At 40.8% G+C, this 288,358-nt stretch overlaps 1 protein-coding gene and 1 pseudogene across 1 annotated transcript; both read left to right on the top strand.

The window, feature by feature from the left end:
- The first annotated feature begins 49,701 nt into the window (after positions 1 to 49,701).
- On the top strand, positions 49,702 to 49,818 carry LOC124616820 (annotated as a pseudogene).
- A 61,588-nt stretch (positions 49,819 to 111,406) lies between these two features.
- On the top strand, positions 111,407 to 240,151 carry LOC124615834. Its single transcript, XM_047143984.1, has 18 exons — positions 111,407 to 111,584; positions 124,018 to 124,308; positions 124,703 to 125,060; positions 125,147 to 125,250; positions 137,371 to 137,532; positions 146,436 to 146,563; positions 152,898 to 153,013; positions 155,818 to 155,937; positions 157,218 to 157,345; positions 164,911 to 165,071; positions 176,029 to 176,129; positions 183,484 to 183,881; positions 190,787 to 190,875; positions 208,113 to 208,249; positions 212,979 to 213,032; positions 223,442 to 223,690; positions 234,918 to 235,103; positions 238,896 to 240,151. The coding sequence occupies exons 1-18, from the start codon at positions 111,582 to 111,584 to the stop codon at positions 239,090 to 239,092; spliced, it is 2,982 nt and encodes a 993-aa protein (XP_046999940.1). The 5' UTR covers positions 111,407 to 111,581; the 3' UTR covers positions 239,093 to 240,151.
- Positions 240,152 to 288,358: the final 48,207 nt, after the last annotated feature.

Raw genomic sequence — 288,358 nt, 5'->3', positions numbered from 1 at the left:
TACCCAATGGAAAATAAAAAGTAGAACGCCCCCGCCCCCACCCCTGCCCCTCGTGTGGGGACTAGGAGTGACCAGTTTTAGCATGGGCAGATGTCCTCTTAGAACATATTTACTTTTCATCTCGAACAATTTTTTTCGTACGGTGCGTATTTTACGATATATTTTGTTGTTTCAAGTTAAACAGACACCTTGTACATTGCATTAGGGTGTTTACGGTATTCAGTCTCCCTACAACGACTTGGACTGATAAGGTAATAAATAAGGAGGTTCCCCACAGAATCGTTGAGGAAAGGAATATATGGAAAACACTGACAAGAAGGAGGGACAGGACGGTAGGAAATGCGGTAAGACATCGGGAATTAACTTCTGTTGTGCTAGAGGGAGCTGCAGAAGGTGAAATCTGTAGAGAAAGCCAGAGATTGGAATACATCCAAGAAATAATTGATGGCGTAGGTTGCAGTTGCTTGAAAAGAAGAAACAACAACCTTGTGGCCACTAATCCTTGTATGATAATGCTTCCTATTTTCTCGGGATTATTTGTTGTTAATCTGTGTAAATGATGTAGTGGATAGTATCAGAATCTCTGCGAGGCAGTTCAGAGACGATGCTGTTGTTTATAAGAAAATAGCAACGCCAGGAGGCTCTCACGAACTGCAGCAACATCACGCCCAGTATAGGGAGTGGCTGCCAAGCCTGGATGTAAACAAATGTGACATGTGTAAGGTTCGTGTCTGATCAACAACTGTGGGGGGCTCTGAGCACTATGGGGCTGAACATCTATGGTCATCAGTCCCCTAGAACTTAGAACTACTTAAACCTAACTAACCTAAGGACAGCACACAACACCCAGCCATCACGAGGCAGAGAAAATCCCTGACCCCGCCGGGAATCGAACCCGGGAACCCGGGCGTGGGAAGCGAGAACGCTACCGCACGACCACGAGATGCGGGCGATGATCAACAACTGTGTAAACTGTAAATAACTTTGGTTTAATGCTGCTAACTTATCACAGAAATACACGCATTTACACAGTTTGCAATGTCTGAATGTTAAGACAGTTGTCAAAAGAACCCATCGCGTCCTCAGAAAGTGAAATAATCCTAAACACAACAATGGTAATTTTAACTAGAAGTTTCTTTACAAAATTATTCTTATGGCTACGTCATGATGTTGGCCACTACTACGATAAGTCATCTGATTCTGGTTCAAAGTTTGGTACTATTTAGGATGACAATCAAGTGTATGGAGGATGGTTAGTTTTGTGACAAATTGAGCAAAAGATTACCCAAGGTCGCTCGAGTTTACAGTGACCGCAAGGTGATGAACCAACAAGTTTACACGTCTGTGCGAGATATTTACCTTAGCTGCGATGAGCTGTCGTCTGCATGGCTGCTCTCGTCCACTGAAATTCCTATAAAATCTGATTAATCCTTTGCTGACTTTTTCAGCAGAAATTCTTCCTATATTTCTTGTGATGCGTGAAAACATGCACTCATCCCTAGTGTTGGCATATGGTGACATGCACGCGCATAGCTGGAGCAGCGTGCATATTAAAATGCCCTCTCAGTTCTCGCAAGGACAATTAAGTAACTGGCTGGTTCGTTTCTCCACAGTGGGAGCTCAGTGATGCTACAGCTAATATCTAGCTGAATGTTAGCTGCTGTGAACGCAGTGTTCACTCAAATTTCTCCTCTGCGCCGCACATAGTGTTACGCGCTCCGTTCTACACTTGACACCAGTTCAGAGCTGAGTCCACCAAAATTTCACTCTCGTCTTTCTCCTAGCCGAACTCTCTCCCCACCTGGGTTCTTTCGTTCTCCACGGCTTTTTTCGACCAATAGGAGCGTTCCTCTTATTTTGTGGTAACTCTCTTTACCAGTCGCAAGGGCCCTACCATTGAACTGTGTCAAAATCTCAGCACTTTACTATTTCCTAGTTCGTTTCCGCCAGTCGGATATTTGCTGCCCACTCACATGTGTAGCATTCGCTTTTCACGTGATGAATTGCGTCACTGATTTTGTGCGTATCCATTTGGAATTCCGAAACACAGTTTTCTAAAGCTTCTTTCTGTCCTACTTGTGGTGGCCCGTTACTTGCTCTGCAGCATGTGTCACCTGTCCGGTCGATGACTCCCACCGCAGGACGCCACTCCCTTAAGAGCTTTCCGAAGTGCCTCCTGGGGTGTAGCCTCTGCATTTGCCCGCACATGATTCCACACATAACGTGCCCTCGCGCTACTTGTTTCACCTTCTGCTCATTGACATGCAGAAGTGTCTTATACCGTCAATTGAGTGTCATCCCTTTTCCATTACATACTTACAGGCAAATCTGGTCATTACCACCAAAGTAAATTAGATGTCATATTCACCTCCCTGTTACTATGTATAAAACTCTTATGTAAGGTGCGAAATTGACCTTGATTTATTCTGCCACCTTACACATATCGTACACAAATATGTGAAGGCATCCACTACAGCTTGATTACGCTACTGACGATAAATCACTGCAACAATAATAGCTACGAAATACCTAGAAATATTTGTTTGGAGCTATTAAAAGTAAAATGATTATATGAAGTGCGCAGCTTGTGGTCTAGTCGTTACCGTCGCTCATGGACGGCTGGATACAGATCTGATGATCGAGCAGGCCAAGGCAACATGTCGAGATGATACTTCGTAGGCGAGAAGAGGCGGCTAGATCTGAGGGTATGGAATATTTTTAATATTCTGGAAGATGAATGGCGACTTGTAAGTAGCCATAAAAATGTTCCAGTTCCGACCCTGTAATACAAAGTTTTGCAATACGATGCAACAATAAGTCGTAGGATGCTGATTGTTGCTGTGTTGAGAATACTTCATACTTGCATTTTTTCCATTGTGCAGAGTCTGCCGGCGCAGTCATTCATCAGCAGGGTTAGTACGAAGTGCTTGCTATGGCATACTGGTCACGAAGTGATATTCGTGCAGTTTTGTGGTACAAATTCGCGCGTGGTTTAAACATGGACCAGTGCTTTGAAGCAATGACTCTTGCACTCGGTGATGTGTGTCCACATCGTACAACTATTTCAGGTAGTACAGAGAATTCCAAAAAGTAAATTACACTCTGGAGGATGCCGAGAGGACGGCATGGCCACGATGATCAACTGCGGAGGAAAACATTGACGCTGTGAGGAAAATGCTAGACGAAGACAGGCGAGTGATGTATAAGCAGATAGTGGATACCTTAGGGCTAAATACACCAGCAATTCGTTCTGCATGTTCATTTTCAAGTAAAAAAACTATGTTTCCTCTGGGTACAGCATAGACTGACGGAGGAGTAGATTACGTGACGTATGACTTGGTGCCGGGGGATGTTAAAGAAGTTTTCTAGGGAACAATCTGAGTATGCGAATAACGTCGTGACAGGTGACGACACTTGGCTGTACTATTATCACTTGCCAACTAAGACTCAAAACAAAGTTTGGGTCTTTGAGGTCATCCACATGACTGCTAAAAGAAACTCGTTAAACTTCTGTTACACGATAAATCAGTCTAATCTAAATGCCGTAAATTCAGCTAAATAGCCAGGTATAACAATTACAAATAACTTAAACTGAAAGGAACACATGGAAAATGTGGGGAAGGCTAACCAAAGACTGCGTTTTATTGGCAGGACACTTAGAAAATGCAACAGACCTACTAAGGAGACTGCCCCCACTACGCTTGTCCGTCCTCTTTTAGAATGCTGCTGCGTGGTGTGGGATCCTTATCAGATAGGACTGACGGAGTACATCGAAAAAGTTCAAAGAAAGGCAGCACGTTTTGTATTATCACGAAATATGGGAGAGAGTGTCACAGAAATCATTAAAAGAAAGGCGTTTTTCGTTGCGACGGAATCTTTTCACGAAATTCCAATCACCAACTTTCTCCTCCGAATGCGAAAATATTTTGTTGACACCGACCTACATAAGGAGGAACGATCATCACGGCAAAATAAGAGAAATCAGAGCTCGTACGGAAAGATACAGGTGTTATTTCTTTCCGCGCGCTGTACGAGATTGGAATAATAGAGAACCCTCTGCCACGCTTACTTGAATGTGATTTGTAGAGTATCAATGTAGATGTATATGTAGATATAGAAGATGACGATGCACTCGTAGCTGTCAGAAAATCCCGATCAGAGTGGAATTGTGCAGCGTGTTGTTTTGGACACACATAAGACAGTCACAGCTAAGTGATACACTCGGCAGTGCCTGTCCAAAGTCATTCAATCTTTGAAGAACCTGTGACCAAAGTCAAGAATGGCTCCTCCATCGTCACAACGCTCCAGCTTTGCGCGCCAAAGCATGCACCAAATATTTGCGAGGTACAAGACTGAAACTTGTTGAGCATTCTTCTTACAGTTCAGACCTTGCTCCTTGTGACTTTGCACTGTACTCGCTTGTAAAAATGAGCCTGAAGGGAGTGCAGTTTTCAAGTGATGAGGACCGGCTAAGAACTTGGGATGACGAGTGTGCCTTAGTCCCTACAGTAACTTGGGAGGACTGGTTTAGGGATTGGTTTCGGAGGATGGAGAGGTGTATTCAATCTGGCGGAAATTACTTCGAAAAAATTAAATAAATAATGCTGTATTGTAGCAAGAATATAAAGGAAAAGCATTTCATACACGAATGGGGTGCCCTGCCAATCTCTTGTTCTAGCAGTTCTTGGATATTACTCATCAGTCTGAGAGCTGTGAAATTATAAGCCTAGAATGTCTACATAAATGTTTGTTTCTCATTTTTATTATTTTGGTTCGTTCGTTATATTTAGTTAAAAGTGTCAGTACATTCAAACATTGCAAATACTTCTATCTGAACATAAATGTTTTAATGCGTCTTTGCTGTAGGACAGTATGTTCCGACTATCGAAACAGCAGTCGAGGGGCAGTATCGATGACGACAGAAACGGCGATTGTTGACGTGACGGCATGACTGGTGGGTTGGCTTTAGTGCTAGGGAACGGGAATGGTATGTTTAAATTAGCAAGTGAGCCGTATCGATGCGAATTTCAGAAGAACAGTTATTACTATTGAGTAAACTGTGTACCGTGCTTTTATTCCTGTAGGAACGAAGACAATTATCACGTGTGTAATTAACGCATATAACTGGGTCGCTGCTAAAGCAACGCGTGTAGCCAATATTACATTCTAACTTAACGATCATTGTGCACTGATTTGAATAAACGCGGAACTATATCGAATCACTCAACGAACAGTGGGTGCCACCTAGCAGGGCAGCCCATCTATCTACACTCCTGGAAATTGAAATAAGAACACCGTTAATTCATTGTCCCAGGAAGGGGAAACTTTATTGACACATTCCTGGGGTCAGATACATCACATGATCACACTGACAGAACCACAGGCACATAGACACAGGCAACAGAGCATGCACAATGTCGGCACTAGTACAGTGTATATCCACCTTTCGCAGCAATGCAGGCTGCTATTCTCCCATGGAGACGATCGTAGAGATGCTGGATGTAGTCCTGTGGAACGGCTTGCCATGCCATTTCCACCTGGCGCCTCAGTTGGACCAGCGTTCGTGCTGGACGTGCAGACCGCGTGAGACGACGCTTCATCCAGTCCCAAACATGCTCAATGGAGGACAGATCCGGAGATCTTGCTGGCCAGGTTAGATGACTTACACCTTCTAGAGCACGTTGGGTGGCACGGGATACATGCGGACGTGCATTGTCCTGTTGGAACTGCAAGTTCCCTTGCCGGTCTAGGAATGGTAGAACGATGGGTTCGATGATGGTTTGGATGTACCGTGCACTATTCAGTGTCCCCTCGACGATCACCAGTGGTGTACGGCCAGTGTAGGAGATCGCTCCCCACACCATGATGCCGGGTGTTGGCCCTGTGTGCCTCGGTCGTATGCAGTCCTGATTGTGGCGCTCACCTCCACGGCGCCAAACACGCATACGACCATCATTGGCACCAAGGCAGAAGCGACTCTCATCGCTGAAGACGACACGTCTCCATTCGTCCCTCCATTCACGCCTGTCACGACACCACTGGAGGCGGGCTGCACGATGTTGGGGCGTGAGCGGAAGACGGCCTAACGGTGTGCGGGACCGTAGCCCAGCTTCATGGAGACGGTTGCGAATGGTCCTCGCCGATACCCCAGGAGCAACAGTGTCCCTAATTTGCTGGGAAGTGGCGGTACGGTCCCCTACGGCACTGCGTAGGATCCTACGGTCTTGGCGTGCATCCGTGCGTCGCTGCGGTCCGGTCCCAGGTCGACGGGCACGTGCACCTTCCGCCGACCACTGGCGACAACATCGATATACTGTGGAGACCTCACGCCCCACGTGTTGAGCAATTCGGCGGTACGTCCACCCGGCCTTCCGCATGCCCACTATACGCCCTCGCTCAAAGTCCGTCAACTGCACATACGGTTCACGTCCACGCTGTCGCGGCATGCTACCAGTGTTAAAGACTGCGATGGAGCTCCGTATGCCACGGCAAACTGGCTGACACTGACGGCGGCGGTGCACAAATGCTGCGCAGCTAGCGCCATTCGACGGCCAACACCGCGGTTCCTGGTGTGTCCGCTGTGCCGTGCGTGTGATCATTGCTTGTACAGCCCTCTCGCAGTGTCCGGAGCAAGTATGGTGGGTCTGACACACCGGTGTCAATGTGTTCTTTTTTCCATTTCCAGGAGTGTATCTATCGCTTGCACCTTTGTCCCGCGGGGTTGGCGTGGTTAAATCGGAATCGACATGTTAATGTGAAGGGGTGGCCGGATTCCCTTCCTGCCGCCACCCCGTACCCCCCCGGGACGGAATCAGAGTACCCCATCTGTATGCGTCCAGTGTAAATCATGGAAAAGTGCGGATGTGTTTCAAAGGTCTGGGAGTCGTGTAACTGAGGCGGGACGTGAAGACTAGCCCAGTATTCACCTAGATGGATGTGGAAAACCGCCTAAAAACCACATACAGGCTGGCCCTCGTCGTTAATCTGGCGGGCTGATTCGATCCGGGGCCGGCACGCCTTCCCAAGTCCAGGAAGAAGCGCATTAGCGCTCTCGGCTAACCTGGCGGGTGGAGCAGCACAGCCTACAGATTAGGTAAATACAATTAGGTAAGTGCCACATGTTTCAGTCTGCAAACCTCCCTTACACAGAGTGCGCACTAACCTATCCTAAATGTGCTTTATTCCGAGAACCGTAGTAGGGCGCTGCAAATCCGACAGCTGGTGTACATGTGTTCGGGACTGCTATGTTTACCATTTATATTAATCTAATTATAAGATTTGCACGCACTCATGATTTCGAGTGAATAAGTGCATTTCTGGGCACTTGCATACCTACTGTTCAACAACATTGCTTCTTTTGGCAATTACATTTAATGCCAGACAATAATGGTCATCAGGTCTCAGTTGGAAGCGGGACTCATTACTAAAGACAATTCTACTCCAGTCAGTGAGATACCATGCCGAGACACTCCGGACGTAGCAAGCTGACTATCGCCCAACAACCAGGAGCTATGGTCTGGGGTGACATTTCATTTCATAGCCGCACCCCTTTGGTTGTCATCCGTGGCATCTCACAGCATAGCAATACGTCGCCGATATTCAGTGTCCGGTTTTGTTGACCTTAATGGCAAGACATCCTGGACTTAAGTTTCAGCAAGATAATGCACGGCCCGAAACGGCGAGAGTTTCTGCTGCTTGTCTTCGTGTGTGCCAGACCCCACCTTGGCCAACAATGTCGCCGGATCTCTCCCCAATAGCGAATGTTTGGAGCATTATGGGCAGCTGCCTCCAAGTTGGTTCAAATGGCTCTAAGGACTATGGTACTTAACATCTGAGGTCATGAGTCCCCTAGAACTACTTAAATCTAACTAACCTAAGGACATCACACACATCCATGCCCAAGGCAGGATTCGAACCTACGACCGTAGCAGCAGCGCGGTTCGGGACTGAAGTGCCTAGAACCGCTCGTCTGCAAGTAACTCGGGATTTTGACGATCTAATGGGCCATTTGGGCGGAATTTGACACGATATCCCTTATGACGACTTCCAAGAACTCAATTAATCAATGCCAACAATCCGAATAGCTGTTTGCACAAGAGCCAGAGGTGGACCAACGCGTTATTCACTTGCTCAATTTGTGAAACTCTTTCTTTTGAATAAATCACCCTTTTTTTTAAGCGTACTTCACATCTTCGGATTTCCGTCCCATTCGCGCAATTCATTTTTTTTTATTATTATTATTATTTTTTTTTTTTTTTAAGTGTGTGTTGTCTGACTCTTACCGGAATTTCGACAGTAAACTTCTCCATGATGCAAAACGCCTTGGAATTTGTTGAGCATCTCCCTAACGCTCTCTGTGCTAGTAAACGTTGCCGTGACGAAACGAGCCGGTCTCCGTTGGATCTTTATCTTAAATTGTTAAGACTCCAAGAGCTATAATCAATATTCAACAATCATTTGTAAGCCGCCTCTTTCGTAAATGAGTCACATTTCCTTAAGATTCTTCCAAGTAATCTCAGCCTGGGATCTACTTTTCCATAATTTCTTTTATGTGGTCATTCCACTTTAAGTCGCTTCAGATGGTTATTCCTAGGTATTTTACGGAAGTTACTGTTTCTAGCGATTTGTCGTCAATAGTGTAGTGATCTGTTTATGTGGAATACGTTACATATGTTTACGTTCAGCGTCACAGACAGTTTGTACTCTTTATGAAGTTCGCTGCTGTCTTCTGGTGCTGCTACCTTTTTGTAGACGAGCGCATCACCTGCGAACAGCCCTAATGGAAGTTTTGATGTTATCCGCTAGATCATCTGTATGTACTGGACACACATTTCCTTGAGGTACTCCTGAAACTACCTTTACATTCGACGATTGTATTTCATTATGAACGAAGTCTTGAGTTCTCTCTGCAAAGAAGTCCTGAACCTAGTCACAAACTTGGTCCGATACTCGATAAGATCGCTATTTTGTTGACGAAATGTGTAACTGCATCGAATGCCTTCCTGAAGTCTAAGAACATGGCTCGTCCTAAGCCATATGTCTACTCCGTTCTTGAACTCATGGATGAAAACAGCGAGCTCGGTGTCCGAAAAATCTCTTTCTTCGTAATCATGTTGAAAACCGTCAGTCCCACCGCCGAGAGCTGCTAATAAACAATCCTTTATGACAACTGGTTTCATTTCTCAGATCGTCAAGTTGTCTTCACTCATTTACAACAGTTTACGTGACAACGTTATGAATATAGCATCATGTATCATAAATAGTCATTGTCGTCACGTAGTAATATACATCAAATTGTTGCTAATAGAATGTATCAAACACTATTAACCTACGTTGTATATATACGTTTCCTGTTGAGACACTGTAGATAGTGTTGGCAGGATTCGGACCTGCGACCGTTGCGGTCACGCGGTTCCAGACTGAAGCGCCTAGAACCGCTCGTCCACAGCGGCCGGCTCGGTCATCTTCTCATGTGTGACAAGATTCTGTAATCAGTGTCAGGCGACGCCGGAACTGGCAGAAAGAACGGCGCCACTGGATATTGGATGACTGGAAACCAGTGAGTTGGAGTAATGAATTGCATTATAACCTGCGACAATCCGGTGGAATGGTTTGGGTTTGGGGAATGCCCATCACCGTGTATAGTGGCAACAGTGGAGGACGGCAGAAGTAGTATGATGGTGTTCTTCGTGGCTTGGGTGTAGTCCCCTAATTGCACTTAAAAAAACGCTAAACGTGGTAGGAGATGAACACATTTTTACAGGGCTGTGTACGGCGTACAGTACAGGGACAGTTTAGAGACCATGGCTTTCTGTATCAACAGGACCTTCCCTGCTCAGAATTCTGACATGAACCAATTGGATCACCTCTGCGATGCATTATGATGTGGACTTCACTCCAGACTCCAGCGTCCAACACCACTACCGGAGTAGTTTCGGCTGTCGAGGAAGAATTGCTGCCATTCTTCCATGTACGAGGATCACTCCAAAAGAAATGCACACTATTTTTTTTTAGAATCTATCTTTTATTCTACATGTTTGGAAGATACATCCTTTAGGAACAATATTTTCATTTCTCCACATAATTTCCATCCCTCTAAACTGCCTTACGCCATCTTGGAACCAGCGCCTGTATACCCGCACAGTAAAATTCTGGACCAACCTGTTGGAGCCACTGTTTGGCAGCGTGCACAAGGGAGTCATCATCTTCAAACCTTGTTCCACGAAGAGAGTCTTTCAGTTTCCCAAAGAGATGATAGTCACATGGAGCCATGTCAGGACTGTAAGGCGGGTGTTTCAGTGTTGTCCATCCGAGTTTTGTGATCGCTTCCATGGTTTTTTGACTGACATGTGGCCGTGCATTCTCGTGGAACAGCAAAACATCTTGCTTTTGCCGATGTGGTCGGACGCGATTCAGCCGAGCTTGAAGTTTCTTCAGTGTCGTCACATATCGATCAGAATTTATGGTGGTTCCACTTGGCATGATGTCCACAAGCAAGAGTCCTTCGGAATCGAAAAACACCGTAGCCATAACTTTTCCAGCAGAAGGTGTGGTTTTGAATTTTTTTTCTTGGGTGAATTTGCATGATGCCACTCCATTGACTGCCTCTTCGTCTCTGGTGAAAAACGATGGAGCGATGTTTCATCACCTGTGACAATTCTTCCAAGAAATTCATCTCCACCATTCTCGTACTGTTCCAAAAGTTCGATGCGTACCGTTTTTCTTGTTTCTTTGTGAGACAATGTCAACATCCTGGGAACCCACCTGGCACAAACATTTTTTAACGCCAACACTTACAGTATTCTGCAAACACTTCCTTCCCCTACCCCAACGTAGTGTGACAATTTGTTCACTGTGATGCGTCTGTCAGCAGTCACCAATTCGTTAACTCTCTGGACATTGTCTGGAGTGTGTGCAGTACGAGGCCTGCCGCTGCGAGGACAATCCTCAATATTGCCGTGCCCACTTACATCACGTAACCTGCTTGCCCACCGACTAACTGTACTGCTATCGACAGCAGCATCTCCATACACCTTTTTCAACCTCTTGTGGATGTTTCCCATTGTCTCGTTTTCACAGCACAGGAATTCTATGACAGCACATTGCTTCTTACGAACGTAAAGTGTAGCAGCCATTTTGAAGATATGCTGTGACGGCGCCACTCACTGGAACAGGTTGAACTAAGTTTGAAAACAAGCGGGAAGGATGTATCTACACACTGTAAAACTTTCACACGTGCAGAATGAAAACTGTATTTTTAATAAATAGTGTGCATTTCTTTTGGAGTGACCCTCGTATGAGGGACGTTCAATAAGCAATCCAACTTTTTTTTTTAAAGGAGGTTGGTTTTATTCGGTATTACAGTACACCATATTATTCCCAGGTCTTTTGGCTACAAAAATATTATAAGTATTATTTTTCAGCACAATCTCCATTCAATCCGACGGCCTGATGACACCTTACTGGGAGAGCCTGTATGCCCACATGGTGTCACTTTACTGCTCGACGTCGGACTCAACATCTTGCTGCATCAATTACGACCCTTTCACCCACGTACTGCTTCCTGCAGAGGGCACCCTTCATTGGACCAAACAGATGGAAGTCGGAAGGTGGGAGATCTGGACTGCAGGGTGGATGAGGGAGAACAGTCCAATGAAGTTTTCTGAGCTCCTCTCGTGTGCACAGACTTGTGTGAGGACTTATGTTGTCTTGGAGAAGAAGTTCGTTCGCATTTCAGTGGCGAAGAACACGCTGAAGTTTCTTCAATCTTCTGAGAGTAGCACACAGATATACGATCGTTGGAAGGGCATCAAGCAGAACAATCCCTTCAGCATTCCAGAACACCGTCGCCATAATTTTACCGACTTTACAGATTTGAACATTTTCTTTGGAGGAGAGGGGTGTGGCATCACGCTATGGATTGCCGTTTTGTTTCCGATTTGATGTGATGACCCCATGTTTCATCACCTGTAAGGATGTTCGACGAAAAATTGTCAGTCACCTCGAATGAGAGTGTCCGCACTTTCCAGCTTTGCAGAACTCACAGCTGTGTGTGGGCCAGCCGGCACACAACAGATGGGACAGGTTTCCACAACCTTGTTGCGATAACGACAGACGCCTCACACGACGACTCGCCAGGCTTTTGTTCACTGTCAGGCCTTCATAGACATACGGCAAGCGCCTATGAATATCTGAGATGCTCTCCTCTCGCCAAGAGGAGGACAGTGACAGTTCTGTGCTTGGAATGCATGCCCGTTACAGACATTTTCAAGCCTCTATACAGCTCCAGCACATATCGGAAATTCACGAAACTGTAGGGGCTGAAAAGGGAATATTCCACGTTGTCCCACAACAAATTTCGCGGTTTTCCGACTAAAATTGGCCGAGAAAAAAAATGTGTAGCATTACCTATTCAATGTCCCTTGTACAGTCAAATACACTACTGGCCATTAAAATTGCTACACTAAGAAGAAATGCAGATGATAAATGGGTATTCATTGGATAAATATATTATACCAGAACTGACATGTGATTACATTTTCACGCAATTTTGGTGCATAGATACTGAGAGTACGCAGAACAACCACCTCTGGCCGTAATAACGGCCTTGATACGACCGGGCATTGAGTCAAACAAGCTTGGATGGCTTTTACAGGTACAGCTTCCCATGCAGCTTCAACACGATACCACAGTTCATCAAGAGTAGTGACTGGAGTATTGAGACGAGACAGTTGCTCGGCCACCATTGACCAGACGTTTTCAATTGGTGAGAGATCTGGAGAATGTGCTGGCCAGGGCAGCAGTCGAACATTTTCTATATCCAGAAAGGCCCGTACAGGACCTGCAACATGCGGTCGTGCATTATCCTGCTGAAATGTAGGGTTTCGCAGGGATTGAATGAAGGGTAGAGCCACGGGTCGTAACACATCTGAAATGTAACGTCCACTGTTCAAAGTGCCGTAAATGCGAACAAGAGGTGACCGAAACGTGTAACCAATGGCACCCCATACCATCACCCCGGGTGATACGCCAGTATGGCGATGACGAGTACACGCTTCCAATATGCGTTCACCGCGATGTCGCCAAACACGGATGCGACCATCATGATGCTGTAAACAGAACCTGGATTCATCCGAAAAAATGACGTTTTACCATTCGTGCACCCAGGTTAGTCGTTGAGTACACCATCGCAGGCGCTCCTGTCTGATGCAGCGTCAAGGGTAACCGCAGCCATTGTCTCCGAGCTGACAGTCCATGCTGCTGCAAACGTCGTCAAACTGTTCGTGCAGATGGCTGTCTTGCAAACGTCCCTGTTTGTTGACTCAGGCACAATCCGTTACAGCCATGCGGATAAGGTGCCTGTCATCTCGACTGCTAGTGATACAAGGCCGTTGGGATCCAGCACGGCATTCCGTATTACCGTCCTGAACCCACCGATTCGATATTCTGCTAACAGTCATCGGATCTCGACCAACGCGAGCAGCAATGTCGCGATACGATAAACCGCAATCGCGATAGGCTACAATCCGACCTTTATCAAAGTCGGAAACGCGATGGTACGCATTTGTCCTCCTTACACGAGGCATCACGACAACGTTTCACCAGGCCACGCCGATCAACTGCTGTTCGTGTATGAGAAATCGGTTGGAAACTTTCCTCATGTCAGTACGTTGTAGGTGTCGCCACCGGCGCCAACCTTGTGTGAATGCTTTGAAAAGCTAATCATTTGCATATCACAGCATCTTCTTCCTGTCGGTTAAATTTCGCGTCTGTAGCAAGTCATCTTCGTGGTATAGCAATTTTAATGGCCAGTAGTGTACCTCATTGAAAGTGCCCCGAGTAGAATTCATGGCGTAGTAAAAGCGAAAAGTAGACTCACACCATATTAATGTCCACTAATAGGTGTCCAGATACTAGTGATCAGATGGTGTCTGTGTATGTTTTCTGTATGTGTTGCAGCTTTTATGCAGTCGTCTTCTGAGACCGCGAAAGTACCCATGAATACCCCTGTATTTTGTCCTGTGGATCTGTTCGGACTGACGGCGAGGGTGCACCTGTCCTGTCCTGCAGGTACGTGCCCGCGGGCGCGCCGGTGGAGCCGTGGCGGCGAGTCTCTCTGGCGCTGGACTCTGGCTGCTGGCTGTTGCTGGTGGTGAGCTGGGCGGCGGCCGCGCTGGTCACCTGGAGGCTGCCGGGAGGGAGGGGGCCCGGCGAAGCGGCGCTGCGGGTCTGGGCACCGCTGCTCGGCATGCCCAGCCCACGGGAGCCACCTGCCGGCCGCGCCAAGTACTTCGCCATGCTCTGGACCCTGTACGGACTGCAGGTCATCTCTCTCTCTCTCTCTCTCTCTCTCTCCGTGTGTGTGTGTGTGTGTGTGTGTGTGTGTGTGTGTGTGTAGAGAGCAAGCGCGGCTCGTAATTAAAGGCTCTGAGGCAGAGCCTCTCAAAAATATACAGGATGTTACAAAAAGGTACGGCCAAACTTTCAGGAAACATTCCTCACACACAAAGAAAGAAAATGTTATGTGGACATGTGTCCGGAAACGCTTACTTTCCATGTTAGAGCTCATTTTACTACTTCTCTTCAAATCACATTAATCATGGAATGGAAACACTCAGCAACAGAATGTACCAGCGTGACTTCAAGCACTTTGTTACAGGAAATGTTCAAATTGTCCTCCGTTAGCGAGGATACATCCAACCACCCTCCGTCGCATGGAATCCCTGATGCGCTGGTGCGGCCCTGGAGAATGGAGTATTGTATCACAGCCGTCCACAATACGAGCACGAAGAGTCCCTACATTTGGCACCGGGGTTGCGTAGACAAGAGCTTTCAAATGCCCCCATAAATGAAAGTCAAGAGGGTTGAGGTCAGGAGAGCGTGGAGGCCATGGAATTGGTCAGCCTCTACCAATCCATCGGTCACCGAATCTGTTGTTGAGAAGCGTACGAACACTTAGACTGAAATGTGCAGGAGCTCCATCGTGCATGAACCACATGTTGTGTCGTACTTGTAAAGGCACATGTTCTAGCAGCACAGGTAGAGTATCCCGTATGAAATCGTGATAACGTGCTCCATTGAGGGTAGGTGGAAGAACATGGGGCCCAATCAAGACATCACCAACAATGCCTGCTCAAACGTTCACAGAAAATCTGTGTTGATGACGTGATTGCACAATTGGGCGCGGATTCTCGTCAGCCCACACATGTTGATTGTGAAAATTTACAATTTGATCATGTTGGAATGAAGCCTCATCCGTAAAGAGAACATTTGCACTGAAATGAGGATTGACACATTGTTGGATGAACCATTCGCAGAAGTGTGCCCGTGGAGGCCAATTAGCTGCTGATAGTACCTGCACACGCTGTACATGGTACGGAAACAACTGGTTCTCCCGTAGCACTCTCCATACAGTGACGTGGTCAACGTTACCTTGTACAGCAGCAACTTCTCTGACGCTGACATTAGGGTTATCGTCAACTGCACGAAGAATTGCCTCGTCCATTGCAGGTGTGCTCGTCGTTCTAGGTCTTCCCCAGTCGCGAGTCATAGCCTGGAATGTTCCGTGCTCCCTAAGACGCCGATCAATTGCTTCGAACGTCTTCCTGTCGGGACGCCTTCGTTCTGGAAATCTGTCTCGATACAAACGTACCGCGCCACGGCTATTGCCCCGTGCTAATCCATACATCAAATGGGCATCTGCCAACTCCGCATTTGTAAACATTGCACTGACTGCAAAACCACGTTCGTGATGAACACTAACCTGTTGATGCTACGTACTGATGTGCTTGATGCTAGTACTGTAGAGCGATGAGTCGCATGTCAACACAAGCACCGAAGTCAACATTTTTTTTTTTTTGGTCATCAGTCTACTGACTGGTTTGATGCGGCCCGCCACGAATTCCTTTCCTGTGCTAACCTCTTCATCTCAGAGTAGCACTTGCAACCTACGTCCTCAATTATTTGCTTGACGTATACAAATCTCTGTCTTCCTCTACAGTTTTTGCCCTCTACAGCTCCCTCTAGTACCATAGAAGTCATTCCCTCATGTCTTAGCAGGTGTCCTATCATCCTGTCCCTTCTCCTTATCAGTGTTTTCCACATATTCCTTTCCTCTCCGATTCTGCGTAGAACCTCCTCATTCCTTACCTTATCAGTCCACCAAATTTTCAGCATTCGTCTATAGCACCACATCTCAAATGCTTCGATTCTCTTCTGTTCCGGTTTTCCCACAGTCCATGTCTCACTACCATACAATGCTGCACTCCAGACGTACATCCTCAGAAATTTCTTCCTCAAATTAAGGCCGGTATTTGATATTAGTAGACTTCTCTTGGCCAGAAATGCCTTTTTTGCCATAGCGAGTCTGCTTTTGATGTCCTCCTTGCTCCGTTATTTTACTGCCTAGGTAGCAGAATTCCTTAACTTCATTGACTTCGTGACCATAAATCCTGATGTTAAGTTTCTCGCTGTTCTCATTTCTACTACTTCTCATTACCTTCGTCTTTCTCCGATTTACTCTCAAACCATACTGTGTACTCATTAGACTGTTCATTCCGTTCAGCAGATCATTTAATTCTTCTTCACTTTCACTCAGGATAGCAATGTCATCAACGAATCGTATCATTGATATCCTTTCACCTTGTATTTTAATTCCACTCCCGAACCTTTCTGCCGGCCGCGGTGGCCGTGCGGTTCTAGCGCTGCAGTCCGGAATCGCGGGGCTGCTACGGTCGCAGGTTCGAATCCTGCCTCGGGCATGGATGTGGGTGATGTCCTTAGGTTAGTTAGGTTTAAGTAGTTCTAAGTTCTCGGGGACTGATGACCACAGATGTTAAGTCCCATAGTGCTCAGAGCCATCGAGCCGAACCTTTCTTTTATTTCCATCATTGCTTCCTCGATGTACAGATTGAAGAGTAGGGGCGAAAGGCTACAGCCTTGTCTTACACCCTTCTTAATACGAGCACTTCGTTCTTGATCGTCCACTCTTATTATTCCCTCTTGGTTGTTGTACATATTGCATATGACCTGTCTCTCCCTATAGCTTACCCCTACTTTTTTCAGAATCTCGAACAGCTTGCACCATTTTATATTGTCGAACGCTTTTTCCAGGTCGACAAATCCTATAAAGTGTGTGATTTTTCTTTAGCCTTGCTTCCATTATTAGCCGTAACGTCAGAATTGCCTCTCTCGTCCCTTTACTTTTCCTAAAGCCAAACTGATCGTCACCTAGCGCATTCTCAATTTTCTTTTCCATTCTTCTGTATATTATTCTTGTAAGCAGCTTCGATGCATGAGCTGTTAAGCTGATTGTGCGATAATTCTCGCACTTGTCAGCTCTTGCCGTCTTCGGAATTGTGTGAATGATGCTTTTCCGAAAGTCAGATAGTATGTCGCCAGACTCATATATTCTACACACAACGTGAATAGTCGTTTTGTTGCCACTTCCCCCAATGATTTTAGAAATTCTGATGGAATGTTATCTATCCCTTCTGCCTTATTTGACCGTAAGTCCTCCAAAGCTCTTTTAAATTCCGATTCTAATACTGGATCCCCTATCTCTTCTAAATCGACTCCTGTTTCTTCTTCTATCACATCAGACAAATCTTCACCTTCATAGAGGCTTTCAGTGTATTCTTTCCACCTATCTGCTCTCTCCTCTGCATTTAACAGTGGAATTCCCGTTGCACTCTTAATGTTACCACCGTTGCTTTTAATGTCACCAAAGGTTGTTTTGACTTTCCTGTATGCTAAGTTTGTCCTTCCGACAATCGTATCTTTTTCGATGTCTTCACATTTTCCCTGCAGCCATTACGTCTTAGCTTCCCTGCACTTCCTATTTATTTCATTCCTCAGCGACTTGTATTTCAGTATTCCTGATTTTCCCGGAACATGTTTGTACTTCCTCCTTTCATCAATCAACTGAAGTATTTCTTCTGTTAACCATGGTTTCTTCGCAGCTACCTTCTTTGTACCTATGTTTTCCTTCCCAACTTCTGTGATGGCCCTTTTTAGAGATGTCCATTCCTCTTCAACTGTACTGCATACTGCGCTATTCCTTATTGCTGTATCTATAGCGTTAGAGAACTTCAAACGTATCTCATCATTCCTTAGTACTTTCGTATCCCACTTCTTTGCGTATTGATTCTTCCTGACTAATGTCTTGAACTTCAGCCTACTCTTCATCACTACTATATTGTGATCTGAGTCTATATCTGCTCCTGGGTACGCCTTACAATCCAGTATCTGATTTCGGAATCGCTGTCTGACCATGATGTAATCTAATTGAAATCTTCCAGTATCTCCCGGCCTTTTCCAAGTATACCTCCTCCTCTTGTGATTCTTGAATAGGGTATTCGCTATTACTAGCTGAAACTTGTTACAGAACTCAATTAGTCTTTCTCTTCTTTCATTCCTTGTCCCAAGCCCATATTCTCCTATAATCTTTTCTTCTACTCCTTCTCCTATAACTGCATCCCAGTCGCCCATGACTATTAGATTTTCGTCCCCCTTTACATACTGCATTACCCTTTCAATATCCTCATACACTTTCTCTATCTGTTCATCTTCAGCTTGCGACGTCGGCATATATACCTGAAGTATCGTTGTCGGTGTTGGTCTGCTGTCGATTCTGATTAGAACAACCCGGTCACTGAACTGTTCACAGTAACACACCCTCTTCCCTACCTTCCTATTCTTAACGAATCCTACACCTGTTATACCATTTTCTGCTGCTGTTGATATTACCTGATACTCATCTGACCAGAAATCCTTGTCTTCCTTCCACTTCACTTCACTGACCTCTACTATATCTAGATTGAGCCTTTGCATTTCCCTTTTCAGATTTTCTAGTTTCCCTACCACGTTCAAGCTTCTGACATTCCACGCCCCGACTCGTAGAACGTTATCCTTTCGCTGATTATTCAATCTTTTTCTCATGGTAACCTCCCCCTTGGCAGTCCTCTCCCGGAAATCCGAATGGGGGACTATTCCGGAATCTTTTGCCAATGGAGAGATCATCATGAGACTTCTTCAATTACAGGCCACATGTGCTGTGGATACTCGTTACGTGTCTTTAATGCAGTGGTTTCCATTGCCTTCTGCATCCTCATGTCGTTGATCATTGTTGATTCTTCCGCCTTTATGGGCAATTTCCCACCCCTAGGACAAGAGAGTGTGCCCTGAACCTCTATCCGCTCCTCCGCCCTCTTTGACAAGGCCGTTGGCAGAATGAGGCTGACTTCTTATGCCGGAAGTCTTCGGCCGCCAATGCTGATTATTTATCAAAATTTAGTCAGTGGCGGGGATCGAACCCGGGACCGAAGACGTTTTGATTATGAATCAAAGACACTACCCCTAGACCACGGGTACAACCTTACCTTCCTTCAATTGGGCCAACTGGCGGTGAATCGAGGAAGTACAGTACATACTGACGAAACTAAAATGAGCTCTAACATGGAAATTGTTTTCTTTATTTATGTGTGAGGAATGTTTCCTGAAAGTTTGGCCGTACCTTTTTGTAACACCCTGTATATTAATACAAAGTTCTCAGTAAAGTATTATAGAACTGAAATTATCAGAACGCAGAACGAAATTTTCACTTTGCAGCGGAGTGTGCGCTGATATGAAACTTCCTGGCAGGTTAAAACTGTGTGCTGGACCGAGACTCGAACTCAGGACCTTTGGCTTTCGCAGGCAAGTGCTCTACCATTTTAGCTACCCAAGCACCCCGCACAACCCCTCCTCACAGCTTCAGTTCCGCCAGTACCTCGTTTCCTACCTTTCTAATTTCACAGAAACTCTCGTGCGAAACCTTCAGAACTAGCACTCCTGGAAGAAATACCCCTATAGTTATAGGTAATAGGTCAACAAGTATGTAGCAACTAACTCTAATACTTTATTATGTAAAACTGGTACTTCATTGTTCAAATCTGGAACGTTTGGCTCTTGACACTTGTCACATGTCCTTACATACTCAAATGTTCAAATGTGTGTGAAATCTTATGGGACTTAACTGCTAAGGTCATCAGTCCCTAAGCTTACACACTACTTAACCTAAACTATCCTAAGGACAAACACACACACCCATGCCCGAGGGAGGACTCGAACCTCCGCTGGGACTAGCCGCACAATCCTTGACTGCAGCGCCTGAGACCGCTCGGTTAATCCCAAGCGGTCCTTACGTACTCCTACACCTTCTTAGCCATATTATTAAAAAGGACCACCTACATTAATTTCCCAAACACCTTTTAGCTCCACCATATGTTAGGTGTATACGGTCAATTAAGTACCTACATATGCTATTCCAGCCAGCACACTTTCCACTTGTTCAATTCTTCCTTTCTTTGCGTAAACAGTATTGCGTTGGGGCGGGGGCAGTCGTCAATGTTGTTGTTAATGCTATCGTTCAAGTCACCTACTTCAATAGGATTCTCGCCGATGTCCTTTCACTTTGCGGTAGCAGATATGTGCCAGGCAGTCTAAAGCAGCGTTGATGAAACAGCTACCTTACACCTACCACACAGAGGCCGCGTAACGCAAAGGTCAGTTCCTGAAAGTCCATCGGGCGCTGAGGATATTCAGTCTACTTGCAGAAAAGCATTTAAAATTAGATTAACTCTGTTTTTATTTATATTGAAACACATGAAATCGCTATCAAGTCCGTAATTAATATGATGAAAAGTTATCATTGAAAGTTCACTGTCTGTATGTCCACCCCCGGTAGCCCCAGTAGCCCCAGTAGCTGAGTGGTCAGCGTGACAGAATGTCAGTCGTAAGGGCCCGCGTTCAATTCCTGGCTGGGTCGGAGATTTTCTCCCTTCATGGACTGGGTCGGAGATTTTCTCCCTTCATGGACTGGGTGTTGTGTTATCCTAATCATCATCATTTCATCCCCATCGACGCGCAAGTCGCCGAAGTAGCGTCAAATCGAAAGACTTGCACCCGGCGAACGGTCTACCCGACGGGAGGTCCTGGTCACACGACATTTACTGTCTGTATAACAAATACTCACTCTAAAAGCAGCCAGAACTTTATCAAGTCCGACCTGACTACTTTTCACGTTCTACCAGTCACAGACCCACAACTATTCGCGAATTAAACATTCGGTCGTTTCAGTGGTCTTACTCGTAAGAACCGCTCGCCAATATATTCCGTACAGAGCATGAAACAAGCCAAGGGAGCTTTTACTACGACCAGAAACTTCACACACTCATATCTCTCAAGCTATTTAACTTAGAAACACCGATCTTTCATCCATATGTTCGTCCCTCCAGTCGCTTCAGTCACGATATGTACGAACCAAAATTAGCTTGCTATTTCCTCATCTTGCAGAGTGTTTTTAAGGAGCGATCTAACATCGTGTTATCCGTAGGCCGGCTAGCAAGCAACTCTCTTGAGGTACTCTCTCCTCTTTGCACACTCCTCTATTCGCGCGGGAACTGCTTCATTCTGATTGGCTGTTGACCTAAACGACCAATCAGAACGTTCCTTCCTGATAATTCTCGCGGAAAATCTGACCTTATCCAGTCACTAATTTGATAGTAATTAATGTCATCAAAACTTTAATTTCTTGTATTATGTTTAACCAAAATAAGTAAAGTGCGAATTATTTTTCAAATTAATACTTATATCGCCTCTAACTTCCATTCTGGCTGCTTTTTATAAATGCATCCTCACACAGACATACGTCACCTGAATCGTTGTTGCAACGTAACTTTCCCACGAATCATTTGTACGTGCTTTTACGTAAAATGAAATATTAAATTTTAATGTATGTCCCACAAACACCCTCTCAATCATTCTTACGCACTCACCCAACAAAATATAATGAAATAATAATTTTGACCGGTTTTTGTAGTATGTAATGCAAAGTGACTAAAGTTTTAAAAAGAAAATTCTAATTAATTGATTCTTATGCACTGACGACTTAGTAATGGCTTCAAATGATAATGAAAGTCAATATGTTATTGTTCCTAACTTGCTTTTAAAAACAAGCGTACGTTTTATGACTTTTAGATAATTCTCTTTATCTCCGGAACTATAACAAATAAAAATCTGAAATTTTGTCAGCATCATTCCATTAATAACAAAAGGCTGTGTACGAAACTTGAACAAAAATCGGATAATAACTAATATGGATTATTAAGATTCGTAGAGGGTATGAATCTTCGTATCGACTGAATGTTCCACTATGCAGTTCTCACAGCAGGCAGCGTCAGCTGTGCTGCGAGCAGAGCGAAAAAAAACATAGCCATCCTGCAGCCACCATACTAGATGATTGTGTGCCTTACTGCAACGAATGTTATCTCGTAATAACTTGCTGCGTTACACACCCCCTACGAACCTAAAATTACTTTTAAGGTACATTTAAGATTCATACAACGACAATGTTACTACTGAATTCTTTAACTGAACCGACAACTTTAACTATGGGATTTTTAAAGAAAATTGTTCCTACTTACAATTTTTTCAAATGAACGAAATATCAAATACACATGTCAGTTTTGTACAATGTTACATTAGATTTCAAAGGCTTGGACTTGATAGCGAATAATATAACTGATTAGCAAATATTCAAGTTTTCCTTGAAATTAAATTTTACTTCAAACAATTACTTTACAAATTTCTATATCGGTTTGACATGAAATAAACCACTTAATGCTCTTTACAGTCGCTATGTTAGCGTTCATGAAACCTAATATATTATTATAGTAAGGATTCGACTTAATTAGCGTTATTCCATAAAATTTTCTAGCAGGATAACATTAGCTTTAATCTTCGCTGTGGATAAAATGTTTCTTTCGTTATATTATTACAATGAAATTTTACTCACTTATTCTTAGCCTTCTCGCTTTCTGGAGCGTCTTTTTTACATACTTTAGCAAGAAAACACTTTCAGTAGCAGCACTGGGGTAGAACATTTTTCTTTCTCACACTTACACTTCGGTTGCTTTAAAGGCACTTCACTGTGACACAGCGTCCACTCATCTGGTTTCTTATAGCCTCTTATCAGGTTTTTTTAAAGTTTTGTACCTGCAAAATACAGTACGTCTAAGCCACCATTCTCAATTTTTGCACCCTAACTTTACACATATACACATATCATTATTCGTATTTTTGTTCTCAAATCTAAAGGGGAAACTTTGCGAGAAACCTTCCAGAATTTTAGTGTACTCAAAATTTACGGCTTATTTTCACAAATCTCTTTTCCTAGAAAACTCAATATTCATTGAAATTCAACATCTTTCATCAAATAGTCTTATACACTACTAATTATTTTCAGTAAAGAGTGAGTATAACAACAGTACCCACATTGGCACTATTACTTTACTCTGTTTCAAAAAATCTTTATATGCTTTTTAGAGCGGGAGGATTCCTAAGCAAGTTCCTACTGAAAGCAATACTTATTACTATGAAAGCAATCCAAAAAAAAACTTTTCTTTCAGAAATTTACAAACTTTTCTTTCACTTTTCTTTTCAAAAAAAATATTTACCTTACAGCTACTAGTAAATATCGCATGACTTTACATAAAACAAGGTATTGTACTCAGAGAAAGCAAACTCACTGGTAATGTTGAAAATATTTATGCCAATTTATGTGGCTCTCAAATAAACATCAGATACATAAGCTCTTTACTTACTTCTACTAGGCACTTTCCTTATGCTTCTTACCACAAACATCTTCCAAGATATTCCTACATGTTCTGAAAAAGGCTTAGAAATCACATATTGAGGAGTCACATTACATTATTTTTTTCAGTACACCTTTTTACATCACTTTCACTCCAGATTCATTCGTGTTGGTCTTTAGTAATCATTTACCTCCAAAAATTTCTTTTTTTACCAGTTCTCTTATTTTCTGATGGTATTTACTCTCTATGTACATTTTATATACACTATTTACTACGATAGGTAAGAAGGAAAGAAAATAGCAAAACAGTTCCGAATGATGAAAAGTTTTGTTGACAATACGAAACGAAAAGGAAATTATATTGGCAACAACTCGGGATTCCTGGTGTTCGTCATACACCTGACGACGCTCAGAATGTGTGTCCTCTGAGGTCTATTAACTAATACTGTTCCCATCATCTTTCTGTACATACCTCTTCAAATCAATGATATTTTGCAATCCCAGAAGTTTGTGCAACTTGACATATTCTAATTTATATGCATTAGCATGAGGCTTGGCCACAATTTTTAAGGGTTCCACATACTCATCTGTACACTTTTTGGTTTCTGCCATAAGCTTATTAGATTTTTCCTTGGTTTTCACCAGTACTAAATCGCCTTTTTGAAGATTTGTAGGACACGCTCTCACATCGTGTCTTCTTTTTCTTTCCGGAGTCTTTTTTCTAATATTTGCCCATGCTACCCTCTTATTCTGCTCCATGGTCATTTCAGTAAGTTTGGGAAATTCAACAAAGTCAAATATTAAGTTATTTGGTCTGATTCCACACATTAACTCTACAGGTGCATAACCAGTTGCTTCATGTTTCAGGTGATTAATCAACTCTTCAAAATAATCTAAGTAGTTGGCCCAAGCTGAATGCTTCTTGTGACAATACGCCCTACAGAGACGATTTAGTTCCTTCATTGTTCTTTTGCACATATTTACCTACGGAAAATAGGCTGAAATCTTTATATGTTCAATATTCCTTTTGTATAAACATTCCTAAAACCTCTTGGACACACACTGTGGTCCATTATCTGATAACATGGCTTTCGGTACCCCAGTGTTTACAAAATAATCTTTCTCTAGTTTACTAACAATTACTTTGGAGTTTGCCTTCTTTATAGGATAAAATCTAACATACATGGGAGAGCCATCTACCAGTACAAAGACATATTCACAGCCCCCCTTGCAACAGGTAAAGGGCCAAAAGGTCCACAGCTACGAGATCTAGCCTATTTTCAGGTTCTTCATAATACATTTGTCTCTGTACGATCCTATTATTTGCTCGCACCTTCTGACATCTGTCACAAGATTCCAGCCTTTTCTGAACCCTACGCCATATGTTATCGAAAATTATTACTTCATTCGATTTCGCAGTATATTTTGTGGCTCCATAATGCCCACACTTCCTATGCACATAACCTACCAGCAAGTCCACATGTTGTTCTGGGAAACAGATGCGCCATGTTTCGTCATCGTACTTTCTTCGCCTAAATAATATCTCCTGAAATAATTTGTAATATTCTGCTATTTTCGGAATATCTGGATGACCTAGCCAGCTTTTTACCAGTTTAATATTTTCATCTTGATTTTCTCCTGAGGTTCTTACAAATGCGTTTTAGCGGTCCTTCTTCCTGTAATTGTATTGTTGCCAGCAAAACATCACTCCATTCCCATTTTCCTAAAGGATCTACTTCCTGCCCGTTTTCTTTCACATTTCTAGACTATACATCGACTACAATGTTCCCCAAGCTCTTTATGTACTTTATATCACAATTGCTGGAGATACATTGACCACCTCCTCAGTCTGCTGTGTTATAGGTGGCATGTCTGCAAATATGTTAAGGCCGGTGGTCACTGTAGCTATTACTTTGTATCCTAATAGGTAACGTTCAAACTTCTGTAGCCCAAGTGTAATTGCTAGGGCTTCCAACTCCGAAATGCCATAGTGCTTTTCCTCCTGTTGCAACGATCAACTAACAAACGCGATCTTTTTGTGAACTTGGTTTCCTCCTTCTGTTTCAGTTCCACCCCCAGACCAGAACCTCATGCATCTGATCCAAGAAAGAAAGGCTTGGCAAAGTCAGGATGATTTAAGATCTGACTACTTAGCAGCGTCTCTTTAACTTCTTCAAAGCCCCTCTGACCCATGTTTTTCCATCTAAACGGTACATTTTTCTTTAATAGTTCCCTCAGACAAGGTGCATTGAATAATTGTCCAGGCACAAATTTTCGTTAGAATCCAAAAAGGCCAAACATGCCTTTTATTCCTTTCGAGTAGTGGGTGGTAAATAAGCCTTAATGGCTTTAATTTTTTCAGGATCGCGCATAATTCCTTTTCCACTAACAATAAGTCCCAGGGATTTTATTTCTTTCCTCACAAACTCCGTTTTGACTAATTTAAGTTTCATTCCATCCCTTTCTATTGCTGCTAAAACCTTATCCAACAACATACAGTGTTCTTCCCAAGTGGGAGTTGAAATCAATACATCGTACACGTAAATTGTAATTCTTCTTAATAACTAGTCACCTAGCACTAGGGACATTGCCCTAACAAATACACAAACGCTGATGTTTACCCCAAATGCACAACCTTGTACTGATAGCACCTTCCCTCGAGCAGGAAAGCTGTGTATTTCCTAGATTCTTTCGCTAAGGGTAGGTTCAAATAACCACAAGTTACATCCATCCATTTAAAAAATTTGCGCCTTTAAATTTTTGCAATAATTCTTCTGTATCTTCAGGCCTCTCACTCTCTTGCAATATTATTTTGTTCAAAGCTCTAGCGTCCAAAACGAGCCTAATCGAACCATCTTATTTTGCAATAATTCTTCTATATCTTCAGGCCTCTCACTCTCTTGCAATATTATTTTGTTCAAAGCTCTATCGTCCAAAACGAGCCTAATCGAACCATCTTTTTTAGGCACCACAACCAATGGGCTGTGAAACACACTAATTTTCCTTTCTATAATGCCCCATTTAAGCATTTTCTGAATCATATCTTTCACAGTTTCTTTATGTACTTTCGCAACAGCGAATGGCTTTCGGAAGATATGTACATCCTCGTTTACAGTTAGATAACATTCGTAATCTCGAACTAGTCCTGGTTGGTCAGGAAACACTTCCTGATGCCTGCTCAAAATTTGTTGTAGCTCATCCTTTTGTGTTTCTGTCAAATCCGATAATCCCTGTACTTTTTCGTTAATCCTTATTCGGATGTTTTCTTCATCAGAAGGATCTACTTCCTTCCTTTCGCCATACTCATTATACCCCACAATATCCTCTTTCCTTCTGCAGTAACGTATAGGCATGTCACTATGCTCGTCGGATTCATATTGCCTTTTACCAATAAAAGGAATAGCTACTGTTCTTCCCGGCACCACAATGACCGCTTCGTTGCGTCCAAAATCCACTTTTCCTTTTTACTTTTGTAGGAAATCTGCTCCCACCAGCATTTCCACGCTTAAGCCATTTATTATCAGAAAATTCTGGTCCAACTGAACATCACCGATCCTGACAGGTAGCATAACTTCATGTTTAACTACTTTCTTACTTTTCCCTGTGGCTACAATAATATTTATGCCATTCACTGGCATTGTAATCACATCCTTACTAGCAGGGAGAGCATTCACAAAACTCTGTGACACTGCACAAAAATCGGAACCACTATCAAGTAAACAAGGAACCTCCTCATTAAAAATAGTAACTTCTATTATAGGCTGTCCTGCAGTTTTCTCTCTGACTCCAGAATCACGTTCGTCTAACAAATCTTGCACTACATCACGTCTATTGAATCCTACACCTTCTGTGTACATTACGCACATATTCACGGAGTCTTCTTCCTCTTTAATTGTGGCATCTGTAATTAGTCTGTCCTCTACTGACAAATCAAAACACATCTCCAAACGTTCTCTTTCTTTAATAGTAATATCGGATTCTGCAACCCTTCCTATCGTGTTGACAGAATTATGAAAATAACCATCTGCTTCCTCTACTTCTGTTCCTTCTTCGTCACTATCAAACACTACTCCTTCTAATTTACGTAAAACTTCCTCTGCCCTTCTATATTCTTCCTCTGGTACCTCTAATACCGTTTACCCTATTATATTGCTACTTCCACAGTACATCGTAAGCTCATCATCTGCACTGCAGTGCTCACTCACACTAACATCCTGTTCTGAATCGTTATTTTCTAATAGCTGTTCCTCATTAACGTGGTTCCTGGAATCGCTGTTATGCCATTTTCAATCGCAAAAATCTATTACACTTCTCTGAAAAACACACATTTTAAGTGTCCCTCTCCTCTGCAACATCTATTTCTACTATACCAACCTCAAGATGTTCAGCTGGTGGTTACCTTACAAAAGATTTTGCTAGCGGATTTAACCTATGCTGCCGCAGCCTGCAAACGCTAGCGACATTACAGACAGCCATTAGTTTTCCCACTCTCCTATGCGGTTAATGCCACTGACATTTGTTTCGGCTGGCTGTCTACGCCACTCCGTCCAGTCAGCGGACTGCTGCTGTCTTATTCAATGTTTCGGTCTCTGTCATTATATCTACTTCCAACGGGACCCCCTCACCCTCTGTACCTGCCTCTGTAATTACTGGATCTTCGCAGTCCTATTCTATTAACAGGTGCCTCGGCTCTGTTTTCATTTTGCTTAATGGGAGGCCTATAATCCCTCCTAGCATTCTCCTCCCCCATTAGAAGATTTTCTACCTTCTCAAGATAATGAATAAATTTATCAGTATCATCCCTAGGTGCCGAGATTATTTTATTATGCCAGTATAAAGGCAGCTTATCCTCTATCCCCATAATGATCTGTTCTATCTCAACTTTAGAGCTCAAATATGACAAAGTTGTGAACCATTTTTACACAAACCTCTTATAGTATCTTTCATCAGATCATATTTTTCACCTGACCAGAATTTGTTCAAAACTTTCATTTGCTTTAGTTTGCCCCAATATTCCTCAAAAAATGCCTGTTTAAAAACCTCTATTTGTCATATTTATATACTGCCCAATTTCCCCACACTCTAGCTTCACCCATAAAATTTGACGCTATGAATCCAATTTTTTGCTTATCATTCCTTGATCTGGGCTGAACGTCCTCAAAATCACCCCAAAATTCTTTGGGATGTACATTTTAACTTGGATCAAATCGCAGAAACTGTCGATGTGGTACATATACATTTTATTAGGATTCTACAACACCATTAGATATTACGCAGCCACTACTGTTAGTAACACTTTGTTCTACTCTTTTTAGTCTACCATCATGGTTAAGCAGTTGTTCATCTACAGCGATAGAATTTGAATTATGTTAGTTTCCAGGTTAGTAAATTTAGCAGCCTCTTGCACGACAAATTTCTCACACACATTCTTTCTTTTCTTGATTTGATTTCCCATTATAGTGTGACTATCCTCACATTGTTTTCCCACATTATTTACTTGTTCCTGCATTTTATTTAAATCTGCATTTACTTGTTCCCCTAACTGTTTGCTGTCATCAGCAGCTTGCTTTATCTGAGATGGCAATTCATTTTTTGCTGTTACAACAGCATTATTACATTCTTGTTTTACTTAACTAACTGCACTTTTTACACTGTCACTAAACAAAGTCATATCGTTTTTCCATGAGTCTCTTAATTTAGAATTTTTGTTTTCCATTCTGGATTCCATTTCTACTGACATGTTAGTAAACCCATCAACTTCAGTATGCAACCCATTTATTTCAGTGTGCAATCCATTTATCTCAGATGTTAAAGAATTCGTTATATCAGAACCCATTTCCTTCATTTTACTGTTAATATCAGAGCTTAATCAAATTGTAGTTTCGGAACCCCATCTGTCCATTTTGATATTCATATCCTCCATATGTTTCAAAATATTTGCTAACATTTCTGAAACACTATCTTTCTGCTCACAAGCAATTTACAATGGTTCCTGTTTTATCTCTGTAACAGTAACAGGTGTAAACTTTTAACGTTAACCTCAGATTCTGCTTCACTTTTTTCATCCCGAATAGGAATAGGTGTGAAGTTTTCAACCTTTGATTCCCTTTTTGGCCTTTGAATACGAAACAGTGTAAACTTGACATCGGATTCCACCATGTTCTGTTCATTGTCTGTCCCATAATCAGTATGCATTGAATCTGGCAAGCAACTATCATTTGCTTGTGATGCATCAAAACTAAATTTACCAGCCACTGCATCATCTGCATGTATTACTTTCTCCAAATCTACCCCGACATTCTCGTCTACTATAGCAGGGTTATGATTTTCCGCCATGTTCCCAAGTTACTTTCCACACACACACACACACACACACACACACACACACACACCAGACTAAGTAGAGTATAACTCAGTTTTTCTCGATCGTCGTCAGCACGGTGAGATATTACAGCGGGTCCGTTCGCCAAGCTCTGCCCCCGCAGATGTAGTTTCTGGGTCCACACTCCGTCCATTGCTACCAACTGCCTTAGACTCCCAGCTGCTATTGCTCATTTTGCGCGATGCTCAGCTGTTGCCGACGTCGTCGGCCGCCTTCTGAACCGGTTGTTGTAGTCGCTAAATCTTCCACTTCGCTATTGCTGTCCTTTCTGAATCATCTTTCCCTTGGTTCTTCTGTCTTTCTATCAAAGTTTATTTACGCACGTGTGAGTCTTTCTCTTATCAGGTTAGCTACACAGCTGCTTTTAAAGTTCGCACTCACTTGAACTTCACGTTTCCCAGACGCTAAATGTTCCAATTGCGGCGGGGCGTATCGTTCAGTCCACCTACCTCGATAGGATTCTTGCCAATGTCCGTTCTAGGCAAGTAAAGCAGCGTTGATGAAACCTGTAACTAATACCTACCGCACAGAGGCCGCGTAATTCTAGTTGAAAGTCAGTTCCTGAAGTATCATCATTAAAAACTCGGGCGTTCGGGATATTCAATCTACTTGCAGAAAAGCGTTTAAAACTAGATTAACTCTGTCTTTTATTTATATTGAAACACATGAAATGGTTATCAAGTCCTTCTTTAATATAGTGAAACGTTATCATTGATAGTTCATTGTCTGCATAACAAATACTCACTCGAAAAGCAGCCAGAATTTTAGGAAGTCCGACCCAACTAATATTCACGTTCTACCAGTCACAGACCCACAACTATTAGCGAGTTAAGCATTCGGTCGTTTCTATGGTCTTCTTCGTAAGAAATTATCGGCGTACAGAGCACGAAACACGCCACCGGAGTTGTTACTACGACCAGAAAGTTCACAGGCTCATATCTCTCAAACTGTTTAACTTAGAAACACCAAACTTTCACTAAAATGTTCGTATCTGCAGTCGCTTCAATCGCGATATGTTCGAACCGAAATTAGCTCACTATTTCCTCATCTTTCAGAGTATTTTTTGGAGCGATCTGACATCGTGTTATCCGTAGGCCGGCTAGCAAGCGACTCTCTCGAGGTACTCTCCTCTCTGCACAAATGCTCACACAGACATACGTCAACCGAATCGTGGTTGCAACATAACTTTCCCGTGGTTCGTTTGTACAAGTTTTTACGTAAAATGAAATATTAAATTTTAACGTATGTCCCACATACACTCTCTCAATCATTCTCACGTACTTACCCAACAAATTATAAGCAAATAATAATTTTGGCCGATTTTTGTATCACATAATGCAAAGTGACTAAAGTTTTAAAAAGAAAATTCTAAGTAATTGATGTTTATACAATGACAACTTTGCAATGGCTTCAAATGATAATGAAAATCAATCTGTTATTGTCCCTGACTTGGTTTTAAAAAGCAAGCGTAGGTTCTAGGATTTTTAGGTAGTTCTCTTTATCTCCATAACTATAATAAATAAAAATCTGAAATTTTGGCAGCATCATTCCATTAATAACAAAAGGCTGTGTACCAAATTTGAACAAAATTCGGATACTAACTAATATGGATTATTTAGATTCGTATGAATCTTTGTATCGACTGAGTGTTACGCTATGCATCTCTCACGGCAGGCAGCGTCACCTGTGCTGTGCGCAAAGTGAAAAAAACATAGCCACCCTGCAGCCACCATACTAGACGGCTGTGTTACTTACTACAACTAATGTTATCCTTGCTGCATTACAGTATCACTTCAAGTAATGTGTAGTCCAAAAGGGACATCACACTATTGGTAGCTTTTTCTTGCAAACAAGAATGCTGTGTACTTGCATGACAAGGTGGGTAATGGTATTTGCCAGTATATGACGGTTAAGGCAAGACTTCTCATAAATTTAACACCATTAAACTCTTTTATTACATCTTCTGTACTCCTTGGTTTATCACATTACCTCCATATTACGGCATTCAGTTTTCTAGTATCTGTTAATACCTGTACCCTTGAATCATTCTTATCCACTATCATTAAGGAGTTACTATATTCTCTGTTGCTCCTTTCAATAATACCCCACTTTTCTATATGAGCCAACACTTCTGCCACAGTCATCTTCCCAGGCAAAGATATTTGGTAAAGTTTTGCAAAAAAAGGAGTATGTGTTTTTATATTCAGCTAACATTCAGAATCCTTTACTTTCGCCAGATCATCAGAAAACGCTTTTTCGTTGTCAGTTAATGTATTATATAAACCAACTTATCGATCTTCACTTATACCTTGAATTTTATCTACTATTCTTTTCGACAATCCCATTTGATTCAATATAGTTTTTACTATCTTCGAATATATTATGATCATAACATGTACCCAGTGACATCATAAACATCCTCATACACCCTAGATGATCATTCTCATCCATCACTTGTTCATTAAAATCTACCGATATGTCAGCACCATTACACACAAAATTAGTCGCTTCCTTTTCACAATAAATTTTCACAGTAAATACTTTCATAAACCCTCTTCACGAAATTACTTTCAACACAAATCACGTATCAATAAAAATTCATACTCTACTTCATATCCCTCAAGCTCATATGTCAGATAAACTTCTCTTTTTTATTTCCTCACTCAGCCTTCCTGTCTCATGGAGCACTCTAAGTCCAGATACATGCACCTCTTGAATTTTATTATTTTTCCTTATTTGTTCCCATAATGCCTCTGACAAAGCTGTGATCTCACTACCAGTGTCCAGTAAAACCCATTAAACTCTAAATAATAAACGTTATCATTGTACTGTTATTTCCTTTTACACACCTAATCTTCATTTTCTTCCTTAAGGAATACTGTCCAACAGTCTCTGCAGTTCAATCAGATTTTATTAAACTATTTGTTCCCATAATATTATTTACATTTGCTGTAAACTGACTTCAGCTTTCCATTTGCTTGATTCATCTCTCCTTCACTCCTTCTCCAAAGATTCTGTACACTGGTAATCCTTTCGGCCCAACTGACCCGTTTTCTTCTTAATGCAGAATATATTGATCTCATCCTCTTGTTCATCTTTTGTAACCTGACCTACTTTTATACCTACCTGAATTCTGTTCTTCATTATTTTCACTGGCATCAACATAATCTCCTACTTGAGTGTCCCTCAACATCATCTTCTGATGTTTCCTTATCACCATTTAATCCATTATCTTCCTTATTATATAGTACTTTAGCCTCTTCGCTGCCTCCCCTATTGTCCACTACACACCTTTCAAACATCTCTTTTGCTGCTTGTCCTTTTCTTCAGAATATTCCATAAGATCATTAGTTAACCTATTCATCTCTTCCAAACCCCTGTTATACAAATCTCGTAACAGGAAATATCTACACCAGAATTATAAACAGTTACATGACAGTCACTATGTAACTCATCCAAGTTAAAAGTCATTACACCTTTATCATCACTTTCCCTAGAGCTATGGACCATTCCATTCTCCCTATCTTCCTACAGATTAAATCTCTCATGAACTTGGCGGCCTCTGTCCATAATACAGGACCTGCCTTTTTTTCGTTTTCACCTTCCTTTATTGGAGACTGAACCCCATGTGCAGATCTCCCTGCTGTCTTTTTTTTCTCTCTCTCTCAGAGAATTATGAACTGACCGTCCGGTCATTGACGAGTCTGTTCGCTGAATTCAGAGTTGTGTCTTTGTCGTGGTGTAGCATCCCTTTGCAATAGCGAGGTATAAGAAAGGGACATCCAGACATACGTACCTCGTATTTGTTCTACACAAGCACCACATGTTATGACTCTTGCCTTTCGTTTTGGAAGTTTTGATTCTTGAATTCCTTTGTTGTAATAAAATTCACATCCGTTTATTTGTTGTTTTCATATCTATGAGAGGTCTATGCAGCATCCCTCTTGCTCTCACTATTTATTTACTTGCGACAGTAATATAGTCTTACCACATGACTCATATTCTATAACCAAGGTATGGTATGACAATTGCCAAGACTACAAAAGGAAAACAGAAACGTCAATGAACGGACGGAAAGCTCATGATTTTGTGAAATAAAATTTATATGGGATGCGAGGGAGACTAGAACATGGATCCCCCGCTTTGCAGTCCAACACCGTGAACACAGAGTCACGACACCATTGTTCTTACAATGTGCTCGATGTTGCACATCTTGAGCTTCAGTCGTTATTTGTTTCTAGTTTTCTTCGTTTTTCACTGTTCAGTACACCTTCTTCCTGTTTTTATTCTTGATCCCTGTTCAGTTTTTTGACAGACTATCCACTGGATCATTTCACCACTATATCTAAATGGAGTGCGATGGGGACTTCCCCTTGTCAGGAACAAGCAGCTGCCGACGTAGTCGAGAGCCATTAGCCATGCAGAAAGCATCCAAACAGCTCTGGCATAATGAAAGTAATGCCCAACCTAAAAATATTTTACTTGTAATAGTTATAATTAATAGTCTGCAAATGTTGCAAATACTGATGTATAGTTGTTCAGTACACTGTCCTCAGTTACCAGCAGAAATATCTCCACTTATACCTGTTACAATCTCTATAAAGTGTGATCTACACACAGCTGTATACAAATAATGGGCAAGGATGACAACTGCTAAGAGCGTCTAAGGATCGTACCCTAAGCCTATTTTGTAGTCCAGTACTTACCCACTTGCGAATCAAACCTGTAGCTAGTTAACGCTCTGGAATTCAAAGTACGACGGGGGCGAAGAGAAGCCTGTTGTAGCTGTAGCTAATTGCTGCCTGCAGGTGACCGCCGTCTTCGGCTCGTCTCTGACCAGTCTGCTGACGCACCCTCCAATTCAGCAGCCAGTCGAAGACGAAGAGCAGCTCGCCCAGTCGAACCTGCAGCTGTTCATGCTGCCCTCCATCTTTGACATCCTCAACAACTCTGGATCAGCACTGGATCAGAAGATTGTATCTCGTTCGCAGGTACTTATATTCTCAAAAAAAACACTGTTCAAGTAAGTTGCAACACACATAAAATTTCCTGAGCTCTCTAACATTGTTTCTGTCTACAGGCATTAGACAAAGCAGTAAATACACTGAAGAGCCAAAGAAACTGATACACCTGCCCAATATAGTGTAGGGCCACTGCGAGCAAACAGAAGTGCCGCAACACGACGTGGCAAGGACTCAACTAAAGTCTGAAGCAGTGCTGGAGGGAACTGAAACCATGAATCCTGCATGGATGTACATAAATCCGTAAGAGTATGAGTAGTTGAAATATATCCCAGATATGCTCAATATTGTTCATGTCTTCATGTCTGATGAGTTTGGCGACAAGCGGAAGTTTTTAAACTCAGAAGACTGTTCCTGGAGCCCCTTCTGGACGTGTGGGGTGTCGCATACTCCTGCTGGAACATCCCAAGGCCGTCGTAATGCACAATGGACATGAATGGATCCAGGTGACCAGACAGGATGCTTACGTACGTGTCACGTGTCACCTGTCAGAGTCCTATCTAGACGTATCAGCGGCCCTATATCACTCCACGTGCACACGCCCCACACCATTACAGAGCCTCCACCAGCTTGAACAGTCCCTTCTGACATGTAAGGTCCATGGATTCATGAGGATTCTCCATACCCGTACATGTCCATCCGCTCGATACAATTTGAAACGAGACTCGTCCGACCAGGCAACATGTTTCCAGTCAACAACAGTCCAATGTCGGTGTTGACGGCCCCATGCCTTCGGCTCCGAAAGCCAATATCAATTACGGGTCGTTGAATGATTCGCACGCTGATACTTGTTGATGGCCCAGAATTGAAATCTGCAGCAATTTGAGAAACGGTTGCTCTTCTGTCACGTTGAACGATTCTCTTCAGTCGTCGTTTGTCCCGATCTTGCAGGATGTATTTCCGGCCGCAGCGATGTCGGAGATTGATGATGTTTTGCCGGATTCCTGATATCCACGGTAGACTCGTGAAATGATCGTACGGAAGAATCGCCACTTCATCGCTACCTCGGTGATGTTGTGTCCCATCGCTCGTGCGCCGACTATAACACCACATTCACACTCACTTAAGTCTTGATGACCTGCTATTGTAGCAGCAGTAACCGATCCAACTGCACCGTACACTTGTTGTCTTGCCCGCATCTCGTGGTCGTGTGGTAGCGTTCTCGCTTCCCACGCCCGGGTTCCCGGGTTCGATTCCCGGCGGGGTCAGGGATTTTCTCTGCCTCGTGATGGCTGGGTGTTGTGTGCCGTCCTTAGGTTAGTTAGGTTTAAGTAGTTCTAAGTTCTAGGGGACTGATGACCTCAGAAGTTAAGTCCCATAGTGCTCAGAGCCATTTGAACCTTGTTGTCTTATATAGGCGTTGCCGACCGCAGCGCTATACTCTGCCTGTTTACATATCTCTGTATTTGAATACCCATGCATATAATAGTTTCTTTGACGCGTCAGTGTAATTTTTTTTGGGGGGGGGGGGGTGAGGGGGGGCAGTTGCGATCCAAGAATCCAGGAAAGATATCGCTTCCAGGAAATTCAAGGCTTTCGAGAATGTTTTAAGCTTGACATCGGATAGTAAAGCACAAAAGAAATCTTTTTTCGTGTATTATAATCACAAATTAATAATTTTCTGAATTTCTTGGTTTACTCATTCTGTGAAACGTTACTTGTCGCCAAATTTCATGACACTACATCAACTAGAAGTATCCTATATATTTCAATGAGTGAGTTTGGGAGTGTTAAAATATGACATAAATGACCGTAACTTTTGATTGCCTTGATTTAGAAGCTTAACATTTTTATAGCATGGTAGAATTATAGCTCTCAGTAGGTGAATCAAATTTCAGCTTGATACATCTACTCGTTCCTAATAAAAAGATAGCTTAACGGATGGATTGACAGACAGTCAGACAAAAAATTATAATATTTTTTCATGTGGTATAGTTATAAAGTAACAGTTTTCGGATTCTTTCCTTTATTTGTACAGTGAAATGTTGCTTCTACTCAAGTTCCAGGATTCTAGACGAATGGGAAGTACCATATAGGTTTTGATGAGTGAGGTTTCGAGTACCAAAATATGTGAGATAAGTGGCCGTATCTGTTAGTTGCATTAACGTAGAAGCTTACGTTTATTACACCGCCGAGGGACTATAGACATACGAATGTGACATAAATTTCAACTTAAAACGCTTACTCGTTCCTGAGAAAAATGTGACTTAACAGACGGGCGGACAGACAGACAAGCTGTACCAATTTGAAAATATATTTTTTCATTCGATATAACTACAAATTAACAGTTTTCGGATTTTTTCCTTTTGTTGTACAGAGAAAAGTTACTTCTTGCCAAAATTCCATGACTCTAGACCAACGGGAAATAGTCTATAGGTCTTGATGAGTGAGTTTTCGATCACCAAAATATGTGACATAAAGGGCCGTATCATTTGATTGCTTTGACTAAGAAGCTTCCATTTTTTACCCAGCAGAGAGAGTGCAGACATTAGTATGTGATATAAATTTCACCTTGATCATCTACCCGATCCTGAGAAGAAGAGTTTTTTTAACAATCGGACAGACAGACAACAAAGGGTTCCGTTTTCACCCATTGAGGGTCGGAACATTAAAAAAGAGACAATTTTTTCATTAATGTGGTGTTGGCCCTCCATCTTGTCTAAGTTACAGCTTGTATCAGAAGTGGGATGGATAAACAGAGGTCACGCACGTCATTCTCATGCAAGAAAGGTGGTAATTAGGTAATTCCGAAAAATGCCTTATGTTGAAGAAATCGACCGCGAATCTTCTCCTCTAATAAAACAACAGAAATTTTCAATTTTGTTCAGATGTAGGCACTGATGGGCCTACAAGAAGTGTTGTACGTCATCATAGTGTCCATTAAGCCAATCTTGAACAATTCCAGTGGAACGAATACAGGCATATTCTACTGGTAGACGGTTGCAATTAGAAGTATTGGGTGAAGATGGTCGCACAGAAAACACAATCCTGCACACGCAGGACAACAAGTGGACCAAAACAACGGTGCGACATCAGGCCCAACGACATCACTAAACATCCGCCATGTTTGACAGTAGGACGGCAAGAGTCAACAGTGGCAAATCTATCGTCATTGGCAAGAGTCAACAGTGACAAAACTATCGTCACACTTGATTCGGTCACCGTTTTTCAAAGCATGCTCAGGTGTTCCAGATTTCTGGGGGAAGCGTACGCGATACCACCTCTCATGCTTCTTCCTGCGTCGTCCCAAATTACGCACAGTTTGCCCGACATACCTTCTTCGCCCTCAGAGAATGTTTATTAAATCCCAAGCATTCACAGACCTGATATATATTTCACTGGTTCAGTATCTGGCGAATTACAGACAGCACTCTTAACAGAAATGTCAGCCTAGGGTGACCGCGCGGTTGAAGTGGCCGCAGCGAAGATATGACCACATAGCAAGATATCGTTGACACAATTAATGTCACAGCCAATAACTTGGGGGTATTTCACAGTGCATACTACAGGTTTCTACGTACTTAGCAGATAGAGTTTTGATAAGGAATCCTACACTGAAGCGCCAAACAAACTGGTATAGGCATGCGTATTCAAATACGGAGATATGTACACAGGTAGAATAGCGCGCTGCGGTCGGCAACGCCCATACAAGACAACAAGTGTCTGGCGCAGTTAGATCGGTTATTGCCGCTACAGTAGCAGGTTATGAAGACTTAAGTGCATTTGAATGTGGTGTTATAGTCGGCGCACGAGCGATGGGACACAGCATCACCGAGGTAGCAATGAAGTGGGGATTTTCCCGTACGATCATTTCACGAGTATACCGTGAGTATCAGGAATCTGGTAAAACGTCAAATCTCCGACATCGCTGCGGCCGGAAATACATCCTGCAAGAACGGGACAAACGACGACTGAAGAGAATCGTTCAACGTGACAGAAGAGCAAGCGTTTCTCAAATTGCTGCAGATTTCAATTCTGGGCCTTCAACAAGTGTCAGCGTGCGAATCATTCAACGAAACATCATCGATATGGGCTTTCGGAGCCGAAGGCCCTCTCGTACACCCTTGATGAGTGCACGACACAAAGCTTTACGCCTCGCCTGGGCCTGTCAACACCGACATTGGACTGTTGATGACTGGAATCATGTTCCCTGGTCGGACGAGCCTCGTTTCAAATTGTATCGGGCAGATGGACATGTACGGGTATGTAGGCAACCTCATGAATGTATGGAACCTGGATGTCGGCACGGACTGTTCAAGCTGGTGGAGGCTCTGTAATGGTGTGGGGCGTGTGCAGTTGGAGTGATATGGGACCGCTGATACGTCTAGATAGGAGACTGGCAGGTGACACGTGACACGTACGTAAGCATCCTGTCTGATCACCTGAAACTATTCATGTCCATTGTGCATTCCGACGGCCTTGGGTAATGCCAGCAGGACAATGCGACACCACATACGTCCAGAATTGCTACAGAGTTGCTCCAGGAACACTCGTCTGACTTTAAACACTTCCACTGGCCACCAAACTCCCGAGACATGAACATTATTGAGCGTATCTGGGATGCCTTGCAACGTGCTGTTCAGAAGAGATCTAAACCCCCTCGCACTCTTACGGATTTATGGAGAGCCCTGCAGGATTCATGGTGGCCATTTCCTACAGCACTACTTCAGACATTAGTCGAGTCCATGCCACGTCATGTTGCGGCACTTCTGCGTGCTCGCGGTGGCCCTACACGATATTGAGCAGGTGTACCAGTTTCTTTGGCTGTTCAGTGTAGTTTGGAAATGTACCTTTTGGACGTAAAAGAAGTTTGAAGGTCGGATCTTTTACAAATCTCCCACTTCACACAGTGGAGACAATGAACTCTTTCCTGCGTACTCTACAGGCGCCAATGGGATGGCCAATGTTCCGTGCACCCGTTGCAGGGGTTCTCTTCTACGTGAGGAAGAACGTCCCACCCAATGTCGAGAGTGCGGGTCGTCCGTGTAGCGCAACAGTGAATGCTCCCAGCTGCGAACGTACCAGTTTCTCGCAGTCATCGTGGTATGTGATGTCGTAATTACAACAGGGACTGACCACAGAGTCTTCGTAGTTTGTGTGCGTACCGTGAAGTGGGGGATTTGAGAGTGCCCAAAGTTTTCAGCTTACTTTATATCAAAATGGTTCAAATGGCTCTGAGTACTATGGGACTCAACTGCTGAGGTCATTAGTCCCCTAGAACTTAGAACTAGTTAAACCTAACTAACCTAAGGACATCACAAACATCCATGCCCGAGGCAGGATTCGAACCTGCGACCGTAGCGGTCTTGCGGTACTTTATATCGAAATGGGCATTGTTGTAACTGCAGGAACAAGCCAAGTCTAATTACAGTCGTTTTCAGGCAGTACGCCGAGAATAGTACGTAGGAAAGAGTTAAAATTGTAGCCCTGGACGCCGGGCGTGGCCGAGGGGTCAGCCGAGGAGGAAGTTCAAACTGTCGGGCAGCGGCGCTTGATAAGAAAGCAAACAGCCAACAGATACAAACGAAGCTCTGTGCAGGGACTCATGATAAGCAATCAATTACGGGTATCACCAGAAAGCATTCCTGGCTAGAGAGAGAGGTCTGGGAGTGGAGAGAAAAAGAAAGAGGGCCCTTGGTGGGAAGAGCAATACGTCATGAGGAGCCAGTGAAGGGCTCAGGACACAGTGCGTGACCATATAGGGAGAGGCGCCTTTATCCCTCCACCCAAGCTCTGAAGAACAATAACAACAATAATACTTTAACGATACCAAATAAGGACAAATTGCCTTCGACGCTAGGTCATGCCAAGCGCTGGTGGGGTCGAAGGGGTAACGCTAACAAAACTCGGGAGCACGCCGCTCTGCGGGGTCGTTCTTCGTCTCTCGATGTTAGGCTCTAGGTAGCGACAGTAGTCAGCGTGATAGCAGCAGCCGACTTGGGCTGAGGGACGCGCTGTAGGCTGCAGCCGGAGATGGTCGCTGGAGAGCGTTAGGGCGTAGCCGCAGGACTCTGACGTAGGGCGCTAGGAAATATTACAGAGCTTCTAGTAGATGGAACGGTGGAATCAGTCACCGTCTCTGTATTAGACTTGGCCTTCCTGTGAATGCAGTCACCACGCATTTAGGGTGAGCTGTAACTATTCGGAATAAACTGCAACTTGTTTAAGTTAGCAAGACTTCAATTCAACCCGCTTCCTAGCCTTGTACCTTCACACCGGGGATTTCCACATCTTAGCCAGATCAAAAAGTCTCCCTCTCACTAAGGTCAACCGGCTAAATCCCTTTTACGAACCGTGTCGCTCAATCCCTTGCAATACCCACACTTGGGCCGCGACAACATTTCCAAGCGTGGTTTCCTCATCAAAACTGTATCTCCTACGTCCTACTCTACAATAGGGATACGAAAAATCGACGGTTAGAACGAATACCGGTATTTTAGCTCTCAATATCCGGTATTTCTCGGTATTTATTTGGTCTGGTTTACAAAAGGGGATTTTTATTTTTTTACCAGTAACCAGGTAAAAAATCTAAATATCAATTAGCAATAGCAGTAGTGCTAGATTTTTTGGTTTTATTATAAATCATTTTTATAAAACGAGTAATTTTTATTCTTAAAATTGCCATTCATTTTAAATACTGTGTTATTATAGAAAATGTGAAAAGCTATAAGTGCTATTTTAAAAACAATGGTCGCACACATAACGTAAGAATTGGTATAATATTGCTGAGACAATGCTGTCCTTTTACCATGCGGCGTAGCGTTATCAGATGGCATGGGCGTACATGCAGTGTGTAAGACTTCCCCCATCTGGTACGTATAGTAATTTCTCGCTGTTGGATTACAGAACGGTAAATTTCTAATCAGGAAGTACAGTATTCCATTTGCTTTTAAAGATTAAAAAGGGAAGGAGTCACAGCAAACTTGCGACATCATATAACGAGAAAACTTAAAACGTATAAATTCTTTCATAGTTTACAATAAAAATAGAAAGCAGCTAGTTTGCTGTCTGTGTCTGCATAATATGCCTTTCTCTTCTTGTAGCCCCTGAAAACACACTAATCAATACTAAAAATACGGTTCTTCAAACTCAGCTTTCACCCATTACCACTGACTAATCGCAATACCCAAATAGTGGCATGAGCCTCAATTACAACATGATTTTTGAGCAGAAATTAGAATCAAAAGGAGAACGTTAGTAGTTTTTGTTGTTTTGGAGAGAAGAACAGCGTAAGGACTAAGTTTTCTTTTATTTGCCTATTTAATTTAATATTTTGATTCTGTGTATCTTGAAACTGGGGAGTCGCAATTTTTCATTCTTTGTTCGATTTCTACCTTTATCGTAGGAAATTACAGGAATATAAAACCGAAAACCGGTTATTTCAGGAATCGGTTATTTTTAGCGGTTTTAACAGTCAAGTTAAGCTCGTAAGCTCGCGTTGAAAAAAAAACAGTGCAACCGAAAACCGGTTGTTTCAGTGATAACCACCATCCCTACTCTACAACCCCAAAAGTCTGTCAAAGGACTTGTAAAACATCCTGTATGAGGGCATACTAGCAGCTTAACAGCTGACATTCGCATTTGAGAATGGCTGATGACTGCTTAGTTGAAAACTCGTGGCTTTTCAACCACTTTATTGACTACTTTATTGTATGTAAATTGAAGATGGAGGGGGGAGAGGAGAAGGGAAGTAAAGGGAAGGGATTACTAATGCCTGCTGCATCGGGACATTACGCGCAATCAGCGGCGATAAGCGAAAGTGGCTATAGGACTGGGATTCGAACCCGACATCTGCTTACTAGACAGGTGCGTCAATCACTGCGTCATCCGGAACACATTGTTGTGACAACTGCGGGCCTATCTCTGCGCGCCTCACGGTCGACCTTGACTCTCACCGAGCGCCACCTATTTGCAGTCCCTGTCCATTTCCTCCATGCTTGCCACTCTGAGATTCCGGCAGGAGATCAGACGTACTTGTGCATCTGCAAAGAAGAAGGTGGATCCATTGCCCATGTATGCGAATCACTTATATGAAAGTGTGGTGTCTTGTTTCGCACAAGTCCAAAAGAACCTGACACCACGCGGAATTCGCAGCTGTGATATACCCTATGTGATCAAAAGTATCCGGACACCTGGCTGAATATGACTTACAAGTTCGTGGCGCCCTCCATAGGCAATGCTAAAATTCAATATGGTGCTGTCCTACCCTTAGCCTTGATGACAACTTCCACTCTCGCAAGCATACGTTCAATCAGATGCTGGAAGGTTTCTTGGGGAATGGCAGGCCATTCTTAACGGAGTGCTGCACTGAGGAGAGGTATCGATGTCCGTCGGTAAGGCCTGGCACGAAGTCGGCGCTCCAAAACATCCCAAAAGGTGTTCTACAGGCTTCAGGTCAGGACTCGGTGCAGGCCAGTCCATTACGGGGATATTATTATCGTGTAACCTGCCACAGGCCGTGCATTATGAACAGGTGCTCGACCGGTTGAAAGATGCAATCGCCATCCCCGAATTGCTGTTCAACAGTGGGAAGCAAGAAGGTGCTTAAAACGTCAATGTAGGCGTGTGCTGTGATAGTGCTACCCAAAAAAACAAGGGGTGCAAGCCCCCTCCATGAAAAACACGGCCACACCATAACACCACCGCCTCCGAATTTTACTGTTGGCACTGCACGCACTGGAAAATGTTCACCGGGCATTCGCCATACCCACATCCTGCCATCGGATCGCCACATTGTGTACCGTGATTCGGTATTCCACACAACGTTTTTCCACTGTTCAATCGTCCAATGTTTACGCTCCTTACACCAAGCGAGGCGTCGTTTGGCATTTACCGGTTTGATGATGTGTCGCTTATAAGTACCCGCTCGACCATGAAATCCAAGTTTTCTCACCTTTCGCCTAACTGTTAGTACTTGCAATGGACTCTGATGCAGATTGGAATTCCTGTATGATGGTCTGGATAGATGTCTGCCTATTACACATTACGACCCTCTTCAACTGTCGACGGTCTCTGTCAGTCAACAGAGGAGGTCGGCCTGTACGCTTTTGTGGTGTAAGTGTCCCTTCACATTTCCATTTCACTATCACATCGGAAACAGTGGACAAAGGGATATTTAGGAGTGTGGAAGTCTCGCGTACAGACGTATGACACAAGTGACACCCAGGCAACTGACAACGTTCGAAGTCCGTGAGTTCCACGGAGCGTCCAATTCTGCTCTCTCACGATGTCTGATCACTTCTGAGGTCGCTGATATGTATGGAGTACCTGGCACTAGGTAGCAGTAAAATGATGCTAATACACTCCTGGAAATTGAAATAAGAACACCGTGAATTCATTGTCCCAGGAAGGGGAAACTTTATTGACGCATTCCTGGGGTCAGATACATCACATGATCACACTGACAGAACCACAGGCACATAGACACAGGCAACAGAGCATGCACAATGTCGGCACTAGTACAGTGTATATCCACCTTTCGCAGCAATGCAGGCTGCTATTCTCCCATGGAGACGATCGTAGAGATGCTGGATGTAGTCCTGTGGAACGGCTTGCCATGCCATTTCCACCTGGCGCCTCAGTTGGACCAGCGTTCGTGCTGGACGTGCAGACCGCGTGAGACGACGCTTCATCCAGTCCCAAACATGCTCAATGGGGGATAGATCCGGAGATCTTGCTGGCCAGGGTAGTTGACTTACACCTTCTATAGCACGTTGTTGGCACGGGATACATGCGGACGTGCATTGTCCTGTTGGAACAGCACGTTCCCTTGCCGGTCTAGGAATGGTAGAACGATGGGTTCGATGACGGTTTGGATGTACCGTGCACTATTCAGTGTCCCCTCGACGATCACCAGTGGTGTACGGCCAGTGTAGGAGATTGCTCCCCTCACCATGATGCCGGGTGTTGGCCCTGTGTGCCTCGGTCGTATGCAGTCCTGATTGTGGCGCTCACCTGCACGGCGCCAAACACGCATACGACCATCACTGGCACCAAGGCAGAAGCGACTCTCATCGCTGAAGACGACACGTCTCCATTCGTCCCTCCATTCACGCCTGTCGCGACACCATTGGAGGCGGGCTGCACGATGTTGGGGCGTGAGCGGAAGACGGCCTAACGGTGTGCGGGACCGTAGCCCAGCTTCATGGAGACGGTTGCGAATGGTCCTCGCCGATACCCCAGGAGCAACAGTGTCCCTAATTTGCTGGGAAGTGGCGGTGCGGTCCCCTACGGCACTGCGTAGGATCCTACGGTCTTGGCGTGCATCCGTGCGTCGCTGCGGTCCGGTCCCAGGTCTACGGGCACGTGCACCTTCCGCCGACCACTGGCGACAACATCGATGTACTGTGGAGACCTCACGCCCCACGTGTTGAGCAATTCGGCGGTACGTCCACCCGGCCTCCAGCATGCCCACTATACGCCCGCGCTCAAAGTCCGTCAGCTGCACATACGGTTCACGTCCACGCTGTCGCGGCATGCTACCAGTGTTAAAGACTGCGATGGAGCTCCGTATGCCACGGCAAACTGGCTGACACTGACGGCGGCGGTGCACAAATGCTGCGCAGCTAGCGCCATTCGACGGCCAACACCGCGGTTCCTGGTGTGTCCGCTGTGCCGTGCGTGTGATCATTGCTTGTACAGCCCTCTCGCAGTGTCCGGAGCAAGTATGGTGGGTCTGACACACCGGTGTCGATGTGTTCTTTTTTCCATTTCCAGGAGTGTATGAAAAACTTATGTTTTTGGAGGTGACCGGACACTTTTGATCGCATAGTGTATTATACGTAAATTGAAGACGAGGTTAAGAAAGGAAAGGGAAGGGATTACTTCAGACATTCCTGTAGGAGGTCTAACGTACTTGTGCATCAGCGCTGAAGAAGGTATGTCCATTGATCATCTAGGAGAATCAATTATACGAAGATGTGGTGTCTGTTCTTTCGGACTTTTCAAACTATCTACTAATTTAATCGAACTACGAACAAACTAGACTGACTAAAGGAGACAGTTTTAGCGATGCTGCTTCTGGATCATGGGGTTCTGGGCAGACATCAAGCATAAAGGGTCCAGGTGAATGTCCCCCACAGCATAATACTGCACACAGTGCCCTTCATTTGTAGTACAAGGCATATTTCGAGCACTCATTCTGCTGGATGACTGCGTATTCGCATACAACTATCAACCTGGTGTAACAAGAAATGCGATTCACATTTCCATTGATCCACAATCCAATCTCGATTATCCCGTGGCCACTGCAGCCATATTTGGTGACAACGTTGGATCAAACAGAGAACACATATGGGCTGTGTACTGAGCGGCACCCTGTCGTCAGAATTGCTACAAATCTCGATCTGTCCTGCTTTTCAGAGCTGGCAAGCCTCCGACCTCCACGTTCATGGACGAGGCGTGGACGCCCAACACCTTCTCGCCTACTCGTGGTTTCACAATACTTGAACCACTCTCCATTGGTGTTAACGACAGCAGGACGTAAACAGCAGGCCAGCATCAATATTTCTACCGTTTGTCAATGTCGAGTAAGATGTGTATATGCAGGCTGAAGCGACGAATGAAAATTTGTACCAAGGCCAGGGTTCAACGCAGCTTTCCTGCTCACTAAACAACTCGCCACCCTGGAGAGTGGTTTCGTGGAACTGCAGGGACTATCCTAGCACACCTTAGTCCAAACACCCATTCGCACCTAATCCCATTTGGTATTCCCCCTAAACTCGAATAAGCATTGCAGAGCCTCTTCAACTGTGTTGGAATAGCACCTCAGTATCGAACGAGAGGTGGGATCTTTCTGAAACCCACGCATAGGTGCTTTAATCAAATGATACTATATGGTTCCACAGATCTTTTCAAGTCTCAAACATCTATGATATATGTATGCAGACTGAAGCGACGAATGGAAATTTGTACCGAGGCTGGGAATCAAACCTGTGAGCTGAGGTAGGAATGGGAAGGAAATTTGTATTGCCCGTGCAGTTGTGCACAGCCACTGTGTCAGGGTGCCATAGTGGTTAGCACACCTGCCTAGCGAGCAGCAGACCCAGTTTCGAAAGTCGATCTTGGTACAATTTTTCATTCATCGCTTCAGTCTGGGTATATCTCTCATAGATGTTTGAGACTTGAAAAAAGTCTTTGGAAGCATATAGTTTCATTTGATTAGCGTCCGCCTTAGCCTACTCTGCACTGACTGACAAGTGCGACCGCGAAACTACTTCCCTAACATTGCTTCTTCCAGGAATGATCACGTTCACGTCGAATTTTAACAATGAAAAATAATTATGTTGTATGTTAAAGTCGAACACTGCTAAAATTGTTTAAATGGAGGGAAAACCGGACGCATGAATACCAGAACGAGCGTGAAATCTCTTGTATGTAATTTGGGTCCAAATAAAACTTAGAATAAAAAATTTGAAAAATAAACTGCTTCTGCAGATCGTGGAATATCACACCCACTTGGACTGAACCTGCACCAGAAAAGGTGCAGTCCGGAACCGCGCTGCTGCTACGGTCGCAGGTTCGAATCCTGCCTGGGGCATGGATGTGTGTGATGTCATTAGGTTTGTTAGGTCTAAGTAGTTCTAAATCTAGGGGACTGGTGACCTCAGATATTAAGTCCCATAGTGCTTAGACCCATTTGAACTATTTGTCGAACGTAAAGTTTTCTCGTGGTCTTAACCTTCGCCGGTGAATATGCACCTACTGCTTCCTGACTGGTAAAAGCCAGCTGGTTTAATGACGCATCCTATTTTACTGACACACTACACACACAGACACTATCTCAGACATCGACACGAAACTTACCACACAAGTAAAGCAGTAACATTCACAAACATTGCGAACATTCATTTATTTTGAGAAAAAGGCAAAGAAAACATTGAATGGAAAATTTCGTATAATTGCAGTAAATGCAAGAATGTGTAATACATTCGGATGCCACAGTAATGAAAGCAATGTCAAAAAGAAAGTCTTCGAACAAAGATTTTGTAGTGGCTGGACAAAAATACGGAAAGATCGCGAGAAATCCGTGCTTGACCATAAATGCAGATGCTAGTCAAGCTCACAGGTTGTATTTGACAAAGAACAGCACCTATGCAATGTTGTCAGTACGCTGCACGTGTCAGTAGTGAACAGAACAGTGTCCTGTACAGTTGTGAGTGCATTATGCTGCAGCTGCAGAGGACAGGCAAAATAATGTGAACACCTGTACTTACTTGGGAATGGTTTATTAATAAGGCGCTGCACCCCCATACGCTGTAATACAGCTGCGATTCTTCTTGGAATATTGGCATTTAATGATTGGAGAGTCTCCAGTGGAATGTTATGCCGCTCTTCGATCAGATCCTCTTCTAGCACCTATAGCGACGAGGCAGGCGGAAATCTGCTCCGGAGCCTGCACTCCAGTACCGCCCACAAGGATTTGATAATGTTCAAGTTCGGAGACTGTGCTGGCCAGGGAAGACGCTGCAGTTCAGTTGCATGCTCCTCATATCACAATTGTACTGTCCTCGCTGTGTGAATGGGTCCATTATCGTCATGAAATATGTCGTCCTTGTTTGGGGACAACATTTGAATCATGGAGCGCACCTCATCACCTAAAATGTTCACAAAATCGTTGGATGTAACATGGCTTTTGAGAGAAATGACGGGACCAGCAGAATACCATGATATGGCTGCCCACACCATCACGCTTCCATTTCCATACTTAACCGCTAGAATCAAGCAATCAGGATTGTAGGCTTCTTTTGGCATTCTCTAGACGTAAAACCCGGTCCGATGTTGAGATAACAAAAACATTGCTTTGTGACCGAGCGGTTCTAGGTGCTTCAGTCCGGAACCGCGCTGCTGCTGCGGTCGCAGGTTCGAATCCTGCCTCGGGCATGGATGTGTGTGATGTCCTTAGGTTAGTTAGGTTTAGGTAGTTCTAGGTCTAGGGGACTGATGACCTCAGATCTTAAGCCTCATAGTGCTCAGAGCCATTTGAACCATCTGAACCATTTGGAAAAATTGGCTCGTCGTACGTTATGACGTGTATCAACTGGTCAGCCGTCCATGATTTATTGTCCTGACACCATGTTTTACGCTTCTTTGTGCTGGTTGTCGTCACTAATGGTTTCGGTCTAGCAGCTCGTCCACGAATATTCGCTTTATGGAATTCTCGGTGGACGGTGTCGATAGATATGGGGTCTCGAAGATGGCTATTGAGCTCTGCAGTCACTTTAGCCACCACAGTTTTGTGTTGTATTGACACGATTCGTGTTAGCGGAAGACGATCTCTGTCATATAGTTTTGATTTGCGCCCACTATTACGCTTACACGATGATGTCTTTCCATGTTTTGTGCAGGCTGTCATGACTGTTCGAACAGTTGCCCTTGACACTTTCAATAAGTATGCTGTCTGGTTACTGATGCTCCACCTAATCGGGCCACCACAATCTGCCCTCTTTGAAACTCTGTTAGGTCTTTCATTGCACGTCGATCTCGGCCACTGAATGCAAATACGAAGTGTGCACTACTCGTAAACAACCTGCCCTGATGCCTAGTTCGTACTGAACATTCACTGTTCAGCGCAACACGCGCCTTACCTGCGTTGTTGACCGTCAAACACAACCATCCCATTACTACCACTGTTCACATTATTTTGTCTATCCCTGTAAGTGAAATCAGGCAACGGCCTTGCCACAGTGGATACACCGGTTCCCGTGAGATCACCGAAGTTAAGCGCTGTCGGGCGTGGCCGGCACTTGGATGGGTGACCATCCAGCCGACATGCGCTGTTGCCATTTTTTGGGGTGCACTCAGCCTCGTGATGTCAATTGAGGAGCTACTCGACCGAATAGTAGCGGCTCCGGTCAAAGAAAACCATCAGAACGACCGGGAGAGCGGTGTGCTGACCACACGCCCCTCCTATCCGCATCCTCAACTGAGGATGATACGGCGGTCGGATGGTCCCGATGGGCCACTTGTGGCCCGAAGACGGAGTGCTTGTAAGTGAAATCCGCCGGCCGGAGTGGCCGAGCGGTCCTAGGCGCTACAGTCTGGAACCGAGCGACCGCTACGGTCGCAGGTTCGAATCCTGCCTGGGGTATGGATGTGTGTGATGTCCTTAGGTTAGTTAGGTTTAAGTAGTTCTAAGTTCTAGGGGACTGATGACCTCAGAAGTTAAGTTCCATAGTGCTCAGAACCATTTTTTTAATCCAACGTGGAAAAATACACTCATGCTCATAAATTACATGGTGAAACAACGCTCTGGTGGGCGGTTTGCGGGTTTAAATCACCTTGGGGTATGACCATGTGGTGTATTTGACCTGCGGTCGTCGCACGGTGGCGCAGGCAGCAGTCCACATACATAGAGATGTGTTGGTGCATGTCAGAGTACGATGCAGCGAGTAAGTGTACAGACGTTTTCAGACGTGCTATTGGTGACTGTGTGTTGAAAATGGCTCAAAGAACACATATTGATGACGTTATGAGGGGTAGAATACTAGGGCGACTGGAGGCTGGTCAGACACAGCAGGTCGTAGCACGGGCCCTCCCAGTGCCACGATTATGGTAACGATTCCATCAGACAGGAAACGTGTCCAGGCGCTACAGTACGGGTCGTCCACAGTGTAAAATACCACAAGAAGACCGATATCTCACCATCAGTGCCCGCAGACGGCCACGGAGTACTGCAGGTATCCTTGCTCGGGACCTTACCGCAGCCACTGGAACAGTTGTCTCCAGACACACAGTCTACAGACGACTGAACAGACATGGTTTATTCGCCCAGCGACCTGCAAGGTGCATTCCACTGACCCCTGGTCACAGGAGAGCCCGTAAAGCCTGGTGTCAAGAAGACAGTACATGGTGATTGGAACAGTAGTCGCAGGTTATGTTCACGGACGAGTCCAGGTATAGTCTGAACAGTGATTCTCGCCGGGTTTTCATCTGGAGTGAACCAGGAACCAGATACCAACCCCTTAATGTCCTTGAAAGGGACCTGTATGGAGGTCGTGGTTTGATGGTGTGGGGTGAGATTATGATTGGTGCACGTACACCCCTGCATGTCTTTGACAGAGGAACTGTAACAGGTCAGGTGTATCGGGACGTCATTTTGCACCAGTATGTCCGCCTTTTCAGGAGTGCAATGGGTCCCACCTTCCTCCTGATGGATGATAACGCACGGCCCCACCGAGCTGCCATCGTGGAGGAATACCTTGAAACAGAAGATATCGGGCGAATGGAGTGTCCTGCCTGTTCTCCACGCCTAAATCCCATCGAGCACGTCTGGGATGCTCTCGGTCGACGTATCGCTGCACGTCTTCATACCCCTAGGACACTCCAGGAGCTCCGATAGGCACTGGTGCAAGAATGGGAGGCTATACCCCAGCAGCTGTTCGACCACCTGATCCAGAATATGCCAACCCGTTGTGCGGCCTGTGTACGTGTGCATGGTGATCATATCCCATTTTGATGTCGGGGTACATGCGCAGGAAACAGTGGCGTTTTGTAGCACATGTTTCGGGACTGTTTTCTCAACTTATCACCAATACCATGGACTTACAGATCTGTGTCGTGTGTATTCCCTATGTGCCTATGCTATTAGCGCCAGTTTTGGGTAAAGCCACGTAGTGTGGCACCACATTCTGCAATTATCCTTAATTCATGAGCATGAGTGTAGTTAGTACTCGTATCGCGAGTTCTTCCGTAACCAAAATAGCCGAGGTGTTTGGTGTTTCAACAGGTACCATATCGATGATTCATACTTCCTATAGGGAAATCATCTTATGCTATGTCACAATGCGGACGAAAGTGTGTATTGAGTGACAGAAACAGGCGGCCATTGAAGAGTATTGCGACGAAAAACAAGAGGACGACGGCTGCAAAAGTCACTGCAGAACTGACTATGTCGAACTCGCGAACACTGTCAGCAGCAAAACTACACGAATGGAGCTCCAGGAGCAGTGAATTGCAGGACGAGCGGGAACTGCAAAATGACTCATCAGTGATGCAAAAGCCTGCAGCAGTAAAATGCGGTGCCTGAGACATAAAACCTGGACTACGGTACTGTGGAAGAAAGTCATTTTGTCGGATGAATCTTGAAGCACAGTGTTTACAGGTTGTGGCCGGGTTTACGTCGCAGGAGTGAAACATGGCGGGTGTTCGATGATGATTTGGGTAGCCATATTGTGGCATTCGAATGGCCCCTATGGTTATTCTGCAAGGTCGTATTACTGCCAAGGATTACGTGGCCATTTTGGCTGAGCAGGTCCATCCTATGGTACAATGTTTGCTCCCCAGAAGTGATGTTGCATTCCAAGACGGCAGAGTCCCTATTCACACAGCTTGCATCGTCGAGGACTGGTTTTGTGAACACGACTAGCAGCATCTCCGCTGGCCACCACATGGCAATATTATTGGGCCTCTGTGGTCTACTCTGAAGAGGAAAACCTGTGATCGCTAACCGCCTCCATCATCGTTAACTGAATTTGCCACTATTTTGCAGGAAGAATGGTATAATATTCCTTTGATAATCATGGACGACCGGTATTTATCCAACCCGAGACGACTGGAAATTGTTTTGAACGCCAATTTTTTCCCTACACTTTATCAGGCGAGGTAATGTGCTACAACTTTGGGTCTTTCCATACTTTTGTTCACCACTGTACTTTACTGTGACCTAACATTTCGTGCTAAATCATATCCAGCATTCGTAAATCTTTAAAATTACCAGTGGTGATTTAAAAGATCTAAGAACAAGGTAACAACGATAAGAACCTGTATGTGTAAATTCAGCGAAAGATTTAATATACAGAGGGGTCCAAAAAAATGTATCCACTGTTTAAAAGGCCATAACTGGCAAACTAATTGACGGAGTTGTCTCATCTTTGTTAGTGTAATAGTTTGTAGTTCCGGCAATCGCCACACAAGCGTTGTATTCCGTTGATTTGTTTTGTCAGATGACAGTCGCCAGATAGTCAGTGTTTTGTTCTTAGATGCACCTAGTTATTCGAGTAAAAATGGTTGGCGCAAGGCTTACATTCGATGAAAGGAAGTCAGTTTTGAAGTGGTATTTTAAGTACGAAAACATTGAGGTTCAACGGCAATGGCGAAATGAGTATCAAACAGAGCCACCGACACGTTTAACGATTCGTCGCATTCGAGACAAATTTGAAGCCAAAGGCTGTGTTAAAGATGTACACAAACAAGGATCTGAACGACCTGTAACACTAACAAGTCCAGCTAACTCTCGTCCTGTGTTACAACAATTCGCTCGCTCACCACGAAAGTCTGTGAGACAGAGTGCCCGTGAAACTGGAGTGAGTCGCTCAAGTGTTCGGCGAATTTTGAAGACAGCAAAGTGGAAGTGCTACATCCCCATAGGGTTATTCAAATTTAAGAAAAATCAACGTTGCGCAATGGAAACGTCTTATTGAAGAAAAACTTCCAGGGATGGCTCACTCAAGCATGAAAGTACGAGTAAGACACCACATATGGATATAGTAATGAAGTGGTTCATCTGGAATACAAAAGAGAGTAATGGTCTCTGTTACAATTTGGTTTATTACCATAAAACATTGAACACATGAATTCCCCACTGAAATAAGTCTCTAAACTAAACATTTAATAAGTGCACAAAGGGCTGTAACTATGAAATCTACTCTTAGCACAGGTGGGTGGAGACATGAAAGCAATATTGTGAAACTTTATCATAGATCAGCCTGTTGTTTGTTGTGGTCTTCAGTCCACAGACTGGTTTGATGCAGCTCTCCATGCTACTCTATCCTGTGCATCCTTCTTCATCTCCCTGTACCTACTGCAACCTACATCCTTCTGAATCTGTTTAGTGGATTCATCTCTTGGTCTCCCTCTGCGATTTTTACCCTCCACGCTGCCCTCCAATACTAAAGTGGTGATCACTTGATGTCTCAGAATATGTCCTACCAACCGATCCCTTCTTCTCCCAAATTTTATTCAATACCTCCTCATTAGTTATGTGATCTACCCATCTAATCTTCAGCATTATTCTGTAGCACCTCATTTCGAAAGGTTCTATTCTCTTCTTGTCTAACTACTTATTGTCCACGTTTCACTTCCATACACGGCTACACCCCATACATCATGAGATCAACTCCATATATCAACAGATCAGCCCACGAATACAGAAATAATAATTGGCATAAAGAAAATGTTGGGGTCAACTGAAAAATGGGGTACAACCCATCGGCTTTGATCAATGACGTCATAGTTTACTCATAGGTATTAATGTCTTTATTTTCAAACCAAAGATACTAAATGGGTTATCTCCTGTGGCGAGGCGTCATCAGTGTAAATTGAAATAAATGAATGTGTTTTAAAAGACTGTGCATGGGGGCTTAATTATAAAAATGCAACAAAAATAATTTTAGTAGCTGTGTGTCCGGTTACGAAGTCTCGTAACCGGTTGGCCCTGAGTAGTATTAGTACGCAATCTGACTGCATAAAATAACAATAAGAATAAAAGGAAATTTCCGTTAACACAATTGATTATTAAGTCCCCGGCAACTATAAAAGCTACGAAACAACAAAGCACAAGTGTAATTGTTCTGTGTGTGGTAGTGTGGTTCAACGTACATGTATCTGGCACGGTTCTTCCTCAATACGACAAGAAATTTTAAACACCATTTACAATGAAGTAATTAAAAAAGCCAGAAATACTATAATTGCACATAGAAACCAGAATTACAGCCTAATACATGAACACGAGCCAGATGCTTTGTTGACTGAACCTGTGACCAAGAGGCATTGTTACTTAGGAAATTTGAAATAAAAAAATTTTATGTTACCTCCATACATATTGACGAAAAATACACTGTGATCACTGCAACATCTTCCATCTGTACATTACACCAACCGAACACCATCTACTCTCTCGCCCAACAGAACAATAACTGCACACGACATGCTCTCAACTAGTACTGCTCTTGACATCCTCTCAACAAGCACTGCCCACTGCAACCTCTGAACTACAACTGCCCTCGACATTCTCTGAACAACTACTGCCGCCAGTGGAGGCGGCGGAATAATACTCTTTGGCGCAATCTCTGGCGCTGTGACTCAGTGTAGCCACCTTTGAAGTGGACAAGACATTAGTACGGTTTTTGTCGCTTGTATAAGTTTGTTCATTCAAATTCACGTGGTACTCATTTTCATTCTTAGTCAGTTTGTAATATTTTAGAAGAAATGTTTTCATTCTGGACAATTTTTGCTTTTTGATTTTCGTTTGTAGGTATGAATTTATCTATTCCTATGAATTTGGAAGACTTGAAGCTGAGTTCGTCAACTACAGTACCGAATACAAATTTTGCAGTTATCGCTTTTTCGCTTTCGTTAGCGCAAGCTATATAGGCCAACTGAATTACAGGATACAAATCTTATGTAAATCGCTATTTTTCATCTTCGCTAGCACTGGTATCCTACTCTTCAGTTGACCTATACAGGTCGGCTCAAAAAGTACGAGATACAAATTTTACTGTCGTAGGTTTTTTCGCCGTCACCAGTACTACTATGATGATTTTCAGTCGATACTATTAGTATCGAAGTATCGCTTTTGTTCGCCTTTGTTCAACTGAGGTACAGGATGCCAATGCCAATGCTAGCACTAGTATCCTATTCCTCTGTTGCCCTATATAAATTGGCTGAAGTAAGGGATACAAATTTTACATATGTCGTTCATTTCGCCTTCGCTAGTACTGGTATCAACTGAAGGGTAGGATGCTAGTGCTAGCGAAGGCGAGAAAATCGACATACGTTAGATTTGTACCTTGTACTGCAGTTAACGTATACAGATCAGCTGAAGTTCGGAGTGCAACTAATATGTGTCAACACAGATATTCCACACGAACGTTACTTCTGTCCTTTTTTTCACTTATATCCCATTCTTCAAGTGAACTGTATAGGTCAGCTGAAGGATAGGATATTACTACTCAAAGAAGCGACATACTTAGCATTTGCGCGAAATATGAATGTACGTGATTTACAGGGTGTTACACTAAATGTGTTAGCCGCTTAAGTTACGGAGTAATAGGCAACGGAAATATTTATTGCGGTAGGTTACCATAAGAAACGTTACACTGTCTGCGGAGCTATGAACATAGTTTATTGTGTTATTATCCAAAGAGTTACAGCAAAAAGATACAGTTTTTTAAATGGAACAATAATTGTTTCTATCATGCACTGGAATCAGTAAGACTAGCTGTGTATACATCAATTTAAATCACATTCCTATCACTTTTGCCGGCCGGGGAGGCCTAGCGGTTCTAGGCGCTACAGTCTGGAACCATGCGACCGCTACGGTCGCAGGTTCGAACCCTGCCTCGGTCATGGATGTGTGTGATGTCCTTAGGTTAGTTAGGTTTAAGTAGTTCTAAGTTCTAGGGGACTGATGACCTTAGAAGTTAAGTCCCATAGTGCTCAGAGCCATTTGAACCATTTTGAACCTATCACTTTTAGTATGGGAACTACAACCCTACAAATTTTCAGGGGCAGACAGTACACGCTGTACATAATACATGGCTGTGCGGTGGATGATGAATATTCTGGCGGTGGGAAGTTGATTTAAATGAGATGTTCAAATGTGTGTCCATGTTCGTGAATGCACAGTGCACACTCCTTCTAAAGGATCTGTGGACGTGATGTAACACCGCCGGTGTCACGGAGCAACATGTGTCCTCGATACACCGTTTTAGATCATCTGGGGATGTAGGCTCAGTGACATAAACACGATCCTTTGGATAACCCCGGAAAAAGAAATCTAATGGTGTTAAATCGAACGACCTTGCGGACCATGAATGAGGACCATGGCGCACCAACCACTTTCCTGCAAACCTGTTGTTTAGTTCTTCCACAACAGCACGCGCAGAATGGGCTGAGTGACCATCGTACTGCATCTACATGTGGACTCTCGTGTGTAGACACACATGTTCAAGGAGACTACCCAAACTGTTGACTATAAACGCGCGGCATAACTCACCTGTCAGTGTACCTGGCAAGTAGTGTGGAGCGATGATTTCATCACCAAGGATTGCACACCATACATGAATAGACCACCTACGTTGACGGTCGACAGGTCGTACCCACCGAGGATTGTCTGCGGCCCGGTAGTGCACGTTATGGCGATTCACTGCACAATAATGTGTGAACGTGGACTCATCAGAGAACATAACACCTTGTAAAGACTCCAGCGTGAAATTACGCATGGCCCATTCACAGAATGTAACTCTCGCACTGAAATCATTCCCATGCAGCTTCTGTGTCAGTGACAGGTTAAACCTGTGGCCGTGTCCTATACGCCACACAGACGTGAGACTGACACCAGCGACTGCAACAACGGCTCGTAAGCTGACATGAGGATCGTGGTGTACTGCAGCTAAAACAAACACCTCCGTCTCCTCACTTCCTGCAGTTCTTCGTCTGTTACTGCGGCGCATTACCAAACTGCCTGTTTTCCGAAGCCGTCGTTCGGCACGTAAGAACTTTATGGCTGCTCGAGCCCTTCACCTAGGATATCTCACGGCGTACGCCATGGCTGCTTCAGTGGCATCGTGTCGGCACTCGCCGAGCATTAGCAACATGTCAACCTACTCGTTGCTCGTGTATGCCATCTTCATCTGATGTCAGTAACTGTGGTATATTGAGCCCAGTTTGTTTGTGTGGCTCGAACTGTCGGGTATACGGCCGTGTGCGGCGACAGTCGGCAGTCTAACAGCGCATCGAGGAAGCTTCTCGCTCCGTGACACCGATGACGTTACAACTCGTCCGCCCCACATTTAGAAGGCGCATTGCGTTGTGCCCAGCGTGTGTGGCATCTGCCCCTAAAACTTTGAAGGGTTGTAGCTCCCAAACTAAAAGTGATAGGAATGTAATTTAAACCGATGTATACACAGCTGGTGTTACTGATTCCAGTGCATGATAGAAACAACTATTATTCCATTTAAAAATTGTATCTTTTTGCTGTAACTCTTTGGATAATAACACAATAAACTATGTTCATAGCTCCGCATACAGTGAAACGTTTCTTATGTGACCTACCGCAATAAATATTTCCGTCGGCTATTACTTCGTAATTTACAGAGGCAAACACATTTAGTGTAACATCCTGTATGTCTACTATCTGTTTTCTCTGTCTTGCATAGCTTTGTTTTTTCAACATTCACCTTTGCTGTTGAATCTGTGCAATACATCATCTGTGACAACTACTGACGTCATCGGTCAAAGCCGACGGGTCGTAGCCCAGTCTTCAGTAATCCCAAATGTTGTGTACGACTTTGTACGCTACGGTAGAGACAAGTGGGCTACAGAGTGTTGCGGCAACTGTCGTCGTAACAAAACTGAACGGGAACGGAAATGGTTAGCGAGGAAGTTAACACAACAAACAGAAGATTTACTGAACTTGTATTTCTTGAAATGTAAAAAAACTCATTACAAATAGTTCATCAAGATACGGAGTAGAACTATCACAATGTCAACTAGGATGAGGCTCGCTGCACTAGGCTGTGCATAGCTTCAAGTGCGAACAGGCTGAGTCGCTGCTGCTGGCTATCCCATATCATGGCAGCAGAGGGCGCTCGTGGTACAGAGCCAGTGGAGGAGTGGCTCAGCAGATGGGCTCCATTGGGTCCACCGGATCCCATATGACCACTATCGACATTGGACGGAAACTTGCAATTCCGTTGCCAACTGACATGCGCCAGTAGGGTGGTATCGACACGTGATACCACAGAAAGATCCCAGAAAAATAAATACGGACAACATTAGAATCCCGCAAAGTGGATGATGTAAACAACTAGCTGGTTGTGAACGTTAAAACAGTGCAGTTAGACCCTGATGTTAACCAGCATTGTGTCGCCCTTGATTCGGTGATTGTAACGCCAGCTCATGATCACCACTCCTATATGGTGTGCATGTCGAAGAAAGACTGGAAATTCTGAGTCCAACTTGTCCTCTGCACTCAGCTCTAATCTGGAGACGTCCTTCCACGCGATGCCTCAGCAGCAAGCGTGTCTCCCAGCACCAAGTCTACTCTCTCTCCGTCACCAGGCAACAAGTGTCATCTGACCTAACTTGCCAAAACTTGGCTGCCTGGGTAGGAATCTTGTTAGCCAACGGCAGCAAACTTTGCGAGGTGTACAAATAATAACTTTATAAATAAAACTTCCTGGCAGATTAAAACTGTGTACCGGACCGAGATTCAAACTCGGTGCCTTTGCCTATGGCGGGCAAGTGCTCTATCAACTGAGATACCAAAGCACAACTAACGACCCCTCTTCACAGCTTTACTTCCGACAGTATCTCGTCTCCCACCTTCCAAACTTCACAGAAGCTCTCCTAGACAAAGGTCCCGAGTTCGAGTCTCGGTCCTGCACACAGTTTTAACCTGCCAGGAAGTTTAATATCAGCGCACACTCCGCTGCAGAGTGAAAAATACTTTCTGGAATTTCGTAAATAAGTTAGACAAACTCCTACACTCCTGGATTTTGACACGATTAACAAACAATAGTCTGGCGTAGGGAAGAGGACACAAAATCTCTCCCACTCTATGACAGATTTAAAACCCCGGACAACTGAAGAGCCTGTGCATAGACAGGTACAAGAAAGCAAACCTACAGAAATAATTATTGTGAGCCAATCACAGTGCCTGTTACTATGATTTTAAATGAACGTTCTTTCGCGGCATAACTGCAGAGAAATGGCTCGTCTCTGGAAGACAGATTTTAGCTCCAAGCACGTTTATGACCCGTTCCGGTCTTCTTAAGTGAACTTCTGTGTTGTACGAGCTAGCTAGAATGCTTTCAAGGTTACAGAAAAAAATGATAGGTCCCCTCTCGCCATAATAAACGGCAGGGAAGAGGAGAAAAATTAGCTGAGCAATTGAATATTGTCTTGAGCTATGATACAGGATCGAATAGATTAATCGTGGGGATGTGCATATTACATTATAAAATATGTTGCACGACAGTTTTGGGCCACCTAGCAATAGACCTGACTTTTTTGACCATCTCCACATTCAAACTGCTATTGGTGACCATGTGGCAGTCGTGGTAAAATGATTACAAAAGTAGAAAGGGTAACTAAAACAAGGTGACAGATTTATATGTTGACTAGCTACTGTCATATCTCAGTAAAGAACTTGGAAACACAAAAGGACTATGGATAAGGTTTACAAGAATAATTGGCCATGCACTAGAAAGATGTGCACCCAGTAGAACAGTTCATGATGGAAGGGATCCTACGTGGCATATGACCACTGAAAAGAAACATCAACTGAAAAGAAACATATAAAGAGACTGAGACTGTGCGCATAATAGACGTAAAACTGCGTGGAGCACTGGACAGCGCAATTCTAAATGGAACTGGTTTGGCTGTAAAAGAGGGCAATGACTACTGTAACAGAATATTATCGAAAGCTCTCTTAAAAACACCAAAAAATTCTGGTAATATGGATATACTGTTAAAGGCACAAAAGGTAGCGTCTAGACACTCGTGAATAAGACGGGATCTGAAACGCAAGACCGTAAAGCGAAAGCAGAAGTGCTTAACTCCATTTTCAAATCATTTACAAAAGATATCAAGGAGTATTGATCCAACTTAATCCTCACATCACTAGGTATTAGTGTCAGTACCGTTGAGGAACAGCTGAAATTTTTAAAACTGAACAAAGCTCCAGGGCCTGATGAAATCCCTACCAGATTCTACTAGAAAGAATCTGAGGCTGAATTAGCCCCTATTTTAACGATAATGTACACAGATCCATCGAACAAAACGCTGTGCATAGTAGTTAAATAAAAGCACATATCACACCCGACTTCTGTAGGGAGGGTAGCAAAAGTGATACAAAAAAATAGTATCCTTCACATCCATCTGTTGTATCATCTTAGAATACATTGTGTTCGAACGTAATGAGATATATCGAACAGAATGACCTCCTCCATGCTGTTTGTCCCAAGCTCCATAAGTAAGTAGAAAGGAAAGAAGCCCTAATAACAGATACTATGGGAAATATCCTCTGCCATGCACTTCACGCTAGCTTGCAGAGTATGGACGTACCTGTGTAATTTGCCATTCGAACGTCTCTGCGCATTGTTCGTCAGTATGGAGGAATATGCGGTTTGCACACTGATCTCCCTGCAACTGATATCAGATGTTCCAAATCATTGTTCCCTGTTGAGAACTCGTCAGGTATTAAATGCTGAGAAGTACTGCACCATACTAGCTTTGCAACGAAAGATAAATGAACATCTAAATAATAACGTAGTGAAACTTCGCTCATTATTCAAAAAATAAAAAAAAACCTTTATCGTTTCAGATTGACAACTGCTTGTATTATAAGACTTATCACAGTACGGTAAGATCTTGTTCATGTAGTAAAGGACCTACTACTGTTTCTGTTGGACTTTAATAATGCAGAGGCAGTGAGCCCACAATCTTCTCATTATGAAATCAAAATGGGAAAACCTAGAGATACTGGATAAAGAGCTACCAAAGATCCTAAAGAAAAAGATAACTATTCATGCTTACGATTAAAAATCTTTTCTAACTATAAAGATAATCGTTCAGACACTACTCACCACAACCACCTCTCATGTTCATAACATTATATTGCATGATTAAAATTATGTGCTCTTATCATGTAACTTTCGAAACACTCTAGCAGAAGTTCATGAGGGTGTACTCAGGCTATAGAATTTTTTCAAATACTGTACGAAAATGATAAAATATCTTAGATCACTTCGCATCAGACACGGAAAACTGGAGCAGATTATTTTGATAACTATCATGTTGGTGCCTTAAAAACGTTGAAAACTGTGGAGCGGGAATCATAAACAAAAATCTCTTTATTTAAAAACTAAATTTATGTCTGATATTCTGTTAAGAGCTTCAGTAAACTACCTATAATTAATGCATTTCATATATGATAAATCAGAAAATTCATCCAATTAATGTTTGATTAAAGAATAATTTTCTTTTCAGGCATGTCCCTCAATGGAAGAATGCCTCTCAAAAGTGGCATTCGACAGGACAGCAGCTGTTGCAACTGCCGTACAGTATGTGAACTTCATTGCAGTTCACAAGTTCTCTTCAAGTGGTACTATGTTGCTGAAGCCCCTTGATAACACAATTACCGCGTTCTTTACTGTCATTCAAATTCGCAGAGGGAGTCCATTTGTTACATACTTCAGTACAATCATATTAAGAGTTCTTGAACACGGCATAATGCATAAATGGAAGAATGAGCTGATACATGTTTCTAGAAGCATGTACCACAGTAAATCCGAGTTCACTGAACACGTGAAGTCAGTTCCAGTAAGTTTGGATTTTGAGCATATTCAGCCAGCTCTTGGCATACTGTTCGTTGGTCTCATGGTCGCACTGCTGTTTTTTATAGCAGAGTTACTAATAAGTAAAAATCAGAAAGCAATTTTTCTATTTCAACGTGCGAATTAGAATCTTCTTGCTGAAAATTCAAAGATGTTTCGCAGCAAAGAGTGCATGCAATCTAAAGCAATGCACATCTTTAAAATTTGATTGAAATAACCAAACTCAAATGTGCACATATTATTACATCATTCCTCTTATAAAAAAATTATGAATTTACAGCGTATACTCACATATATTAAATACACGTTTATAGGTTTATAAGCGAATTATTTCATATAAGCCTTATGAACTTCGAAATACGTTAAAAGATCACAATGACTCCCTGTAATATATATATATATATATATATATATATATATATATATATATATATATATATATATATATATATATTTAAAAACAAAGATGATGTGACTTACCACACGAAAGCGCTGGCAGGTCGATAGAAACACAAACAGACACATACATACACACAAAATTCAAGCTTTGGCAACAAACTGTTGCCTCATATATATACACTCCTGGAAATTGAAATAAGAACACCGTGAATTCATTGTCCCAGGAAGGGGAAACTTTATTGACACATTCCTGGGGTCAGATACATCACATGATCACACTGACAGAACCACAGGCACATAGACACAGGCAACAGAGCATGCACAATGTCGGCACTAGTACAGTGTATATCCACCTTTCGCAGCAATGCAGGCTGCTATTCTCCCATGGAGACGATCGTAGAGATGCTGGATGTAGTCCTGTGGAACGGCTTGCCATGCCATTTCCACCTGGCGCCTCAGTTGGACCAGCGTTCGTGCTGGACGTGCAGACCGCGTGAGACGACGCTTCATCCAGTCCCAAACATGCTCAATGGGGGACAGATCCGGAGATCTTGCTGGCCAGGGTAGTTGACTTACACCTTCTAGAGCACGTTGGGTGGCACGGGATACATGCGGACGTGCATTGTCCTGTTGGAACAGCAAGTTCCCTTGCCGGTCTAGGAATGGTAGAACGATGGGTTCGATGACGGTTTGGATGTACCGTGCACTATTCAGTGTCCCCTCGAAGATCACCAGTGGTGTACAGCCAGTGTAGGAGATCGCTCCCCACACCATGATGCCGGGTGTTGGCCCTGTGTGCCTCGGTCGTATGCAGTCCTGATTGTGGCGCTCACCTGCACGGCGCCAAACACGCATACGACCATCATTGGCACCAAGGCAGAAGCGACTCTCATCGCTGAAGACGACACGTCTCCATTCGTCCCTCCATTCACGCCTGTCGCGACATCACTGGAGGCGGGCTGCACGATGTTGGGGCGTGAGCGGAAGACGGCCTAACGGTGTGCGGGACCGTAGCCCAGCTTCATGGAGACGGTTGCGAATGGTCCTCGCCGATACCCCAGGAGCAACAGTGTCCCTAATTTGCTGGGAAGTGGCGGTGCGGTCCCCTTCGCAACTGCGTAGGATCCTACGGTCTTGGCGTGCATCCGTGCGTCGCTGCGGTCCGGTCCCAGGTCGACGGGCACGTGCACCTTCCGCCGACCACTGGCGACAACATCGATGTACTGTGGAGACCTCACGCCCCACGTGTTGAGCAATTCGGCGGTACATCCACCCGGCCTCCCGCATGCCCACTATACGCCCTCGCTCAAAGTCCGTCAACTGCACATACGGTTCACGTCCACGCTGTCGCGGCATGCTACCGGTGTTAAAGACTGCGATGGAGCTCCGTATGCCACGGCAAACTGGCTGACACTGACGGCGGCGGTGCACAAATGCTGCGCAGCTAGCGCCATTCGACGGCCAACACCGCGGTTCCTGGTGTGTCCGCTGTGCCGTGCGTGTGATCATTGCTTGTACAGCCCTCTCGCAGTGTCCGGAGCAAGTATGGTGGGTCTGACACACCGGTGTCAATGTGTTCTTTTTTCCATTTCCAGGAGTGTATGTATATATATGTATATATATACTTCACGTGTGTGTGTGTGTGTGTGTGTGTGTGTGTGTGTGTGTGTGTGTGTGTGTAGGGGAGAACGTGGTGGAACAAACAAAATGTAACGAAAATTTGACTAATAGATGGCACTCGTTTATAGTATGACAGTATACCGTATTTTTTTCAAGGAGATTTGTCCTGCGTGTCGTGTTAGCTGTACCATCACTGGTAAACGCCATGAGACTCTTTCGCACACCCACGTCATTCCAACTCTTCAAATGGATAGATGTGTGGGCAGGATCATTTTTATGCAAGATGCTGCTTCTCCGCACTTTACACAGCCAGTGAAGCGACTGCTGCAGAGGCATTTCGCAAATGATAGAATTATCAGCCGTCATATCCGCACAGTCTGGATGTCCAGATCACCTGCTCTTAATCCGTGTGACTGCTGCTGAAAGATGTGTTCAGCGCTTCAGTTACGAATTTAGCTGAACTGAAGGCACACATAGCGCAACTCTTTCTGAATGTGACCCCCGAGACACTCCGATCTGTTGTGGAATACACAGTTTCTCGATTTCACCTTGTGGCAGAATACAGCGGACAGCATACTTAACGTGTTTTGCGGCAGTCTCACGTCAGTTAAAAACCGGTGTCACTTTTTATGTTGCTTTTGGCCCCATTAAAATAAAAAAATGTCATTTCGCTTTTTACTAGCCTTTTGGCCTCAGGACAATTAAAAACGAAGTCATTGTCCTTATAAATGGGTTCTTGGGCTCAGGACAATTAAAAACAGATTTTTCCCTTCAGATGAGGTACGACATTGCCGTGGTGGATGTCTCAACTGTTGGTTGCCGAACTTCTGCAGTCATGCTAATGCTCATCGAACAGCACAGATGGTATAACATGCAGCTCAAACCATAGCCGTCGTCTTGCGATTCATCAGTCATTCGTAGCCGACCCCATTTACGTTAAGACGCTTACACCGCTATCTACTGATAAAATTCTCGTTAGTTTTTTCCCCTTGTCCCATGACGTTTCCCCCTGCATCGATAAGATGCTGTTCAAATTTGACGCCATTTTGAGCAGTGGCTCTCTTTCCACAGCGATTTGAAACTGGTACTGGAACTGTGTGTATTTATGAACATTTAAGGATAAAACTAGGATACAGACACAACTGACATTTTATAAAGTCGTGGCAATTGCTACTTTATTATGTTGTTGTTGTTGTTGTTGTTGTTGTTGTTGTCTTCAGTCCAGACACTAGTTTGATGCAGCTCTCCATGCCACTCTACCCTGTGCAAGCTTCTTCATCTCCCAGTATCTACTGCAACCTACATCCTTCTGAATCTGCTTAGTTTATTTATATCTTGGTCTCCCTCTACGATTTTTACCCTCCACGCTGCCCTCCAGTACTAAATTTCTGATCCCTTGATACCTCAGAACATGTCCTACCAACCGAGCTCTTCTTCTAGTCAAGTTGTGCCACAAATTTCTCTTCTCCCCAATTCTGTTTAGTACCTCCATATTAGTTATGTGATCTACCCATCTAATCTTCGGTACTCTTCTGTAGCATCGCATTTCAAAAGCTTGTATTCTCTTCTTGTCTAAACTATTTATCGTCCACGTTTTACTTCCACAAATGGCAACACTCCATACAAATACTTTCAGAAACGACTTCCCGACACTTAAATCTATACTCGATGTTAACAAATTTCGCTTCTTCAGAAACGCTTTCCTTGCTATTTTATATCCTCTCTATTTCGACCGTCATCAGTTATTTTGCTCCCCAAATAGCAAAACTCCTTTACTACTTTAAGTGTCTCATTTCCTAATCTAATTCCCTCAGCGTCACCCGACTTAATTCGACTACATTCCATTATCCTCGTTTTGCTTTTGTTGATGTTCATCTTATATCCTCCGTTCGATACACTGTTCATTCCGTTCAACTGCTCTTCCAGGTTCTTTGCTGTCTCTGGCAGTATTACAATGTCATCAGCAAACCTCAAAGTTTTTATTTCTTCTCCATGGATTTTAATTCCTATTCCGAATTTTTCTTTTGTTTCTATTACTGCTTGCTCAATATACAGATTGAATAACATCGGGGAGAGGCTACAACCCTGTCTTACTCCCTTCCCAACCACTGCTTCCCTTTCATGTCCCTCGACTCTTATAACTGCCATCTGGTTTCTGTAAAAATTGTAAATAGCCTTTCGCTCCCTGTAGTTCACCCTTGCCACCTTCAGAATTTGGAAGAGAGTATTCCAGTTAACATTGTCAAAAGCTTTCTATAAGTCTACAGATGCTAGAAACGTAGGTTTGCATTTCCTTAATCTATCTTCTAAGACAAGTCGTAGGGTCAGTATTGCCTCACGTGTCCTTCTTCTTGAAGTCTGAGTATATTTCGCCTGTCTCATACATCTTGTCCACCAGATGGTAGAGTTTTGTCAGGGCTGGCTCTCCCAAGGCTATGGAATGATGTCTACTCCAAAGGCCTTGTTTTGACTTAGGTCTTTCAGTGCTCTGCTCTTCCAGGTCCTTTACTGTCTCTGGCAGAATTACAATGTCACCGGCAAACCTCAAAATTTTTTATTTTATTATATGGGGGAGAAAGTCGTACGATGAGCAACGAAGATTTGGGGCAACTAGAAGCATAAGAAATGAAATGTGTAAGACCTGTGAAAGGCTACACTAGAAAAGACAAAATTAGAAACGAAGTAATAAAGGAAGAATTAGGAATCCAACCAATAATCCAAAAATCAATCCAGTACAAAGAAAAATGGAGACTGGTGTTAAACAGGGAGATGGATTGTCACCATTGTTGTTCAATATAGCACTGGACGAAGTGATCAGGCAGTGGAGAGCAATAAACGAGGAAATGGGAATACCAAAGACACATGTGGGGGACAAAAAGGACAACAGGGCTCAAGTGGACTGCCTAGCCTTTGCAGACGACATAGCAATAGTAAGTGAGACGTAAGAAGACGCAAAGACACAACTCGACAACTTAAGTAAGGTAGCCAGAAAGGTGAGACTGAGGATAGCCTGTAACGAGACAAAGACATTAAATACCACTGCAGACTGGGAAACACCGGAAGGCACTGTGGAAATGGTGGAGAAATTTAAATACCTGGGAGAATCTATAACAGGAAGGATCAGGAGCAAGGAGGGCATAACAGAGAGGATAAAGAAGATGAGGTCAGCCTTCTGCATGACGAGAGAGATATACAATAAAAAGAATATATCCACAGAGGCAAAGATAAGCCACTACAAGGCAACGGTGAGGAATGCAGTATTATATATTGCTGAGACGATGACACTAGGAAGAAATGGGGCAGAACAACTAGAGAAAGAAGAGAGAAAAACACTGAGAAAAATACTGGGTCCCAAAAGAGGTGGAGAGAGGTGGACGCGAAGACCTAGGGAAGAAATGTACCGGAACATGAGATCAATATCCGGTGAAATCGGACTCAAAAGGGCAAGGATAACTGGACATGTAATTAGGATGAGTATAGACAGAATGACGAAGAGAGTGTGGGAAACCACAGGGAGGACAAGGGGAAAGACAGGAACCAAGTGGGTTGTTGAACTTCGGAAGGACTGGTTGGAATTGGGGATCAAGGTCGAAGGAAAGGAAAACTGCAGGAACAAATATACACCGCCCAATAAGCCGGAAATCAATGACAAAGAAGAATACAGAAAAAGATTAGAGTGTCACCATTGGAGCCGACAGGAGAAACGGACACTGAAGATCTCGGAAGAAGAGCGGGAGAGAAGAAGAGAAAGAATGAAGAGGTTCTGGGAGAAGAAGAGGAGAATGCAGTCCACGAAGGGGCTACCCGTGGTCCAACAGAGGCCGTAACGCAAGAAGAAGAAGAAGAAGAAGAAGAAAAATGGAGAGAATATGTACTTCATATGCCATCATAAAGACTTCATAAACTAGCAATGGATTATAAACCATGGGGCAAGAGAAGTGTGGGAAGACCGAGGATGAGATGGTGAGAATGGAACAGGCTCTAAGTTTAATCCTGGAGTGGCAGAAGAATATAGGGGGTGGACGAAAATATGTAAACACGACAAATACAACACACTACCATGTCTAATACGGTGTAGGAAAACCATTAGCATTCAAAGAGCTTCCAGTCCTCTCGAATGGATAAGAGCAAATTCTGTGTGGTTCTCAAGGCACTCTTATACCATTATTTATGCAAAATCGTGGCAAATTCTGGTAACTGATGGAGCTGGATAGTGATCACACACCCTTCGCTCCAAAATGTATTGAGATCTACTGACTGCAGTGGATTGGGAGATGCGAAAATTTTATCCTTGTGCTCACAAAACCAATACTTGACGAGTTGTGTGGACAGGGCCCCTGTCGTCTTGGTATACAGTATCACTATTTGGGAACAAACATTGTACCACTGGATGAACCTGGAGAGACAAATGCTCACATAATACTTGTCAGTGATGCGACCTTGCAGATGCGGCCCACGAAATACCACGATGTGGCAGCCCATATCATCACTGAACCTCCGCCATGTTTCACTCTTGGGACGTAATCGCGGACAGAAGTGGTAAACTGTGCGCTTCAAGGCTCATCCGACCAAAAAATTTTCTTCCATTTCTCCAGAATAGAGGTTTTATGACTTCGGTACCACGTTTCCTCTTACAGACACTACTCTTCAATGACTGTCACGATCACTCAACACACGCTTTTCGTTCACGTTATGGCTAGACGGCTGATGTTTTTCCGCTTTCCCTACATGCAATACAATACTTCGATACGGTGCCACTTGCTAACGCAAGCGCCCATCATGCGAGCGACAGCAGTTTTCCCACACTGTAATTCACTTAGCTCTGACATAACGCAGTCACAACTACACAAGAGACTGTTCTCACGACGGCTGACGCAACGTGTGGAGGACGTCGCACAGGTGCCGTTCGTCCTCAAACACAAAAGCACAACCTGCAGGCTTGACTGGCATCTGCATTTAGGTTCAAGCATGCGTTTGCCGCGGTGTTTCCACATTTTTGGCCGACTCCTGCACTGTAAATGATTCTTTATCAAATATTTTGCCACAAAATAGAAATGGTATTGATTTACAAAAGAGCTCTACAAAAAAATGTGGCTCAAAATTTACAAAAATGAGACTCTGTAACACAGTCATCGTAGCAGTATCTTTAGGAGCCTGAAGAAGGAACTTACATATAAGATCGAGAAACTGAAAAGTACACTGCTGGCCATTAAAATTGCTACACCACGAAGATGGCGTGCAACACACGCGAAATTTAACAGACAGGAAGAAGATGCTGTGATATGCAAATGATTAGCTTTTCAGTCATTCACACAAGGTTGGCGACGGTGGCGACACCTACAACGTGCTGACATGAGGAAAGTTTCCAACCGATTTCTCATACACAAACAACAGTTGACCGGCGTTGCCTGGTGATACGTTGTTGTGATGCCTCGTGTAAGGAAGAGAAATGCGTGCCATCACGTTTCCGACTATGATAAAGGTCTGATTGTAGCCCATCGCGATTGCGGTGTATCGTATCGCGACATTGGTGTTCGCGTTGGTCGAGATCCAATGACTGTTAGCAGAATACGGAATCGGTGGGTTCAGGAGGGTAATACAGAAAGCCGTGCTGGATCCCAACGGCCTCGTATCACTGGCAGTCGAGATGAGAGGCATCTTATCCGCATGGCTGTAACGGATCGTGCAGCCACGTCTCGATCCCTGAGGCAGCAGATGGGGACGTTTGCAAGACAACAACCATCTGCACGAACAGTTCGACGACGTTTGCTGCATCATGGATTATCACCTCGGAGACCATGGCTGCGGTTACCCTTGACGCTGCATCACAGACAGGAACGCCTGCGATAGTGTACTCGACGACGAACCTGGGTGCACGAATGCAAAACGTCATTTTTTCGGATGAATCCAGGTTGTGTTTACAGCATCACGATGGTCGCATCCGTGTCTGGCGACATCGCGGTAAACACACATTCGAAGCGTGTATTCGCCATCGCCATACTGGCGTATCACCCGGCGTGATGGTAAGGGGTGCCATTGGTTACACGTCTCGGACATCTCTTGTTCGCATTGACGGCACTTTGAACAGTGGACGTTACATTTCAGATCTGTTACGACCCGTCGCTGTACCCTTCATTCGATCCCTGCGAAACCCTACATTTCAGCAGGATAATGCACGACCGCATGTTGCAGGTCCTGTACGGGCGTTTCTGGATACAGAAAATGTTCGACTGCTGCCCAGGCCAGCACATTCTCCAGATCTCTCACCAACTGAAAACGTCTGGTCAATGGTGGCCGAGCAACTGACTCGTCACAATACGCCAGTCACTACTCTTGATGAACTGTGGTATCGTGTTGAAGCTGCATGGGCAGCTGCACCTGTACTCGCCATCCAAGCTGTGTTGGACTCAAGGCCCAGGCGTATCAAGACCGTTATTACGGCCTGAGGCGGTTGTTCTGGGTACTGATTTCTCAGGATCTATGCACCCAAATTGCGTGAAAATGTAATCACATGTCAGTTCTAGTATACTATATTTGTCCAATGAATACCCGTTTATCATCTGCATTTCTTCTTGGTGTATCAATTTTAATGGCCAGTAATGTATATCACTTATGCGGATATGAAGAACGCAGGCTAAAATTCTATGGGCATATCAAAAGACTAGAACTAACGAAGTTCTGGGGATCACCGATTGTGGCAGTAAAGCTAAAATTGAAATAATAAAATGAATCAGTGCAATAAAAGAAGACCTGAAGGTAGCAGTATTAACGCAACTTGATATCTCAGAGAGAGCAAAATGTAGGCAGAAAATTCACAATTGAACAGTTATCCTGCCCGAAGAGCCCAAGAACAATGGAAAAAAATTCCCTTGACGACAGGTGGATGGTCGACTCTGATAGAGTGAAGGTACTTGTATCACGCAATCGTTTAAAAACTACACACATAAACAAAAGTTTTCCATCGCCCCTATATGCCGTATAGCTGTGTTAATGTGGCTGTTCCTGTAGCGATCGAAAGCACTGCAGATTTCACTTGAAAGTAAAACACTGCTAGGAACGCATCAGAGACGTCTGTGGAAAATTAGAGCGAACAACCATCATGCCACTAAGTGCAGTCGGGACCAATGATTGGGTCCGTGTCATCACGTTAAGTGGAGAAGGATTGTCATCCAAGGAAGCTGCACCGGAGTTAATGTCGTGTGGGCAAGGAAGCGGTTCCAATTGAAGGCAGTATGAAATCTGACAACGCACAGGTCGTTCACGTTCAACAGGTGCAGAGGATTATACATTTCTGCAACTGTGGGCTAAGCGCTCCAGACCTGAATTCGGCCTTCTATGACGCTACAGGCCCTAATGCATCGCATCAAACTGTTAGGAGTCGATTGCATGATGCGAAGCTCCATTCCCGAAGACCACTATGAGCACCATGACGTGCACCACAACACCATGTACTCCATTACAGACGGGCAAGAAGTCACGCAGAATGGACGCTCCAGGACTGGCGACGGATGTTTTGTGTAGACAAAATTCGAATATGTGTGTAACTTGACGATTGCTGCAGACAACGTGTTTGGGGACAACCAGTTAATATCGAACGCTTCCAACATGCCTCGAACTCATGTCCCAAATTGGCAACAGCGTGGTGGTTGAGTGGTGTTCTGGGGGAAGGGGTGGGGGGGGGGGGGGGTGGAGAGGTTCAAGCTTTTCGTGATTTTCGAGGGCAGTCTCAGTGCCTTACGGTACAGGCACTAGATACTGCAGCCAACAGTGGGACCGTATCGCCAACAGTTTGGTAACAATTTCATCTTGATGGACGATAACTACTGGGCTCATCCCGCTGTTCTAGTGAACAAGTTCCTTCAGCAAGCTAAAATCACCTGAATGGTGTGGCCTGCCTGTTCCCCAGACATAAACCCAATCAAACATGAGCGGAGTGAACCGAATCAGACATGACCGTTTTTGGATGTAGGCAACGATCACGTACTCTGTCCGACTTTCGCAGAAATGCTATTGGAAAGTAGGACATCGAATGCTCTGAAGAACCCTCCATGGGAACAGAAGATTTTTGCGAACTTCCAGCATGCTGGAGTAGCTTGGGTCACCAACTCTTGTTAATCAGTAGAACGAAAAACCACTTCAAGTTGCAAAGTTTTACTTGTTATTCATTCGATGATTAGTTTCGGGGCGAGACTCATTTCCAAATCATAATAAGAAAGTCGAAAATGGCATTTCCAAAGATGTCGGAAATGTGCACTGAACATTTATAGTGCATATAGATAACTGCAGTAAACATTTACAGTGCATACAGTTAACTGTATGCACTGTAAATGCTCATTGCACATTTTGACGTCTTAGGAAATGCTATTTTGAAATTTGTTATGATGAGCTGAAAATGGATCTCTGCCCGAAACTAGTCATCGAACGAATAAAAAGTAGAAATTTTGGTCTGGTTTTTCGTTCTACAGGAGATTTTGTCGTTAAGCAAATGTTTGTTCTTTTTTTTTTAATTTGGCGAGCTGGACACATTTCAAATGAATATATACAAATGAAAATAGCGATTTTTTTCTGTGACATGAATTTCGAAATAAAGAGGCGGCGCAAACTTTTGTGAATGTATCTATTATGGTAACGAAATTTAAAAGCTTCGAAATTCATATAGTAAAAATTTGAGGTGTGCACTCATTATCCTCAGTATTTCACATAACACTAGGATTGCGAACACAGGTCAAAACATTATGGTTACATAAGCTTCTAAATAGGTAAAATGCAGTATCTTTTAGCGATTTAGGCCTACGTTTAGTAGAGTAAGCCTCTCTGTAATTTTTTCCTTTCCCACTCTGTCTCATATTACTGAGATGCTTCTGGCTTGCCAGTTTCGCCTGTGGATTCAAGGGGAGTGTCATAATTGCTTCTTGGGAGCAATTAATGTCAGCATTTTTCGAGATTTTTAGTTTTCATTTTACTATTTTCTCCAAAAGTTAGCTCATAATTTGACAATTGATATATGTAAAAATATAAATTGGCATCAAAAAATTTGTTTCTAAATAAAAATTAAGATAGTGTGCTATTTTTATAACCTGAAAATTACTAACACTATTTTTGTAAAAAAAAATTCAAATGTATACAAGGACTAAACTATTCCCCAAGTAGAGCAACAAGATGGGCACTAAAATTGAGTGAGTTTCAATATGAAGTAATTCACAAGCCTTGTGACAAGTATATGGATGTGGATACACTCAGTAGGAAAATTACAATGTTGCCAAAATCGGAACTGAATCTAGTAGGTTTGAAAATGACACAAGCAGTGGATACAAAAAGCCAAGTATTCAGTAAACAACCACAATTTCATACGCAAAAAGGCATACTCCGTAAATTCTAAATGCACCACTCATTGGCGTTCCTTCAGCAGTAAAAACCGAAGTGCTATGACAAGCACATGACCATGTACTATCAGGACATGGAGGTAGGAGAGCTACTGACAGACACGTCGCAGTGAGGCTTTGATGGAGAATATGACATAGTAATGCGGAGCATTATGTAACAAATTTGCATTCCTTGTGGACAATGAACAAATTTGAGCCAGCAAAAGATACAACTCCAGAGATTGCCATAATTGGACATACCTTCTCAGACGATAGGAATTGATGTGTTAGAGCCATTTAAAAGAAGTTTTATGGGTAATAAGGACTTACTGATGATTATCGACCATTTCTCAATATACCGTGTAATGACAGCAGTACCAGATCAGAAAACAACCACTGTCACTCAAGCCATGGTTAACAATTGGTTACCTAAGTTTTGTTTACCAGAAACCATAGATACAGATCAAGAAACAAATTTTATGTCTGATCTGGTGGAGAAGTTATGTCTTCTATTGAGAGTAAAGATATAGTGGATTAATCCATTCCACCCATATGCTAATGGTCATACAGAATGAATACACAATGACATAATGAAAATGTTAAGTTGCTGCATGAACAGTCAACATTTAGACTGGTATTTCTGTTTAGACTATGTGGTGTTTATATATGACTCCAAAAATCGGCACAGGGACAGATCTTTCACCATATGTTGTGATGTATGGGTGAAACATGCCATCACCTTTGATTTAGTGCAGCCAAAGGTAGGAACACAGGGTGAGATGGGAAACAGTCCACAATAACATTAAAAGAAGTTTGTCAGTGAGTGAAACAAGCAAACACAAAGACTTTTGGGCATCAAGAGTAGAAAGGGCGGGGTATGAGTAGTACAGGGTAGGATAATGGTTTCTAATAGCAAATACGTATACCCCAAAGCACAAAACCAAGGAACTCCTTACAAAGTTCCAAGGACTGTAGCAAACAGTGGAGATGACTACACTGATTGTCAAGTTGCAACTACAGACAAAAACACCAGCTGCACATGTTAGACGAGTTAAATTTTTTAAAGGTACAGTTGATGTGACACCACAAATACTTGCAACATTACCACAGAAAAAGGAATTACCGTGTGGAATGAGAGTAGCACAAAGTGTACCTTATGGCCTTAGGTCTAGGGATAAATTATAAGGTAGCAGTGTATTGTGTTTAATTTTATGTTGGTTTACATAGATTAATATTATTTTTCTTAGTTTGCTACAATAGTTTTCTGAGAGATATGCATTTTGTCTAAGGAGGAAGTGGATTCATTGTAATTCCTTTGTCCTAAGTGGTGTTGTAGATGGTGTCACAATATATTGCCATGGGTATAATTTTCTTACACAAATGTGAAGCAAAGGTGACCGAAATATGGCAGTTTCCATTGGGATTACAGCAAGCAGAAAAGGAATTTCCAAAGGGGAATCGGCACATTGTACCACTAGTGAAAATTAGTACATCATTTTTCTTTCATGTTACTACAGTTAAGGTTCAGTCAGATCAAGCTAGAGCGTATATTGATTACAATTTCCAGTCGCAAATTTAATTTTCTATTACCAATGTTTGACGAGCCATACATATCTGGTGAGATGGAAAATTATCTATAAGTGACTACAGATGCAAACTAATTAAGTGTTACTTGTGTCAGAACAAAGAGGTACACATTTTCTCATGAGACAAGGGAATTATGTGAGGGAGTTAGTCGGCATTTTTCTAGCACAGAAATAGGAATTGACAAGCAGTCTTATGGAATTCAGTTGCCTAAGAAATATGGAACCATCAGAGGGTAAAAAAGTAGTATCAATGCTGCTGCCACATTTTCAGAGGATCGGTAGTCATATATTTTATGTTTTCGCCAGAGATAGTAATAGCAAATTGCTACAGTAATAACACATGTGTGACATAGTTAGAGAGAAAACAAAGTGGATTGGTTGTAAAAGGAAACAAGGGTGATACAGATGGAACAAAGATTCCCATTCCTGCCATGATTATAGGTACCACAGTAGGTACAGGGACTCGACCAATAAGCACAGGAACTCGACCAAGGGAGACGTCTTAGTCTGTTACTCATGTAAAAGCTAACCTTCGTAAATAATACTTTCAATACAACTTTACAATGAATAATAGAAGAAATACTCATTGCAGAAAAAGACAAATTTCGAGAGACCAAATGTTACATGTTCAGAGATTTCAAGGGAAGCAGAAACACAATATCATGACATTCAATGTATTCACCAATAGTGCCACAGTGATATTAGCTTTTATCTGTGCTGTCTACTTTTGCCTCAGGAAGAGAATAAATCTTGTGAAGAGAACAAAGGATCATCCAATTCCTTTGCAATGGATTCATAGTCCGCAGCTCGTGGTCGTGCGGTAGCGTTCTCGCTTCCCACGCCCGGGTTCCCGGGTTCAATTCCCGGCGGGGTCGGGGATTTTCTCTGCCTCGTGTTGACTGGGTGTTGTGTGCTGTCCTTAGGTTAGTTAGGTTTAAGTAGTTCTAAGTTCTAGGGGACTGACGACCATAGATGTTAAGTCCCACAGTGCTCAGAGCCAGCCAATGGATTCATACGAGCAACAGATTTTGGAGTAAAATGTAAAAGAAGCAAGCTAGAAAAATAATGGTAAGCTGGGATAATAGTTTTTGTGATCACTGGAACGAAAGGTTCAAAGGAAAAGTAAGTATGTAAGATAGTTAAGCAAACAAATAGAAAAGGGTAAAATTCGCGACGAATTTTATTAAAGTGGAGGGGAATGTTATGTTACAGAATTTAGCAAGGGAACACAAAAGCAAAAATTTTGTAAATTTCAAAACAGCCAGCATAACTTAATAACATTGTTGCATTAGAACAATGGAGACAGAACAACCTTCATCTGCGTCTAGCCATCTTGGTTTAGGTCTTCTGTGATTTCCCTAAATCGCTTCAGATGAATGCCAGGATGATTTCTTTGAAATGGCATGGCTGACTTCCTTCCCCATCCTTACCCAATCAGATGGGACCAATGACCTCGCTGTTTGGTCCCCCCACCTCCCCCCCAACTAACCAAACAACCATCTCCATTACTTCCACAACATTACACAAGAGACACTAAGTAGGACACAAAAACTACTAGCGAGGGTATGAGTAAGCAGTAAAAGCCCTTTAGCGAACCTGTTAAGCAAATGTAGCAGAACAGTCTCGCCCCAGCGACATAAAAACTCCATCCCAACTAGCTATGGGCACTTTATCAGTAGGATCGATCGCATTCATGTTGTTTGCACTCGATTCTCTGATTGTAGTATAGCTACACCTTGTGTGTGAGATCGTTCTAGTGTTGGTCTTGAACTTCGTGTCCTATGAGATGATCAGCGAATCGAAGACTAATGGAGTCTAGCATCCAGTACTGATGTCAGCATAACAGCGAGTGCTAATAGGTAGACTGGAGATATACTTACATCACTCTGGTCCAGAGTGGAAGTAGCCCTGAACTCCAGTATAGCACAGGTCTGTTGATCTATCCTACCAGAGGGCCATGGTTAGCTTTCAGCACGACTACATGGCATGAGACATCATGATCCACCTGCTTGCTGACATTTCGCAGTTCTTTGTCACTAAATTTTTGTCGCCATTATTTACTGCTTGGTTCAGAAATAGACCCTTATACTGACAGGTTACTCTAATTGCTTTATCGTTGCGGCCGCGGAAAATTGATAACAGCGTTTATTTTGTTCTTCTCTGCCAAGATTTCTTGACATCCTAATCACTGTCATGACCCGATAATTGTAACTCATTTCTCCAAAACTTCTGTCTCTGCAGATTGAGAGTAAATTCTTAATTGCTTTTCTGAATCCTTACCTTTCCTAACGGTTCTATTTCTACATCCCATGTGAGCATGGCTGCTAATGAGTTCCATCAGATCAGGACTTCTTATCTTGTCTTATGTTGAGATGAATAAATCAGAAAAATTTAGACCAAATGATACTACTGTGAACAAGTAATTTCTCCCAGTGTCAATATAGGTGGAGTGCAGGGAGTCTCTAGTAAATGGACTCTGCTAATTAGGTGAGTGCACATCGATGCTCCGTAAATATCGAACGCCATAAAAACGCATTAACTGCTCTTGTAGTGGTTTTTTCTGGGCTCATTTTGACTGCCCACAAAACTTTGTGGTAGAGTGTGTAGCCAACACTAGATGCAAACCTATTATTGAGAGTGCCGACAACAACCAGACTGTTGCAGTAGTCCAGGGATTTGGCGATCGTACGAAAAAGTTTTGGAGAAGCTCTTAAATTTCCTCATTATGTTTTTAAGACAGTGATTACACGAAGTCCAAAGTCACCATAAGTGAAGAACTAACATCTCACAGAATAAAAGTATTGAATAGTGCAATCTCTCAGCTCAGGTTGCAAAATGTGTGAACCACAGGGATGGCAGGATAATTGTAATGACTGATGCCGAAAAGCACTGAGTGAGCAACTACATAGAACTTCGAAGCCTAAACTGTGTAAGCCCAAATAGATCTTTTGTAAAGAAACATTTTGTTTTGTAGTACTTTCCTTGAAAACAGTTTCCTGTTATTTTAATTTATCTGTTTTGGTTTACTTTTAGTAATAGTTATAAATATTCTGTTTTCATATTTACAATATCAGAATAGACGTTATTTTACTATTATTACAGGGTTTTTATTCAGACACTTTATTTACTGCCAAGGTTTCATTTTATTCATTAGCAACATCATTCTAGATATCGATGGTGGGTAATTAAAAAGTAACTCCATTTTGTTCAGTTTTATGTTGTTGTTGTTGTTGTTGCTGTTGTCATCAGTCCTGAGACTGGTTTGATGCAGCTCTCCATCCTGTGCAAGCTTCTTCATCTCTCAGTACTTACTGCAACCTACATCCTTCTGAATCTGCTTAGTGTATTCATCTCTTGGTCTCCCTCTACGATTTTTTCCAACCACGCTGGCCTCCAGTGGTAAATTTGTGATACCTTGATGCCTCAGAACGCGTCCTACCAACTGGTCCCTTCTCCTATTCTCCCCAATTCTATTCAGTACCTCCTCATTAGTTACGTGATCTACCCATCTAATCTTCAGCATTCTTCTGTAGCACCACATTTCAAAAGCTTCTACTCTCTTCTTATCTAAACTATTTATCGTCCATGTTTCACTTCCATAGATGACTACACACCATACAAATACTTTCAGAAACGACTTCCTCACACTTAAATCTGTACTCGATGTTAACAAATTTCTCTTCTTCAGAAACTCTTTCCTTGCCATTGCCAGTCTACATTTTATATCCTCTCTACTTCGACCATCATCAGTTATTTTGATCCCCAAATAGCAAAACTCCTTTACTACTTTAAGTGTCTCATTTCCTAATCTAATTCCCTCAGCATCACCCGACTTAATTCCACTACATTCCATTATCCTCGTTTTGCTTTTGTTGATGTTCATCTTATATCCTCCTTTCAAGACACTGTCCAATCCGTTCAACTGCTCTTCCAAGTCCTTTGCAGTCTCTGACAGAATTACAATGTCATAGGCGAACATCGACATTTTTATTTCTTCTCCGTGGATTTTAATACCTACTCCAAATTTTTCTTTTGTTTCCTTTACTGCTTGCTCAATATACAGATTGAATAACATTGGGGAGAGGCAACAACCCTGTCTCACTCCCTTCCCAACCGCTGCTTCCCTTTCATGCCCCTCGACTCTTATAACTGCCATCTGGTTTCTGTACAAATTGTAAATAGCCTTTCGCTCCCTGTATTTTACCCCTGCCACCTTCAGAATTTGAAAGAGAGTATTCCAGTCAACATTGTCAAAAGCTTTCTCTAAGTCTACAAATGCTAGAAACGTAGGTTTGTCTTTCCTTAATCTATTTTCTAAGATAAGTCGTAGGGTCGGTATTGCCTCACGTGTTCTAACATTTCTGCGGAATCCAAACTGATCTTCCCCGAGGTCGGCTTCTACCAGTTTTTCCATTCGTCTGTAAAGAATTCGCGTTAGTATCTAGCAGCTGTGACTTAGTAAACCGATTGTTCGGTAATTTTCACATCTGTCAACGCCTGCTTTCTTTGGGATTCGAATTATTATATTCTTCTTGAAGTCTGAGGGTATTTCGCCTGTCACATACATCTTGCTCACCAAATGGTAGAGTTTTGTCAGGACTGGCTCTCCCAAGGCCGTCAGTAGTTCTAACGGAATGTTGTCTACTCCCGTGGCCTTGTTTCGACTCAGGTCTTTCAGTGCTCTGTCAAACTCTTCACGCAGTATCGTATCTCCCATTTCATCTTCATCTACATCCTCTTCCATTTCCATAATATTGTCCTCAAGTACATCGCCCTTGTATAGACCCTCTATACACTCCCTCCACCTTTCTGCTTTCCCTTCTTTGCTTAGAACTGGGTTTCCATCTGAGCTCTTGATAGTCATACAAGTGGCTCTCTTTTCTCCAAAGGTCTCTTTAATTTTCCTGTAGGCAGTATCTATCTCACCCATAGTGAGATAAGCCTCTACATCCTTACATTTGTCCTCTAGCCAACCCTGCTTAGCCATTTTGCACTTCCTGTCAATCTCATTTTTGAGACGTTTGTATTCCTTTTTGCCTGCTTCATTTACTGCATTTTTATATTTTCTCCTTTCATCAATTAAATTCAATAATTCTTCTGTTACCCAAGGATTTCTACTATCCCTTGTCTTTTTACCTACTTGATCCTCTGCCGCCTTCACTACTTCGTCCCTCAGAGCTACCCATTCTTCTTCTACTGTATTTCTTTCCCCCATTCCTGTCAATTGTTCCCTTATGCTCACCCTGAAACTCTGTACAACCTCTGGTTTAGTCAGTTTATCCAGGTCCCATCTCCTTAAATTCCCACCTTTTTGGAGTTTCTTCAGTTTTAATCTACGGTTCATAACCAATAGATTGTGGTCAGAGTCCACAAAAAATGGTTCAAATGGCTCTGAGCACTATGGGACTTAACTTCTGAGGTCATCAGTCCCCTAGAACTTAGAACTACTTAAACCAAACCAACCTAAGTACACCACACACATCTATGCCCGAGGCAGGATTCGAACCCGCGACCATAGCGGTCGCGCGATTCCAGACCGTAGCGCCTAGAACCGCTCGGCCACACCGGCCGGGCAGAGTCCACATCTGCCCCTGGAAATGTCAATTTAAAACCTGGTTCCTAAATCTCTGCCTTACCATTATATAATCTATCTGATACCTGCTAGTATCTCCATGATTCTTCCATGTATACATCCTTCTGTTATGATTCTTGAACCAAGTGTTAGCTATGATTATGCTCCGTGCAAAATTCTACCAGACGGCTTCCTCTTTCATTTCGCTCCCCCAATCTATATTCACCCACTATGTTTCCTTCTCTCCCTTTTCCTACTCTCGAATTCCAGTCACCCATGACTACTAAATTTTCGTCTCCCTTCACTACCTGAATAATTTCTTTTATCTCATCATACATTTCATCAATTTCTTCATCATCTGCAGAGGCAGTTTGCATATAAACTTGTCCTCCTGCATTACCCCTATTTGATTTTGTATTTATAACCCTGTAATCACCTGACCAAAAGTCTTGTTCCTCCTGCCACCGAACTTCACTAATTCCCACTATATCTAACTTTAACCTATCCATTTCCCTTTTTAAATTTTCTAACCTACCTGCGCGATTAAGGGATCTGACATTCCATGCTCCGATCCGTAGTACGCCAGTTTTCTTTCTCCTGATAACGACGTCCTCTTGAGTAGTCCCTGCCCGGAGATCCGAATGGGGGACTATTTTACCTCCGGAATATTTTACCCAAGAGGACGCCATCATCATTTAACCATATAGTAAAGCTGCATGCCCTAGGGAAAAATTACTGAGTGGCCGAGCGGTTCTAGGCGCTACAGTCTGGAATCGCGCGACCACTACGGTCGCAGGTTCGAATCCTGCCTTGAGCATGGATGTGTGTGATGTCCTTAGGTTAGTTAGGTTTAAGTGGTTCTAAGTTCTAGGGGACTGATGACCACAGCAGTTAAGTCCCATAGTGCTCAGAGCCATTTTTTGAAAAATTACGGCTGTAGTTTCCCCTTGCTTTCAGCCGTTCACAGTACCAGCACAGCAAGGCCGTTTTGGTTAGTGTTACAAGGTCAGATCAGTCAATCATCCAGACTCTTGCCCCTGCAACTACTGAAAAGACTGCTGCCTATCTTCAGGACCCACACGTTTGTCTGGCCTCTCAACAGATACCCCTCCATTGTGGTTGCACCTACGGTACGGCCATCTGTATCCCTGAGGCACGCAAGCCTCCCCACCAACGGCAACGTCCATGGTTCATGGGGGTAGGGTTCAGTTTTATAGGTGAAGCAATAACTATATCTTACAAACTTTCTTAAAAAATCATATAAAGTGATACAGAAAGCTGCTACATGTACAACTGTATAGCAGAAGTCTAGTTATTGACAGCTTAGAAAAATTCATGCACTTTCAAATCTCTCTTTGGTGATGGAGTTACTAGTTACTGGTATTACGAATTTTCACTGACAGATGGAATTACGAAGTTTTCGTTGCGTACCATTGATATACTGTTTCTGTGCTGCTTTTACATTACTATTTTATTCCTGTTTCCGTATAATCTGTTGCTCTTGCTGTTTCCTTTTATATTGTTATTTTCAATTTAATCACTCTTTTATTACCATTTCCCATACTTCCATACACTGCTTACTTTGTCGCCATGCTTCATCGATCTCTGGAAAGCCCATACACCTTCGACCTTCACGCTCCTTATCAGGCAAGTGTACCCGACCATGAACCTCCCACCTTTGTCCGGCACCCTACCTGGCTGTTTGCAGCTCTGTGCACCCTTCCTCAGCCCTCACCCCTGCATTTCACAAGGCGTTGGGTCACGCCTGTCTCTGAGAGAGTTGTCCCTTCTGCTGTGTCCGACGTCTTGGACACTGACGTGGCTAGCAATAATACAGTTAATTAGAACACTCTGAATAAGTAATACTTTATTAATTTCACAAGAAATGCTATGCTATTCCACTCCATTCCATACAATTGAACTCGTACCAAACTCTCCTCTTACTGAGCGTTCTGGACCACTGTGGGGCAAAATTCTATGTGCAACAACCCCACGTGAAAGCTGAGGTACTGTAGAGCAGTTGGAACTAAGGTTCAAAGACTATGTGAGGAAACAGACAAAAAAAGAAGCCACCGAATGCAGTGTGCATGTTTGCTGTTGACTTTAAGGTTTTACACCAAAGGCACCATTCAAATAGTGGTTGGTGATCTGTTTAAAGGAGACGTATCAACAGCTTGCAGAACTGTCCATAAAGTATCCGCCTGCATTGTCTCATTGAAAAATGAATTTATCGAAAATGGCATTGGGAACACCCAGAGTGATTTTTTTTTTCAAACAGCCCATTTTCCTGGCGTTTTAGAGGCTATTGACTGCTTTCATATCCCCATCAAATCGCCTGGTGGCGAAAATGCTGCGATATTTAGAAATCATCACGGGTGGTTCTCTTTAAATGTACAACCGATCCCAGACCCTAAGCTATGGTGTTTAAATATCCTGACAAGATGGCCAGGATCTGCCCATGACAGCAGTATTTTCAGAGGTTCACGCTTACATGCTCAGTTGGACACAGGAGAAATACCGAAAGACATACTTCCGGGAGACAGTGGCTAACAGTGTTGCAGATATTTGTTGATGCCGGTACTTCGTGAAGAAACGGCGGATGAGCGAGTCTATAATCATGCCCACAAGAAAGCCAAAACAGCAATTGAAAGACTGGAGCAGTAAAAAGACGATTTCCCTGTTTGAGTTTAGGACTCAGAGTAAAAGGCAGGTGTTATAATAATTGGAGCATTCGTCTTACACAATATGGCTATCAGTGCATCAAAGGAGGAGCTTGAAACTGACGACAATGTGTTTGCTGGGAGAATAGTGTACGTAGAATTTGCGGTACTTGCAGAATGTGACGCCAACAGGCATCATAGTGCAGTGAGAGGGGTATTTAAAAATAATGTGTTTAGGTAAGAAGATAAAAAATTGGAATAAATGTACAAAGTACAAGTTTGAGAGCCAGATTTTCTTTTCCTTCCTTTTAGTTCTAGTTTCTTCTCTGTCACTGGTTACTGAATTCTGCATCAGAACAAGAATGCCATGAATATTATAAACTACCTTTTACGCAACAAATTCGTCTCAAAACATTAATCACAGCGTATTAAAATACATATAAAACGACGTATTTAACTTTGGGATGAAAATCTGTTCACGAAGAAATTCCAGTAGGCTGCATACCAACAGAAAACGAAGACAGCAGCAGTCACAATGCCATGAGGGCGAAATTTAGTTGGTTGGTTGGTTGGTTGTTTGGGGAAGGAGACCAGACAGCGTGGTCATCGGTCTCATCGGATTAGGGCCGTGCCCTTTCAGAGGAACCATCCCGGCATTTGCCTGGAATGATTTAGGGAAATCACGGAAAACCTAAATCAGGATGGCCGGACGCGGGATTGAACCGTCGTCCTCCCGAAATTTAGTAATAAGACATTTCTACAAAGAGTTACTAGATTGGAAGAAATTTACAATGTGTCAGATTAAAAGTCTGATTGTCTTTTAACTATCTTTAAGTTCCAGTCTTTAGTTTCTTTATCTATTTTGAGAGTTTCCATTATTATTTCATGTTCTTGCAGAACGTTCATGCTCGAGGCATTCTAATTTTCTCTTGTAAAATTGGTACGGTATTTGTTATCGAGAACATTTTCTGTTCTTTTGGTTTTGGGACGAGATTCCGACGCTATAAGAGAATCCTGTCTTGCATGTTTCGTGTCTGCCGGTAATTAGAGGTTATTCTCAGTGCAAAATACGCGATTTTGTGCTGTTGCAGTAAAGCTATTACATTATTTTAGTGCATTGCCTTTCTTGCCATCTGAACGTAAACATTCTCTCCTTCGTGTCGATTTTCATTGTCATCAACAAGAGCAGTATTCTCATTTGAAGTTACAGCTGTGTCCTCGTTTACTCATGTTAATGAACAGTACTCTTTGTTACCGGAACCTGTATCACCTTTTACACAGCAAATTTTCTTCAAAAATTTATGCGATCGCATCAAAAGGTTAACAAACCACTGCACATAACTTCAGGACGAAAATCTGTATCGTCATCGTAGGGGTTGGAAACAGAAAAAAATTGTGGCTTCAGGGGTGCAATTAGCTTTTGTCTATTTTCTGTAATAGTAGGCCTTACGAAATTACAGCCTCCAGTTTTATGCATTTCAACCTTGAAAAATTTTGATACACAAAAAATGAAATGTAATAATTATGAAGTACGTCTTCAAACTACACCTTGTTATGTACAAATACTTTCTTGTTCCTTTTCTTAACATTTTCGTAACACATTTTCAAACTCTTCCAGTCACGATCTGTCCCGATGTTACGAGAATTAAAGTCAACATCAACTTTTCTCCATGTCTTTATTTTGTTGCTCACAGCGACTTTATCTGGTTTTTTGTCACTCAGTTGTACCTTTATACTGGCCCGGTCGGGGCACACATATTCATCTGTCCCCGCTGACGTATGTCAACGCCTGTAAGCAGCTAAGGGTGTTCATTTCATTGAAATTTCATTCTAATTAGCTGCATGGTCACCGATAGTATCTGTTCTTTCGGACATGTCCGAAAGAACAGATACCATCTGAGTATATAAATCGTAGGCACTTGTTGACACAGTTCTGAAAACGTTGGCGCGCAGGCGTAGTTCACAGGAGACGGAAGTCTCTTCACTCCCCGACGGTTGACAAGGGCTGTCACGGCAGTAGGTGGCACTACGACATTACTCCAACAGGAACTTCCCGGAAATGGGCAGGATCCGATCTTGTACAGAACTGGCCTCCTGATTGGCGATACTATTTCAGGACACACGCGAGGCGGTGGTGTCTAAGAACTACGGAAGACACGGCTTCTTCCTGGCATCTCACTGACGCCACGTGATATCGATTTGCTGTGCAGTATCTCTGCGCTGATTGATACTTCCTACGCCGCTCTCGATACACGACGAACACCGCACCTCCTATCGCGAGACAAATATTGGAAACAACTTACGACAGCTCTACACTACAGATCGCCCACGCAAACGTGCGCTCCTTTACAGCCCATCTGAGTTCTCCTGCATATATAAGGATCTCAGTTTTCATGTCGTTCCGCTGCTGAATTCGAGTATCCCTTCCAGTTCTGTAAGTCCTGGCAGTTACGTTTTTCTGAGACATGGCGTATGTAATAGACGAGGGGAAACGTATACACAATAAAATTTGTTCCCCGTATTCGTATTCACGTCTACAAACGAAGATAAAATGATCAAATACATGTTGATTGTTAACAGAAAATTTCTCATCCGTTTAATATGTGTACAATGTACCTAAAGTTGTAAAACTCGCTAGCTTTGAACATGCGTTCTATGGTCTTGATTATTCGTATGAAGACATAATTCTGGCCAGACATTCCAACATAAATCGTCTAAACAACAGTGCATACTTTCCTGCTCGAATCTTACACTGGTTACACTTAGGCTTGCTCATCATACAGCAGACACTCATGTGTTTATCCATATATTCGCAACAAAAATAACCAGAGTAGTCTGCACCGATTAGATTTCAGAACCTGGGTTGTCTGCTCAAATGGCGACTTCTAGAGATTTTTAGGACATGAATATGCCTGAGGTTACAGCTGACGTTTATGATATTTCTTGGCAGACATCAGTAGGAAACAACTTCGACAAAAGAAACGAAGTACCTAATTTCACTAAAAGGCTCAATAATTTACACCATAAACATGCTTCTCTACAAACAGGAAGCATAAGGAGAAAACCTGTGCAGTGGCTTACGAACCACCTTGAACACCTTATACAGGGTGTTTCAAAAAGGACTTCACAAATTTTTAAATTCATACAAATTTATTGAAAGAAGATATAGAGTTGAGTTTAATGTTATATTGTAGGGAAACACGTCAAGTATTTTACCTTAAACTGAAGATGTTGTATGTGTCTTCCGTTGGTTATCCTGCACATATCCCATCAGAAGTCAATTTCTTCCCAAACACGCTGCATCATTGCAGGTGTAACTTGCTCAGTGGCGGCGTAAGTTCTTGCTCTAAGTTCAGGTAGAGAAGCCGGCACAAGAGGTACAAACACGTTATCCTTGATGAATCCCCATTTTTAAAAAAATCGAGTGGTGTTAGGTCTGGAGATCGTGGGGTCCATGCAATTCGCGCATCATGGCCAGTCCATTAACCTGGAGAGATAATCCCAGACGTCAGCCATGTACTGGTGTGGTGCATCATCTCGCCTGAGGTAAACATTTCGTTCTTTATCATTCTCATCGATCTGTGGTATCAAAAATCACTCAATGACGTCGTCAGATGTGCTTCGACAACCTGACGATTTCCCATATCTTACTGTGTAGGGGATGATGCGGGAGACCTGCACCGCTGACTAGGCAAGGTGCTAGTGGAGGTGGTTTGCCTGCCATTGCCTTCTTCCAACCATAATGGGGATGAATGATGATGATGAAGATGACACAACCCCCAGTCATCTCGAGGCAGGGAAAAATCCCTGACCCTACCGGGAATCGAACCCAAGACCCTGTGCGCAGGAAGCAAGAACGTTACCGCAAGACCACGAGCTGCGGACTCATACCCCTGTAGGTACTATGAATTAATTTATATAAATTTTCGAAGTTGTAACATCATTTTTGAAACACCCTGTAAGTGTTAGACATGCAGCACACAGGCCATATAAATGGCACCTGACACCTGATAATCACCTCACCTACAAGCAGCTGTATAACTGAGTTACTCAATCTGTGAGAAATGCGGAAATCAGGTACACCCACTCTCTCACAGAGGGCTACTATAGACCTACAGTCCTGCGGAAAAATCTGCAAGGTTTAGGAATACACAAACCAAAATCTGCAACTGAATCTCTTGTTCCTATTGAAACTCTAAATGAGTCTTTCGCCATGCACCAATGCACAAGGGTGCAAATCATCATTTTCATTGAAATATCAGTGGTTGGTACAAACGAAAATTTTTTTCTGCAGCCCGTACGCCCTAACATAGCTAGCACGTCGACTGTACAAATTCGTTCGGCAGCTGCAGGACACGATGGTATTACAGTGCAAATGATTAATTTTCTCGTCGATCGAGTGCTGTTCAAGATAGCGGATGCTTTTACACATTCTCTGACCTACAATATCTTCCCAACAGCCTGGAAGCAGGGACTCTTAAAACCATTACCCAAGAAGGAATCTGCTAAGGAACATTTCGATTATTGGTCCATTTGCATTCTGTCAGCATTATCCAAGGCTTTAGACATATTATTTAACATAAATCAACATTTTAGATGAATCCAGTCTGGCATCTCACAAAATCGCAGCACAGTGATTGCCCTTATAAAAGTAACTGGCGAACTGAAACAAGCTGTGGACAAATAACAGGCAACTGTTTGCTTTTAGGATTTCAGCAGATCCTTCGACACTGTCAGTTTTGACATTCTAGTTGATAGTTCACAACTCAATTTTTTTCCTGTAAGTGCTGTATAACAGTTCCATTCATACCTTATATCCCACCGACAGTGTGTAATGATTAGAGCAAAACGGTCACAATGCAATGATGTAGTATCAGAAGTTCTACAAGGGTCAGTTCTGGGCCCATTACTTTTTTCATTGCATGTTAATGATGTGTCAACTATTATCTCCTACTGCAAATATCACCTATATGCTGAAGGCCTTCATTTACATCTAAGTGCAAGTCCAACAAATCTGATCACTACCATCCACCATGTAAATCTCGATTTACTTACTTTATTGGAGTGGGCACAGAACACAGATTTGAAACTTAACCCACCTAAAATGCAAGCAATCTTAGTTGGTCACAAAAGACTCATTACCATCAGTACAGAGAAAATCTTCCATCATTAGTCCTAAACATCACAGAAATAACCTTTTCTTCTTCTGCAACGAACTTTGGGATAATTCTGGGTCATTACTTTGACTGTACTGTACACATAACTGCAATCTGTAAGAAGGTGTCAGAGTTGCTCTATTTACTACATAAATATAAAAAATTATTTCCTTTCTAGCTTAAAACAACCTCATAGCCTCAAAGAGACACTACCACTCTCTATACTTGACTATAATGATGTTATTCCCTGAGGATTCCCATACAAAAGCTCGTGCAGGCTCCAACTAGTGATGACATTGTGTGAGATACATTTGTGACATACACTTATTCGACCATCTCACTCCTGCCTACAAACATTTCATGGCTACAAGCCGATAAGTGTAGGGACTACCACACTCTATGTTTGTTCTATCGTCTTCTCAGTCATTGCACTCCATCTTATTTGTCTTCAACTCCTACACTACTATCTGAACAGCACAGGAGAAATACTAGTTCTCAACAAAGTAAAATTCCACCTGTACCACCACATAACACTTCAATATTCTCTGAATAATTTTCTGTATCAGGAACAATCTCTCAAAATATCGTAGAAATTAAATCCCTTCCAAACTTAAAAACACAGCTAATAGTCCACTCTCTATCACAGTAACCATCTCCTCCATATACTAGTCTGCAGCTCCTCCTCATCAACCCCTCCTCCCTTACAATTTATCCCTCGCCCTTGTTGCCAGAGTTCTTTGTTTATATTCTGGCCTTTCCTAACAGCTATTGTCACTGTTCTTCCAATCTTCTCCACTTTCGTTATTCTTTCTGCTCCTGATAATGCTGAATGTGCTTTCACATATGCTAAGCTAATCTATATCATATTAATCCCCTTTATTATAATTATTATTATTTCAGTGTCAAATATTGTTACTGTTATTGTCAGTATTATTAATTTGATATTATTATAGTTACTATTATTATTGTGAATTATACCTTTGGTATATGTTGTTGGTGGTCAGGTGTAAGAAAGAGTCTTACCACCCTAATATCTTGTTAGGCAAAATAAGCAATAAATAAATAAATAGATATTTAAACTTTGTCAGTTCGAGTTTGTACCTGCAAAACAAACCTTTTTAAGATCTGTTTTCCAGTTTTTGGCTCACAACTTTCGAGATAATGCATTTTCTTATGTAACGAAGATATATATTAAATAAAGAAGATTTAATTTCCTACACTTTTTATCCCAATGACGTTTTTGTGTCCACTGCATCCGATTACAGCAAATGCTTCTGGCTGTAGATGTTATCAGTGATCCGTTGCTTGAATTGACAGAAGAGTTCATAAGTTTCCTAGGGAAAAGCCAGGCTGGTCCAAAGGAAAAAAACTAAGGCAAGGAAAAAGGCACCAAAGAAAAGATGGGAGTAAATGGTATGAAGCCAGAGTGGGTCACTAAAGACTAATCTTTTTTGGGAAGAAAAATATTTACTAAATAAGTTCTACTTTTTTCCCTTGTTCAGTTCTGTATGCAACAACAAATACTTCTTATTTTTTTACTATCCTCTTTTACTGGTTTATTGACCTCCCTGCACAATATTAAAAATTATTGAAAATGGTTGGAAGGGAATGCGATTTGGAAAAAGTTGTAGAGATAAAATATAGAGCAACATAAATGCCATTGCAATAATTTTCATGTAATCTAGAAAAGATGAATAACATTATGGTAGCAATATATTTAAACCAGTTTATGTCTGTTTATCGTAGACATTTCGAACAGCTAAGGGACTTCTTCCTTATCACTAGTATGCTCACCAGTAAATTGTGTCAACAGTTCATTTCTGTGACCATTGTGTTCATAGTTGCTTTGCAGTTATTGATATTATTTTAAATTTGTCTCTATAACTGCAAGAATATTTATATTTTTTTAACACACACATTTAGTTAGTGATATAAATCATCATCAGTGCTCTTTAATGAAACATATTTACGATTTCACTCGTTGTCTAGTTCTAGAAACCAGTTTGTCACAAAATACAGGGTGATTCAAAAAGAATACCACAACTTTAGGAATTTAAAACTCTGCAACGACAAAAGGCAGAGCTAAGCACTATCTGTTGGCAAATTAAGGGAGCTATAAAGTTTCATTTAGTTCTACATTTGTTCGCCATTTCAGCCAATAAAGTTTTTGGTCCCTTTTTCTTCGAAGGTGCTACTGTAACTGGACTACAGTATCTGGTGATGTTAGAGAATTGGCTGTTCCCTCAGCTCGAACAAGAAGCACAAGAATTCATATTTCAGCAGGATGGAGAGCCACCACATTGGCACTTATCTGTCCGTAACTACCTGAACGTCAACTACCCGAGGCGATGGATCGGCCGCCAGGCAGCCCGTGACAGAGCACGTCATCACTGGCCTCCAAGAAGCCCTGATCTTACCCCCTGCGATTTTTTCTTATGTGGGTATGTTAAGGATATGGTGTTTCGGCCACCTCTCCCAGCCACCATTGATGATTTGAAACGAGAAATAACAGCAGCTATCCAAACTGTTACGCCTGATATGCTACAGAGAGTGTGGAACGAGTTGGAGTATCGGGTTGATATTGCTCGTGTGTCTGGAGGGGGCCATATTGAACATCTCTGAACTTGTTTTTGAGTGAAAAAAAACCTTTTTCAATATTCTTTGTAATGATGTATAACAGAAGGTTATATTATGTTTCTTTCATTAAATACACATTTTTAAAGTTGTGGTATTCTTTTTGAATCACCCTGTATGTTGAGGTGTGACTTGGAGGGGTTGACAGAAGAATGCGCAAACCCTCAATTTAGTAAGGATTAGTCTCATCGCCTTTATCTGGTGCATATTCGAATGGTGCATATTCGAATGTACCACATGTTGGTAACTAGTAATTTTACATGTACCAATAAACAAGAAATGTGTTGTCTATAAAATAGTAAAAATAAAAAGGAGTATTGATCTTATTGGTAAAAATAAAAAATGTAGTGGGCATCGCAGGATATGGAAACAGGATGAGTCTGCAGCATTGACGAACGTCTCGAAACACCTGTCTGGAGGTGATGAACTCTGTCTTTAATCCCATGTTCCACAGGACAAGTAGCAAATATCCAGTGTTCGGTCAAGGCTCTCTCCATCTCAAAAAAATGGCGTCGGTGAATCATGATGTGGTAATCAACAGCATACCAGTGGATGGATGGGATGGAAAAGACACCACTGAGGTGGGATGATGTACTGCAATATTCACCCCAGTTGAAAGGACAATTAATTTTAGCAATTTTACCAGTTTTTCGGTAATTTCAACGCCAGCGAATGAGATAGCAGAGTGTTTCCCAATTTTCATAGCATCGTTAAACCACCCCTCCATTAGATACCAGGTCCCAATACTGGGTTCCAGTTGCAGATAGATGACTGTGTAATACGTTCATTAGGTCATGTAAACCTAAGTGTACGAAACAGCGTCATATACAGATGCAGTTAGGTTATCTACATATTTCTAGCACATCGACATTGTGCGGAATTTACGATTAAACCAGTCATCTTTCCCTGTGTGGATGGAAGGCGCATCGTGTTCTCGGATTCAAAGGATGAAGTCGGTGACTGAATGATATCCCTGCATTGTCCGTGACCGTCCCCTCTGCAACACTGGCGCCAATTTAATTTGCAACTGAACAGAAGTAGCAGGGTACTATACCCGCTATATTCCACATCTCGTAGAGGAACAGAGCAAGCTGAGGCCGTAACTGCTGCTCACCAAAGACTGTTCCCCATCAATCTTCTTCAAGGCATCCCATCCAAGTGCACAAGACCTCTCCATATGCGTACGTGTTGAAGAGGTTAGCACCCCTTATCGGTGTATAGTAGACATGAGAGTGTTGTGGTGATATAACAGACGGTTAAGAAGAAAAGTGTGGTTTAAGCACGATGGAGCTCCAGATGGGTGGAGTTCTAACATTTTACGTAAATCAATTTTGGTAAACATTTTTGGAAAGCAGTGATCAATTAATTGTTATATTTTGACTAAAGTTCAGTCTTGATCACATCATGTATGTTTTAATAATATAGGTAACCGGTTTCGGTTCTTTCTACAAAACCATTATCAGACCCATGGCTCCCTTAGGATGGTAGGCGGAGCTCTCCTCGCTGCTACGCAGTCAACTGATCAGTTGACTGCGTAGCAGCGAGGAGAGCTCCACCTACCATCCTAAGGGAGCCATGGGTCTGATGATGGTTTAGTAGAAAGAACCGAAACCGGTTACCTATATTATTAAAACATACATGATGTGATCGTCAAAATATTACGTAAATCAGCTGTGCTATTAATTCTGGACTATTATTCCAGTGAATAAAACGTGCTCGGTTTTCCAGCCGCGTCAATTCGAATAAAATGCTCGAGCTTATTCCAATGTTTGGGGTCAGTACCAAAACGGTACCAGGAAGAGGGAAATGATTGTAGAGCATAAACACACGCACTCCTAAGGCTACACGGTTCTGTGCATAAAATCACTGTGTTGTTAAAGCCATATGGTTTCAGAAGTATTACTTGTGCGGAATGCAACGCCCTTAACGCTCTAATATAGGACGTACACATACGTCCAACATCTGACATACAATCACCCTGAAAGTTTGGTACCCCAATCACTACGGTGACAAACTTTAAGAAGATAAAACTACTTCCTACTGCATTATTTCATAATAGGATATTAGCGTGTCCTATACACCATCCTACTAAAACAAAATCCTAAGAATTCCTCTCTCCCCGATTAATTATATCCATGCATTTTGGATAGGACGATCATGAGAAGTATAGCAACACTCACTTCGAACCTAGATGAGGCTCAGGTGATGGATAAATTGGTAAATATAGGTCTGGAAACAATTCCGTGTACTGCTGCGACACATCATAGAGTTTGTCTGCAGACTCATGTAGTGATGCATTTGATGGAAACTCAAAGTCTGGAAACAGTTCTACATGTTCATTTGACTTCATGTAGAGCTCTGCAACAGGAAGTCGATGTGTGTACAGAGTTGATTTCTGTTGCTGCTCTAATATTTTTCCCATATGCATATGCTCTTATTGCTTACCAGATGAGCTTCACTACTTTTGTTTATATCTTCCAACTCCAATACATCCCCACAATCCTGTCAGTACTTTTACAAACTGGAGATTTGGAGTATTTTTTTACCATAGTAATAAGTTATTCGTTAGTTGACATTATGCCGACTGCACTTAGCATCCTGGACTGTAATAGTTTCCCTTGTCCCTTCCAACAGAGTGTGGGACACTGCATGAGTATTACCAATCACGAAGTCTCGATTTCGATTATCGTCAGTGATACAGCCCTGCAAGTAGCGAAACACTCTTTGCAAAACGTTTCTGTAGGGGATGTAGGCACATTTAAATTGCTCGTGCTAAAGAGCATAACGTCCTCCATAAAGTTATATTACCAATATTTTGTAACGAAATTGTTTAGAGTCTCTAGTAATAACAACAGACCTAAGAATCCTGCTGCGCCTATCACATCTCCTCTTATACTGTTAAAGATCCACGATGACGGCACATGATCACCTCAATTACGCTATTTTGTGTGCTAGATGTCCGTTGGATGAAGGGAGACAGACCTTCATGTGTTTTATTCTTATGTATGGGATGGAACAGGACATTAATCAGATGGTATAGTATAGCCCTATACTCGAATGCACCCAGTCACTTACAACCATATATTCTACAGATGCAGTGCATTTGCTCTATTTTCTGTATGTCTATATCTTTGCGAGTGTCATGGATGGTTCCCATAAACCTGACCCAGTCCTTTCACTGGTGGATTCACTTTCGAACGGTATCCCAGACGTAGTGTATTGCGGATCCTCCTCGAGACACCATTCCAGTTATAATGCTTGGTGGATCCACCTTCAAACCCTGCCCCAGATGTAATGCATTGTGGACCTACCTCTAGACACCATTCCGAATATAACGCAGGGTGGATGCACATCTGAACACTAACTCAGCCCTACCCTGATCGTCCTATCCAAAATGCTTGCTTATAGGTCATCGGGAAGAGGGCAATTCTTAGGATTTTTTAGTAGGATGGTGTATAAGACACACAAGTATCCTCATATAAAATCAAACAATACATAGGTATATCAGCAATATGACCATATACATGTGGAAAACTACCGAAAAAAGTATGAAAAGAGATAAAATCGGTAAAAATCGAGGAAAACCTAGTGTAATTACGACAAATTGAGGACAGTACGTAAAATTGAAGCGAAATACGACGAAATATGTAAAATCGCGAAAACCAATCAAAACTACGACAGTTGACTGAGAATGCATAAAATTTGCCAAAAAATACCATGAAATGCTGGGAACTGAAATGGGTTGGGGGTAACTTGACACTCAAGACCGAAAAATTATGCTCTGTCTGTATTCACTTTGTATACTCCCCTCCCCCTGAAAACTAAGCGTGTTTTAGTAACACATACATTAAAGCAGGTGAAACATATGTATCCCAACCCCAGGACAGTGTTCCCACACATGCACTCGAATATAGATATTACCGGGTTAGATATTACCGAGTAACGTTTGGTTCTCACAAGCAATGTCATTCCATAAATATTAAGGAGAAGAATCAACGTGTTTTACAGACTTAAGCCGTTCCCTAGCGTGTTTTGTAGGAGAGTGACTGATGTCACATATATCTGCCTTCAGAATTTGAGGTGGATTTACTCTAGAGACGTGGTGTTACGACTAAATTGCTATACTAGTATTATCCTACACATGAGCAAAACTACCTTACATCAGACTATGACTTCTATGCGCAAGAGGGAGGCTGCCAGGGCCATGGTGATGCTGCTGTAAACAGCAATAAGACTGTTACATCTTCTTTCGCTACTGATCGTCGTGTTCACTCCCTCATAAGAGGTCGCTGTTTCTTCGTGTGCATTTTCATGCAGCAGGGCGTGGATCGTAACTCAATGTATCACCCAACGAGAATATTCATGTCGTTTCTCCTCTCTCTATTTCCTACTGAGGCGTAGCCGTATCCATCAAAACTGCTACTACTACTAATGAGCACAATTGACACGGGAAATATGATTGAGGGAACGTACGTTTACGACTTAAAAAGGCGTGTAAAATCCGTCAATTTCCTAAGAGACATAACAACAGTCTCCAGATTTCGTTCTAGTTTATTTAAAGCGGTGCGAGCGGCGGATATTCACCAACGGCACCTTCGTGGTGAGGAACAGCTCGTGCACTCCCTAGGACACCAGATTAGTGCAGAAGAAAGTAATTTTATCATCTTAAAGTTTGTCGCCGTAGTGATTGGGGTAGAAAAGTTCCAGGATGATTGCATGTCAGATGTTGGACATACATATATGTTCTGTATTAGATTGTTAAGAGCGTTGCATTCGAGATGTCTAATACTTTGGGAACCATATGTCTTTAACAATATGTTTTTAGGTGCAGAACTATGTAGCCTTAGGAGTGCGTGTGTTTATGCTCTACAATCATTTCCCTCTTGCTGGTACCTTCTTGGTACTGACCCCAAACACTAGAACAATAGACCAGAATTGGTAGCACAATTGATTTATGGAAAATGTTTCAAACTCCACCTGTCTGGAGCTCTATTGTGCATAAACCGCACTTTTCTGCTTAACCGTCTGTTATATCACCACAACACTCTCATGTCTACTACACACCGATAAGGGGTGCTAACCCCCTGAACATGCTAGTATCTGAAGAGATCTTGTGCACCAGGACGGGTGCCTTGAATAAGATTGGTGCGGAACAGTCCTCGCTGAACAGCAGCTACAGACTCAGCTCGCTCTGTTCCTTCATGAGGAGTGGAATGTAGTGGGTACAAATCCCTCCTACTTCTGGTCAGTTGCAAATTAAATTGGCGACAACATTGCTGGGAGGGTTGGTCAAGGACAATGCAGGGAGATCTTTCAACCTCCAACATTATTCTATGAATGCAAGAATACTCTGTGGCTCCCATCCACATAGGGAAGTATGGACAGTCGTAACCATAAACTCCACACTATGATCGATGTGCTAAAAATATGTAGGTAACCTAACTGCATCGGTGTAGGACGCTGTTTGGTACACTTTGGTGTACATGACCGAATGGACGTACTACACAGTTATCTGTCTGCATTCGCAGTCTAGTATATGGTACTAGCAAAGTAGTGGAGAGGTGGTTTAGCGAAACTGAGAAAGCATTCTGCTATCTAATTGGCTGGCGTTAATGTTACGGTAAAACTGGTAAAACTGGTGGATCTATCAACTGCGATGCTTACTGCAGTACATCGTCCCACATCTATGGTGTCTTTTCCATTCCATGCATCTGACACCACTTGTTTGAGATGAAGAGAGCCTTGGCGGAACACTGGACATCTGCTACTGTTAGGTAATACATCTTCACAGTTAGGTAATGGAGCTGATTAGTCACCCACCCTATTTCCTTCAAGAGGTCATACTAGCTGAAGGAGTACATTTGATTAACACTGAAATGGGGGCTCGCGCAGGGTGTGATGCCAAAGAGGATCTTTTTAAACCAATGGAGAATTTGTGAAAGCACTGCAAAAGTTACTTAAGAACGAAATTGGATAGGCTTTTAGGCGCAAAGAATTACAGTATATCGCCAGATCAAATTTTAAATAGGGCATAATAAACAAACAAGTTTTCGTCACTCTAGAGATGGCTAAAATTTTGATATAGTTCAGGAAGCCTGTCTGTCAGCATGTGCATATTGGGCATCTCCAAACTCCACGTGTATCAGGAGGTTCACTAAAACTCATTTCACAGACCCAAATTTCCATCAGATGGTTATGGAAAGCTTCATCTATCGGGTGAAGCATTATAATCCATGTGAAGTAATGAGGTGTCACCCCAGTGCATTCAACACGACTGGATATGAGGCTAATAACCCTTATGGTATAACACCTGCTAATGATATGGTTATTGGCCTGGTGAAAGATGAGGTATGTGGATTGCAGTTTGAAGAGTTTGTGAATCTTCACACGAAAATGTACCATAGTGTACAATGACAGTTGTCACCCAGAGGCAGGCAAATGGTGTGTATTGTGCATCATCAACAGCTCTTGAGGTTGAAGACTATTTGAATTGCCTACTCAGTGGTGTCGGCAGCACTAAGCCTTCTCCTCCACACATGGTGCAACAAATTAGTATTCAGTCATGGCACCATGTGTTGCACACTGTATCACAGATGAAAATCTGCCTGTTACACCATGATGACAAGTGGCACTTCTGTGAGGATAGGGCCAAGAGCCTTCCATAATCTTGCTATTCCCACAAATGATAGACAGAGGGTGAATTATTTATTTGTAAATAGTGTATGTCTGCATGTTTGTGTATACAGAATAGTATGATCCTTTCATCACAGTGTAATTAGTTGTGTGTATGTATGTGTGCATGTCTCAGTTTATTGCACACAATGGGCGTGGTAAAGAAATTTGTTCTGTATGTCCAGGTATGTGTGGAGAAAAGAAAATGTGTGTACTATGTATGTGAGTGTGAGGTGGTGTATATATTTTGCATTAATTTTTAATTTTTGCATCTCCTGCCAGTCATCAAAGTTCCTAGCTTTTAGCATAATGTGGCTCTCATGCTAAGTATTTCTTTTTAACACTGAAAAAGTATATCAAACGACATTGCATAGCTGAATTGCAGTTTTTTAATTGTAACAAGTGAAAAAAGTGATAAAAATTTCAAATGATTCTGCAATAGCTGAACTGTAAATTTTTTCCATTGCAACAACTGAGAAAGAATGACATCTGTAAAGACTTTTATGGGAAACATATTGAACTGCTTACTATAGACTTTGTCACATGATTGTTGTATGCTACTAATCATTATTATAAGTGTAAATAAAGTATCTCTGTACAAAAAGTGTTCCAAAAAAGTATCATATACTTTGAGAAAATCTGAGTGACTCTACACTGTGCTCGACATGCTGCGATAACGATTCAAAGTTGGCCACAGTTCCCTTTAGTTGTTCTGATGACTGGATTTTGATTCAGATGGTTTTATGTGTATGTGGCTCATGCCCAGCTTTGTTAGCCAGGACAATGGCCTCCATTTCACAGTTTGACATACTATGATGAAGCCACTACAGCGAAATGTGTTATTTTTAAATTTAAATAAAAATAACTTTGTGATGGTGACTGTTTTATTTTTAATAGAACAGTGAAAACTGGTAGCTGCATAAGTCAACCAACAATGGAGAACATATAGTCATTGTATTAGTGTCTCTGTACAAAAAATTGTTAATATATTTGTACAAAAAATTGCTGCCAAAGAAATTATTGTATATATGATAAGACAATTTGACTGTAACTATTTTAAAGAATGAATAGTGAAAAAATTGCAACCAAACAAAACAATCAGAATAAATTAAGAAGATTTATTGCTCTATATCCTCGCAATTGTTTACAGAATCATACCTTCAATCCTGAAAACCACTGCCATACTGGTAAATCCACTGCAGATAAATTTTTAAAAAAAACTACACTTCTATTGCACATAAACGTAATGAAAGACACATACTGGTAGATATATATTACATGTTGTAGCTCACTTTTAAAATAATTGAAAAATGTCAAATTTCAAGCAAAGCTCATGAAATTTCAAGCAGAAAAACAGTAAAAACAGGATTTTTCTCTAAATATATAAATTTACCAATGAAGATGTAGTGCAAATGGGCACAGAAGGTCACTCAACATAAATAACCGTTTTTAAGCATTGTCACTAGTTCTTCCAACATATTCACAGTTTCTTCAAGCATTTTCAGTATTTTAGGTGTTTTTGAGTATGTTTGATCTAAATAAAAACTATCTATTCCTTCATGTCTCCATCTAGTGAAGTTTTCTGTAGCCATATCCCAATTTTCAAGAATCATCAAATAAAACGACTGAATTTTCTCCACACTCATCCAGTGGTATAATTTCATCATTATTTTCAATAAAAGTACCAATCGTCTCTTAATTTTCGTGTTCAACCTTTTCATACATTTTTGTAACCTCTTTTTACTTGATCTCAATTTTTATAATAAATGTATAAATGGTTGATTTTATCCCAGTTTAGCCTGGAGCTAAAATAAAATTACAAACTGTCAGTTTCGTTTTCTCACACCCATTTGGTCCTATCATTACTCATCGAATTGAGTTAGGAAGAAGTTGACTATATTTATTCTTTTATTTGTTCTCTCAGATTCTTATTTTACAATCCCAGTCTGCCTTCATTTAATTAGTGAAATTTAATTAGCAATAAATGAATAGCTAGTTTCAACTATGTGGCAACTGATCAGTGCTGAATGAAAGATTGAATGTACCTATGAGAGATTGTTATAAAAACTTTGCACTGTTGGTTTTATGTAACGTTTTAACTCGAAATGTCTCATCAAAAGTAATAAATAGTATTCACATAGAGAAACAATTATAATTCCAGTTGGTTAATATACACTCCTGGAAATTGAAATAAGAACACCGTGAATTCATTGTCCCAGGAAGGGGAAACTTTATTGACACATTCCTGGGGTCAGATACATCACATGATCACACTGACAGAACCACAGGCACATAGACACAGGCAACAGAGCATGCACAATGTCGGCACCAGCACAGTGTATATCCACCTTTCGCAGCAATGCAGGCTGCTATTCTCCCATGGAGACGATCGTAGAGATGCTGGATGTAGTCCTGTGGAACGGCTTGCCATGCCATTTCCACCTGGCGCCTCAGTTGGACCAGCGTTCGTGCTGGACGTGCAGACCGCGTGAGACGACGCTTCATCCAGTCCCAAACATGCTCAATGGGGGACAGATCCGGAGATCTTGCTGGCCAGGGTAGTTGACTTACACCTTCTAGAGCACGTTGGGTGGCACGGGATACATGCGGACGTGCATTGTCCTGTTGGAACAGCAAGTTGCCTTGCCGGTCTAGGAATGGTAGAACGATGGGTTCGATGACGGTTTGGATGTACCGTGCACTATTCAGTGTCCCCTCGACGATCACCAGTGGTGTATGGACAGTGTAGGAGATCGCTCCCCACACCATGATGCCGGGTGTTGGCCCTGTGTGCCTCGGTCGTATGCAGTCCTGATTGTGGCGCTCACCTGCACGGCGCCAAACACGCATACGACCATCATTGGCACCAAGGCAGAAGCGACTCTCATCGCTGAAGACGACACGTCTCCATTCGTCCCTCCATTCACGCCTGTCGCGACACCACTGGAGGCGGGCTGCACGATGTTGGGGCGTGAGCGGAATATGGCCTAACGGTGTGCGGGACCGTAGCCCAGCTTCATGGAGACGGTTGCGAATGGTCCTCGCCGATACCCCAGGAGCAACAGTGTCCTTAATTTGCTGGGAAGTGGCGGTGCGGTCCCCTACGGCACTGCGTAGGATCCTACGGTCTTGGCGTGCATCCGTGCGTCGCTGCGGTCCGGTCCCAGGTCGACGGGCACGTGCACCTTCCGCCGACCACTGGCGACAACATCGATGTACTGTGGAGACCTCACGCCCCACGTGTTGAGCAATTGGGCGGTACGTCCACCCGGCCTCCCGCATGCCCACTATACGCCCTCGCTCAAAGTCCGTCAACTGCACATACGGTTCACGTCCACGCTGTCGCGGCATGCTACCAGTGTTAAAGACTGCGATGGAGCTCCGTATGCCATGGCAAACTGGCTGACACTGACGGCGGCGGTGCACAAATGCTGCGCAGCTAGCGCCATTCGACGGCCAACACCGCAGTTCCTGGTGTGTCCGCTGTGCCGTGCGTGTGATCATTGCTTGTACAGCCCTCTCGCAGTGTCCGGAGCAAGTATGGTGGGTCTGACACACCGGTGTCAATGTGTTCTTTTTTCTATTTCCAAGAGTGTAGTTGAAATAGTTTAGAGAAATTTATTCGTGCAAAAAGCCTAACATGTATGTTAAATCAGATGATGTTTAAATAGAATTAGTACTGAGAACAATCTTAAAATATACATAGATATAAAAGATACAACTAGAAGTATGTCAGGATTTAATAAACAGATTATTGAAGTTAATGAAAGGTTTCTTGTTAGTGAGATTCCTAAAAGTATGCAATTTAAATTAATTAACATAATTTTTAATTTAGCTGATGGAGTGTTTGTGAAACACAATTATTTTCATAGTGAAACTAATATTATTTCTTCATTTAAGTCTAATGTTGAATCTGGTACACCTGTAATTGAAAACCATTTTCTTATAACATGCTGTATGCATTTTTTTTAAAAATAGTTTATTTCTCAACACGTACTCTTTGGCTTCATCTGCAATCCTATAGAGGCGGCTTTACAGAAACTAGCTTTATTTTGGACTTACACCACAGAGAAGATGGCCCATTTTTGCAAAACTCACCTCACGTGTAAGTAGGCGTCTTTTCAAAACTCATTTTATGCTAGTTAGTTTGTAAAAATTGTCAGAGGTATTGCTGGGTTTTCTCATAATTTGGTTAATGTGCAATAGACATAAGACTAAGTACTTTTCTGATTGTGTTATGACACACCTCAAATAATTGCTTTGCTTGGTGGTAGATGGCAGCACATATTTCTGTGTGCACCAACTAAACTGACTATCAGCATGGTGGCTCATGGGAACTCCCATTAGCCACTGTGCCAGGTATCTATTACATTTGCACAGGCAGTATTAAACTATCAAATGCTTTCAAAGCAAAATCATATCAATATTCAAAGCAAAATACTACACCTGATACTGACTGCCAGCATGCTGAAAGAAGTGAGGCAAGCAATTGTGGAGGGAAAGATGGTTATACAGGCAAACTCTCTTATGCTGGCTTATCATATTTCAATTATTTGTTACATTCTTCAAATGATAAAAGTAAGCAAACTGCGTTCCTTCTGTCTTACATGGATATCTTAGCATCAGCAAGATATGTTGTAGAGTCCACTGAAGCTAAGGCTTCTAAATCTGTGCCTATCAGGTATAACATAAAACTTCAAGTACCTGTTTGTGCAGCTCCATTTCAAAAACTAACATGTGTATCACAGGATCACTTAGCCATGATTCCTGAGCACTGTAATAGGATTGCATTTTAGGACTGAGGAGACAGCTTAAGGGCAACTCAAGTCAACATAGTTATGATCCAACACATGAAACAGCACATTTTCAAGTACAATTGTTGAGAGAGTCATTATAGCAGAGGGAAAATGAGTAGGTCATACTTGCGCACTACAGCATATGTAAATATAATGTAGGAATTTTTTGCAAAAAACAAAGAGAAGCAGGCAAGTTGTCAAAATGTAAGCTGAGTTCTATAAGAATTTTTATCTCAGCTTTGGTAACCCTAACAGTGACACCTGTTGAACATCTAAGGAACTCGAACTGAAAATAAAAATCCCAGAAAGCAAAGAAAGCCAGAAAGTGTGTAAAACTAATCTGCACTTTTATAGTGCCTGTGGAAAAAAATTCCACAGCATCATAAACAAATACTGTGTAGACACTGTAAAAGTAGTCTTTGGCATGCAGCAAAATCAATATCTGCCAAAGCTCTCTATTGCAGAAGTCTTTTACATGTAAGTATGGTTCAATAAACTGACCTTGCTGATACATGAACCAGACCACAGTGCTGATATCATTCATCAATGTACTTGGCGTGAAACACAGCTGGAAGAGGTGCAAATGGAATTGCATCTGCACTACAACATTTTCTCCTATGTTATTTGGTAAAGACGACTAGGGATATTGGTAAGAGAAGATTGAAACTTGAAGTTTTTTTCAGAGTCATGCACCAGCCATATTGAAAGGTCATAGTTTTCTGGATAAGAAATATGTTGTGAGGTTTTGAAGGAAAACATTCCTTCGTTCAGATCCATGAAATGTGCTGTGCTTATTCCCAAGATAAACTATGCTGCTGGAGAAAAGAAGAATGATGTACTGAGCAAATGCATTTCATTACCATCCCTAAGGATGCAGCAAGTTTCTACAACGATCTGCTCTCTGCAAGTGGTGAGGAGTATGAAGATCATGACAGCTCAGAGAGCATTTATCAAGATGAAGATTCCCCTGAAATTGTGTAGAAGAGAAAAAAGAAATATTATTTTGAAACTCTAATATAAAAGACAGACGTTTAATATTTAGATAACAATGATCTAGTTTGAGCATAAAGCGAGTTTTGAAAGAGAAAATTGTCTTTCTACAGAATTGATAAACTATCAAGAAATTTATGTATATGCATAGACTATCTAGAAACATATTCAGAACTGTAGGAAATTTGCTAATTGTAGAAAACTATTCCCTCTCAAATTTAAATAAATGAGTCTGCCATAAAATTATTTTGCTAAAATGAGCCCTCAGTTTGCAGACATCACCTTTATTTATTCCAATTCATAATAAAATTCAGGATTTAAAAATAAATGTAACTGATGAAAATGGTAAGTTGATTGACTTAAATTGTGCTACTGTAACAGTTATTTTATAAATGAATTAATAAATTTTATCCTTAGTAAATGAAAAAGATTGAAACATATCTATTTTATTCTTTTCCCATGAATGAGAAAAGTAAAAACACTCTGATTATTCCTAATAAGGACACAGAAATTAACATTCATATGGTAATGGATGGGTAATCCTGATTGCTCAATTGTACATCAATTTTAAATTTGTTCATATGATGAAACAGATTATCCAACATATTGTAGAAAATCTAAAAAGAACTAATTCATAACTATGTAGCAAAGTTATTTCCTTTTATAACAATAAAGAAATGAAATAATATTTTATCTAGAAATGAACATCCATTTATTTCATCATCAGTTTTGTTGCATTTGACTTGTTATCTTGCTGATAAAATATGAATAGAAGATTATATAACTGAATTGCTAAAATAAAAAGAAAGAAAATGAAATACTGTGTCTATTGCATATGTGAGAAAGACTTTTTAAGATTATAAAGAACTATTGTAGGAAGATGATCTTACTGTTTCTTTTACTGGGAGCACAAGTGCAAATCACCTATTTTCCGATGGGCACATTATAATGAAGCTGGAGTTGAAATAAAAGATATGCTTCCAAAAGAAGTAAAATTGAAATACAAAACTTGCAAATCTGAGTGACCATTGTTAAAAATGAACCCAATTATCAGACAGAACAACGAGAAATTATAGTGAAGAATTCTAAAATACCTATAATTTTTTATGAATTATAGACTACAAAGATAGTTGCATTACATGGTAAGAAAAATGATGAGCTAGATACAACAAATTACTAAAACTCTATGAAATTAGATATGTATTATCTTGCATTTGTTGTATTTCAAACTAATCCTAGTAAATATCATCAGTCATTATATGGTCATGTTAAGTTACATACATTATATGTGAAAATGGAATAAATAAATTATTTCCACAAGAAATGTGGAATTTGGATTCACCAATTAATTATACAGAGCTCATGATTCGTTTCATGATCTTAACTGAGCTGCTTAATTAAAATGAGTTGTTGATGCAAATCCCCCCAATTACATAGCAAATTATCCTATCTACATCACAAACTTGACACGTAGAATAAATATAATGGATACACAGAAACAACAATGAAGTTATGTGATACATTTAATGATAATGTACCAGCTGATACACTTATGTAGATAATTATGTGTGGAAAGAACAACTGAACATATGACTTCAATATCGATTGTTACCTGAAAATCATTACTCGATGGGATTTTATCTGAACACTAAGTATAAAGAAAAAATTTTTGTTAGGCTCAGTAATGAATTTAAAATTGTTTTGCCAAAGAAATATTTGAAACTAATGACTGGGTTTCATTTTCAATTTTTTGAAAATGAAAATGTGAAACTGAAGTATACAGGAAAGAAAAAGATACTGAGTTTCTAGTCTGAAAACTTTATATTATTACACATTTTTATTTCTTGGTTTGAAATATTTGACAGTTTTTTACTTGCTATTTCATACTTTTTCTATGAAAATGTTTGGCCAATTTTTGAAAAATGAGAAAAATTGCTTGAATAAATAGTGAAAATGTTTGAATATATAGTGAAACTGGAATGGGATGGTTGGAGATGAGATACTTGCAGAAGCAGAGCAGTGAGAATGGTTGGTGAGTTGTGCTTGGGTAGCTCAGTCAGTAGAGCACTTACCCATGAAAATGAAAGGTCCTGAGTTCCAGACTCAGTTGGGCACACAGTTGTAATCCGCCAGAAGGTTTCAACACTAAAAATGCTTAAAAAACAATGAAAATACTCTAAACAAGAGTGAAAATGCTTGAAAAAATTGTTATTTACATTCACTTACCTTCAGAGTCCATTTGCACTACTTTTTTTGCAAACGTAGGTATTTCGCGAAAAATCGTATTTTTTATGTGGTTGTGCTTGATATATCATACTTTTGCTTGAAATTTGATGATTTTTCCGCCATTTTGTTTAATACTGACTTCACAGGTCTGCCATCTTGGCTGCCATCTTGGATCCGCCACATCTGATAATGAACTCATGGGGGAAGTAGAGTTTGTAACATAAGTATTGAGTGTGCAGGCTTTTCCCAACGTTTTTAAGGCGTTCATTGCTTGAGAAAGGTGGAGGGGGAGAGAGAAGTACAGTTTGTAACAAAAGTATTGACTGTGCCAGGAATGGCACAGTCTTCTTACTCTGATTTCCCACGAAGTTCCTTCCACAAGACTTCCTCTGCTGGTATCTCCTGCAACTTATCTTGCCTGGACAAGCTGACCACGTCTCTGATGGGCTCTCTGGATGGCTTCTGTTTCTTTTGACCTGTACCACAGCCCTGGTCATCAAGCTTCTTGCTGTGCATAGTTCGAGGGACTGTTATCGATAGTCTTTGAACTTCTCTTCCAATATTTATGACCCAATACCCTAGTTTGGAATGCCTCTATAAAACCTACTCCTGTCGCATCCTGGTACAGGTACTAGCACTATCTTGGATGTAGGTATAGCCTGCATAGTACAGTCAGTATGAGGACAACAAAGTGGGGTCAGGTGTAACAAGTCACCTATAATGGAATGAGAGGGAGAAAGTCTCTTATAATGCTTAGAACAGCTGATTCTGGAATGCAGAGGCGTATCTATGATTCATAGAACGTGAACAAGGATCGAAACACTTAAGGGTTCAATTTAAAAACAATTTATTTTCTTAATAGTTCGAATTTATTCAGAGAGATGTCTTACAGTTGCTGTACGTTTTCGCAAATCAGTACGCCCTACTACTCTCCATTTTAGACCTTTGCAGCAACTCCCACTTTCTGATTTCTAACTATCAGAGGCAGGAGCTCTACTTTCACAATCAGATACCTTAATCACAATTGGAGACGAGTGAGGCAGCACTTGTTCCTCTTTATATTCCGAGAGACAGAAGATACCAACTATTACTCGCTGCGATTTAACGCAGTCAGATACTTTACACTAGGCGGCAAGTGGAACACAGTGCTTGCTGCACTTTATACTCTGAAACACAGAAAATATAAACTATTATTCGTTGCGACTTACGCGATGAAATACCTTACTCACACTAGGAAACCGTATGAAATAGCACTTGATCGTCTTTATATTCTGGGAGACATAAGATATCGCTCATTAGTGGTTGCGACTTACGCAATCAGATACCCTATTCACACTAGGAGACAAATGCAAGACAACTTGTGTTCCTCTATATATTCTGACTCGCGGAAAATATCAACTATTACTTGCTACTACTAGAGACAAACTCTATAGTGCTTCTTCTTTAACAGGCAGAAACCTCAAGATAATAACTATTGCTGGCTGTTTATCGGAAACTCAGTTGTCATCCCTCGAAGGTGCACAGACTTCTCGTACTTTATACTGCAGCAGTAAGGAAGAGCCACTCTGTAGTGATTTCGAGCTTAGGCTGTGTTACTGCTCCTGGTAATGACTGTCTAGGCACCGTGCCCTAGCTACTTACACACTGATTTTTCAGGGCTCTTGGAGAAGTTTCTCTTGTAACATTGCTTTCCCCCGACTGTTCTTGTGGTGGTCAGTACCGTTTGTCTTTGTACTGGATGGTGGCAGACTTGTTGCATGAAGCTGTGTGTCTTCTTCCTATGTACTGCGTGGCCTAATGAACCATCTGCCATCCTCTTGATTATTATGTCAAGGAAGGAGAGGCATCCATTTTCCTCCATTTGCATCCTAAATTTGACATTCGGATGGATGCTGTTGAGGTGCTCCAGAAACTCATCTAGCGCCTGTTTGCCATGTCCCCACACGACAAAAGTGTCGTCGTCATAGAGGATAAAGTACTTTGGTTTCTGTCTGGCAGATTGAAGGGCCACCTCCTCTAAATGTTCCATATAGAGGTTTGCAATTGCAGGAGCCAGTAGGAGGCCATGGCCACACCGTTGATACGCTCGAAGAATTCCCTGTTGCACTAAAAGTAGGTGGTTGTTAGTGCGTGTTCGAACAGATTGATTGTTTGTGGTTCAAAGTGCTGAGCTAGAAGTGCCAAGGAGTCTTGAAAGGGGCACTTTCGTGAAAAGCGACGTCATGTCGAAGCTCACGAGTAGGTCCTCCCTTTGTAGTCCCATGTGCCTGAGTATTTTTACGAATTCGGTTGAGTTTCTCACCTGGTGGCTGCAGTATCCCACAAGGGGTTTGAGCAGTGTCGCCAGGTATTTAGCTAGTCCATAACTGTGAGAGTTGATGGAGTCCACAGTCGGTCTCAGAGTCACTCCTTCTTTATTGATCTTGGGGAGCCCATAGAGGCGTGATATCACTGGCACTCTGGGATGCAATCGCTTCTTCATTGGCTCAAGTAAGTCAGATTTCTTTAGCAGAGCTATCGTCTTTCTACTCATCATCGGGGCTGGATCCTTCTTCAGTCTCTCGTAGGCAGCAGGTTTATTTTCTGCCGGTACTCTGCAGTGTTTAATAAGACTGTAGCGTTCCCTTTGTCAGTTGGTAGTATCGTTATATCAGCATTATCTCTAAGGGACCAGAGAGCTGCTCGTTCTTCCGCTGGTATGTTACATAAGAGGCCATGCAGTACATAGGAAGAAGACACACACAGACCTATACATTCATGCAACAAGCTGCTACCATCCAGCACAAAGACAAACAGTACTGACCACCATGGTACATAGGGTGCGCGCCATCTGCGACAAAGACAGCCTACCATCCAAGCTGAAACACCTGAGGGAAGTCTTCCACCAAAATGGCTACAGTGAAATGCAGCTCAACAGGGCGCTTAAAAGGAAGAAGGAAGCAGCGACAACCCCAGAAGGAGAAGAAGACAAATTCCTTCTGTACGTGGGTCCGCTCTATGCCAAAATTGCACGACTTTTGGGCATATACAATATCAAAACCGTTCTCCGCCTGCCACTGAAAGCGAGGGAGCTCCTAGATTCTGCAAAAGACCTGCTGAAGCTTTACACACCAGAAATATACAGCATCCCATGCGAACGGTAAACAATACATTGGACAAGCACAGCACTGTATATCTAAACGCTGTGAAGAACATATCAGATGTGTGCGACTACGTCACAGAGAAAAATCAGCCATAGCAGAACACAGCATAAACGAAGAAAACGCCTTCAACTTCGAAAACACGAAGATGCTGTGCCGAGCATCTGGGCCGGCCAGAGTGGCCGAGCGGTTCTAGGTGCTACAGTCTGGAACCGCGCGACCGCTACGGTCGCAGGTTCGAATCCTGCCTCGGGCATGGATGTGTGTGATGTCCTTAGGTTAGTTAGGTTTAAGTAGTTCTAAGTTCTAGGGGACTGATGACCTTAGAAGTTAAGTCCCATAGTGCTCAGAGCCATTTGAGTCGAGCATCTGGCTTCTAGGAAAGTACTATCAGAGAATCCCTAGAAATAAAGATTCACGACAACCTGGTCAACAGGGATGAGGGATACCAATTCAGCGCAGCATGGAACCCTGTGATAGCGGCAATCCGTCGGGTGCGCGTCCGTCGAACGTCCTCCGCCGCAGACAGAATGCTTACACTGAGAACCGAACGCGGCCGCCGGGGGGCGACCGCTGCCCCCACCACCGCGCGCACGCTGCCAGTCCACCGCAGCCTCCCGAGGTCTAGTGGAGGGGGGTGACAACGCACATAAATACCTTGCTCTCCGCGAATCTCGACAATTCGCCAGAAGATGAGTAGAATGACACTTCCCGAAACGTCGCGATATATCAACGCTACCACCCGGCCGGAGGCCCGAGAAACCTTCACCCAATGTGAAATATATTTCAAAGGGTACTTCCACTTGTGCGAGTTATTAGGGCCCTTACCCATTCCATTCATCAATGGAGCACGGAAGGAATGATTGCTTAAACGCCTCTCTGCATGCTACATTTAGTCTAACATTGTCTTGCGATCCCTACAAGAGCAAACCCAGGGGCTGTGGTGCATTCCAAAATTTATCACGTAAAGTTGATTCTTGGAACTTAATAAGTCTGCTTTCTGGGATAGTATCCATTTCTTTTCTAAAGTGTGATAGTTCATTTCTTTCAGCAACCTCGTGATGATCTCCTATTCGTCATATAGGTCCATGACCAGCAGTGATACCCTTTTTTTATGTGGTCAATGTCCCCTACTACTCCTGTTTGCACTGGACCCCTCACATTCTGAGCAAAATTCTAGGCTAGGTCGAATGAGTGTTTTGTAGGCAATTTCCTTTATAGACCGATTGCAATTCCCTAGTATACTAAATGAAGCAGTCTACACACAGTACCGGTATGTGCTGTCTATTCTTTCAGACATGTCTAAAAGAACAGACACTACACATATAATTAAGGAAGGTTGGCTAATGAGCCCTTCTGTGCAGACATACCGTGCTTGAACTCTTAAGGGAATCGGCGAAACGCCGTGAGTAATGAGAATAATGACTAGGGGCACCTCATCAGTAGTTTGTAGATAAGCATGCTATAACAGCGCATGCAGTTGCTTTAAATGTCATTAATTCCTTTGTGCCTTGAAACAAGTCTGCCACCTGCTTTACCTAAAACCGAGTCTATGCCATCATTACATATTTATGTCCCTACATATCGTTACACCACGTATTTGTGTGAGTTAACAGTTCCAATGGCAACTCGCTGATTTTAAGTCATAGGATACAAGTATTATTCGTTTTGTGAAGTGAAACATTAAACATTTATGAAATTTTAAATCTAGTTGCCAACATCTGGCATGAGGAAGGTTATTCTGTTCGACATATTTCTTTACATTTGAGACAGAGTATGTTCTAACATTCTGCAACAAATAGATGTCAAGTAATATTGGACGTACCTCTATGGATTACTACTCCCACCTTTCTTGTAGACAAGTGTGACCTATGCTTTCTTCCACACCGAATGCGTAGAATTCATGCTGTGGATCTCTAATATTCGCCATAACACGATAGATGTGAGTAACTTTATGCGCACAGAATGTGTCGCATTAGAATACCAGATCATCTGTCCCGTTCGATGCAAGCAGCCTTTGTCGGTAGTTAACTGAAAAGCAAATTTACAGCTCGTAGGAAACAACAACCCCCGCAAAGCACGAGTATTTTGGTAACATCTATTTAATTTCACCACGTTACTTGCAAACTTGCAATCTATCGATGTTTCACTCCGATTAGCGTCCGAGATTAGTCAATCGATCTCCACCAAAGTTTGAAACTTTAAAATGTACATCGTTGATTTACAAACCAAAGGTGAAGTTGATGAAGATTTTAATTTGTAGCTTGTACGATAGAATAAACGTAGAACGTTTTGAAAATAATTTATTTGCGTGTGCCTTGCGTAGGTTATAATGCCTCAATGTCAGCTAAGCCAAATAGAGTTGGTCCTGTTGCGGTAGTTAGTGTCTTAGCAGATGGTGAGTAAAAGTAAACAAACACTTTTCAAGAAATGTTTACATGGATGTTGTCATAACTCACCACATTATTGTAAACATTTCATGGTAAACAGCAAAATCCTTTGTAAATAACAAAGAATCAGAGTTCATTTTACGTAAGCGTCTTACCTAATAAAGTGCATTTAAAAGTAATTCGAAATCGCCGGGGGCTGAATATTGTTCTAAGTCTTGAGTCCACTGTGTACTGAAAAGTGATTGAAAATATAGTAACTGCCCTTATTTTCTCTGACAGTGTCTTGACATGGCTTCCCTTCCCAGCCTGGCGTTAGGTCGGTGCAACTTATGTATTTGCTTCGATTGCAAGCTCAGTCTGATTATTCCGTGAATAAATGTCTGCAGTAATTTATTATTTATGAACGGAAAACGGATCTGTATTTTTCATGGCTTCGTATTTTTCAGGATTTAGGCTAATGTCATTGTCTTCTGACTTCCTGACCTTTGCAGACCTATTAAATGTTTCTTTCTGTTCAAATCTGTGTTTACTGTGTTCATGGATTCTTATTAGTTCTTTAGGCTCGGGCACTACAGACCGTGCTGTTGTACACCCACAAAGTCTTTTCATCGTCATTATCAGCTCTGTCCCCAGTGCTGTATTGAAGCTCGTATGTGCTCTTCAGTACAAGCAGATGATCTGTGTTCGTTAAGGCAGTGAGCACATTTTTTTCTGTATCTCCATCATTTGATTTGTGCTTACGTAGACAAATTTGTGGCACCTGATATGACTTATCAGATATTCATTTTATCAATGATTTCATTAACATCATTGATGACATGCCTCATGCCTGGTACTCCAATGCTGCAGACATCTTGTAGTCCCCAGAAGATGACTGAATTATCCATAGATTTGTAAAGGAATTCAGAAACAATTCATTGGCATAGAGGAGTGCATATGACCGTTCTTGTTTGACTTATTTGGAACAACGAGAAGTAGGTGTTTATTGAATTGTAAATGTTTTCTGTTTAAAAACTTCATCTCCCTGGTTCTTGCAAGTTTTGAGCTAGACTGTATTGTATGTTACTTTTGGACAGACTTCTGTTGGTTTAACTAAGAATTTAATGCAGCATAATCGGCTAAATGCATTTTCAGAACACCACATTTTGTTGCTTTACTCCTGTGTCATTCTCATTTGTATAAAGTTAATTATTTATGCACATTGCTGTGATCATATTGCTGTGTCCTGTGTTAAACTGTTCAGGCCGATATTCTGTTGTCTGTGTAGTGTATATTTTGTCACGCTTTTCTCAAGTAAATATTTGAGCTGTTGAGATTACTTGCCACTGAAGTTACTGACCAAATCCCGCAAGGTAGTCCGATTTTTTTTCTGACCAACAACCTATCATTCAGTGACATCACACATTTCACAATTTATTGAGAACATCTTGTCTGCTAGTGAGTCTTGGGCAAATCAAAGTTCCTACTGATTATCATCTTGTGATAGATCCAGAAAATATGCAGGATGTAGAGAATATATAGGCTTAAATTTCCAATCATTTTGTGCTTTTATGTGATCTGTGTATGATCTTGCATGACAATGCTTTAAAAATTTGGCAGACACCAGTGATGTGTGTTTTGATATGGCAGACTTCGCATTGTTTGAAAGGAGATTATGCTGGGGTTCCCTATATATATAGTGGTTCCCAGCTTTTTATTTTCCAGGATCATATGAGAATCACTTTTCCTGCAGAAGAGCACAAACATCTTTGTGTGTCACATTAAATGTTGCCAGTATGTTTTGCATTTGGTCTCTGATTGGCACAAGTTGATTAATACATTATTGCAGTAGAGATCCCATATGACAAAAATGACATTTTCTTTCTGTATTGTTGTGCTGCAGTGCATCACATAGTAGACAGTGTGTATGGCTGATGCAACCATTCACTTAATGCTCACTTGATTCCTTGTTATCTTGCAGTTCTGGGATATCATTCAGACTGTCATTTCTAGCATTTTGTGTCAGCAACTTTAGAGATAGTACATCACATGAGCCCCTCCCACCCAATTTTAAAGTCTAGTTGCATCCAGAGCACTTAATTAGATGATAACTGCTTGTTGTAACTGGAAGTAAATAAAGTAGTTTATTTGTTGATTTTTGGGGAGGGGTAAAAAATAATGCAGATACATCCAGGTTACAATCTCTGATATAGTTGGTAAATGTTTTTTTCTGATCTGAGGTTATTGTTAATTATATTCAGATATTGGTGTTTGAAACTGCTTAGTCTCTGTTGTCAAGTAACTTGCTGATCCCAGTACCCAATCCATTACCCTATACTACTCACACTTAAAGAGAAGGTAATACAAACCACATTCCGATGTCTAGCTGCCCTGACAGACTGATAGGTCTCTGGTGCCTGTCCTGTGGGAGCGACAGAAGTTGCCATAATTAAAGTGCTTCCTGTTGGATGTTAGGTGCCATCTCCCACTTGTTCAACCTGTAAACCACTGTCTTCTGGGGAGAGGGGAGTTGTAGATTACGATACTGACAGCCTGCACGTACCACATTTATTCTCACCTTTCATTTCATGAGTTATATGTCATTTCATAACATATAAAGTTTGGAGTTGTGGTATGATACATCAGAATTGAAGTTAACGCTTTGACTACCAGTCCCATCAATTAATGTAGCCTAGTACAAAAATGTGTGCCTGTCATTAGATTATTTGATGTGCTAGTACACTGAGTTTCCAATCCAATGAAACTTAAGGAAAATGAGTTAATTCATAAAATGAACATTGTTCTTCTTGATTACAGTGCTATTTTTCAAATGTTCTTCTTGATTACAGTGGTATTTTTCAAAGATTGTTTTAATTTTTTTTATGTCTGTAAATGCCGAGTGTTCTTCATAGTACATTATTACTTTCATACAGCATTATTACAAACACTTTTGGTTACATTGTTGCTTACAGTTAATACCTGAATCAAGATATTCAGGTAAAGTGTAGAAAGAGTGGCTAACATGATTTTTAATTTTCTTATTAACTGGTAACTGGTATGGATTCCTAATTTCAGCTGTATGTTAGATGGGAGCTTGTTGAATACCTCATCGCCAGAGTACATTAACTCCATTCTGAATCCTGAACAGCGAGGCAAACTCTACATGAAAATTACTTTTGTTTCTTGTGTTTTGACAGTATTTATCACAGTTCATCTGAAACTGATTTTTTTTATTATTATCAGCAACAAAAAACATTAAGGAGTAAAAGTATTGGGAAGTGGGTTCAAGGAGTCCAAGGTCCTTAGAAAGGCATCTGCAGGATGTACAATTATTTAATTTACACTACATTCTTACACTGCTCACTTCTACTGAACAATCACTTTATTTACTTTAGATGCACAGACCCAGAAGATAATTCCTTAAAACAATGCAGAATGAAAATATGTGAAATAAGGCATCACTGTTGTCTTTATGTCAACACAGCTCAGAGATGCTTTTAAGGGACTAGCTTCCACTTTGAATAGTTTCTCCAAGTATTCACTCCGTTTTAACTTGTTATTCAGCTGGACTGTTTGTGAGATTAAGGCTTAAACTGTTAGCTGTGAACCATTTGCAGGCGTTTTCAAGCTCTCATCTGTACCTAGAAGTGTTGAGTTTTGTCCCTTGACCCTTGACTAGAACACTTGTGTTGTCATCAGGAAAGATTACAGTTTTGAGCTTTGTTTATGTAGGTTAGAGACAAGAGTGGGACCAGCACCAGTCTTTGTCATTCTCCGCATATTACCTTCTCCCATTCTAAGGTTATTTTCGTGTCCAAGATAGAGTCTGCTAATGAGACCCTGTGATTTCCATTATGGAGACAAGATTCTAGATCCACACAATGCAAACCAATGAGAAGTACATGGCAGAGGGTGCCAGTTACAAGGTTTTCTTCCCTGTCCATTCACGTGTGGAGCATGCAAAGAATGAATACTTGAATGCTCGTGTATGAGCTGAGGACACAGGTGAGCAGTATTCTAGAATGGTTCAACCAAGTGATTTGCAAGCAGTCTCCTTAATAAACTGACTGCGTTTCACCAGTATTCTACCAATAAACCAGAGTCTACGACCTGCCTTACCCACGACTGAACCTATGATGATTATTACATTTCATGTTCATACGAAATGTAACACCTGGTATTTGTATGAGTTGGCCAATTCCAGCTGTGACTCTGATATTATAGTCATAGGATACTATGTTTTTTTTTTTTTTTTTTTTTTTTTCGTTTTGTGAAGTGCATTATTTTACATTTCTGAACATTTAATGCAAGTTGCCAGTTTGTGCACCTCTTTGAAATCTTATCAAGATATGAGTGAATATTTATGCAGCTTCTTTCAGATGGTACTTCATTATAGATAACTGCATCATCTGCAAAAAGTGTGAGGTTATTTTTAATATTGTTCACTAGGTCTTTAATATACAATATGAAAAGTGATGGTCCCAACACAATTCCGTGCAGTGTGTTGAAAAAGTGACTTTCATAAAACTTCAGCATATGGACGTATCATCAACTTCTCTTTCTAAAATTAAGGAAGTTCTCTCAAAAATAAAAGCTCATTTGGTTTTGATGGTGTTTCCAATAGAGTACTGAAGATTTGCTCCCATAAAATAAACCCAGCCTAACCTGAAATATGTATTGCACCACTAACTCAAGGCAGTTTCCCAGAGAGACTAAAACATGCAGTTGATAAACCCCTCTGTAAGAAAGGTGATAAGAGAGATGTCAATACCTACTACCAACCTGACAAAAATTCTACAAAATTTTGAGCAGGTGATGTATACTAGAATTCTGTATTCTAGAATACATACAAGGCTCAGTCTTAGGCCCACCATTGTTTGTCCATCTAATATACAAGGAGCAGAATTATTTCATTTTGCAGATGACAGAAGTATTGTAACCAGTCCAAGCATACACACAGAAACAGAAGGATGGTAAACAATATTCTTAAAAGTATCATTGACTGTTTCTTTGCGAATGGCCTCACCTTCAGTTTCAAAAAGACACAAATCTTCGCTTCTGCACATCTGAGAGTGTTACACCTATGATAAGTGTAACACATTATGAGGGAATAATAAAAAATCTTGGGTTTCCATATTTATGAGAATTTAAAACTAGAAGAGAGCACATTTTGCAGCTCCTAAAACAACTTAATTCAGCCCAATTTGCGCTTAGAATAATTGCAAATCTTGGGGGGAGAGAAATCATCAAGTTAAAATATTTTGCACATTTTCATTCAATAATGTTATATGGAATAATGTCCGGGGATAACTCAGCTTTAAGGAAGAAAGTCTTCATTGCTCAAAAATGTACTGTAATAATAATAATAATAATAAGTGTCTTGTAGAAATCTGTTCAAGGAGTTGGGCATTCCAGCTAGTGCTTCACAATATATTTATTTCCTCATGATGTTTGTTGTAAATAATTCACTGCAATTTGAAAGACACAATGATGTACATAACTACAATACCAGAAGGAGAAATAGCATTCATTACTTTGTATTAAGATTGTCTTTAGCACAAAAAGGTTGCACAATTCTATGTCAAGAGATTTTTTATCACTTACCCAGTGATACAAAATGTCTGATAGACAGCAAAGTAAAATGACAACATTATGATTCATTGTGCAAAATTATCTATGGAACATGGAAATTATTAACTAACCTATGGCACACTTGAAGTTACTTCGACATCTGATGATTACTCCATCCAAGATAACTTGCTGCATCCTCACTATCAAAAAATCTTCAACCCAGTCACAAATTTCACCCAATATACCACACATCCGTGCTTTTGAAAATAAGCATAGATGTGGTACTGAGTGATGTTCTTCTTTGAAATCCAGAAATACTGCATCTCGCTGTCTGCCTTGGTCCAAAGCCTTCATTATGTCACACAAGGAAAATGTGGTGAGAATGAGATTTTCACTCTGCAGTGGAGCGTGCATTGATATGAAACTTCCTGGCAGATTAAAACTGTGTTCTGGACCGAGAATCGAACAAGACTTCAGTTTGTTAGGTAGAATTTTGTCATCCACACAATCAAATTCTTTGAAAAGATCACTGAATATACCAGCTGGATAATTTTTCTTATCTAGCTTTGCTGGCAAATCATTTGTGAGGTCTTATGTTGCTGTCCATGTGGAGAATCCTTTACAAAAGCCAAACCAAGAGTCGATTATCAAGCTCTACTCAGTCAAATGAGTCAGTATTTGATCATAAGCCACTTTCTCAAAAACTTTTGAAAAGACTGTAAGGGGTGATATAGGATTGTAATTGGAGCTTATCTCTAGTTTTGTAGATGGGAATTACTACAGTATATTTGTCTGTCAGGAAATAAGCCCTGGGTCGTTGATTGAGAGCGAAGGTAACTTAATGGTAGTCCTTTCAAGTCAGCATGACCTTGTAATATATTGTTAGAAACACCATCTAAATTATTGCTTTTTAGGATGAATTCTGCAATCTCCTTATGCATTGTATTTTTGAAACTAATGGGCCTATCTGTCAGTGGTGCATATAAGTAAATCTAAGAAATCTGTATTTGGTTGTTTAATACTACATACAGTGTTTGCTACTGCCATGAGGAAGTAATCATTGAATTTACTAGCCAATGATTTGAGAATGTCACCATTTCTGCCAGAGGTGTTTTCTTGGGGCTCAGTTTCATTCTATTGCCTTTTGTTTGTTTCTTGTTTAATAATGTTGCAATGGTTTTTGCCTTATTCTTTGAGTGTTTTATTTTTTGAGTATAGTACATGAGTTTGCTTTTTTAACAACAGTGGAGGAGTCAACAATACTAGTGGTAATGGAGTTTCAAATGTTGACTGCAGCTTGTTCTCTGAATTATGTAGAGCTTTCTCTTCCTATCACAGGATACTTTAATCCATGGAGTTATTCACTTCTTATCCTTGCTTCCATTTGATTTTGCCGTTTTTTGTATCCCATAAATTCTGTTTTTCCCCAGTTTGACTCAGTAACTTATTTTTTATCAGTGTAATCTTCAGCATTCTGCTGTAGCACCACATTTCAAAAGCTTACATTCTGTTTTTGTCTGAATTGGCTGTAATCCACATTTCACTTCCATACAAGGCTACACTCCAGATACAGGGGGCTTGCCTTCAGAAAATACTTTTAACACTTAAATTTATATTAGATCTTAACAAATATCTCTTTTTCAGAAATTCTTTTCTTGCTGTTGCCAGTCTTTATTTTACATCTTTCCTACTTTGGCCATCATCAGTTATTTTGTTCCCCAAATAGCAAAACTCAGCTACTACTTTTAGCATCTCATTTCGTAGTTTAATTCTCTCTGCATCACCTGACTTTAATACAATTTCATTCTATTGCCTTTGTATTAATTTATTGGTGTTCATCTTACAACCTCTTTTCAAGACACTATCCATTCCATTCAACTACTCTATCAAGTGCTTAGCCATCTCTGACAGAATTACAGTGTCATTGACAAACAGCAAAGTTTTTATTTGTTTTCTCTGGACTTTAATTCCCTTTCCAAATTCCTCCATGGTCTCCTTCACAGCTTACTCAATATACAGGTTGAATGACGTTAAGGACAGACTACAATCCTGTATCATTTCCTTCTCAACCACTGCTTCCCTTTTGTGTCCTTCAACTCTTATAACTGCTATCCAGTTTCTGTACAAGATGTAAGTAATATTATGGTCCTTGTATTTTCTCCCTGCTACCTTCACAATTTCAAAAAGTGTAGTGCAGTCCACGCTGTCAAAAACCTTCTCTAAATCACCAAATATTATAAATGCAGGTTTGCCTTTCTTCAACCTATTCACCAAGAAAAGTCACATGGTCAGTGTTGCCTCACATGCTCTACATTTCTCTGAAACCCAAAATTATCTTCCCCACTGCCTCCACCAGTTTTTATTTTTTTTTATTTTGTTTTAATGATTTGAGTCAATATTTTGCAACTATGACTTCTTAAACTGATGCTTGAGTAGTGATCACACCAGTCAGTACTTACCTTTTTTTGGCTTGGAATTATTATGTGCTTCCAGAAACCTGACGGCATTTTGCCTGTCTCTTGTCTTGCACACCAGATGGGATAATTTTGTCATGGTTCTCCCAAGGATCTCAATAATTTTGAGTTAATTTTGTCTACACCCAGGGGCACATTTCCATTTAGGTCTTTTAGTAATCCATGAGATTCTTCTCACAGTATTGTATCTCTGATCTCATCTTCACCTTCTTCCTGTTCTCTTACAATAATATGATGGTCATTTCAAAAGTTCTGTACACTGTAAGATAGAAAGTAATAAAATAATTTATTTCACGAAATACCTTTACAGGTCTTCACTATAATCTCCAGTCTTGCTTATGACACTTCCCAACATTTCGGCAACTTCTGTGTTCTGGATAGGGTACTTTCATTATTGAGTTGTCTAATTACTTGGGTCACCTCACTGGAAGCTTCATCAGTTGTATCAAAATGTTTTCCATGGAATTATTCTTCAATTTTGGAAGCAGATAAAAGACAGATGGGCTCATATCAGGACTGTATAGTGAATGGGGAAATATTTCCCATCCATATTTGTTGATTGTTTTCTCTCACTGGTTGGGCAATATGCTGTCTCCCACTGCGTACAAAATGAGGACAACAGCTGCAAGCATGTCAGGTCTTCTTTGATGAATTTTTGGCTGCAGATCATTTTGTAGAAACAGCTTCTAGTATGTGCCAGTTACAGACTCCCCTGAGGCACTCTGTTTCTAGCTATGACTCCATTAATGTGATACGCAAAGATCATCATCAGTTCCGCCTTTGAGTTGGCGGCAGAATTTTATCGGTGCAGGAGAGTCAGTCCATTGCGATGACTGAGACTTCCGTTCTGGCTCGAAATCTCGTATCCAGGTTTCATTGTGTGCTAAATTTTTTTTCAGAAACTGTTCTCCTCCAGCTTGATAATGTTGAAGTCATTTTTCTGTGATTCTTTTGCAACTTGCTTTTTGTTCTTCAGTTATGATTCTGTAAACTGAAGTGACAGACAGCCTGGCCTGATATGCAACCTCACGTGTTTTTCAACAATCCTCTCTCAAAATGTCATTAGCAATAACATGAGAGATGTAATCTCTAGCAATTGATGGCCTTCCACTTCTTGAGCTGTTCTCAGTGATTTCCATGTATTCCTTTCCTCACCATTTCCGCAGAGAACACCCTCCTTTCTTTTCTTATTGGTCCCCTATTTTTCAACATTCTTCTGTTGCACCAAATGTCAAATTCTTTGATTTTCTTTTGTTTCTATTTTCCTACAGTCCGCATGTTTCACTACTGTATAATGCTATGCTCCAAACGTAGATTCTTAGAAATTTCTTCCTCAAATATAAGGCCTTTGTTTGAAACTAGTAGACTCCTCTTGGCCAGGAATGCCCTCTTTGCCAGTGGTAGTCTGCTTTTTATTTCCTTCTTGCTCCGTATGTCTTGGGTTATCTTGCTGCCTAGGTAGCAGAATTCCACAACTTTGTATACTTCGTGATCCTCAATTCTGATGTTAAATTTCTTGCTGATCTCATGTCTGCTACTTCTCATAACTTTAATCTCTCTTCAAGTTACTCTCAATCCATATCCTGTACTCATTAGACTGTTCACTCCATTTAACACACCCTGTAATTCTTCTTCACTTTCATTGATGATAGCAGTATCATCAGCAGATCTTATCCTTGTTTGCTTCCACCTGGAATTTTAATCTCACTCTTGATCCTTTCTCTCATTTCCGTCATTTCTGCTTTGATATATAGACTCAACAGTAGGGGCAAAAGACTACACCCCTGCCACACACCTTTTGTAACCCAAACACTTCGTTCTTGATCCTCCAATCTTATTATTCCCTCGTGTTTCTTGTACACATTGTATATTACCCGTCTTTCCCTACACCTTCCCTCTGTTTTTCTCAGAATTTCAAACATCTTGTGCTATTTTAAATTATCTAAAGCTTTTTCTAGTTTGACAAACCCTGTGATTATGCCTTGATTTTTATTCAGTTTTGCTTCCATTATCAACCACAACCTCAGACCTCCCACTCTGGTGCATTTAACTTTCCGAAAACCTAACTACTCATCATTGAACATTTGCTCAGTTTTGAGAAAATTAAGAAAAGGGTAGATTGCTGCTCAGAAATGTTGAGTCACAGACAGGCACAAACAAAAAGACTGCTAAACAAGTAATCTTTATGCCAAAAAGCCTTCTTCAGTATGAGACAACACACACACACACACACACACACACACACACACACACACACACACACACACGAGTGTTTTGCCTAATGCAGAAGAAGGCTTTCTGGCCTAAAGCTTATTTGTTTAGCAGTGTTTTTTTGTGCCTGTGTGCAATTCAACATTTACACTATATAGTAACAGTCTTATCATTTTCATAAGATTGTCATTATTCCATTCTCAATTTTCCTTTCTTAGGTCCTCTGTTTTCTTTTCCATTCTTCTGTATATTATTCTTGTCAATTACTGTTAGATTTCGATTTCCCTTTACATAACGAAGTACCCTTTCAATATCATCATATGCTTTCTCTGTCTCTTCATCTTTTGCTTGCAATGTTGGCATGTATTCCTGAATTATTGTTGCTGGTGTTGGTTTGCTGTCAATTGTGACGAGAACAACCATTTACTGGACTGTTCACAGTTACTCATTCTCTGCCCTACCTCTCTATTCATAACAAATTCTGCTCGGACTGTTATATCATTTTCTGCTAATGTTTATATTACCTTACCCATCTGTCCAGAAATCCTTGTCTTCTTTCCATTTCACTTCATTGACCTCCACTGTATCTAGATTTTTCGCCCATAAAGGAAAATAGAAGGAATTTAGCTGTCAATGTATGTGTAATTGTTACATTTGGCAAGAATGAAACAATATGGTAAAAATATTCAGTATGGACTACAGGCCACAAGAGTTCAATATCTTATTCCATTTGGTATTCTAGGTTGTAGTGGTTGTAATTTGTACTGATGTTTTGTTCTAAAGTTATCTGGTATTCTAGGTTGTAGTGGTTGTAATTTGTACTGATGTTTTGTTCTAAAGTTATCTTTATACAACACATAAAAAATTTGCGAAAGGACATGATCTACAAAACTGAAGTACGCAAGCACTTGGGGGGGGGGGGGGGGGGGGGAAGGTCCACAGTTGGGTGAATTAGATCTCAAAGAGGGTGTCTTCATTTGCCCACAGATTTGAGAGTGTTTCAGAGACAAGTAGTTTGATGAAATGTTGTGTGGCAGTAAGAAGGCTGCTTGGGAAAGTGTCAGAAATATTTGATTCAAATTCAGTATTATGAAAATGATAGATAGCTACTCACCGTATATAGGAGATGTGTAATCACAGACAGGCAGAATGAAAAGACTGCTGTACAGTTAATCTTCTTGCCAATAAGGCTTCTTCCAATGTAGAACACACACACATACACGTGCGCATGCGTGCAGCATCAACAGGTGGGCTTCAGTAATCAGCGATGTGGCACACATAGATGCAGCATAAAACTTCCTCTGGATGTAATAGAGAAACAAACTTTAGAATTCAACCATAATCACACTCCATATTAAAAACAACTAGTGCTACACTGAACTGGGATTCATGCTAATATCCGTCTGCATTCTGGCCGGTATACATGCATTGTTGAAGAGTAGAGTTTGACAAGACTAAAGAAGTGAAGCATTCAGTCCATTTTGGAAGAACCATCTCAGCATTTGCCCAGAGCAGTTGAGGAAAACCAAAGAAAAATTAAAACATCAGGTTATTTTTTTGAGACCCTTCCATAATACATGAATTCTACCACTTTGACCAACTGCTGCAGATGTATTGTGTCTTTGGGAAAAGCGATTCTGCAGGCTATTCTGTTGATGACTTCAGGAAAGACACATAGAGACATACAATGAATAAATTGCTGTCTGTGAGTGTTCTCTTGCGTTACTTTTGTAACCCTACCGGGTACTGACTTCATAACATCACATTACCTCTGCTTTAATCCACAATTTTTGTTGTACTGTTGCTTCTAAATGTCAGTTAAGTGTCGGCAGATGTCTGTCACTTTGTGGAATCCATGTTAAATTGTAGGTATTGTGTCTGATATGAATATGGATTTCCCGCCAAATCGATATGAAATCTCAGATACTGCGGTTAGCAAGTAAAACCTATCCTTTGTGGTTTCACAGACAACACAAGCAGAGGGTACAATGAACCTATCCTCTAGTGAAGTTCTGTACTAAAATACACATGCAGGATCACATACAGCCACTGTGTGTGACAGCACATTGCGTGTAAACTTCGTTTTAATTATGTAATTTTTTTGAAATCTGTCATTTAGTTCGTTGTTAAGTGGCTTTTAAGCATGTTGAAAGTTTTGTTTGCATAGTTAATAAAACTACAGTAACATATATTGGTATTGTTCCAGATGCCCGGTGTCATGTCAAATCAGCATAGCAGGCTTAGTTTAAATAAGAGGCCATTTAGCTTTTTAGGAAATGATCCTCAGGTTAAGAAGGATTTTGGCACTAATTCTAAGAAGCCAAGGTTAGATATTACCTTGACTCCGAGTTGCAGCACAAAACCACCTCTGGATGAATCTTCTTTCAACGCATCAAGTACTGATCCCTATGATGATGTCTGGGATGAAGATTTATCAGAAGATGTTGTTGAAGAATGTTTTCTGCTTGCTACACAAGCTTCCCAATCATGTGCTGAGGTTAGCACTGCAAATAACTTTATTTTCATTATGTTACAGTGTATGATTATAATTCAACATAATGATGTAATATTTCCTAAAACTGTAAATGATGTTATGATTTCATCAGTTTTTCTCATTTCTGAAACATCCATATCTGTTTGTGTATGAAAACGAATTTTAATGGCATTTGTAATGCTGATTTTATACATAATAATCTGACAGCATTTATAAATCCAACAAAAGGTAAACCAATTTTTCCCTTTCTTTCCTTGTGTGTTAGACTTTTTCATTTGCCATTTGGTGTTTCATAGGCTGTTTGCCATTGTTACATTAAAATATTTTGGTTAAAGTGTGCACATTATTGTTAAAAATAATGTAAACTGGTACACAGTATTTTTTATCCTCCCTTTAGGAAACTCGAGATGCAAATGTTGTTAAAACCAAGAATAAGTACAACGAGAAAAATGTCAACAGTTTTGAGACTCCTGCTTTCCTACAGCCTCCTGCAGGAAGCTTCAGTTTCAGAACTAGTAATAACCAGCCAAAGAGTGTCACGAAACAGTCAACAAATGTTGAAAACTCGAAGTTTAAAGTTCCAACCACTTTCCAGACTTCAAAATTACCACCCCAGGTGCAAAAATTCCAGCCAAAGAAGCCTTCAAACTTAGTAGCAACAACTGAAAAACCTGCTGTTGTATTTCCTATCAGTTCTGTCCCTGTAGGTGAAGCTAAAGCATCAAACAAGGGCTGTAGCACCACTAAACCACCAGGTATGTACAACATATGTAAGTTGATACATTTTGTGCATAATATTATCTCGCACTTCATTTATCTTACTGTGTATGTCTTTTTGTAGTCGCTGTAAAGGAGGATCTAAGTTCCACAGAAGCTAATGGCTTAAGAAACTTAAAAGAAGAAAATGAAAGACTTCAAGATACTCTCCTTTCTAAAGAAGGCGAAGTAAGTCTCTTTTTTTCCATTCTCTTCCTCACTTATTATATGTACCAGCATCTCCAGTAATCATGTACAATATTTACAACTATTTCTAAGAATAATTATCATTCAATTCGTTTGCAAGATATGGTTTTAATCATTCTGCATATTATTAACTCCCTTGATACCACAACTTTTAGGTAGTTCTTTAGTACCTCAGATTTTTATTTTCATATCTGCTGCTCTTGACAGCTTTCATCATATGTTGCCTTGATTCAGGTAAAAAATTAATTTACACATTTCGTTTGTGTCATTAAATTAAAATCTAATATTTACAGATATAAGTACCTAAAAATTATTGTGAAGAAAAGCTGAGGCCTGAGCTTCAGATGAGACGCATAGTGAAATAATTTTCTGGCAAAATGGTACCGATAGAATGGAAAATATCGTGGAACACATGTTGAACTATTACAGCTTAGTTAATATGGTAATAAGATAAGATAGACAAGGTAGAAATTTTAGACAAAGATTGAGGTTTGTGTTTGTTTACTGTAAGGCCTATTTATCGGACAGTGCTCTCCACATTCATAAGCTGTCTTGAAACTTCATGTGCTTCTTGGCTAATGCTAAAAATACTGTAGCCTAGGCAGTGTAGCAACTTTGAAATGAGAGTCCTATGAATTGTGTACCCTGACTCACAGGCCAGTTATCACTTTCAGCACCACAACAATATGTGTTCTTTGAGTACTTCAGTAACTATAGTTAGGCATGATGATGTAACAGTGAGTGAATAATTCATTATTTGTGCCTGGGTCATGACAAGACACTGATTTTTTTGCAGAGTTAGCAATGTGCTAAGATTGTGAACAGGTGCTAGACAGCCAGAACATTTTGTATCTTGTGAACTCTGCAGTATGTGAGAAGTTTCAGTTGTAATTTGGATTTCCCAGACGTACAGGGCTCTAATCCACACAGCTTCCCCCCCCCCCACCCCCCCCCCCACCCGCACCCCCCTCCCCCTGCCCCCGTCCAATGCTCAATGCTGCCAGCAACTTGTTCGAACTATCTGTATATATAAAAGGAATGTCCTGATCAGACTTCATCTAAACTGTATACTGTAACCTATGCAGCATATAAAAATGTACACATTGATTACTGGCTCTAGTTTTTATCAACACTGAATGTAAATACATGACCTTGTCACTGCCAGCAAGAGAGAAGATATAAAGTTTTTTATGCTAATGTATAGATACATTCTGGAAATGAGCAGTGTACAACAATACAGATACCAACATGGTATTCTTGTAACTTCCTGGCAGATTAAAACTGTGTGCTGGATCGAGACTCAAACTTGGGATTTTTGCCTTTCGCGGGCAAGTGCTCTACCATCTGAGCTACACAAGCATGACTCACGATCCGTCCTCGCAGCTTCAGTTCTGCCAGTATCTCGTCTCCTACCTTCCAAACTTCACAGAAGCTCTTCTGCGAACCTTGCTAGAACACTTGCCCATGAAATGCAAAGGTCCCGAGTTCGAGTCTCTGTCCGCCACACAGTTTTAATCTGCCAGGAAGTTTCATATCAGCACACATTCCACTGCAGAGTGAAAATCTCATTCTGAAAACATCCCCCAGGCTATGGCTAAGCCATGTCTCTGCAATATCCTTTCTTCCCGGAGTGCTAGTTCTGCAAGGTTCGCAGAAGAGCTTCTGTGAAGTTTGGAAGGTAGGAGATGAGGTACTGGGAGAATTGAAGCTGTGAGGATGGATCGTGAGTTGTGCTTGGGTAGCTCAGATAATAGAGCACTTGGCCGCAAAAGGCAAAGGTCTCGAGTCTGAGTCTCGGTCCAGCACACAGTTTTAATCTGCCAGGAAGTTTCATATCGGCCCACGTTCAGCTGCAGAATGAAAATCTCAGCATGGTATTCTTGTTCTTGCCAAACCTCTCTCGTGCAGGTTTAGTGTGATGTTTACAGTAACTGTAGTGGTAAGAAGTTCTTCCCTACCAATTTCACTGAAGTGTAGGGATATGAACTTCACCCTTGACAGAATTCAACATAAACTAACTACACACAGAGAGATATGGTGAGTGAGGTGGCTGTGTGTAGATGTCCGCAGCCAGTGTGCGACCCGAATGTTGTTTGATTGGGATTCTTCTAAAGCTATAGCCAATTCTGAGTCTAATATATAGATGTAATACTGGATTCCTTATGCCGTCCGAACCGACATCCACTTTTTATTTAGTGGTGTTGACAGGTAGTTCCTTCCCCTTATAAAGACACTCGGAATACTCTTTCCTCCGTGTATGATAGTGGAGTCCCTTTTCAACTTCTGATGTTGATACTTTACCTTGTAAATTCTCTGAAAGTTACTTTGACCTCCTTATGCAGAATCTGTCCTTCCAAAGACCTTTTCTTTTTCAATTCCTTTACATTTTTCCTGCAGCCATTTTGCTTTAGCATCTTGTAGGTTTCATTAATAAGTGACTTATATTGCTATCCTCCTTTCTTTTCTTGGATATTTTGATACCTTGTATTGCCAAAAAATTAAAGTATTTCTTTTGTTACCCATCATTTCGTTATGGTTACTTTTCTTATATCTGTATTTGTGTATGATTTCCATTTTATAGATTTCCATTCGTTCTCATCTGGTCCATCTACTGTATAATGTAAATGGATAGATAAAAAAATATACTCACCAAGCGGTGACAGGAGAGAACACACACACACACACACACACACGCACACACACACAAAAAGATTTAACTTTTACAAGCTTTTGAAGTCTGTGGCTCCTAAAAGTTGAAGGGGAAGGAAGAGGGGTGAAGGAAAAAGGCTGGAGAACTTTAGGGAAAGGGATACAGTTCAGAAAAGTCACCCAGGACCCCTGGTCAGGAGAGACTTAGTGGACAGGATGAGAAGGAAAGACTGATTGTTGGGGACTGCACCATACAAGATTAGAAAACCTTAGAGCTTAAAGATGAAGGACAGGGTAATATGCAAGACAGAGATTACTACTAAAACATTGTGCATGAGTTAATAAGAGTGAAAAGCTAAGTGCATTACATGTAACATAGGTGTAAGGGGGGCTGACGAAAAATAGACAGGTCAGATGATGTAAGATGTAGAAAACTAAAATGGAGTGAAGAGAGAAGTAGTTACTGTGAAGAAATGCTGAGCAGAAGAAATTGATGTAAATTAAGGCCAGGTGGATGACGAGAACCAAGGACATCTTGTAGTGCTAGTTCCCACCTGTGGGGTTCTGAGAAACTGGAGTCTGTGTTGCCAGAATACACCATCTGCCTATGCCTATTCATCCTTACTGATAACTGGGTGGTTGTCATGCCTATGAAAAAGGCCAGTGTTTACACCCTTTCTTCACTCCATTTTAGTTTTCTACATCTTACATTTTCATAAGTCCATCATCGACATAAACAGCAACCAGCAATTTTTATGCTTTGCTTTGTCAAATATAAATGCAAGTATCTGTTTTTGAATTAATGAAGCCATTTTTTCTCATGAATGAATGAAACTTTTTATTCTAGCAATGAGGTGATTGCTTAAGTCCATACAGTGATTTCTTGAGGCAACAAACGTGACATAACCCGTCATCGAAACCTTCTGGCTGAACCTTGTATATTTCTGTATCCAAGTCACCATATAAAAATGCAGTTCTAACATCGAATTGACAGGTTTCAAATTTTCTTCTGCTGCAATTGCTATTACAGCACCAATAGCGTCATAACGAGCAACTGGACGAAAAGTTTCATCATAATCAAGTCCAGCACGTTGAAACATACCACACACAACCAACTGAGCATAGTATCGATCAATCGATCCATCAGGTATATATTTAATACGAAGTACACATCGATTATGAATATAATTTTCCTTAAGGCAGTTCTACCAAGTCCCAGGTATTATTTTCTTCAAATGCCTTCATTTCTTCTTTCATCACATTAAACCTTTTACTAGAATTACTACTTTCCATTGCTTTTTAAGGATTGCTTTTGTCAGACAAACTAATGGATTTGCTTCTTGAGAGTGGTGAGGCTGGTACCCTAATTCGTAGTCACTATATTTTACAGGGGGATGGATTTCACGAACTGGACATCGATTTGGTAACTCGTTCGAATATTCTTGGTGACTAGTTTCAATCTAATCAACAGTAGATTCACTTTTCTCTCCTGTTTATTCAGGTATGGAATTAAATTCCAAATCAATCAAATTTCCAGTTGTGCATAGCATTTCTGGTTGAAAATCAACATTGCGTTATTTCATCACACGATGTTTTGATGGAATCCACACTTTGTAACAATCTTCGTCATTCACGTAGTCAATGAAATGGCCAGGCGTAGCCTCGTCTTCAAACTTAGACTGGAATTTCTTTGGTGGGAAATAAACATAGCATTTTGATCCAAAAATGTGTAGATAGCTAAAACTGTCAAACACGTTGCTAGGTCGCAATTTGAAAGGTGTTTCACCTTCAACACTTGACTTCCCAATACAATTGCGTAGAAAAACAGCTGTGTCATATGCATGAGCCCAAAATGATTTAAGTAACTTACTAGACGTTAACATTGAGCGAGCTAATTCAACTATATGTCGATTTGCTTGTTCAGAAACACCATTTTGCTCAGTAGTTTCCGGACACCTAATACAAAACTAAATACCACGATCTTGTAGCACAGCGGCTACCATGTTACAATTAAACTCTCCTCCACCGTCTGACTGACGTACTTTTACCTTATGACCAACAGCATCACATTCCTTCAAAAATGTTTTCAGATTGGTAGCCACTTCAGATTTATTTCGCATGAAATATATCAGAATGAATGAGAATAATCATCTTTGAAATTCACATAGTTAAAAAAACCATTTATAGAGTCAACAGACATGGGTCCATTAACGCCTGCATTGATCAACTCACCAACAGTTTGTGGATGATCTCTGCAATATCTAAATAGTTCACTGTGGAATTTGCCAAGAGCACATCCATCATTAAACGATGTGGTACCAGGGCACTTCACTGATATACCAAAACGAGAGAGCACATCTCGTACGTGATGTTTATCTTGATGACCGAGTCTCTCATGCCAACATTGTAGTTGTTCTTCTGAAGTTGCTAAGTTAATCATGACTTGTGAATGCAGAGGACAAACTCACCTGTTCATAATGTATACTGAACCAACTATTCTTCCTGTTGTGACTATTTCACTATGTCGCTGATTGATAACAACTTTGTTATCATAAGTCACAGCTTGATGGACAGAAAAAAGTTGGTGTCTGACATCAGGTACATACTAGACATTTTCAAGCAAAGCAGGTGTCCACCTTTTGCTTATGAATATTTCAATATTAGTACTGCCAGTCTCATGTGCAAAAACAATTTCTTTGCCTGCTGTCTGTACACATTGTGGAATCATAAACTTTTTGAATGTAGTGAAATTCGGTTTATTTTGTGAAATATGATGTGTTGTGCCAAAGTCCATAATCCAAGAATCTGTACTATCAGATACAGATACATAGGACTTTCTTTCTTCTTTGAGTTACTCCCCTCTGTTGCAATTTTTTTCTGTTTTTGATGTTGCTCATCCGAGTTTGATTTTGCATAGAAAGCACCAGCTGCCTGTGTAGCTAGCAAATTCTCAATTGAATGCAAATTCTCAATAATAAGCTTTGTCGTTTGCTCATATTCAGGAACTCAACACCAGGTCAGCCTGTAAAACTGATATTCGAGTCCTAATGTTTTGAAAATACTATGGTGGAGCAGCAAAAGGGGCAAAGTTGCATTTGGATTCATTTTGTTCATTTCAGTGCACAAGTCGTGGAAAATGTTCGCAAATTGTAATGTGTGTTTTGTTATAGATGTGATGTCATCTTTCAATGTTTCAACTGACGTGTACCATCTATAATCGAATTAAGAGAATGTTCCTTTAGAAAAAGTTTCAATGTTTCCCACTGATCTTCACTTGATAATTTGCGAATGTTTGTGCAAATACTATCATCACTCAACTGAAGCGTTGTGTCTGCCATTGCAAAAATTTTGCAGTCTCACGAATATCCTAGTAAATGGAAAAATAGTCTGGCGAACAAATACTTTAATTCTCAGAACCTGAAGTGCTCAAACTTGGGCCCATAATCTGTTGTGGGTGAACTTAGGATATAATTTTATAGCAAGAACACAACTCTTTGATGAATAGTGATCTTCTTCCTTTAATATCTGAAAGATGACTCATAGCAACAACAAAAACTTCATAGAGTAAAAGCATGGAAAATAAACTCTTAGGGGCAAAGAAATTCACACAACACAAAACCAAGTGCCACCTTAGGAGAGGAGAGGAAACACAAAGTTCTGATTTATGTACTTTAACAGGGTATACTTCCAATAGAGTATCTGGTTTCCAAATCTCTTACTTGCCATGAAGTAACTCAAATGGTAATTTTTTATGCTTTCTTCCAGCTACACCTCCTTCTCTTGTGATTTTTGAGCATTATGTTTGCTATTACTAGCTAAAATTTACTGCCAACCCCATGAACTCTTTCTCCTGTAATTCTACCTTCTGTACCTTTCCCTACTAAAGTGTTCCATTCCCTCATAATTATTAGATTTTCATTTCCCTTTACGTGCTGGATTACCTCTTCAGTTCCCTTGGATTTCTCCCCCTCCCCCCCTTATGACCATCTTCTGTTAGTAACATCAGCATGTATGCAAACACTGTAGTTGTTGACCTTGTTTTTGTTTAGATTCTGGTTAGATTAATCCTTTCACTGAGACATTCATGGTAACTCAGCCTTTTCCCTATCTTCCCATTTATAATGAATTGTACTCAGTTTATAGAAAGAAGAGCAATGTCTGGCGGAGCACACAGTGACTGGATGGCAGTAGGACAAGTATGTTAAGTGCAGCGTCAGGAGGCTGTAGGAGAGGGAGGGGTGCGTGGTGGGAGAAACAAGGAGCAGGAAAGGAGAGGAGCAGAGAAGGGGACAAGATCATTGAGTGCATTGGCAGAGAGCAGGTGAGGGTACATGATTTGGGAGAAGACAATAAAATAGAGGGGGCAGAAACTAAGGGGTAGGGGGTGTGGGGACAGTAGGTTACTGCAGGTTGAGGCTGGGATAATTTCAGGAGCAGAAAAGTTGTTGTAGGATAACTCCCATCTGCGGAGCTCAGAAAAGTTTCTGGTATAGGGTAGGATCCAGATGGCCCAGATTGCGAAGCAGCTATTTAAATCCAACATTTGCTCTTGGCCATAGTTTGGCAGTGGCCACTCATCCTGGTGGTCAGCTGGTTGGTAGTTATATCAACATAAAAAGCTGTGCAGTGATGGCAACAGAGCTGATATATGACACAGCTGTTTTCACAGGTGGCCCAGTCTCTCATGGGGTAGGATAAGTCTGTGGCAGGACTGTAATAGTGTGCTGGGTGTGTGGATGGGCACGTCTTGTAGCTGGGTCTTCCACAGGGATACGATCCCTGTGGTAAGGGGTTGGGATTGGGAGTGACGTAGAGGAGGACTTGTTGGATGGGTGATGGAAAACCTCTTGGTAGGGATGGTAAGGATCTTGCATAAGATGTGACTTATATTGATGCATGATGGTAGATAATCAAAGCACTGATGAAGGATGTGGTTCAGTTGTTCCAGTCTGTGATGGTATTGGGTGATGATGGGGGCACTCCTTTGTAGATGGTTCATGTGGTCAGTAGGAGGATTGTGGGGCATTTTGGAGATGTGGCAGAGAAAATCTGTTTGTGGACTAAGTCTGGGGGTTAGTGCCTGTCTGTGAAGGCCTTTGTGAGACACTCAGTATCCTGGGCAAGGGAGTTTGTGTCACTGCACATATTCCATTCCCAGGTGACCAGGCTGCATTGGAGTGATCTTGTGTGGAAGGGATGGCAGCTGTCGAAAGGCAGGTACTGTTGGTGGTGGGGGTGTTTGATGTGGACAGAACTGTGGATGATGCCATCAGAGAGGAGGAAGTCAATGAGCAGGAAGCTGGCACCATCAGTTGAGGAGGACCATATAAAGTGGGTGGGAGAGAAGGTGTTGTATTTGTGAAGGAATATGTATATAGGGTGCCTTGACCCTGAGTCCAGATCATGAAGATATCATCAGTGAACCTGAAGTAGACTAGGGGTTTGGGGTTAAGGAGGCTAGGAAGGTTTCCTCCTGATGGCCCATAAACAGGTTGGCATAGGAGGGTGCCAAGAGGATGGACATGCTGCAGATGTGTTTGTATACCTTGCCTTCAAAGGAAAAGTCATTGTGTGTTAGGATAAATTTTGTAAGGTGTATGGGGAATGAGATAGTGAGTTTAGAATCTGGAGGGCTTTGGGAGAGGTAGTGTTCAATAGTGGCAAGGCCGTGGGCTTGAGGGATGTTGGTGTAAAGGGGACTGGTGTCAGCAGTGACAACTAGGGATCCAGAAGATAAAGGGGTGGGGACCTTGAAGAGTCTGTGAAGGAAGTGGTTGGTATCTTTGATGTGGGAGGCTATATGTTGGCCAGTTGGTTGGAGGTGTTGGTCAGTGAGGGCCAAAATGCTTTTGGGGGTTACAATAAGCAGGTAAATAGATTCGGAGCAGAGGTTGTGGGAAGGGCCTAAGGCTGTAATCGTGAATTGGAGATTATGTGGGACAACTTCTGCAATGGGATGACTCTTTCAGGAATCAGACAATTGGTAGAGGCCTTCAGCCAGGTAGTCATTGCGATTCAGAATGACGGTGGTGGAAACTTCTTCTGCAGGTAGGATGATTAGTTCAGGATCTGTTTTGGGCTGTGTATGGCTTTTTTCCTGAAGTGTTGGTGTTCTTAGGAAGGGACCTGGAGAAAGATGGTGAGACCAAGTTGGAAGTAAGGAATTAGTCATTCTCGTTGTGCACCGTTCTCAGCCAGTGCACCCACTGATCTTCTCCCCTTCTCTGCTCCTCTCCTCTTCCACTCCCCATTCCCACCCCCTTCCTTCCCCCACATCATCCTGATGCTGCATCTGGCAGCCATCTACTATCTCTCCTACTTTACTGCCCCATTCTGGATTGGAGCTTTCATTCAGTGCAACAGTTGCAGTCACCGAGAGTGACCAGAGATAGAGGTCATGTGTGCATGAGATGTATCGGCTTGTGGGAATGTGTGTGTGTGTGTGTGTGTGTGTGTGTGTGTGTGTGTGTGTGTGTGTGTGTGTGTTATTTTCTGAAGTAGCCTTTGGTTGAAAGCTCAATGTGTAATATTTTTTTCATTGTGCCTGTCTGCAACTCGGTTTGTCTTCTTTATGGTGAATAGCAATCTATTGTTTTAATAAAATTGCCCCTATTCTTGTGGATTAACATCTTTATCTTCTTTCCATCTCAATTCACTGGCCCCCACCACTTGCAGTTTCAGCTTTTGTATTTTTGTTTTCATATATGTGTAATATTTTTTTCATTGTGCCTGTGTGCAACTCGGTTTGTAATCTTTATGGTGAATAGCAATCTATTGTTTTCATAATATTGCCCCTATTCTTGTGGATAGACATCTTTATCCTCTTTCCATCTCAATTCACTGGCCTCCACCCCTTGCATTTTCAGCTTTTGTATTTTTGTTTTCATATATGCTTGCATCCCTACCACATTTAGAATTCAAGCATTCCACACCCTGGCTCATAGATTGTTATCTTTTGATTGACTATTCAGTCATTACCTCATGGTCATCTCCCCCTTTGGCAGTCCCCTCCTTAAGTCTGAATGAGTCAGTAATACAGAATATTCTGTTAAAGGGGAGACTACCATGATTGTTTTCCAGTTAGAAGCTTTATTTCCTGTGAATACACTTTCCTTGCCTTTAATGCATTCATTCCTTCATTTACCTTTTGCATCTCAGTACCATTGATAAGGTCTGCTGTTGCCACATTCTGAAGAGAGTTTTCCACCATGAGGACAAGAGAATGTTCTGATCTATTTTGGCTGCTCTTCTGTCCTCTTGTTAGAAGGCCATTGGCAAATGCAAATAACTAGGCTACATGCTTAGTATATATAAGAAAATGCAACCGCCCTAGGATAGTATCTTCTAGGAGACCAGAACCATTATCAAGATGATGTCTCACGTTTCGCTCATTTCTTTCACATTGTGCGGGTGCTAGATTTAGAGGACAATTCTGACAATAAAACATTTAAAAATTTCATTATTTTGTGTTTACATGATACTATGAAAATCAGAGTTGGACGAAAGTTTGTGGCAGCATAAAATTGATAGTACCCTGTTTGAGAATAGTCTGTGCTGTCTGATATCTTAAGATCTTTTACCTTTTAATGTGTCAGCCTCTTGTTATCCTTTCTTGATATCTGTAATTCAAAACATAATAATATGAATGTCCTTTACACAATATATATTTAGTTCTTGCTGTCTGATTCTTCTTCACATTAATATAATGCGGTCTCTTCCATTTCTTATGCTGTTGTACATGTCTCGCAGTAGTGACTGCTGTATCCAGCTTATCCCATTGCTTCCTTGTTTCCTGGTTTAAAGACTGTGAACCAGTTAATTATTACCATTTCATAGAAATTTTCTACCTTTCTTAGCTGGAGCAGAAGGAATAAACTACACTTGCAAACAGAAATTGCACTTCCAAAAAATAATTAATGTAGAGTAATGAAATTTTGGGAATGCATTTGTCTAGGTAATGCATTTAAGTGATGAACATTGCAAGATCACAGGTTTATGTAAGAATGAGATAAGCCATTGCAAATGTGAACTGCTGGTAAATTAATTACTGGTGTAACTGCCAGACTGTTGAATGCAAACATGCATGCATTGTGTTGTATAGGTACCGGGTCACGTCGGTTTGTAGGATGGAGTTCCACGTATGTTGCACTTGGTCAGTCAATACAGATACCATTAATGGTGTTTGTGGATGTTGCTGGAGTTGTCATCTGATTATGTCCCATGTGTGATAGTTTGAACACAGATCTGGTGATCGAGTAGCCAAGGCAACACGTCAGCACTCTGTAGATTACATTGTGTAACAACAGCAGTTTGTGAGTGAGTGTTACGCTGTTGGAAAACACCCCCCTGGAATACTGTTCATGAATGGCATCACAACAGGTAGAATCACCAGACTGACATAAAGTTTTGCAGTCTGGGCATGCAGGATAACCACAAAAGTGCTCCTGCTGTCATACAAAATCGCACCCCAGACCGTAACTCCAGGTGCAGGTTCTGTGTGTCTATCACACAGGTAGGTTGGTTGCCGGCCCTCAACTGGTCTCCTCCTAACCAACACACAGCCATCGTGGGACCAAGACAGAACCAACTTTCATCAGAAAATGTAACAAACTTCTACCCTGTCCTGCAATGAGCTCTTGTTTGACACCACTGAAGTCGCAAAGGATGGTTGTTTGGGGTCGGTGGAATGCACACTACAGGGCATCTGGCTCAGAGCTATCCTTAAAGTAACCAGTTTGTAACAGTTGTGTCAGTGTGGTGCCAACTGCTGCTCAAATTGCTGATGCATATGCAGTATGATGTGCTAGAGCCATATGCTGAACATGATGGTCTTACCTATCAGTAGTGCCAAGTGACTTGCTGGAGCTCAGTCTTTTATGACCACTGCTGCCAGCAATCATGTTCAGTGTGTACATTCCTGCCAAGTCTTTCTGCAGTATTGCAGAAGGAACATCCAGCTTCTTGTAGCTCTATTACACAATCACGTTCAAAGTCAGTGAGGTATTTATAATGACATCTTTGTCACCTTAAAGGCATTCTTGACTGACATAAACTCGCCATGTCCAATCTGAAAGGGAACTAATGCTCATGAACATTACAGCATGTGTTAATGCACACCTGATTTGCATCCCCATAATGGCACTGCTAGCTCCACTCTAATGTGACTAGTGCGAGTTTTGAATAGACATGATCTTTCAGATTTAGAAACACTTCTACCAGTTTTAATTTATGTTGCTCAGTTCCTTCGTGGTGTTGCGATTTTTTTCTGTCATTGTATTAATGCATAAGCTTCAGTTTGAGAAAATCAACTGTTGAACGTACTTCATTTAATGTACTCTATATTTTCAAACAATTTTTAATTTTTGTTTGCTAAGCACACACAGTAAAGAATTCAGTATTTTGAAATGAAAGTTTAATCCTTCTGTCAGTACAAAATAATAATTCACTTTACAGGTATCTTTGCTTCGGTCTCAGATCAAAAAGTTGCAAATGCAGCTTGAAACACAGCACCAAGAAAGTGCACGAGAAGCAGAGCTCCAACTAAAAAGATTTAGTGAACAAATTGAAACATACAAGAAAGAATTGGAGATTACTAAAACAGAACTACAGTTTAAGGTATTGGAATGTTTATTTGTAATTAAACCTTCAGTTCTTCTATTTTATGATGTAGTAGATTGTTCTCTTCAGTTACCATAGTACAATACTTTTTGTGCATTAATTATTTTAGTTGTCAATTCAGCCTCCTGGTTTGGATGTTCTTTATTTCTTTACCAAGAGTTCAAAGAGAGTGGATTTGAATTAAAATAACTGCTGCAGAAACAAGCAAGGAGGAAATTCAGGTGCAGGCTTTATAGTAAACAAAAATATTAAAAACAATACTCATGTACTGCTAAGGAGGTAGAAGACCTATAAATAGTTTCAGAAGGTGTTCAATAACAGAAAATTCTGCCAGAAAATTGTAAAGGAAGATTTATACGTGGGGCTGTACTTCAATTAAAATAACACTGTGATTGACATATGTCTCTGGTGGTGTATGGAGTTGCAGGCTCGTACACAAGAAGCCATGTGCTCACGCAATCAAGAGATGCATTTGGTGGAGGGGGAAGCAAATACCCTCTGCAGCCTGTTTCACCTGACCCCTTTCCACCCTTTGGATCCTGTGTCACCAGATTACATGGGCTTGCAGAACAGGCAACGCAATAAGCATGCGGGGTCCAAGAAGCAGCTGTGATTTGCTGATGCCCAGTGCCTACCACTCGACTCACTAAAACATCAGTCACGAAGTTATTTTAATCAAAGTATAAGACAAAAACCTAATGAATGACTCTATGGGAAACTTGAGGTATGACCCCAGAAATATAAATTGTTAGAATTTACCAAGAACAAAATTTATAAGCAGATACAAATACCATTACATCAGGTTAAATGAAGGTTGCTTGGCTTCGGGTGGATAACTGTTATAAGTTGCAGAATTTAAATGAAATAGTTAAAAATAAGCCTGTATAAAGGCATTGAAAAACATAGTGCACATATGAGGCACTGTGAACCATAAGAGCTTAAAGCACACCATCATAAATGAAAGATTAAAACTATGTGCCAAACTCAGACTTGAACTCTGGAACATTGCCTTTCGTGGGCAATTGCTCTTCCACTGAGCTACCCAAGCATGACTCATGACACCTTGAAAGGCAAAGGCCACAATTTCAAGTCTCAGTCCAGTACACCAATTTTAATCTGCTAGGAATTTTCATATCAGTGCACATTGCACTGCGGAATGAAAATTTCATTCTGGAAACATTGTCCAGACTGTGGCTAAGCCATTTCTCCACAGTATCCTTCCTTCCATGGATGCTAGTCCTGCAAATTTCACAAGAAAACTTCTGTAAAGTTTGGAAGGTAGAAGATGTACTGGCAGAAGTAAAGCTGTGGCAACGGGTCGTTAATCGTGCTTGGGTAGCTCAGTTGGTAGAGCATTTGCCTGTGAAAGGCAAAGGTCCCTAATTCGAGTCACGGTCCAGCACACAGTTTTAATCTGCCAGAAAGTTTCGCCTATAATTTTGTTGCTCTGCACTGCTCAATGGTTATCTAGCATTGTCAACTTAATTTAGTGTCCACATCATGTCCGTAGTAGTACTTCTAATTGGGGTGGTTGCCTGTACTGTTTGTTTTTGGTGTCTGTGAAGATGGAAGCTACAACTTTTAACAGTGAAATGCTGCAAAATAAAGGTGAATAACATGTAAGGGATGAGAAGCAATTTAAAAAATGTCAGAGGGAGATAACATGAATTTTTAGTTCCTGACCACACTTCTCTCCCATATTATGCTGACTTCAGATAAATCGAAAAAGTAAAGAGGACAATTGTTTCACTTTTCTCACCTGATGGTTGGTGTCAAGTTATGTAGGAAGCAAGGCTAGCTAAACCTTTTTATAGTATGTAAAATGGATGCAGAGGATTTAAGGAACTTTAAAGAGTCGTCCTGACCCCACTACCATGCCCATAATAACAATGTACATCTCAGAAATTTTACAATTTGAAGCTTTCAGCAGGTTGCCAGGAACAGTTGTTTAGTATAACATATTCTCCATTGGACTCTTGGGGGACCAGTATTTTCTGCAAGTCACATTGAGGGAGATGGCAGTTTGTCATTTCCCCACAGTCTGTAGATGTCTTGCAAAATCTAGTGCCCAAATATGTCGATGGAAGGCAAATATCACCCTTGAAACACGCCGATGTAATGCAACTACTAAATTTCATGCCTTAAGTGGACAGACAGTTTTATCCTAACCTCATGCCACAGAATGTGCTTAATGAAAGTGATGACAATGAGGACCATGAAGTGTTGGAATAGGTAATAATTGTGCGTATGGTGCATTTAGTATCTGTTCTTTATGTTCTGATTCTAGTTCCACATTAATTACAAACTTTACAACTGTCAAAAAGACACTGTTGTCAACAGCCTATATACGAACATTTTGTGAATTAACATTAATAATTACAACAATCCTAAATGATAATTAAAATTTCATAACATAAAGCGAATGCATAATTTTTTCATAGGAAATATAGGATGTTAAGACTTGTGTAAAAAACAAGTAAAACCTATGAGACTGGTGATTTGCATATAAATTTTATTTTGACAAACATTTATTTTTCTCAAAACTTCGTCTTTGTGCTTTGGGTCCCTATTGTTCTCAATGCCTCATATATATGCACATATCAAAGTAGCCGTCTCTTACACATGTACACATTATCTTATACACTTTTTTATTAGTGATTAATGCACAATTGACAATTCATTACACAGTGAAGCACACTGTCTCAGCTTCTTTTAACCTGATGTAATGGTGTGTTAAGGAGAATGGAACATAACCACCCACAACATCAGGAAGATAAGGAACTGTTCAAGTCCAGGGCGTTCCTTCCATACGTCGGCAGCCTTTCAATCTAAAGTAGGCAGGAACCTAAGGAAACATCAAATTAAAGTAATCTTCCAGCCACTGGCAAAGATTAGTGTCCTTCTCAGTTCAGTAAAAGATGATTTGGATTGACAGAAGGCTGGGATTTACAAATTTCCTTGCCAGTGTGACAAAGCATACATAGGTCAGACAATAAGCACAGTACATAAAAGCTGTGTTGAACATGAATGCCACACTTGCCTTTCGCAGACAAGTAAGTCGGCCTAGCTGAGTACTGTATTACCACAGGACACTCCCGGGCTTATTCTCCCACAAAAATCTTGGCCCCAGCGGCATCTTTTTTGGATTCAGTACTTAGAGAGTCTGTGGAAATACATCTAGCACAAAAATCTTATAAATCACAATGGCGGCTTTCAACCGGACAGGGGTTGGGACCCATTGATCTCTCTAATTTCTCCTGAGAGAAAATATTTCATTCATTATGACATGTCTGGCGACATCTGACACTTGTTTTTAGCAACGCTAGCACGCATTCTGACAGAAGGCGAACATATAGTTTAACCTTTACGCATGCACCTAAACACCACAGATGGAACAGTATTTGCAGAGGGCAAAGATTTTGATAAGGGACACTCCTGTGAGGGCTGCCAAAGTGCTTGCGTTTCTGCGCCAGTTTTTGCTATAAAGCTGACACCATGAACTAGCAGTGTCCAGTGGCGACACTCACCTGAAGATGGCTGGACGGTTGCCAGGCAAAATATTGTGGCAAGAAATCAACGTGATCTGGCTGCAATCCAAAAACCTCATAGAATATTCAATACACTGGGAAAACTTCACGAATCATCTTTATAAGTTGTTTACCAAGCTGTCATTCATCTGACACTATTTGTACAACTGTGTTGGTAGCTCAGGGCTTGCATTTTAGTCTCTCATATCCAGGTCAATTCTAGGATCTATTTTCCATTTGATACTACTTTCTCTGCTGCATTGGCCATAAAGATAATTATAACAATGCTACATTCCGAAATCACATCCCTCTTTCCGCTTTCGTAATGTTCTGGGCCACTGTGCTGGGCAGCATTCTGTGTGCAAGAAACTTACATGATGTGAATTACAGTATACTGTTTTCTTTAGTTTACTTTGCAGATATCTGAATATTCTGATGTGTCTGTTGAAGATGACAAAGGCCGAACTCATTCTCAAAATTGAGTGACAAATCATTTAAGCTTGAAGGAAAAAAAGAAATACTGCACAGCTATTAGAACTAAAGCTGAGAGAGTACAAATCTGCCGAAACCATGAAAAAACCAGCCACTGACTCCAATGTGCATGCTACTTTCAACATTAAGTTTTTGTGCTGCACGAAGCTTTCAGATGATGGTTGGCAGTTTGTTCAAACAGCTTGCAAAGTTGTGCTCAAGGTATTGGCCTGCATTGCCTGCCTGCAGAAAGAATTCTGCAAAATACGCAGTGTGGTTTTTATCAAATCTCACATTTTCCTGGTATTTTAGGTGTTGTGGACTGTACCCTGTATCTCCTACTGGCAATAGTGCAGAGATATTTAGGAATCATCACTGACGGTTTTCACTAAACGTACAAGCAATCTCTTACACTAAACTTAAGCAGACCATATTAAAATGTGTAAAAGCATCACACACAACTTCAGGACGAATCTTCCTACAAAGAAAGCCCACAACCAACAGAAAATAAGCTAACAGGAGTTCCAATGCAGTGAGTGCATATATTTGCAAAAAAATGTTATTCCTTGTCCTTGTTAGTTGTAGTAACTTTATCAATTTCTTGTGTTCTATTGTGTTATTATATTGGCTCAATATGGTTTACAGAAAAAAATCTTTTTTGTATGGGGAGAAGTTTGGACATTGGTTCCTTTTTTTGTTTACTTTCCTCCATCTTCATAACACGACATTTTCAATAATAAGTACTGTGTATCTACGATGTATGATTAATATCTGAATTCAAAGTGTATTAATCATGACAACAGTGATTTCTGCAGTTTTGCCAAGCATCTTTTTGCTCTCTTAGATCAAAACTGAAGCTCCTTTGGTGGATCAAAGTTCATTGCTATACAATAAAGTGGAGTCCTGAACAGAGTTCAATTTCTGAACTAAAGTCAGAATTGATTGCGACTCAGTGATGTTTATACAACTGGCCCTAAATGTATTATAGCATGAATGGAATGAGTTGACTAAAATAAAAATGTTGACTAAAATAAAAATGTAATGGTGGTGTGTCGAACACACAGGTAGGTGATATGGTGGTAGATGGACCAAGGAAGTGCATTGTTGGTTTACAAGAGAACAAAAATACCAAGGCGATGGCCTGATGGAAGATTGACAGATGACATTAAAGTGCATTCTGCACTGAGGGGAAAAGGAAGGAACATCCGGGTAGGGATGGAGGAAGGTGCTAGTGCTGCCTGTGGGAGCATGCGGGGACCTGGTGGGAACAGGATAGTGGGCTGCTAGGGACTAGCGAAGATTTAGGTCAGAGGGGTTACAGGGATGAAGGATACGTTGCAAGGGAAGTTGCCATGTGGTTGTGAAGTATCCATCCTTGAGGTGGAGGATGACGTTGAGGAAATTGGCTTTTGAGCTAGGAGGACCAGCGATGTAAATGAGGGAGAAAATGTTGAGATTTGGGAGGAATGTGCATGGTTGTAACCACCTTTGATCCAGGTTATGAAGATGTCGTCAATGAATGTGAACCGGGGGAGGGGGGGGGGGATTTGGTGTGACTAGGAAAGATTCCTCTAGATATCTCCTGAATTTGGTATTGGATGTTGCCTTGCAGGTGCCCATGTGCCTCAAGGATAGCTACATAAGTAACTCAGTCCATATCACACCTATGAACCACCAACAATACCTCCATTTTGGCAGCTGACAACCATTCCACACCAGATGTCTCCCCCATACAGACTATCCATCTGTGATCATTGCGTTTGTAGTGATAAACAGTCTCCCTTTAAATACGCCAAGGGTCTCAGCCTTGTCACATGGCTTGTCTCCTTAGGCACTTACCATCTTCCATATACTCACAGACAAGCCACAAAGGAGCACCTCCCCTCGTGACTTACGAGCAGACCACGTGGCAATAGGAATTTTATACATTGTATGTGAAGTCCAGAACTCTAGTATCAATCTGCGAAAGCTGGGGAAGCAACTCCTAAAATTATCAAGAAAATCGACTTTGAAGTTTTCTGAGGGTTTTCAGTTCCCTAAAGTAAGTCAGACATTTCATCAGTGTGTGTGACATTCTGGTAAATCGCTCACATTTCACGTGTGTGGCCCAGGTTTGATTTCCGGCCAATGCAAAATTTTAAATGGAGGTACATTTCTATGAGCATTTCCGTGAAGCATAAAATACCTAAGGATAGAAAAAAATTGGTAGCGCTAGAGGCTAATAATAGCTCAGTTGCTGGTTCGATTCCTGTTTCGGCCTTTTTTTTCTCTTCATCAAACGTATGCTAATTAACATGCATCTATTTGTCATTTTTTATGAAAAATGCGGGCCTTCTTCTTTCTAATTATGTATTGCACACAAAAATCCTTTTCATTGCAAATATAAGTTAATAATTATTGATTTTTTAAAAAATATTGTTAAAAAGATTGATTAATTTAAGAAATTACAAACTATTTTTTTTTTTTTTTTTTTTTTTTTTTCATTTTCATATATTTTATGCTTCATTGAAACGCTCATACAGCATGTACCTTCGTTTAAAAAATTTCAAATGGCCAGGAATCGAACCACAGTCACCCACATGGGAGCTGAGAATTCTGGACAGAGCTAAGTGGCTGAGTGAAAGCTCAACCTTGTTTTAGGATATGAAACACACTCAGAAAACTTCAAAGTCAATTTTCTCAAGAATTTTTCATAGTTGAATCGCTATGCTTTGACTAATTACTATTTCAGTTCTGAACTTCACACACCATCAGTACAAGAAGTACAAAATTCTGATTGCTGTGTGGTTCCTTTGGCAGTACCACACAGGTCTGGAGCAGCTGAATAACAGTCTTTACCAAGGTTTTGACTACCTTGTATCGTGCCTTGAAATGAGAAATATCCTCCCCACTGCACTCCCCACCCTTCCATTGTGATGTTCTGCCTCCCATCCATCCTACACAATATCCTTGTTCTTCCCTTTTCCATCCCTGTTCCACCTGTGCTCCTAGCATCTTCCCCATGCCTCATATCCCCCCCCCCCCCCCCCCCCCAAGAAACATAGGTACAAGACCTTCCCCAAGTGTCTTCCCACTAACACATACTCTAGTCTTGTCACATGCGTCTTGTCACGTGTGAAAGCAGTCATTATCTATAAGCTTAGATGCAATCACTGTGTAGCATTCTATGTGGGAAATTGTCTGTCCACATGAATGGCCACTGCCAAAACTGGCCAAGAGACAGCTGGATCACCTAGTTGCTGACAGCCAAACGTCCAGATGTTAGACACTCAGATCGGTACCAAATGTTGTGTGTCGATATAGTATCAGCCAAAACACCGATTTAGTTTGTTCCATGTGCTGCCGTCCAGTAGAACAGGTGTAGTTGGTAATTAAAAGTAACACCAGAACTACAGAGTATAGGAAAAGCATGTGTGTGAGCTGTGAACGTGAAGATCTGTGGTAGGTGAGTTGGTAGAGCATCAGATCGCTGTACTAAAGGTCAAGTTCAGAACTCACTGATGGCAATTTTTTTGTGTAATAGTTTACACGTGAAATTGTTATAAGGCAGAACATTTTTCTGACATATAAAAGGACATTGCAGAGTTTGTAGCACTGTTCTTTTGGCAGTCTGCTTTCGCTTCATTAGTTGAAAGTAGCAAACCCATTGCATACATTTGTATAGATATCACCACACCCGTCTATGCAAATGTACTCTATAGGTTTGCTACTTTCAACTAACGAAGCGAAAACAGACTCCCAAAAGAACAGTGCGACGAGCTCCAAAACGTCCTTTTACATGTCAGAAAAATGTTCTCCCTTATAACAGTTTCACACATAAACTGCTAAAAAAGAATCGCCTCAGTGAGTTTTGAACTCAGTACCTTTAGTACAGTGATCTGGCGCTTTACCAACTCATCTGCCAGACATCTTCTCATTCACCACTCACAGATGCTCTTTCCCTATACTCCGTAGGTCTGGTGTTACTTTTAATTACCGTTTACATATCTTCTATTGGATGACAGCACATGCACAAACTAAATCGGTGTTTTGGTTGATACTATCTGGACACACAATGTTTGGTACCGATCTGAGTGTCTGACATCTGAAGGTTTGGATGGGAGCATGCCACACAACACGATGTGCCTGACTTTAAGTGACTGCTTTACTGCCTGTGCCATCTGGATTGTTTTCACCAAACCTAGCTTTTCTTAATTATGTGGATGGGAACTCCCATAACCCACTTGCACCCCCCCCCCCCCCCTTCTGGTCTCAACCTTCACAAGTGCCTGTCCTCCACCTGCTTATCCTCTTCCGTGTTCCCACTCCAGACGTATATATGCCTCATAGCCCACCTGCACAGTCCGTTCCACTTCATTAATCCTTCCTTCCCTGCCTCCAGATTCTGCGTCTAGCTGCCCACTGCCCTCTCCCTGGTCCCTGCCACGTCCCTGCACACTGCACCCCACAGGTAGCATTAGCATTTTCCCCCACCCATAGGTTGCTTTCCGTCACCTCTGTGCACTGTCTCTTCAGTATCCCCATGACACTGGCCATATCTGTGTGACATACGCAGTTATAAGTTTTGTGTGTGTGTGGGGGGGGGGGGGGGGATATTTTTGTTTTGGCTGCCTCTGACGGGAGACTTGGTCCATTAGCTAAATAATATCAATCTTCTTTACTATGTCTCTCTACCACTCAAAACCTTCACTATGTGGTGAGTAGAAAATCCATCCTTTTTGTATTATCATACCATTGTTTGACAGAAAGACATGAGGTACTCTTAATTTACCTGCAGAATTTTTTTTTTATCTGAAATATACAGTGAACTTACAATAGTAATTGATGATTTTGTTTTGTCATCAACCTTCCTTCATTATGCTTTTTTAATTAATTTTTGTTCTGTCTCCTTTATGTGACCAGATTATCGAAGCAACAGCAGTGCAGAATCACTCAAAAATCGTTGAATCATCTTCAAAATTAAAACTGGTAGAACCAGAAGCTGCTGTAATGGATACTTCATGTTTTACTGAACATTTACATGCAAAAAGGTTTGTGCATCATATTCAGTTGAGAATTAATTTCATTGTGTCATTCAATATAATATAGTACTGAGTACTAGACACACCTGGTGTAACTGTAGCAATTGCACTAATAGTGAAACTGAAAAGTAGATGTTGAATATGAAGTTTCAGTTACAAGAGCTCCGAACGAGTAGAATAAAATATAGGTCATGAACAGAGAAAAAGGGTTAGTCTCCCAAAAACTGCTGAGACACAGTGAATTAAGAGAAATTTAATACAAAGAGCCAAGTAAAGAAAAGTAAGGACCATAGATAATAGGGGAGAAACAGAGGAAAACAAGAAAAATATAAGATGAAGAGTGTGAAGGTAAGAATTGTTTGAGAAGAGGTATCACGGTAGTAACAAAATGAGGGATTGTTACGGTACATTAGGAATTGGTTTTAAAATTAATAATAGTTGTGGAACATAATGTAAATCAGTTGGTGGTCAGATAATTTTTTTTTTTTTTGTGGAGCACTAGTTACTATCTACAAAGTTAAAGGATATGGATTAGTTAAGATGGTTGTTTTAACTATCCCTTTGCACCTTGATGTTGTGTTACAAATGTTGGGCATTTAGAAAATATATGTTGCTAGTCAATAATTCATCAGTTCGTCTTGGTAGCTGAGTGGTCAGCATGACTGAATGCCATGCTAAGAGGCCCAGGTTCGATTCCCGGCTCGGCCAGAGATTTTTTCCGCTCAGGGACTGAATGTTGTGTGGTCTCCATCATTGTCATGTTATTCCCATCGACACGCAAGTCGCTGCAGTAGCATCAACTCAGGCAATCGGTGTACCCGACGAGAGGCCCTAGCCTCACGACATTTCATTTCAATAACTCATCACAGTATATTTGTAGTATACTGATTTTTAGAGATCTGTGCAGATATGAAAAATGCTATCCACCAGTCCCTTATGCACATCTGCAATTCTTTTATCTGTATCTGCGGATATTAAAATTTTGTGAACTATTTGAACTCATTCAGTAAACCAGTGTTGTGATGTTAGGCTTGCGCCAGGCCTTAAATTTCATTTGCTGAAGTGGGTCCTTATAATTTACATTCTGTAGACTAAGAATGTAGAGTCCATTCATGAGCACACTTTATTACAACATAATCTGTCATATTCCTGATATGTTCCATAAGTTACAACTTTCTGTCATTATTACTGAAACTGGTGTTCCAAAATTTAGTACATAATATTTCTTCAATATAAGGAAGTGAAATTGTAGTGGTGTTACAACTTCCTGACATGTTTCGTACTATTAAACATTAGCCATTCAGCTTGTTTATCAAATGTAAGTTAAATCACCATATGTTAAAGGATGTCAATTTGTTACACTTCTCAATGTAATAAGCGTTGCTTTATGTACTTGTAAATATTTTGAAAATAATAGACGGGAAACATTCCACATGGAAAAAATATATCTAAAACCAAAGGTGCTGTAACTTTCCAAACGAAAGCGTTGATATGTTGATAGGAGACAATAAAAAACTCACAAACACACACACAAATTTCAAGCTTTCGCAACCCAAGGTTGCTTCATCAGGAAAGAGGGAAGGAGAGGGAAAGACGAAAGGATGTGGGTTTTAAGGGAGAGGGTAAGGAGTCATTCCAATCCCAGTAGTGGAAAGACTTACCTTAGGGGGAAAAAAGGGCAGGTGTGCGAGTGTATACCTGTGCTTATTCACCTGATATGAGTCCGTGCGACTTTTTTCTTTTCGTGAAATTGGAAAATGTCTTAAAAGGTTGTCATTTTGGGCTCTGGAGAACAGTCAAAGGAATGTGACTGACATTTTAAAGGCCCTACCAGATGAAGCTTTTCAGCACTGCTACCAAAATTGGGAACAAAATCTGCACTAGTGTATGGCTTGTGAAGGGAACTATGTTGAAGGGGACAATATTGTTGTTTAAAAAACAAAAAATAGAATCTTTGATAAATAAAAAATCAGTCTCAGTACTTTTCTCACACACTTCGCAGATGGAGCAAAGACAAATCAGGAATCGTTCTACTATCTTTGACAAAAGGCAAATTATTTATGACCTGGTGCCTGGCTACAAGCATATCAGACACGGAGAAGCTGGTCACTTGTTTATACACTACTATTGTACAGGATTTCCCGTTGGCGTAAGAAAGGCGGTATGTGGCCGTATGTGGACATTTATATGAGTGGTAGAATTTCAGTTAAATAACAAAAATGTGAAAAACTGACTGGATATTTATTCCATTAAATCTAGCATAAGGTATTCAGGCATAAAGCTACGGCTAGTGAGAGGCCATTGACAACTAGACTGATGGGGCATGGTGCCCGAATAGGGAGAAGCAGGGAGATATGTGTGATTCGGTTGGAAGCTGGCTAGCAAGAGAGCACCCCAGTGGTGCTGACACATTCTTGCTAGTCCGCCCTGCATCCACGATGTGATCCTTCGCAGCCCTCTGTTTTTCTGCTGGAGGACACTTTGCAATGCGTGATTAGTCAGCAACACAGGTAAGCGTTACCTTGTCAACAGTATTCGCTGTGAGAGAATTATTCACGCGGACTGAGCATGTGTAGATGGTGATATCCGGTGACATCCCATACCCACTAGCCCAGGTCAAGCCACAACCTCACTACACTGTAACACAGTTCTGTTGCATCGGAATTAAAAAGTGGAAAAAAAAACTTTAATAAACTTTTCCCCCCTCAGTCTAGCAATCCACCCTGCATGCTGTCATGGGTATCTATGAAAAGTAGTTAAATGATGATAAAACTGCAAGTAGGTGACAAGGTTTCGAACATCCGTGCCTCATCCCAGAATGTGAACGATGGAGTGATGTCCACTCTGTTAAATTGTGTGGGCAACAATCTGTTGCAGACCTGGTACAGGCACAGGTCCATCACACATTATTGATCATAGGGCTCCACAGCAGATGACCCCCTTCATGTTTCCATGTTGACCCCACGATATCATCAATTACAATTGTAGTGGACATGGGGTCACAGAGATTGGACCATGAACTGATGGAAAAGTGTCACCTAGTTTGATGAATAACATCCCTTGACACAGCAGGTCAATGGCCAATTCCAGATACACCACCAGTCTGGCAAATGGCTGCTCAAATCATGCACTATGCTATGTATGCAGGCCGATGGGGGCAGTATTGTGCTATGGGGAACATTCACCAAGGCTTCCATGGGGCCTGCGATGTAATTGAAGGCTCCATGACACCTGTGGATTATATGACATTTTTTGCGGGATCACCTGTATCACTTCATGCTTGAGTCTTCCCTGACAGCAATGGCATCTTCCAGCAGTATGCCTCTAGCTGTCACAAGGTCCAAATAACGCCACAGTAGTTTGAGGAACATGATAATGAAATCAGGTCCAAATAATGCCACAGTAGTTCGAGGAACATGATGATGAAATCATGTTGATGTCGTCACCATCAAATTCATGTGGTCTGAAACTGATGAGACACATTTGGGATGCTGTTGGGTCCCAGACCTGCACCCACAAACCACCAGCCTGTAATTTACAGGAATGTATGGCCTGTGCATAGATGTCTAGTGCCACATACCTCTCGGAAGCTACCAAGAACTTCTAAAATCCATGGCATGGAGAATCACAGCTGTGTTGAATTCCATAGGTGGACCAACATGTTATCAAGGAGAAGCTCATTATGGTTGGTCTCTTTATATGGTGATAGACTTATAATATTAACCAACTTGAAAGTTCAATTTAAGTTTAGTATACCTATTAATCATACACAGTTTTAAAAATGTGACATTTGCAGTTGATAAAAATTAATAGATTATGTGCACCAGCTACAGGAATATAATTAAAATACATCATAATTTTCTTTATTTCCATATCATTTATTTTGATATCAAAGTTAAATTGATGGTGTTTACTCTTTACAGAGTTGTATAATAGCTTACCCTTTACCAAAATAATTGACATGTATCCGTAACGTACTAAGATGATAAAGGAAAGAATAATATTCCCATGCTGTCAGACTGTTACTCAAGTGCATTAGTTCACATAATATCCAGTCTGTCTGTGGCACTGATGGACTCATATCTTTCACACTACTCGTGTGAGGCGGAGTTGTGTGCAGAAGCTGTTTTTGCACAGGTAAAGATCAGCTGGATTGGACCATGTATCACTCAGCAGTGATTCTACATGATTATCATCACTTACACTCACAGATACAATCATAAGCAAACTTCTAGCAGAATTCTAAGTGTCTCGTGTCAGGCAAAGCAGCAAAGGTGTTCCCCAGTAGGAGGTTATCTCCAAGTGTCATCTCTCCCCTCATATTTTGCAAAATTTGTATTGCATGTGTTTTTACATGTGATCTGCCAGTCCTGGGCTTTTTATCTCACCAACCAAATTATTTCGTAGCAATTTGCGCTATTCTTGAGTAATATCCTCTTTTTTCCATGCTAAAAATCCATGTTATACCTGAATGATTTGACAACATTTGTGGAAACTTATATTTTTAACATACTTTGATAGTTCTATTCATCCAGAGTTTGTTGTTCATGTTTTTATGATTGTTCCATTCATAATACTATCCATACAGTTATGTACCATACATATTCCACGTCATGACCAGTAGTATCTGTATAATAAATGGAAGCTCAATCTGTTACATAACACCTTCTCTAAAATGACACTTACTGGTACTGCTAAAAATACCAGCATTGTTAATAAACATGGTTGATATAAAGGAAGATTTCATTCATTTCATTGCCGAAGAAACTGGAGATCAGAGAGTTGGTACAACTAGCTCACACTTCAAATTTCGATGTTATGCCAGCTGCAGCAGTCAAACGGGAAGATTGGAGAACTGGCTGGCTGTCATGGTGAGGGATGGTGGGATCGGGGGGTGTTGACAGATGGAAGTTTTAGAAGCCATGATGCACTGGTCAACTACACAACATGCATTTGCTGTAAGTGGGCATTCCAAAAACTGAGATGACTTCATTTTTAGGTAAACACACTTTTCATCAAGCTTTTAATTTATCCCCATATGCACACTTGCTATCTTCCAGTGCGATTAACCTTTGGGTGAGGAACTTTGAGACCAATGGTAGAACCACAAAGAAAAGAGGTTGCAGAGTACAAACAAGCTGTGAACTCAACAGAATATTGATCATGTGTGTAAGACACTTTATAAATATGACTATGAAAATCAGCTAGTCAGAACAATGCAGAACTTGGTCCCAGCAGTCGATCTGTGAGAAGGGTATTGAAGAGTGATCACTATCGTGCTTACAAGTTGCTGATTATCCAAGCCTTCCAATCGTAAAATTACAATAACTGTATACACATTTGCCAAGCAATGTGAAATATTATTGGAGGAAATGCAGACTGAGTTTACAACTTACAGATGAGTGATGAAACCCACTTTCATCTTAGTGGTTTCGTCAATAAGCAGAACTTTTGATATTGATCAGATGAAATCTTACATTGTCTCCATGAAACCCCCATCCACACACAAAAAGTAACAGTTTGGTGCACAATATCTTCTCGGACAATAATTGGACCTCATTTTTTTGTAGATAAACACAGTGACGGTAAACTCTAAACATTGTGCTGTGTGTTGGTAACATGTTCTTTGCCTGAACTCAGTGCATATGATCCAGATGAAAAAGCACTCTTCCAGCAGGGTGGTGCAACGGACAATATTACTGCTGTGTCAATGGACTTGCATAGTGTTTCATTTCCTGGTCATCTCATCAACAGCAATAGTGATACTTTGTGGCTTCCCCATTTACCAGGTTTATCTGTACCAGACTTTTTCCTTTGGGATTAGAAGGAGATAATTCACTAAGAAATATATAGACATTCTGTTGGAGATACTAGGTAATGTCGTGAATGAATTCATCCCCAACTCCAACAATGTGTGCAAAACCAGGGCTGCCATCTGAGTGACACCAGATTCAAAAAATGATAACTTTCAAGGTAAACTATTAATTTCCTCTTGTGTACACTAGAGTCATGCCAAAAAATAAATAAAACTTGTTAAACTCTACAGTTTGTGCAACTTTTTTTAAACTTCCTATTTGACTGCATCGCACTGTAGTAGAGGGTGATAATTAGCAACATGTTATGTTCCTTCATTTATGCTGTGGAACAAGTAGGGTTGCAGTGGCTATTCATTTGAAACTGTTTTGCATAGTTTGCTCTTAACTGAACCTGTCACTTCATTGTTTTATAGTCATCAACTGATAACCATATCTACTGCAGAATCAATTTGTGCAATCTGTTTCAGTTCAATTTTAGCAGTGGATATTATATTTTGAGTCATTTTTCATCTGCTCATTCTTTTTAGGTCACCAAAGAAACTGCATACCCACATGGAGATTGTTGAGGAAAATGAAAACACTGATTTCAGAGCAAAGATGCACAGTACTCATCAGTTGCAGCAGTTGCCCCAGATTTCTGAAGGCATGTATGAAATTCTTCTCTTTACTTCCATGCAGTACGCGATGCACTCTTACACATGCATTTTCTGAGCTCATGTGAAATGTAGAACATAAACTGGGTGTGTCACTGGTTTCCAGAAAATTAACATATTCTATTGACTAATGATAAAAAAAGAAGAAGATAGGTGGTACTGGGTTTTGGTTAGATAAGAAGTCTTGTGGAGAGGAAGGCTATGCATGGCTAAATTTTTATTTGCTTCGGTACAGAACTTATCAGCGATTCTGTTTATTATTGATTCTATGGTGCTTCTCTCTTTTACTTTTTCATTTGTTTGTACTGTTAGTTTTTTTTAGGGGTAGGGGACGGGAAGATGAGAGCATTAGAATAAAAGCTGCTATGTGGTAAAACTGTTACTTGTTTTAGAAAGCATCCTCCCCCTCTTTACTCTCCACCATCCTCCCTCTCCCCATCTCCCCCTCCCCCTTTCCCGTTCCCTTTTCACCTTTACTTTCTTCCCCTCCCCCTTTACCCCTTCCCCTCTCTCCCACTTCTCCATCACCTCTCCCTCTCCTTTTCATCCCCATTCTTCCCCTTACTTCCCCACTTCCTTGTCCCATCTTCATCTCCCCAGTTCTTGTCCTACACTCCTCACATTTTTTTTACAAATCCTGTACAGTGTGGTCAGTTCTGGCAGAAGACTTAGTGACCATCTTGTAAAGTACTGCAAGGATCTGTTCAAGACCACCTTGAAGAACACAAACATTAACCCAACTACATTGGATGCTGTGGAAGAAGAGCAGACTAAAGCTCTTGCACTTGACCATTTCAGCTAAGTTTAACTGTTTTAAGAATATTGTAGAATACAGGACTGGATGTCGAACCAAAGTAAAAATTATAGTAAATAACTACTTCAGCCACCCATGTTATGTGCAACATATGTGGACACATGTCTAATGCATGGATTGGTCTTCTAAGCCAGCAGTAATTTGTGTGAAACTGTAGGAGAAAAGCGTATACTCATAAACAAGAGATGGCCAATTGATAATTGAATGCATGGTGCATTTTGCAAGAAACAAGACTCACTATAATGATTATCATGAAGGTAATGCCTCAAGATTGTCCAACCAACTAACATAATTTCAAGCACAGTAATTTCAGCTATTGACAAAAATATTTAAAAAATTACACAGTTACATTTAATGCATATTTTATACTAATAGCATTTATGGACTTCAAGATTACATAAAACGCATCATACCTAGAGGCTGTGATATGTGTTTTGCAACCTCAGAAGGTTAACCGTGCACAATTGGATTTTGTCCGTGTAGCGAATAAATTATCCCTCTGTATAATTAAAGTAACTGAAATAAACAGTAGAGTCACCAGGATAGCTGTGACAGCAGACCTCTATCCAAAATCAGTTAACTTCTTATGATTGTAAAATTTAAACAAAAGAAAGAAAAAGAAAACAAATCTGTGAAGTGGATTCTGAAGTGAAATAATCAAATGGAAAAATAAAATAAAGTGCACATATTTTGAGGGGAGGGAGAGGGGGGGGGGGGTCTGCAGAGGTACCTGTGTTGTGTTTTAACAGAGGGAGACCCCTCTTTCCACAAACTTTTAATCTTCGTTGATCCATTATTGCATCAAGAAAGACAAACTTTTAAATTCAAATGAGAATCTTCACCTGCCGCAAGACAACCACTTAGTCAGATTCCAGGAAAGCATGCAGAAGTTTTATTTTGACAGGAAATACCCAACAGACACATTCTTTCCCATAACTGTGATAGAATCTTGTACCACCACTGGTACAATAAAAAAAATCACAGTGCTTTTAAATTTTGCAATTTGAAAACGGTTATAACAATGTGCATGGACAATGTTGTTGTGGCACACAGTGAAAGATCTGACTGTTGCAAATGTCATTGTTGCACCAATACTTTTCAGATCTATATTGCAGGAAAGCATCATTTGAATCACCATGAAATAAAATTCTGTGCCTAATCCAAAAAGATAGTTTGTTAAACAGTGAAAACACTTATTTGCAAACAGAGGGTTGACAAAAAGCAAATAAAGTGAAATAACATTACAGAGCTTTGCGGAGTAGTGTAATTCAGAATAATGCTTTTCTTCTTAATGATATAATTTCCACACACTTTCCGCCAGATTACAGATTTACAGAAAATCCTGTAATGACAATTGTGTGAGATGATTAAACACTGTAGCAACAATTTCATCCAGTCAGTCATTCAATCCCTCTTATTACCAAAATAGCATCATTCTAATAGTTCATTGTTTATGAAAATTAAAAAAAAAAAAATTGCAACTGCAGACTACATATTCAACATCAGACCAAAGAGAGACTATTTTTCAGTCATCATTCAGTGTTACTTACCTCAGTGCTCTATATTTCACCTAATCGTAGAGTAGTATTTATTTCACTTTCAAGTTTATGGTTTTTATAGCTTGTTTTCAAGATTTGATCATTTGGCCAACTACTTAAGTCACCTTCTTGTAATTTAGGTAATTTACGATAGCAACTTTAAATGTAATCATAAACTATATATAACATTCCAAGAACTTGTGGTATTTATGAATGCTTAGAGTAAAGCAGGAAATTCTGCAGAAAGTGTATTAGGTGTAAGAACTTTTATTTCTGTCCATGTCCTTTAATTGATGAAACAGTCAAACATATGAGCTTCTTTGTATTAACAAGCCACTGTCTAGAAAGTTTGAGTGTATGTAAACTGTTAATAGCTTATAAGCAGAAATAGATGTTGTACATAGGAATTCTTCACCGAGTACATATTTGTATATTTTTTCAGGTGCTAAACTGGGAAATTCTCTGACTGAGTCATTGCAGGAGTTACCAGTTCCTGAAGTTGATTGGTTGCATTACATAAGACAAACAGAAAAATTTCGCAGCACTGCTGAGAGTGCCAGAGGTCTGTAACTCTACTTTGATGAACCAAAATACAAGTTCATACAAACTCCTTATTGTATTCTTAAAGGGCAAAATTTGGTGCTTGTTGTTATAATTATTAGTTTTTTCACAGGATATTCTATTCATTGTTGCATTCAGGTGTTCTAAGTGTGGTAAAAGATGGTCATCGATGCCTGTTATTAAAAAAAAGGAACACTGTGATAAAGAGAAGACATTAGGATAGTCTCCATTAATCAAAACTTCTCCATGGGATTCCTTCCCAATTAATATTAATAATAATAATCCATAAATATTATAAAAAATGTGTGTGTGTGTGTGTGTGTGTGTGTGTGTGTGTGTGTGTGTGTGTGTGTGTTACTGCTGGACACATTTTAACTAAACTTGGGACACGTATGCCTTTATGTCAGGTGGCAATGACTGAATGGGGTAAGAACAACATAAAAGTTCTGCATGAGGCATAGCATTTACTAGTAATTGTATTCATGAGACTCTTTCCAGGCCGTGTGCACATATACCACAGAATGTAAGTGCAAAACTATATCATTGTATAACATGTAGTTCAAAAGATATGATATCATAAACAATGAGATGCATGAAAAACTGCTACATCGTGCATGACACTTAAATTTATACTTCTTTGCTACTAATTCTGTTCACAATAAATTTCACAGACAGTGTCCACATATGCCGCTGTATGTACCTACAATATTGTATCATTGTATGACACATAGTTCAGGAGATATGACATGATAAAAATTAAGTGCAAGGCCAGACACTGTGTGGTAAGGGCATGGACGGACAGCTATAAATAAATACCTGGGCAGTGCTGAGTTTCTCCGCTAGTGATAAATTTGTCAAATACTTCTGTCTGTATGCTTAAAATTTTATAATTAGTCTAGTCTACACTTGTCTGTCTGTCGTGTTGCAAGTTGTCAATTATTATCATGGTAGCTATTATTATTATTGTTATTTATTACTGGCATTTCTCTCCTATCTACATCCACAATAGTCAAAAAGTGCTTCTGTGTCTACTGTACTTTAGTTCTGATTCTTACAGTATTTGTTCGGGAATTGTTATTGACATGCAAGTGTCTGGATAATTATTTTAGTGGTCTGTTATTATGTAGTTTGTAGTATCTTGTGTGTTAATATTGATACACCACAAAGACATTATCAAAAATAGTGCATTTTGTAATGTTTTTCTCAATTGTTATCCATACTTGTAAGGTAATTGCTGAGTATGTTTATGTATTGGGGCCAAAATGCAAGTTTATGTTGCAGGAATAAACACAAAAATTGTGGCCTTGCAACATCATCCCTTCACAATACATGATTGTATTGCACAGATGATCAAATTGGTAGCCATGACATCCCTGTCTTCTCCTCAGGCAGGACATTTGATAAGCCAAGTAAGTTTGCTGCAGTCTGCAACATTAAGCTGTTCTTTTATATTTCCTTGCTCATTTTTACTAATGTCTGCGGCCCATGTATAAACTGTATCTAATGGTTACCAGCAGTACTTTTACAGTCATCCAACAGTCTTTATTCATTTAGATGTGAAAGGTATAGTAAATGGTTCATCTGATCATAATAAACAAACATTGTTAGTACAAGAATCCTAGCAGGTAGGCTCACATTACTGTGTTCCTCAGATGAATGTGAAGACTGATTCACTGTCTAGAGCAGGTACTGGGCTGTAAGGTGTTAAGAACTTGGAAAGCAGAGTGTTAGAGCATAGTCGTGCTGGTGATACGTGTCACGACTTGTATCTGAATTCTTCTGATAATAGACTACTTGTGCTTTTAATTGCCAGAAGCATCCACTCCAGCCAAACCAGAGTCCATTCTCTTTCTGTGACAGACAAACTGAACAGCAGAGTAAATATAGTTGGAAATGGAAAAGGATAAGAATCATTGTAAATATAATGGACCACCTTCTGACACAATACAAGAAAATTAAAAGGCAAATTGAAATATCAGCAGATATATTAAGCTTATCAGAAGTATGTAAATGATGTGTTGAATCATTCTTTGAATGCCGTATCAAATTAGTGGGACTACAAAAACAAGTGTTAGTAGTTAACAAACCAGCCAGCAGAAAGGAGCTTAAGATTATCAAGTTGTGAAGAGAGTACAAATAAGAGAATTTGAATTTAACTGGTTAGTCTTTATCTGAGAAGGCTTTAATATCCAACTTAGGAGTGTTTTCTTCACCAAAGTTTTCAATGATGATTGATTCATTGTGGAACAGCAATTTGCAGTTTGCTTTCTGATCCAACAACCTGCAGTGATTCGGCTGCAAGAGCAGTAACGAGTGGTTCGTAGGGGCAGGACAAAAAATTCTCAGCTCGATTTTGATATACTCGTATGTGTTGCACAAAAGAGTCCAAGTGAAGTTGGGGCTTAATTTGTGTAACAGTATTGTCTATTTGGAGCTAGTAGCCATATTGTGTGTAATTGAAGTGGTTGGTTGGAATGCTGTGCCATCATATAATTTTATTTATTTATTCAACCTGATCTGATTAGGTTCCATGAGACCCTCTCTCACATCGGGGCAGGGTTTCACCACACATACAGTACCTTTTTGCATCATAGTTTCTTAAGAAATAACATTTTTAATGTGACAAATAGTAAAATGGCATGAGTGTCTGAAGTGGCAATGTCAGTAAATAACACTGGCTAATTCTCTGGTTTAGATAGTTCATTGCCAGCAGATATTTATCGAAAATGTTGGAGGTGTAAAAGAAGTCAGCTCCATCATTCTCAACAGTTGATAATTTAGTAGCTCAGTTTTAATATGTACATTCTTCTTTTGTTGATGATGCATATGAAAGACCTCCTCAGCACAAGATGGATGCTAAAGTTTTGGAATGCTCACATGGAAAATCCGCAATGTTTGAACCATTAAAAAAACTCATTTTGTCTGCTGATTTGTTGCTGTAATCAGTACATGGGTGTACTATTTCATGACAGAAATAAAACATTAATCAAAGCAGTGGGTGGATCCAGGTTATAATGGTACTAACTGATTGTAGCCTCTTCTTCTTGGTAGCACCACAAGTTTGTCACCTCGAAACTGAAAACTTTTTGGATGTTGAGCAGTGTTAAACAATAACATATTCAACAGAACTATTCCTAGTCTCATGTGTTCAGTTATTTATTCAATTTAAGTTGACTTTCTGAATGATGGCCAACACCAAAAAATGCAATTCTTGTATGTACCGATAAAAGAAGTTCACAAAGATATTTAATGACACATGGGTGTTCATTGAAACAGTTCAGGTGGCAGCGTGACTTTGTGCACTTCACTACTTAATGAGATCAGAGTGGCCACAAATTCTCAGAGATATATTAGCTTGCTGATTGTCAACCATGAACTTTCGTACATTTTCAAATAATGCGAGCGGCATGTATTTTCATTGAGATGTTATCTGAGTTGTTACTCTCACAAAGGCATTAAACAGTTACAACACTAAGTACTACACAATGCCACTGCCATGATTTCCAACCCCAGACTGAATTTTACCAAAGAAGTTCATAAAGATAGATGACTAGGGCCACATTTTGTTCAGTAATTGAGTGATGACGAGAGGTTAGTGCCACTGACTCCTAGTGCCAAACGAAGACTTTTGAGGAGGGGGGGGAGGGGGGGGGGTATTTATAGATAAGCAAAAGAATATTTCATGATTTCAGTTGGTACATATTAGCTAAATATTAATTTATAAAGCTGTAAAGTAAGAAGCTACTATTGCAGATGAGTTGTGTGTTCCAACAATAACTTGATTTACATGATATATGGTTAGTTAACGAAGGAAAAAGGATTTCAGAACTATTTAGTGTGTCTCCAGTGAGAATTACCTATGTACAATTACAGTACTATGAAAAGGAAAGATTTATCAATGAAACTAATAATTTTTTTGAAAATATAAGTAATTGAACAGATAAAGAAATCTACACACCAAGTGGCGGGAGGAGAACACACAAATAAAAGGTATTACAGTTTGCTAGCTTTTGGAGCCAGTGTCTCCTTCTTCTGGCAGAAGGATTGAAGGGGAAGGATGAAGGACTGGTGAGGTTTAAGAAAAACTGTAGTCTGGAATAGTCACCCAGAATACCAGATCAGGGGAGATTTATTGGACAGGGTGAGAAGGAAAGACTCTTTGTTGGAAACTGCAACAGATGGGATTTGAAAACCTGAGAACTTAAAGGTGAAAAATAGAGTAATATGCAAGACAGAGGTTATTGCTAATATACTGTGCACAAGTTAATAAGAGTGAAAAGCTGAGTTCATTGTATGGGATAGAGGTGGGAGGGGGATGGCAAAACATGGACTGGGCAAAAAATGAAAGATGTATAAAACTAAAAGAAAGTGAAGAAAGGAATAATTGCTGTGAAGAAATGCTGAGACTGAATAAATCCACGTAAATTAAGGCCAGGTGGGTGGCGAGAGCCAAGGACGTGTAGTGCCATTTTCCATTTGTCGAGTTCTGAGAAACTTATGTCTGGAGAAAGAATTCGGATGGCATGTATTGTGAAACAGGCACCAAGGTCATGACTGGCATGTTGTAGAGCATGCTGAGCTAGAGGATATTCTATATTCTGTGTTGTCAGTACATACCCTCTGCCTGTGCCCATTCATCCTAAATGATAACTTGGTGATAGTCATACCAATAGATTGTTACTCACCATACAGAGGAGACGATGTGCTTGTCTGCAGCATTTTCTCTTTATGGTACGTAGCAATATTATCTTTTTCATTATACTGTTGTTATTCCATCCTGGACTTTCCGTTTGCAAGTACTGTTGCCATGTTTTAAATTATTTAAGTGATGCTCCGACATACCAACAATTTCAGAGTCAACTTCTATAAGTAGTTCACTAACTTTATCTCTAATACCTCTTATATTTTGATGAAATATGCTAATTCCTTCTCTACTTGGAAACGTGATGTCCTCTGAAGGTGACCCCTTAGTTAGAGGGACTTCCTTTAAGCAGGTATACTTAATAGCTGACTCAATTTAAGAAAGGTGCAGCTCTTAACACCAACTACTACAGGAATTTTTCCATGAGTGACCCCACCACCACCCACTACACTGTCACCTATAAGCTTTGCCAGGCTCCCCTTCCCATACCTATTGAGGTGCACACCATGCCTAGTGAAACCCGATCTACTGATAGACCCACATGATACCACTGAAATGTGACCCGTGCCCTCTACCATCAGCACCCTCCCCAGCCCCATGTTAACGTGCCTAACAGCTGCATTAATATGAGGCCGATCATGACGCTGAAACAGTTGCACGAAATGCACATTAGTGCCACCAGTTTGAGTAACTACCTTTACCAGGTCACCACCTACATCATACTCCCCGTCCCTATCAAGACTGCTCCCTTCTCCTCCCATATCTCTACCCGATCCTCCTTCGTAAAATTCGTACAAAATTAACCTATGCTGTTGGTCTCCTGAGCCAACCCTGCATTAGGCTTCACAGTGCTGGTGACCTGAGACTCACTCGCCAACACTTCCTGCAACTGCTTCTTCGCTTTCACTCAGAATAGCAATGTCATGAGTGAATCGTATAACTGACATCCTTTCACCTTGAATTTTAACTCCACTTGTGTACCTTTCTTTTATTTCTGCCATTGCTTCTTTGATGTATCGGTTGAACTGAAGGGGTAAAAGACTGCATCCCTATCATACACCCTTTTTAACCCAAACACTTCGTTCTTGGTCTTCCACTCTTATTGTTCCCTCGTGGCTCTTGTTCATATTGTATATTACCCATCTTTCCCTATAGCTTACCCCTATTTTTCTCAGAATTTCAAACATCTTGCACCATTTGATGTTGTTGACCACTTTTTCCAGGTCTACAAATCCTATAAACATGTCTGATTTTTCTTTAGTCTTGCTTCCAATATCAACTGCAGCGTCAGAATTACCTCCCTGGTGCCTTTACCTTTAATAAAGCCAAACTGATCCTCATCTGAAACATCCTCAGCTTTCTTTTCGATTGATCGGTATATTATTCTTGTCTGCAACTTGGATCCATGATCTGTTAAGCTGATTGTGCGATAATCCTCCCACTTGTCTCCTCTTGCAATCCTTAGAATTGTGCGTATGATGTTTTCCCGAAAGTCAGATATTATATGACCAGACTCATATATTCTACACACCAACATGAATAGCTGTTGTGTTGCCACTTCCCCAAATGATTTCAGAAGTTCTGATGGAATGTTACCTGTCCCTTCTGCCTTATTCAACCTTGAGCTTCCAAAGCTCTCTTAAATTCTGATTCAAATACTGGATCCCCTATCTCTTTTATACTCTGCTGCAACCACTGCACAGCTTTTTATATTGGTACAACTACCAACCAGCTGTCCACCAGAATGAACAGCCACTGCCATACTGTGGCCAAAGGCAAAGTAGACCATCCCCTCCCCTCAACCACCACCACCACCACCACCGCCACCAGCTTTTCTGAACTGGCCAGATGAAACTTACCCTTAAAACACATTCTCCAGTCCCAAAATTATCTCGACCTCAACGTACAGTAACTTACTGGCCCCACAAGCTCCACCCATCAGTTTTTGCCCCCTCGTCCTATACTTTTCCTCTCCTCTCCTTTTCCACTCTATCCTTTTTTGCCCCCCCCCCCCCCCCCCATATATATATATATATATATACACACACACACACACACACACACACACACTCTCTCTCCACTTCTTGACACTGCACCTGTCTGTCAGTCTCTACTCCCTGCACACTCTGCCAGGCAATGCTCTCCTCTCCCCCAACCATATTCTGCTATCCCTCACTCTTCCCCGCCCCACTCCATATTGCTATTAACTTGACAGTCGCATTCCTGTTGGAACTACCAGAGGTGGCAGCTGACTGTGTGTGAGGTATGCTTGCACGAATGTGTGATTCTTTGTGTTGTGCCTATCTGCGACTCAGCATCTACGCTATATGGTTAATAGCAACTTTGCTTCTCATAAAATTGTTACATTCCATTTTGGAGTTTCCATTATTGTATTTTCAGATATACAAATTTTGCGCTTATGTCCATATATCATCAGTGGTCAGTGTTACTCTGTTCTCTTATTACAATGTGGTATAGATTTAGAACTCTTATGCTATAAGCTGTTTGGTGTTTTGCTGCAGTTGTTAGGCATCCTTCCTCATAAATTTTGTGATTTGATGTCTTATTGTCAGGCTTCACAGTTGTGACAGTTGGCTAAAGATGCTATTTGGTTACAGTTGCTGTGGTGTGTTATTGTTATCATTTGTGCTGTAAGTATGATCTATCTAATTGATGTGTCTGTGTGTAGTTGTTTTGTGTCTATCGAATATTGTTATCATTTGTGCTGTAAGTATGATCTTTCTAATTGATGTGTTTGTGTGTAGCTGTTTGTGTCTGTCCATTATCTTTGGTTAGGAATTCAATAAAATGTTGTGTAAAATGTTTGTGTTTTAAATCTGTTTATTCATTCAGAATGGTATCAGGCTGTTGTATTTTGTGTACATGGATTTTTGTCCCTGTGAGTATGTGTAAAATTTTCATTGGTAACTCCATTGGTTCTGCATTCTGATTATCTTTCTCTAGTTGGTTAAAGAATGCAAATAGATTATTTTCACTAATTCTTATGTGCTCTCGATATCTTGTATTGAACTCTGTCCTACGTGAAATTTATTGCAATCCTGACATTCGATTTTGTATATGCCAGGGTTTGTGTGTACTTTGATAATTTTGTTTTTTCCTGAGTAAAGTCTATGTCAGATATAGGTGTTCCTTCTATATGTGAATTGGCTAATTATATTTTTCATTAGTGCGTTTAATTTATTTGATATTGTGCCTAAGTATGTTGTTGGTATGTATGTTACTTTAGGCTTTTGCTTTAGACTTTTTTGGTGTTTCTCTGGATAATTTTATGTCCTTGTGTTTTTTGATTGCATAGGTGTAGTTTTTCTTTTGAATATCAGCATTACCAGGTCTGTGCTATTTTGTTGTCCTATATATTGTTAGGTGCATTGTAAGGTATTGTATGGCAGCTTGGTTTAGTGGTAGATTTTATATTCTGTTGATCATGGCATCGAAGTATATGTGCTTGTGTGCCTTTGGGTGGCATGAATTAGCATATATGATGCTGTCAGTTGTGTACTTTCTGTAAATTTTGAAATTGTGTGAATTATTGTTGTTGGTGAATGTGAGGTTCAGAAAATTAATTGATTTCTTCGTTTCTGCTTCCATGGCTGAAGTGCATTTTAGGATATTTATTAAATTCTTGATGGATATGTTACATGTAAAGTTCATCTCCATCTATAAGGCCTAGTGTGTAAACCACATAATATCTGCTAAGGTGCCAGTAATAAGCAACCCTTGGTTACTCCATAAACTACTGCTCATGTGTTTAGGATACCCACCAGACCAGATTAAAGAAAGACATTGAAGCAATTCAGTGACATGCTGTTGGAATTTTACCGATAGGTTCGGTCAGCACACAAGTATTATGGAGGTACTTCATGAACTCAAATGGGAATCCCTGGAAGGAAGATGACATTCTCTTTGTGAAACGCTATTGAGAAAATTTGGAGAAATGGCATTTGCAGCTAGCTTCAGGATGATTCTACTGTCACCAATGTAATTTTCACATAAGAACTGTGAAGACAAGATAAGACATATTAGGTGTCATATGGAGGCATGCAGATAGTCATTTCCATGCTCTATTTGCGAGTGGAACAGGAAAGGGATACCCCTCTGCCATGTACTGTATGGCAGTTGTGTACTCTGAAAAAGAATGCATGCATGCAGGCAGACACTACGGAACTTCTTTCTTTCACTATCCAATGCTCAGCACATCGTATGTGCTATGAGTTTCTCGTCTCAGTATTTGTAAAATAAATATTATTTTCTGTCTCTCTGCAATGTTTATCACCTGTTATTGTAATTACTAGTAGATTGTTTCTGTTTCAGGTTGTGCTCGTGTGCCGAAACATTTTGTGTCGGCAGGTACACATTCTTCGCCTTCTGCAGCAAGTACAGTCTACAGCCGAATGGCATGAGCTAGATGAGAAGGTTGCTAGTCTTGTGGGCACAATGGCAGCACCAGAAGATGCTGATCCTCTTACTTCAAGGTAACTAAGTATCTTCAAACACAGTTTTGCATTGTTTTGTGTGTCTAATTCTAATAGGTGGTTAGCATATTGGCAACCACAAAAGTATCCTCCTCTTACAGCTCATGTAGAAAAGATATGTAACACTTAATGGCAGGCAGGAGCAGAAAATGGCTGTTTAACTTGGTTGATAATGTGTTTATTGGAATAGTCAGTGTAGATTTCAGAACCATTTCGTACTATATTCGTGTTATTCTGTGTATTACTCCAACATACTATAATGTCAACAAAATAACTATACTAGCAATGAAAGTAATATTTTTTTGCAAGCAGCAAATAAATAAAATTAGAAATGTGTAAGTCAGGCAATGGAGAGCCCTCTGTGAAATATAAATACCAGCCAGAGTAAAGGTAACAAGTCACTGTATAGTTGAGGTGAAGAATCAGTAGGCACATAAACAAGACAGTTTTGCTAAACTTCCAGATGAATTCATCCGTCATTCTTCAGAGTTAACAGAATACACATACACCTACACAACTACAGTGTGCCATCACTGCAGCTCTATTGGGGTGGATTCTGTTAGGTAGTGTGGGCGAGGAAAGAAACTAGTCTTTCCTTCTGATCCCATCCAGTAAGTCTCCCCTGACCCAGGGTTCTATGTGACTTTTCTGAACTGTATCCCTTTTCCTATACCTCTCAAGTCCTTCAACCCTTCTGCCAGAAGAAGCAGCCATTGGCTCCAGAAGCTTGTAAAAGTTAAATCCTTTCGTGTGTGTGTGTTCCCCTGCTGCTGCTTGGTGAGTAGAATTTTTATCTATCCTATCTAAAAACAAAGATGATGTAACTTACCAAACGAAAGTGTTGGTATGTTGATAGAGACACTAACAAACACAAACACACACACAAAATTCAAGCTTTCGCAACCCATGGTTGCTTCATCAGGAAAGAGGGAAGGAGAGGGAAAGACGAAAGGATGTGGGTTTCAAGGGAGAGGGTAAGGAGTCATTCCAATCCCGGGAGCAGAAAGACTTACCTTAAGGGGAAAAAGGGACAGGTATACACTCGTGTATGCGCGCGCGCCCACACACACACACACACACACACACACACACACACACACACACACACACATACAGACACAAGCAGACATACAGACACAAGCAGACATATGTAAAGGCAAAGAGTTTTGGCCCAAACTCTTTGCCTTTACATATGTCTTCTTGTGTCTGTGTATGTGCGGATTGATATGTATGTGTGTGTGAGTGTATACCTGTCCCTTTTTCCCCCTAAGGTAAGTCTTTCTGCTCCCAGGATTGGAATGACTCCTTACCCTCTCCCTTAAAACCCACATCCTTTCGTCTTTCCCTCTCCTTCCCTCTTTCCTAATGAAGCAACCGTGGGTTGCGAAAGCTTGAATTTTGTGTGTGTGTTTGTGTTTGTTAGTGTCTCTATCAACATACCAACGCTTTCGTTTGGTAAGTTACATCATCTTTGTTTTTAGAAATATTTTTCCCACGTGGAATGTTTCCCTCTATTATATTCACACTATTACGTTATTAGTCAGTTACATTACTGTAAGAGTGCAGCCATTTTAAAATAAACATAATCAAATAATGGAAAATTCAGAATGGAATATGATAATTTTATGGAAAGGGAAGATTGCTACCCACCATATAGCGGAGGTGTTGAATTGCAGACAGACACAACAGTAGAGCTCTCTCTCTCTCTCTCTCTCTCTCTCTCTCTCTCTCTCTCTCTCTCTCACACACACACACACACACACACACACACACACACACATACATACAAGCAAATGCAGCTCTCACACACACATGACCACTGTCTCTGGCTGCCGGGGCCAGACTGTGAGCAGCTACGCATAATGGGAGAAGATATGTGGGTGGTGGTGGTGGGGGTAGCTGATGCGTGGTGGTGGAATGAGAGGGAGACCAGGGTATGGAGAGAGGGTAAGGCAGCTAGCTGCAATCAGGAGGCTGGGGGGATGGAAGTAAAATGACTCAGGGTGGACTTGTGGAATAGAAAGCTGTGGCGTGGGAACAGGGAAGGGAATAGGTGGACAACAGTATTGCGTAGGTTCAATGGGTGGCAGAATATAACGGTGGGAGGGGCGGGGAGAACAGTGGGTAGGACATTCCTCATTTCAGGGCATGACAAGAGGAAGTCAAAAACCTGGCAGAGAATGTGATTCAATTGCTCTAGTCCTGGATGCTACTGAGTTATGAGATGAATACACCTCTGTGGCCAGATGGTGAGACTTTGGAAGGTGGTGAGTGACTGGATGATAAGGCACAGGAGATCTGTTTCTGTACAAGGCTGGGAGGGTTGTTATGGTCTGTGAAGGCCTGAGTGAGAGCCTTGGTATATTTCGAGAGGGATTGCTCAGATGCGACAGCCACAGGTGTCTAGGCTGTATGTAAGGGACTTCTTGGTGTGTAGTGGGTGGCAGCTATCGAAGTGGAGGTATTGCTGGTGGTTAATAGATTTGATATGGACAGAGGTACCGATGTAGCCATCTTCGAAGTGGAGTTCAACATTGAGGAAGGTGGATTAATGTGTTGAGGAGGACCAGGTGAAGCAAATGGGGAGAAGGTTTTGAGGTTCTAGATGAATATGGATAGGGTGTCCTTGCCCTCAGTCCAGATCACAAAGATGTCACCACTGAATCTTAACAAGGTGAGGGGTTTGGGTGGTGGTGGTTAGTGTTTAACGTCCCGTCGACAACGAGGTCATTAGAGACAGAGCGCAATCTCGGGTTAGGGAAGGAAATTGGCCGTGCCCTTTCAAAGGAACCATCCCGGCATTTGCCTGAAACGATTTAGGGAAATCACGGAAAACCTAAATCAGGATGGCCGGAGACGGGATTGAACTGTCGTCCTCCCGAATGCGAGTCCAGTGTGCTAACCACTGCTCCACCTCGCTCGGTGAGGGGTTTGGGCAAAGAATGGTGCCCATAACTGCACCCTGGGTTTGTTTGTTGGTAATGCCTTCAAAGGAGAATTAATTGTGTGTGAGGATAGAGTTGGTCACGGCGACTAGGAAGGAGGTTGTTGGTTTGGAATCTGTTGGACAATGGAAAAGGTAGTGTTCAACACCGGTACGGCTGTGGGCATTAGGGATGTTAATGTAAAGGGAGGTGGCAACAATAGTGATGAGCAGGGCACCGTGTGGTAAAAGAACAGGAACTCCATCTATAAAATTCTCTTGCTGTGCAATCCCAAATTCCTGAAACTCTTGCCGTCCAGGAACTAGAGCAACATGCACGTCACCTCAAAAAACTCTCCACCCTGCTCACTTCCTACTCCCGCTTTGGAGTACCACTGTCCACCACCTCTACAACAACCTCCCCCACACCCCCTTGTAGCTGACAAACTGTGTCTCGCAGACCTACTACATTTACCCCACTCTACAAAACTCCCTCCGACCACCACACAAAATCCAGAACCTAAACAGACCCAAAACACAGTCGTGAACCTTTCCTGTAGAAGCCTTAGCCCCACAGAAATATCAGTCCTTTTCAAAGGCCTTACCTTTTTCCCCACTCCCAATAATGCAGGACTTGTTGAAGTCCTTCTCTCCTTCTCCCGGTCCCTACAGTGTAAAAATTTTTTTGCCACAAACCTACCAATCAGACTCGACCAAAACCAATGTTGAACCGTGCCTGACTCAGTTCACTCCTCCATCCAACCATGATCCACCCCCACTGCCCCCCAAATCACCCCAAGTTAAATTTCCAGTATTTCTTAGCCACGTACATTGCCTCACCATCATTCCCCAAATCTCTCAACATGCAAACTAGCCTTACATTTGCTGAAAGAACTGCATTCCGCCATCTAAAAACTGATCCTGACCTCATAATCCTACCTGCGGACAAAAGCCCCACCACTGTTGTTTTGAACTGCAAGGATTATCTGGCAGGAGGACACTGTCATCTGTCAGATACTCCACCTACAATCCTTGCCACAGTGACACCATTCCAGAAATCCAGCAGATCTCTAGTCGCTCCTCAAATCCTTAGGCCCATCCTAGAACCTCTCCCCGAAGTCCATCTCTCTGCTCACCCCAACCACTTCCTGCACTCCTACTTTCTACATGCTTCCCAAAGTCCAGAAACCTCACCATTCGGATGCTTCTTATGGCTGGTTACTGTGCCCCCACGGAGAGAATCTCTGCTCTTGTAAACCAACACCTTCAGCCTATTACCTGGAACCTACCCTCCCATATAAAAGATACCAACCATTTCCTCCACTGACTCTTCACAGTTCCTGTCCCTTTACCACAGGTTGCCCTGCTCATCGCTATTGATGCCTCCTCCCATTACACTAACATCCCTAATGCCCATGGCCTTACCACTGTCGAACATTACCTTCCCTAATGCCCGATGGATTCCAAACCAACAACCTCCTTTCTAGTCGCCATGACCAACTGCATCCTCACCCACAATTACTTCTCCTTTGAAGGCATACCTACAAACAAATCCTGTGTGCGGCTATGGGCACAATCCTATGCCAATCTATTCATGGGTAAACTAGAGGAATCCTTCCTAAACACCCAAACGCCTCACCTGGTTCAGATTCATTTATGACGTCTTTGCGATCTGGATCGAGGATGAGGACACCCTGTCCACATTCCTCCAAGACCTCAACAGCTTCTTCCCCATTTACTTCACCTGGTCCTACTCAACCCAAGAAGTCACCTTCCTAGGTGTTGACCTCCACCTCAGAGATGGCTACATCAGTACCTCTGTCTGTATCAAACCTACTAACCAGCAGCAGTACCTCCACTTCAATGGCTGCCTCCTGTTCCATACCAAGAAGTCCATTCCATACAACCTAGCCACCCATGGTTGTTGCATCTGCAGTGACAAGCGGTCCCTCTCGAAATATACCGAGGGTCTCACTGAGGCTTTCACAGACCATAATTATCCTCCCAACCTTGTACAAAAACAAATATCCTGTGCCTTATCTTTACACCTTCCAAAGTCTCACCGTCCGGCCACAGAGGAGCATTCCCCCCATGACTCTGTACCATCCAGGACTGGAGCAACTGAATTACATTCTCCACCAGCATTTTGACTACCTCTCATCTTGCTCTGAAATGAGAAATGTGCTTGCTGCCCACTACCCTTCCCACCTCTCCCATAGTGGTATTCTGTGGTCCACCGTACCTACACAATATACTTGTCCACCCCTACACGATCCCTGCTCCCAACCCCTTACCTCATGGCTCATATCCCTGTAATAGACCTAGATGCAAGATCCGTCCCATACATCCTCTTACCACTACTTACTCTTGTCCCGGTTACAAACATCACATATCCTATCAAAGGCAGGGCTACCTGTAAAACCAGTCACATGAGCTACAAGCTAAGCTGCAATAACTGTGCTGCATTCTAAGTGGACATGACAACCAACAAGCTGTCTGTCCGCATGAATGGCCACCAACAAACTGGCCAAGAAACAAGTGGACCACACTGTTGCTGAGCACACTGCCCAACATGATATCCTTCATTTCAGTGACTGCTTCACTGCCTGTGCCGCATGGATCCTACCCACCAACACCATTTTTCCTTAACTGCGCAGGTAGGAACTCACCCTGCAATGTATTCTATTTTCTTGTAACCCTCCTGGCCTCAACCTTCGTTAGTCGTTGTTCTCACCCATTCGGTCCCTGTTCCCATTCCAGCAGTACACAGCCCTCATTCCACCAACAACACACCCAGTCTTTTTACTTCTCTCCTTTTCCGCTACTCTCCCCCCCCCCCCCCCCCCCCCATACCTCCACCCTTCCCTCCATCTAACCTCCCAACTGCACCTAGTTGCCCTACCCTCTCTGCACCTTATTCCTGTGTGCTCCTCAGCAGCACTTCACTGTCTCTCACCCCTACACTGCATTCCCTCCCCCTCGCACCCCAGCCTCCTCCTTACTCCCACCCAGTTGTCACTCCCATTATACACTGTTGCTGCTGCTCGCAGTGTGGCTTCAGGTACCAGAGGCTGCAGTCATGTGTGAGAGTTTCGCGTGTGTGTGTGTGTGTGTGTGTGTGTGTGTGTGTGTGATCTATGTTTTACAAAGGCCTTGTTGGCCAAAAGGCAATATAACTTTTTGTTGCGCCTATCTGTGGCTCAGCATCTCCACTTCATGGTGAGTAACAACTTTCACTTTCATAGTATTGTTACATTCTGTCCTGGATTTTCCATTGTTTGGCTCTACATCAATATTTCTCAGAAATGATGTATCCTTTAGATGTACAGGGCATCGGCCAATTGTAAGTAATATTTTCAAACTATGGAAAATCCAGGATGGAATGTAACAATATTATGAGAAGGAAAGTTGCTACTTACCATATAGCGGAGATGCCTATCTGTGACTCAGCATCTTCACTATATGGTGAGTAGCAACTTTCCTTCTCATAATATTGTAAGTAATACTTTCCTAGGTTCTGCACTCATTTAAGCATCTAGACAAAGATTTCTGACGTCATCCAGGCATTGCTGTTGTATTCATTAGTACAAGGTAGTTTATTAACGTTTTTAAAATTCCTAGAAGTTTTAAATTTCCCTATTGTTAGTGATGACAACTTGTCATTCCCATCACTATTTACATACAATAGTGCAGTCATTCTCTCTTTACTTTTTTAAACTGTGTGGCATTTTTCTCCCTTAACAGAATAAGTTTTTGCAGGAAGTAAATCATTAAAAAAATGCCTGTTTCATCTGCGTTAAAAATGTCTCTGTGCTCATAACCCTGTATTAATCACAGCTATGTAGTGTTCTCCCAGTGGTTTATATTTTCTAAGTCCACAGCTTCTCTTTCTCTCTCTCTCTCCACTTATACTGTGAAATGAGAGATTGTGACATTTCTTAAAACGACCTAACCATCTGTTTGACGCACTGAAATTTTTAATGCCGATCTTCAAGGAGATTTCCCAAGATTTCTCTTGTAGAACTGTTCTGCTTATAAGATTGCTCCCACTTCTCATTCCTTGAAATCGTTTTAAAAGAATAGTTTCTGGATCACTGAACGTTGACATGCAGATGTTCCTCCTATTTGACAACGCTTTCTTGTTTTTGAGAATGAGTATGCTGCACAAAACATTGTGGATGATTATCAGCATTTGCTCAATTGTAAGCTTCCTATGTTTGCATGCCAAAACTCCACAAAAGTATTAAACATATTAATTCGGCTATAAAGAGATAGGGGGGCTGGCCAGTACTTACCTCAGCTCAGTACAGCCGATAGATACACATAAAACAGAACTGAAAATTTACATTCCTAGCTTTCGGAACTTTGTTCCTTCATCAGGGAGGAGAGAGGGGAAAAAAGGGAAGAAGGGAAAGTGGATTCAGTTACTCACAACCCAGGTTATGAAGCAACAGGGAAAGGTAAACAGGGAGGGTAGCAAGGATGGAGGCATGGTTGTCAGAGGGAAGCCAAAGATATTCTACTGTAAGTACTGTGCCAGCTTCAAACCAAAGAGGATGCATACAGAAGTAAAGAGGTATATAGTATAAAGATAAACACAACTATGTAGGATGAAAAGATGCGTGAATGGCTAAAGAGGAAAGGGAAAGAGGAGAAGACTGAAGAGTGAATGGGAGTGAGGTGGTTTAACGTAGGTTCAGTCCAGGGGGATGGCGGGATGAAAGGATGTGTTGGAGTGCAAGTTCCCATCTCCGCAGTTCAGAGGGACTGGTGTTGGGTGGGAGAAGCCAAATGGCACATACGGTGTAGCAGGTTCCTAGGTCCCTAGAATTATGCTGGAGGGCATGCTCCGCTACTGGGTATTGGGCATCTCCTAGGCGGACAGTTCGTCTGTGTCCGTTCATGCGCTCAGCCAGTTTGGTTGTTGTCATGCCGATGTAAAAGGCTGTGCAGTGCAGGCATGTCAGTTGATAAATGACATGTGTGGTTTCACACGTAGCCCTGCCTTGAATTGTGTATGTTTTACCAGTAGCGGGGCTGGAGTAGGTGGTTGTGGGGGGATGCATGGGGCAGGTTTTGCAACGGGGTCGGTTACAGGGGTAGGAACCGCTGGGTAGAGAAGGTAGTCTGGGAATATTGTAGGGTTTAACAAGGATGTTACGGAGGTTAGGGGGGCGACGAAAGGCAACTCTGGGTGGTGTGGGGAGAATTTTGTCAAGGGATGATCTCATTTCAGGGGTTGACTTGAGAAAGTCATATCCCTGGCGGAGTAATTTGTTGATGTTTTCGAGGCCAGGATAATATTGGGTGATAAGGGGGATGCTCCTGGCCTCGAAAACATCAACAAATTACTCCGCCAGGGATATGACTTTCTCAAGTCAACCCCTGAAATGAGATCATCCCTTGACAAAATTCTCCCCACACCACCCAGAGTTGCCTTTCGTCGCCCCCCTAACCTCCGTAACATCCTTGTTAAACCCTACAATATTCCCAGACTACCTTCTCTACCCAGCGGTTCCTACCCCTGTAACCGACCCCGTTGCAAAACCTGCCCCATGCATCCCCCCACAACCACCTACTCCAGCCCCGCTACTGGTAAAACATACACAATTCAAGGCAGGGCTACGTGTGAAACCACACATGTCATTTATCAACTGACATGCCTGCACTGCACAGCCTTTTACATCGGCATGACAACAACCAAACTGGCTGAGCGCATGAACGGACACAGACGAACTGTCCGCCTAGGAGATGCCCAATACCCAGTAGCGGAGCATGCCCTCCAGCATAATTCTAGGGACCTAGGAACCTGCTACACCGTATGTGCCATTTGGCTTCTCCCACCCAACACCAGTCCCTCTGAACTGCGGAGATGGGAACTTGCACTCCAACACATCCTTTCATCCCGCCATCCCCCTGGACTGAACCTACGTTAAACCACCTCACTCCCATTCACTCTTCAGTCTTCTCCTCTTTCCCTTTCCTCTTTAGCCATTCACGCATCTTTTCATCCTACATAGTTGTGTTTATCTTTATACTATATACCTCTTTACTTCTGTATGCATCCTCTTTGGTTTGAAGCTGGCACAGTACTTACAGTAGAATATCTTTGGCTTCCCTCTGACAACCATGCCTCCATCCTTGCTACCCTCCCTGTTTACCTTTCCCTGTTGCTTCATAACCTGGGTTGTGAGTAACTGAATCCACTTTCCCTTCTTCCCTTTTTTCCCCTCTCTCCTCCCTGATGAAGGAACAAAGTTCCGAAAGCTAGGAATGTAAATTTTCAGTTCTGTTTTATGTGTATCTATCGGCTGTACTGAGCTGAGGTAAGTACTGGCCAGCCCCCCTATCTCTTTGTTAGTATTTGTTTCATATCTTATATGAGATTTTCCATTAATCATTTAATTCGGCTATAAGAAAGACAACACAACACTTGAAAGCTCGTGCTTCGTAACTCATCCACTGTGATGTCAGATCATGTGATCAGGGATGCATGGTAGTCAGGCAGATATCACTTTCTGATTCATTCAGTGCTCTTTCCTGTATCACTACATGGAATTCGATCTAGACACGTGTCGATCAATTATCATATACTGCTGTCACATGACATGAAGTAAAACCAGTGTAAAATTGAAATAAATCAAAAACACACTCAGACACGTTAAGAATTGCATAAAAACTTGATTTTAATGTGCAGAGTGTTTCATGTTTGTTCCTTAAAAGTGGACTTTTTCTTAAACCATGATTCATTAAAATCGGGTAAGAGTGACATTGTTCCTATGGGAGTTTCACCAGGACCAATGGAAATATTTGTTGAAAGCAGCATTTCCTTAAAAGTTGGTTCATTAATTTGGGGTTTTACTGTATATGATTGAGGTGTTGTCACCCACTGATACATAGCCAGTAGTCATTGACTTGCCTGCTCAAACACTGATGTCCTTCATTGAGGTCCAGACAGACAGAGATAGAAAGAATGAGCTGCTTGTCAGAGGCAGCTGAATGTTAGGTGTGTATTGATCTTCTGTATGGAAATGGTGACACAAGAGGAGAAGGAATCCAGTGTGCACTTGATGTGTAGTCCGGGAGGAATTGTCTACCATGTGGAAGAAACCATTCTGTGTATCACATCTATCACAAAGGACCTTTGACTAGTCTCAGTTCTTTCTAGAGGAAAGACGGCAAACCACACTCATAGAGTTTTAAGAAAGTAGTTGATTTGCTACATCATACTGGGGGACTGATCAAGAGTACTGTAGTTTCTCATCAGTTGTAGAATCTAAACTATAGCTTGCAGCCAAATTTAGGATTTAAACAATAGTCTTCTTTGGTTCTATGATGAGCTTGACTACGGATTCTGGAGTTTGTACCTACACTACAGAGCAATGTTGTAAAATGATGTGCCCTATACATCAGAAGTGACCACTTAGGTCATGTCTCATGTAGTTTACTGCCACGTCCTTTGTTAAGGGAAACTCGGAAATCCACAGCTGAATATAAGGCACCGACCAAGAATTATTAAAACTGATCAGATATTAAGTATGGGCAGTGGTAAAATTAAAAGCTACAAAACTGCTGAAATGTTATCAGTAATGCCTAATAACTTGGCTCTCCCAAGAAAGTAGTTGCACTCTCCTAATATTAAGAACCTGAAGTATATCAGAAAATAATTTTCGCTTCCCAAAGGGTGAAGTGCTTGAAGCAACAAACTGCAACATTAGATCTGGTGAAGTCTAAAATGAATCCCACTGTGACATCAATACAGACAAGATTATCTGTCAGTTGTTACCAGTGTAGTTGATGATGCATTTCAACTGAGCACAAGGGGAAGACAATTACAAAGCAGTATATAGTGAGAGCTGTACATTGACAGGATGGGTGGGAATTAACTACCTACTAAACATTAGCCATTTTGTAAGTAGGGAAAAAGACTATGAGCTTGGAAAAAATAACTCTAGAACTGTATATTGATTTTAATTTCTTTGCAATATTTCACAGCTGTCATTTTGTTATACATGTATGGCACAATGTTGGCAGGAGCTGGTATAATGGTGAACAGGGTATTGAGACACGCAGGGCATTTGGATTGCTGGAAACCTTATGTGCATCTTCTCAGTTTGCAGCAGACCTTCTATCAGGTAACCTTCAGTTTTTAAAGACATTTTGTTAAAAGAGAAACACATTAGTTAAGCTATGCAAGAAAGAGAATATTGGTTAATTTTCAGTAACTTCTAAATTCAGAACTTCAAGAGTGATTGCTGTTACAGTGTGAAATGTTAATTGGAAGAACAGGAGAAACCCTTTTCAAATAACTAAATTATAAGAATAATTCCATAATTGTGTTGTTTCAAAATTATGAGATAGGTCTTCAGTATTACAGAAATAGAAGGAACTATCTATGTGTAAATAGCAGTGTTTAAGAGGTTGTAGATGGCTGTTTGACATTTTAAAAAATCCATGATAAACATATTTATTATAATAAATCGAAAAATTTTGGCAGGGACCAAGTAAAGAGTGTTTGTCTTTCTTTCACATGGTATGATGAAAGACTGCAGACTTTTATTGTCATTCCTCACATTTTGTTTTATTCTCTCTTTTCAACATCTTCCAGAAAAATGTCTGGCAGGTTATCCTTCCATCCTATCTCGTCTTTGAACTTTCACTGCTATGAGCAGCCCTCTGGGTTTGCAAAATATACTGATATTTTCCTCTCTTAGTGTACCATCATAAATCATAATGAAGGAGTACTGAATACATTCGATAAGAAGAGAGATTCTTTATGACACACCTTGACTAAAAGAAGGGACAGGTTGAGAGGACTAATATTCAAGCACAAAAGTATGGTTCATTTGGTAAAGAAGGGAAGAGCGAGGAGCAAAATTTGTAGAGGGAGACCAGGGTTGAATGCAGTAGGCAGGTTGAAATAGTGGAAGGCCGCAGTAGCTAAAACAAAGCATCACGCCATGACCAGTCATCATGATTGACAGCATTTTTTGCAAATCATGTTAGTTATTTATGTGTTCTGTGGATCATAGTTACAATGTCTCACTAAGGTGTTTGAATTTAATTTTATTACCTTTTAGATTCTTCACCTTGCTGCAAAGTGTTCTAAGGCTTTTGTGGCTGAATATCTCACGGCTTTCTGTAAAAATCAAACAATGGAAACTCCAGATAGGAATGTCAGCAATGTAGGAAAAGACGAATTGCTACTTACCATAAAGAAGACACATCAAGTTGCAGACAGGCGCGACTGTGTCCTTTAATTGTGCCTGTCTGTAACTTGATGTGTATTCTTTATGGTAAGTAGCGATCTGTCTTTTCCTACATTGTTCACTACTTTCTGTGACACACTTAAGCTGAGTGATGGAAGTCTAGTGATATATCAAAAGAAAAATTTTGTTGAGAAAACTTTTAAATTTGAGACAGAATTACTGGCATTGATAAGACAAAATCTATGTAGTACCTCCAATAAACACACACAAAAGTGCCATAGGTTGGGGAAGATTGAAAATGACGTGTAGGTCACTCAGGTGACAGGTGATGAGGATGGGTGAGAATGAAGGAGAAGATGGCAAAGAGAATGGGAGGTCAAACAATGGAAAATCCAGGATGGAATGTAACAATATTCTGAGAAGGAAAGTTGCTACCCACTATATACTGGAGATGCTGAGTCACAGATAGGCACAACAAAAAGATTTTCACACGTAAAGCTTTTGGCCAATGGCGTTTGTCAACAATAGACACGCCCACACACACACACACACACACACACACACACACACACACACACACACACACACACACACACACACACATACATTCATGCAAATGCAAAGGGGTCGTGTGTGTGAGTTGCATTTGCATGAGTGTATGTGTGTACATATGTGTGCCAGTTGTTGACAAAGGCCACTGGCCGTAAGCTTTAAGTGTGAAAATCTTTTTGTTGTGCCTGTCTGTGACTCAGCATCTCCACTATATGGTGAGTAGCAACTTTCCATCTCAGAATATTGTTACAGAGAATGGGAGGTCAAAGATAGTGAAAAGCACTGTGCTAGCTTCAGTCCAGAGTCGATAAGAAGCAAAGGCAGAGTAAGAGTGAGATAAAGGAATATTCCTATAAAGAACTAGGAGCAAAAATTCAGTGAAAAAGAGGAGAGGAAGGCAGTGAAGCTGAAAAACCAAACACTAATTATAATACGAAATGAGACATAGTAAAAAGAAATTTTAAATATGCATGAAAATATACTGAAAAATGAAAGCTTTGAACACTTTGCAGCAAGGCAAAGAATCTAAAAGGTAGTAAAAAAAGTGAAATGATATTAATGGAAAATGGGGGAATTTGTTAATGGAGTTTAATTTCAGGAGGGTGTTTGGATGAGAGGATGTATTGGGAGGGCAAGTTTGTATCTCTTTAGTTCAGAAAACTACTATTGGCTGGGAGGATCCAGATAGCATGTTGGATGCAGCAGGCACTCATGTCCCTTTAGTCATGCAAGAGCATTTTTAGCAACCGGTACCAGGCGTCCCTAAAGTGGTCAGTTCTATGTCTGTTCATGTGCTCAGACAGTTTTTTTGTGGTCATTCTATGCAGTGGGCACAAGTTGGTTGATAAACTAAATCCATCTTAAGTTGCCCCACCTTTAATATTGTAATATTTACCAGTTAAGGGGTAGTGGGTAATAGTAGAAGAAGAAGTGGCTTAAGTAGGACTGAAAAATTAATCTGTTCATTAACATTAACACCAATCATGCATCATGTATACCTGTAATCTGACTTATTCCATATCATTTCAATAAAAGAATTGTTCAGATGATCTATAGAACATGTAACTAACTAACTAACGGACATATGACTCTCCTTTGGGGTATGCCCAAAGTTACTTTTATGTCTGAAAATTTATCTCTGTTCGAGTGACATGCTGTGTTCTAGTTGCAAGAAACTTCAGTCTAATCACACACTTCACCTGATATCCCATATGCTTGTATGTTGTTCATTAGGCAGCTGTACGGAACTGTATCGGATGCTTTACAGACGTCAAGGAACGTGTTATCTACCTGTATGTCACTATCTGTTCTTTTCTGAGACTCAAGGATGAACAGAGCGAGCTGGGTTTCACATGATTATTGTTTTTGGAACCCATGTTGATTTCTACAGAGGAGATTTTCAATCACCAGGGATGTCATAATACATGAGCACAAAATATGTTTCAAAATTTAACAACAAACAGTTGTCAGAGATAAGGCCTATAGCTTTGTGTGTCTGTTCGTCGACCCTTGTTGAAAATGGGGATGGCCTGTGCGTTTTTCCAGTCCTGAGGAACACTTCACTCCTCCAGATACCTATGGCACACTGCTGCTAGAAGAGGGACAAGTTCTACTGCACTCTATGTACTGACGCCCTGTCAGTCCCAGTGGCTTTTCCTGTGTGAAGCAACTTCAGTTGCTTGTCTACCCTATGCTCACTTATTTGAATAATAACCATTTTGTCAGTCACACAACAATTTAAAGAAGGCACTTTCACTGCTATCTTTCTCTGTGAAACAGTTTTGAGAAAAGTCATTTACTATTTTGACCTTTTCTGTGTCATTCTCTGTTTTGATCTCATTATGTCCACAGAGTGTATGGACAGATGGGGGGCTTCATCCCATTTGCTAATTTAACCTAAGACCAGAACTTCATAGAATTTTCTGTCATGTCATAGACAGAATTTTACTTTCAGACTCATTGAACACATCACACGTGCCTCTCCTTACACTAATTTTGCCTTCGGTTGGTTTTTGTTTGTCTGTAGGACTTTTCCTATGTTTAACTTTCAGTGACGCTTTCCTAACACACAACACAGCCGTCAAAGCACAGTGGGTCTTATCCGTCTGTCACAGCTTTGCTCAGCACATACCTTTCTAAAACATAGTGTACAATGCTCTTGAACTTTGGCCATCTATACTCCAGATTGGTAGTGCTGGACATGAAATTTTCGTACTGACTGTTCAGGTATTGTGGAAACTGTTTCTTGTTGCTCCTGCTAAGTAGAAAGACCTTCCTACCTTTCTTTATATTTGTATTTACAATCACATTATCTGAAGCTGTAATGACCTTCTGATAACTGATTCCCTGTTCCGTGGTAACTGAGTCGAAAAGCTCGGATACGTTTATCACCAGCAGTTCTAAGATGTTACCTTTTCAAGTTGTTCTCTGTTTAACTGCTCATGGTAATTTTTGGATAAGGCATTTAGAACAATTTCACACAGTTCAGTGTCACTATTATCTGCCCAAATCACATGTCTGTCCAAGCCTATAGCCGATAAATTGAAATCTCGGCCTAATACTATAGCGTGAGCTGGAAGTGGACGCAAAATATTCTCCAAGTTTCCCTTCAAATGTTCCACCATTACTGTGGCTGAGGCAAAAGGTTTGTAAAAGCATCCAATGACCATGTTTGATTTACCTTTAATGCATATATTTACCCAGATTATTTTGCATTATGTGTCTGTACGTATATCGCTAGATTATTATTTAAAAAAAAAGTTGCCTCCACCTACCTCTACCTACCTTTGCAATATACATTCCGATCAGATTTTAGAATTTCATTGCTATTAACATCTGGTTTCAGCCAGCTTTGTTCCAAGTACTATGTGGGCATTGTTACCATTTATAAACGAGACTAGTTTTTGGGACATTTCCATAGATGCTAACATTGTACATTAAAATTATCTTTAAATTTTCTTTCTCTGAACTGCTATGATGAATGCTACCCTGTCTGGAATCAGAACATCTTACCTCGTCTGCGGAGGGACTTCCGTAGCCTTAAAAAAGCTCACATGTGTGTAGCACACACATTCAACAACCCTAGACGTCACGTACTGCCTGTAATGCGTGTATGACCTTAGAAAGGTCCTACAATTCTCCACTTGATAGCAGAGATTGAGAAATATGTATTTAAAATTGTCACAAAATTATCTGAGACTGGTTGAAGCCTTCCAGTCACTCCCACCAGAAGTCCACAGTCAGTTCTGGAAATGATTCTGCATAACAGTGGCTCGGCTTCCACTCTGCGGGTTAAACTGGCTGTTTTCACCAAAGCAGCCTGTAGGAATGAAGGATGGAATCTGAACCCAGGCAACAGGTGGCACTAGTGCCTACAATTTGCAGCCCAGTGCACCCAGCGTGGTCAATCGCCGCTGACAGAGCCTCCTCCATGTCTTGGACAAGACCCCCCTGCCAAGCAAACACAGTGGGAATTGGCGTTCTTTCATGACCTATCTGCTATTTCCCTGATGCACTCCACTAACCACCCAACATCGGAGTTCCTAAGGACAAGCAGTCCCAACCTCTGCACTTGTCTGGACCTCTCAAGAAGACCATCAACAGTCCCAATAATCGTGGCATCCTGTACTGGCTCAGATGTACTTTCAGCAATAGGCAGTATGTCAAATGCATTTTTAAGATATAATGGGAGCTCCATGGCACTTTGGCCCTCCAGCCAGAGATTTGTGAATTTGGCATTGTTTGCCAATCACCGTCAGGTTAGTGTTGTCCAGCCACGTCAGGCGAATCAGAGGATGCAGCATGTTAGGGATCCCAGGCGACACTAAAAGCTTCAGAGGTGCCAAAACATTCATCTCGGGCACCCCAATGCCATTACCGAGCGAGGTGGCGCAGTGGTTAGACACTGGACTCGCATTCGGAAGGACGACGGTTCAATCCCGCGTCCGGCCATCCTGATTTAGGTTTTCCGTGATTTCCCTAAATCACTCCAGGCAAATGCCGGGATGGTTCCTCTGAAAGGGCACGGCCGCCTTCCTTCCCAATCCTTCCCTAATCCGATGAGACCGATGACCACGCTGTCTGGTCTCCTTCCCCAAACCAACCAACCAACCAACCCCAATGCCATCACAGCCCAGGGTGGGAGCCCAAAGCCTGTTGATGTTGGCCAACACAGCTTACAGCTGTTAACAAACAATGGCCAATTCTCCCTGCTTCCATATACAACAGGTGCAGTTCCTATCCATCTGAAGACAGTTTTTGTCTGTACCACCTAAATAATGTAACCTAACCCAAAAAGTCACTGGGTGCAATCTAAGTTCTGCTGATACCCCACTTCCGATATTTTTTAACTATGCTTCAAAGTCGGCTCACATAAAGCTAATGTATATAAATCTACACAAAAATCTTAGAGTAAGTTATTAAACAGTAGTCTAAACAATAAAATACACTGATACAATTCCCTTCATCACAGAAGATGTGAAAAACAGAAACTCAACTCAGTACTGTCTACAACGCAGAAACTTTTTCTATGGTGCTAAGCACACTATCTTGGCTCTTTGCAGCAACTAGATATCATTTGGTGGTCAGTGGTACACTGCTCAGAATGCATGTGTGAGTACATAACTGGGCACAGGACCCATCTCATGCATTTACCACACTGTGCTGTGCTTTTTACTTTGACGTCTACATTTGTGATGTGGTTTATTCATTCTGGAGATCTCATTTTTCCACTATACCTTTGCTCTGATTGATCGCCCGAACAGTGATCCTTTTTCTCAGCTACTCCATACTCTATACTTCACTGGTATTAACAGACATCAGTGCCTATTGCTGATCTGTGCTCTTGTTATTGTTTCCTGTTATATTTGGTTTAATGCTGATATTTTCTGGAACTCCAGTAATTCAAGAGCAAAGAACCACTTATCAGTGACATACTTTTTTGACATGTCTACATGACTGGAGTGGTCTTTATCTTTTTTCCTGTAATCACACTTAGAGACTAAACTCAAAGCAGTTGTAATTATGGCATCTACAACAGCATGAATGAGGATGCCTTGATTTGATTTTCAGAAGCTTCCTTCTGAGGAAAAAAAAGGTTTTTCATATGTACTCCCTTAACACCATACTGTTAGTATCTCTGTTTCAGCATAGTATTCTAGAAGTAATTATGTAATATTATTGATACTACAAAGGTAAAGTAAGTGGTACATTTTTGTAAAATACTTTTTTATTTTTTTGAACATTATTGAAACTTTCTGTTAAGCTTCATTTTGCACTCTTATTCCCAGGGACGAATTATGTTCCCACACAGTAATAATGATGATTATTTACTTTCAACACGTGTTTCATAAAATACAACAGCAATGTATATCAGAATACATTACTTTCTTTATATGTACTTCGTAAATACTTGAGAAGTAAAGGAGACCACTCACTGAAAATCAAAAGATTTGAGCATTGACAGGGACGCACAAAAAAAAGACAACTTGCTAGCTTTTGGAATAAATTCTTCTGCAAGCTAGAGTGTAAATACACACACAAATGCCACGGTAATGAGAAAGGCTTTGTTCCAAAAGTAAAAAGTTTTCTTTCTTTTCTTGTCTGGCCCTGTTGATGACTCAACACTTATGCTTTTCAGTGAGTGGTCTCTTTTACTCCTAAAGTATTTACATTCTACCAGAACTTTCCTACTATATTTATTTGCCCTTCCATTTCTTTGTCTTGTTAGGTACTTCTGCACCGAAGGATATTCCTAAACCAGCCTTTAATTCTCGTATTGATAGCAGCTCAGAATCAATAGTAAAGAAGACTATTGCCAAAGAAAGCACTCGGCAAGGAAAGAATGTTGCGCCAGCTGTTACAAATTCTAGTGCAGAAATGGACACAGATAGTACACAGAGCTCACAAGACGTAATGATTGTGGAACCAGTAGCAGGGCCGTCAGGATTGACGGAACGCCATGCCGAAGGTGTAGACACAGAACTGCATCTGTTGTTGAAGCAAATACCGGCTATTCCTAGGATTAGTGCTCCAGAGAAATTACCATTAGATTTATCAGATTTCATATCAGACCAACATGGATTTCTCCGCTTATGCCTCGAAGTTGCGTCACAAATTAGCTTACAGGTATGTAAACAACCACAGAATCCCATTAGTTAGTGGTTCCTGCTGCTAACACCCAAACCTGCAGCTGCCAGACACTCAGATTGGCACCAAATGTTCTTTGTAGATAAAATATAAACCAAAACACTGATTTAGTTCATGCTATGTGCTGTCGTCCAGTATAAATATGTAAACCGGTAATTGAAAATAACACCAGAACTATGGAGCACATGAATGATGTGTCTGTGAATGACAGCTGTAGATATCTTGTGGGTGAGTTGGTAGAGCATAAGATTGTCTATCCAAAGGTCTTGCGTTCAAATTCCTGTTATGACAATTTGTTTTAACTGCTTACATGTGAAACTGTTATATGGGAGAACATTTTCCTGACATATAAAAGGACTTTTCAAAGTTTGTAGCAATGTTCTTTTGACAGTCTGCTTTCACTTCATTAGTTGAAAGTGGCAAACATTTGTATAGATATGTGTAGTGTTCTGTCAGACATGTGCAACAGAAGAGACACCACTCAAGATGAAGCGGCTAGTGCATTTGTAGTTTCACAGAATAAACATAAACAATCAAAACAGTAGAATAAAGAAAACATGCGGAAGTATTAATAGAGCCATATAACATGTAATACAGTACAAAATTTGTCGTCGTTGGGGTACGAAAGCAGGACCCATGGTGCAATATTCTAACACTCTACCAACTTCCCCATGGAAGCTCTATGTATTAATTGCTCACAGTTATGCTTTTCCTATGCTCTGTCGTTCTGGTGTTACTGTTAATTAACATTTACGCCCGTTCTGCTGGACGACGGCACATAGTACAAACTAAATCAGAGTTTTGGTTGATACTCCGTCGATATGCAATGTTTGGTATTCATTGTAACAAGCTGAACATTTATGTCAACTTTTATTTTAGTTTATTCAATGCCAGTGAACTAATAAAAGTTTTAAAAATGTTCTGTTGTAAAATACGTAACTTATGAATGCTCTTGTAAATAGTTACATACTGGCCTTTATCAACAACATGTGTTGTCATATGTAAAACCAGTTCATTTATGTGACAACAGTAGTTTGTTCCCACAGAGAAGTCAAATATCTTTAAGAACCAGAACAACTATGATCACACATTACACTGCTCATCATATGACTAATATTGTTATGATGTGTTTGCTAACCATTTTATGAAGAATAATCATCTTGGGATTGAAGCTCTTTTTTCCCATGTTTGCTTTAACAATACATATGTTTTTGGATAGGGTCTGCCTTTAACAAAACACAATTTTGTTTTTTAACCTAAACATGTTTCACTGCAGTTGCAGAATCTTAAGTGCAGTTTTATTTTATGGCTTTTTACCACATGGTGCGGTTTTCCTGATGTATTATGTTTCTACAGTGGCTGTTTTGTTTCACAGTTTGTCATCTGCAACAATTAACATGTTTTCGTTTTCCTCATCTTCATCACTGTAAAACACTATATATTGAGCTGTCACTGTCACTGTTTCACTATTTGTTTTTACAGCTGGTAAACAGTTTTGTTTTTTGTTGTTGTTTTTTCTTCTTATAGCTGTTTGTTTTTACAGCTGGTAAACAGTGAAACAGTGACAGCTCAATATATAATGTTTCACAGTGATGAAGGTGACGAAAAACAAAATGTGTAAGGGGTTGCAGATGACAAACTGTGAAACAAAACAGTCGCTGTAAAAACATAATACATCAGGAAAACCGCACCATTTGGTAAAAAGCCATAAAATAAAACTGCACTGAAGATTCTGCAACTGCAGTGAAACGTTTTTGGGTTAAAAAACAAAACTGTGTTTTGCTAAAGGTGGTCCCTATCCAAAAACATATGTATTTTATGAACAATTTTTGCACCACAATGCATACTTCCTCTTGCACCAATATGCACACAGTTGCAACAAAGCAAGAGGACAGGTACATTTAAAGTTAATTTTTTATTTCATGATATTTTGCAATGAGTTTTCTTGTATACCCAGTGCTTGATTTTTTTTTAAAGAAAAAAAGAGGTTCCAGTACTGTGACTTTCTGTGGTGGGGTGTCCTTTTTTTTTTTTCTTTTTAATTTAGACATCGTAAAATGTTATTTTATCACTTTTTAGGTTAGAGATCCCAGCACGGCCTACCAGCATGTACTGCCACATCAAGCACTATGTATACTAGCGAAGGGAATTACTTGACATCTGGCCACAACTATATGTTGTATTTGTATTTTGTTATTTTTTACTTAAGTATAAACCTTGTATTGTTGTAATATTTATGCTATCTTTCTGTAAGTACCTCCAGCTGTCATGATGTATCAGTCGACAGTTTGTGGGCATAATTGATTGTAGCACCATCAATTAGCCTGAGAATAATTTTTTCAAGAGTACAGTATGAAATAATGTTGTGTGTGGCTGTAGATGCCCATCATTTTATTGTGTGGGACAAGTTGAAACTGTCGGGTGGTCCAAGATTCGAGTCCACATCTCTGTCTTCTGCTGGCAGTGTGTCGCCAGTTACAACATCCAACTATGCCTTGCAGACCTACTAAAAGCTTTAACTTGTAGCTGGCTCCTGCACTCTCCATTATGAGCTATGCAGAGTCTCTGCTGCAATGCTGGGAGCCCAGCAGAGACTAACACCTCTGAGAGAGAGGATGTAGCTCGGATTCAGGCTTATTTAGAACCTGAGAGTTGTTTCTGAGAATGAATTATTTTAGTCTATACTACGGGAATGACATTATTGAGCTGAGGAGGAACTAGTATCAATCTGAAACCATGTTTTGGTCTATGTTCAGATGGCAGAATTTGTTGTGCATGATACACAAAAGGCAGTGGAGTAGGTTTGAATTCCAGTCTGGGGATGCTTCAAAACCATGTACATTCAACTGTAAAATGAAAGGCTATTACTAGAAACACCCTCATTTCTCTCCAGTATCCTTTCTTCTAGGAGTACAGGTTCAGCAAGCTATGCAGGAATAAAAAATGGATTATAGAAGTGAGCTACTGTCATAGCAGAAGTTGTGATATCAGTCTCCAATGACTGTGCTCTCAAAGAGGTGTTAAACTCTGATCTTCCTTTTGAAACTGTAAGAGTAGGTTGTGGGTTGTCAGTTGTGCTGGATAGCTTGGTCAGTAAGAGGAAGGCAATGCAAAGTTCCACGTTAAATGCACAATACACTGCACAGTTTCAATCTGTCAGAAAGTTTCAAGATTATAGTAATTCACCAGTGACCAGTTTCCCTCTTTTGATTAAGGCTTTCTGGGAATATGTTCCAGTTTAATTTTTGGTTGACATTCTTAATGGAGAAACAAGACTGTGGGATTCTGGACCATCAGGTGTCAGTGACTCTCACTCTTTACCTTCCTTTGTATAGTTTCCTTTTTTCCTACCAGTTTTCCCTTATTCATTTTCGTCTGTTTCCATTTTAGTTTCTATTGAAAGTTACTTCTCTCATTTCAGTTTTTTCACCATTACTACAGAGGTCTTGAAACTGTACAAAACTTGATAGGGCCTTTAGAAAGATTTCTTATCCCACCATTTTTGTTTTCCTGATATTCTTTGAATTGCAATATTTTTGGGGCGACATAAGCTACGTATTTGAATGCTAAATTTTTATGTAGATTCTGCATATGAAGAAATTTCATTTCAGTGTAGTATCATTATGATTACTTAAGATGAACAGTTCCTTTGTATCTGCTAGTCATTATTCCAGATTTTTTTGGCTATCAAAAAACCATCTCTTAAATTTATAAATGTAGAAAAGTTATCTGTACAATAAATATTAAATATACTTTTTAGACCCAGTGTAATTTTTCTTTTGTTGCTGATTGTGACAGCTGTTTTGTTTTTAGTTCTTGTCGTAATGTGCCACTTTCATTTCTTCCTTCTTTTAAATGTATCTTTTTGCTTGTGATTTTGTAGATCTAAACAGTGTGGTAGATAGATGGTACCTTTTGAGAATTGTAGCCAAATTGATGATTCCTTATTGTGTATGACATATGGCAGCTAAAACCAAGTGTCTGTGAAAGACTGAGAAAGAAAATTAAAATCCAGGGCATTTATCCGCCCTGTACTCACCCAGTCATCTGAAAATTGATAGACTCTTACAGAAACACAGCATTCATTACTATTCACTCACATCAGCATTAGCACATGTAATGTGGGATTGACCAACATAAGTCAAGAAGAGATGTGATGAACATATGGAACACTCCCCTGAGTGCTGCCAGGATATAATGACAGAATGTGATAGCTCAACATCAGTATTTTCTTGCAGATTCCAAGTTTCTAGGACAGTACAGTTCAAGAGTACATTGAAATAATGCTGTCAGTAAACCTTATAATAAAGGGTGGAGACTTCATTTTAAGCAAGTCTTGGATCCCTATTATTTGTGTCATATTCAACGCCTTTTAGGAGGAGATAAAGGTAGACGATTAGAATTTTATTGTTGTAATTGCAAATTGTCAAGAAATTTCATTAATCCTCTTTACTGATGAAGCCACTCTCACCCTTGACTGTGTCACTAACACTATGAACTCACATAGGTGCTCCAACAAAAAAAAAAAAAAAAAAAAAAAAAAAAAAAACAAAAAAAAACATATACCTTTGTGGAGGAACATGCTCAAGAACACTTCTCTATAAATGTGTGTTGTACGAGAGGCAATGAGTTTACTGGGCCTGTTGTGAATGCCAGATTGCCTTACAGCTCCCCATTACCTAGAATTTCTTGAAAAGAAACTTCCAGCATTATTGGAAGAGGTTCATTAGGCTACAAGAATGGGTACTTTCTTCCAGCATGATGATGCCCTGCACATTCTAATCATCAGATGATATGTCATCTATACTTAACATTTCCCAGAGGATGAATTGACAGAAATCATCACATTTATTGACAGCCGGGGTAAGCAGACCTTACCGTTTTAGATTTTTGTATGTGGGGTGGTTGTAAGGTGGAATCTACAAAGAAAAGATAGACACAACAGGCAAATTGATTGTTGTGATTATGTGTACTGCTGACCACATTAGAAGAACACCAAGATGACCTCAGACAAGATACATGTGGTATTATCAAGAGAATTTGAAAGTACATGGAAATTTATGAAAATCAGCTTTGAATTCAGTCATTTGCTGTTGTGTAAAGTGTCACTCTAGCTTGTATAGGTTTATGTATGTATGTAATGTAGGTGATACATTGAAAAAACACTTAATGATAGACTGAAGTAATGAAAGTTTAGGTTACTAAGGCTGTGTAATTGTAATGTCCTATGGTTACTACTTCCACACTGATTAAATTTAATCTCGTAACTATGTCAAATTGTTCTCTGTAATCATCCAAAGTCCAAACCAATGTAGCAAGGCCTAATGATTTTGTGTTATACCATCAACGTTTCGCAGAATACTCACATCAATTGTTACGTCTTTCCCAAAACTGTGTGATATAATGCACTGAAATAAAATTGTGACCTGCCAATAATAGTGAAACTGCAATTACGTAAATTTGTTGATCTCATAGTGCAGAAGCAGCAGCCAATGATCTCCGGTCGCCAGTGGATTAACTGTTCATAAATAGGAACTTATACAGAATCCTCGAATACTGATTCGGTGCTATTCAGTTCTCGTTTGGTTATATAATGGGTAGCCATAAAGCAAATTAAGCTTACCCATTACAGGTATTTTAGAACCCATGACTGTAAATTGAATGTAAATATATAAAACTGTAACAAGTCAGTTTTTTGAATAGTTATTTATTATTGCATGAACTGGTTGTTGAACCTTTATAGGTTCATCTGAAGATGGATCAGAAAAGGTTCAAAAACTGCTTCCTGGAACAATAAATAACTATTCAAAAAAGTGTCTTGTTTGCAGTTTTGTGTATTTACAGTAAAGCATATTTCTCTTAATTGCAGGAAAACTGTTCCTGAATTTCCTTGCCATTGCTTGTAAATTCACCAGCAAACTTCACAGACCAAATGGTTGAAATTCCTTTATAAATTCACACTAGTATGTCCTGTAACAGAGTCCCTGTTGATCGCTAATTGTTTACGTGAGCAATCTGCCCGCCGTGGAGCAACTGTGTGTCATGGAGTAAACACATTTCTCCTGCAGGCAAAATGTGGTAATGTGCGGTATTTTAAAAATTTTCACCCTAACAATTGAAATGTCACTGAACTGTCAGCTGAATGGCTCTGCTTTAATGCTACACCAAACTATAAAATATCGCAATTGGCACAGGCTCTTGTTGAGAAATTATATGCTCAACACTACCTGTTTGTGTTAAAGTCTTACAGCTGTATCTCTGTAACCAATAAAAGGTGAGTGCATGTTGTTTGGAATGTTTTATTCAGATTGGTGTATACTATCACCTCTTAAAATATTTACTGTTCCTCCTAAAACGTGTGTGTGTGTGTGTGTGTGTGTGTGTGTGTGTGTGTGGACTGTACTGACCTGCAGGTAAGTAGTGACTAGTCTGTCTGCTCTTGATGTAATTATTATACCTTATGATGAAAATTTTCTTTTTATAAATATCCATTTGGTCATAAGGGTCTCTCCTTACCTTGTTGCATTCATAATTAACTGATCAACTGGAAGTACACCATCTCTCCATTTTTATTGTGATAATTTCATTATAGTTGATTATAACTTTCTTTTTTGTTATCCCTTTTTTAATCAGAAACTGTCATTGAAAAGTCTGACCTTTATTCCAGTAGTTTTTATCTAAATTTGCTGTGGACTGAGTTACTATCTGTGCTCTCAATGAATCTTAAACGTAAATCTTCCTTCTTTACTATAGAATCAAGATTTTAATAAAATATGTGTTTACATGTGAGGAATTCCAGCCTTATCATTTGTTGTTCTGTTTTATAATTAATGAAGGTTATATTTTCTGTTTCATTTTACTAAACATGTATTTTCTGTTTACAGAGGAGAACTCATAGCTATGTTGGCGTTCTCACCTGCATGATCAGGATGCTGCGAGCAGTTGCCCTCAAGAGTTCCTTCACAAAGAGAGGGTTGGTTGCAAATTATCTTATGTTGATGTTAAATGTGATTATGTAGTTTTTATATGAACTTCTTATCAGTCTTACCATGAATGTTACATACTTACTGATACATCACATATGCTGTTTCTTCACAGAAATCCTGATTCAGAACCCCTCATTATTACTGTTAACAAATAAATAATTCTGTACATATCAAGAAGCAAATAATTATCATCAATAATTGAAAAGTGCTTCTCTTGCATTTCTTGTAATGAGGGATAACAAATCTTTCCTCATTGCAAAAGTGTAAAGCTGACTGACCTATTTCATTCATTTACAAACGAAATTATGATAATCCTAGGGAAAAAATGTACATGTGAATTCACGAAGAAAAGGTGCTGTAAAACTTTTCTCCGGGAACAAATTATTCTTAATCAATACATGCTTTTCGCATGAGGAGAGGAGTACACAAATATGTTGTTGTTACCGTGCAATATTAAATATTCCGAGCTCATGGTGATGTAGGCATGATGGGCATGTCTGCACTAATCACAAACATCAGCTGGTGTACCTTTCCATTTGCAAAGGTTGCATTTTGTAAAATGTTCCTTTGTGTCCAGTTTCTGTGCATCTCAAACATAATATATAGACTATAATAGAGGGAAACATTCCACGTGGGAAAAATATATCTAAAAACAAAGAAGATGTGACTTACCAAACGAAAGTGCTGGCAGGTTGATAGACACACAAACATACACACAAAATTCAAGCTTTCGCAACCAACGGTTGCTTCGTCAGGAAAGGGGGAAGGAGAGGGAAAGACGAAAGGATGTGGGTTTTAAGAGAGAGGGTAAGGAGTCATTCCAATCCCGGGAGCAGAACACACACACACATATCCATCCGCACATACACAGACACCAGCAGACATTTTCAATGTCCCTTTTCCCCCCCAAGGCCAGTCCCCCCGCCCCCGGGACCAGAACGACTCCCCACCCTCCCCCCCAATGTGTGTATGTTTGTGTTTGTTTGTGTGTCTATCAACCTGCCAGCGCTTTCGTTTGGTAAGTCACATCATCTTTGTTTTTAGATATAACGTATAGACTCCATCACAAACAATGTGACTTGTCATTTGTATCGTGCCTTTCAGTTGCATATGTAGTCAGGCTGTGATTACTACATTGAATTTTGACAAATAATGTGTGGTCTCCAGATGATGTAAATGTTATTAACAGATCGAGAGTGTCTTTTTGAGGTCAATACCTGCCTTGTCAGTAGACTAAGCAATTGAGGAAGGGTTAAACTACCAGAGTACATGACATTACTGCCCATAAATTGCAATATGTTGTATCTGTAGTAGGAGGGTGCTAATTCTGGCTGAGGGGGAGTTACACAGTTTGAAAGTTAAGCATTCGTTATACAAAAATAATAACCAGTGGAATGATAGATCTGTAAAGAAAGAAAGAGTTGGGAAGACCCTCAAGGGATAGGTTCAGTTCTTTATTCAGAAAGTGTTTTCTTCTTCCACCAACAACAACCGCTTTCCTTGCAGTATGTGAGAGTTGTCTCTTAAGCTTAAATAGCACATAGGGGTTCACCTAGCTTAATATCGCCATCCAACAAACGAATCACCATCAACACAGTTGCACGCCCTCACTCCAAGAGACACTACAGAGAGGTTTTTTAAATTTAATCCAGGACATTGATGCCCAGTCTAATGATCAGGAGCCTTATGCTCCCCCCCCCCCCCCCCCCCTGCTGTCCTCCCCTTTCTAGCCAAACAGTGACAATGATAATTTCTTCTACCACCATAATTCAAACTTACCACTCAAAAGTCAAGTGCCACTGGAGGTATCCATCAGCTATCTAGTGTACAATGATAGGTTATAGACATATAATTTGCATGGTACTGATGAATCATGCAGTTTCTTTTCAGCCCTCAACATAACTTTGCACAATTGAAACCATTTTGCTGTTCTTTGTGTCAATATTGCAATGGTCTGCTACACTGAAGTTTTCATTTTTCTAGACAATTCTCTTGATCTAGAATTATTAGTGTCTTAGACTATAGCAAGAATCCAAATAAATGCAAGTTTTTAACATTCTGTATTTTTTGTTTAGTTCCATTGTATTGATCAAGAAAGCTATTCCAATTAGCATTGTGGAGCATGGAAGAGTGAAAGGGAGACACATGGTTTAAAACACCATCAGCTATCACCTTTTACACTAAACATATTGTGGGTATTTGCAAAGGAAACCCTACCTACAGAAACCTGTAGATTCATTATATCATGTTGTTGTTAATATTAAGTTTCATTTGCGGTCCAGATATTTTACAATAATGTTTCCATTTCGACAGCAGTGAGAATATTTTAACTTGGTCATTAGCTTATGTTTTAATGTATGTGAATAGCAAGGCATTGTCTTTGTATTGAGAGAAGGGAGAGGTAAAACCCAGTGCTGGATGTGAAGACTGCTCCTCTTGAGTAACACAGAGGGGATCACCATGATATCTCCCCACCCCCTCTCCGGGGGGGGGGGGGGGGGGGGCGGCCTTGACACTCTTTGGCAGGTTCATGCTTGGCTACCACGGGGCCCCAGCCTTTGCAGCATTTTTTTCCCTTCCGTGCTGCATGTCTGTCCTCTTGCTATTCTTTTTCACCTCCCTTGGGGAACATGTCTGGGGTATTATTGGGAATGTTCTGCACTCTGTAACCGATGTGTGAACGGTCTCACCTATGTTTTTCGCTCCCTTTTCCTTTCTTTGTTAACCTTCTCCTCTCATTCCTCCGCTTCGACGTTTGAGGATCCTCTTTTTTCTTCTTCCTCCCTGTGTGCTCCCGAAGGCCAGCCCACGTGTCTGACACATAACAGGTGACTGATTAATGCATAATTTCCAGCCCCGGGTCATCAGGTAGGGTTCGCACATACCCCCTGGTACAGGCCAGGTCCAGGGAGGGGTGATTGCCTGAGCTGTAATCTTCCTAATTTGTTGATTGGTCCCTCTGTCAGGTATTCGGGAGGTGTGACCTGAGGTGTGAACAATCACCTAAGGCGGGTGAACCCCCTTGTGAAGGTGGGCCCCCAGTTGGAAGGAGCGCGCCATCGAATGCGGTGGTAATCGTGGGGGATTTCTTCTTGATGAATCAATCATCTTCCCACTCAACATCTACAAAACATAAACACAATGGGGCTAATGATTCAGAGACCCTTCCCGCTGCACCACGGTTCCTCACGGCCTCACATACTGAAGACGATCAGTCCTGCGCCACAGTAAATCCGTTCATTATTCAGAAAAGTGGGGATATAATTGCTGGCCCTGTGAAATCCTGCTCTAATTTATGGAATGGCAGTTTGCTTTTGGAGACCACTTCTGATTCTCAAGCACAACAACTGCCTCACTTCGCCACAGTTACCCTGTTCATGTCGAGTCCCATAAAACTTTGAATTCTTCCTGTGGTGTAATTTACACCAGCCTACTCGACAGTCTAACAGAGGCCGAAATACTATCTTACCTCTCTGATCAGGGTGTCATTGCCATCCATTGTGTAATGAAAAAGGTAGAATCCTCCTTAGTGCCCACCCGCACTCTCTTTCTCACCTTTGATAGAGTGGTGCTTCCGTCCTAACTCAAAGCAAGCTACGAACTTATTACCATCTGGCCATACATTCCAACCCCAATGCTCTGCTACCAGTGTCATCATTTCAACCACACTAGAACGCCTTGTTGACACCCAGCCAAATGTGTCACCTGTGGTAGGGATGCGCACAAGGGCAATCGTCCACCTCCTCCTCCCTGCTGTATCAACTGCAATGGCGGCCATGCTGCCTCCTCTCGGTATTGTCAAGTGTATCTTGATGAGCAAGCTGTTCAAGAGATCAGTCGCTTGCAAGTTAGTGGCTAGTCGCAAACCCTGCGTTCTCCTGTCTGGTGCCTATAGTTCTGTTTTTCTTACCCCTCGCTCCATAAAGGACATGGCCATGCAGACATGTGACCTCCAATTCAGCTCTGAGGTTGTGAAATCGCCCAGTTTCAAGGTAGCATTGCCATCCTGCCACCCAGCTGCACTACAATCCATCAAACTCTCGCCTCCAGGGGCGAAGCCACCGGCTCCACAACCGGTAGACCGACAGAAGTAGTACTCCCGTGAAGACTTCCTCCGTCCCTCCAGCCAAACAACACCCGAGTCTTCATCTAACTGGAAAGGCTCGAAGAAGTCCATGAAAGGCAAATGGTCTTCTGCTTCGCCACCTCAAAGACCCTCTTCGATGATGTCGCCACGTGATACTTTAGCCCGGCCAGCTCCAGTGTCGCCAATGCGCACCAACAACCGTTTTTTGGCATTGGACTCTACAGACTGCCTGCACAAGCAAGTTGATGCTTCTGGGGATCCCCTGGAGCAGGATCCTCCTGCTTCTGTGCCCTGTAGTAGTGCTTCTTCCCCAGCTGTCACTCGGCAACTGCAGAGGTGACACCCCTACGTCTTTTCCTCATCATGATTCTCCCCCAATGGAACATTCGCAGCCTTCAGTCCCACAAAGAGGATTTACATCTGCTTTTAGTGTCGCAGTGTCCCCTTGTCCTCTGACTTCAGGAAACAAATTTGCACCCTCATGACCGTTTTGAGCATTCACATTTCTTACAGATTCGTTTTTACCTTCCCCCTGAAGTCGGCATTCCATCTCATGGGGGCGTCATGCTGCTCATACAGGATAACATTCATAGTTGGCCCACCTCCCTGACTTCAAGCCGTTGCAGTTCACCTTTTCCTTCCCTGCCTGACTTTTCCCTCTGTACCATATATGTCCCTCCATCATTCACTGTCACCAGGACAGACTTCCTTCAACTTACTGGGCAGCTACCTCCCCCATTTTTGCTACTCGGTGACTTTAATGCACGTCATCCCCTTTGGGGTTCTCCCAGGATCTATCGGAGAGGTGCCCTCTTGGCTGACCTTCTTAACCAACTTTACCTCTTCTGCTTTACACTGGAGCACCCACTTTCCTTTCTGACTCCTCGCACACCTATTCTTATTTGGACCTCTCCTTGTGCACTGCCCAGCTAGCTCCTTGTCTTGAGTGGTCCATTCTTTCTGACACCTACTCGAGCGACCATTCACTGTGTGCTATCCATTTGCTGATTCCTACCACCTCCGCGTGCACGCCTGAATGGCAACTTGCTAAGGCTGACTGGCAGCTTTACTCCTCCCTGGTGACCTTCGAAGAACAAGATTTCCCCAGTTGTGATGGCCAGGTGGAATATCGCACAAACATTATACTTACTGCTGCAGAACGTTCCATCCCCCACAGTTCGTAGTGTCCCAGTCCCTTGGTGGACTGAGGCATGCTGCGACGCAATTTGCACATAGAGACATGCTCTCTGCATTCGTTATAAACAGATGCCTGCAAAGTGCCATCGCGTTCTTCGGGATAACAAAAGAGCTAGATGGGTTTCATTCACTAGTTCTTTTAACAGTTTCACACCTTCCTCTGTCGTGTGGGCCAACGTCCAATGGCTCTCTGGAACCAAGATCCATTCCCCAATTTCCGGCCTGACAGTCGCTGACAATGATGTTGTTGTGGACCCTATTGGTATCTCCAACACCTTGGGTTGCCATTTTGTGTAAGTTTCGACCTCTTCGCAGTATCACCCTGCCGTCATCCATCGGAAACGAGCGGCAGAGGCTCGGGCGATACCCTTCTCTTCTCGGAATCGTGAGTGCTACAATGCTGCCTTTACTATGAGGGAACTAGATCATGCTCTCAGTTCATCCCGATCCTCCACCCCAGGGCCAGATGCCATCCACATTCGGATGTTGCAGCACCTTTCTCATATGGGCAAGCACTTTCTGCTTAACACATACAAACGCATCTGGGCTGAGGGCACCTTTCCTAGACGCTGGCGTGAAGCCCAGTAAGGACAAAACCTTCCTTCTATCTTCCGCCCTATCTCTCTTACTAGCTGCGTTTGCAAGGTGATGGAACGTACGATTCATGCTCGGCTGGTGTGGTGGCTCGATTCTTGCCATTTACTAATAAATGCACAGTGTGGATTTCAAGCGTGGCGTTCTGCAGTCTACAATCTCCTTACTTTGTCCACTCATATCATGAATGGCTTCCTGCGGAAATCCCAGACTGTGGCAGTGTTTTTCGATTTGGAGAAGGCTTACGACACCTGCTGGAGAACTGGTATCCTCTGTACTTTTTACTCGTGGGGCTTCCGTGGGTGCCTGCCCTGTTTTCTCTGGTCATTTTTACAAGACTGAGTTTTCAAGGTATGTGTGGCTTCTGCCTTGTCGGACACCTTCATCCAGGGAAATAGTGTGCCTCAGGGTTCCATCCTGAGTGTTGTCCTCTTTGCTATCGCCATTAACCCTATAATGGCATGTCTCACATTGGGCATCTCTGGCTCCCTTTTTGTTGACAATTTTGAAAACTATTGTAGTTCTCCATGTATCTTCTGCACTGTCTTGATCATCTTTACTCCTGGAGCATCGACAGTGGCTTTCGCATTTCCACTGACAAAAACGTCTGTTTGAATTTCTGGTGGTGCAAATGGTTTCTCCCACCATTTCTACTGCTAGGGCCTGTTGCCCTTCCTTTCATTGAAACTACGAAATTTCTGGGGCTCATGCTCGATAGGAAACTCTCTTGGTCCTCCCATGTGTCTTACCTTGCAGCCCGCTGTACACAGTCCCTCAGTCCCCTACGTGTCCTCAATGGTACTTCCTGTGGTGCCGATTGAACAACCGTCCTCTGTTTGTACCAGTCTCTTGTCCATTCTAAACTCAGCTATGGGTGCTTTGTTTATGTGCCTGCACGCCCATCCCTCTTATGCTGACTCAACACTATCCACCATTGTGGCATCCAGTTTGGCCACGGGTGCCTTTTACACCAGCCTGATTGAGTGTCTGTATGCTGAAGCTGCTGAACTACCACTGTCCCACCGCTGTGACATTCCCCTCAACACGTATGCATGCAGTTTTTCTGCCATGCGTGGCCACCAATCCTATGCCTCCTTCTTTGATGATTTGTTTGATTGTGAGTATGGGGCCCGTCCTTCTTCTCTGTTACCTCCCGGAGTACACTTTCGGTACTTGATACAGCTGTTTAACTTCACACTACCTGCAGCTTTCCCAATGGGTGTGAACCCTTCACCACCTTGGCTTTGTGAAACGGCCCATTTTAACCTTGGCCTTCATTCACTTCCTAAGAACACTACTCTATCTTCGGTCTATCACCTACAGTTTCACAACCTTCGTATGGATCTTCGCAATTCTACCTTTGTATAGACTGATTGCTCTCAGACTGACTGTGGGGTCACCGGTTGCCGTGCCTTTGTCATTGGCACCCGTGTCTTTAGATATCGGCTTCCAGCACATTCCTCAGTATTTACAGCCAAGCTCTTTACCTTGTATTAGGCCACAGAGTACATCTGACGACACAGCCTTTTTAATTGTGTCCTCTGCTCAGACTCACTCAGTGCCCTTCACAGTCCCTGTGCGCTGTACACTGCCCATCCCTTAGGTGGAGCGGGTCCAGGAAAACTGTCAACTACTCACTCGTGGTGGAGCCACTGTGATGTTTCTGTGGGTTCCTGGTCATGTTGGTCTGCCAGGAAACGAGACTGCTGACGCTGCTCCCAAAGCTGCAGTCCTCGTACCTCAGCTCACAAGTACCTATATTCCCTCCAGTGATCTCTGTGTTGCCGTCTGTCAAGAGGTGGTGTCCCTTTGGCATCGTCAATGGTCCTCCCTTCACAGGAATAAGCTCCGGCTTATTAAGCCTCTCCCAGCAGTTTGGACGACCTCCTCTCGGCCCTCCCGCTGGGAGTGGTGTCTTTTGTAGCCCTTCTTCCATGTGCCTGTTTTCAGCTGTCTTCTATATGTCAGTTGGGATTGATGCAAAGTCGTTTTTTAACTCCTCTCTGTCTTCTACGGTTTTGACTTGGAGGCATATGACTCCAGTTGTTTTTGTGCCCTAAAACAAAACAAAAATAATGATTACCATCTCCATATAATATTCTCTATTTTATTAGTTAGTATAATTTACCCAGTTTCATCCACTGTTATTCTAATGGCATTATGACATAATAGAAGAATGTACAATAATCCTTATATTATAGGCTGTTGGTATGCAATAGCCTTCTAAATTTGTTATGTTTGAATCACTGAAAAACAGAACTTCAGATAAATGAGTAAGCAGAAATGTGATGATTCTGTAATAAGGTAACTTTGAGCTGTTTCTAGAAAGGGATCATTGTATGCAGCTCTAAATACGAGAAAATTTTTTGTAAATACTTATGTCAGGCCGAGTATATATATCCTTTGCCATTTGAAAAGCATGCCAGGCTTACCGGTTGCTAAAATGAACACACAAAGAAATTCCAGAGAAGTTCAGTTTGCGATTATTTTTAAGCACGTAAACATTGCCATACATGAATTATGTTACAACAGTATGCCATAAATGGGTTGTGGTGTGAACACTGATATTTTATAGTAGTAAATGGAATAGCTATATGGACATTTTAAGTGTGTGTGTTTGCAGATATAGGGTATTTTTGTTAAGTTATTGTATATAATAACAATCAAATACGAGGAAATGTTGTGTCCTAGTGAGTGTCTCCATCTTTTGCAGTTTTCACCTCCACATCTGTAGCAACAATGAATTTTTGAGAAGTTGCCCAGTGAACAGATGGGAGAGGAGATGACATGGTAGACACAGCTTTGAGTGGGAAAGGCAGACAGGGAAAGAATGGGGTGGGTAAGCATTGACAGGCAGGACATATGGCTCTCAACCATGGTAAAAATTACAAAAGTGATGAGTGGAATGAGGTAAGGTGATTGTCTCCAATGTCATTATAAGATATAAATTGGGTAGAAATTGGCAGTAGAGTGGAAGGGAGGGGGCAGGCTGAAGATGTTGTCTAGCAGCAGTTTAGGGATTGAGGGAACCAAGGGTGTTCATGACAGACAGATCCCACCTGCACAGTTCAGAAGAACCAGTACTGGAGAGGAGGATCAAAATAGCATGGATGCTGTTAAAGCCATCGGTTTGGTGGTGTGCGAGATCTGGGTAGTTGAGAATTTACTTACAAGGGAACCTCCCCATCGCACCCCCCTCAGATTTAGTTATAAGTTGGCACAGTGCATAGGCCTTGAAAAACTGAACACAGATCAATCGAGAATACAGGAAGAAGTTGTGTGGAACTATGAAAAAAATAAGCAAAATATACAAACTGAGTAGTCCATGTGCCAGATAGGCAACATCAAGGATAGTGTTCGCTCAGGAGCACCGTGGTTAGCGTGATCAGCTGCGGAATGAGAGGTCCTTGGTTCAAGTCTTCCCTCGAGTGAAAAGTTTAATTTTTTTTGTTTTCAGACAATTATAAAAGTTCAGGCACTCTTACATAATCAACTTCGCTCTCCAAAATTCCAGGATATGTTCAGATTTGCTTGGACATATGCAGGATTTGACGGTCTACACACAGAAAAATTTGAAAACGTTAAAAACATATGTTTTGACAGAGCACAGGGAAAACTGTGCGACTGTGAAACTGTTGCATTCATTTGTTGCAGTTTATGTGACAAACTCTTATGTTTTCATCACTTTTTTGGGAGTGATTATCACATCCACAAGAAAACCTAAATCGGGCAAGGTAGAAGAATCTTTTTACCCATTCGCCAAGTGTACAAGTTAGGTGGGTCGACAACATATTCCTGTCATGTGACGCACATGCCATCACCAGTGTCATATAGAATATAACAGACGTGTTTTCCTGTGGAGGAATCGGTTGACCTATGACCTTGCGATCAAATGTTTTCGGTTCCCATTGGAGAGGCACGTCCTTTCGTCTACTAATCGCACGGTGCGGTCGCAAAACATAGACACTAAACTTATTACAGTGAACAGAGACGTCAATGAACGAACGGACAGATCATAACTTTGCGAAAATAAATAAAGTAAACTTTTCACTCGAGGGAAGACTTGAACCAAGGACCTCTCGTTCCGCAGCTGCTCACGCTAACCACGGGACCACGGCGCTCCCTAGCTCACACTATCCTTGATGCTGCCTATCTTGGGCATGGACTACTCAGTTTTTATATTTTGCTTATTTTTTTCATAGTCCCACACAACTTCTTCCTGTTTTCTCGATTGATTTGTGTTCAGTTTTTCAAGATGTGCCAACTTATAACTAAATCTGAGGGGGGGTGCGATGGGGAGGTTCCCTTGTTAACAACGGATAGGGACCTACAGCTATAACAGCACTTGATTTTGCTTCCAGAACTTCATTGGCTCTTCCCAAACCTGCTTCACCTTGGCCTTTTCAGCTCAGTGTGCTACCTTCCTGGATGTGATGACTATCTTTCTGATGGCTCTATAAAAACCTCTGTCCATATAAAATGCCTCAACCACAAACTACTTCCATTTTGATAACTGTTGTCTGTTCCATATCAAAACGTCCCTCCTCTACCACCTTTCCACCTGTGAGGTACCGTGTCTACAGTGAGGAGTAGTAGTTCTCCAGACATGCAGATATCCTTGGAAAAGCAAAAATTTCCTGGCCAGGTGGTCCAGAACAACTTTCCTGTGGCATAACTAATACCTTCTCCACAGACGTAGTAATATTTTTTGAATGTCCTAGAACACAGAGTCTTATATGCTACATTTTGAATGACAATCTTTCAGATCATATTATTTGCATATGATTAGTAACATCTTGCTTAGGTGCCATGTAAATTTAGTGTTTGCTGAGACTTTTCAATCCTGTATCCATTAGACTTAAGACTGCTGTGGCTTCTCGGTAGTGTGGAAACAAACTGCCCTGGCAGACACAAAATGCACCTAAGTCTCAAAGTATGTGTACACCGTTCCTTAGACAGAACTGAACAATTGGAACTGTGGTCACTGATTGTAACTTTTTGTAAAAGTGCAAGTATATCAGATTCTGCCATGGGAGCAGAAATCATTCCAGTACCTGATTCAGCTGTATCTGTTACTATGGTTGTTGCAGTTACTATTGTCAGAGCATCAAAAATTCTATAATGATGTCGCGACATTAAGCCTCAGGAGTCCTGTTGCCAATTTCTGTTGAATTTTGTGACAGGAATATTAATTGCAGTTTGTAGGTTCATAATTTTGATTTACGTTACTGCAGGAAAAATGCTGTATTTAAGTGGTCGTGGCAGTGTCCAGAAACACTGGCTATTATATAAGAGTGTGATCTGGTAGGTCTGGTGAAAATGTAAGAAAAAATGTTTCATAAGTAACTCACCTTACTTTCCAACATAGTCTCCTTTGTAGGATATATGCTTGGTCCAGCATTCCTACAGCTTTTTCATCCCATTGGGAAAATAGATTCTGTCAAACCCTGCAAAGTATTCATTGACTGCAACTATTGCTTCCTCATTTGATGAAAATTTCTTCCCTGCAAGTCAAAATTTCAGTTATGGAACAGGAAGAAGTCATGTGGGGCTCACTCTGGTGAATAGCATGGATGAGGAATGAGTTTGAAGCCCAATTCATGAACTTTTGCTATTGTTATTGCTGATGTGTGGGGTGGTGCCTTATCCTGGTGAAAGAGCACTTTTTTGCACACCAACCTTGGTCTCCTTTCAGGCAACACAAGTTTCAAATGACCCAGCAATGAAGCATAACAGGGTCCAGTTATGGTTCTGCCTCTTTCCAAATAATGTTTGAAGATTATACCTTGAGAATCCCAAAAACAGTGGTCATCACCTAATCAGCTGACAAAATGTGTCTTTGCCTTCTTTGGTGCACTTTCACCAGCCATTGTCCATTGTTTTGATTGCAGTTTTGACTCTGGTAAGTAATCATGGATCCAAGAGTCATCAGTGGTCACCAGTTGGCATAAAATGTCTTGTGGACTGTCATTAAGCATTGCCTGACATTGTGTTGAAAAGTTGTGCCAGATGCACTCTTTGTTGACTGTGAGCAATCGCAGCACCCGTCTCACACACATCTTCTTCCTTGCCAAGTCTCGGTGCAGAATATTTTGCACTCACTCAGTTGACATGCCTACAGTCTCAGCAATCTCATGGATTTTTATCAGCGGTCTTGTGTTACCAATTCATGGATTTTTTCAACGGTTTGCTATGTGGTGACCTCAATTTGGACAGTCAGTGCACGCTTCATCTTCGGCGCTTGTCCGAACCATGTTTAAATTCATTAATCCAAAAATAAATGTTAACTGAATCTTCCATCATTTCTTGGTAGAACAACATTATAATAAATGAAAAGCACCAGTTTGCTTTTGTTCTACAGTATTACTTTTATTTTGTTAACCGGTTCTTGGCCTACAAGGCCATCTTCAGACATTTACTGAGTATTGTCATCAAAGAAGTTACAATGTTCGTAAGCAGCATTGGAAGAAAAGTTACGTATCTAGATTGAAGCAAAGACGTGCAGTTAGGAACATCTTTGACAGTGTGGTGGTAATGCATTGATAAAGTAAAAAATTGGACTGTAAATAAATAAAAATGAAGGAGACAGGAAAAAACTTTGACACAAAATAGGAACAGCATGCCTACATAACAGTTTTTATTAATAAAAACATGGAGAGTGATACACAAACCATTTAAAACAATAAACAATTATCAATGTAACTACAGAATACATAAGGAACTTAAGCAATATCAGTAAGATAAATAGAAATGCAGGAAAATGGACGAGTTTGAGGGAACACACAGTAAATGCAATCTTTGAGAGTGTGGCAGTACTGCACTTTTAAAAGGTTAAAAGGCTGAACAGTACACAAATACAAAAGGAGCAAACAGGAAAACATTAACATTATATTCAAAATTGTGGCTGTGTAACAGTTTGCATTAAATAAATGAACCATGTAAAATATAAACAATATTTGGCTTGTGTCTGTATAAGTGTGGATGGATATGTATGTGTGTGTGTGTGTGTGTGTGTGCGAGTGTGTACCCATCCTTTTTTCCCCCCTAAGGTAAGTCTTTCCGCTCCCGGGATTGGAATGACTCCTTACCCTCTCCCTTAAAACCCACATCCTTTCGTCTTTCCCTCTCCTTCCTTCTTTCCTGATGAGGCAACAGTTTGTTGCGAAAGCTTGAATTTTGTGTGTATGTTTGTGTGTCTGTCGACCTGCCGGCACTTTCATTTGGTAAGTCACATCATCTTTGTTTTTAGATATATTTTTCCTACGTGGAATGTTTCCCTCTATTATAACCATAAACAATATTTGATGAGACAACTACAAGAGGTATTAAACATGGACAGTAATACAGGTAACGGTTAAAAGAAAGCCTTAACAATTTAATCTACAGTCTATATGGAATACATAGACAACTTCAATAAAATAAAAGAACTTAATGAATACAGGAAAATGGGATTATCTAGGAAGAGACAGTATGTGAAGTATGGACAACAGAGATGATTATATGAAGTTTAGGAGAGGGGAAGTGTTGAACTGTGTCTGGTCATTTAGTATTAGATCTGGACTGAGGGCTAGATGTTTGTTAATTTCCAGGCCTTCCAGCAGATTGAGTTTATGGCCTTTGTTTGCTAAGTGAAGTACATGGGACACTGGCTGGTAATTGTGATCCTCTCTGATTACATGCTCAGCAAATGCGGAGTCAGAATTCTGCAACCTCCAGCTGCGTTCATGTTCAGCCAGCTTAGTTGCTATGTCTCTGCCTTACTGACCAATGTAAAATTTGTCACTATCAGAACAGGTAATTTTGTATACCCCACTGTTAGCTAATAACTGGATCTTATCTTTGATATTGAAAATACACTGGGCTGTCGTGTTCTAAACATTGTAGCAAAGCCTATACTTGTAGGGGCTTTTAGTGCTTTGGCTACAATCTGTGATACTTCTCCTAGATATGGCAGTGTACACCATTTCTTGCAGATAGTGGATGGGAAGCAAATGGGGCATAGAGGAGGGGTATAATTTTCCGTTTTTGTTTCCTATGCAAGATGTGGTCATTAAGAACTGAACTGTAGCCATTGGCTGTGGCCATAAATTTTATTGTGTCTAACTTTGCTTTGAAATCATATCTGCACTTGGGTATAGATGTCAGAAAATGTACCATTGAGTGGAAATGTGGATGTTTATGAGCTATGGGGTGTTGTGATCAAGAAGGTATTACTGTTCCTATAGTTGTGGTTTTTCTATAAATTTTGAAATAATATGTGTGTGTACTGATGTCAGTGATGAGATCTAAGAAATTTACGAATTTGTTGCCAATCTCCATTGTGAACTGAATATTTTTATGTTGACTGTTTTGGTTTTTCAAAAAATTTCTTGAGTTGTCTTGTAGTACCAGTCCACATACTCAGGACATCATCCACATATCTAAACCAGCATTTGATATTTGCACTCAAAGGTTTTTTTAAAAAAACTGCTGCTTATATTACTGTCCATGTTTAATACCTCTTGTAGTTGTCTCATCAAATATTGTTTATATTTTACTTGGTTCATTTATTTAATGCAAACTGTTATATAGCCACAGTTTTGAATACAATTTTAATGTTTTCCTGTTTGCTCCTTTTGTATTTGTGTATTGTTCAGCCTTTTTTACCTTTTAAAAGCGCAGTACCACCACATTCTCAAAGATTGCATTTACTGTATGTGTGGTGTCACCGCCAGACACCACACTTGCTAGGTGGTAGCCTTTAAATCGACCGCGGTCCATTAGTATACGCCGGACCCGCGTGTCGCCACTGTCAGTAATTGCAGACCGAGCACCACCACACGGCAGGTCTAGAGAGATGTACTAGCACTCGCCCCAGTTGTACAGCCGACGTTCATAGCTATGGTTCACTGATCAATACGCTCTCATTTGCCGAGATGATAGTTAGCATAGCCTTCAGCTACATTTGCTACGACCTAGCAAGGCGCCGTATTCAATTGATAATTAATATTATGAAGCATGTACCGTAACGAGAGATGTTCTACAATTGTGGATTAAAGTTAAGTATTACATCATCAACATACTTTATTTGCAATTCTCAAGATATTGTCCTACCTCACGCCAGTCAGCGTGTAATTAAACGCGTGCATTTCGGCCTCCTCTAAAAACACAGTGTTGGCACTTCTGCCAACACTACAGTATGTTCCCTCAAACTCCTCCATTTTCCTGCATTTCTATTTATCTTATTGATATTGCTTAAGTTGCTTATGTATTCTGTAGTTACATTGATAATTATTTCTTCTTTTAATTGGTTTGTGTATCACTCTCCATGTTTTACACCTCCTGGAGTAGCCTTGTCAAGGACTTATTTTATTTTATTTCTTTTGTTTATTAATAGAAACTGTTATGTAGACGTGCTGTTCCTTTATATTAAAGTTTTTTCCTGTCTACTCCATGTTTATTTATTTTCTGTTCAATTTTTTACTTTTTCAATGCATTACCACCACACTGTCAAAGATGTTACTTACTGCATGTCTTTGCTTCAATCTAGACATGTAACTTCTCTTCCGATGTGGTTTACGAACATTGTAACTTCTTTGATGACAATACTCAGTAAATGTCTGAAGATGGCCTTGTAGGTCAAAAACCGGTTAACACAATAAAAGTAGAACAATAGCAAACTGGTGCTTTTCATTTATATATTTAAAAAAAAAAATTCTTCAATGATGGTGCAGAGTCTGTGTGAACTTCATCCAATTTTGTTTTATTTGAGCGACTGTGCAACCCTTCCATAAAAATGTTTAATAGCAGCCCAAAACTCGGTTTTCTCCATTTTCAATCACAGTTGATGCACTGACCATTTCGGACAACAGTCAACAATGAACTGTATGGCGCACATTGTTGATATGATCCTTGGTGTAATTAAGGTTACCAACCATATAGGCACAACAGAAATGCCACATTCTTTCATGGAAATTTACCAGTCTTGCCAAACCAACCTTGTAAGAGAGTAGAATGTCTAAACATTTAGCTAAACATAATTCCCAAAATACAGTCCTTATTTGACTACCACTGATAGTGGCATCTGGTACCTGTTCGGAAGTGTGGCAAAATCCTTTGTTACTGTAGGTGTGTGTGCTAGTGGTTGACACTATGAGCATAAGGAGGACAGTATGTCGTAAGCAGCAAGGTACTGTGACTTGGTCTGCAAGCTATCTTGAATGATAAGACCTGCTGACTGGGCTCTGTGTGGCTTGTCTAGCTTGATTTTGCTGAATGTGTTGCAGCAGGAAATAGTACACAAAGATAATGTATGAAGATTGAGTGCTTTTCATGTGCAATTAGAGTCTTGAACTAGTGGTGCCAGCTTCATAAACAGGGATGTGATCTCATCATAAAGAGCAGCACTTTTGTTGGTAGCTTCTGGCATTACCACCACCGACAGCATTTTGATATCAGTTCTTATTAGTTTAATTCTGTTATTCCTTACTTTGTAGGATATCAGGTACAGTACACTGTGGTACATTCAGTTTACTGTTGATGCTTTGTAAATATGAATGCAATAATTTTCCTCAAGAGTATTTCTAGCTGATGTTTCTTGGTTTTCTCTTTCCTGTATCCATGTGGCTGAAAAACTAAAGAGAAGCACATAATCTCTGTACTGCATGGCAAAAATATAAATGCCCAGCACAAAATGTGAAAGTACCTGGAAAGGGGGTATGTAGTGGCAACCAGCAGCATTGGTAAGAAACTTGCCACTCCAGAAAGGAAGATTTCTCCATTAAAATTCCATAACATGTTGTTAAATGTTCACACTGAATTTATTACTGAGAAGAACGAAGCTTAATGTTATACCAGTGTTAAGTGCTTCAGTGACAGAATACTATTTTGATTACTGAGTACAGAGGAGTAATTGGCCAAGTACTTGCTGAAGGAACTGTCCGATTATTGTCCAGAAGATATTTAAGAAACTAACAGAAAACTATAATCAGAGTGGCCCATTTGGTATTAGAACCCAGCTCCTCCTTCATATCTAACTGGAGCTGTAGTCAGTGCACCACATCATTAATTGGATTAATGTATTAATTGTTTTTAGGTTTATAGTAGGCTGTTTTCTCCAGTTTTAAGAAAAACAGAGCTATAAATATTCTCTCTCTCTCTCTGTGTGTGTGTGTGTGTGTGTGTGTGTGTGTGTGTGTGTGTGTGTGTACATCTACATACTCCTGATTAGTCAATAGAATGGTAATTACCTAATTGTGAAAACTCCACTTCACACCTATTGTACAATGAATGTATTCATGATTATCTTTTTGATGGTATTTGCTTTCTTTATATTGTTGTATGACTAATGCAGCTGTCATATGTCAGGTTACAGATAGTGCTGGAGATCATCCGCGACGTAGTGTTTTCCTGCCCTCAGGCAGATGTTGTAGCTGCCATTATTGCTTTACTTGCAAACACATCACAGCATATCTTTTTGATGGACAAACTATGCCATGGAAGTTGTAAGTAAAAACAGTTGAAGTGATTTCTTAAAATATTATTATGAAAATCATGATTGCAAACATTCAGATTATGTTTCACAATGTTGCTGTTACAATACTTATAGAACCTAAAGGAAATAAATAACATTGTTTGAAGTTAACAAGTTTTTATATTCTCATCAGTTTTTTTATATATTTAGATGCATGGGGACTGTTAAAGGAAAAAAATGCACAAGCCTTTGGAGAAAGTTATATTGTTGTTGTTGTTGTTGTTGTTGTTGTTGTCTACAGTCCAGAGACTGGTTTGATGCAGCTCTCCATGCTACTCTATCCTGTGCAAGCTACTTCATCTCCCAGTACCTACTGCAACCTACATCCTTCTGAATCTGCTTTAAATAACAAACCTTATTTCTTGTTTTCATCTCCCTTAAGTCAAAACCCTCATCCAATATTGGGAGATGGGTAATGGCATGAAGCAGGGGATTGCCTGTAGGAGCGAGGTACAATGGGGACTGTGTGTGCCAGGGACTGCTGTGAAGACATATTCATTAGAAACCTGGGTTATGAAAGGATGAGAGAAAAGCAAAGTACAAGCTAGTGAGATGAAATTCTTGAGAAACAGTATTGAAGTGACAAAGATAGACAGGTTAAGAAATGAGAGGATCAGAGAGTTAATGAAGGTGGAACCATAACAGGAGGAGATAGAGAAATCAAAGCTGAGATGGGAAGATACACGAGATGAAACTGGAAGGAAAGAGACCAAGAGGAAGACAGAGAGACAGACGGCTGAAAGGAGTAGAGGAATGTGTCCAGAAGAAAGAAGACGACTGGACCAAGGTGAAGACGGAGAGATGGTGGCAAGACAGAAGACAAGGGAGAGGCCTATGTTCCACACAGACCCAGCTAGAGGCTGTAAACTGTACAAGATGATGATGATGATTTCTTGTTTTGGTAATGCACACACACACACACACACACACACACACACACACACTCTCTCTCTCTCTCTCTCTCTCTCTCTGCCCACTCCCCCAAAATACACTAGCATTAGCAGTACACATTCATAAATTCTTCTGAGTAGTAGAAATAGTTGGCTGAATACCTCACTCCTTTTTGTGCCACACTAAGTTTGAGCGATGAAGAGTATAAATCATTTCTCATTTTATTGTGCACTGCAAATTTCATTAGAGAGTACGTGTGCTGTGGGAGTAATAGTATGCTCTTGAAACAACTGTCTGCAAGAGATTCTAGAGTTCACACCAGATATTTTCCTTATTAACACACTTCTTTGCAACAAACACTTCTTCCCACAATGATGAGTTACCCCAGAATATGATGCCATGAGTCAATCATTAATGACTGAGATATTAAGAAATTTTGTAACATTTAACTTATTGTTTAGGTTCTTATTAACATAAACACCTAAGAATTTAGAATAATTTATTTCAGTTATTGACTTCACCTCATGCATTATTTCTAATGGTGTCAGTTTGAAAATACTTGTTAAAAGAATCCTGACTGCAATTTACTTTGCAAGAATTGTTAAACGCAATTAGAGTGACCTTATATTACAGTACCACAGAATATAATAGGTTTCCAGAAATTTGGGTGCAACAGATGGTATCTTCCACTGTAGTAACATTCATAAATTGACATGAAGTATCATTTATGATTAATGAGCAATGGACATTATGTTGGGGAATGAGAAAACAGTAACAACATTAGGGAGTAGTATGGTATGCAGTAACCATAGTTATGATTTTGACATTTCACAGTTATCATAATAGTAATTCATTATGACACCCACTGCTGAATAAAATAATACTCCGAACTTTTGCTTCCATTAGAGTCTTATACTGCATGCATCGTTGTTGACACAGCAAGGTTTCTGATGCCACCTGTCCATTTTCCATTAAACTCATTATCTGGGTCTTTTTGTGTCTCACAGAACCCAGCATTCCTACTGTTTCCAACTCCCAATGTACATAGTGTGCTTTTGGTACTTGTACCACATGGTCTCATGTACAGTCTTGTTACACCATATGACTGACATTTTTTGTCTTGATGTAGGAGATCTGCAGTGTTTCAGCATGATACTGGTTTATTCTCCATTTACCGGTTCTCTGACTCTGCTCCCTTGTAGGCCTCGTTACTGTATAGCAGTAATCAATTTGCAGACAAACTCCTTCTGTCTGGCAGGGAAGCACCTGAAGAAGATTGACAAGAAATTCAATGCTCAGGAGGGCGTACTGGATATTGTGCACTCTTTCTGGAATGGCAGAATACTTTTGTTTCGCATGCCTGTGGTAGAGTAGATTCCCAGTGTTGACACCTGCATGAATGTGTAGGGGACAAGATTGAACTTCTTATTCAGCAACCTTGTAATGTGCCATTTGTCTATATGGAAAATGGATTCTCATGTAACAACTATTATTTTGGCTTTTCCTATCTTAATCATACTACAAATGAAGGTAGTTTGCCACCAGATATATTTCCCTCTATAGGTAAAGCATCAGTGATGTTTCGTCAGACATTACACTGATCATCCAGAACATTATGACCATTGATCTGCTATCGATATAACCCATCCAGCCAGTAGCAGCATCACCTGGCAAGGAATAACTGCTAGGCATACATATGCACAGTGCATGTAGTATCAGTGAGCATGCTGTCCGTGTGTAGAATGGGGAAGGCACATGATCCATCTGAATTTGACCGAAGACAGATTTTGATGGCTTGGAGGCTTGGCATGAGCATTTCAGAAACTGCATGACATGTCGGGTGTTCAAGGAGTGCTATGGTGAGTGTGTCAGACTTTAATGCTGGGCAGAGTACAAGTGTGTCTGAACACACAAAGCCCATAACACTCCTAACGACAGGCCTCTGCAGCCAATGACCTATGCATGTGCCAAGGTTAACACAATGACACTGACAACTACAACTGAAATGGGCTCTTGACCATTGGCACTGGACTTTGGTGCAGTAGCAGAGCTTAGCATTGTTTGGTGTACTCCAATACCTACATCATGCCGACGGGAAGGGCATGAATCCATCATCTGCCAGGTGAACAGCTCCTGGACACCTGTGCTGGGGGATGGAGACAAGCTGGCTCCATTATGCTCTGGGGAACATTCATATGGGCTTCCATGGGTCCAATGGAGCTCATGCAAGAGACAGGATGGCCAAGGAGTATCATACAGTGGTTGTAGACCACGTACATGCCTTCATGACAATAATGTTTCGTGACATCAGTGACCTTCTTAAACAACATAATGCGCCATGTCACAAGGCCACGAGTGTGCTGGAGTGGTTCGGGAGAGACAGTGGCAATTTCCAATTCATGTGCTGGTCCCCCAACTCGCCAGATCTAAACCCAATTGAACACATTTGGGGTGTGGTTGAACAAACATGGTGTCAGAGCTCGTTGCCCCCCCCCCCCCCCCCCCGCCCACAATTTATGCATATTTGTGACTTGAATGTGCAGATGTGATGTCAGTTCCTTCCAGTGACCTTACGGGACCTCATTGCTTCCATGTCTCAACGCATGACCACTGTTAACTGTGTCAAAGATGAACATACTGGCTGTTAAGTAGGTGGTTATAATCAACAGGCTCATCAGTACACATGAGTATGCGCACACACACATACAGCAGGGATTCATTGTTAGCAAAACTCTTGAAAAGTGCTTAGCCATTTACCTCAAAATTTTTATCTGGATACTTCCCGCTAACACCAACCTATCAGAACTCCGGAAATGGCAACTTGCCCTTCAATATATCCTCTCTTCCTGTTACCCAACAGGCCTCAACCTCCGCTAATTTCAAGTTGCCGCTACTCATACCTCACCTGTCATTCAACATCTTTGCCTCTGTACTTTCTCCCCGACTGACATCTCTGCCCAAATTCTTTGCCTTTACATATATCTGCTTGTGTCTGTATGCATGCGGATGGATATGTGTGTGTGTGTGTGTGTGTGTGTGTGTGTGTGTGTGTGTGTATGAGTGTATACCTGTCCCTTTTTCCCCCTAAGGTAAGTCTTTCCGCTCCCGGGATTGGAATGACGCCTTACCCTCTCCCTTAAAACCCATATCCTTTCGTCTTTCCCTCTCCTTCCCTCTTTCATCATCTTTGTTTTTAGATATATTTTTCCCACGTGGAATGTTTCTCTCTATTACAGAGAGAAGGGGCAGGAGGACGTGGTGATGGAAAAAGACAAGGGGGAGAGGACAGGGATAGAGAGAGGGGATAGTAAGAGATTAGGCCTATATCCAATTTGCATACATGTTTAGTTTTGGTTAAGATGTAATATGTATATGTTACTTATATCAATTACAACTCATTTTTACGACTTTGGTGATAGTTGATTTATCATTTGTCTAAAATTAACAACAACATACTAGAGATGGACAGGTTATTGTGTGTTGACATTCAAAGTAAAAACTCATCGAGTAATTTTCTTCATTCAACTTTTTAGTGAAGAAGACACTAGAATGTCACCATAACTTGCTGGAGGAAGCAGCTGTGACTTTTATATCTAAGGAATACTGTGTGTGTGTGTGTGTGTGTGTGTGTGTATGAGAGAGAGAGTTCTTACTTCATCTGTGTTAGATTTACTCCAGCACACAGTATTTATATATGTTTGTGTTTAATGTATTTCATTAGCTAAAAGGTTACATTTTTAATTTCTGGTTATGTCAATACTCCAAAATCAATTTGAAATGCTCATACTGGCTGTTTTCTTTCCATGCAGTAACCAACACACTAGTTGACCGTCAAGTGAATGAAGTCGTATATTTCTCAAGAGGTAAGATTTACGCATTCCTTATGTACGCTAAGTGAAGTGAGAATCAAGATTTAGTTTTCCATATTTTTCCACAGCACCAAAAAAGTAATTTGTGTAATATATCCATCACAATTAGATTTATAAAAAAGATTCTGAACTGTAATCTGTCACAAAATACATGTCAAACAATACAGATTTAGTGTACAAAAATATTCGCTGTTACTGTTGTGGAGTCAAGTTAAGTGCTGCAGCTGTTAATTGCAGATCTCACCATTGATCTTGTAAGGCAGGCTTGAAACATCATCTGATCACTTCTACATTGTTAAAATTATATAAATGAAAACAAGAATGATTTTCAACTAAGTGACCATGATCAATTCCTGACACTGGTTTGCAACAATTTCATTTTTCCAAAGAGTGTTTGATGCAACTGTACATGCTAGTCACTTGTGTAGAAGTTCCTTGATCTCTGCATAAGTACTGCATTCACTTTAACATGAATGTTTTTATTGGTAGTACTCAGTCATCAGTCACAGTACTTTATTTACCTGCTTAAGTAGAATGTTTTTCAGAGTGAAGGACTAATTAGTCACTTTTTGGGCATTACATCTGCTTCAGTTAATCACTTAGCACTAAATGAATTGAATGACAGTGCTGCAAGTGCTATTAAAAATTGTGAGATGAAATAAAAATAAATATATTATTACTACTACTTCTCGTACTACTGATACTACTACTGCTATTGTTTTTTATTATATTAATTTGACTACAAAATGTTTGTTTTCTGCATTGATGAAAACTTCCATATTTTCACTTACACTTTGAATAATGTTACAAATTTGTGACTGTACTATATTATTTGAATGGCTAATTTTAACTTGAAGATTCATTTTAATAATAAAGCAACGGTTAAATTGTTGTCATTTACATAACAGATGAAATAAAATAAAATTATTCAGAGTAGTGGCAGTGAAAAATTATTTTTGCCTTCTTACATATGCTACACAGGATTTAAGATGCTTATTAGTGGACTCCATGTAGGAATATCAACAATGTAGGAAAAGATAGATTGCTAGTTACTCTAAAGAAGGCACTTTTAGTTGCACACAGGAACAATTGAAAGACACGTACACAAAGATTTCTGCCACATCCTTCATCAGCAGAAGAGAAGCACACACCATTCACACACACAAGCGAGCACACCTCATGCACACATGACCGCCAACTCTGTCAGCTCAGACCAAAATGAGATTCTGCCCTGAGCTGCTGAAGTTGGCAGTCATGTGTGCGTGAGGTGTGCTCGCTTGTGTGTGTGAATGGTGTGTGCTTCTCTTCTGCTGATGAAGGATGTGGCAGAAAGTTTTGTGTACGTGTCTTTCAATTGTTCCTGTGTGCAACTAAAAGTGCCTTCTTTAGAGTAACTAGCAATCTATCTTTTCCTACATTGTTGTTATTATTAGTGTACTGTATTATTTTACTGAAATTATGCAGCACAGTTTTGTTACTTCTATTGATAAATATATACTTTATATGTTTGAGTATCTTAAGAAGCCTGTTTGTTTTTTCCAGCCCATTCAGAAAAAATCTCATTAAAATTAGCTACTACAGAAACAACAACAAAAAACACCTCCGTGCTAACAGTTGCAACAAAGTTGACAGATAAGACTTTCAGCAAAGTCTTTCTAACTCTTATTAAAGTTATATTCAGTATCAGCCAATTGTTGTTTTACACAAAAAGTCTTCTAGAAATTGCCAATCTGATTTTACATATCCTCTTTACTGTTGCCATTAACAATTTACTGTGGTGTCACCGCCAGACACCACACTTGCTAGGTGGTAGCCTTTAAATCGGCCGCAGTCCGTTAGTATACGTCGGACCCGCGTGTCGCCACTATCAGTGATTGCAGACAGAGCGCCGCCACATGGCAGGTCTAGAGAGACTTCCTAGTACTCGCCCCAGTTGTACAGCCAACTTTACTAGCGATGGTTCACTGACAAAATACGCTCTCATTTGCCGAGACGATATTTAGCATAGCCTTCAGCTACGTCATTTGCTACGACCTAGCAAGGCGCCATTACCAGTTACTATTGATGCTGTAAAACATGTACCGTCAAGAGCGATGTTCACCATTTATGAATTAAAGTTAGGTATTCCACAGCTACGTCCTTATTTGCTAGTCTAATTTCCTTAACCTGTTCCAGACCTCACGCCAGCCTGCGTGAGCTAAAACGCGTACCTTTCGGCTTCCTCTCAAAAACGGGTTGGCTCTCTTGCCAACCCACAACACTTACAAATAAATCTAGATATAACAATGGGCACCATCTAGAAGAAACCATCCAAACCACCCAGACTCCCAAACAGCTCACCTGCTTCAAATTCACTGATGATATTCGTTATGTGGATCAAGGGTGAAGATGCTCTATCCACATTCCTCCAGAACCTCAACATCTTCTCCCCGATTCACTTCACCTGGTCCACCTCGGCTCAATAAGCCACCTCTCTTGATATTGACCTCCACCTCAGGGATGGCTACATCAGTACCACCATCCACATCAAACCTACCAACCATCAACAATACCTTGATTTTGACACCTGCCACTCATTCCACATGAAGAAGTCCCTTCCATACAGCCTAGCCACCCATGCCTGTCGCATTTGTAGTGGTGAGCAGTCCCTCTCAAAATATTCCAAGGGTCTCATTGAGACATGCACAGACAAAAATTACCCTCCAACCTTTATCCAGAAACAGATCTCCCATGCCTTGACTCACCAGTCACCTACCATCTTCCACATACCCACTGCCTGGCCACAAAGCAGCTTTCAGTAGTACCCAGGAATGGAGCAGCTGAATGACATTCTCTCCCAGGGATCTGACTACCTCTCATTGTGCCCTGAAATTAGAAATGTCCTCCTCACTATCCTTTCCACCCCTTCCACAGTGGTACTCTGCCTCCAATGCAACCTACACAATATCGTTATCTGTCCCTACTCCATCCATTTTCACAACCCCTTGCCTCATGGCTCAAATCCCCATAAGACCTATGCAAGACCTGTCCCATATGCAAGACCTGTCCCATACATCCTCCCATGACCATCTATTCCAATTGTGTCATAGGCATTACCTATCCCATCAAAGGCAGGGTCACCCCTGAAAGCATGCCTGCACGCTGAAGATTCCACTCAACTTGACATGCTTCACTTTAATGTCTGCTTAACAGCCTGTACCAACTGGATTCCTCGCCCCCAATACCAGATATTCAGAGTTGCATAGTTGGAACCTGTCCCTACAACATATCCGGCATTCGTGTAACCCACTGGCTTCAACCTTCACTGAGTCCCTGACCTCCACCTATCTGTCCATTCCCTGCTCCCACTGCAGAACTTCAGGTGCATTCTATCCTGCCAACACACCTGCATAGTTTTCACCTTATCCACTTCTCTCTCTGCCCTCTCCTCCCGTCCCCTCAGCTCAGTCTCCCAGTGCTGGACCAAGGAACCCAATCCTGTCCCCACCACGTCCCCTCAAGTCTCCAGGCAACATTAATGTCTCTTTCCCCCTCAACCCCACCACACCTCCACCCCTAACTTTGCTATCCCTCCCTATCTCCATCCCACACCTCTTCCATATCCCTACTATCCTTCCCAGCTAGATTTCTGCTCACATCAGACACAGTTGAGCCTTAGTGCCCTGAGAAGACAGTGGCCATGTGTGTGTGTGTGTGTGTGTGTGTGTGTGTGTGCGAGTTTGTGACTTCAAGAGACGCTGAAATATTTCTAATACCCTTTTCATTGTGCCTGTCTGTGACTCAGCATCTTTATGTATTATTATTATTCCATCCTGGACTTCTGTTGTCTGATTTTACTTCTGGCATTTTCAGTTATTTTGATTCCCAAATAGCAAAACTTTTCTATTGATTTAGTGCCCACTTGCTAATATCGTTCTCTCGCCATCATTGTATTTAATTTGACTGCATTCCATTACCCCTGTTTTACTCTTCTTGATGTTCATCTTATAACCACTTCTCAAGATGCTATTCACTCCAGAGTGATCCTCCCTGAGATCAGCCACTACCAACCATTCCATTCTTCCGCAGATAATTTGTAACTAGTTTCATTTTAAGAAAACTTTTTGTCCCAACAGAAAAAGGACTGAAAGAAAGCTAGCTAGGGATTGTAGCTAATGGCTGTTCATAATTGGAAACTTAAAAGTTTTGAATGCTAACTGTAGCTAGGTTTTTTTTCCTACTCCTTTTGAGCAGTAGGATTACTCAGTTTCCAGTATTACTGTGTTCACTGTAGTCGAATGTTTGAGGTACAATGATATCATCATCTTTCAGATCCTCCAGGATTAAAGGGAAAATAAATACTTTTATCTGTTCACTTTGGAAAACATGTAAAATGAACTAATTCTCCCCAATTGTAACATGTGCACAAGATTACCTTTCATGCTTTTGGTAACAGTTTCAGCTGACTGCTAAGATACTGTCCGTTGTTCCTTTTTATGTTCTTAGTTGCAATAATACTACTGTGTTTCATCATAGGGTACAAGTTTCTATAAAATACTTGTCTTCTTGTATGAGATACACATTAGTACTTTTCATATCTGCATATCGTAATAAAAAATTTTATGCATTAAAATAAAGATAAGTTGTTCCCATAAAACTACTGCAGGTCAACCACAGTACAATTTTTTTCACTGAATCTCAGGCACTCATTACAGAATACTCACCGTTATTAGCTAACAAGTTAAATGAGAAAGGTATTATAAAATCTGAGATATAAGGAAACTGCCATCACAGTGTAGGTTCTACAAGATATTTTAGTTTGTAACAGAAATGCTGGAGATCTGTTTTCTGTACTGTGGAAGTACTGTAAGAATTTTAGTTCAGAGCTTAGTTATGCTGTCCATTTCTTTTTTTATATTCATTCATAAGCTTAGTTTAAGTGCTCCCTCTGTAATGAGTGTCATTCTAATTGGCCTACATGTTAAACTGATTGTGGAAGTGTGCAACAGACAGATCGCAGATGAAAGAAAAATATAAAAATTCCATCTCTACAAGTAGCTACTGAAGGAAACACCTATTCAAAAGCTACCATTAGTAGTAACTTTTTCGTATATACGTCTGCTTGTGTCTGTATATGTGTGGATGGATATGTGTGTGTGTGCGAGTGTATACCCGTCCTTTTTTCCCCCCCTAAGGTAAATCTTTCCTCTCCCGGGGTTGGAATGACTCCTTACCCTCTCCCTTAAAACCCACATCCTTTTGTCTTTCCCTCTCCTTCCCTCTTTCCTGATGAAGCAACCTTGGGTTGTGAAAGCTTGAAATTTGTGTGTGTGTATTTGTGTGTTTTTATTGTGTCTATCTACCAGCGCTTTCTTGTTTGGTAAGTCACAGCATCTTTGTTTTATAGGTTTTTGTTGAAAGAGAGAAAATGTTCTGTTCTTCTGTGAAAATATATTGTTTCGTTAACATTTTCACAGTTAGTTTTAACTATGATAGCTGGGTGTTGGAACCATTAAATAATTTTTTTCCTCTCAAATATAGTCTGCCCCTTTATACATAAATTTTATATAATAATTTTGTACACAACACTGTGCTTTTTGTTTTAACAGAAACTAGGAAAGTAGTTTTTATGGCGTATTGGTATACGGTTAGAATACTACTATGAAATCTGAATGGTCCAAAATGTTGTAATCCCAATTGTTCACATGTAAAAACTATGCAAAGTATTGTCATTGAAGCTAATATCCTCACAGATCCACCAGCTGGAGATCTCTCTCTCTCTCTCTCTCTCTCTCTCTCTCTCTCTCTCTCATGTCCAGTATATCAATGAGATACTATCCATTTTCCCATTCGGTTTAAGTGACTTTATCTCCCAATCAAGTCTTAGTTTGAAATACCAATAAACAAGCGTCAAGGTCAGAGAGAGTGTGAAAGAGGATATTTTTTTTGTGTGTCTGTCGACCTGCCAGCACTTTCACGAAAAAGGAAAAAAGGACGGGTATACACTCGCGCACACACACACATATCCATCCACACATATACAGACACAAGCAGCTTTCCACGTGGGAAAAAATATATCTAAATTCAAAGATGATGTGACTTACCAAACGAAAGCGCTGGCACGTCGATAGACACACAAACAAACACAACCCCTCATATGCCAACCTATTCATGGGTCACTTAGAGGAAGCCTTCTTGGTTACCCAGGCCTGCCAACCCAAAGTTTGGTACAGATTTATTGATGACATCTTCATGATCTGGACTCACAGTGAAGAAGAACTCGAGAATTTCCTCTCCAACCTCAACTCCTTTGGTTCCATCAGATTCACCTGGTCCTACTCCAAATCCCATGCCACTTTCCTTGACGTTGACCTCCATCTGTCCAATGGCCAGCTTCACACGTCCATCCACATCAAACCCACCAACAAGCAACAGTACCTCCATTATGACAGCTGCCACCCATTCCACATCAAACGGTCCCTTCCCTACAGCCTAGGTCTTCGTGGCAAATGAATCTGCTCCAGTCCAGAATCCCTGAACCATTACACCAACAACCTGAAAACAGCTTTCACATCCCGCAACTACCCTCCCGACCTGGTACAGAAGCAAATAACCAGAGCCACTTCCTCATCCCCTCAAACCCAGAACCTCCCACAGAAGAACCCCAAAAGTGCCCCACTTGTGACAGGATACTTTCCGGGACTGGATCAGACTCTGAATGTGGCTCTCCAGCAGGGATACGACTTCCTGAGATCCTGCCCTGAAATGAGATCCATCCTTCATGAAATCCTCCCCACTCCACCAAGAGTGTCTTTCCGCCGTCCACCTAACCTTCGTAACCTCTTAGTTCATACCTATGAAACCCCCAAACCACCTTCCTTACCCTCTGGCTCCTACCCTTGTAACCGCCCCCGGTGTAAAACCTGTCCAATGCACCCTCCCACCACCACCTACTCCAGTCCTGTAACCCGGAAGGTGTACACGATCAAAGGCAGAGCCACGTGTGAAAGCACCCACGTGATTTACCAACTGACCTGTCTACACTGTGAAGCTTTCTATGTGGGAATGACCAGCAACAAACTGTCCATTCGCATGAATGGACACAGGCAGACAGTGTTTGTTAGTAATGAGGATCACCCTGTGGCTAAACATGCCTTGGTGCACGGCCAGCACATCTTGGCACAGTGTTACACCGTCCGGGTTATCTGGATACTTTCCACCAACACCAACCTGTCAGAACTCCGGAGATGGGAACTTGCCCTTCAGTATATCCTCTCTTGTCGTTATCCGCCAGGCCTCAACCTCCGCTAATGTCAAGTTGCCGCCGCTCATACCTCACCTGTCATTCAACAACATCTTTGCCTCTGTACCTCTGCCTCGACTGACATCTCTGCCCAAACTCTTTGCCTTTACAAATGTCTGCTTGTGTCTGTGTATGTGCAGATGGATATGTGTGTGTGTGCGAGTGTATACCTGTCCTTTTTTCCCCCTAAGGTAAGTCTTTCTGCTTCCGGGATTGAAATGACTCCTTACCCTCTCCCTTAAAACCCACATCCTTTTGTCTTTCCCTCTCCTTCCCTCTTTCCTGATGAAGCAACCATTGGTTGCGAAAGCTAGAATTTTGTGTGTATGTTTGTGTTTATTTGTGTGTCTATCGACCTGCCAGCGCTTTTGGTTGGTAAGTCACATGATCTTTGTTTTTAGATATATTTTTCCCACGTGGAATGTTTTCCTCTATTATATATATCTCTCTCTGTGTGTGTGTGTGTGTGTGTGTGTGTGAGAGAGAGAGAGAGAGAGAGAGAGAGAGAGAGAGAGGAGTGGGGGGGGGGGGGGGGGGGGAGGGAGAGGGAGGCTTTGTTTCTCCTTTTTATACAATTTTAATTTACTTTCAAAGATTCTTTTCAGTATAAAATGTTGAGTAATGTGGGCATCGTTTGTGAAATTTAATTAATTGAGGATGCAATTTTGAAACAGTTATTTTGACATATTGCACAAACTCTATTTGTGCTGTGACCGCTGTTGTTAACATAGAATGGCTTCCAGTGATTTTGTTCACAGTCAGTATTTTTGTGCACTATAGAGAATTAACTCTTTTTGTGAAATGGGTACTAGTAGGCGAATTACTTCCATTAAATTTTTTGTATGCCCTCATTTCAAGAGAACTGACATTACTGAGTAGTGCCTTTTGGAGGGGGGGAACCTTGTTAAAACAATTTGAAACAGACACTGCAATGTCACATGCCCAGCAGTTGTCATTAACTGATTTGCTTCTGACATACTGCTTGTGCTTTTTGACTGCTTAAACCACTGAGGATAGAAACTTGAAATTTGGAGACGGTGTGGATCTTATACGGTAGGCGTCGTTTAAGACGGGATTTTTCTAAATTCCAATCCTAATGGGGTGAAATAGGGGATGAAGGTTTTTTTTGAAAAATGCCACTATTAAGGCAGTTTTGAAGCTACACCAACAAAAATTGGTATTTGGTTTCTCGTTCAGAAGTAAAGAAATGTGTGTTTCAGCATTTTTAGAAATTCAGTGTTTTGGAAACTTAACATCAAGGGATGAGAGTTTTCAAGAAAATATTTTGTTATGAAACAGTTTTATGAAAAGGATAGTTGCTACTCACCATATAGTGGAGATGCTGAGTCACAGATAGGCACAACAAAAGGACTGTCAGAAAATGAGCTTTTGGACAACAAGGCCTTCATTGGAGATAGAACATACACACATACATATATTCACACAAACGCAACTCACACACACGACTGCAGTCTCTGGCTGCTGAGGCTGAGGCACTTTTAAAGCTAAATCTGTGAAAATTTAAATTTTACTTCTCAGTTATAAATAAAAAAAATTGTTTCACTGTTTTTTGAAAATTCAGTCCCTGTGGGGCTGAAATAGGGGGGTGAAACATTTTATGATAATATTTCAGTGCAAAAGTATTTTTAAAGCTAAATCTTTGAAAATTGGTGTTTGCCTTCTTGGTTAGAGAAGAAAAAATACATGTTTCATGTTTCACTGTGTTTGGAAATTCAACCCCTAAGGGGGTGATACAGGGTCGGACTGATTCACTGATTCATTATCGCCCAGCCCAAACCACTAAGCATAGGAACATGAAGTTTGGAGAGGGTGTGGATCTTATATTGTAGGCGTCCTTTATGAAGGAATTGTCGAAAATTCAACTCCTAAGGCGTGAAATAGGGGATGAAATGCTTTTTGAAACTATCCTAATGGGGTGAAATAGGAGATGGAGGGCTTTTTTTCTTTTACAAAAACTGGTATCTGGTTTCTCTGTCAGGAAATAAAAAATGCAGGGTTCTGCATTTTTGGAAATTCAGCCACTAAGGAGGTAAAATAGCAAGTGAAAGTTTTTTTAAATAAATAATTATTTAAGTACTACTAAAGGATTTGTAAGGCTACAACAATTGGAATCTGACTTCTCAGTTAGAAATTTAAAAAATATGTGTTTCAGTGCTTTTGGAAATTCAGCCCCAACAGAACTGGAATAGGGAATCAAATTTTTAAGAAAATATTTTGTTACATTAAAAAAAAAAATTTAACGCTAAATTTATGCAACTTGCTATTTCTTTTCTTGGCTAGGTATAAAAAAAATATTTGCTAGAGGTGAAAGTTGCTGTGGAAATATCGCACAAGAACACAAAAGGCATGATTAACAAAAACTTTGGGCTCCAGCTACCAGAATTGCTTTTGGTCAGAAGTACATTTGGGAAAGACCATGCTTATATGACCTTCATTAGCATGAAAAGCTTAGAAGGTGTTGCAGTTTGTGAACAATATAAAAATTGGATTAAATAAAAACAAAAAAAGCTCTGCAGGCCATACAGTCTATGAGCAAAGAAGCGCGCACTAAGCTAATTATTCATAAACTTTCTCTTCTCGGTATATAATACAAAGGCATATGCTCTGAAAGTTTACCCAGTTTTTTTTTTTTTTTTTTTTTTTTCCTTTTTTGTGTAATTTTATTTATTTATTTATTTAAATTTTACAATATGAATTATGATTGACTGCTACTCACTGCATTGAGGTGGTGTGGAAAACACACACACACACACACACACACACACACACACAACCATTATGTCTTCAGGTGGTCTTTTATTCTTGTTTGGAATATGTTTCGTCAGTAGTTCACCTACATCTTTGCTGAGACTTTACACTGCTAGTACTACTTGAATATGATTATTTCATAACATACTTTCATTTGATTGAACTAAAATTTTATTCACTACTGTTAAAATGTAAAACAAAACTATATCGTCAACTTAAGGGTCATTTATTGGCTGCTGTGGCGAAAACCTTTTTTTCCCTAACTGGTCTTTTTACTCATTACCTACAAAATAAATAACACAAATGGCTTTAAAAAATTAAAAAGCTAATGAAAGCTCTATTTCTGTTGCAGAATCATGTGTGATGCAAGTGCTGTTTCGATTAGTTCCGACTAATTGCACCTCACTATCATTTCGCACTTTTCTTTGTTCAAATCTGGTGGAATGGTTGGCTGGACTTATTTTCCAACAGAAGCATGAAACGGTGTGGATGCGAGCTACTGGGCCTGCTAGAGAATGTAGCTGTAAGGCTAAACTTATTCACACTCTGGTTACAGTCCTGTATGAAAGTTTTAATGACCTGCAGGATCTCCACTCTCAAGGTATAAGAGTTAGTGTTTACTGAGATTTAAAAATAGTTACTGTTCTTGGAAATAATGTGTAGTATCATAAAGTTAAGTCTTTTTTTAATGTCTGTTGCCAGTTTGATGTTTAAGTAAAAGTTACAAAATACATTCATGTTAAACTGTGAGTTTTTACTAATGGATTCAGTGAGGTGGTGCTCAGAAGGAAGGCCTTGCTGTGCTGGTACTGCAAATGTCTGAGAGCAAGGGGAAACCACAGCCATAATTTTTCCTGAGGGCATCCAGTTTTACTGTATGGTGAAAAGATGATGGTGGATCTTTAACACTGATACCACAGCTTCATGACTGCTGTACTCTTTTCATTATTTATTTTTCTGTAATATTTTCTCATTTCATTTATTTACCTCTTCTCTTTGGGCTGACAATTTCTTGCTGCTTGTTCTTGTTGTCATTTCAGAGGGCTGATCTTTGTGCCATATCAAAATATTAATAAACCAGTGCACTCAAAGATTATTTTAAAGGCTTTTTCTCCCTGCATAACTTAGGATAAGTTTGCTCAAGATGTTCCAAACTTCGTAGACATATGGGAAAAATAATTAAAATGAAAACCCCATTATATTGGGAATTGATGTGGGAATTCTGGAACACCTTGTACTATTTCAGCCAGTCATAGGTACTTATTCTAAGATTTGGATGGGCATGTCAGTGGGAAGCCAGTGGCCTGTAAAAATTGTTGAAAATGATGTGTATTAGTGTAAAATCTATCTAGTATTCTGGACTGGAAACTCCAGGTCGGAATATCCACAATATAAGGGAAAGATCCCCCCCCCATGAACCATGGAGGTGTGGAGGCTTGCGTGCCTCAGCGATGCAGACAGCTGTACTGTAGGTGTAACCACAACAGAGGGGTATCTGTTGAGAAGCCAGACAAATGTGTGGTTCCTGAAGAGGGGCAACAGCCTTTTCAGTAGTTGAAGGGGCAATGGTCAAGATGATTGACTGATCTGGCTTTGTAACATTAACCGAAACGGCCTTGCTGTGCTGGTACTGCGAATGGCTGAAAGCAAGGAGAAACTACAGCCATAATTTTTCCCGAGGGCATCCAGTTTTACTGTATGGTTAAATGATGATGGTGTCCTCTTGAGTCAAATATTCCAGAAGTAAAATAATCCCCTGTTTGGATCTCCAGGCAGGGACTATTCAGGAGGACATCGTTGTCAGAAGTAAGGAAACTGGCATTCTACGGATCAGAGCGTGGAATGTCAGTTCCCTTAATCGGGCAGGCAGGTTAGAAAATTTAAAAAGGGAAATGGATAGGTTAAAGTTATATACAGTGGGAATTAGTGAAGTTCAGTGGCAGGAGGAACAAGACTTCTGGTCAGGTGAATACAGGGTTATAAATAAAAAAATCAAATAGGGGTAATACAGGAGTAGGTTTAATTATGAATAAAAAATAGGAGTGTGGATAAGCTATTACAAAAAGCATAGTGAAAGCAAGCCAAGATAGACATGAAGCCCGTGCCTGCCACAGTAGTACAAGTTTATACACCAACTAGCTCCGGAGATGATGAAGAGATTGAAGAAATGTGTGATGCGATAAAAGAAATTATTCGGATGGTTAAGGGAGATGAAAATTTAATAGTCATGGGGGACTGGAATTCGGTAGTAGGGAAAGGAAGAGAAGGAAAAGTAGTAGGTGAATTTGGACTGGGGGTGAGGAATGAAAGAGGAAGCCACCTGGTAGAATTCTGCACAGAGCATAACTTAATCACAGCTAACACTTGGTTTAAGAATCATGAAAGACGATTGTATACATGGAACAGGCCAGGAGACACTGGAAGATTTCGGATAGATTATATAATAGTAAGACAGAGATTTAGGAACCAGGTTTTAAATTGTAAGACATTCCCAGGAGCAGATGTGAACTCTGACCACAATTTATTGGTTATGAACTGTAGATTAAAACTGAAGAACCTACAAAAAGGCACTAATTTAAGGAGATGGGACCTGGATAAACTGGAAGAACCAGAGGTTGTAGAGAGTTTCAGTGAGAGCATTAGGGAACAATTGACAAAATCAGGGGAAAGAAATTCAGTAGAAGAAGAATGGGTAGCTTTGAGAGATCAAATAGTGAAGGCAGCAGAGGTTCAAGTAGATAAAAAGACGAGGACTAGTAGAAATCCTTGGGTAACAGAAGAGATATTGAATTTAATTGATGGAGGAAGGAAATATAAAAATGCAGTAAATGAAGCAGGTGAAAAGGAATACAAACATCTCAAGAATGAGATCAACAGCAAGTGCAAAATGACTAAGTGAGGCTGGCTGGAGGACAAATTTAAGGACGTAGAGGCATATATCACTAGGGGTAAGATAGATAATGCCTACAGGAAAATTAAAAAACCTTTACAGAAAAGAGAACCATCTTTATGAATATCAAGAGCTCAGATGGAAAACCAGTCCTAAGCAAAGAAGAGAAAGCAGAAAGGTGTAAGAAGTGTATAGAGGGCGATGTACTTGGCAGTACTGTACTATGGAAATGGAAGAGGATGTAGATGGAGATGAAATGGGAGATATGATAATATAATAATTCGTCAAGAATTTGACAGAGCACTGAAAGACCTAAGTTAAAAGAAGGCCCTTGGGAATAGACAACATTCCATTCGAACTACTGATAGCCTTGGGAGAGCCAGCCACAATAAAACTCTACCATCTGGTGAGCAAGATGTATGAGACAGGCGAAATACCCTCAGACTTCAAGAATATAATAATTCCAATCCCAAAGAGAGCAGGTGTCGACAGGTGTGAAAATTACTGAACTATCAGTTTAATAAGTCATAGCTGCAAAATACTAACACGAATTCCTTACAGACGAATGGAAAAACTGGTAGAAGCTTACCTCGGAGAAGATCAGTTTGGATTCCGTAGAAATGCTGGAGCACGAGAGGCAACACTGACCCTATGACTTATCTTAGAAGATAGATTAAGGAAATGCAAACCTACTTTTCTAGCTTTTGTAGACTTGGAGAAAGCTTTTGAAAGTGTTGACTGGAATACTCTCTTTCAAATTGTGAAGGTGGCAGAGGTAAAATACAGGGAGCGAAAGGCTATTTGTAATTTCTACAAAAACCAGGCTGCAGTTACAATAGTCTACGTGCATGAAAGGGAAGCAGTGGTTGAGAAGGGAGTAAGACATGGCTTATAGCCTGTCCACAATGTTATTCAATCTGTATATTGAGCAAGCAGCAAAGAAAACAAAACAAAAATTTGGAGTAGGAATTACAATCCACAGAAAAGAAATTAAAACTTTGAGGTTTGCTGATGACATTGTAGTTCTGTCAGAGATAGCAAAAGAGCTGGCAGAGCAGTTGAGCAGATTAGGTAATGTCTTGAAAGGAGGATATAAGATGAACATTAACAAAAGCAACACGAGGATAGTGGAATGTAGTCGAATTAAATCAGGTGATGCTGAGGGAATTAGATTAAGAAATGACTCTCTTAAAGTAGTAAAGTTTTGCTATTTGAGGTGCAGAATAACGGGTGATGGTCAAAGTAGAGAGGATATAAAATGAAGACTTGCTATCACAAGGAAAGTTTTTCTGAAGAAGAGAAATTTGTTAACATCGAGTTCAGATTTAAGTGTCAGGAAGTCTTTTCTGAAAGTATTTGTATGGAGTGTAGTCATGTATGGAAGTGAAACATGGAAGATGAATAGGATAGATAAGAAGAGCATAGAAGCTTCCAGAATATGGTGCTACAGAAGAATGCTGAAGATTAGATGGGTAGATCACGTAACTAACGAGGAGGTACTGAATAGAATTGGGGAGAAGAGGAATTTGTGGCGCAACTGACTAAAAGAAGGGATTGATTGGTAGGATACATTCTGAGGCATCAAGGGATGACCAATTTAGTATTGGAGGGAAGGGTGGAGGTAAAAATCGTAGAGGGAGACCAAGAGATGAATACACTAAGCAGATTTAGAACGATGTGGTTGCAGTAGTTACTCAGAAATGATGAGACTTGCACAGGATAGAGTAGCATGAAGAGCTGCATCAAACCAGTCTCTGGACTGAACACCACCACCACCACAACAACAACAACAACAAGGAAAAGATAGATTGTTAATCAGCATTAAGATGACACATTGAATTTTAGACAAAACCAACAAAAAGACACTTACACATTAACTTTCAGCCAAAGCCTTCCTCAAAAAAGAAAACACACACACACAGAGTAAATCTAACTGTTTGAACAAGGATTTGAATCTCACTCCTGAAAGTAAGTCCAGCATCTTAGCCACTGTACAAAGTCACACAGCTGAAATGCTTTCCAAGGAAACCATTTAAGAAGTGATTGAATTGTGAGTCATCAATGTCCTGGAACCTACTGAAAAGTGGATTAAACCAGATCAACTTCAGAATATTAAATGGTAAAATGTTAATGGCCTCAAATAGAAGTCCCAAAACTAATCATGTTGTTGTAGAAAGTTTACTGGTATTTCGTACCAAGGGTTATACAGTTGAGACAATGTTACTGGCACTTTTGGAATGAACAAAATTTTAAGAAATTTTGTAGGCTTTTGAATATGTTTAAAAATTCTTTTCAATGTTGTGGCGAGGAAATCATTTTGCCTGTTTTATTTACAGTGTGCAGGGTCTCATTTTTCAGTGATAAGTAGAAACAATTTCCTTTTAATGTGTGGCAAAAGTCAGATTGAATTTAACTTAAAAATAAAAATACTTGAGAAACTACAAAACTTTCATCCCCCAAGAAAGGAACCAATAGTTCTGATATGTAGCAAGTTTCTTGTACATTTATATGTGTATATTGGCAGTACTACTATATACAATTTTTGTGGTATTTCATCGCAGACACAGTGTTTTAACAGTGCACTACAAGCAGAGATTAAACTAGAGACCAAATTGAGGAAGCATACTAATCTCTGCCAGAGCAAAGGTACTTTGGAGTAACCAGTGATGTTGGATGTTGATCTCCAGCTATTTGCTTGTGTTTCATTTCTTGTATAACTACAATGTGACTGCTGCATGACATCACTAAAACATAAAAAGAAAATGCTTTTCAATTCTGCTTCGACACCCGTCTATTACATCACATAGTGACGTAAGGTTCAAAACTAGAAATAAGTTTATAATTCCTTATCATGTACAAACCAATGGAATTTTTCCCCTAATTACAACATGGTAGGTGATGCAGGTGATAGGGATCTGCAGGGATACAAAGTTCTGTTGTCAGGGATCAAAGTTCTACTTCCAGGGATAGCATAGGGATCACTAGGAGTATCCCAAGTGCACAAAGCTGGGAAATGCAAATGGGTTAGACCAAAGCAGGTTCTGAACATTTGTAATAATCAAGTGAAAACTGGCAAATGTATTCATTCAGCTCTGTTCAAAAAATTCCAGAACATAAGTAATTTTGCGCCAATGGTGTGTTGGAGCAAAATGCGGTTGGCATCCCTGCAGATTCCTTTGTTTAATCTGTAACTGCCAGACATTTCATTGTTGCATGCCTGTATTGAGTAGAAAGTTGTGTTGCACAGTTTACGAATTACGAGGTGGCAGAGTCAGAGGATCAGCGCTTCATTATTAAATTTTGTGTGAAACTCAAGAAAACCATTACTGAGATACACCAAATGATGCAGGAAGCCTACAGTGATGAGTTCTTAAGCCGTACTTGGTGCTGTGATGGTTCACATGGTTTAAAAATGACCGGGCAGAAGTAAGATGATTCTTATTCAGGATGCCATTTGATGTCATGCTGATAGTTTGCTTTGACTTTGAATGATTAGTTCATCATGAATTCATGCCACAGGGACAAACTGTTAATTGATGGTACTATCGGGATGTGTTGCAGTGCTTGCAAGAATAAGTGAGAAGGAAATGGGCTGAAGTGTGGCAAGAGATTTCATGGCTCTTGCACATTCATCCCTGTTGTTTTAAGATTTTTGGGCAAAAAATGAAATCACTGTGCCACCTCAGCCTCCATACTCTCGAGATCTGGCTTCTGTGGACTTTGGAAATAAAGAAAAGTTGAAAACCGCATTGAAAGGACAAAGATTTGCAATGGTAGACTAGATAAAAATAAATTCGCAGGTGGCATATCATGCAGTCCAGAAAGAGGCATGCCAGGACTACTTCCAGAAGTGGAAACGGCATTGGGAGTGGTGTATCAATTGTGGAGGAGAGTATTTTAAAGGAAACCATGCACAATAAGTAAAAGATAAATACAGAAAAATTTTGTGTACAAGGTTCCGGAATTTTTTGAACAGACCATGTATATGTGTGGATTAACATGAGGAGGACAATGTGATGTAGATGGGAGAGAAAGTGTTGAAGTTGTGAAGGAACGAAGATGGTGTGTCACCAAACCCCTAGTCTGGTTCAGGTCCATCAGGGCCAAGACCCTATCTTTATTCTGCCACAACCTCAACAGCTTCTCTCCCATCTGCATCACGTGGTCCTCCTCAACAACACTTGTCACCTTCCTAGATGTTGACCCTCCTCCTGTGTGATGGCTCCATCCACACCTCTGTCCCCATTAAACACACCAACCACCAACAGTACCTGCATTTTGACAGCTGCCATCCCTTTCACAGCAAAAAATTCCTCCCATATAGCCTGGCTACCCGGGGACGGCATATCTGCAGTGACAAAAACTCCCTTGCTTAGTGTGGTGAAGCTCGCTCCAGGCACCACTCCCCTCCCCCAGACCTAGTTCGCAGACGGATCTCCTGTGCCATTTCCCCTCACATCCCCAATCCTCCCACCACCCCCAAGAACCAGCCATAAATGAGTGTCCCCTTCATCACCCAGTACCACCACAGACTGTAACAACTGAACCACATCCTTCACCAGGGCTTTGGTTACCTATAGTTTCTTGAAACAAGGGACATATATTTCCCACCCTTCCTAAAGTGGTGTTCCATCCTCCACCCAGTCTCCACAACATCCTAGTCCATCCCTATGCCACTCCTAATGCCAACACCTTGCCAAAAGGATTGTATGCCTGTTCAAAACCCAGGTGCAAAACCTGCCCAATCCACCCAGCCAGTCCTGTCACCAGTTTGTCCTACCCTATCAGGGGCTGGCCCCCTGTGAATGCAGCCACATCATTTACCAGTTCTTCTGCAATCTTGCACAGCTTTTTATATCAGTATGACTACCAACCAACTGTCCACCAGGGTGAACAGCCACTGCCAGTGACCAAGAGCAAAGTAGAGTGGCAGAGCGTGCAGCTAAACATAACACTCTTGATTTCAATGATTGCTTTGCTACCCGAGCCATCTGGATCTTTCCCTCCACCACCAGCTTTTCTGAACTGCGCAGGTGGACGTTATCCTTAAACCCCATTCTCCGCTTCCATAATTATCCTGCCCTCAACCTATGGAACGTACTATCCCCACACTCTTCATCCAATAGCTTCCACCCACTCTGACCTATCATCTCCTCCCCATTCTCATATTCCACCTTGTTTACTTGCAGCTCTCTACCAACGCATCCACCCATCTTTCCCCGCTCCTCTCCTTTTTTGCTACTTTTTTCCCCACCTCCCTAACCCATGGCCTCCTGACGCTGTGCCTGTTGGCAGTCTAGTCCCTGCACAATACACCAGACAGCATTTTTCTCTGTCTGCACCCTTACACTACTATCCCTGCCCCCTTGCCTTACGAGGGTCACTCCAAAAGAAATGCACACTATTTTTGTAAAAATACAGTTTTTGTTCTGCATGTGTGAAAGTCTCACAGTGTGTAGATACATCCTTCCCACTTGATTTCAATCTTAGTTCAACCTGTTCCTGTGAGTGGCACCATCACAGCATGTCTTCAAGATGGCTGCTAGACTTGACATTCGTCAGAAGCAACGTGATGTCATAGAATTCTTGTGCTGTGAAAATGAGACAGTGGGAAATATCCACAAGAGGTTGAAAGAGGTGTATGGAGATGCTGCTGTCGATCGCAGTACACTTAGTCGGTGGGCAAGCTGGTTACAGGCAGGATGTTGACAGTGGCTAAAGAAAAACAGTATACAGCGAACTTTTGGACAGTACAAGAATCGTGGAGATGAATTTCTTGGAAGAATTGTGACAGGTGATGAAACATGACTCCATCATTTTTCACCGGAGACGAAGAGGAAATCAATGGAGTGGCATCATGCAAATTCACCCAAGAAAAAAAATTCAAAACGACACCTTCTGCTAGAAAAGTTATGGCTACGCTGTTTTTCGATTCCGAAGGACTCTTTCTTGTGGACATCATGCCAAGTGGAACCACCATAAATTCTGATGCATATGTGACAACACTGAAGAAACATCAAGCTTGACTGAGTCGTGTTCGACCACATTGGCAAAAGCAGGATGTTTTGCTGTTGCACGACAATGCACAGCCACATGTCAGTCAAAAAACCATGGAAGTGATCACAAAACTCAGATGGACAACACTGAAACACCCGCCTTACAGTCCTGACCTGGCTCCATGTGATTATCATCTCTTTGGGAAACTGAAAGACCCTTCATGGAACAAGGTTTGTAGATGATGACTCCCTTGCGCACGCTGCCAAACAGTGGCTCCAACAGGTTGGTCCAGAATTTTACCGTGCGGGTATACAGGTGCTGGATCCAAGGTGGCATGAGGCAGTTGAGAGGGATGGAAATTATGTGGAGAAATGAAAATATTGTTCCTAAAGGATGTATCTACACACTGTAAAACTTTCAAACATGTAGAATAAAAGATGGATTTTAAAAAAATAATGTGCATTTCTTTTGGAGTGACCCTCGTATTAGAAAATATCATACGGAAGGGATTGAGAATTACGATCATTATTTTGAAGAAGAACAGACTTGTTTCAGAGGCAACAGAGGAACAATTGAGCTAGGTTTTGCCATTAAACAACTAATAGTAAAGTACTGGGAACAAGAGGAAGATCTGACTGTAGTGATTTTAGACATAGAAAAAGCCTATGACATTGCAGGGAACAAAATGTGGGAATACTAGCATAAACTAGAGGTTTTAAGTTCTCTAGTTTGAAAGATCCAATTGCTGTACAGAAACTATGAAAGTTGTACAAGTAGGAAATGGTTGATTAGATCAAAGAAAAAGAGTACAGCAAGGCAGTGCACTATCTTCACTACTTTTTATTGCACTCATGCGTGCAATTATTAAAGAAATTAAGGTTGTAGAATCTCGAGATTTGATTGCATTAGTTTTTGCAGATGATGAAGCCGACTGGAGAGAGACAGAGCAAGGGGTTCATTGGAAATTAGATTGCTGGAATAACAAATTTAATTAGTACAAACTAACTGCAAATAAGAAGAAAACAGTAGCAATGAAATTGAGCAAAACACACAGTCAATGTAACGTCAAACTTCATGGAGAAAGAAGTGGAAAGCTTCAGTTATCTTGGAAGTACTGAAACAAACCAGGGTATTGCCAAGCTAACAGTCCAAAACAATGTGTCAAAAAGAGTCCATGTTATTCCTCAAGTATGAAATCAAGTGTGGGATGAAGCAGTTTCTGTAAAAGCTAAACAGTGTACAAATCATACATTGTGCGGAACATGACATACTGCTTGGAGATGTGTGTGTCATCAAAAATAGACAGCAACAAACTACAGGCATGCAAAATGAAATTTTTGTGATCTGCTGCACAAAAAAAAAGACGAGACCAAATAAGAAATGAATGCATTAGGAACGATGTGCAAGTGACCTTCACAATGAAGGAAAGACTACATAAACATTGCACGGTTGAAATGAGTTGGGCATGTGCAAAGGATCCATGAGGCTAGAACTGCTAGACATTCAAATTTTCAATTAGCTTTGTTTGACACCAGATCGTAAACACCAGTTTTTTTATTATAGCCAATTGCACATCTACACTCCAACACGAAATTTGCTGACCTTGTCTGATCTGTTTGAGGATGTCCTTCGCTGATGAGTGTAATTGAGCTATGACTAACCTCCACATGTTCTCAGTTGGACGATTAGTGTTCACACGCAGTGTATTTGGCCTTGATGCAGAAACTCTTTTGGTGAGTTAAGATTCCACTTCTTGATCATGTCCATCCCAGCTTTTTTGTGGTCAGATTATTCTGTCCTTGCCTACAAGCACTATGCATATTAATTTTTTGCGTTTCGCATCTGTCCATTGATACCTCTACCAATGATGATATTTTCCTTTAAGTTTGGGTGTAGTGTCTCAAATCCTCCTGTAATTAATCTTTTTCAGCATCAGGGCATCCAGTTTGTGGGGCATAACAGAATGTTATTCACATATCCAGACTTGTGTTGTCTCAATGAAGGAATGCTATCTGGTTATCTAGTTACTTTAACATATAAAAAGTCCTATAACTTGTGGCTCATTACCTCTGTTGTACCATTGCTGACAATAGTAGTACACTGAGCGAGGTGGCGCAGTGGTTAGCACACTGGACTCGCATTCGGGAGGACGACGGTTCAATCCCGCATCCGGCCATCCTGATTTAGGTTTTCCGTGATTTCCCTAAATCGCTCCAGGCAAATGCCGGGATGGTTCCTTTGAAAGGGCACGGCCGACTTCGTTCCCTGTCCTTCCCTAATCCGATGACCTCACTGTTTTGTCTCTTCCCCCAAAACAATCCAATCCAATAGTAGTACAAAGTAGATGGTCTTTTAGGTATCTCTTATAGCTATGTCTTTGTGCCATCTACAAATTGAGGAGCAACATTTTTACTGTAGTAACTCTGTCAAATGCTTTTCCAAATCCACAAATGTTATTTATAATGCCTTCTGCTCGACAAGGGTGTTAAACTGTAACTAATATTCATCTTGCGAATGGTGCAGTTCTTCTTATTTCTAGGATCTCTAAGAAAACTGGAGAGGAATTCTGCCTTATTACCAACATAGCCTTATCTTCCTCGAGTTATCTGTGAGGAGGTACCTTAACAAACTTGTTTCTTCTCTCTTTTCTTTCCTGTAACTTTTTCCTGTAGATTCCTTTTGAAGATCCTTAACAAAATTTTTGCTGACTAAGTATCAGACCTCTAGTTCTGCACTCATAACATTTTTAGCATTTCTTTTTTGCAACTTATAAAGGAGGTGACCTGATAATCATTTTTTACACTGTGGCTAAATTGGTTCAAAACGTCTTTAACAGAAATGCTAAAAAAGGCTTTCTTTGTGACTAATAGTTGATCCCATATTTACTACCATAAGAGAAAAATTTTCCTGTTTCATTACTTGTTGATTGCATGTTTTTCAGGACAACATTCTTCAGTGTCTGCATGCCTAGGACGTCATCTGTGTGTTGGTGTTCGCTTATTACATGGGCTGCTGCAGCAAGATGAGCTTATTGGTTCATATCTGGATGGCGTTGAAGGTCAATATCAGCTTTTCTTGACAGGACTGCGTGATGCTGAGGATATGCTCACAATGTCGGACTCAGAGAGTAAGTACAAGTTGAAACTAAATTTCTTAAAATAGATTCTACCTATAATTTTTGTAATGCAGAACTCCACTTTATGAGACAGTTGATACAGTTTCTGTGCAAACTTTTTTCTGTTTCCTTTGTCGCCACTGCTATCTTACCCAAGCTCTGTGGAGAAATTGGGGAGGTGAGCTCCATCAGAAGGATGTGTTTTATTTGACTGAAAGTTGTTCTCTATTAAGAGAAAGACCAGTATTGTATCTAGTAAGAACATTCGTTGCATTCCTTAGTATCTGTCTCCAACCGGCATGTTTTTGTTTTAGAAGCATGCTCCTAGTGTAACTCATCCCTAATTTGTCATAAATACACATCCTTATGTACATGGCATAAATATATCTACGTATGACTGAAACGTAATAGCAGAGGGAACTGGTGTTGCAGTTTTGTCTGACATTTCTGCAGAAAAAATCACTCCAGTAAAAGATAGTCTGCAAAAAATTCATCAAAAGTGCTTCATGAATTAGCTGCGTAAATCAGACTTACAAACACGTACTGTACTCTGTTCATCATAAGAATAAGTCTGATGCAAACAAACACAAACACAATCACTGGTCAGAATTCGCAGCACACATACACTGGTGCTTTTACACTCTTGGATGTATATGTATTAGGAATCATTAAATGAAAATGTAAGATATTCTAATCTATAAACATCCATAAATGTTTATCTTAACCACACTTTGTCCACGTAGTTTTTATTTCAAAAATCATGTACAGCCACAGTCTCTGTACTATTGTGCTCTGATTGTCACACTGTTAATACACAGTGTGAAAATGGCTGAGGCTGCTTCCTGCTCCGTAGTAGAGCACCCATGTGGAACACGGTTAAAAAGTGTCAAGAAATAGGTTGTTCTTAATGTTTTTCATAAAGTTACAGAAAAGTCGGCTTTGAAGTTTTCTGAAGGACTGTATTTGATACAGCTGGGATACACTGGATGTGTAGCAAAATCAGTAGTTTAGTAGATTTTTCATTCAATTTGAAACACCTACATCTCCTAAATCTCATTATCATTTTTTATGAATAATGCACAACTTCTTGTTTGTAATTACATGTTGCATGCGAAATTCCTGTTTTCCTTTAAAATATAAATTCTTAATTATTGATATTTCATGAAAGATTGTTAATAAAGGTTGCTTAAATTGAGAAAACACAACAATTTAATTTTTTTAGGGCAGAAATGAAAAACCAGCTACTCTTTATTTAGACTGTGTTCATTATTTTATATCACAGATGTAGTCTCAGATGAACCAGAATGATAAGTGTTGCAGAAACATGAAAAACAATCATTTTCACAGCATCAAGCACACCACACAAATTCTGCATTTTTACATTTGCCACTGTACCATTATGATATGAACCCAACAGAACTGATCTCAAGCCAAGTTAAGGTATTTTTCATGAGAAATAACAAGACTGTAAAGCTGCCAGACATACTGGAACTATTTCACACAGCTTTTTCGTATGTCACTGCCGAACACTGGAGGGATATAGAATGGCATGTCACACAACAAGAGTAGAAAATGCAACGCCTGGATCACTTTGTGGATTCTGTTGTTGGTCGACTCATTATCAATGTAGCAGATGACAGTTCCAGAACTGAATTGTATTTCTCGAATTCGGATAAGGAAGGAGCTAAGAGATTACCAGATGACGTGATTGTAATTAATACCTTCAGTGGCATTAGTATTCAACGGTACGGTGAAATCCCTGCAGTATGCTTTTGAATCACACTTAGCTCTCTCGGAAAAATTACCCTGTGTTTAAGTTAGCAATTTTCATCACTCTTGTTTGTAATTAGAATACTATGTTAGGTGAGAACAAGAGCATTTTATGCTTTCCGTATGGTAACCTAAGAAGCACGCAATAGTGCTGGAGTTTTGCTGAACATTATTTCATTCTCTTTAAAAATTAAATTGCACTTGAAGCTATATTGTTTCTCTGTGTGTCTGTTTTTACATCTGAACTGTGACTGCTCACATCATTGCAGGGTAATTGGATCAGTTGGCCGGCCAGTACTGTCCAAGTTAAATGCAACCTGTAAAGTTGTTGTTCCACATTATCCCTCAGTCTGTGTCTGTAACACAGCATAAAACGTATCCTTATAATCACATTTGACTGTACTGGACACGACATAGCTTCTGACCCACGTGAAATGAAATCCAGTGAAATTCAAGCAAATGTGGAAGAATACATGGTATAATGTATACATGAGGTTTATTCTTACAATGAATGCAGTATAGACCTGCTATACTTTGACCAATATGTATATGCATCTATTGATTTGTCTAGGAAAAAATCTACGACAGTGTGGCCAGCACTGTTAATTAACTCTGAATTACATTAATTTTACTCGAGACGTGTATTGTGATTTCTCTTTCAAGTTATTAGCTCTCTGCTTGTCCCTTCATTCAGTGTGTAACAGAGCCATTATTCAGAGTGTATCGCATTTCCGCTCACATGAATTTTCTTTCACTGAAGTCTATGGAGCAATCAGTTTGCAAGAAGTATCAACGAGAGAAGGAGGTCATCACAAAGTAATAGCTGCATCACATTGCACGTATAAAGTACCACTGAAAAATGCCTGTATCCTTTTAATAGGTCACTGCCACCATGCCTTGAATGAGCCAGTCAAAACATGCAATGAATAACTATCGTATTTTAAATTCTTGTTTCATATCTCTCTAAAACTGAAGTTACTTGGAGGTGAATTAACTTGTATTCTCTGATGGCATAGTATCAGGCTCTTTTATTATTATTTAAACCAAAAATACCTCTGCATACAACAGAATACTATTTCTGTTTTGATAGAAGAAAAAAGAATGGATTTCCCTAAAGAAATCTGACAGGGAATCATAAAGTCATAAACAAGGCTGCAGAATAAGTACTTACTTCCTCAGTACCCAGAATGACTCACACCTCCCTGTATCTATAGAAAGCCTTCCATTTAATGGTTCAAATGGCTCTGAGCACTATGGGACTACTGAAACCTAACTAACCTAAGGACATCACACACATCCATGCCCGAAGCAGGATTCGAACCTGCGACCGTAGCGGTCACGCGGTTCCAGACTGAAGCGCCTTTAACCACATGGCCACACCGGCCGGCCCTTCCATTTAATATCTTTGGAAAAAACTAATTTACTTTTCCCTCTTTTTAGCATATTAAGAAAAAATTAACCATTCAGCAAGCCTATTAAAAATAGTCAATACTAAGGCACGTAGGAATTTGCAAGAGGGAAACGTACAGCAGTTCTCTTCATGATGAAGTAGCTGTATCAGTTATCAGTTCTCAGCTCTCAGCATAAGTATTTCATTAGGAGAGTCAAAATCCTGCTTCGTTTAGTAACAGCATTTGTCATGAAGTGAATAGAAATACACTGTCACTTTGTGTTTTTTAAAAAGCCTATTACCATATTATCTAGGATCCATTGAATAAACAGTTTCCTATACATAGTTAGCCATCAACTTCATTGTTGGCTTTTTGAAAATTCTTTCCAAAGTAAGTAACTGCATTGGACCTCATTTTTGAAATTCACTGTGAATTAAAAAGAAAGAAATAAGAAACACAAATAATTGTTCTATACATCTCTCACTTTCAACAGCAACAACATCAACCATTATCATAAAATGTAATTTTATGTGCATGGTGCTAAATCTCGTAGTTGTATTGTACAAATCAGAATGTGTGTCATAATGATAGTGAAACCATATTCGGTAATGGTTATTGATACAGATTCATTTTTGCCCTGCAGAAAAATGCCTGAAGGAGCTCCTGGAAGTGGAAATAGTAACCAGTGATGGGGTGATTGCAGTTCCCATAGGAGATGAGGACAGTGAAACTTCTTCAATGAAAACTACTATAGTGGAAAAGAAGGATGATGATAGTCTTTGGGAGAATATGAACACCTTGCTTCAGTGGGATACCAAGATAAAACCTAAAAGCGTTTAGTTATTTGCTTCCTCATGGAAATAGGTTCCAGGGAATGGATACCAAAGCAGTGAAAACTACTGACGTTGCAGCTGCATTAAGGTGCAAGAAAATGAATTCATTGAGAACTCCTTGGGGATAAAGCATACACAGTTTAGCATGCTAATAAACTTTTATAATATCTATGTAATTTGAACTTATCTTTGGTTGATGATAATTTGCTGCTGTGCAAGCAACTGTACAAGAACATCCAATGTGAGAAAACTAAACACTGTGAAAACTACAGATGTGTGAATGTAACCATTATTGCTGTGCAATTTTTTTGAATAATCAGTTAAAGTCTGTTACCTGTTGGGGTTCATTTTGCTGTGTTGTTGGTTACTTGAGGATATGTATTCAAAGGTTTCAGCCAAAATTGGTCTGAATCATGTAATTACAAGCTTCAGTAACCAAATACTTTGAGGCAACACATCCTGTCAAAAAGAAATTACATTTTGAAGACTCCTTCTAAAGGAATATTATTTGCGGTATTGGTTACCTAAATCACTATCATTGTATCACATCAGTTTATTTATTTTTATGTAATGGGACCATTTATAATGATTTATGGTATATAGAACCAGAGCATTTAATGCAAGAGCTATACTGTTGTGTAAAACAGTTGTTTGGAAATTGGTTAATCAAAATTGAAATTCTGACAATACTTCCTACTTTATCAATACAAATTCTGTTCAAAGATATATCAAGACAGTCTGAATACAAATTGATCCCTGTAAATGTTATCCAAGTTCAGGGATGTTAAATATCTCATACATCACTGATGCATAATTATTCTGGATTATAAAGTAAGCAGAGAGATGCTCATACTTAGAAAACACATTCTTAATTCAGAGGACGCCTGCATTTTATGTCGTGATGAGGTAAATGAGCTTCCAGTTAACTGTGATATCTTCAGAAGTATTGTTTATACTGTAACATTTCAACAGAAGTAAGTAGTGGTGAAATATTGTACATATTGTAAATAAGAGCTCTCTTCAACTACTTAAATCTTCATGAATTAAAGGAAGTGACTGCTATATATTTGTGTGTGGTTTTATTTCATTTTTTTCTAAAATTACCTCTAAAAATTAGAAACCAATTGCCAGATGCTGATAGCATATGTCATGAAATGACGGTAAATACATAGAGTCATGATATTTCAATGAACATAATCAGTTTTGGAAAATATAATTGCATAGATAAAAAATCTACTTACCAAGTGGTAGCACTTGGTTAGTAGTTTTCTTATGTAGGCAATTACATTATACAGTCATAATATTGATACATTAGAGCCAACACATATTCAGCTGGGTTTCAAGTCTAATATAAAATATGGCCAACCTCCGCAGCAAGAATGTAAATACTTGCTTTGTAAATAAAACTGCCTTTTCCTGCTGCTAATTAATTTATTTATCCCATATGTGTTTTGCCTTATCTTGTTCTAAGGCATCATCAGTGGGATCTATAAGGATACAGTTTTGTTAGCTTTAGATTACGACACAGTTCAGGTCACAATTTTTTTTGTAAAAAAGTAATTACTTAAGATTTGCTGATTTGTGTTTCCTCACATCTGGTCTGGAGGTCATACTATCACTTTTATTACTACCATATAAGCACAACTTTGCATTCTGACCTTCTTTACACCGTTCACCATGTTTCTCATTCTTTCCTGTCGTGTACTATGTTCTTTTGCCACTCAATATAACTATTTCGCCGGACACTGAGTCACAATATTTACGTTGTGAAAAGCAATAATGTGTTTCCTCCTCTTTGGCATGTTTACCTACTGACTCTCAGACACACACACAGTATAAACATCATGAATAGAAGTTAGTCTTGAACATATACTTCGTACTTTGTTAGGTTGGCAACAAGTAGATAAACATGCCAAAGAGGAGGAAACACATAACTGAGACTCAATATTTACGTTGTGAAAAGCAGTGTCTAGCGAAATAGTTATATCAAGTGGCAAAAGAACTTAGTAAACCACAGGAAAGAATGAGAAACATGGTGAACAGTGTGAAGGAGGTCAGAACGCAAAGTTGTGCTTATATGGCAGTAATAAAAGTGATAGTGCGACCTCCAGACCAGATGTGAGGGAACGCAGATCAACAAATCGTAAGTAATTACTTCTTTACAAAAATATCGCGAGGAGAACCATTTCATAATCTAAAACTAATAAAACTGTACCCTTATAGATCTCACTGATGATGCCAAGATAAGGCGAAACACGAATGGGATAAATAAATTAATTAGCAGCAGGAAAAGACAGTTTTATTTACAAAACAAGTATAAAATATACTAACTTGCATACGACAGTTGGCAGAGAAAGTGACGAAGGCCAGACTTGTTCATAGAATCTAAACAAAGGTCACAATCTGCAGCATTGTTACACAATTGCTGTAAAACAATGCATGGAGCTATATATAGAAAGATTCTAAATGAAACATGTTTGTCTGTCAGAAGGATGATACATGAAGCCTTCAGTGACTACCAAATAGAATCTTATCGACAGACATCTCACAAAACATAAAGAAAGTCTGGTTATATGTAAAGGCTTTCAGGGCACCAAAGCTTGTGTACAAACACTAATGGATGATGAAGGAACTAAAATTGAGGGTACCAAATCAAAGGCACAGATGCTGAAATCCATTCTAAAATGTTCCTTTCCAAAGGCAGATACAGGAATGCTACCTCAGGTTAATTCTCAGGCCATTGCAAAGATGGATAGTATAGATATTAGTGTCAATGGCATTGAGACCCAAATGAAAAAACTAAAACTTAAACAAGGCTCCATGTCCTGAAGGAATCATCATCACATTCTACACAGAATTCCTCTTTCAACCATAACACTGTGCAATAAAATAATTTTTTTTCACTGTTACTGGGTTGAAAATATGTTCTTTAAAGTAATTTGTATGCTCTGAATACAGAAATGCAGTTGGATTTCCTCTGGCACATCAGGAAAAAAAGTTAAGTATGTGCAAAGGTTATCAAGGATATAAGAATTTTTAGCATATTACAGCCCCATCAGCAACTGTGATAGACTAATATTTTAAGGAATGAGCCTCAGTTGCACAAATTCTCTGGTCTTTACCAGGTTTTGGCTAAAGTAATCTAGCCTTTCTCAGAAGCTTAAAATTACTATAACATGCCAGAGTAAGGCACAGTCAACATTAAAATTAAAACCTATAGTACTGGTACTATAGGTTTTAATTTTAATGTTGACTGTGCCTTACTCTGGCATGTTATAGTAATTTTAAGCTTCTGAGAAAGGCTAGATTAATTTAGCCGAAACCTGGTAAAGACGAGACTTGTGCAACTGAGGATGATTCCTCAAAATATTTGTTATTGAAGGTAATGTTATTAACAATGTTGAACTGCAAATGTGAGAAATTTTAGGGAAATTAATGTGTGTACTTTGGAACGAAAACACTAAATATTATAACTAAGAAGTGAATTATAAATGTTTATTTACCTCTAAAATGAGTCAGGTGCCCTTAGTTTCACTTTTTGCTTTCCGCCTGTGAACATTTTCTGTTTCTCTCTGCAAAAACCAGCAGTAATCACTTATCATGTATGGTTTGAAACAGCCTTGATATCTTGCTTCCATGGTGGACATCTCCTGGTGGAATGTTTCACCATGCTCATCAATTACAGCTCCTATATTTGATGGAAAGGTGAGATGCGAGTGCAAAAAATGCATTTTAAGTATCTTTCACAACCGAGGTGCTGGAAGGCCGGTAGCAAGTTGTCCACAATTTCTGCATAGTTGTCTGCTCTGTGGTACCCAAGAAAGTTGTGCACGACTAGCACAAATGCCTCCCAGGCTGCAAGTTATTGATTTGAGCTCCACCAGTTTTTCACTATTTAGTGATTCTCATCATCGCAATCATTCCACAGGCAAAGAAAGCACATCCACTTTGTATACCCAGTCTGCATTCCTAACAGAAAGACTAAAACCTTCAAATCACCGTAGATATTCCAATTATACTCGGAGTACCTAATCAGTATAAAGAGAGTGTTCTTTGTTTCACAGGTTTCTTTCATTCCCATGGCATGAGCAATTGGAATTGATGGTTTGTGGTTGCCAATGTGTAGTGCTACTCATTTGTTATCTAGTTCCTTTATGAGTCCTGTCATGTCATGACAGAATCAAACACCACTTTCAACTGGATAGTGTGCTGTGAATTTCATGTGGCAATCTCGAAAATGCATACCTGTAGCACCTCTGTTGAGTAAGTTCCACTCCTTCAGTCTGGAACCTAGCAGTTCAGACTTTTTGTTTGACGGACAAATCGCAAACCAGGTCGTCCTTTTCAGATTGGCTGGTCAAATGTGGCTTTTTAATGTCAATGTCAGGATCATTCGTGTATTCCATAACTTCAGCATCATTGTCGTTACCTTCAGTATCACTTTCTTCATTGTTCATTGCATCGGATGGAGGAGGAATTGGTAGTGGGTAATCTGTGCCATGCGCCACAGGCTTTGGAGCAGACTGACAATCCAGATACACAATTTTTGACTTGTTCTTGCTCTAACTGGATATGTTGGTCAAGCAGAAACAGCAATCTGAGTGGTGATATTTCTGCTCCCGCCAAAACATGGAACCAGCAAAGGACCTATGATTTCACTTACCGTTTAACTGCTGGGTTAGGCCAGAGTAACAGACAGTGCAACAGAGATGAGAAGCCCAGGATTTTGTTTGATCTCTGATTTCACATCCGAAGTAATGTTTATAAGCTATACTTAGCTTTCTGGTCATGTTCTTGCACTGGTTGGACATCACATACTTGCCACAAATCTAGTAAAAGCAGTCCAGACAATTCACACAACTGCACCTATTCATCTTTTGTTTATTGAATCACCATATACCGAATCATCTTATACGAAATCACTTAAATGCATGTTACTGCAACTGTTGATTAATAAAACACAGAACCACACTAGCACAAACTATTCTCTAGTCACCTCTGAATCAGACTGATGGACGTACAGGAGAAATTGCACAGGAACCAATTTTATAAAACATTGAAACCTGCCTGCATGCTGTAGCTTACAGACAAGTTAGAACTTGTCACGGACTAGTTAGAACTTGTCGCAGAGTATTTAGAACTTGTCCAATTCCACCTTTTCGTTTTTACTACTGCACACATCTTTTCACAGGCACACAAAGCAGAGTAACCTTGCGAATACACACACACACACACACACACACACACACACACACACCACACCACCCAATCGCGCATCAAACACGGTTCGTTGATGCAGCTATGTATTAACCCATGTACAAGCTATTAATATCGTATGACTTCCATCTATAATTTTAAATCCATATGTCCTACAACATTTCTTACTTCGAAATCGGAATCAGTGCACCCTATTACATAACATTTACCTTATTTTCACGCAGTAGCAAATTCTTTGTTGCTTAGTGTAATACACCACAGAGCTCTTGAGGAGAAAACTGCCCAGTGGTTGGAATATAGCCCAGGTCGCAAGTGTTTAAAAAAACCTATTTATTTAACACAATACACAATGGTTAATTACACTACAAAACAGTAAATGGAGAAAAAGAACATTTTATTAAGTGTTGCAGGAGAAAAAAATGGTCAGTACTCAAGGGAGTGATCATTCAAAGTGAAAAACATAGGTTCTAAAATGCATACCTTAAGAACTACGAGCAGTTCTTAATCTTTGATACTGTTAACTAAATCTATTCTACTATAAGATCTTTGCTTTTCATATTTTGAGATGTAGTAGTATGGACTAAAACAAGGAAAAAAGTTCAATAAAAAACCGTACCTTAAGAGCTACGAGCATTTGTTCAGTAGAAGCATTGTGTTTCATAGTAGTGTTCACAGCTCTAAAGGTGTGCATTTTAGAGCCCTTGTTTACTAGACCTTTTTGCTTAGAATGATCATTTCTGTTACAGCTGTGAATACTGACCAGTCCTACTGAGACACACTGTACAAACTGATCCTGGACAGATTTGTCTATATGTACATGTATGAAGCAGAACTGGGAGTGCCTTAACAGCTTCACTCAGCTAACCACTGGCAAGTTGTTTACATTGTTGTTCTGCTTAGTGACTTGCTGCTTCATTATTATTTAATATCCGTTTTGTGTTTGAATGCTTATGTGAGTATTTCACATGTACCGACCGGCCACCCTGTCATCCTCGGCCCTTAGGCATCACTGGATAAGGAGGTGCATTTGGTCCACTGCTCTCCTGGCCGTTGTCAGTTTTTGTGACTGGTGCCGCTACTTCTTAATCAAGTAGCTCCTAATTGCCCTCACGAGGACTGAGTGCACCCCACTTGCCAACTGCATTCAGCAGACCTGGACAGTGCTAGCCCAGCCCAACAGCATTTAATTCCCCTGATCTGACGGGAACCGGTGTTATCGCTGTGGCAAGGCTGTTGGCAGGCATTTCCCCACTGCCCCTGTGGAATATAAGCTCACAATAACACATAAGCAAGAACAAAAAGTGGTAGAACCCACATCATTAAATTTAAGTACTGCACGGTGTATCGAAAAGTCTCATTCAATCTGACAAGACTGTATATCTTTCATGAATGAAGGCAGAAACTTGGGGCAAATTTTAACTTATTACTGCAAAGGTTTTATTTCAAAAAGAACCACCTGGTTACACAAGTGTGTCCGATGTGCCCTCTACTGGACACACAACATTATGTCCAGATCAATGTCGCACTTATCCCATATTTTTGCAAGCATATCTGAAGTTTGTATATTGAGAATGCGTTTTTCCTGTCACAAGCCAATGAAAGACCATCTCACACTGCTATTCTGTGCCAATGCAAGCAGCAATTTGAAAATTAACGCAGTTCACCCAAAGTTGTTGCAGAGGAGATACATAGAATCTTTCCAAACTCCACAAAACAAAGTCACATATCGTGAGATAAGGTGACCTTGGAGGCCAATGCTGCTACGTGAAATGCTTGCTCTCCTTATGTCCGATCCTTCATTGAGGCAGCCCATTATTAAGAAATGCCTTTACATGCAGGTAACAGTGTGATGGTGCTCTGGCCCGGCGAATTTCAGCCTGAGCTCATAATTGTGGAAACAAGCCAAGTCTCTAGTGTGTGAGCCACTGTACCACATTAGAAGTGCTTTTCGACAGGTATTGTGGCAGATAAAAACATGTTTTCTTTAATGCAAGTCATAGAACACCAATATACACTGAGCAGTACAGTGAAACCTTACTTAACGAGAACCTCCCCTAACATGGAATTCTCGAAATGAGCAAAAGAAATTGTAAAAAAAATGACTCACTGAATGAGCAATGTTTCACATAGCAAGTGACAACAGTTTAAGGTGACTTCACCAGCCGTTTGCATGCTGCAGGGGAAACATTCAGCAATAGGAACACCTTTCATTGTCGGCAGCGGCATATGAATAATGTCTTTAGTACACACTGCAGTCTGGGTTTAGTACTCATTCTGCTACCGTCATAGCCCAGCCTGTGAGTACACATTTTTCTAAACTTGCCTTTACACAGTGTTTTAGTGTGTGCAAATTTTAATAACTTTCGTAGAAATGTCCCAGAGGATAAAGAACCAAAGAAACGACCATGAAAGAAAGAAAATGACAGAAATGAAACATAAAAACATAGAAAAATGCGAACATGTTGAGCATTGCTCATTTAGCATACATATACAATCAGTCTACATCAACTATTTGCCCTATCCTCAAGAACAAGGACAAGATTAAGGAGATAGATGCTTCAAAGGGAGTGACAAGAGTAAACAACAGTTTCATATTCTGGATGATGTCGAAAGGTTGCTCCTTATATGGATAAATGAAGAGCAATTACAAGGGACACTATTAATGGGATCATCATTTGTGAGAATGTGAGAGTGACTTTTGCTGACAATAAGAAGACGCCAGGATCATTTGTGGCAGAAGAAATGCTTAAGGGAAGCCATGGGTGGTGCAACAAGTTTAAAGAGAAGAACAGGCATCCACAGCATTGTGAGGCATGGAGAAGCAGCCAGTTCTAACACAAAGGCACCAAAAAACTTCATCAGCAACTTCAGGATGCACGTACATTCTGAGGGTTATCTGCCACAACAGATGTTTAATTGTGATGAGGCAGGTCTATTCTGGGAAAGGATGTTGAAGCGCACATTTATAACAGCAGAGGTGAATGCGCTTTTCCCGTCACAAGCCAATGAAAGACCATCTCACACTGCTATTCTGTGCCAATGCAAGCAGCAATTTGAAAATTAAACCGCTGCTTGTTTACCATTCAGAAACTGCATGAGCCTTGAAGACATAAAATCCAGAAGAGCAGGTTAAATGTGATGTGGAGGTCAAACAACAAGGCTTGGGTGACACGTGATCTTTTTTGTGATTGGATAAATGAAGTGTTTGGTCCTTTGGTGAAAAAATATTTGGTTGAAATGAATCTGCCACTCCATGTCTTATTTGGTATGGACAATACTCCTGCCCATTCTCCCGGCCTACAAGCCCACCTCCTTGAAGAACTTCAATTTATCATGATCCAATTTCTGCCTCCCAACACCTCTCCATTACTCCAGCCTATGAACCAACAGATTATTTCTAACTTTAAGAAGCCCTACACTAAAGCACTCTTCGAGCATTGCTTTGAGTTGACTGAAGCTACCAGTCTCACTCAGAGAGTTTTGGAAATATCACTTCAACATTGCTGTCTTCTTCAAGATGATCAAAAAGGTGTGGGAAGGGGTTGCCAAGAGAACTCTCATGTCAACTGTGACTCTGAGGCATTTGCGTCAGTACCTGTGGAGCCTGTAAGCAACAAGATTGTCTCTTTGGCCAATATCATGGGACTAGAAGTGGACAGCAATGATATCAAAGAGCTTGTGGAAAGTCACAGCCAAGAAATGTCCACCAAAGAGCTTATGGAGGTGCAGTGTGTTTCACAGTGGGAAGCTGTGGAGAGGAGTTCTTTGGAGGAGGAGGCAGTAATAGAAAAGCAGCAATCTTCTGGTGCATTAAGAGAAATGCTGGAAGTGTGGAAATCAGCTGCATCATACATTGAAAACCATCAAACCCAATAAAGCAGTGGCTACATGCTCTACAAATTTATTTGATGATAATGATGTGTCACTTTTTTGCTAAGTGTTGAAGCATTGGCAGAAACAAATGACTATAAATACATTCCTAGTAAAAAAAAAGAATTAGTTATATATCATGAATAATAAAGTACATAATAATATGAATATAATAGAAACATTTCACATGGGAAAAATATATTGAAAAACAAAGATGCTGTGGCTTACCAAACGAGAAAGCGCTGGTAGAAAGACACAATAAAAAACACACACACAAATTTCAAGTTTTCGCAACCCATAGTTGCTTCATCAGGAAAGAGGGAAAGATGAAAGGATGTGGGTTTTAAGGGAGAGGGTAAGGCGTCATTCCAGTCCCGGGAGCGGAAAGACTTGCCTTAGGGGGAAAGAGGGATAGGTATACACTCGGGGACACACACATATCCATCCGCACATATTCAGACAAATATGTGCGGATGTGTGTGTGTGTGTGTGTGTGTGTGTGTGTGTGTGTGTGTGTGTGTGTGTGGGCGCACGCGCGGTGTGTGTTCCCCCTAAGGTAAGTCTTTCCGCTCCTGGGATTGAAATGAGTCCTTACCCTCTCCCTTGAAACCTACATCCTTTTGTCTTTCCCTCTCCTTCCCTCTTTCCTGATGAAGCAACCGTGGGTTGCGAAAGCTTGAAATTTGTGTGTGTGTTTTTTATTGTGTCTTTCTACCAGCGCTTTCTCGTTTGGTGAGTCACAGCATCTTTGTTTTTCAAAGTACATAATAATGTATGTATAATTTTCTTTGAATAAATGGCATGAATAAGATAATGCATTCCTGAAAAAATACTAAACGTTTTATCATATTTTACATTAATTTATATATGTGATAAACTGTTTTGTTTAATGAGTATTTCATACTATGAGTAAGATTCTGGAACGAATTATGCTTGCTATGTGAGGTTCCACTGCATATTCTTTCGAAACCAGGTGGACCTTGCAGATTTGTCAACATAGATGATATCAAGTATCTGATACTTGAGTGATATTATAAGAAGTGTCAGTGAGGAATTTTCCAAGCTGTCACACTAATTCAGCCATTGCTGCATTCGTATTGTCTTTGATAGCTCTTTGAAATCATAGTAAGGCAATAGGGAGGCAGCTGGAGGATACTTCTGGTACCACTGTCTGATTCCCCCTTCCCTGTGCCATTTGCTACTGGTGCGTGGGAAGAATGATTGTTGGTAAATATCAACAGTAGCTCTTAATTTTTCTAATTTCCTCATGGTCATTTCGCAAGATGTATGTGTGAGGAAGTAATATGTTTCCCAACCCTTACCAGATTGTGCTTTGTCTGAATTTCGGTAGTAACGTACTCTGTTACGCATATCACCTCTTGTAGCATCTGCCAGGTGGAGCATCTGCGTAATGCTCTTGCACTAACTAAACAATGATGAAATGCACTGCACTTTGTTGCGTCTCTCTAACTGTTTTATTAGTCTCAGCCCCGGATCTACAGTATTTCCGAATCGGAGCAAAAACTTGATCATGCCCCCGGATCCCATCAAGCATTTGAGGTAGGACGTCAAAAATTTTAAAAATTCAATTTTTCAAAACTACGCTCCAATTTTGGTTTTAAATGTGCCAATATGCAATGGCATGCCTCTTCACAAAGCATTCTTCTGTCACACATCACAGTATTTCACTCTGTGGAATTCAAATGTGTATATTTTGTAATGAAATCCATGAAACCTATATTCAGGATAGTGGAAATTAAAATGTTGTATGGCACCTCTCCTGCTCTCAGGACATCCTACCCCCCCTCCCCCCCTTTAAAAAAAAAACAACCTCACAATTAATATTGCGTGGGATTATTTGTAACTGGGAGAATAAGAACTCTTCAGAAAATTTTCACACTTTATTGCCCATTAGCTAAGAACTTTCTCTTTCGTATGACATAAAGTCAAATATAGGAAACAAGACCAGTAAAGACAAGAGCTAGGCAAGACAAAACACATTTCTTCAATCCTTAGGTTCCAGCATTTTTTCTCTCTAATCTTGCTACAGCTTTACACGGCGTGCTTGCCTTTCTGCAAAAGAATCTATTATCCCATCGAAGTTTGTCAAACATTTTGCTGTATGAAAATTCAAAATGTCCTCTAATACTGAAAAAGGTGTTAATGCAAATAGTATTAAAGACTGGTGTGGTTTCTCAATTTGATTATAAGTATATTGTCACTGTCTGCTAGATAAAACAAAACGGGTCTGTCTAATATTGCAGCAATTGTAACACATGTCAAATAAGTGAGGTTGTTTTAGGCAAATGGTTATTTTTATCTACTTCATTTACATAAATAACACAACAGACTATATTTCATGATGTACCAATATCAAATACCTGTTAGGCCTAGTACAAGCAAAAAAAAGTTTTCTGTTAGGAAGTAGTTTCACATTTCATTTGTACACTCCAGTTTCTCAAGCATGAGGTCAAAAAGTAATAGTGCGAAATTTTTACATAAATTCGGAATCACTATATTCTTCCTTATAATTTTCGTGATGACCCCGTTTCTTCTCCTTCCTCGTTCTAACAATTTTGACATCATTAATTCTGCAACTGTTACTGCTATTGTCAAAACTTATTTTCCAGTTAACTTTACTAAACCTTCCAGAATCATCAGTTTAGTTATCCCGTGTTTATTCTCCAGTTAGGCATTATTATTATTATGTGTTCGTACAACATGTTCTCCATTCTGTTCCAAGAATAGAACTTAAGTGATTGCTAACCAGGGACTATACAACTGACTCTTAGTAGTGTAGCATTCTGGCAAAAATGTTCTGTCAAAATTTCCATTTCTTGGATACACCGAGAAGATTAATATGTGATCTCTCTTACCTGCTATTTCTTTATTTCCACTCTGGTAGTCTGAATATATGGCCTTCGCTAATAATTATAACAATGGTGATCATTTGCACACCCCTATCACATAAACAAACAGTGATTGGCATTCACCCATTTGGGTTTATTTGGCTCAGCTCATATAGCCTCATCCCCTTTTGTCTGCAGGGAAAATTTTTATGATTCATTCAGAAATCAACTTAGAATGTGTTCAAAAAATCATATAAACAATCAATAGACCAACGTTTTCTAGGCACTTTGTGAAACAAGGTTTTTTTCGTTCAAGAATATGAATTTGGTGCCCCCTGAAATTGCTGCCCGGGGCAAATACCCCGTTTTGGACCCCCACCCCTCCCCTCCCCTCCCCTACCCTACCCTACCCTACCCTACCCTACCCTCACATCCCCTCCCCTCTGCTCCCCTCCTCCCCCTCCTGATCCAGGCCTGATTATTCCTACCTGGTAAGGATCCCAAAGTGATGAGAAATTCTGAAGAATCAGTTGAACAAGTGCTTTGTGAGCCACTTCTTTCATGTATGGGTTACATTTCTTTAAGATTCTTGCTGTGAATCTCAGTCTAGCGTGTTTTTCCTACTATTTGTTTTATGTGGTCATTCCACTTATGGTTGTTGCAGATGGTTGCTCCTAGATATTTACAGTAGATACGATTTCAGGTACTTTGTCACCAGTGGTGTAGTCATACAGTAGTGGATTTCTTCTCCTGTTTATGCACAGTTTGTTACATTTATTTATTTTCAGTGTCAACTGCCAGTACCTGCACCATTCATTAAGCCTCTGCAGTCTTCTGGGTTTCCTACCTTCTTTTAGACAACCACTTCATCTGCAAATAGCCTTATGGAGCTTCCAATATTTTCTACTAGATGAGTTACATATACAAGGTATCCGGGATAGAGGTATACACAAACAAATCCTTATAACAAAAGAACTAGACATTTTACGTTGTTGGGAAAATACACAATTGATAGAGACTCTCCAAGATGAGATCATCACCATTTCATAAACAGCACTGAGTCGCATAGTGCTTGCGCACCATTGACAGGGCACACCTGTCTTGTCACGTTAGTGAACTATGCAGTAGAGGCTATATCAACTGTCATGCTTATGAACATGTGTGATGAGATGTGGAGTACCGTTTCTGTTTCTGTCGAGCTACAGACAATGCCCTTGTTGAACTATACCAACATGCACAAAAATGTACAGTGTTGGACAAACAAAGTTATAAATCTTAACAGGTACTGAAATGTAAATGAATGTTTTTGTATACCTCTAGCCCGGACACTGTGTATTGTAAAAAGTAATGATTTGTCACACTACCTTTGGGTACCGGTACTCCTGAAATTACCTTTACATCTATTGATTATAGTGATGGAGATGGTTCTACATCTGCATCTATAATCTGCAAATAACTGTGAAGGTCACAGCAGAAGGTACCTTCTGCTATTTTACATCTTAGGATTTCCTCCCCTATCATTTGTAAATGGAGAGCAGGATTGCCTTTATGCACATTGTCATGAGTCTAATGTTGTGTTAATGGTTCCAGTAGGAAAGATATGTAGGTTGGAACTTAAACAGTGGCAACACTGCTGTGGAGGCACTGTGCAATGGAATCTACTACTGTCGCTGATAGCACACGTTGTTGGCATACCTACCTTACCTCTAAGCAAATGGACTCGCCCGTCCCACATCACCACCTTGCATGCTGTTACCGCATTAGTGGACAGTGATCGATGCCATACGATTCGTGAGCTCGCCCACAAAATTGGATTAGCGCATACGACTGTGCTTTGCATCCTGAAGGAATGCCTGGGCATGCGAAAAATTGCGTCACGATGGGTTCCGCATGACTTGACGGAAATGCTGAAATGGATGCATTACAACACTGCCCAGACGCACTTGGAGCACTATGAGCATGAAGGAGAGGCTTTCTTAACACTGGATGAGACACTGGCCACATCGTATGAGCCAAAACTGAAATGCCAATGCAATGAATGGTGTTATTATGGGTCGCCGCAAAAGTCGAAAGTGCGTCAGAGCTCCAGTATGGTGAAAGTTATGATGATTCTCGGGCATGACTGTAATGGTGTTATCCTAACGCATTACATTTCTCCATGGCAGACTCTCAGTGCACAGTATTACTGTTTGTTTTTGGAGCATTGGCCAGCTTTGCGAAAGAAGCGGCGATACTTTCTGTGCAGCCCACCCATCATTTTGCATGAAGTGCGTGGGCCCATACAGCACAAGCTGTGGCTGCTCTGTTCAGTTGATGGGATTGGGAAGTACTGTATCATCCACCATACTCCCCAGACTTAAGTCTTTGTGACTTTGATTTGGCTCTGAAGATGAAGGAACCACTTCGTGGCATTCACTTCAGAACTGTTCCAGAGATTCGACAGGCAGTAGACTGCTCCATTTGCACCATCAACGGAACAGGCTCTGCTAATGGTATACTATGCCTTCCACATCACTGGGAATGGGTTCTACGCAATGCTGGTGATTACTTTGAAGGACAGTAACAGGTGCAAACTTGTAACTCTTTTGTATTGGTTGTGAATAAATAGTTGCCACTATTTAAGTTCCAACCCTCGTACATAGGAGGTTGTTGCATATACATAGATTCCCCACTCAATTCTGGTTGTTGAAACTTTGTGACTAGATTTTTGTGGGACAGTTCATGTCTGCCTTAAGCATTGGTAACTTTAGGTTTTTTTTAGTATCTCAGTGATGCTCTCCAATGGGTGAAATCTGTGACCATTCTCATTAGTTACGAAGAATGGCTCGCACAAGTGTTCTGTAAGCAATCAGCTTCATAGACAGACTGCATTTACCCAGCATCTTACCAGTGAACCGAAATCTGCCTTTGCTTTACATACATCTGAGCCTATTTGATTATTCCATTTAATATTCCTGCAAATTATACACCTTGGCATTCATAAGAGTAAAACAGTTCCAGTTTTGACACTCTAATATTGTAGTCACAGATAGTGATTGTATTTTATGAAATGCACACTTTTAAATTTCTGGGCATTTAAAGTTAGTTGCCATTATTTCCTCTATTTAAAATTTTGTGAAGACTTGACTCAACATTCTGTAGGTTTTTGTTTTGCAGGGCATTTTCTCACAGATAACTGTATCATATGCAAAAAATCAGAGGTTACTATTAATACTGTCTGCCAGGTCATTCATTAACAATGTTACCCCAAGCTGTGCCTTGTGCAGTTTGGTGTAATGATCAGCATAACTGGCTGGCATGCTGCAGGTCTCCAGTGACATACTGTTTATCATTTCTGAAAGGTTTTCAAGATTTCTTATGTTTGGATATTCTGAAATATTAAATGTCTGTATAAATAGCAGTTCTCTCTACCCAGGAGTTCTGTTCTGGATGTGTGTTGGTTTTCATAATATTGTGCTATCAGTGCTAAGCATTGCACTTCACCGATGACCTAGCTTTAGGATTTGGACTCGATTGTGGTTATGATGTGACATTATTTGGTGGGGATGCTGGGTACTTAGAAACATCTACATCTACAATCTTCAAGCAGCCTTGCAGGGTATGGAGGAGGATACTTCACCAAGTAGTTCACAGTAAGGCTGGTGGTAAACCTCCATGTGGGTTGTAGTCTCCTTGAGTTTATCTTCATAGCGTTTTTGTGAGATTTACAAGGTCTGTTCAAAAAATTCCGAAACATTTATAATTTTACGCCAATGTTGTGTCAGAGTGAAACGCAGTTGGCAACCGTGCACATGCCTGTGTTTAATGTGTAACTGCCAGAAGTTTCATTGTTTATGTCTGTTAGTTATTGTTCAGTGCTGTCTTAAGTAGAATGTTGTGTCACACAGTTTGTGAATTTCGATATGGCTGAGTTAGAGGGGCAACCCATCTGCTTTAAATTTTGTGTGAAACTCAAGGAAACAAGGAAACCTTTACAGAGACACATCAAAGATGAGTGTCTAAGCCATACTCAATGTTACAAATGGTTCACTGGTCAGACAGAAGTTAAAGATGACCCTCATTCAGGACGCCTTTCGATGTATACTGACGACACTTATGTCAGGAATCTCACAAAATTGGGTGTGCCAATCAAAGACTGACTGTCTGAGATATTTCAGAAGAATGTAACATTTCAGTTGGATTATGTCATGGAATCCTCACATAGCATCTTGGAATGCATAGTGCTGCCACCAAGTCCACCTCATGGCTCACAAGTCAAGACAAGAAAGATCTTCACCTTGCAAATCTATGAAGAGCTTTTGGATTGTACAGATGAGAACAAGATGTTCCTTAAGAGAACTACAAATGATGATGAGACGTGGGTCTATGGTTATGATGTTGAGACCAAGGTTCAGTCTTCACAATGGACTGGGAAAGGTTCTCCGAGATCAAAAAAAGCTTGTCAGATCAGGTCAAATGTAAAAGCCATGCTGATAGCTTTGACTTTGAAGGATTAGTTCATCATGAATTCATGTCACATGGAAAAACTGCTATCGATGGTATTATTGTGATGTGTTGTGATGCATGCGAGAAAATGTGAGAAGCAAACGGCTTGAAATGTGGTGAGATAATTCGTGGCTCTTGCATCATGATAATGTACCTGCACATTTATCCCTGTCTCTGTGTGACTGTCATACAAAAAACCATACCACTGTGCTGCCTCATCCTCCATACTCTACAGACCAGGTCCCTGCAGCCATTCCCCCCCCCCCCCCCCCCCCTCACCCCCCACCGCCACCCCCCACCCCCCGAAGCTGAAAACCCTGTTGAAAGGACAGAGATTTGCAATGAAAGATGAGATAAAAGAAAATTTGCAGACAGTGCTTCACGCTATCCAGCAAATGATGTACAATGATTGCTTCCGGAAGAGGAAATGGCATTGGGAGCAGTGAATTGCGGAGGGGAGCATTTCAAGGGAGACCATGCACAATAAGTAAAAGGTATGCATAGAAAAATTTGATGGGCAAAGTTCCAGAATTTTTTGAACAGATCTCGTGTTTACGAGGAAGAATTATATTTGCCGGCTCTTCTAGGAATGAACTCTCTCGGAACTTTAACAATAAACCACACCATGCTGCAGAACACCTCTCTTGCAGCATCTGCCAGTAGAATTGGTTGATCAGCTTTGTGGTTCTTACTAAATTAACCTGTAATGAAGCACTCTGCTCTTCTCTACTTCCCCTATCAGTCCTGTGTGGCACAGATCCCATACTGACAAGCAATATTTGAGTACTGGTTGAACAAATGTTTTGTGAGCTACTTTCTTTCTTCATAGACTGCGTTTCAGGAGGATTCTTCCAATGAATCTCAGTCTATTACCTATCTTACTCATGATTAATTTGATGTGGTCTTTCCATTTCAAATCCTTCCATACATGCACTCCTAGATATTTCATGAAGTAACTGTTGCCAGTGATTGTTCTGCAATTCTATAATCATACAATAAAGGGCATTTCTATATGTATTCACAATACATTACATATGCTTATGTTGAGCAATTGCCACTCTCTGCACCAAACACCGAAACTCTGCAAGTTTTCCTGCATTTTGCTACAATTTTCTGCTGCCAAGACTTCTCTTTAAACAACAGCATCATCCACAGAAAGCCCCACAGAACTTCCAACATTACCTACTGTGTCATATTATATATAGTGTGAAAACTAATGGTCCTATAACACTCCCCTAGGGTACGTTCAAAGTTACTTTTACGTCTGGAGACTTCTCCTCTATCAAAATGACATGCTGTGTTCTATATGACAGAAACTCTTCAACCTAATCACTCAATTGTTCTGATATTCCATATGCTCGTACTTTGTTCTTTAGGTGACAGTGTGGAACTGTACCAACTCCCTCCCAGAAGTTGAGTAACAAGGCATCTACCTGGGTGCCAGTATTCTAAATTTTCTGGATCCTATGACTGAACAGAGTGGGATGGGTCTCATATGATTGTTGTTTTCAGAATCCATGTTATTTAATACAGCGGAGATTTTTGGCCTGCAGAAATGTCATTATATGTGAACGTAAAACATCCCAAAATTCTGCGGCTGACTGATGTCAGAGATAGAGGCCTATAGTTTTGTGTGTCTGTTCAATGGCCTATCTTGAAAACATGGATGACCTGCATTTTTGTCCATTCATCAGAAATACATTGTGCCTCCCAAGACCTATTGTACATTTCTGCTAGAAGAGGGACAAGCTCTTTTCTATACTCTATGTAGAATCCTACTGGTATACCATCAGGTCCAGTGGCTGCTGAATGACTGCAGTTGCTTTGCTATCCCATGGTGACTCATTTCAATATCAGCGCCATTCAGGGAATGATAGGAAGGGGGTGGCATTATAGTATGATCTTGCTCTATGAAACAGTTTCAGAAAATAAACTTTTAGTGTTTTGGTCTTTTCTATGTTGTCCTCCGCTTCAGTGTCATTACTGTCACAGAATGTCTGGAAATTTGGTGGTACACCCTAGATCATGTGGCTACCCCACATGGCAAATATCTGGACAGATGGCTCCAATCCATTTACTGATTTAATATGAGACCAAAACTCCTTGGAATTTTCTGTCAAGTTGGTAAACAGAATTTTGCTTGCAAATTCATTGAACATTTCACAAATGCCTCTCCTTACACTAATTTTGGCTTCGTTTGATTTTTGTCTGTCTGTGAGGCTTTGGCTGGATTTAAATGTGCTGAAACTCTTTTTGCTTTCGTAGTAGTTTTCTAACATGACTGTCAAAGCACAGCCAGTCTTTTCGACCCCCACAACTTTGATTGGCACATACCTGTCTAAAGCATATTGTAAAATGCTCTTGGGTCCGTTGATACTCAATGTTGTTTGCGCTGGAGATGAAATTTTCATGCTGACTACTCAGATAATCCAAAATCTGCTGCCTGTCACACTTGCTTAGCAGAAAGGTCCTCCTGTCTTCCTCTGTATTCCTGTTTACAGCCATATTCAGTGGTGCTGTAACGATCTTACCATCACAGATTCCCTGTTCTATGCTAAGTTAAAAATTTTGGGTCTGTTTGTCACCAGCAGGTCTAGGATGTTATCTTCATGAGTGGGTTCTCTGATTAACTGCACAACATAACTTTGTGATAGGGTATTTCAAAAAATTTCACACGGTTTGCTGTCCCTACTACCTGCCCAAATCATTTCGATCTCGCAGTCTGTCACTAGTAACATGAAATCTCCACCTAATACTATAGCACAATCTGCAGGTTTGAACAAAATATTCTCCAGGTTTCCCCCTAGTGTTCTTCCACTAATGCTGCTGAGGCAGGGGATGTGTGTAATCATCTGATGACCATATTTGATCTCCAAATTATTACGGATTCTGAATGTGTCCTAATCTCACAATATATTCTTGAATTTTTTATGACTATAAAGACGCTGCCATTCGCCACTCCCATCATGTATTGGTGCTGCTGCTCGCAGTGTGGTTTCAGTTACCTGAGGTGGCAGTCATGTATGTGTGTGTGTGTGTGTGTGTGTGTGTGTGTGTGTGAGAGAGAGAGAGAGAGAGAGAGAGAGAGAGAGAGAGAGAGAGAGAGATCTATTGCTGATGAAGGCATTAATGGCCAAAAACTTTATTTGTGACAGTCTTTTTGTTGTGCCTATCTGCGACTCTGCATCTCCGCTATGTGGTGGGTGGCAACTTTCCTATTCATATTCATAATATTAATAATATATTAACATTTTCTTTCTCCGATCTGCTACGATGAATGCTACTCTTTCTGGATTTGAAACACCTTATTGGCAGAGGTCTGCGGATAAGAAAAGTGCAATCCGCATCCGCAAGGTCCTAATCCGCAACCGCATTCGCAGCAATTAATCTGCATCCGCAAGTTCCTTATCCACATATATTTAAGTTTTGAATGAGTAATTAATAGTAATAGACAGTAGTACTTAGAATTACAGTATGTAATGACATAGTTATTGTTAGGGTGCCATTTCTGTGACAACTTAATTACGTTTGACTTCTTAAATCACAGGAAATGCTCCATACCTACTCTAAAGCAGACCATTCCAAACAGGAAAGCATTGGCGCTCCGGAGCACACACAGTAGCCACTCGGATCTCGTGAGATTGGAAACACTATTTAAAAAAATAAAATTCAATGTAATAGTATTAAATAATGAAAATACGTGTATAGAAACAATTATATTTCACTGCTCTTGTGCCAAGGCAGCTGAAAATGACGATGGTTTTAAACTGTTACTAGCACATTGCATCATTTACCAACAGTTTTTTTGTACTCACTGCTTGGATGTGTCAAATTTTGAAGCCATTCATGTCAGCTGATGATTATATTATAGCTTACGCGTTCAGTCCTCGTCATTTCCAGGTGAAAATATTTACAGTATTAGGACTACACTGCAAAATGCTGGCACATCTGTGAAAAAGTTAAACTGCCAGCAATAATTGACATTGTCTGGAAGAAATAACTTGTCTTCCGAAGAGTGACAACAAAATCAGTGGTTATAGAAATTAGGAGTCCATTTAGCTTTAGCTAAAAATAAGATTTAAATCTCGAACCTCACCTATTGGCTGATTTATCGAATTAAAACCTAGCGATAAATGAAATATCCGTTTCATTCTCAACTAAACAAAGTTTTTCACACTTTAAAACATCCTCAACATTGGTCTAATTTACTAAGACAAAATTTGCAGTACATTTCGCAGTTAATACTTTCAATGTCAAAAAATAATTTTTTTTTCAGAGTTTAATGGAACTGCAAACGATTTCAAGATGTCTATGTAAAAACCACTGTCCCATAACTTCAAATGTTAGGCACTGTTCCCTGTTAAGCAATACCGAGTTACAGTTAAAATGTTCAATTTTGTTATGAATTTCAGCCCTTATCTTTACTAATTGGATGGTAAATTAAAAGACACATTATTACTTTGGATGATTTGAATATTTTGTAAGTTTTCAATGTGATCAGAATAATATTTCATGGGCTACCGCAGTCACAGCTTGTTGATGGTCATGAGCCGTAGTTTGAAGTCCCACTTGTAATTAATTACAAGGCCCGCCGTGCCACTGCTCCGGCCGGGCTGTTTCACTGTTCACAAAGAGCGACAATGCTCGGCGGCTGCAAGTGTTACTGTAGTGCACGCTAAAATTTAGGTAGGCACTTATGACATCATCATTACCTAGTTTAATAATATTGACGTGTTAGCTGCTGAATGTTCTTGTTGTGAAGAGTAAAAACTTAAAATTTAGCTCTTTAATATGAAAATTTCATTAAAACAAATTGCTTGTTAAATATGCTACTTAAATGTTCTTGTTGGGAATAGTAAAAATACTAACAATATGTCGAGGAAATTCTTTACTATAAATATTACAATAAAAACTCACAGCCTTCAGATTAAATATTTTCATCTTCTGCTTGCTTCTGATTCAAATTCTGTAAAAGAAAGAATTAGATGAAAAAAAATTGTAACTAATTCAAATAAGCCCAAAAAATGCAGTGAAGTAAGAGAAGCTGTACAAGTACATTTTTACTTTGGAAGATTACTATGCAGGAACATGATGTCATCAATCGTCTGTGGTTTCAAAGACGTGCGTCGGTCCTGCATTATTTGTCCCGCAGTAGAGAAGCTTCTCTCAGATGGCGCGCTGGACGCTGGAATGCAGTGCATGAAGTATGCGAGTTTGGAAAGACACGGATAGACGTTTTCATGTCCATGCCACCAAGCTATCAGGTCGATGCCTTCCGAATATTGGACTTTATCATTTGTATATATGAGGATTTCATCTGACGCAAAGTCAAGATCTCTCGTCGATTCATATTCTGAGGAATCTTCAAATTCATTAAAAAGTACGTCAGACTTCTGGGTTTTTTTTTTTTTTTTTTTTTTGCAGGAATTCCAGATGGTGTTTCCTCCTTAACTTTTAACTGTGAACAATTTCTCGCAACATAATTTTTCGCTTCCTTTTTATATTTTGGTTTCAAAAACGTTGCAAGTTTATGGGTTACTGTTATGTCCCATTTGCTGATTAAAATAGATTTGGCTGTACTCTTTAAATCTATCAGAAATGGGCTGTCACCATCATTTTTTTCAATGAAGGAGAGAAGTTTTAACTTCTACAACACACATAAATAAAGCATAGGGGTTTTGGAGGCTTTGAGATCACAAGAAGCTATTTTAAATGGTGTCAGAAAGGTTATTATATCTTCCAACATCCTCTTGTCTATAGAATCAATCAAATTATGTTAATTTTTTCTCTGACAAAATTGACAGAACTTCAAGCCATTGTGAATTAATAGACTCAAACATATCCAATTTACTGTTCCATCGTGTGTCTATATCTCCTTTCAATGACTTCTGAAGGCGATTCTGAAGACCAGATCTTTTAAAGAAAGTTGTGATAGCTCGACAGGAATTTATTAGTCGCTGCACGTCACTCTTCTCATCATTCGCGTCTCCTCGAGTCGTGTGCTCCAGCACAGTATTAAGAATGTGTGCTGAGCACGAGAGCCTCTTGTGTTGGCGAAGTGCTGCCACAATATTTGGACCTCTATCTGTAACGAACACGATGTTATTCACAGCACTGAATAAATCTAACGACCGTAGTATCTTAATAAATTCAAGTTTAATGTTTTTTCCTGTTTTTTTAATCTCACTCTCAAAATTTCTGGTGCACAACACTCGATCCTCAAGTTTCACTTCTTCATAATTAACATAATGTGCAGTCACTCCCATATAGTTTATTTTACGGTACGAATCAGTCCATAAATCGACGGTTAGTGTTCCACCTATACCTCTGAATATATTCTTCACTTCTACGGAGACAGTTTCACGCAGACGATTGGCCGTTTCCTTCAAATTTCTGGATATGGTGGTTGGATGAGGTAGCAGTTCCTTAGCACTCACTGCACCGTACTTGGCCCCCACATCAATAAGAAGCTGTGCCATCTCGAGAAACCCAGATCCACATGCAACTTTGAATGGTAAAATGTCTTTGCTGACAAGATTGATAAGTTTTTCTGTAGTGACTGTCTTCAAATTTGGCGGAAGTTCAGGAACTTTCACGTCTCTCTTGGTATTTAAATAAGTAATTATGCTGCTTTGTCCAGCCTCACACGAATGTTTCAGCAAATTTGAAGTTCCACTTTTGTGTCCAGTGTAGGAATATACTTTTTTTACATGCAAAACAAGCCACTATATCTTTTATCTTTTCATTGCCATCAAATACGTATCCTAATTTTTTCCAAATTGTCGATTTCAATTTGTTTTCCTTCACTGATGTAAAATCACCTTTTTTCACCTTACACGAAATTGTATCCATCGATATGGTGTTGAAGAAAGAACTCTCACTGATATTTGCTACGATGCATGTTGTCACTCGGTCGCTACAAAGTGCTAACTGAAGGCAGCGGAAAATTGCAACAGGCACCTGTCTGGTAGACAGTGGGCAGGTTTGCCACCCAGAGAGCACTTCACAAGCCACACAAAAGACACGGTCGCGGAAACGGTTTAGGTGCAGGTCTCTTGGGTATAGCTACGTCAGTCGTAGCCAGGGGCTGAGGACAACAGACATCCGCTCTACCCGGGCCCTGCAAGATTCCAAGAATGTCAACAGACTTGAAGTTTTCAACTAACATTGCAACATACGTACTGGGCAGATGGCTTGCTCATTATCTGCAGATGACCCGCGGATATCCGTGCCGGTCGCGATTTTATCCGCCAAGTAACAACTACGCAGATATCCGCAGATATCCGCAACCGCGCAGACCTCTACTTATTGGGCCAGTGGAGGGATTTCTCTCTCCTAAAAAAAAACACATATGCAAGCCACACAGTCTCCTCTACCCCATTAGCTGCTTCCTGTGTGTAGTGTACACCTGACGTATTAAGGAGAACTGTATAATTCGTCATCCAATAGCAGAAGTCAAGAAATTTGCATTTGATGCCATCGCAGAATCATCTGATTCCACTCTGGTCCAAACCAGAAGACCAAAGTCAGTTCAGGAATGATGCTGCAAAACAATAACTCTGCCTCCACGCGGTGGACAATACTAGCTGTCTTCACCAGATCAGCTAGCCCCTGTAGGGCCTTTGAACCCGGATGGCAGGCTTCACTTGTGCCTACATGAGGTATGATTTGCAGCCAGGTGCACCCAGTGTGCCCAGTCGCTGCCGGCAGAGTCTCCTTCACATCTCGGATGAGATCCCTCAGCAGGCAAATAGAGTGGACATTGGCCTTCTTTCCCAACCTGCCCACTACTTTCCTGAGGGGCTCCATCACCCACCCAACACCAGAGCTTCCAGTGACAAACAATCCAAGCCTCTGCACTTGTCCAGACCTCTCAGGAGGACTGGCCACACTCCCAACATGCAGGGTATCCCATGCTGGCTCATACTTCAGCAGCAGGCAATACCTCAAACCTTTTTTTAAGACAGCTGTGTGACTGGTAGCCATGTTCACCTTCTGCCCAAAGATTTACAATCCCATCATTGTCCACAGCTGCAGTTAGGCAACATAGCAGTCGTCACATACATGGAACCAGAATACAAGCAGCACACCATTATCAAGGTTCATATATTCAGGATACCAGTGGATTCCACACAAGTCAGCATATTAGACATCCATCAATGTTTCCTGGAGGTGTTGGTCAAGATTTGAGGAAATGGTTGAAAGTTTTTTACCGAGTCATCACATACAGTTCACAGGATGACATGGTGTCATTGTCTAATGTGTATTTTTACACAGACATTACAACCCAGCAGTGGTTCTAGAACAACAAAGAGGAGCTCAATGGGTGGGACAAATCCCAGGCCAAACTGATGACAACATTTGGAAATAAGCAGCAGCGCAAGTCCACTTAGTGGAAGAACAATTGAAGAACAGAACTGAACATCGTGGCAAAATGATAAACTCACATATATAATGTTTTGGTCCTATGCCACATTGCTAATATGAATATGACAGAAGCTGACAAAATCTCACACCTGATAATAAGGGTTGTGGATGGCACGTACCAAGTGAACGTCACAACAGTTGAGGAATCCATCAAATGGTGCCAGTACACTGAGGAATTACAACAGAAAAGAGTTGGATGAAAGAAGTATGACCAACTCCTGAATGTGGTCCCTATGGCAGTTGTGGAAAATCAGTGCTCTACAACTGGCATTCAGCTGAAATTGGTCAGTTTGGTTGTGATGATTGACTGATCTGTAGCATAGGATCGAGTTTATGTTGAAAGATGATTATTTGACTGTGAGTTGGAGAAGCCAATTGATGTGAATGCTACATTAAAGTTGCGGTAAAATATTGACCCGTAGCACTGGCTAATGTTTACGGTTGCACCATATTTAATCAGTCGATTTCAGTCAAATGCCAGTTGTATTGTACTTGTTTTACTTGCTCATCTCATAGAACACTGCCGCGACCTCACCTCTCTCATGCCCCCAGGTAGTGAGAGAAGAGATATGCATTTTATGACAGCCAGAACTGTCAGACTGAGTAAGCAAGAAATAGCAGCCATGAATGTTGCACTCATGTCTCAGGAGGTAATAAGGAATGTTGAAGAAGAGGTAGATCAGTCTTGAGCATCAATCTCCACCACCAGTCAAACACACCAGGAAGAATTAACTTGACCATCTTGAACTTATGCCGCAGCTATCAAACAAAAAATCAGCACATGGAAATGCAGGTGCACAAATCCCTCCACCAAGTGTAACACTCTGCAAAATAACAGAAACTTAGAGGGCATATGACACATGCCAGTATGTTTTCACTGTGGATGCCCTGGACATGTTATGAGGCTGCCACAGATGAAAATCCTCCATGGTCAACTGTCCTCAAGATCTTAGAAAATCTCATTTCATCATTATCATCATCATCAGCTAAAGAAGACTATGTTCCATGATATGAAGGTGATTGTGCTGAATGTTGCAAATGGAAAATGCACTCAGTAACAGAAACATGTATTGGAATTTATTTCGTTTATTTTTTGTATGTGTATACGAAGATTACTAAACAGCTACATATAAACACTGCTCTCCAGCACAATATAACACAAATTACAATATCTGTAGGCAAATATTGAGGTCTTTTATATAGTTTACTACACCACTCATCACTGTTAGGAAATCAAAAACTCTCGTTAACACGTGCAGGACATGTGATACAACATGAGCAATTGTCTGTCATCCCGCATCTCAGTCACGAGATTGTGATGTAGATCTAGACTTCTCCCATAGGCTATTCAGAAGTGATTCATGGTAGTCCAAATTGCCCAAGGCTGGTCAAATTCAGGGGGGTTTCCCCTGGATGTAGGTCAGTTTCAGAGATGGTGGAGGACAGTTTCGTTGCCAACAGCATTTCCATTCATCATTGGAACTGAGTTCATTTTCAGTAAGACTCCGAGCTGTGATAAGATTCCTGGCTGTGATAAGAGTGGGTTGTTTTCATCTTAATATTTTTTGCCCATAGGGAAAAAATACAGCACTTACTGTTGAAAGGTCAGGGTTATCAACGATCTTCTGGTATATGTGTAGTGCTGCACCCTTCTGACTGGTATAAGGAGGTGGAATGTGACTCAAGATAGATAACCAGTATGTGGAAGTAGTCTGTACTGACCCACTAACAATGCACATGGATTTGTTAAGTTGTAAATCTGCCTTTTTCACATATGGACTATTAAGCCAGTCAGATGCACAGTACTCTGCTCTTGACCATAGTGATCTGATGCTGATACTCAGAATGTGTCTGCTGATTATTCCCCAGTAGTGCTACAGGGTTTATGGAGAAGGTTATTTCTGCTTTTGATTGTAGCAGATGTTTGCATCCAGTGTTCCTTAAAAGAAAGTGTCCTGTCTAATGTTATACCAAGATATTTTGAAGGCAGGTTATGACAAAGTTTGTCTCCCTCAAAATAGACATCAAAGCCTCTGTGTGTCAATCTTTTGGAAAGATGAAAACATGCAACTTCCATTTAGGGAAGTACTGGCTTAAGATGTTGAGATCATTTGTTTCTAAGATTTTGTGTAGGATAGTCATCCACATAGTCAAACTTTCTGGACTGTGTTAGAGGAATAACAAAGATAAGAGCAAAGATATATCTCTGCACCAAACCATTATTCAATGCTTTTGTTCTCTGGTTCATGGTAAAGAACAGTCACTTCAAGGCAGATACATAAAGATGAGAAGCAGAGACTACTAGACAATATCAAAGATCTCCTGGCTAAAATAAATTTGTCCCAAGACATGTACTGCAATAGTAAATATCAATGACAAAATATTGCCCTTCAAATCTGTGATTTTAGCAAAAAGTAATTATAATGTATTATGAGGTGTGCAATGTCAGAAAACAATAGTCATTCTGCACCAATGTTCAGATGCCCTCAAATCCAGAGAGAAGAAGAGACAGACAAAGCAGTCCTTAGTAAATCATCATATCAACAATGGAGATCATCCACCAATCAGCCAGCACTCGTTAGGATATCGCCACCTGAACAACAGATAATCCAGGAGGAACTGGACACTATGCTGCAACATAGCGTCATTGAACTTTCAGAGAGTTTTTGGTTCTCTTCGGTGTTCCTTCTTATGAAGAGGGATGGCACATGGCATTTCTATGTCGATTACCAATAACCAAAAAAAAAAAAAAAAAAAAAAAAAAAATCACAAAAAAAGATTTCTGCCAATTGCCATACATTGAACATAGACTGCTTGAAAGGAACAAAGTATTCCTCAACTATGGACATGCAGACAGGGTACTGACCAGCTGAGGATGATTGGCCTCTATGAGATCCTAGTTACATCATTTGGACTATGTAATGCTCCAGCCACCTTCCAACATATGATGGACAACCTGCTTTGTCACCATAAATGGATGTTGTGTCTTTGCTATCTAGGTGACATTATCATGTTTTAAACACATTTGAAGAACATTTAAGCCACCTGATAACCATCTTAAAGTGTGTTCAGACTGCAGGCCTCTACATGACTCTGCAAAAGTACCTCTTTGCCACTCAGAAAATACAAATCTGGTGCACCTAGTTAATGGCAAAAGAATCCATCCTGATCTAGAGAAAATAGAAGCAGTCATAGATTTTCTGACTCCTTAGCACATTTGTGACATGAGAAGTTTTTCCAAAATGTGCTCATACTGCTTGTGGTTCATAAAAAACTTTCGTTTCAACTCTCATCATTTGCAAGAACTACTGCTGGGGGATGATGCCAAATTTTCCTGGAATGAGGTGCAAGAAATATCTTTCCTTTTCCTTAAGGAGGCACTAACCTATTCTCCAGTTCTAGCATTGTATGACAAGTGTGCAAAGACAGAACTTCACACCTATTCTAGCAGCTATGGCATAGGTGAGAGTAAATTCAGCAATGTGCTGAAAAGCTGGTAGCTTATGCTTCCAGAGTACTTTCCAGGTCCAAGATGAGCTACTTTACAACTGAGAAAAAGTGTCTTGCAGTTGTCTGGACCATCAAGAAGTTCCAGCCATATTTATTTGGCAAACTATTCACCATTGTGATGGACCACCACTTTCTAAACTGGCTGACTAGCCTGAGAGATTGTAGCAGGATGGGTGCTTAGGCTTCAGGAGTATGACATCAAGATGGGATGCAAACCAGGGACTGCCTTTCAAAAAATGTTGTAGTGGAACACAGCAGTGTAGATGAAATCTCAGTCATTTCTACACTTAGTGACATTGCTGCTTAACATATGTAAGATCTAACACTGCTGAAAGCCATAGAAGAACAGACCAAAGGAGAATTCCAATTAGTAAACAGAACATTGTATAAGAGGAACTATGATCCAATGGGGCAGTAATGGTTATTCATCATCCCAGCTCATCTACAGTCAACTATCCTGAATTATTTCCACAATGCTCCTATATCTGGTCACCTATAATCCAAGAAGACTCCAGACCGATTCAGACGCAGTTATCACTGGCCAGATCTCAATTGATCTGTTAGACACATTGTGAGACACTGCAAAAAGTGCCAGTGATAGAAACATATGCCACAGTTACTTCCAGAGCTTCTGGTAACAATTCTGCCTAAAGCAGCACCATTCCACCGAACTGGAACTGACTTCTTGGGGAGGTACCTGAAGTCAACCAAAGGGAACCAGTGGTCAATAGTCTGTGCTGACTATCTCACTTGCTATGTCACCAAATCTAAGCTGACTGCCAAAGCTCTAGGAATTGTGAAGTTCCTTGTAGAAGACATCATTTTGAAACAAGAATCACCCACATGTGATGGTCTCTGATCGAGTGAAAAGTTTTCCAGTCAAAGCTAACATCAGAGGTAATTTCACATTGTGACATCACCCACAGATGAATGGCCTCACAGTAAGCTTTAATGAGATGGTGGCAGATATGCTCTTGGTGTATGTTGATGTCGAACAGAGCAATTTGGATACAATACTGCCCATTATGACATTAACATGCAACACAGTGAAGCAAGGCACCACAGGTTCTTAAGTTCTTCCTGTGACACTTTCATAAAGTTGAAATGACAATGGATACACTGTTCCTATTACCATTCAGGATCACTACATGAATAGGGTGACAAGATGCAATTGTTTAAAAAGGAGGACAAACAGCTTCAAAAAGGAGGACAAAGGAAGAAAAAAAGAGGATACATTAAACAGGTCAACTGCAGATTAGGATACCACCCATCAGCTTTGGACAAGTCACGTGATTGCCAGGATTTAACGGTAAAACTAGTAGTTAATTGTTACTGGTGGTCAGATGGTGATTTCCAGAAAATTTTTTTTTTTTATTTTAAATTAAAAACATTGATTGTGGTGACAGTGTGGCATCAATTGTTTTTATATTTACACGTAGTTTTAAGATTTAACAAAGACAGCTGCCTAAATGCCACTCCTGATTGACTACTTTCATGTGACTTGTCCAAAGCTGACAGGTGGTATCCTCATCTGCAGTATTCCCCATCAAACATACGTTCAATTTTAATAAATGAGTTCATTGTTTATAGACATAACATACATACATTCCTTAGCAATTATTGATACTTCTCGAAGGAAACAATTTTTTGCAGAAGTTTAGGCTTACTTAACAGATATTTGTAAAATGAAACACATGAAAATTCTTTTAAATTGTATTGGACCATCAACAGACCTTTCAATGATTCAAGGTTTAATCTATTCCTCTCATCAGTCCACTGTGTGGTAATTAGAGAAAATACTCTCGGTCCTGGTGCCACCTAATAACACCACCTTCATGCGTATTTATCACTAAGGCTGTGCCAATAGTTAAAGTATTTAAGAAAAGAGCAATAGAATGGGACAAATTGTAAATTTAACTGTATTACACTCAACTTTGTGAAAAAGCCGGACACTGTAAAAATCCGCCTGGACCCCGGACAAAGAGCTAAAAAGGAGGACATGTCCGGATTAATCCGGACATCTGGTCACCCTATAAATGAAACACCTCATCACCAGGACCAAAGAACCAAGGCAGCTGGCTTGCATATGGACCCTGGATGCCCAGGACAAAGACTGAGAGCGCTAAAACAACAAGCACCGACCAATTAAATACAGCCAGGGTGACTTGGTATGGATTTTTACACCTGTGCAGGAAGTGGGACTACCAGAAAAGTTACTAAATCGCTACTCTGAGCTGCACAAAATCCTTCCTCATTTGTCAGACATCAGTTAGGAAGTCGAGGATTGTTACTCTTTCCTCAAGAAGACAAATGTGCAAAGATGTGATCCTTGTCCTTTGTATGAAGCCCTGGTATGTTTCTCATTTGCAGGAGATCAACAATGTAAATATCTCATAAAGATGACTGAAGAATTGCTCGACAGTCACGAAGGTTCAATGGGAGGGGCTACCTCCAATGCCCGTTATAGTAAAGAGGATGTGGCAACAAGACTACAATGCAAGGATCTGCCAGTGCTGTCATACAGAGGCCTATTAACAAGATCTAGATCAGGATGATGTAGTCGGCTCCATTGTTAACTTATGAAACATCAGGTTGATGTTTCTCCAATACTCTAATTGAGGGAGCAATGCTGCAACCCATGGTGCACACAGTGTGGAGTAACACTTAGCATCACTGACTGGCATGTTGAGAGCTGCCACTTCAAACCTTATCATTAGGAATTATTTAGTATTTATCATTTGTGGAAGGTTCTCAAAATTTCTAAACATTTGTAATGTATGAATATTCTAGAATATTAATCGTTTGTATAAAAAGTAGCACTCTCCATCCTCATGTTCTGGCTGTACATTGCTGTTCATAATAAACGTGCTTTCAGTGCTAAATGTTGCGCTTTGTCCATGGCTTTCCTTGATTTCAGATTTGGACTCAAATGTTGTTACAGCATGATAATATGAACAGCAAGTGACTGACCCTGCATGCATCCCTGAGGCTTGTCTAAAGTTATTTTATGTCTTTGAGTGATGTGCTCCCTCATGAGCCCTGGACATTGCGGAGATGAGGTGACTTATGTGCCTCCACAATACAGTCAGTCATATTGTAGGAGCAATCTCCCAAGTCCTCTGTATTCCCGCCAACCCTGATGCTTTGTGCTAGGGAAGCATAACCAACCTGGAACTCTGTGCTGTCTTCAGCCCTCCACCCACCTGTGGTACCCACCCCCTCCATCACATCCCCCTCGCATATGGTAAGGCATTGGCTATGCCAGAATTCAGGGCAGTCACTGTCCATGCTTGCAGCATTATATGGGAAACAACTCACAACTACTCACTTGACAACTGAGGCATGCAAACACGCAGTCATTAACAGACCAATTGACTGAGTTCAGAGGTGTATTTCAGGACCTCAGCTTTCATGTCACTCCTGTTAGAGATGTGGCTGAATCCTCCTGAGACGTAACAGGTATAATAGAAAAGGTGGCAATGTGGCTGCATATTTACATGTAAACTCACTCCCCAAAAGTTTACTCATGTCCAAAAATGAGGACAAATAACCCCAATACATTTTCATTAAATTACCATAATTGTAGCCAGAGATGCCAACATAAATTTTATTAACAACAGTCCTTCAGTTTCAAAATTTGAGTGTATACTTCCCTGCTCAAGTCTTATACTGCATCCACTTGCACCAACTCATCAAATGGTAGACACTCGTACCTCTATAGATATTTTCACAATAGAGTCTCCAAACAGAGGAATTGACACTGATAAAGTTTATACGTGTCTTATCTGTTCACAAAGTAATGTTTAAAGAACAAACCACAAGTGGTCACTTTTAGAGATTTTAAGTGCTTCATTATGTCTGAGCTTACAACTGCTACCTTTAGTATATCTTGGCAAATAATGACAGGAAATAACTATCATATAAATTATGAAGTACCTAATTTCACTGAGAGACTCAATTTGTATGATGAATATTTTCCAATAAAAACTATATAAGTCAAGAGAAAACCTGTACCTAGGCTTACCAATCAACACCATCTTCGAATATCAGACATGCAGCACACAGGAAATATAAACAGCATCCGAACTGCAAGAATCATCTCTTCTTCAACTGACAATGGAGTTAGTCAGTCTGTGGAAATGCAAAAATCTGGTAATCCCCGCTGTTAACTGAGGACTTTCAGAGGCCCTCCATCTCGTGGAAAATCTATGAAAGCTAGGAATAGGCAAACTCAATCTGCAGCTGAACTTCTAGATCCTATTGAGGATGTAAATGGGTATTTTGCCATACCTGCAGCCCTTCTTTACCGATGCACAAGGATACAAATCATCAATTCCCTTGAAGTATCTGTGGTCAGTGGCCAGTAAGCCTTAACACAGTCAGGAAGACAATTGTGCAGATTCATTCTGCAGCTACAGGATGCAACAATATTACAATGCAAGTGATCAAATCCCTAATCAATCCATTACTGCCTGCCCATAATAATAGATATTCCTAATCTTTCTCTGATCTCTAGCATCCTCCCAAAGCCTTGGGAAAAAGGACTCATAAACCCATAACCAAAAATGAATCTGCCAAAGAACCTTCTGACTACAGTCCCATTTGCAATCTGCTAGCATTATCTAAAGCTTTAGAATACACAGTTCATGACCAGCTTACAAATTACTTGATATTAAATAACCTTCTGGACGAATACCTACCTGCTTTCTGTAAAAATCACTGCATGATGATTGCTCTTATAAAGGTGATTGATGAACTGAAACAAACTATGGACAAACACAAAATGCTAAACTCAAAACTTTTCTTCAAGTTGTACAGTGGTTCCACTCATATGTTACATGATGTCAACAGTGTGTGATCATGTGAACAAAGAGGTGAAAATGGAAGAATGTAGTACCAGGGGTCCCATAAGGATCAGTACTGAGTCCATTACTTTTCTCACTAGATGTTAATGATGTATCAACTGTTATCCCCAATTGCAAATATCATTTATACACTGACAACCTTCAGTTATACCTAAGTGCAAGCCCAACAAATATGTGCACAGCCATCCAGAAGATAAATGCTGACCTACTTGCTTTATCAGAATGGGTTTGAAACTCGACCCATAGAAAATGCAAACAACTCAGTCACTCACAAAAGACATATCATTCCTCAGTTCAGAGAACCTCTTCCACTCTAATCCTAAACAGCACAAAAATCACTTTTTCATCTGCAAATAATTTGAGGATAATTCCAGACCATCATCTAGGCTGGACTGAACACACAACTGCAGTCTGTAAAGTGTCAGCATCACTTCATCCCTTGCAGAAATATACAAATGTATTTCCCCTCAGGCTTAAAAGGAAACTTGCAGAGTCACTAATACTCCTCATTCTTGATCATGGTGATCCTGTTTTCAAAGGAATTCCGTATGAGAGCTCAGGTCAGTCAGAACTGGCAATGAATGCTTGTGTGCGATGCATTTGTGACGTACACTGTTTTGACCATATCACTCCTGCTTATGAACAATCATCATCCTGCGTGACGGTAAGTGTAGAGATCATCATGCCCTAGGCTTGCTGTATCATCTTCTTAATCATTGCACTCCTTCCTATTTAACTTCAACCCTTACACTACTAGCCGAACAATGCAGCAGAAATGTTCATTCTCAGAAAAGTAAAATCATCGCTATATCATTGCACAACACTGCCATGTTCTATAAATAATTTTATCTTGGGAAGCTGACTTTGGAAAAATCTTCCTCAGAATATTAGAGAAATTAAAATCCTTTCAAACTTTCAGAGACAGCTAATGGCCCACCTTCTACACAATAGCTATCTCTTCTTGTCAACCCTCCCTCCCCCACCACTTTTCCCCCTGCTTGTCTACAGAGCTCTCTATTGGGTCTGTTTATCATGAATGGTAGCAAAAGGTTATTGATAAACAAGCCTACTGTTTTCACAGTCGCAGGCTTTCAAGAAAATCATTTATAATGGACAAAATCAGAGTCCTTTATTAAAATTCTCTTCTTTCCCAGCAGCCACTTGCGACAAAGCAAGCTGGGCCCTCTATACTTCCTCTCATGTTTCACCATCTGCCTTATTAAATTCATTCTGCTTTCATTTTTGCCTAATTACCATTAACATGCATGAGTATAATCTGCATTTCCATAAATGAGAAAGGTTGGCTTTCAGTCTTAAGGAATATAGCACCAGGTCTAATTTTGTGTGTAGTTTTGTGTATGTAATTAATTTCCTAATTTATTTTGACCATTCCTAATTAATATCTTTTGCTACAGATCATTATAGGGTAAAATCAGTAATTGTTTCATGATTTAGATTCTGTACTAATTATAAACATTTGGAAGAAGAACTACTAGGATTCTTATAGTCTTTATTTGGCTATATTCGAATACATATTAACAAAGCCAACCCTTAATTAATTCCAAAATAATCACCAGGTTTGTCAAAAGTATTGTTTGTATAACTATATCTGTTAATTTCATTATTTGAACTAATAATTCAGCCTAACCTTTGTGGTTGAAGGAATTGTTAAAAAGAAGGAATTTTTTGATACATTCAATTAATGGGATCAGTTACATTTTAATTGCAATTGCTGTAACTTAAACATCAAATAATAGTTTCAGTGCCTGTTATTGTGAGAATATATAAAGGACCAATTTTTGGTCCTGAGACAGTCGGTCCTTGGCCGATTTTCAGACGTGAAACATGTATTGGTTAAATTAACAACAATGCATCAACTTAACAGTGGAATAAGTTTAACACAAATAGGCCGTGTCCTAGAACAATTAATGGCAATGTCTGTTTAATTTATTTGAAAAATAGTGTCACACATACTGTATTACTCTGCATGAACTGTGAACTGTTTGGTTAGGTTTTCACTGTTCAAAGATGTCCAACAGCAAAATATTGTAGCAGTATGCTGATGTTGCCTGCAACCTATTAATGAGGCTTATCACCATTTACCAATGGTGAACTGGCCATATAATTGTGTAGTATTGGGAGGTTGTGAACAGTGAAAGTAAAGAACTGTGAAACACAATTGTGAAACTGTCAGCTACATCATTTACAGTAGTCAGTGTTGCACTTCCAGCCCCGATTTTTCAGCCAATATATCAATGTAGTATGTTGACACCGAGGACTATCGACAAAGAAATAAAGCAGGCGAACATCACACATTGTTACTTTTATTTTGCTCTAATACCAAACCAGCCTCCATTATAATTATTATTATTATTATTATTATTATTATCATCTTCTTTCCTTTCTCAGACCTTAGGTCTGGTTAAAAATGGAAAGTGACGCGGACCTTGATCAAGCGTGACTTCCTTTTAACTGTACGGTATATGTTACATTGCATTTAGGAACTTTCAGGTAATTGAACATGTATCAATAATTACAGATTTCTGTAGTTGTATATATAAGTTTGGATGTAGCTGTATTGCGTTGATGTACTGGTGGATATTGTATGGTATGACTCCTGTAGTTGATAGTATAATCGGTGTAATGTCAACCTTATCCTGAGGCCACATGTCCTTGACTTCCTCAGCCAGTTGGATGTATTTTTCAATTTTTTTCTCCTGTTTTCTTCTGTATATTTGTTGTATTGGGTATGGATATTTCGATTAGTTGTGTTAATTTCTTCTTTTTATTGGTAAGTATGATGTCAGGTTTGTTATGTGTTGTTTTTTTATCTGTTATAATGGTTCTGTTCCAGTATAATTTGTATTCGTCACTCTCCAGTACATTTTGTGGTGCATACTTATATGTGGAAACATGTTGTTTTATTAGTTTGTGTTGTATGGCAAGTTGTTGATGTATTATTTTTGCTACATTGTCATGTCTTCTGGTGTATTCTGTGTTTGCTAGTATTGTACATCCGCTTGTGATGTGATCTACTGTTTCTACTTGTTGTTTGCAAAGTCTGCATTTATCTGTTGTGATATTGTGATCTTTAATAACATGCTTGCTGTAATATCTGGTGTTTATTGTTTGATCCTGTATTGCAATCATGAATCCTTCCATCTCACTGTATATATTGCCTTTTCTTAGCCATGTGTTGGATGCGTCTTGATCGATGTGTGGCTGTGTTAGATGATATGGGTGCTTGCCATGTAGTGTTTTCTTTTTCTGATTTATTTTCTTCGTATCTGCTGATGTTATGTGATCTAAAGGGTTATAGAAGTGGTTATGAAATTGCAGTGGTGTAGCCGATGTATTTATATGAGTGATTGCTTTGTGTAATATGCTAGTTTCTGCTTGTTCTATAAAGAATTTTCTTAAATTGTCTACCTGTCCATAATGTCGATAAATCCCCTTCCTCCTTCCTTTCTGCTTAATGTGAATCTTTCTGTTGCTGAATGTATGTGATGCATTCTATATTTGTGGCATTGTGATTGTGTAAGTGTATTGAGTGCTTCTAGGTCTGTGTTACTCCATTTCACTACTCCAAATGAATAGGTCAGTATTGGTATAGCATAAGTATTTGTAGCTTTTGTCTTGTTTCTTGCTGTCAATTCTGTTTTCAGTATTTTTGTTAGCCTTTGTCTATATTTTTCTTTTAGTTCTTCTTTAATATTTGTATTATCTATTGCTATTTTTTGTCTGTATCCTAGATATTTATAGGCATCTGTTTTTTCCATCGCTTCTATGGAGTCGCTGTGGTTATCCAACATGTAATCTTCTTTTTTAGTGTGTTTTCCCTTGACTATGCTATTTTTCTTACATTTGTCTGTTCCAAAAGCCATATTTATATCATTGCTGAATACTTCTGTTATCTTTAGTAATTGGTTGAATTGTTGATTGGTTGCTGCCAGTAGTTTCAGATCGTCCATGTATAGCAAATGTGTGATTTTGTGTGGGTATGTTCCAGTAATATTATATCCATAATTTGTATTATTTAGCATGTTGGTAGTGGGTTCAGAGCAAGGCAGAACCAGAAAGGACTTAATTAGTCTCCTTGGTATATTCCACACTTAATCTGTATTGGCTGTGATGTGATATTATTTGAATTTGTTTGGATATTAAGTGTGGTTTTCCAATTTTTCATTACTATGTTTAGGAACTGTATCAATTTAGGATCTACTTTGTATATTTTCAATATTTGTAGCAACCATGAGTAGGGTACACTATCAAAAGCTTTTTGGTAATCAATGTATGCATAGTGTAGCGACCTTTGTTAAGTTTCAGCTTGATATGTCACCTCTGTATCTATTATCAGTTGCTCTTTACATCCTCGTGCTCCTTTGCAGCAGCCTTTTTGTTCTTGATTTATAATTTTGTTCTGTGTTGTATGTGTCATTAATTTCTGTGTAATGACTGAAGTTAATATTTTGTATATTGTTGGTAGGCATGTTATTGGGTGATATTTTGCTAGGTTTGCTGTGTCTGCTTGATCTTTAGGTTTCAGGTAAGTTATTCCTTGTGTAAGTGTATCAGGGACTGTGTATGGGTCTGCAATGTAATTGTTAAATAATTTAGTTAGATGTGAATGTGTTGAGGTGAGCTTCTTTAGCCAGAAATTTGCTATTTTATCATTTCCAGGGGCTTTCCAATTGTGCGTAGAATTAATTGCTCGGGTGACTTCATGTTGCAAAATTATCACTTCAGGCATTTGTGGTATCATCTTGTATGTGTCTGTTTCTGCTTCTATCCACCGAGCATGTCTGTTATGTTGTACCAGGTTTGACCATATGTTGCTCCAAAAGTGTTCCATGTCTGTTATGTTTGGTGGATTGTCTATTTTAATGTGTGTGTTATCTATTGTCTGGTAAAATTTCTTTTGGTTTGTGTTGAATGTTTGGTTTTGTTTCCTTCTATTTTCACTTTTTTTGTATCTTCTAAGTCGTTTGGCCAATGCTTGTAATTTCTGCTTCTTTTCATCTAATTGCTCTATCGCTTCTTGTTGTGAGATTTTACCTAAGCTTTTTCGTTTTTTGTCTGATATTTCATTTCTTATAAATTGTGTTAGCTGTCCAATGTCTTTTCTCAGTTTTTCTATTCTGATCTGAAGCCTGTGTGGCCATGCTGGTTTTGTGGGTTTCTTCTGTGTGTTGGTTGGTTCTGATCTCTGCCTAGTGTGTATATATAGTGTAGTGAGTGCTCCTACTACTGCTACTACTACTACTATTATTATTATTATTATTATTATTATTATTATTATTCATTCATTCATTCATTTATTCTTTATAGACCATCTTTGGGCCACGTTATTTAAACTGTCTTGCTTTATGTGTTCCGATGTTTGCCCAGTGCTCCCGTATTCATTCTCAGTGTTGCTCCTACCTCTTCTGTGTCCAAGCCTTTCCTGTTTTTAGTTTTGGCTTTTCTTGGAAACTCTGCCATGCCATAAGTTTCTCCTTAAGTAGGACAACTCCAAGATGTCATAATGGGTGATCCCCACTTCTTTAAGATCTTTCTCCACCTCTGTGAACCAGACCCATTTTGTTTTCTTCTCCTGAAAGCAGGTGATCATACAATTGGTGAGTCTTCCAGCGCTCATTCAGATCATATGTCCATAAAACATAATCCTTATTTTCCAGATGGTATTGTTTATCTTCTCTACATGAGAATACAGTTCATGTGATCGTGACGTCTTCCATATTTCCCATTCTCTTTGATGGGACCTAAGATCTTTCTCAAAATCTTCCTTTACCTGGCCTCCAGTTTTTCGATTAGGCCTTTTTTGTTCATTATTAGGCATTCAGAAGCATACAAGACTTCCGGACAGATAACACTGCAGTAACGCCTTAACTTTGCACTGAACGATACTGATCTTATGTTGTAGAGGTCTTACGTTAAATGGAATGCCATTTCCATTTTGCTGATGTGTGATATGAAGGCTTCTTTCTCTGATAAGTTGGCTGTTATCCATTTTCCCCAGATATTTTATTTTTCAACTCGCTTTATTTTACCTTGATCCACTACAAGCTCCCTAGGTGGTGAATTTATGTTTTTTATAAACTCGGTTTTCTCGAATGAAATTTGGAGGCCAGTCTTCTGTGATTTTACTTTAAGCTCATTAATCTGTCTCTCAGCTGTTTCCATGGAATAAGAAAAAATTGTAAGATCTGCAAAAGCAAGACAGCCGATTTCAAGCTTTTGTTTCTTGTAACCCAGCTTGACACCATTTTCAATTCTTTGGTTTACCAGTTCTTTGGGCCACTTACGAATCACCTTCTCTAGGGCACAGTTGAAGAGCAGAAGTGAGGGCCCGTCTCCTCGCCTCACTCCAGTCTTTATTTCAAGAGCTCCTGATGTTTCTCCTCTAAATTTCACTTTTGAGGTTGTAATGGTTAGTGTTTGCTGGATTACCGCTTTGGTCTTCTTGTCTAGGCCAAGTTCTTCTAGAATTCTGATCAGGGTTTTATGATCAATTGAGCCGAATACCTTTTTGAAATCCACAAAGGTCACAACAAAACTTTTATTCCTGAGCTTCAGGTACAAAAGGATGGATTTGAGGTTCATTATTATCTGTTCAACGCATGATCTCCCCTTGCTGAAACCACCTTGATACTCTCTCAGCTGTAGGTCTAGCTGTTGTTCTGTCCTAGTTTGCAGAGCTTTCAACAGAATCTTATAGGCTGTTAATATGAGAGAGATACTACAATAGTTATTTACAACTGTTCTGTCACCTTTCTTATGAAGAGGATGAATTAGAGCAGAATTCCTGCCATATGGGAGTCTTTCAGTTTCCCAAATCTGGCTGATAATTTCTGTTAGTTTGTCTACTGCCTTATCCCCTGCAAGTCTAGCAATTATAGAATTCTCCCCTAGTGCTTTGTTGTTTTTAAGGGAGTGAATAATTAGCTTGATTTCCTCTTTTATGGGTGGTGATGAATTAGGGTGTACTTCTACATAGTCGGTAAAGGGATATGTGGAATTTGGAGGTTCACAATTCAGAAGAGCTGTAAAGTAATTTGCTGATATCTGGCAGTTGCCTTTATCATTGTGAGCTAGCTTCCCATTTGGAGTTTTGAAGTGTGAGGATTGCACTTGGTGAGATTGGCCTTAAAAGTTCTATAGAAGTTTCATGTATTTGTCTTTTGGAAGTCTTGCTCAATTTTTGCCAACTGCATTTTCTCAAATGTATGCTTCACTCCCCATATTACCTTTGCAGCATGTTTTCTGGCATCCAGGAAGTTAGTTTTGTTAGCTTCATTTTTCTTGCCATTCCATCTCTGCCATGCATGCTGTCTTTGCTTCACTGTTGCCTCACAATCACTGTTCCACCAAGCATGCTTCTTTGGTTTCAGAAGTGGAACAGTTTCCTTTGTTCTGACCAGGGCTTCTTGCAATTTTTCCCAGCACTCTGGATCTGAAGATTCAAGTTTAAGAGTGAATTCTCAATTGGACATCAGCTTTTCCATGTCAAATCTGTCTATCTTCTTCGGCTGTGTTTTTCCGGAATTTCTTGTAATTAGCTTAATTTTAATCTTTGAAAGATAGTGATCTGAATTCAGATTGGCATTCCTCAGAACTTTGACATTCTGGATCTCTCATTGTGCTTTACAGGCGATGGCAATGTGATCAATTTGATATTCTCCTAGATTCGGATTTGGGCATGACCAAGTTTACTGTTTTCTTGGTAAGTGTTTGGATGCTGTTGGTTTCATGACTAGGTTAAAAGCTTTACACAATTCCAAGAGTCTCTCTCCATTGTGATTTGTTCTTTTATGCGCTGTGTAATTTTCAAAAAATGTCCTCGAATTTTCCCTCCTTGCCAAGTTGAGCATTGAAATCTCTGACCAGGATGATGGTGTGTTTGTCTGGGATCTTTGATAGGAGGTCTTCTACTTCTTCCCAAAATTCATTTGTTCCTTTCGAATCTCTCTTGTTTGTTTGGTTGGTAGGTGCATGAACATTCACAATGCTGAATGAGATTTTCAGTCTACAGCAGAGTGTGCGCTGATGTGAAACTTCCTAACAGATTAAAACTGTGTGCCGGACCAAGACTCAAACTCAGGACCTTTGCCTTTCACTCTACCAACTGAGCTAACCAAGCACAACTCACCACCCATCCTCACAGCTTCAATTCTGTCAGTACCTCGTCTCCTATCTTCCAAACTTCACAGAAGCTCTTCTGCAAACGTTGCAGAACTAGCACTCCTGGAAGAAAGGATACTGTGGAAACATGGCTTAGCCACAGCCTGGGGGATGCTTCCAGAATGAGATTTTCACTCTGCAGCTGAGTGTGCACCGATATGAAACTTCCTGACAGATTAAAACTTTGTGCTGGACCGAGACTTGAACTAGGGACCTCTGCCTTTCATATCAGCACACACTCCACTGCAGAGTGAAAATCTCATTCTGGAAACATCCCCTGGACTGTGGCTACGCCATGTCTACACAATATCCTTTCTTCCAGGAGTGCTAGTTCTGCAACGTTCACAGGAGAGCTTCTGCGAAGTTTGGAAGATAGGAGACAATGTAATGGCAGAAATGAAGCTCTGGGGACCAATCATGAGTCGTGCTTGGTTAGCTTAGTTCGTACAGCAAAAGGCGAAGGTCCCGAGTTTGAGTCTCGGTCCAGCACACAGTTTTAATCTGGCAGGAACTTTCATTCACAATGCCGTAAACTTTGTTTGTGCTTCGGAAAGAAATAGTAGATACTCGGATATTTGGTGAGCTAAAGTCTATGATGGAATCCAGGATTTTCTTGTTGACTATATCCCGTGCCAAGATGAGGAATAGTTTTTACAATGTGTTTTTGCCAGTTTTACCTTTAAATATTCTGTAGCACTCTGACTCAAAGGTATGTTTATCTGTGATATTGTTTCTTGAATTGCTACAATTAGTATCTTATGTTACTGCAGGGTATCTGTAAGTTGTTTTAGTTTACCAGCCTTCAGAAGTGAGTTGCCATTAAAGGTGGCAAAGTAATTTGGGCATTTGTGCTTAATCTTTGCAGGAGTCCCCGATACCTCCAAGCATGTTGGTGCAGGTTCCCCAGACTCCGAAGGCCTGCACCGCAGTCCAAGATGATGGTGAATTGGGTACCACCTGGGGTAGTAGCATTTTCTGAGCTTTCCTCCATGCTTTTGTCAGTCGAAAAACTGTTTTTTGGAGTCAACGATGTTTTGCACCAATCAAGGACCTGCCAAGGTCGTGAGCCTTGGAGCCCCCAGCACTGATTGGGTCGTCAACCCAGCTTCCCGCTGGAATTGGTTACCCAACCTTCCACTGGGTTGCTCGGCTTAACAGGGGCACCTCTTGTAGGTTACATGCTGGAGTTGGAGTGAAAGAGGTTAGTTGGATTCTCTTGCTGAAGCCAATATATTATGGTTGCAGGTGACAGGCAACAACACGTTTCACTCCCATTGGTCCAGAGTCACAAGGACTCCTCCCAGGTTGATTCCTGGGACCTATTATTATTATTATTATTATTATTATTATTATTATTATTATTATTATTATTATTGCATAGCATACAATAATAATAGTAATAATAATAATAATAATAATGTAATAACAATAACAATAATAGTGTGATTGCTATGTAATATCTTACATCTGACCAGGAACAACACATAAAATAAAAATATTATTATTGTGATTGCTATATAATATTTTTTTGTATATGTTGTTCCTGGTCAGATGTAAGAGAGGGCATTAACGCCCTAATCTGGCCTGGCTAAATAAGCGGTAATATGTAAATAAATGAATAAATATCACTGGAGAGATCAGACTAACATTTGGTTCCTGAAGAGGGGCAACAGCCTTTTCGATAGCTGCAGGAGCAACAATCTCAATGATTGATGATCTGATCTTCTAACATTAGTCAGAATGCCCTTGCTATGTTCATACTTCAAGTGGGTGAAAGAAGGAAAAATGAAAGCTGTAACACTTTTCTCAAGAGCATGCAACTCTACTGTATGGTTTAATGATTATGGCACCTATTGAATAAAAAAGTCCCCCACTTGGATCTCCTGGCAGGTAGTACTCAGGAGGTCATTGTCATCAGGAAAACACTAAACTAGTTTTATACAGGTCAGAGTGAGGAACATTAGATCCGTTAATTGCAAAGGCAGGTCTGAGAATTTAAAAAGGGAAATGCATAGGTTGAAGTTATATATAGCAGGGATTAGTGAAGTAAAATGGCAAGTAGTACCTCTGGTCAGATGAGTTCAGTGTTACAGATATGAAATAAAATAGTAGTAATGCAGCAGTAGGTCTAATACCCAATAAAAAATTAAAAAAAAAAAAAAAGAGACGAAAGTCACCTATGATCAATAACACAGCATACACACCATCATCATCTCATCATAGCCCAGGCAGATACAGAACCAACTCTCCCCTTGATAGTAAAAGTTTGTATGCCAACTATCTATGCAGATGATGAGACTGAAAGAATGTATGATGAGATAAAAGAAATCATTCAGGTGATTAAGGGAGACAAATATGTAATGGTGATGGGGGACTACAATTTGACAGTAGGAAAAGGAAGTGGAGGAAAACAGTAGCAAATGGACTGCGAGAAAGAAAGTAAAGAGGGCTCTACCTGGCAGAATTTTGTACAGAGCATAATTTAATTGTTGCTAACACTTGATTTAAGTATCACATCAGAAGTTTGTATATATGGAAGAGACCAGGAGATACTGGACAGTTTCAGATTCATTATATAATGGTAAGATGGAGATTCTGAAACAAGATTTTAAATTGTAAGACATTTCCAGACAGTAGTGGACTCTGGTTATTATCTGCAAACTCAAACTGAAGGAACTGCAAAAACATAGGAAAACAATGACATGGGATCTGCATAAATTTAGAAAAAAAGGAATTTGAACATTGCAAAGGGAGCATTATGCAATGATTGAAACTGGAGAAAGGGATATAACAGAAGATCAATGGGTGAAATAGTGAAGGCAGCAGAGAATCAAATAAGCAAAAAGACATTGCATGCTATAAATTTCAGAATAAAGCTCAGTCTGTTTCAGTACTTTATGCAGAAGCATATACCACAGTTGCTGAAAAAATAACAGTTATGAATAAATTCACATTAGAAACCTCAGATTATGCAGAAAGTATTGAATTTCACTGACAAAAGTAGAAAATCAGAAAATGGCACAAGTGAAAAGGGAATTGATAATCAATCATGCTAATGTATTGCTACTGTTTGTTTGTTTGTTTGTTTTGTTTTAGGACACAAAAACAACTAGGGTCAAACGCACCCATGTCACAACTGTAGAACATGAAGACAAAGAGAGGAGTTAAAAATGAGTACATGTTTATCTCAATCGATGAAAGAGAAGACATCTAAAGATAGGGACACAGAGAAAGGTCTATAAAATATGCCATAGAGAAACGAAGGTCATGAACTAAAAATTTAATGGACTTTGCCATATTGCTACGATGGATAAAAAGTAAAATGCAGTAGACAGCCCGCGCGTCATTCGCTAAAACGGTCGGTAGCTCAAACAGCAAACACAAACAAGAATGTAAGTGGTTAAAAAAAGGGCATTCCATCAGGAAATGGCAGAGCGACAAAGGTTTAGTGCAATGAGTACAAAGTGGTGAGGGAGCACCACTTAACAAATGGTGATGGCTAAAAAGACAGTGTCCGATACGCAATCTACCTAAAATGATCTCCTCACAGCGAGAGGGCCAAGAGGAGGTCATCTAAACTGCTGGGAGAGGCTTAATAACCCGGAGCTTGTTCCCACGAAGGGAGGACCAGTGGTCATGCCAAAGTGATACCGCCTGCTAACACATGGCAACACAGAGATCATCAGAGGGAATGTAAGAACTACTGGGCTGAGGTAAGACGACTGCAGCCTTGGCAGTCGCATCAGCAGCCTCGTTTCCGGTCAGACAGACATAACCAGGAATCCACATAAACATCACAGTGGCTCCATCAAGAGTGAGCAAGTGAGCACTCTCCTGGACCTGTTCCACTAAGGGACGGATGGTGTACAACACACTCAGGCTTTGAAGGGCACTGAGACAGTTGGAGCAGATGACACAATTGAAAAGCCTGTGTTGCCGGATATACTGTGTGGTCTGATACAGGGCGAGGAGCTCTGCTGCAAATACTGAGCACTGTGCCAGAAGCCAATACCGAAAAACATCGGTGCCAACGACAAAGGCACACCGGACACCATGGTCAATCCAAGAATCATCAATGTACACAAAGGTACTAAGGTGAAGGTCCATGTGAAGGTCGTGAAACTGAAGGTGATAAGGTAAGGCTGGAGTAGTGTCCTTACGAAGCAAACGAGGGCCAAGGTGAAGAAAGGCTGCCACACGAAGCCAAGGTTGTGAAGGGTTTACACCAACTGGGAAAGTTGCACGTAGCGTGAAGTTAAGCTGCTGGAGCAAGAGCCAAAAGCAAACTCCAGGAGGTAACAGAGAAGAGGGTTGCACCTCATACTGGAGATCAAAGGAGGAGACATAGGATGGGTGGCCATGCATCGCAAACAAACAGTACGCATATCTGCTGAGGAAAAAGTCATGGAGGTAGGACTGCAGTAGCTTGACAACTTCTGCACACAGTCTCTCAACTGGGCTAGGGTAAAAGGTGCCAGCAGCCAAATGGATGCCACAATGGTGGTTAGAATTGAGATGGTATAAGAGGAATGGACAGGAAGATACATACATGAAACACCCATAGTCTAATTTCGAATAGACAAGGAACCGGAGGGTGGATCAATCTGCTCCCCAGGAAGTACCACTGAGGACACATAGGGCATTGAGGGACCACATACAGTGGGCTGCCACATAAGACCTGTGGGAGGACCAAGAAAGTTTCCTATTGAGCTCGAGCCCCAGAAATTTCGTAGTTTCAATGAATGGAAGAGCAACAGGCCCAAGATGTAAGGATGGCAGAAGAAACCAACTGCACCACCAGAAATTCATACAAATGGATTTGTCAGTGGAAAAGTGAAAGCCACTGTCAATGCTCTATTAGTATAAATGATCGAGAGATCACTGAAGATGCTGTTAAATGAGACAGGTCTGTGGAGAACTGCAATAGATGGCAAAATCGTCAACAAAAAGGCAGCTGGAGATGCACGGTGGGAGACAGGCCATTACAAGGTTAATGACAATAGCAAAGAGGACGACGCACAGGACAGAACCCTAAGGCCACAACCTAAGTTTTCCTGGATATAGGTGTTCGACAAGGCAGAACACTCACGGATCTTCAAAACTCGGTCTTTTAAAAATTCCTGAAGGAAACGGGGCAGGCGGCCATGAGTAGAGTGTACAGAGGATACCAGTCCTCCAGCAGGTGTTGCAGGCTTTCTCCAAATCAAAAAATATGACCACAGTCTGGGATTTCTGCAGAAACCATTCAATTGCAGAACAGCACACTCGAAATCCACGCTGTGCAATGGTTAGTAAATTGCGGCACTTGAGCCACCACACCAGCCAGGCATGAATCATATGTTCCATCACCTTGCAAATACAACTGGTGAGAAAAATGGGGTGACAGGTGGAAGGAAGATGTTTGTTCTTACCAGACTTAGGTATAGGTATGACAGTGGCTTCACATGAGCATCTGGGAAATGTGCCCTCTGTCCAGATGCGGTTGTACATGTGAAGCAGAAAGTGCTTGCCTACAAGAGAAAGGTGCTGCAACATCCTTATGTTAACATCATCTGGTCCTGGGGTGGAGGATCAGGATGAAGTGAGAGCATGATCTAGCTGTCATTGCACTAATGATTCTGAGAAGAGAAGGGTATCGCCCGAGCCTCCTCCACTTATTTATGATGGAGGAAGGCAGGATGATAGTGGGAGGAGCTCGAAATCTCCTTAAACTGGCAGCCCAAGATGTTAGAGATAGTAATAGAGCCCACAATGACACTGTCTGCTATTTTCAGGCTGGAAAATGGAGAACGGTTCTTAGTCCCAGAGAGCCTTCAGAGGTTGGCCCACACAATGGAAGAGGGAGTAGAACTGTTAAAAGAATTAGTGAATGAAATCCAGCTAGCTTTTTTGCTATCCCGAAGAACGCGATGATACTGTGCACGCAACTGTTTATAATGAATGCAGTTGGCCATCATATGATGAAGGTTAAAAACACAGAAAGCACGTCTCTGCATGTAAATTGCATCACGGCACGCCTCAGTCCACCAAGGGACCAGTACATGGCTCAGTAAAAAGGAAGTGCAAGGAATGGAATGTTCTGCAGTGGTAAGGATAATGATTGTAAGATATTCTACCTGGTCATCACAACTAGGGAAATGTTGTTCATTGAAGGTCGCCAGAGAGGAGTAAAGCCTCCAGTCAGTCATAGAAATTTGCCATTTGGATGTGCACATAGGTGGGGTAGCTGTCAGCAAATGGATAAAAGTCACTCGAGTATGCGTCAGAGGATGGACCACTTGAGATGATGGGCAAGCTGGGCAGTGGAGAATGGTAGGTCCAAATGGGAATAGGTGTGCATGGAGTCTGAAAGAAAAGTGGGTGCTCTTGTGTTAAGAGAGAGGAGGTTAAGTTGATTGAGAAGGTAAGCCAAGAGGGCACCTCTTGGACAAGTTCTGGCAGAACTCAAAAGGGGGATGGTGTGCATTAAAGACACCAAGCAGCAGAAATGAGTGAGGTAGCTGCCCAATAAGCTGGAGGAAGTCTGCCCTGGTGACATCAAAGGACAAAGGGGTGTAAATGGTACAAAGGGGAAAGGTCAAGTGAGGGAGGAAAAGGTGAACTGCAACAGCTCTAAGGAGGTAGTCAGGCATGGGTTGACAATCATCATCCTGTATGAGCAGCATGACTACCCCATGAGATGGCATGTCATCCTCGGGGGTAGAAATGCGAGAACTCAAAGCAGTTGCGAGGATGCAATTTTGTTGCCTGAAGAGATGGTGATTCTAAGAGCAGCCGTAAATCCCCTTTGTTTGATCGAAGGCCACAACAAACATTCCACTGAATGAGAGTCATAACAAGGAAAGGGGAGGGGGGGAGGGAAAAAATGAAGGGCTGTCACCTCAGTGGCTCCCAAGAGCCAGCCTTCAAAGACTCACTGCTACAGGGCACAGAGGAGTACGATCCTGCTCCATGAGATATACAGAGGCATCAGCACCCTCCCTGTGTTGATCAGCAGAGGACAGGGAAGAAAAATGTTAAGTGATGCACACCAGCGACATGGAGGTCAGCTGGGCAAAGGTATCATGTGACAACACTGCCAAAGAGGATCTCCGAGTTGATGAAGGAAAAGACCATTTGCTTTTGTTTGATTTCTTGGAGCCTTTCCAGTTGGCAGAGGAAGATTCAGATGTTGCTTGGCTGGAGGATGTAGGAAATCTTTGCAGAAGTATTCCTTGTCCTTTCTGCCCTGCGATTTGTGTAGCAGGTGACTTCACCCTGTGAGGTGAATGTTTGGTGGCTTGTTACACAGCTGGATGATGCGATGGCGATGCTACCATGACACTGGGTGATTTCACAACCACGGTGCCGAATTTGAAGTCGCATGATGTCCGCGTGGCCATTTCCCTCATGGAGCGAAATGCAGCAAGAACAGGACTGTATGTATCCGATGGTAGAACGCAGGGTTTGCGATTAGTGAATAACTAGTGAGTAATTGGGTAAGGCACTTTTTCCTGTACCCAGATCTCCTGAACAGTCCGCTCATCAAGATACGTGGTAAACAAGCTCGAGTGGACGTGGCATTGCTGTTGATACAGCAGGGAGAAGGAGGCAGACAATGGCCCTCGTGCGCATTCCTACCACAGGTTACATATTTGGTTGGGTGTCGTCAAGCTAGTCGAGGGTGGTTGAAATGATGACACTGGTAGCAGTACATTGGGTTCAGAATGTACAGTCAGACTGTTTCATAGCCTGCTTTGATCTTGGATGGAAGAACCACTCTATCAAAGGTGAGAAAAAGAGTGCATGTGAGCACTAAGGGCATATCTACCTTTTTCATCACCCAATGGACAGCAATGACACGCTGGTCAGAGAACTCCATTCAGATTT

The sequence above is a fragment of the Schistocerca americana genome, chromosome 5 (assembly GCF_021461395.2).
Source record: "Schistocerca americana isolate TAMUIC-IGC-003095 chromosome 5, iqSchAmer2.1, whole genome shotgun sequence".
Lineage (NCBI taxonomy): Eukaryota > Metazoa > Arthropoda > Insecta > Orthoptera > Acrididae > Schistocerca > Schistocerca americana.
This window is presented reverse-complemented; position numbering and strand designations above follow the sequence as displayed.

Coding starts and splice junctions, on each gene's coding strand:
- LOC124615834 (XM_047143984.1), top strand. Junction 125,251..137,370: donor TCCTTTCTAAAGAAGGCGAA/GTAAGTCTCTTT, acceptor TTCACTTTACAG/GTATCTTTGCTTCGGTCTCA. Junction 190,876..208,112: donor AGTTCCTTCACAAAGAGAGG/GTTGGTTGCAAA, acceptor GTCATATGTCAG/GTTACAGATAGTGCTGGAGA.